The 288358-nt window shown below is 43.5% G+C and overlaps 6 protein-coding genes, 2 long non-coding RNA genes and 1 pseudogene across 21 annotated transcripts; 3 read left to right on the top strand and 6 right to left on the bottom strand.

Moving 5' to 3' along the window:
- Window positions 1-47363: 47363 nt before the first annotated feature.
- On the bottom strand, window positions 47364-57586 carry C1QL1 (complement C1q like 1). Of its 2 annotated transcripts, none has more exons than XM_072645992.1 (2): window positions 56722-57583; window positions 47364-49123 (listed from the first exon to the last, which is right to left on the bottom strand). In XM_072645992.1, exons 1-2 carry the CDS (start codon window positions 57319-57321, stop codon window positions 48944-48946), a joined length of 780 nt encoding a protein of 259 aa, XP_072502093.1. In that variant the 5' UTR covers window positions 57322-57583; the 3' UTR covers window positions 47364-48943. The 2 variants fall into 2 exon arrangements, with proteins under 2 accessions (XP_072502093.1, XP_072502092.1); XM_072645991.1 differs by having other exon boundaries at window positions 48977-49467; window positions 56722-57586.
- A 76380-nt stretch (window positions 57587-133966) lies between these two features.
- On the bottom strand, window positions 133967-160217 carry DCAKD (dephospho-CoA kinase domain containing). 3 transcript variants are annotated; one of them, XM_072645989.1, is made up of 5 exons: window positions 160121-160217; window positions 141970-142141; window positions 141189-141392; window positions 137355-137442; window positions 133967-134720 (listed from the first exon to the last, which is right to left on the bottom strand). In XM_072645989.1, exons 2-5 carry the CDS (start codon window positions 142079-142081, stop codon window positions 134444-134446), a joined length of 681 nt encoding a protein of 226 aa, XP_072502090.1. In that variant the 5' UTR covers window positions 142082-142141; window positions 160121-160217; the 3' UTR covers window positions 133967-134443. The 3 variants fall into 3 exon arrangements, with proteins under 3 accessions (XP_072502090.1, XP_072502089.1, XP_072502091.1); XM_072645988.1 differs by having other exon boundaries at window positions 159846-160205; XM_072645990.1 differs by lacking the exon at window positions 160121-160217 and adding an exon at window positions 158565-158760.
- Window positions 160218-166506: 6289 nt separating this feature from the next.
- LOC140528279 (uncharacterized) lies at window positions 166507-168922 on the bottom strand. Its single transcript, XR_011975132.1, has 2 exons — window positions 168832-168922; window positions 166507-166739 (listed from the first exon to the last, which is right to left on the bottom strand). It is a non-coding gene; the product is annotated as an uncharacterized lncRNA (long non-coding RNA).
- NMT1 (N-myristoyltransferase 1) lies at window positions 168917-226355 on the top strand. 2 transcript variants are annotated; one of them, XM_072645974.1, is made up of 12 exons: window positions 168917-169071; window positions 197597-197708; window positions 200679-200823; window positions 215200-215318; window positions 216253-216344; window positions 217546-217662; window positions 218649-218819; window positions 219480-219588; window positions 222561-222731; window positions 223580-223747; window positions 224766-224903; window positions 226007-226355. In XM_072645974.1, exons 1-12 carry the CDS (start codon window positions 168935-168937, stop codon window positions 226025-226027), a joined length of 1500 nt encoding a protein of 499 aa, XP_072502075.1. In that variant the 5' UTR covers window positions 168917-168934; the 3' UTR covers window positions 226028-226355. The 2 variants fall into 2 exon arrangements, with proteins under 2 accessions (XP_072502075.1, XP_072502074.1); XM_072645973.1 differs by having other exon boundaries at window positions 225938-226355.
- On the bottom strand, window positions 208558-209589 carry LOC140528277 (heme oxygenase 2 pseudogene; annotated as a pseudogene).
- A 7260-nt stretch (window positions 226356-233615) lies between the features above and the next one.
- PLCD3 (phospholipase C delta 3) lies at window positions 233616-262725 on the bottom strand. 5 transcript variants are annotated; one of them, XM_072645968.1, is made up of 17 exons: window positions 262472-262725; window positions 252952-253113; window positions 252375-252603; window positions 250535-250664; window positions 246408-246636; window positions 245807-246008; window positions 245258-245402; window positions 243806-243958; window positions 243380-243484; window positions 240788-240892; window positions 238661-238825; window positions 237504-237663; window positions 236701-236817; window positions 235660-235826; window positions 234966-235101; window positions 234639-234788; window positions 233616-234362 (listed from the first exon to the last, which is right to left on the bottom strand). In XM_072645968.1, the coding sequence occupies exons 1-17, from the start codon at window positions 262587-262589 to the stop codon at window positions 234274-234276; spliced, it is 2562 nt and encodes an 853-aa protein (XP_072502069.1). In that variant the 5' UTR covers window positions 262590-262725; the 3' UTR covers window positions 233616-234273. The 5 variants fall into 5 exon arrangements, 4 of the variants coding, with proteins under 4 accessions (XP_072502069.1, XP_072502071.1, XP_072502070.1 ...); XM_072645970.1 differs by having other exon boundaries at window positions 235660-235823; XM_072645969.1 differs by having other exon boundaries at window positions 243380-243481.
- Window positions 262726-265110: 2385 nt separating this feature from the next.
- ACBD4 (acyl-CoA binding domain containing 4) lies at window positions 265111-280273 on the top strand. 6 transcript variants are annotated; one of them, XM_072645986.1, is made up of 10 exons: window positions 265111-265212; window positions 265587-265753; window positions 266157-266277; window positions 266382-266466; window positions 266770-266890; window positions 267397-267480; window positions 268671-268771; window positions 268930-269014; window positions 269694-269830; window positions 280057-280273. In XM_072645986.1, exons 2-10 carry the CDS (start codon window positions 265666-265668, stop codon window positions 280087-280089), a joined length of 855 nt encoding a protein of 284 aa, XP_072502087.1. In that variant the 5' UTR covers window positions 265111-265212; window positions 265587-265665; the 3' UTR covers window positions 280090-280273. The 6 variants fall into 6 exon arrangements, with proteins under 6 accessions (XP_072502087.1, XP_072502086.1, XP_072502088.1 ...); XM_072645985.1 differs by having other exon boundaries at window positions 269620-269830; window positions 280057-280131; XM_072645987.1 differs by lacking the exon at window positions 280057-280273 and adding an exon at window positions 277597-277638.
- A 3172-nt stretch (window positions 280274-283445) lies between these two features.
- LOC140528280 (uncharacterized) lies at window positions 283446-284343 on the bottom strand. Its single transcript, XR_011975133.1, has 2 exons — window positions 284137-284343; window positions 283446-283543 (listed from the first exon to the last, which is right to left on the bottom strand). It is a non-coding gene; the product is annotated as an uncharacterized lncRNA (long non-coding RNA).
- A 1526-nt stretch (window positions 284344-285869) lies between these two features.
- HEXIM1 (HEXIM P-TEFb complex subunit 1) lies at window positions 285870-287514 on the top strand. Its single transcript, XM_072645981.1, has one exon. The coding sequence runs from the start codon at window positions 286057-286059 to the stop codon at window positions 287116-287118; it is 1062 nt and encodes a 353-aa protein (XP_072502082.1). The 5' UTR covers window positions 285870-286056; the 3' UTR covers window positions 287119-287514.
- The last annotated feature ends 844 nt before the right edge of the window (window positions 287515-288358 follow it).

The following is a 288358-nucleotide window of genomic DNA, read 5'->3' as shown; positions in this document are numbered from 1 at the left end:
CTCAGTCCCCAAACGCTGGCTGGGAGGACCAGGAGGCGAGGTGGGTGTGAGGAGAATATTCAGAGGTCAAGCCACTGGCTGGGGAGAATGCCCAGAAAAGGGAAAAGAAATAAAACTATTGAAGGGTACTTTCTCAGAGAAAAGACACCTCCTCCCTTCCTTTCTGATGAGGAAGAACAATGCTTACCATCAGTCAAAGACACAAAAATTAAGGATTCTGTGTCCCAGCCCACCCAATGGGCTCAGGCCATGGAAGAGCTCAAAAAGAATTTTGAAAGTCAAGTTGGAGAGGTGGAGGAAAACCTGGGAAGAGAAATGAGAGGGATGAAAGAGAAGCATGAAAGGCAGATCAGCTCCCTGCTAAAGGAGAACCAAAAAAATGTTGAAGAAATTAACACCTTGAAAACTAGCCTAACTCAATTGGCAAAAGAGGTTCAAAAGGCCAATGAGGAGAAGAATGCTTTCAAAAGCAGAATTAGCCAAATGGAAAAGGAGATTCAAAAGCTCACTGAAGAAAATAGATCTTTCAAAACTGGAATGGTATAGATGGATGCTAAGGACTTTATGAGAAAGACAGATATCACAGAACACAGCATGAAGATTCCAAAAATGGACGATAATGTGAAATATCTTATTGGAAAAGCAACTGACCTGGAAAATAGAATCAGGAGAGACAATGTAAAAATTCTGGGACTACCTGAAAACCATGATCAAGAGAAGAGCCTAGACATCATCTTCCATGAAATTATCAAAGAAAACTGCCCTGAGATTCTAGAACCAGAGGGCAAAATAAATATTCAAGGAATCCACAGAACACCGCATGAAAGAGATCCAGAAAGAGAAACTCCTAGGAGCATTGTGGCCAAATTCCAGAATTCCCAGGTGAAAGAGAAAATATTGCAAGCAGCTAGAAAGAAACAATTCAAGTATTGTGGAAATACAATCAGGATAACACAAGATCTAGCACCCTCTACATTAAGGGATCGAAGGGAATGGAATAGGATATTCCAGAAGTCAAAGGAACTAGGACTAAAACCAAGAATCACCTACCCAGCAAAACTGAGTATAATACTTCAGGGGAAAAATTGGTCTTTCAATGAAATAGAGGATTTTCAAGTATTCTTGATGAAAAGACCAGAGCTGAAAAGAAAATTTGACTTTCAAACACAAGAATGAAGAGAACCATGAAAAGGTGAACAGCAAAGAGAAGTCATAAGGGACTTACTAAAGTTGAACTGTTTACATTCCTACATGGAAAGACAATATTTGTAACTCTTGAAACATTTCAGTATCTGGGTACTGCGTGGGAGTACACACACATGCACACACGCACACATACATAGAGACAGAGTGCACAGAGTGAATTGAAGAGGATGGGATCATATCTTCAAAAAAAAAAATGAAATCAAGCAGTGAGAGAGAAATATTGGGAGGAGAAAGGGAGAAGCTGAATGGGGCAAATTATCTCTCATAAAAGAAGCAAGCAAAAGACTTATTAGTGGAGGGATAAAGAGAGGAGGCAAGAGAAAAACATGAGGTCTACTCTCATCACATTCCACTATAGGAAAGAATAAAATGCACACTCATTTTGATAGGAAAACCTATCTCATAATACAGGAGAGTGGGGGACAGGGGCACAAGCAGGGTGGGGGGGAGGATGGAGGGGAGGGTATGGGGAGGAGAATGCAATCCGAGGTCGACACTCATGGGGAGGGAAAGGATCATAAGAGAATAGAAGTAATGGGGGTCAGGATAGGATGGAGGGAAATATAATTAGTCCTATACAACACAACTAGTATGGAAATCTTTTGCAAAACTACACAGATTTGGCCTATATTGAAATGCTTGCCTTCCAAAGGGAAGGGGTGGGGAGGGAGGGAGCTAAAGAAGTTGGAACTCAAAGTGTTAGGATCAAATGTAATGTTCTTACCACTGGGAAATAAGAAATACAGGTTAAGGGGTCAAGAAAGCTATCTGGCCCTACAGGACAAAAGAGAAGATGGAGACAAGGGCAGAGAGGGAAGATAGAAGAGAGAGCAGATTGGTCACAGGGGCAATTAGAATGCTTGGGTTTGGGGGGGGGGGAGGGGATAAAAGGGGAAAAAATTTGTAACCCAAAATGTTGTGAAAATAAATGTTAAAAGTTAAAAAAAAAAAAAAAAGAATTGGGTCAAAGCAAAAAAAAAAAAATCAAGTAAGGAAGAAAAATTGGGAAGAGAAATGAGAGCAATGCAAGAAAATCATGAAAAAGCCAGTCCACAGCTTGCTAAAGGAGACCCAAAAATGCCGAAGAAAATAACACCTTTAAAAATAGACTAACCCAAATGGCAAAAGAGGTCCAAAAAGTCAATGAGGAGAAGAATAGTTTAAGAACCAGAATAGGTCAAATGGAAAAGGAGGTTCAAAAGCTCACTGAAGAAAATAGTTCTTTAAAAATTAGAATGGAGCAGATGGAAGCTAATGACTTTATGAGAAACCAAGAAATTATAAAACAAAACCAAAAGAATGAAAAAGTAGAAGACAAAGTGAAATATCTCATTGGAAAAATAATTGACCTGGAAAATAGGTCCAGGAGAAATAATTTAAAAATTATTGGACTATCTGAAAACCATGATCAAAAAAAGAACCTAGACATCATCTTCCAAGAAATTATCAAGAAAAACTGCCCGTTATCCTTGAACTGGAGGGTAAAATAGAAATGAAAAGAATTCATTGATCACCTCCTAAAAGAGATCCCCAAAGGAAAACTCCTAGGAATATTGTAGCCAAATTCCACAGTTCCCAGGTCAAGGAGAAAATATTGCAAGCAGCCAGAAAGAAGCAAAGTATTGTGGAAATACAATCAGGATAATGCAGAATTTAGCAGCTTCTACCCTAAGGGACTGAAGGGCTTGGAATATGATATTCCAGAAAGCAAAGGAGATAGGATTACAACCAAGAATCACCTATCCAGAGAAACTGAGTATAGTACTTCAGGGAAAAAATGGAATTTCAATGAAATAGAGGACTTTCAAGCATTCTTGTTGTAAAGATCAGAGTTGAACAGAAAATTTGACTTTCAAATACAAGAATGAAGAGAAGCATGAAAAGGTAAACAGGAAAGAGAGGCCTTAAGGAACTCATTAAAGTTGAACTGTTTACATGCCTACATATAACTCATGAGAACTTTCTAAGTATTAGAGTAGTTAGAGGGAATATATACATGTGTGTGTGTGTGTGAATATGTGTGTGTGTGTATAGGTATGTAGGGGAATGTATGTGTATATTATATATGTGTGGTATATATATGTACATAGGTGTACGTATGTATATGCATATATGTGTGTGCATGTATATGTGTGTATGTATATATGTGTGTGTGTGTATGTATGTATGTATGTACATACATACACACATATAGACAGGGCACAGGGTGAGCTGAATATGAAGGGAGAATACCTAAAAAAAAAAATTTACTGTTAAAAATTTACTGTATTAGGAGTAAGAGAAAGGGAGAGAGAGAATGTAGTAAATCACCTCACATAAAAGAGGGAAGAAAGAGCTTTTACAATGGAAGGGAAGAGGAGAGAGATGAAAGGAAATAATTGAGCCCTACTCTCATGGGATTTGGCTTAAGGAGGGAATAACACACACTCAATTGGATATGGAAATCTATTTTACCCTACAGGAAGGCAAGGGGGAAGGGGATAGGAGAGGGAAGATAATAGAAGGGACAGCAAATTGGAGAAAAGGATAATCAGAAGCAAACACTATTGTAGGAGGACTGGTCTAGGGAGAGAATGGAATAAATGAAGGGTAGGATAGGACAGAGAGAAATGTGGTTAGTCTTTTACAACATAACTATCATGGAAGTGCTTTGCATTGTTATATAGGTATGGTCTATACTGAATTGTTTGTTTTTTCAATGAGGGTGGGTGGGGAGGGAGGGAGAGAATATGGAACTCAAAGCTTTAAGAATGAATGTTAAAAAATTGTTTTATCATGGAACTGGAAATTAAACTATACAGGCAATGGAGTATAGAAACCTTTTTTACCCTACAGGAAAATAGAGGGGAAGAGGGATGGAAGAAGTGTGGGTAATAGAAGGGAAGACAGCCTTGAGGAAGGGGTAGATGGGGTGCATGCTGTCCTGGAGTGGGGGGTGGGGAGATATGGGGAGAAAATTTTGAATTCAAATTCTTGTGGAAGTGAATGTTAAGAACTGAAAATAAATCAATTATATATTAAAAAAAGAAAAGATCTAGTTTTAAAAAACTGAGAAACACTAAATCCCAGAGTTGTTTGGTAGTGATTAAACAAATAGCCTTTACCTGGCTTAAAATCTTCAGAGGCTGAAAATTGGGAAGTCAAAGAAATACTCACCATAACATATGATAAGGTCTTAGACAGAGGCTCCCAAGCCTTTGGACCAGGAATAGGAAGTCCAAAAAAAAGATTAACATGAAGAACATTACTTAGATGAGAGCAAGCCTACTTTTTGTTCTCAAGAGCTTGGCACCTGGGGCCGAGAATCTCTTCCTGGGAAATAAGAGACCTTAAGAGCCAACACTCTCAGGGGCAAAATGGGAGCTGTTTTTGCTAGTCCTAAGGCAAGGATTTTCTTCCTTTTCTTTCTTTTTTTTTTAAATTAATTTATTTGTTTTTAGTTTTCAACAATCACTTCCATATGTTTTAAAATTTCTCCCCCTTCCACTGTCCCTCCGCAAGATGGCATGCAATCTTCTATGGGTTCTACACATACATTCTTATTAAACACATTTTCACATTAGTCATGTTGTATAGAAGAATTTTTTAAAAATTGGAGAAACTGTGAGAAAAACCAAAACAAAACAAAATATAACACAAGAGAAAATATTCTGCTTCATTCTGTGTTCCAGTTCCATGGTTCTTTCTTTGGATGTGGATGGCATTTTGCCTCAAGAGTCATTTGGGAATGAGTTAGGTCCTTGCATTGCTGTTTGTTAAGTCTATCAGAAACAGTGCTGGCACACTATGTACAATGTTTTCTGCCTTTTCTAAGAGCAGGGGGTGTGGGAAGCCTATGGCTTTAAGCTGACAGATCCTGGCACAGCTGGTATTTCCTTGAGGAAGAGCTAGCCAAGGATTTCAGGTGAGCCAGAAACTGGAGTGAGTGTGGCAGCCAGCAGAGCAGAGTATCCTCTGATAGAAACTCCATGTCCAAAGGAGCAGCAGAAATTTGTTTTGTTTGACTGTGTTTATTTGTTACAGAGGTTTTTTTCCCTCTTTCTTTCTTTTGGTTTTTAATTGAAATTGAGGTGTGTGGGGTGTTCAAGGAGGACTACTTGCCAAGCCCTTTTCAGGGCTGCTTGTCTACCTTTGGTGCCCACCTGATTCACTCAACTGTCACCTATGGCTCCAAGAGGCTATACCACAAGAAGCCTCTTTAAGAAGTGGTCAAGGGATGGCCCTTTTAATCAGAAAAAGAAAAAAAATCAAGGTGGGAGGGCAAGACCCTCAGGGTGGCTGTTTCAAAGAGAAACATTCACTTCAAAAACAACCATAAGAAGCAGCCACACCTCAGTAAAATGTCTTGGCAGACAATGTTGAAGGTAGCCCAATGGGCCTCAAACCCCTTGATGAGTGAAAGGAATGTCCATCCCAAGCACATGAAGAGTTTTCCCCATGGAATGGGCAGATGAGAACAGTTTGTTCCAACCATGAAGGTGGCTGAAGCAGGCACTGAGGAGCACTTAGACCTTGGTCAGACATTGAAGACATTAAGGTCATCCACTGCATTCTAGGCCTTCAATCAATCATCTTGACTTTTGTACTGCCACTGGACTTTGATAATTGTGGAAGAGAGTGAGGCTGATGACTTCTTGCAACTCTGCCTCACTTAAATCCAATTCACTTACAGCTCATCACCCCATAATATCATTGGTCCTCTTCGAAAACAAAGGAGGAACTCTAACAACTGGAATTGAGGGAGACAGAGAAGATGTTAGCCATAGTGAGAGCAACAAGGGGGATATTGTGGTATTGTGGAACAGAAGGAAGTTTGGAAGGAAATATAGAGAGAAAGACAATTTTAAAAGTAATGTGGAGAATTTATTGTTATACTTTTAAAAATAAGCAAGTTATATGGAATGGTGATCTATGGTTTAATAAAGAATCTTCTTTTTGTGTTCTTCTGTAAGCACGTAAATGATCTTTTTTTGGTGCTTATGTTCAGAATAAAACCTTTTTTTCCAGGAAAAAAAGAAACTATGTCCAGCAGAGTAGAGGAGATTCCATGTGCAATGGAATGGTAACCAGCAGATACTATAAGACCACAGGGAAATAGGCCTGGTGGGAGGGTGTGACATCCCTAGAAGTCATCAGTGGTTCTCTACAGCGCTAGAAAGCATCAATAACTGTGCAGGGTCAGAAATCTGAGTTGTCTGTTATGTACGTATGCTATTCACAAATGTCTCCTACGTGTGTGACTCTGTGTGTGTTTTCCCTCGATGTGTCCACTCTTCTCATTTATTCTGTATGTATTTGTAGGAGAGCTTGGTCTAGGATAATGGGGGGAAATATAATGTTGTTGCTAATTTTCCTACCAAGGAAATTCTATGAAATACCTTTGTTTTGAACTCTTTGCATACTCTGGCTAACTAATATGGCTAAGTTCATTGGTAGGGGCTCCTGAACTATGAATTATGGGGATATGGTCCCTTTGAGCCCTTTAAACTTATTGTGGCTGTTGCCTGGGGCTAACCAGTCCCTGAAGGACCTACTTGGAGCATTGGGGCTGGTCTCTAGGAACTATACTCAGAATAAACAACTCTATTCATTATGATGTGCCAACCATTCCAGGCTGTTCCATCTACTGCATTTATGGCTTAGCCCTGTGCATTGTTCAGTTTAGAATCAATGATTTCTTTTTTAAAAAATATTTTACTTTTCTCCCAATAATATACAGTAATAATTTAATTATTTAATGCTAAAGCATTTGTTTATTTAAACTTTTGAGTTCCAAATTCTTTCCTTCTCTTTCCTCCCGCCTCATTGAGAAGGGAAGCAACCTACATAGATTATATATGTGCAGTCATGCAAAACATATTTCCATATTAATCATGTTATGAAAGAAAATACAGACAAAAAAAACCCCAAAATAATAAAGAGTTTTTAAGAGTATGCGTTGATCTGCATTCAAACTCCACCAGTTCTTCCTCCGGAGGTGGATAGCATTTTTCATCTTAAGTTCTTTGAAATTGTCTTGGATCATTGCATTGCTGAGAAAGCTAAGTCATTCATAGTCGATCATCATACAATATTGCTATTTCTATATGCAATGTTCTCCTGGTTCTGCTCACTTCACTCTTTATCAGTTTATATAAGGCTTTTCAGATTTTTCTGAGAGGATCCTGCTCTTCATTTCCTATAACACAATAGTTTTCCATCACAGTCATATACTACAACTTGTTGAATCATTCCCTAAATCAGACCTGTACAACATACAGCCTGAGGACCCTGAGTGCCTGTCAAGGTGACCAACAGAAAAATGTAGGGTTGCTACTGTGCACTCTCTCCTGCTTGTCACATGCCCTGTGGCACCAACCATTAGCAGTCTGTCTCTAGTTTAACCTATCTGTGGCCCAAAGAAGTTTAGCCTATTTTAATTTTGGCCCCTACCTACTGCCAAGTTCTGCAGGTCTGCTCAAATTGAAGGGAATTCCTTCAATTTCTATTTCTTTTCCACCAGAAAAAGAGCTGCTATAAATATTTTTGTATATATAGGTCATTTACCTTATTTTTTAATCTCTTTGGTATACATACTTAGTAGCAATAGCTGGGTCAAAGATATGCATGGTTTTATAGCCCTTTGGTTATAGTTCCAAATTTTTTTCCACAGTGGTTGAATCAATTCACTTCACCAACCAGTGTCTCAATTTTCCCACATCCCCTTCAACATTTGTCATTTTCCTTTTCTGTCATATTAACCGATCTGATAGGTGTGGGTTGATACCTCAGAGTTGTTTTAATTTGCATTTGTCTAATCAATAGTGAGTTAGAATATTTTTTCATATGACTATAGATAGCTTTGTTTCCTTCATCTGAAAACTGCCTCTTTATATCCTTTGACTATTTTTCAATTGGATTCTTATATTGTATTCTTGTAAATTATATTATATTCTTATAAATTTGGTTCAGTTCTCTATATATTTAAGAAATGAGATCTTTATCAGAAAAACTTGCTGTAAAATTTTTTTCACAGATGATTGCTGTGATTTTCCTCCATCCTATTCTTCCCCTGTTTATTCTTCTAAAATCAGTGACTTAAAGCACTTCTGTTTTTTTGCTGACAACGACCACATTGGTTTGCTGAACACCAACAGCTGGGGTATCCAGAAGCTACCCATTCTTTGCACATGCTCAGTCCGCTGTATTATGCTGTGATTCTCCACAGAACCAGATTGCCAGAGCTGGTAGAGAAGGACCTTTGAGATCATCTCATCCAACCATTTATGGAACAGAAAAGTGAAGGCCAGAGTTGGAAGTTAGTCAGAGCTGGGGTTTGAACCCAGGTTTTCTTGACTCCAAATCAAGTGTTCTTTAATCCTCCATACGATCTGCCCCTTCCCCAGGTCATCAGAAATGGAGATCACAGAATGTTAGAAAGCACTAATTTTTTAAAATTTAATAGTATTTTATTTTTTCCAATTACATGTAAAGACAAGTTTCAACATTCATTTTTTGAAAGATTTTGAGTTTCAAATTTTTCTCCCTCCCTCATCTCTCTCCAAGATGGCAAGTATTCTGATATAGATTATATATGTGCAATAATACAAAATAATTTCTAATTAGTTATGTTGTAAAAGAAGAAATAGAACAAAAGGAAAAAACCCAGAACCCCACCTCCCAAAGTGAAAATAGTATGCTTCAATCTGCATTGAGTCCATAGTTTTTTCTTTGGATATGGATAGTATTTTCCATCTTTTGGAATTGTCTTGGAGATCTTTGTATTATGGAGAAGAGCTGTCTTCTTTCCTTCCTCCTCTCTTCCCTAAAACCTTAGACCCAATGCACTCTGAAGCCCGTAGACTGAACAACAATCGGTCCCTGCGCAAGCTCCACTCAAGGGTTGGTTTTTGGATCCTCCAGCCTTAGAGTGAATTTCAATAGCAACTGTTTCTGGTCCAAACAACAATCCTGAGACTCCTGCCCCTCCCAGCTTGATTTATTTGTTTGTTTATTTATTCAGCTATCTATTTATTTATTTTCTTTTCTTTTTAAAGGGGCCATCCCCTGACTACTTTTCAAAGAGGTCTATACCTGCAAAAGCCTTAACCTAAAAGGCCAAGGTTTCCCATTGCATCCTGGGCTGTCTCCAGTCATCCTGATAAATATCTGGTCACTGGATCCAGATGGCTCAGGAGGAGAAAGTGAGGCTGATGACCTTGCTCAAAACAAAGTCAAGTGCAAGTCATGTCATCATTTGTCTGATGTCATGGTTCTCTTTGAAAACAATGGATGAACAATAGTAAGTCTATCAAAGTTGATTATTGCACAATGTTGCTATTACTGTGTACAATGTCCCCCTGGTTCTGCTCACTTCACTCAGCATCAGTTCATGTAAGTTTTTCCAGGTTTTCTGAAATCTGCCTGCTCATCATTTCTCAATCACAGAATTCCATTACTATTATATACAACAACTTGTTCAGCTATTCCCCAGTTAATGGGCATCCCCTCAATTTCCAGTTCTTTGCCACCACTAAAGGAGCTGCTATAAATATTTTTGTACATATTTTTATGATCTCTTTGGGATACAGACCTAGAAGTGGTACTGTTGGGTCAGAGGGTACACACATTTTTATAGCTAGTTCCAAACTGTTCTCCAGTAGGGCTGGAGCAGTTCTTTGTCATTTTTGCTGTAATTAGTGTTATGACTATAAGTGTAACCCTCATTTTGAGATACTCCTTTTTCAAATAAAAAAAATATATTTAGTCTAACTTATTGTAATCCTTTCTATTTGCTTGTTAAGAGTTTTAAAATTGGTTTTACTGATATCCTTTGGTCTTTGCATTGCCTAGATGCAATCTAATCTAAATCCTGTTTCCTCCCCTCTCCCAGAGGAACTTCCCTTATGCCAAGAATATTTGGAAACAAAGGAAGAAAAAAAATTGTTTTAGCAAAACTGATCAATATATAGAAAAATCTGAAGTCCTAACTTGCAGTGTTAAGAGTTGGTAGCTTGTTTTGAGGGTATTAGGTGGCACAGTGCATAGAATGCTGGATCTGGAATCTGGAAGATTCATTTTCTTGAGATCAAATCCAGCCTCAGACTCTTTCTAGCTGAAGAACCCTGGGTAATTCACTTCACCCTCTTTGCTTCTGTTTCCTCATCTGTAAAATGACTTGGAGAAGAAAATGGCAAAGCACTCTGGTATCTTTGCCAAGAAAATGGGGTCACAGCCAGACAGCTGTGTCTGACTAAAGACGACTAAAAACAGTTTTCTTTGAAGCTTGTTGCTTATTGTCCTATAAATTTGCTTTTCAAAAGTGTAACAGGTTTTTTCTTCCTTTTTTAACTTCTATGAAAGGTTTTGCCTTCCTCACTCTAAAACAGCAGCTCTTGTCAGTCATTCTCTGGATATTGATTAGAATCTATGCTGAACAGAATGCCTATCTTGAGTAAGTTCACTTATCTTATAACATATCTGATCCTTACATTAATTATGGGACTCACTTCACCTTATATTTCCATCCACACAACAGGCTATTGCAGATATGTGACCAATCATGAGTGTGGAATGGATTGTCTACAAATGAGTCTTGTATATTTTGACCAATGAGCTCTCAGAAAAGATTGTCAGATGAGTTCAGGCATGCACCAGGTGGTGCAATCTTTGGGCTAACTCATGTTGTTCAATAAATTTCACCTGAATACAGGGTGTCCCAAAAGACTTAGTGCAACATTGAGCTATTAAAGCTTAAAATTGTACTATTATTAAGCTATTAAAGCTCAAAACTGTACTGAGACTTTTGGGACACACCATATATGAGATTTGTAAGAAAACCGAGTAGCCTATGGGTAAAGTTGACCAACTAATTAGTCATTTAGAGACCAAAACTGCTAAATCCTGGAGAATGGTCAGCAGAGTTGAATTCCTTTTCTGACCCTTGGAATTGGTCCAATGAATCCAGAACATAATCTTTAGGGATCATAAGGGGTGTTGATGGAAATGCTTAAAAATTCAGCTGAGAGCTGCGTGGAAGCTTTCATTATTTCAGCTATAATAGGCTCCTGGTTATAGAAGAGGGGAAGGGCCTTAAAAATGGCATGGTATCAGAGACAGAGTGGTGGACCTGGGTTCAAATCTTGCCCTGATACTCGGTAGCTTTGTGATAATGGGCAAATCTCAGTTTCCTCATCTGCAAAAATGGATAATAAAACATAATAATAATCATTGTAGTACCTACCTGCTGCTATGAGGCTCAGACAAGAAGCACATCATGATACATAAAGACCTATGTATATATACATACACACGTATATACATATATGTATACCTATATATTTGTGTGTATATATATATACACATATATATATATATATATATATATAATATGTGTGTGTGCGTATTTATTTTACCCCCTTCATTTTGCAGATGATAAAGCAGATTAAGTAACATGCAGGGATTTGCAGATAGTAAATAACAGTAAAGGACAAATCCAGATCCTTTCATTCTAATTTCATCGCTCTTTCTCTTTGCTTCAAATAAACATATTGCTGGCTTGTCTTGAGATTTTTCATTTGGTCTAGGACTTAACAAACATATTGGTTCCACGATCTGTTTACCAGTCTCCTCAGCTCTATTCTATTTGTCATTCTATTGGAGGTAGCTAGATGGGGCTGGGCTTGGAGTGAGCCTCAGACAACTAACAGTGCAACCCTGGAGGAGTCACTTAACTCCTAACTGCTTCAGTTTTCTCAACTGTAAAATGGGGATAATAACAACTCCTATTGGCCATACCCATTGAGAGGATCAAATGAGATAATATTTGCAAAACTCTTAGCATAGGATCTGGCACATAATACACACTTAATAAATCCTTCCTCTCTTCCTTACTTCTCCCTCTCTCTCTCTCCCTCCCTTCTTCTTCTTTCCTTTCCTGGCCAGAATTTCGTTGGTCTATGTGTGTGGCTCAGTTCTCTGGCAACTTTCAGTTCAATGTTCCCTGTGAAAACTTGAGATTGAGAAGTTTCTTTCTAAAACGACCCATACAGAGCCTCAGTCTTTCTACAGTTTTTTTCCTACAGTCTCCCAGGACCAATTGCTGGCTGTCTTGCACACTTTAAGGACAGAGTCATCTGCATATAGCAATTCCTGGATGACTCTTCCTCCAGGCTTTTGATGATGCTCATACCCTGTTGGGTCGGAAAAGTTTCCCCAGATATTTAAAAATGTATCCTTCCACCAGGGCTACTGTTCCAAGCCTTGGGCATGACTATATAGAAAGCAATCAAAGAAGACTGCTATTACAAGCAGCTCTACTACATTCCAAACATGATGAAGGCTGGGTCAAGTATGTAAATTAATCAATAAACAAATGTAACCCAGATTCCAAGCCTAGAACATTTGCATAAGACTCTTCACTGCTGGAGACCATGATGACTTAGCCCCTACTCTCTGCCGGACATTTAAATGCTGCCCACTGTACCATGAGTAATCCAACCATAGTGGGTAGGACTGACTCGATACCTATAGTATTTAGCAATCTACAAGATGTGACTTGTGGAGCACCAGGAAGGTTTCCTCATCTCTGACTCCCCTCCAAACAAGAATCTAAGAGTTGTCCTGGACTCCTCACTCTTACACTCCCCCCCACCCCATACCCAATTTGTGGCCAAGGATTATAGGTTTTACCTTTGTAACATCTCTTGAATATGCCCCTTTCTCTCCTCTGACATTGCCCTCACCCTGGTACCGCCCCCCATTATCTCATGGATGGGTGCAATAGCCGCTGGTGGATCTGCCTGCCTCAAGTCTCTCACACTCCAATCCACTCTCCATTCAGCTATTGAAGTGATTTTCCTAAAGCTAGACCTGCTCTTGTCACCCCCTACTCACCTCCTATTGACTCCAGAAGTGATTATGTAATGATCTGTTTGAAATTCAAAGGCCTTCATAACCTAGTCCCCGTTTACCTTTCCAGTCTTTTTATAGCTTACTCCCCAACATGACTCTTCCTCCAGGCTTTTGATGATGTTCATACCCTGTTGGGTTGGAAAAGTTTCCCCAGATGTTTAAAAATGATCTAGTGATCATTGATCTTTGATCTAGTGACACTGGTCTCCTAGCTAAGCCACAAACAAGACATTCCATCTCTAGGATCCAGGCATTCTGTCTGGCTGTACCCCATGCCTGAAATGCTCTCCCTCCTCTGCTCCTGCTGCTGACCTCTCTGGCTTCCTTTAAGCCCCAACTAAACTCTCACCTTATACAGGAAGCTTTTCCCAACCCCTCTTAATTCCAGTGCCTTCTCTCCATTAATCATTTCCTATTTATCCTGTAAATAGCTTGCTTCATACATATTTGTTTTCATGTTATCTCCCCCATTAGATTGTAAGCACCTTGAGGGCAGGGACTATCTTTGCCTCTTTTTGTATCCTTAGTATTTAGTACAAGTGCCTGGCACATAGTAGGTGCTTAATAAAGGTTTACTGATTGAATCCATATGGGTGTCACAGTACCTGAAATGCCACCATTAGAACTTCAGTCTTTGAAATATGCATTGCCTTTTCTATGTAGCCTTCTCTAAAAAAAATACAAATATTGTGGGAGGGAGTATAGTGTCATAGAAAAAACATTGAACTTGGAGTTAAAAACAAAAACCTAGAATACATTAAGTTTGAGACCCAGATCTTCCAGCTTTGTAACCTTGAATAAATCATTTCATCCCTCTGGGTCTCAGTTTCCTCATCTGTCAATATGACCTCCAATGTCTTTTCCATTTTTAACAATCTATGATTCTGTTCTGAGCAATTGATTCTAACTTAGTTTCCCTCAGCAGCTGAATGGGTATATTCATCCACTATAGAACATCTTTTCTTTGATAGGACAGACAGATGGGGTAGCAGGGTTTTTTTGTGTTTGTCCTTCATTGCTAAAGAAGACCATGCCATCAGAGAAGTAATGACATGACTTGCACTTGACCTTGTTTTGAGTGACAGAGGGCCGTGCAGGTCACCAGCCTCACTTCTCCTCCAGAGCCATCTGATGGGGCAGCAGGAGACTTAGAGGGGAAGTAGGTTTTCAGGAAGGGGAAGAAATGGAAATTAAGGGGTATAGAACCTACTTTGGAGTTGTGCCTAAAGCAGGAATTGGTATTGATAGTTTGGTAAATTTGTCCTGGCAGCCAACCTTAATTAAAAGCTGCCAGAGGACTGAATTTTCAAGTGGTGTTGAATGCTTTTGGGTATCAGTGCAATTTTTTGTTGTTCAGATCTGTGATTCTATTGGGCAGCTAAGTGATGCAGTGGATAGAGTGCTGTCCTGGAATCTGGAAGTCTCATCTTCCTGAGTTCAAATCTGGCCTCAGACACTTACTAGCTGTGTGACCCGGAGCAAGTCACTTCACCCTGTTTGCCTCAGTTCATCTATAAAATGATCTGGAGAGGGAAATAGCAATCCATTCCAGTATCTTTGCCAAGAAAACCCCAAATGGGGTCATGAAAAGTCAGACATGGCCAAAATAATTGAACAGCAAGAAAAGTGATTCCATTGGTATGGGATTGCAGGAGTATTGGAGGTTGAGGAGAGGCTCTCAGTGTGGAAATTCTCTCCATCAATGTAGAACAGAATAATAGTCTTAGAAAGTTATCTGGGGCATATGAATAAACTATATCAAATTGCTTGGCTTCTCAACAAGGAGGGAAGAAGAGAGAGGGAGAGAATTTGAAACTCAAAATTCTAAAAAACAAAAGTTAAAAATGGTTTTTACACATAATTGGAAAAAACAAAATATAAAATAAATGTTTAAAAGAAAGTTATCTGAGGCTACTGAGAAGTAAGCAATTTGTAGCATGGAAGCATTTTCCATTCCTCTCACTTTACAGGGCAGCAAACCAAGACTCAGGGGAGGAAGCTGCTTTCTCAGGTTCACACAGATAATAAGACAGTGCCAGAAATTGAACCAGTGTCTCCTGACCCCAAATCCAATGTTCTTTCCATCAGGCCACACTGCTAATGGCAATGTCTTCCTTTGTTGTTTTTCGGTTATGTCTGACTCTTTGTGACCCCATTTGGGGTTTTCTTGGCAGTGGATACTTGAGTGGTTTACCATTTCCTTCTCCAATTCATTTTACAGATAAGGAAACTGAGACAAACAGGGTTAAATGACTTGCCCAGGGTCACACAGCTAGGAAAGTATCTGAAGGCAGATTTGAACTCAGGAAAAGGAATCTTCCTGATACAAACCCAGCTTCTCTATCCACTTCACCATCTAGCTACCCTCATATTTGCTGTTGCAGACACAGTAAAGATTCCCTCATGGAGTAGCTCCTTAAAGGTGACCTCAAGATGACCTGTCTTAACATGGAGCCACTCTATAATATATTAGTAATGAGCACTTGGGGTATATTAGGGATGTAGTGTGCATTATGTATCATTGCAGTAAATTTATATTAATAAAATGCCAGAGCCAGAAAGGACCTTAGGGATATTCTGATCCAACTCTCTCATTTTACAGGGGTGGGAAACTGAGAGCTGGGGACTTGAAAGAACATGTCCAAGGTTACACAATGGGGGAGTGACAGACTTTGCTTCAAGGTCTGGTCTCATAACCGTGATGTCATCATTAAGACGTTGCTTCTTGGACCCCTGAGAGCATCCATGACTGCTTTCACATTTGGCAGAGAGAGTGTTAGTGATTACAAGCTAGTGCTTGGAGGAAGCCACGGTGGCTGATACTTCCAGTCCCAGGGGACCCAGTCATTTTTCTTCAAGTTTCAGCATCATTATCCTAGAGTACATTGAAAGCTACCATGACAATCAGCTTGTTGGAGGATGGCCTGGCAGAGATGAGTCTTTGGATCCTACAAGTCTTTTTTCTTTTTCTATTCTAATCATAGCGAGTGCCTGCACACCAATGGCAGGGTCTTTGCCCTTCTCCTAAAAGGGGGTGGGTGGGGAACGGCACACAGCGCAATACTGGAGTGGATTTGAGTACTAGACCTGAGTTTGAATCCTAATTTGTTACTTAAGAGGCATCGTAGTATAACAGGAGGAAAACTAGCTTTGGAGGAAGAAGTTGGGTTCAAAATCCTGGCTCTGCTACTTAAGACTGCTCCCTTCTCCCTACTCACTTGCCTATTCCACTCTAGATTACTGCAACAGCCTGCAGATTGCTCTTTCTACTTCTACTCTTTCCCTTTTCAAATTCCTGTCTTCCACATGGCTGCCAAATTCAAGTTTGTGATACACAGAGCTGGCCACTTCGTCAGTAGTTCCCTACTGCCTCTAGGATAAAATACAAAAATCTTTATCTGGGGGGGGGGGCCCAGAAATGATCAGGCTATAACATACAACCAAGTAGGATCATGGAAGAATAGGAGTAAAGAAAGGATGTTGTCATGGAATCATATGACAGGAAGAGAAAATGCTCTGATCACACCCTAAGAATGAGGCATGGCAGATGGAAAGCTAGAATGTCCTCACCCATCATGACATCAAGAGAAAGAGAAGGTCTCTAGTATGTTGGGTGGATCTTCTGTGGAGAACTTCTGGGATAACATGGACAAGACCTACATAGATGGTTAGGTGCGGCTGAGTGGCAATCTGTACCCTTGAAGGGAAATCCTGAATTTATGAGATCTCAGATCCATTTGAATTTTTGAGTACATGTCAGGTATTTTGGCAGGATCTAGGGATCCAAGTACAAAAATGAGGCACTCACTGCCTTTATTGAGGGGAAATAAGATATTCACAAGTACATATATTTAGAAAATATAAAAAGTATATATAATGTCATAGTGGGGAGGGGACTGACAAAGAGCATGAGCCTTCAAGTTGGCCAGGGTCCAAAAGGTGGATGTGAGAAGGGAGAGTATCCCATGCATGAGGGATAGCTTGTACAAAGGTACAGAATCGGGAGATAGAAGGTCATGTACAGAGAACAGCCAGTAACAGCCGGACTGGAGCTTAGTGAGGGGAATGATGTGTAATTAGTCTGGAAATTTAAGCTGGAGACAGATTGCAAAGGACTTTAAATGCCAAATAGAAGAGTTTGTATGCTGTCCAAAAGACAAAAGGTAAGCTCCTAACTTATAGTCTTAGAGAGGAGCCTGTGTTACCAAGAGCCCCATGGTTACCCACTAGTCTGCATCAGAGGTATGACTGGAATTCTGATCTTCCTATTGCTAAAACCAATCCTCTATTGACTATGCTAGGCTCTTCTTTTGCTTTGTATATAAGAGCTTAACAAATGTTTTTTGAATTAAATTGAATTGTGTGGAGTCATTGTTACTTTAATCTCCCTGTGTCTCAGTTTCCTCATCTGTAAGATAAGAGGGTTGGTCTAGATGAACTCTATAGCCCCGTCCAGCTCTCATTCCAATGATCTCTCTGTGCCTCATTTGTATAATGAGGATAACATATGACATATCTACTTCTCTTATGCTTTTATGAGGCTGAAATGAGCAAATCTATGTGAAAAGGCTTTCAGCAGTTAAAACCCTGTCCACATGCAAAGTATTCTTACCAGGATAGTCACTGATAGATACTTCAGGGTGGGGTTGAGAGTCTGAAGTCTAGGGAACAGTGCATAGGGTGAATCACACCACATGCCTCATCCAAACCATCAGAGGAGAAAAACCCAAATGGGTCACAAGAGTCAGACAGGACTGAAACAACTAAACAACAAAAACAGTGGGTTAGGAGTCCTGGATTCAGCCCCTGGCTCTGTTTGTAACTAGCTGTGTGACCCAGAGCAAATCATCTCATCTTTTAGCGCTTCACTTTCCTCATCCCTAAAATGGGATTACAATATTTGTATTATTACAGGGTTATTGTGGGGAAATCACTTTGTAAACATGCAAGCACTTCATTAGACAGTCAATCAGCTAGCTTTTATTATGTCCTTAGTATGTACCAAACAATGTACTAAGCACTGGGAATACAAAAAAGGAAGGGGAAAAGCAGTCTCTGATCTGATGGAACTCACAGTGTGATGAGGAGATCACAGTGTAACGTGAGCTTTGATCATTTGGTACTATATGACCTACCAGCTTTAAATCTATGATCCTGTTGTTGTTCTAATTGTTTGCCCTTCATTCTCAAAGGGGGTCATGACAACAGGAAGATGATGCCATGGCTTGCAAGGGAATTAGATTTAAGTGAGGCAGGACTGTGCAAAGTTAGCAGCCTCACTTTTTCTTCCAGAGTCATCTGGGTCCAGTGACCAGGTATCGATCAGGACAACTGGAGATGGCCCCACTATGATCTTATGATTTGTCACTGATGAGAGGGGATGTTGCTGTGTTCCAACCCTTGGATGTTCCTTCCAGACCTCTGGGGAAAGTCCAGTTTCTAGAAATGGCCACACGATGGCAGAGTGAAGCAGTATTAAAACCACAGTTTTCCATTCTCTCAGGGAGAAAATGAAGGGAACAGGGAGCTATTAAGGGGACTTGACAAGCCTACTGCAGTCAGCAGGATGTGACACGCAGTTGTTTTTTCCAGAATCAGATATACTTTCAGAACTGACTAATTCAGATCCATCTTGATTGTGATGGATGATAAAGTCACATTTCTAATGGCATTTCAAAGCTAGCTCGAGCTTTCCTTACAATGACCTCATTTAGTAGGTAGAACAAGTATTGTCATTCCCATTTTCAGGATTAGGAAACTGAGACCCAGAGAAATAAAATAACTGGTCCAAGGATACACAGCCAGGAAGTATCCCAATCCCAGTCTTTCTCTTGAAATCCAATTCTACATTACCAATTGCCTACTGGACATCTCCAACTAGATATCCTATAGGAATCTCAAACTCTATATGCCTTAAACAGAATTCATTATCTTTCTGTTAAAATCTTCCCTTCTTCCTAACTTCCTTATTTCTGCTGAGACGACCACTATCTTCCCAGTCACCCAGGTTTGCAACCTCGGTGTCTTCCTTAATAATTCTCTTCCTCACTCCTTATATCTAATCAGTTTCCAAGTATTATTGATCCTACCTCTATAACGTATCTTACATTCTCTTCCGTCCACTCAGGCCATCACCATTCTAGTGCAGACCCTCATCCCCTTTCACTTGGACCATTGCCATAGCCCCTATTTGATCTCCTTACCTATAAAGGGTTTCTCTTCCTCCATTCTCCAACCCATCCTCCACTCAGCTACTAAATCTATACTCCTAAATTGCAAATTTGACTATTTCCCTCCCCAGCTCATGAAGTTCCAGTGGCTCCCACTTAGCTTATAGGCTAAAATACAAACTCTTCCCTTTGATATCTAAAGCCTTTCACAACCTGGTTCCAACCTCTTTTCCCAGTAATATTGCACATTACTCTCCTTCAGGCCATCTTCTAGATAGACTGGCCTATTTGTTGTGGTGATTTGTCCTTCATCCTTCATTCTCAAAGAGGACCATGAGTCTCTACTTTCGTGGAACTTACAGTGTAATGAGATCACAGTTTAATATGAGCTTTGATTATTTTGGATTATATGACCTTACAGCTCTAGATCTGTGACCGTACTGTTGCCATTTGTCCTTTGTTGTTGAAGAGACCAATGACTTCAGGAAGGTGATGTCATGACTTGCAAGTGAATTGGATTTAAGTGAGGCGGGGCTGTGCAAAGTCACCAGTGTCCCCTTCTCCTCTGGAGCCATCTGGGTCCAATGCTAAGGCATATATCAGGACGACTGGAGATGGCCCCCAGGCTGGCCTGCTTATTCTTCCTACATCTCTTGTCCCTTTTCTTCTCTCTCTAAACTTTTCACTTAGTGATCTCATCAGCTCCCTTAGATTCAATTATCATCTCTATGCTGATGATTTTTTAATCTACTTATCCAGCCCTAACCTCTCTGTTGACCTCCATTCTCACATCTCCAACTGCCTATCAGATATCTCAAGAACCAGATGCCTTGTAGACTTACTAAACTCAGCATATTCAGAATTTAACTCACAATCTTTTCCTCCAAATTTTTCCCCCTTTCAAACTCATACCCTCAACTATATTCCCAGTGCCTGGTCTGGACGCCTACGTGTTATCCTCAATTCCTCTCTAAACCTCTTCTCTCCCTCCCTGCTTCCCACATCCAAACTATTGCCAAGGTCTATTGATTTTACCTGTGTAATATCACTTAAATATGTCCCCCTTTTACTCTGATGTTGCTAGGACCTTGTTGTGGGCCCTCATCTCCTCACAGCTGGACTATTGTGGTAGTCTGCTGATCAGTCTGCCTGGCACAAATCTCTCCCCTCTCCAGTCCTGTCCTCCACCAAGCTGCTGAAGTGATTTTCCTAATGTACAGCTATATCATCTACCCTTCTCAAGAAATTTCAGTGGCTCCCTATTACTTCGAAGATTTGATATAAAATCATGTGTTTAGCATTCAAAGTCCTATCACCTTTCCAGCCTTCTTACTCTTTACAGTCCCATCCCATCCCCACCAATACTCTTAAGATCCAATGGCAGTGGCCTCCTGGCTGTTCCTCAAACATGACTCTCCATCTACCAACTCAGTATCTTCACTGGCTGCCTGCCATGAATGGAATGCTCCCCCTCCTCACCTCTGTCTTCTCTGGTTTCCTTCAAGTCCTGACTGAAATTTCATCTTTTATAGGAAGCCTTTCCCAGTCCCTTTAATTCTAGCACCTTCCCCCTCTTGATTATATCCCATTTCTCCTATATAGATATAGTTTGTTTGTACACAGTTTTTTGCATGTCATCTCCCATATTAGCTTATGAACTCCTCAAAGGCAAGGATTGTCTCTTAGCTTTCTTTGTATCTCTAGTACTTAGCACAGTGCCTGGTATACAGTAGGCACTTAATAAATGCTTATTGGCTGACTGATTTTGTACTGGTTGTCCCTCCTATCTCAAATTCTCTCCCTTCTCACCTCTATTTCACAGGATCCCTGGTTTCCTTCAAAGTGGAAATCTATCTTGATCTCTCCAGTTATAAACGTTTCATCCCCTGGAAATACTCTGTATGCATTTTGTATTTACTTATATATATAGATATATGTATATACATTTAATTACTCTCTCCCCCCCACCCCCCCAGAATGTAAGCTCCTTGACAGTAAAGGGTGTTTTATTCCTGTTTTTGTATCTCTAGTTCCTAATGCACATAGTAAGTTTTGGGTTTTTTTTGAGGCAGTTGGGGTTAAGCGACTTGCCCAAGGTCACATAGCTTGTAAGTGTCTGAGGCTAAATTTTAACCCAAGTTTTCCTGACTCCAGGGCCAGTGCTCTATCCACTGTACTACCAAGCTGCCCCTACATAGTGAGTTCTTAATAAATATTTGCTGAATGGAATTGACACATTACAGGTACATATGAAACCCAAGTCTATTGATTCCTTGAGAATATAGACCCACTGAACACCAGGAACTCTACTGTGTCCAGGTAACTTGGTCCAAAAATACCACTGATGGTGTTGTGGTTCCTCTATAGCCTTCTCATTCCAATGCCATCTTCAGAGCAGAGTGGTTCCCTAAAGCTCATGTTTTCTTTAAGACCATGGTTCTCTGATATAAATGGTAACCTAGAGAGATCATGTGGCTGAGGAGATTTCTCTCCAGCAGATTGAGTTCATGTGAATCTCCTTAGCCTTCCAGCTCTCCAGCCTCTCAATCTTTTACTCCATTTAAAGGCCAGACACCAATGGTTAAGTCCAGTTTTATAAACTGACCTCAGATCATCAGTCAATCTGGTCCAATTCAACGAGCATTTTTTTTTTTTTAGTACTTCAGTGTACAAGGCACTACGCAAAAAACCAGGAGGACAAAGATGAAACGAAAACCACTATTTGCCCTCAAGGATATTATATTCTGTTGAGTTTTAAGGAAATATAAATAGATAAGTATATACCTAATCATTTGAAGAGAAGGAAGAAAAAATAAACAACTTTCAGCTAAGTGGTCCAATGAACAGTGTGCTGGGCCTGGAGTCTGGAAAATCTGAGTTCAAATAATAACTGTATGACTCTGAGCAAGTCACTTAACCTCTGTTTGCCTCAGTTTCCTCAACTGTAAAATGGAAATACTAATAGCACCTACTTTCCAGAGGATCAAATGAGATACTTGTAAAGTACATTAGAGCAATGCCTGGTACATAGTGAAGGCTTAATAAATACTTGCTTCTTTGTTTCCTTCCTTCTTCCTCCCTCCCTTCTTCACTTCTTTCTTTCTTCTTTCCCTTTCTCCTGTCTTTCTTCCCTCCTCTCCCTTCTTCCTTCTCTCCTTTCCTTTACTCCCTCCCTTTCTTCTTTCTTCTTTTTCTCCTTCCTTCCCTCTTTCCTTCCTTTTTTCCCTCCCTCATTCTTTCCCACCATCCTTTCTTCTTTCTTTCCCTTCCTCCCCTCCATTTCTCCTATCTTCCTTCCCTCTCTTCTTTCCTTCCTTCCTTCCTTCCTTCCTTCCTTCCTATCAAGAAAGGCTGAGTTTTGGAAGAAGCCAGAGATTCTAAGAGGCAGAGATGAGGAGGGAGATGCATTCCAGGTCAGGGGCAGCCTACTTAAAGACAATGAGGCAGGGATTGAAATGCTGAGCTCTGGGGAATGGAAGAAGACCAGGTTGGCCAAACCTGGAGTAAGTGAAGGGGAGTAATGATCATCAATGAGGTGTTAATGAGGCAACAAGTATATAGGACAAGGTAAGGAATTCACACCCTATCAGGGAGTTAACCTGTCAAAGGAATTTCACACTTGATTAAGGAAACACTGGCAGTGACAGAATTTAAGTCACCACCTTATATATGGGGGTACTATCAGAGATATAGTTGAGGAAAATTTGGGTGAGTTGGGGTAGGGGATGGTACAAACTGACTTCAGGAAAAGTATCTCCCAGTGAGTCTAGCTCATAGTACCCCTCCCCACAAATATGTACATTCAGTTTCCAGGAGAAGTAATGTGTATGTGTAGGAGGAGCATGGCCTGGGAAATATTATACTTTGTGGAACAAGGGTCCTATAGAACACCTCTAGTCTGATCCTTCATTTTCTAGTTAAGGAAATTGAGACCTTCTGAGGTGAGGTGGTTCTACTGAGGTTCTACTGAGCTCAGAGAAAGCCTTGAGAAAGGCCTTTTCTTGTCAAAATTAAGGGAAATAGGGAGACAGAAGAGAGACAGACAGAGAGAAGGGTTTCTCAAAGCCAAGAAAACTACATACATATGTATATATGTATATGTATATATGTATATGTATATATGTATATATATATGTATATACACACACACATATCAGGGATTTGGGGGGTTTACCTTCCTTACTTGTAGCCTTATTTAGTTTCATCTCAGGGTCTAAGGTAATTGAAGCATATGTTCTGATGTTTCCACATTAATTATGAAAATTTTAATATCTTTCTCTTTCACTATACAGTTAGCATTGAGTTCTACCTAGGACATTAAATAGTATTTATTTAATAAACTAGATAAAGTGTTTTCCCATGCGTTTACTATCTATTTACACATACCTTCAATATCCTAGACCTCTGTCTGTGTCCCTTCTAGAAGTTATTGATTATACTACTTATTAACAATGTAACAAATAATACAACAAATACATAATTATTTACAATCTATCAGTTATAAGAAAGATTATAGCCAAAGTTACCTTTAACCATTACTAAAATTGAGAATTCCTCAGTTCTGGAATTCCTACCATTTAGTTCTCTCAAGATACAAATTTAAGTATTTTCTCAAGAAGTCTCATGTTGGGGGGCGGAGCCAAGATGGCGGAGTAGAAAGACGCACATACACATAGCTCTGAACCCACAACCCATAGAATGGCTACAGGGAAGTAACTCACGGCGAATTCCACACCCAGAGGCCACGGAACATTGGAGCGAGGGAGATTTCTGTTCCAGAGAGACCTGCAAACCTCTCGCGGGGGGGGGTCCTTCGCGCTGCGGACTGGGCGCCGGGACTGGGAGCTGAGTGCAGCCCTGCCGCGGCCGCGGCACCGAGAGGAAAAGATCCGAGCAGGCTTCACAGACAGGATCTCCAGCGGCCACGCGGGTCCCTCCACCCACAGAGGGATCTGCAAACCTCTCGCAAAAGGTCCGTCGCGCTGCAGACACAAAGCCCAGCCCAGACCTGCTGCGGCCACGGCTGCGGCACCGAGAGAAACAGATCCGAGCAGGCTTCAGGGACGGGATCTCCAGCGGCCGCACAAGTCCCTCCACCCACAGGTGACAGGGGTGGGTGAGAGAGTCTCTTTGGCGGGTCGAGAGGGGAGTGGGGTGCCCCCCTAATACAGGCCCCCCCCGGGAGGTAGAAGCTGAGAGGCGGCTGCAGGCAGGGGCTCCCCAAGCGGGCGGGAGCCTGAATCCATTGCGGAAGGTCTGTGCATAAACCCCCTGAGGGAACTGAGCCTGAGAGGTGGCCCTGCCCCGATCTCAGCACCAGAACATAATCTCATACTGAATAGCAGCCCTGCCCCCGCCAAAAGCCCTGAGGCTGGAAGCAGCATTTGAATCTCAGACCACAAACACGGGCTGGGAGGATCAGGAGGTGAGGTGGGGGTGAGGAAAATATTCAGAGGTCAAGTCACTGGCTGGGAAAATGCCCAGAAAAGGGAAAAGAAATAAGACTATAGAAGGTTACTTTCTTGGAGAACAGGCATTTCCTCCCTTCCTTTCTGATGAGGAAGAACAATGCTTACCATCAGGCAAAGACACAGAAATCAAGGCTTCTGTGTCCCAGCCCACCCAATGGGCTCAGGCCATGGAAGAGCTCAAAAAGAATTTTGAAAATCAAGTTAGAGAGGTGGAGGAAAAGCTGGGAAGAGAAATGAGAGACATGAAGTCAAAGCATGAACAGCAGATCAGCTCCCTGCTAAGGGAGACCCAAAAAAATGTTGAAGAAATTAACACCTTGAAAACTAGCCTAACTCAATTGGCAAAAGAGGTTCAAAAAGCCAATGAGGAGAAGAATGCTTTCAAAAGCAGAATTAGCCAAATGGAAAAGGAGATTCAAAAGCTCACTGAAGAAAATAGTTCTTTCAAAATTAGAATGGCACAGATGGAGGCTAATGACTTTATGCAAAACCAAGAAATCACAGAACAAAGAGAGAAGAATGGAAAAATGGAAGATAATGTGAAATATCTCATTGAAAAAACAACAGACCTGGAAAATAGATCCAGGAGAGACAATTTAAAAATTATGGGACTACCTGAAAGCCATGATCAAAAGAAGAGCCTAGACATCATCTTTCATGAAATTATCAAGGAAAACTGCCCTGAGATTCTAGAACCAGAGGGCAAAATAAATATTCAAGGAATCCACAGAACACCGCCTGAAAGAGATCCAAAAAGAGAAACTCCTAGGAACATTGTGGCCAAATTCCAGAGTTCCCAGGTCAAGGAGAAAATACTGCAGGCAGCTAGAAAGAAACAATTCAAGTATTGTGGAAATACAATCAGGATAACACAAGATCTAGCAGCCTCTACATTAAGGGATCGAAGGGCATGGAACAGTATATTCCAGAAGTCAAAGGAACTAGGACTAAAACCAAGAATCACCTACCCAGCAAAACTGACTATAATACTTCAGGGGAAAAAATGGTCTTTCAATGAAATAGAGGATTTTCAAGTATTCTTGATGAAAAGACCAGAGCTGAAAAGAAAATTTGACTTTCAAACACAAGAATGAAGAGAACCATGAAAAGGTGAACAGCAAAGTGAAGTCATAAGGGACTTACTAAAGCTGAACTGTTTACATTCCTACATGGAAAGACAATATTTGTAACTCTTGAAACATTTCAGTATCTGGGTACTGGGTGGGATTACACATGCACACACGCTCACATACATAGAGACAGAGTGCACAGAGTGAATTGAATAGGATGGGATCATATCTTTAAAACAAAATGAAATCAAGCAGTGAGAGAGAAATATATTGGGAGGAGAAAGGGAGAAATTGAATGGGGCAGGTTATCTCTCATAAAAGAGGCAATCAAAAGACTCATTAGTGGAGGGATAAAGAGGGGAGGTGAGAGAAAAACATGAAGTCTACTCTCATCACATTCCACTAAAGAAAAGAATAAAGTGCACACTCATTTTGGTAGGAAAACCTATCTCACAATACAGGAAAGTGGGGGATAAGGGGACAAGCAGGGTGGGGGGGATGATAGAAGGGAGGGCATGAGGAGGAGAGTGCAATTCGAGGTCGACACTCATGGGGAGGGATAGGATCAAAAGAGAATAGAAGTAATGGGGGACAGGATAGGATGGAGGGAAATATAGTTAGTCCTATACAACACAACTATTATGGAAGTCATTTGCAAAACTACACAGATATGGCCTATATTGAATTGCTTGCCTTCCAAAGGGAAGGGGTGGGGAGGGAGGGAGGAAGAGAAGTTGGAACTCAAAGTGTTAGGATCAACTGTCGAGTAATGTTCTTGCCACTAGGAAATAAGAAAAACAGGTAAAGGGGTATAGAAAGCTATCTGCCCCTACAGGACAAAAGAGAAGATGGAGACAAGGGCGGTGAGGGATGATAGAAGAGAGAGCAAATTGGTCATAGGGGCAATTAGAATGCTTGGTGTTTGGGGGGGGAGGGGATAAAAGGGGAGAAAATTTGTAACCCAAAATTTTGTGAAAATGAATGTTAAAAGTTAAATAAATAAATTTAATAATAAAAATAAATAAATAAATAAATAAAAAAAAAAAGAAGTCTCATGTTTCTTTGCAAGATAAAGGTTAGTCAGTTCTCTCAGGATATATGTTCTCTTAGTCTTTTTCTCCTGGTCAGCCATCACAGTTAGTCTTTCTAGAATGATAGTTAAACACTCAGACTCCTCATCAAATGACAGTTTAAACTTTAATAGTCTAAGATGCTTTTGCTCCTTAAAGATACAGTAGCAATATCTACAGACTTTCTGGAAAAGGCTATTGAATTTGCTGTCACACGTGGAAATTGATCAAGCACAAGGTTACTGGCACTTTGGAAGATAAGAGACATGTCCTGGAGGCTGATCAGGAGAAATAATTAGCTTATAGGGTTTATAGGATGGAGAATTTTACTTCAGGATTTTTGATTATATCTTCCAATGAAAGGTGCCCTTGGTGCCTCCTCAATCGTGAATTTCAATAATTACTGGATATATGGATTGGCTCAGACTTTTGTGAACTTTTTATGGAAGTGTATGCCTATTATTCTCATGGATACTGTATGTATTTGTGGGAGAATACACTTTGGATTTATGTTATGGTTCTCATTGTGCCATTTTAGCAAATGCTCTGAGCTGATATCGTATGCTAGCATATTATTGGGAAGCACAGAGGTGGAGACATGTTTTAGGAGAGATCAACCCTTTGTACTTCTCTAAAAAATGGAAGCTGCACATGGAAAAACTATATGAACTGATGCAGAATGAAGTAAGCAGAACCAGAAAAACAATATATACAAAGTAAACCACAATGGAAATGGAAAGGACAATATAGTCAAAACTGAAAAGTGTGAAATTATGAAGTCCAAGTTTCTCCCAAAGAATGGATGAGAAAATGCACCTCTCTCTCTCCTTTGCAGAAACTGGGGGACTAAGGATGTGGAACATTATACATAGTGTCATATTCGAGTAGATGTTTTGGGAAGGAGGCATATCAGGACTACATAAAGTCTCTTGCTCGCACTTTCCTGGAGTTATTAGCTTTGGAAAGGTAATAGTGTAACCTATTAATACAAGAAAAAGCAACACTAGACAGGAGAGACACGATCAAGGGGTGAAAGTTTCCAAACCATAAAATACTGGAGGAGGAAGTGTTTTTTCCCGCCTTAGTAGTGTATTTTCAATATCTAGTCTTACAGTAGGAAGAAGGGATTTTCCTAGGCAGAATCACTGGGGGTTGCCTTTTTGGCAACCTCAAGTTTGAGAGGTTTCAAATCCAGCTTCCTAAAGGGAGAAGGGAAATTTCTGGACAGCATAAATATCTTGGGAAGAATAGGATCGAGCACATAGTCCTAGAAGCTGTAGGATCAGTAAGGGACTAAAGCTGTGATGTGGATGAACGAGTCCTCGTCTTTGCCTTTTGTTATTACCAAGAGTAGGTGGTGCAGTGGATAGAGCACCAGTGAAGGAATCAGGAGGACCAGAGTTCAAATCTCACCTCAGACACTTGTGTGACCTTGGGCAAGTCACTTAACCCCAATTGCCTCATCCTGGGTCATCTCCAGTCATCCTGATGAATATCTGGTCAATGGATTCAGATGGCTCTGGAGTGAGTCTGGTGACCTGCACAGCCCTCCCTCACTCAAAACAAAGTCAAGTGCAAGTCATGTCATCATTTCTCTGATGGCATGATCTTCTTCAGCAACAAAGGACGAACACACATACCTAGAGTTATTTGGATAGGGCAGGGAAAGGTAGTTGCCACTTTAGCAACCTCAAGCTCATTTCCCTTCTGAGGGAATCCTCATACCTTCAGGGTAGCACCATAAAGATGGATACCTATATTAGTCTTTAGGGTGAAAGAGAGACTCAAGTTTTTGGAAGAAGGGGAAGGAAGGGCAAACCAAAAAATGATGCTATCCATTTGGAGGACTTTAGGTCCCTAGACTTTATCAGAGAGAGAGAGAGAGACAGACAGAGACAGAGACAGAGACAGAGACAGAGAGGCAGAGACACAAAGAAAGAGAGAGAGAGAGAGAGAGAGAGAGAGAGTGAGAGAGAGTTATATGTACTGATTACTGGTTACTGTGAATCATATACATGTGTTTGTGTGTTTGTGTGTTTATGCACACACATATTTTATTGTTTTTCTTGTGGGATTGGATAAGGCTATTTTATTGGACATGACTGAAAAACTCAATAACAACAACATATCTGGTATGTTCTTGTAAGGGATCAGTGATCCTTTTTTCTTCTTCTTCTTTCTTTCTTTCTTTAACTTTTAACATTCATTTTCACAAAATTTTGGGTTCCAAATTTTCTCCCCTTTTGTCCCCTCCCCCCACCCCAAAACACCAAGCGTTCTAATTGCCCCTGTCTGCCAATCTGCCTTCTCTACTATCATCCCTCTCTGCCCTTGTCTCCATCCTATACCCCTTTACCTTTATTTCTTATTTCCTAGTGGCAAGAACAGTACTCTACAGTTGTTCCTAACACTTTGAGTTCCAGCTTCTTTACCTCCCTCCCTCCCCACCCCTTCCCTTTGGAAGGCAAGCAATTCAATATAGGACAAATCTGTGTAGTTTTGCAAATGACTTCCATAATAGTAATGTTGTGTAAGAACTAATTATATTTCCCTCCATCCTATCCTGTCCCCCATTACTTCTGTTCTCTCTTTTGATCCTGTCCCTCCCCATGAGTGTTGACCTCAGATTGCTCCCTCCTCCCCATGCCCTCCCTTCCATCATCCCCCCCACCCTACTTATCCCCTTATCCCCCACTTTCCTGTATTGTAAGATAGGTTTTCATACCAAAATGAGTGTGCATTTTATTCCTTCCTTTAGTGGAATGTGATGAGAGTAAACTTCATGTTTTTCTCTCACCTCCCCTCTTTATCCCTCCACTAATAAGTCTTTTGCTTGCCTCTTTTATGGGAGATAATTTGCCCCATTCCATTTCTCCCTTTCTCCTCCCAATATATTTCTCTCTCACTGCTTGATTTCATTTTTTTAAGATATGATCCCATCCTCTTCAATTCACTCTGTGCACTCTGTCTCTATGTGTGTGTGCGTGTGTGTGTGTGTAATCCCACCCAGTACCCAGATACTGAATAGTTTCAAGAGTTACAAATATTGTCTTTCCATGTAGGAATGTAAACAGTTCAACTTTAGTAAAGTCCCTTATGACTTCTCTTTGCTATTTACTTTTTCATGCTTCTCTTCATTCTTGTGTTTGAAAGTCAGATTTTCTTTTCAGCTCTGGTCTTTTCATCAAGAATGCTTGAAAGTCCTCTAATTCATTGAAAGACCAATTTTTCCCCTGAAGTATTATACTCAGTTTTGTTGGGTAGGTGATTCTTGGTTTCAGTCCTAGTTCCTTTGACTTCTGGAATATCCTATTCCATGCCCTTCAATCCCTTAATGTAGAAGCTGCTAGATCTTGTGTTATCCTGATTGTATTTCCACAATACTTGAATTGTTTCTTTCTAGCTGCTTGCAATACTTTCTCCTTGACCTGGGAATTCTGGAATTTGGCCACAATGTTCCTAGGAGTTTCTCTTTTTGGATCTCTTTCATGCAGTGTTCTGTGGATTCCTTGAATACTTATTTTGCCCTCTGGCTCTAGAATCTCAGGGCAGTTTTCCTTGCTAATTTCATGAAAGATAATGTCTAGGCTCTTTTTTTGATCATGGCTTTCAGGTAGGCCCATAATTTTTTAATTGTCTCTCCTGGATCTATTTTCCAGGTCAGTTGTTTGTGAAATGAGATATTTCACATTATCTTCCATTTTTTCATTCTTTTGGTTTTGTTTTGTGATTTCTTGGTTTCTCATAAAGTCATTAGCCTCCATCTGTTCCATTCTAATTTTGAAAGAACTATTTTCTTCAGTGAGCTTTTGAATCTCCTTTTCCATTTGGCTAATTCTGCTTTTGAAAGCATTCTTCTCCTCATTGGCTTTTTGAACTTCTTTTGCCAATTGAGTTAGCCTATTTTTCAAGGTGTTATTTTCTTCAGCATTTTTTTGGGTCTCCTTTAGCAGGGTGTTTACTTGTTTTTCATGCTTTGCTTGCATGTCACTCATTTCTCTTCCCAGTTTTTCCTTCACCTCTCTAACTTGATTTTCAAAATCCTTTTTGAGCTCTTCCATGGCCTGAGCCCATTGAGTGGGCTGGGATACAGAAGCCTTGACTTCTGCATCTTTCCCTGATGGTAAGCATTGTTCTTCCTCCTCAGAAAGGAAGGGAGGAAATGCCTGTTCACCAAGAAAGTAATCTTCTATAGTCTTATTTTTTTTCCCTTTTCTAGGCATTTTCCCAGCCAGTGACTTGACTTCTGAGTGTCCTCTCCACCCCCACCTCGCCTCCAGATCTGCCCAGCCAGCACTTGGGGTCTGAGATTCAAATGCTGCTTCCCAGCTTCAGGGCTTTGGGAGGGGGCAGGGCTGCTATTCAGTGTGAGATTAAGTTCAGGTACTGAGGTGGGGGCAGGGCTGCCTCTCAGGCTCAGTTCCCTCAGGGGGTTTATGCAGAGACCTTCAACAATGGATCCGGGCTCCTGCCTGCTTGGGGACCCCTGGTCTGCTCCTGTCTCTGTTGTTGCCTCCCGAGGGGGCCTGAGTTATGGGGGTACCCCACTCCCCTCTCGACCCACTGAAGAGACCCTCTCACTGACCCTTGTCACCTGTGGGTGGGGGACCCACGCAGCCGCTTGAGATTCTGTCCCTGAAGCCTGCTCGGATCTGCTCCTTTCCATGCGTGTGTGCCGCCCAGGCAGGGCTGGGCTCTGCTCCGGGTCTGGGGTGGGGGGGGCAAGGGACCTTTTGCGAGAGGTTTTCAGGCTCTCTGCAGCAGAAATCTCTTCTGCTCCATTGTTCTGTGGCTTCTGCTGCTCCAGAATTCACCGGTGGTTCTTTTTTTACAGATATTTTATGGGCAGTGGGTTCCGAGGTAGCGTATGTGCATCTTTCTACTCCGCCATCTTGGCTCCACCCCCCAGTGATCCTTTCTACCCACTTTTATTTGAGCTATATTCTGAAATTTCAAAGAGGCAACTTTGGATGGGGGCACATGAGTCACAGAGATTGTTGATTTTTCCTATAGCCTCTAAGTTTGAACCCCATCCCTGTAAGTCCAATTCTGCTCCTTGAGTTACACAAAATAAAAGCAGTAGTTCAGAATAAAGGATTGAGGTAGAGGCACTGCAATCCCCCATATTAGCTCCACCTAATTTTTTGTTGTTGCTGTATTCATGTGAGAAAACTAAGGCATTTTGGAGAATCTAAGAAAAATCTTGGCACCTTAGATATAGATAATATTTTGTAGACAAGGCAGACACTTCAATGGTTTGGGCTGTATATAGCTTGGAGTTCAGGGACTCTGATTAACCTTAAGGCATGTGGTGGAAGCAATATCCTAAGGCCTGGCCCTATGTAGGGTGGGCTAGCTTTTCCTTAAAAGGAATTGAAACTCTTCTCAAAACTTAAGTGACTCACCTGAGGACTGAGCTGATAATGTGGCTTCCTAGTTACCCAAGTACAAAAAGCCACAAAGAGCTCTAGCTGTGCCCTGATGTCTGGCCTGAGGACTACCATGGGTTACCCAGAAAGCAGGGAAGCTGGGCTCAGCCAAATCACTGTAGTGATCTTCTTGTTGAATACCTTTCCTCTTGTTAACTGTCAGGTTTTGTATGAATGTTTCTTTTCATTCCAGTATTGGATCTGAAATACCACACTGCCTTGGTCTGTTGGGGAGAATAGGATCAAGCCTCAGCCTATTACAAACCAGTAAGAGACTTGGTATAAGGATGTGGATGGTCTTAGCAGGAAGAAAAGGTTTAAAAACAGGTTAAATGCCTGAAGATTCTAATCTACTGACTGACTGGTCCGTGTTCCAAAAGATCTTGGCCCCAGGAGGCTAAGGTTCTAGAAGCTGGTATATCCTTTCCTTATATAGAAAAAAGATACCAAGTATTGGGTTTTTGTGATAGTTTTTTTTTTTCCCAAGTCTGTTGAGAGTCATTCTGTAAAAGGCAGTCAGGTAGCATAGTGGATCTGGACTCAAGAACACCTGCATTCAAATGTGACCTGGTACACTTACTAGCAATGTAACCCCTAGGCAAGTCACTTAACCTTTCTCTACCTCAGTTTCCTCAACTATGAAATGGAGATAATAATAGTACCTACCTCTCAAGGTAGTTATGAAAATCAAATAAGATAATATTTGGGAAGCGTTTATTACAGCACCTTGCACATTGTTGTTCAGTTGTATCTGACTCTTTGTAACCTCGTAGAATATATTACACCAATACTGTTCATGTGGTTTTCTTGGCAAAGATACTGGAGCGGTTTGCCATTTCCTTCTCCAATGGATTAAGGCAAACAGACGTTAAATGACTTGCCCAGAATTGCACAGCTAGCTAGTGTCTGAGACTGAATTTGAATTCAAGTCATCCTGACTCCAGACCCAGTGCTCAATTCACAGAGCCATCTAGCTGCCTTACCTGACACATGGTAAGGACTTAAAAAATGTTTGTTTCCTCCCACTTTCCTCACTAAAAGAATTATAGCTTAGCCTCTGGTATCTCTAGTAAAACAAAGTTGGAAAAACCCACTTCTCTTATAAATATATGGTAGAACCTCAGATGAAGACTTCATATAATACCCAGTGAATGGCCATAATGAGAACAAATGAAGGGGAAAAAGGAACAAGTATTTATTAAATGCTGGCTATATTCTAGGTGTTGTGCTTAAGTATAAAGCTAAGATGCTTTGCAATTATTATTTCATTTGATTGTCACAATAATCCAGAGAGGTAGGTGCTATTACTATCCTCATTTTAGAACTGAAGAAAATGAAGCAGATAGAGGTTAAGTGACTTATTTGCTCAGGGTCAGTGAGGGAGTGTCTGAGGTGGGATTAAACTCAGGTCTTCTTGACTCCAGAATTATTGCTGTATCCACTGTGCCACTTAATTGTTAAAATATTTGTTGGCCAAAACAGCCCAGCAGAAGAGACATAGTGGGATGCAGTATGTATCAGTAGCAGACCCAGCAGAGAACAGAACTCATTGCCATGAGTTGCCTTCTATGTATATTTCCTAGTCAGATATGTTTGCTATGTGTGTGCTTTTTCATATATGTTCTCTGAATGTGTCAACTCTTCCTATTGGTGGTATGTATTTGTGTCACAGTGTGCCCCAGATTTATGGGAAATTGTTCTATTTCTATCTTTGTTACTGTGATATTTCATTAAGTTACTTTTTTTCTTTGAACTAGTTATATCTTCTGGATGACTAATAAAAGTAAACACATTGGTGGGGGCTTATGAACTGTGATTTTTAAGTATATGAAGACATAAAGGTTACTTTAAATCTGGGTAGATTTTCTAGATGGCTTATGTGGTGACAACATGGGGCGGGGGGGATGTTCTCAGACTACAATGGAAGAGGGACCTGCTCAGGACACAGAAATTCATGATTCTGTTACTGTCCATGACAGGGTTCCAATATTTGTCTTTTGCCTCAGGGCATGCCTACTCTGTCCTCATCCATCTCACAGGTAATTTCAGAAGGGACACTCACTACCATATGAAGCCTTAGCTTCAGGTCAGGTAGTCAATAAGTTAGCAGAATCCCAGTACTGACGAGATCTTCTCTGGGTCCCTCCTGGATTTCATTTCTTCTTCCTGTGACCAACAGTTGCCTCAGACCAGGTAAGCTGACTGTATTTCTCCCACAGAAGCCACTTGGAACTATGCCAGAGAGTCTGTTAAAGATCCTTGTCTCTTCACTTTGCTTGGGGCAGAAGTAGTGACCTCAGTCCCTGTATACTATACTGGGGGCCTGTCTTTATGAGCATGTACCCTGCTAATCTGAAAGGACAGGAGCTACTAGAAATCCCAAGTCAATTGAACAAACTTTCCCTGTATTCAGAGGCTGAGAAGAGGCTTAGGGCAGAGGGTCACACTCTGCTGGGAAAGTAGAGGAAATAGGAGTCAGGTTATTCCCTGCGTTTTTGTGAAAAAGAAGGAAGGTCAGATAGAAGAACTGTATCCAAAGCAGAACCTCCATTTCTGGGACTCTGATAGGGTCTATGTTTCCCACCCACTCTCCTATTTCCACTTTTTGAACTACCTCTCACATTTGGGTCAGAGGGGCCAGGGGGCAAAGGGGAGCCAGGGGACCAGGGCAGAGAGACTCTCAAAGCTGATCAGGCTTCTGTCAGGTTCAAATCTTTCCTCCTCTATTATCTTCCTTTTCCTCCTCCCTTCTATTAAAAAGACAACATAGATAATAACTTAGTTGGAAGAAGAGAAGGGCTGAGAGAATAAGGGGGAGGAAATCTCCCTAATTCTTCCCAGCTTTCTCCAAACAATGCTGGCTGCCTGCACTCTGACCTCCTCCTCCCCAATCCTGGGACTCTGGGCTCTGATTGGTGACTTTTCACCTTATCTTACCCGGAATCAGGATTACCACAGCATTATCTTGTCATCTCTAAGTCATGCCAACAAGGGTAAATGTCCCCATTCTGCCCTTCTTTCCAATTTCAGTACACACACACACACATATTTATACACACATATGTACACACATGCATACACATGCACACATGTACAGATATGCATGTGTATGTATATATGCATACACATACATGTACACATGCATATTTTATTGTGTGTATGCATGTATATGTGTATGTACACATAGATATACTTTTACACCTGCATTCATGTGTTATGCATGCATGCATGTTTAGTACATGTATATGCACATACCCACACCTATGCAGTGTGTATGTGTGTGCATGTATGTATATGTACGTATATGTGTGTATTAGTATGTAGTCTTCCTTTATGAGTTTATAAGCTCTTTGAGGGCAAGGATTGTCTTGTTGGCTTGCATTTGTATCCCTAGTGTATGACACAATGTCTGGTACATAATAAGCACTTAATAATTTATCCATTCACTCACTTGGAGCCACAGTTCAAGAGCCCCAGATTATCCCCAGAAAATCTAGTAACATTTTCACATGGTTTTACATAAGTGAAATGCTAATTCAGTTCTTTTCTTTTCTTTTTTTTGGCAGCTTGAAGTAGACAGAGCCACCAGACCTAGCGTCAAGAAGACCTGAGTTCAAATTCAGTCTCAGACACTGATCAGTTGCATAACCCTAGGCAAGTCACTTAACTTCTTTTCTGACTCAGTTTCCTCATCTTTAGAACAGGGATAATAATAGTTCCTACCCCCACAACTGTTGTAAAGATAGAATGAGACAATATCTGTAAAATGTTTCTGCAAACCTTAAAGCATTATGGAAAAGCTAGATTATTATTATCATTTCTAGTAACAACTTACATTATATCACACTTTACAATAATAATTCACACGCATACAGTACGTTGTACTATATAAAGCATTCTCATAGCAACCTTGTAAGAAAGACAATGAAAAAGTGTTATTATTCTTGTTTTATAGCTGAAGAAAATGAGGCACCAAAACCTCCACCTTGGTCTCTTACTGTGGCTGGTTAATGACAGGGCCAGAAACTGACCTTGGACCCAAGCCCCCCGTGATATCCCTCATTCACCACTCTGCTTTCACACTAGACCTACTTCCATTCCCAGAACAAGGTAGCTACTCTAATTCCTTGTGTTGGATGACAGTAATCACTCACATTCATATAGAGCTTTAAGCTATACAAGGCTTATTTTTCACAACAACCCTGTGAGTTGAGCCTGGAAAGTATTATTATTCCCATTTTACAGTTGAAGAAACTGAGGTACTTGCCCAAGGTTATATATAGTACAAGTTACAGAATGTCAGAACCAGTGTAAGAGTCTTCTAACTCCAGGATCAGGCTTCTTTACGCTCTATCACACTGCCCATGTCTTCTCTATCCTTTTCACCTGCCTAGAAAAGGTCTGTAACACAGAGTAAGGCACCAAAAATAATAGCTAATATTTATATAGAACTTACTATGTGCCAGGTACTGTGCTAAGCATTTTACAGTTATTATCTCATCTGATCCTCACAACAACCCTGGGAGGTAGGTCCTCTTATTATTCCCATTTTGCAGTTATGGAAATTGAGGCAAATGGAAGTTAAGTGACTTATCCAGGGTCACTCTGCTAGGCAGTGTCTGAGGCAGTATTTGAACTCAGGTCTTCCTGACTCTAAGGTGAGATCTCAATCCACTGAGTTACCAAATGCTTTGATACTTAATTTTTCAGAGTAGGACAACAGTGCAAGAGGAAACAAAGGATTTGATTCAAATTTATTTATATAGGAGGGATGGCAACAGGAAAGGAGTATGAGATCTGACTTGGTTTTGCCAGTAATTAATGTTGTGAGACCTTGGGCAAGTCACTTCCTTTCTCTGGTCCTTAGCTATAGTATGAGAATATTGGAATAGAGAATCTCTAAGTGAGGAGTTTTAATGGAGCTGATTAAGCGACGGACTTGGTAACACGAAGTGTGAGACTCTAGATTAGACTCTAAACTCCAGTCTCAGCTCACTGTGTGATCCTGAACAATCATTTAACCTCAGTGAACCTTATTTTCCTAGTTTATAAAATGGGGATGAGACAGTGTAGTACAATGGATAGAGAGCAAGACTTGATTTAAAGGAGCCCTGCCTCAGAGACTAGCCATGTGACCCTGGGCAAGTCACTTAAACACCAAATGTCCTAGAAAACCCCACCATTACAACTTGAAGAGAAGGTGCTTTGGTAAAGAGAGTTTCCTACACCAATGAAATCACAATTTGAGTCCCAATGCCTATTCCTACCCTTAAAACAGAGAAAACACCAATACTTACTTCCCAAGGCCCCGGTAAATAGCTAATGAAATAATGTATCTAAAGTGCTTTGCGAACCTGAAAACCTATATAAATGCCAGCTATGATTACTATCTATGGTCCTTTCTGCTTCTGACATTCTATGGTTCTCATTCCTAGGGTGGGGAAATTGATTGGAAGCAGTAGAATATGCTTTGACGCCCACCTTGCCCTCCCCGCCCCCCACTCCACTTCTCCAAATCCTTCTATCCCATCCCCAGCCTTGGCTGTATGTAGCTTTTTCACTCCCACCTTATTTTCACCTCATTTGTAGGATTTTAAGGTTTAGTCCCTGGAAGGGAAAGAGGAGCTCACACCTCTGGTTCCGATTTTCAAATATACCTTCCTCACTTGTGAAAATAACCTTGCTAACATATCCAACCTGTCACAGCTGGCCGGGGGGGGGGGGGGGGGGGGGTAGCAGTGGCGCTTGATAAATTTAGTGGGAACGGAAAAGGAGTAGGGGAGGGGTGATCCACAAAGGAGCCAGTCTCCGAACTCCCAGGCTCTTCCCCCATCCATGGCTGGGCAGCTGTGGGGTCGGGGCTGCTTTCCCTAGAAGTCACTGGTCATCTCTGGGTCTTCGCTTCCTGCTCTGTTGGATGTACCTAGAAATCCCCAGCAAAGCAAGTGCTAGTCTGTCCATCTTCCCCAGTCCCCCACAACTCCATGCCCTTGGATTGATTCTCTGGGCAGCTTCCCCTCAGAGCAGTAAATGAAATATCAGTTCCTGCAAGTGAGATTGGAGGCAATTAACCCCAAGACCTTGCGATCAGCCAGCGGCTGCAGAGAGTGGAACTCACCTGACTGGCCTTCATGCAAAGTCATCCAATTAGGGAAGTCCCCAGCAGTGGGACCCCACTGCCCCTCCTCCCTAACCCCTACATCCAGGAGCAGCCTTGGCTCTTCTGACCTGCAGGTCCCTGGACACAATCGCTCTTTCTACTCTAAAAGGGGTATCTCCTTCCTTATACCCTTCCTTGGAGTGGCTGTTTTTCCTCAATTAATAACATGTTCTTCTAATATGATGTCCACCCTCAGATGGTACTTGTTTTCTAGGGCAGTATGGATCATTCAGTCCATCTGTCCCACATTCCCACCTCCACCTCTCCACCACCAAACTATTCTGGGTCTTTCTCTAGAGACCTATGTTTGGGATAGTCCCTAGTCCTCTGGGGAAGATACATACAGTCCTTGCCCTTAGAGAGCTCTCAGTGTGTTTGGGAGACATATAGCCCTTGCCCTAATTGACATACCCAGGCCAATGGGGGAGATAGAGTCCCTTTAAGAAATTCCCAGTTGGATGGGAGACAAGCCTTGTCATGTTTCCCTGGAACTATATTGGAAGTGGTGGGCTGCAATAAAAAGGAGCAATATTTTTTAAGTCAGAGGCATTGGGTTTGAATTCTATCTCTGATGCTTACTACCTTGGGCAAATCCCTTGAACTTGATGGGCCTCAGTTGCCTCATCTGAAAAATGAAAAGGTTGGAGTCCATGACCTCTGAGGTCCCTGTCAGCTCTACATCCAAGTCCACTGTGAAGAGCGATTGTTTTCATTCATTGATTTTGTATCCCTAGAGCCTTGCACTTCACAAATACTTGTGCTTTGATGATCCTGTGAGATATAGGGACAGAGGGCATTACTGGACTTCCCTTTCCCCTTCCCAGACAGCTGCTGAGCTCTGTGATTTGAGGGAGGGACACTTGGAGGGAGTCAGGCATCTTAAATTCTTTTTGGACACACCTCTATGTCAGCTACTTATCCTGGACAAATGACTTCATCTCTATAAGCATCTGTTTTCCTCATTCAAAAACAGGATTCAGGGTCTACCACTCAGGGATGGCATCAGGACAAAAAAGGACCACAGAGTCACAGGGTCTCTGAGAAACAGTAAAGCACCTTACTCTTGCAAAGGGTGGTTTCCTTTATCTTTTCTAGTTAAGCTGGGGAGGCCTGTGGTCCTCAGGAGTAGCTTTGCTCCCTCTCACCTGGGCAGCTCCTGGTGGGGTGACTGGGTAATTCTAGGCTATCAGTAGTCATTAGAGAAGAGCTGGGGGCTACAGCAGGGTGATTGAGAAAAGGGAAAGCAAATCTACTAATCTAATCACTGTTCCCACTGAGGCTCCAGTTCCATCTTGACCTGCCAGGGGTTTTATTGGGTTTGTGGGGACCCGCAGATTTCAATCTCCAGACCCCACAGGGAACGAAAAAGCATTAACCTAATTTTATTAAATGGCCACAGCCGGAGGATGATGGTGGTGGAAATAGCAGGATAGAAAGTCAGAGAAGGAAAGTAACTCAAAAGTTCTCCTCTCCAGATAAAAGTCAAAGGGCTGCACTTGAAGACCTAGAGGGCCACATGTGGTCTCCAGCCCTCAGGTTCCCCACCCTGGTCTAGTCCATCCATAGGGATTATAATCCACACCTAAATCCTGTCTTCCCAGATGATGTGAATGAATGAATGAATAACAAAGCAAGGGCCCTGCCATGTGCTAAACATTGTGCTAAGTGCTGGGGATACATACATAAGCAAAGACAGATTCTGTCCTCAAGGAGTTTATGTTCTATAGTTATATAAGAGAGTTATGAGCAGGGAGGGGCACTTTGGTCCAGAAATTCCAGCGATGGTCGATTGACATACCCATTCAAGAATGATTAATTTGATCTTGGTTTAGGGTTCTAGAACTGTAGGTGGGGAGGCTCTATACCCTGTGGAGAGGCTGTTTGTGTAGGAGGTGGCCAGGGAGAGGAAAGAATGTAGTGAATTATGATCAGGGCTTTCCTGAGTTTTCAGGAAAAGGACGTCACCAATCAGGAGAGGGAAGTTCTCCTGTGGCACTATTGGGAATGTCTGGGTGGCATTCTCAAGCACTTTAGAATCAATCTCTCCACCTTTCTCCCTGAAAGATGACAGGAAGATTTACAGAGGAGTAATAGGGGAATGGGAAAGAGGAGTCCCTTCTTAACTAGTGGGTCCCTAAGGAATAGATGCCGGAGGTCAACCTCCTTCCAGGATAGAGATAGTCCTTGTCTCCTGGGGCATTCCCAGATTGAATCTGATTCACTGACTGTGCCCAGGGCCAGTGTGCCATGGACACATGTATATAAATAAATCCAGTTTCTCCTGTTAGGGTAAGAGTGGATGGGAACTGTGTTTAGGCGATGAGGGATGGCTGAGCAGCCTCCAGATTGATGTTAACCCTTCCTTCCTTCCTTCCTTGTTAGCACTTTGCAATCTGCCTCAAGCCTACCTTCCAATTCTTACAACATTTTACTCTCCTTTCTGCTTTCTAATTTTCAAACTGATTTATGAGTTCTTTCCCCTCTCCGTTTCTTTGTTTAAGTTAGCCCCCAGACCTGAAATGTACTCCCTCATCCCCTCTGCCTCTCTGAATCCCTAGCTTTCTTCATGGCTCAACCCAAGTACCACCTCTTACAGGAAGCCTTTCCTGATTCCCCTGACTTCTTAGGGGTCTTTCCCTTTGCAAGTAATATTGGGGTAAAGTGGGAGAGTCCATGATCAAATGTGAATTCCCCAGTCAACCTGTTGAAATTATAGAGTGAAAGCCATTTTGGCAGAGGCGAGTGATGAGATACAGGGCGCCCTTTATGACCAGCTGACTCAGGATAAGTCACCCCTCTTTTTGGCCCCTAAAAAGTAAGCTGATTCTTGTAAAAGTAATTCTCTCTCTCTCTCTCTCTCTCTCTCTCTCTCTCTCTCTCTCTCTCTCTCTCTCTCTCTCTCTCTCCTCCTCTCCCTCTCCTCTCTCTCTTTCTGTCTCTCCCCTCCTCCTTTCTCTGTCTCTCCCCTTTCTCTCCCTCCCTCTCTTCTCTTGCTATCTCTCTCTGTCTCTGTCTGTCTCACACACACACACACACACACACACACACACACACACACACACACACACATTCTCTTTGTGCCTTTTTCCTCCAACCTTATTCTGCCTTCTTTGAAGTGCATCAAAGGTATTACCACTCTTCCAGAACAGTAGTGGTGATCTACAGCAGAAGCTCATCACTTGTACCTGCTCAAGGTCTGTTACTGAACCTTACCCTCTGGTGTTACAGGAGTTTTGATCCTAAGCAGTGTGGTTCCAGAACCTAGTTTTCTACTCAGAGAAGGGAGATTTCCTGGGCAGAATTAGCTCTTGGTTGCCTTGCAGATAATGCAAGTTTGAGTGTTCCTGAGTTTGTCAGTTTGGACACCAGACCTTCCAGAGAGAGAAGATTCCCTGAAACAGCATGCCTCTTGGAGAATGAAAAATACAGTCCACTTGGAACCTATGCAGCATCTTTCTTGGAGAACAAAACCAGCGAGTGATTTGGACCACGGAGTTTTGATGAGAAGAGGCTTGTTTGTTTGGCAAGCTCTGAAATATGTTTAGTTTCTTCAGGGGAATTTCAACAGGGTGATATCATGAGTCCTGGGGAGACTATGTAGAACTCTGGGAAAGAGAAATTTTCTATAATGACATCTAAAGTCAGTATCAGCCCCAAGGACATGTTCCTTAGGGGAAGGAGGAATATAGGTCAGGGGTAGTGAGGAGGTGGGAATCCTCCTCCTTTAAACGCAGGTCATTTGAATGTTTAATGTTTCTCTGGAGACAGCTAGCTGATACAGTGGACAGAGTGCTGGATCTGGAGTCAAGAAGACCTGAATTCAAGTATGACCTCAGACTCTTACTAGCTATGTGACCCTGGGCAAGTCTTTTAACTGCTATCTGCCTCAGTTTCTTCAACTGTAAAATAGGAATAATAGTAACCCATACTTCCCAGGATTATTGCGAGGATCAAATAAGATAATATTTCCAAAGTGCTTAGCACAGTGTATGATACATAGTAGGCCCATAATAAATGAGTGTTTCCCTCTTTCCTATTAGGTCATGGTCCCCTGTGAGTTTTCACCTCCTTATGTATTTTCTCTGAGGTGAAATAAAGGCAGTCCTATTCCCAATACCCATATTAAACATTGAATCAAGGACTCTATTACCTACATTTGGAGGAACTTAAAATTATACCTAAACTTTCTTTTGGAGATTTTCCTGTATTAATTCCAGATGAGGGCAAAGATCCAGTGAGAGAAACTGTTATGGGGTCAGCCCCCAAGATTAGCCCCTGGTTATATGAGGCTCAAGGTTTCTGAGGGCCATGAGTTATGCATGGATGTATTTATCTATTCACAGTGTAGCCACTCTCCTACCCCATAGAATATAAGTTCCTTCAAGGCAAGGACTGAAGTTTTATGGTTATTATTTTGTCTTTGTAGCCCCTACATCTAGCAGGGTTCCATGTAAAAAGCCTTTAGAGAGTTTGTTTTTGAATAACTGAGGTTCCATCTTCATGGTTTAGTCATGGTGTGGCTATTGTCACCCTGGCCCCAGAGTAACCAAAGCCTTGGGGGAGAGCAGCCTTTAGCTCACGCAGTTTGCAGCTGTTCAAAGGTATTCTCTGGCATCTTCCACTGATCAATGGAAAGAGCTTTCCATTATTCCCAGACTTCGATGTGGGGACCACATGGCAAAGATTAGGAAATATGAATATGCATATTTATGCATATCTATTTCATAGGGTTGGGCTTGGGGGATCATAGATTTAGAGCTGGAAGGGACCTTAAATTAATCAAATCTAACCCCACCATTTTTACGAATAAGGCACTTGAGGCTAAAAAAAAAAAAAAGCTTGGACAGCAAGGTGGTGTGGTGGACTCTGAGTCAGAAAGACAAAAGGCTGAATCCTGCCTCAGACATTTACTAGCTGTGTGAGCCTGAATAAGTCATTTAAACTCTCTTCCTCAGTTTCCACATCTGTGAAATGAGTGGATTGGTCTCTAAGGTCTCCAAGGATCTTTCAGCTCTAATTCTATAATCCTATGAAAAGACTTGCCCTAGGGTACCCAACTAATAACAGGCAGGGCTGGGATTCCTGAGTCCTAATTCAGTACTTTTCATTCCCTAGTCCAGGGATGGTGAACCTGTGGCCTCAAGGCCTGTAGTCTTCTAGGCCCTTGGTTGCAGCCTTTTGACTGAGTTCAAGTTTGACAGAACAAATCCTTTTATTAAGGGGATTTATTCTGTCAATTTTGGATTCAGTCAAAGGGCTGCACTTGATGACCTAGAGAGTTACATGTGGCCTTGAGGTCGCAGGTTTCCCATCCCTGCCACCAAAGGTTCTCAAAATGATGTTTGAGGACTTCCGGAAAAGGAGTCTGTAAGGTCAAAATTATTTTCATAATAATACTAAGACATTTCAATTTCTAACATGGGAAATATTGATGAATATAACCCAAAAGTTCTTGGGAATCCTCAGTAATTTTTAAGAGTATTACTTGAGACCAAAATGTTTGAGGATCATTGGACTATATTAAGTTGAACTTTAAAGCACTAAAGTAATGTGGTCTATTATTATTAATTCAACAAATATTTATTGAATTCTGACTTTTTGCAAAGCACTGGACAGGCAATAAGGTATAGGGATGGGAATAAGATTATCAGGGACCCTTCAGATTTCTATTTCTAATATCCACAAAGAACAAAAAAACCTCATTAAACTAATTTTATTAAGTGGCTCCAAGGAACATGACATATGGAGTTGAAATTGGGAAGGGAGGCAAGGGAGTTTGGTAGAAAAAGAATTTGGAGTCACCTAACCAGAATTCAGATCTCAGATCCTTACTTCCTGTGTAACTTAAGAGAAGTCGCTTAACCTCTGAGCCTCAATACCTTCACCAGTGAAAAGAGGGGATTTGATTTAAATAACCTCTAAGATTTCTCTGAGTTCTAGACTCATGTCCCCAGTAAAAAAACTAAGCATCAAAAATGGATGGGAGGGGCACCTAAATGGCAGAGTAGATAAAGCACCAGCCCTGGAGTCAGGAAGACCTGAGTTCAAATCTGACCTCAGACATTTACTATCTGTGTGACCTTGGACAAATTACTTAACCCTGATTGCCTCCAAAAAAAAAATTGATGAGAGAGAGCTCAGGAATCCCTTAGGCTTGGTCCTATCTGAAGACTTTTAAGTGGACAGGGCAAAACTGGAAGACCCTGGCTCCAGTGTCCTTCAGTGTTCATGTCAGAGCATGGGTAATTTGGGGCAGTGAAGTCCCCTAGATAAAGTTCCTCTGCCACAGAGGAGAGTAGGGACTGTTCCAAGTTACTGACACAAGATCTTTCACATCTTTTGGTCAATGAGGGGTCCTGAAAGCTGGGCACTGCTGTTCCAGGTATGACTTCACATCTCCTTCCTCTTCCAAGATAGCTAAAAGACTAAGAGTGAAGTGGCACTAGGACTAGGGTAGAGAGAACATCCCCTTTGGGGGATGTTAGGGACAAGTGAAGGTTTTGATGCCTCTGGAGATCCCTGGAGTGGATTAGAGAGGGCTGGAGAGAATAGAGAATGCAGAAGGGAGATTTTTGAAACAACAACTAGAGGACAGATGTGAATTTCCTGCCTCCAAGACCTTAGGAAATTAAAAAGGAGGGAGTATTTATAGGGTGTACACACATGATAAAACCTCAATTATTGGCAGTGTTGAAGTAGAGAAGTATATACCAGTGTAATGAAAAAGGCTTAAAGAATTAGCGTACCTTACAACTGCAATGTGGTATAGTGAATGACTCTCTCTCTCTCTCTCTCTCAGAAAAAAAGGGACAGGCCATCAAAACAAAAAATACCTTAAAAACTGGGTTTGGAATATTAGAAATACATTTTTAATATGGCAACTAGATGGTGCCATAGTGCACAGAGCACTCAGGGACGGGGGGAGGGGGTGGGAGTTAGGAAGACCTGGGTTCAAATCCAGTCTTAGACCCTTTCTAGATGTGTGACCCTGGGCAAGGCATTTAACCTGTTTCTATCAGTTTCCTCAATTGTAAGAGGGGAATAATAATAGCACCTATCTCCCAGGGTTAAATTCATAAATATTGCTATTTATAAAGTACTTTGCAAATCTTAAAGTGCCATGTAAATGCCAGCTTGGGCATGGTGACAGTGAAGTTGTGTCTTTCTCATTCTAACTTCCTAACCTCAGGTGTGGGGTTAAGCAGTGGTGATATCTGTCATAATATCCAGTTCCTACTCTTCTTCCCAAGAAAAAAATCAGATTAAGAGGAAAGGTCATAGGATTTAGAGCTGGAAAGGCCCCTAAAGATTATCTAGTCTAATTGCCTCATCTTACTGCTATGTATGAAGGGAAGTTAAATGACTTGCCTAGGATCATATAGTTGATGTCAAAGTCAGAATTAGATTCCAGGTTCTCAGCCTCCAAATATAGCATTTTCTCCTGACTATACTGCCCGCTGGCTGCCAAGCCCAATGTGTGACCTTGGATATGTCTCTTAACCCTGACTGCCTCTATCAAAGGTACCCACAAGACTTCTGCCTGCAGTAAGACTGGAATGCCCAGCTCTAGGGTAGCCATAATCTCATCACAAACAGGGAGTCTCTGAGGGAGCCAGTTTTGTTTGTAATGGGTGCCTACACAGCATGAGGTCCTCTCCTGAGCCTGAATAGGAGACCCCTAAAGTTTGAGTTGTCCAATGGTAAATATTAAAGGCTTCTCCTCTTAATCCCTGTTCTATGACTGTGTACTCAGGGAATGCAAATTCATTTTAGAATTAGCCTGAGCCAAAAAGATTTAGAAAGAAATCCATAAATGGGAGAGAAAAAAACCATTTAATGCTCTCCATTGGCAAATAAAACTAAAGGCTGCATTACCTGTTGTTATGGTTTTACATTCATCCCTTACTACCCCTCTAGGGTGGATAATTGAAAATTGAGTATATTTATGCTTCATTTTGGAACCGGAAATGACATCTCTTCCTGGGATGGATCTGCGATCTTGATAAAAATGGACTCGTTCCTGGCCATACCAATCTCCCCAGATTATGAAGATAGAACTTCCAACACTGTTACCACCCTCCCCTACTCCTACATTTTACTTTTTCCCCTTCTCACTTTTCCCCTCCTTTCTCCTTCTTCCAGTCAGTTGGACTCAACTATCTCTTTTTCTTTTCTTTTTTTAGTCCTCAGCTAAACTCAAAACCAGTGACACTGAATTTAGTCAGTTTTCTCTCCTGGTAGGCTTTATGAAACAAGACCAATAGGTTTTGGAGAACAAAATCAATGCATCTAGAATAAGAGGGGAAACTGTCAATTGGGGGAAAAAATCTTTTCATCAAATATCTCTAGTGAGGGTCTGATATCCAAGATATATAAGGAATTAACACACACACACACACACATACATATATAACCATGAGCCATTCATCAATAGAAAAGTGGTCAAAAATATGAATAAACAGGTCTCCAAAGATGAATTGCAAACTATTAACATTTGACAGATTGCTCCAAATAAGAAAAATGCTAATTTAAAATATCCCTGAGGCTTCACTTCACCCCTAGAAAATTGTGAAAGATAACAAAAGATGGCAACAGCCGATGTTAAAGGGTTTATGGGAAAAAAGCACACTAATACACGCTTGGTAGAACTCTGAATTGGTCCAACTGGTCTAGAGAGTAATTTGGAGTTCTGCTAAGAAACTAACTGAATTGTCCATACTTTTTGACTCAGAGATTCCCCCTTCTAGGCATATATCCTGAGGCTTTCCTGGGCAGAAAGGTCCCAAATATAGCAAAATATTAATTGCAGCACTTCATAGTTCTGAGAACAAAGTAGGCATCCATTGATTAGGGAATGACTAAACAAATTATGATGTGTGAAAGAAAGAAGGAATATTAGGAATGCAGAAAAGTATTTATATGAAAGGGGTATTCTGTGTGAATAATCAAGCTTGGCCCTAGAAAAGTGTTTGCACAGCAGCTTTACACTGTGAGGTGCCCTTATTTCAGAGATAGGGGAGAGGGGCAGCGACTCTGGACGGGGTATACTGGCAACACACACACATACACATATATGTATGTATATATTCCTGAAAGGGTGGGTAGAGGTGGAGGGAGGGATATATTTGGAAATGAATGTGATATAGCAACCAACCAAAGGGCATCAATAATTACTTTAAAAGAAAGAATGAGGAGCAAGGACAGTTGCATTGACCACTGTACCAGACTTTTTTTCCCCTGCCTTGCAGACTCGATCTAGAGTTGAATTTAGATGGTCAAATGTTCTATCTTGGACTTGGTAACTGAAATAATTTTAATCTTTAGGTGGAAGAACTGACTTCCACACCCCTCTCTCCTTTTGCATCTCCCCATGTGAATTCTTTGCCCTGGATGACTCACATTTCACTTTGGTTGTGGGGGGGAAATAGGGCCCCTGCAAGGTGAGCTGAAGCCCCATTCATCTGTATGGGTTTGGTCTGGTCTGAAGGCAGAGAATGGACAAGATGATTTCCAGAAAGCCCAGCCAGGGTAAATGAGAGTAGATGATAGTGCGCTTCTCCCCAATATCTCGGGTCTCAAGCACACGGATCGCAAGGGAAAACTGTACTCAAAGCCTAGAACGCTGGAATCATCGAGGATGAGCGCCGGAAGAAATCACCTGGTTCAAACTCTTCCTTTCAGAAAGGATTCGCATGTCACTCAGGCATCAAGCCTTCTCACATTCACCTGTTCTCCATCTCTCAAGGGTCAGGGTCAGGGCCACATCGCGCCCCTCTCCCACCCCACTCTCACTCAGCCTCCACGTCTCGGACCGACGGGAGGAGGAACCAACGGGATGGACTTCTGTGTTTTTATTATAGCTTTGGTCAGACGGGGCGCGGCGGAGCCGGGCCGGGGGCTTTGGGTATCGCTGGGGGCAAGGGGATGGGGGGATGAGGAAGGCTGTCCGGGGCACCCCCCTACCGTGACCTCCCCAGGGTGAAAGGCAGAGAGCGGGAGGAGCCCCTGTGGAGGAGAGGCTTACCTTTCTGACAATTTCTCCTCCCCAGTCTTCCCCGGGATTAAGAGAATTGGGAGGGGGACGCAGCACTCCGAGACAATATACAGTCTTATTATACATATATACAGTGCAGAAGGGGTGGAGGTCTTTACAGCCCCGGGACCAGAGGGGACGTCTGTGAGCAGGAGCCACCCCGGGGCCCTGGTCTGTAGCCGCATACCTGGTGGCCCCTAAGGTCCCTGGTGTTACAGCAGGCTGAGGCTATCTCCATCCTCCACCCCCCAGCCCCTCCTTTCCTTTCGGGATCTCGTTGGGGAGGTGGGGGGCGGGGAAGGAGGCAGGAGGGGCCCGGGGACATTCTCTCTTCTCCTCACATCTCGTCCAGGTTGCCCCTCGGGCGTGGCTTGGGTGGGAGAGGGTCAGGGAGGGGCGAAAGAGGGAGAGACGCCCTGCCTTCACCCCGCCCTGCCCGGGCTCAGTCGGAGTAGATGATGAAGCCGGAGAAAGTGCTGTATTTATTACTGTTGCCGCCGTGCGCCTTGCCGCCGTCTAGCTTGATGAAGACCTCGTCCCCAGCATCTAGGTGAAGAATCACGCTGTTGCTGGCATAGTCATAGTTCTGGTCAGCGTCCTGGGCGATGGCGCTGGCCCGGACCTGGGTGCCGAGGTGGGGTTCGGGTAGAGAAACCGGGAGAAAGACACAGAGGGAGGAACAGAAGAGAGAGGAAGGAAAGGGGGGCAGAGCAATAGGGAAGAACAGAGAGGGGAGGGGCAGAGGATTAGAGACAGAACACAGAGGAGAGGGAGAGAGGATGGCGTGGGGGTGCAGAGGATAAGAAAGGGGCGAACAGAGGAAAGGGAGAAAGGGGAAAAAAGGCAGAGGATAAGGAATGGAGGACAGGGAGAGGGGAAGAGAGACAGAAATGGGGGAGAGAAATTAGGGGAATGAATGTCACAATTCTTGCAGTTAGCTCCGCGTACAGTTGGGCTGCTGCACCTCTGGAAAACAAAGGGACAGAGAATCCCCATGGCCCCCTTTCAACTCTTCAGTTATCTGATCTCCAATATTTTTTCATTTATTTGATCAGAGGGAAACAATTTGGAAGAAAACAAGAGGAACCCTTTACCTCCCCCCACCCCACCCTCCCCAAAAAAACCCAAGCCAGGATCTACTCCTTGCTGAGCTTTGGAGTTAAGATGGAATCTTCCTCTTTGGCTTGGCCAGGTGGTTGAGTGTGGGTAGGGAGTGGTGCAGAAGAGGAAACTTGTATACAGGTTTATAGGCCCCCCCTTATTTTACAAAGAACCCTGAACCAGATCATCTCTAGGACCTCTTTAGCTCAGTTGTACTTTATTCTATCTTCAGATGTTAATTAGGTACCGGGAAGGAGGAGGGGAACCAGAAAACTTACAGTTGTTCTCTGCCCCTCCCCCACCCCAAACTCCCAAGTGATTGAAAAGGGGACTGGGATGGCATTTGGTTTTTGTAGCTGAAAAGTCATCTTTATTCCTTTCCTAATAATTTCTCCCATTCAATAATAATAATTTTTCCACATATACGTACATACATATGTGTAAACATATAGAGAGAGAGAGAGAAAGAGAGAGAGAGAGTTTTACAGTCAACTAATGTTTTTGGCCTACATCACTGAATCTCATCTGCTCTTCATAATCAACTGTAAAGTGGTAGAGCATGTGTTTATTATTCCCATTTTACAGATAAGAAAACTGAGGTTCAAGGTTTATGATAACACATTTAAGGTCTACCTACTAGTTGGTGGTAGGGAAAAGAACTCAGCTCTTCTGACTCCCAGTCCAGTGGTCTTTCCACTACTATACACATAAAAGGCAATTCTTTTATCAGAAGGAAACAATTCAAAAGAAGACAAAGGAGACTTTTCCCCACTCCACCCCCGAAATAAGCCAGGATCTACTCATTGCTGCACTTTGGGACTCAGATGGAATCTTCCTGTTTTGCTTGGCAGGGTAATTGAGGATGCTAGTTTCAAGCTAGCTTAAAAACTACACTAAGACTTAGAATTCCCTCCATCTCCCACTCAAATGGAAGTTGAGTTTGTAGACCCCACCTAACCCATGACCAGGGATATGGCCATATGGTCTCTTCCCTCTAAGATTCTCCACCTTTGGAGATGGTTCCTTCTTCCTTTCGGGGATAGAAGTGAAGAGACAACAAAAAGGAGTGAGGCATCAGCAGCTCAGTGCAAGGAATGGGCATGCCAGTCAATGTATTTTCTCCTTCTCTGGTTTATCTTGAGACTTTAAATCTCAGGTTCATGAGTCTGTTAGGTTCTTTGCTTTTGAAGGCAACTTAAGGAACTAGAAAGAGTATTGAACTTGGAATCAGCCAATCTGGGTTAGAGTACCAGTTGTGCTACTCACTACATATGTGACTGTGGGCAAGTTGTTTCATCTGTAAAATGGGCTTAATACATTGCTTGCCCTCCCCAAGTGAGGATCAAGTGGGATAATACAGGGTATCCTCAAAGTCTTGGCACAGTTCAAGCTATTAAAGCTTAATATCTGCTTAGGTAGGATTGGACTAGATAGCCTCTGATGTCCCTTCTAATTCTGAGACTATGATTTCTACAGAGGAACTGAATGGGGAATTTGCAGCAACTGTCCAACTACTCTCAATCTGTAGCAGGGCTGAGGTCACATCCTTTTGATCTGGTCCCTAGAGGGGAAACTGACGTGTGGGAAGCAGTATATAAAAGTATTAAACTTAAAACTGAACCAGGACTTTGGGGAAATCTTATATCTGAAGCTCCCTGACCCTCACCCACTGGTGTGACAAAGGGAAGGGTAGCTACTTCCCCACTGCCCATTCTGAAGGGTTGCCCTCACCCTCTTCCCTGTTCTGCATTCCCTCTCATGAAAATGTCCCTTTGCGTTGGACTGTAGGGGATGTACGTATGGTTGTAGGGGATTCTAGCTGTGGCCCAGGGGAAAGGTGAGTCCCTGTTCTGCCTTTTCCTGTAACAGTTGGGGTCACTGAGTCTTGAATCCCAGGATCTGGAGTCACTTGAGGATGTGGAAAGGGATGAAATAATCTTAATGCCAGCCTCATAGAAGCAAGAGAGACATTTAGTCATTGTTCTTGCCTATAACCTTAGAAACATCTCTGATCCTTTAAGAAGCAGAATGAGTCCTTTTTGTTCTGCTCCCTTCCCTAATTCTCCCCAATCTACTGTCCTTCCAATTTATGATCCTAAGATAGCCAATTGAGGGGCAGAGTACTACCAGAGAACTGACTGCCTCCCCTGGACTCAAAGAAGTAGTTCAGGTCAGTGATGGAGTGCATTTTTTTGCATGCCATTCATTTAATGCCCAAACATCCAAATTCTGGTCCCTTTTCCCTGACACATTCCAGGCTGTATGTGGAAAAACTTCTGGTTGGTTTCATAATCACTCTGTAGTGGGCTTACCCAGGGGAAGATTGGGGTAGGGTGGGGAAACTTAGTTTCTCCATCTGGGAGATGAATGAGAAGATTCTGTTTTTACCACTGATACTTTCAGTTTAGATTTTTGATATGATGAAGAAATAAGGGCTTTGGGTGGGTTTAATATTGGGGAAAGGTTTTGAAATGCTGAGTACTCCCGAGAAATAAGCAGCTAACTTTTGGTGTTCTCTCCCTGATCTTAGTGTCATTTATCATTACGTATGCTTGTTGTTATCTCTGCTAATACATTACTGGTATTTATTTTTATTACTCAGATTAATATGGCCTTAAATCATTAAGACAGTATATTTTTAATAATCAAATCCATCTTAATATTTGTTGAATGAATGATATAATAATCTTGCATTAGAAATCTCCTGGTGATATGACAAGGCATCTAGAAATATTATGATTATTGTTTATTAATTACTATGGTTGTTCTTGAAATCATCCTAATTGTCTAATGAGGCATCAAGATTTATGCTATTCCAGTCTTATTCCAAAGGACAGGAAACTGAACCTCCAGAATCAGGACCTCAGAGACAGAAAGGAGGAAGGTATTTGGGATTACTAAATGATGAGGGAGATCAGGAAAGGGAACAAAAGAGACCCATTTACTGGATGTCTGGTATTCTAGTGGAGGCTGGATAACCACTTGTTGGTGATAATGTAGAGTACATAATAAAAACTTGCATTTCCATTTGACTTTAAGGTTTGTAAAGTTTACATATATTATCATGTGTGACCTTTACAACAAGACCCACTTTTTACAGATAAGGAAATTGAGGCTCAAAGAGGTTTCAGCGACTTGCCTAGGATCATAAAGCTATTCATGTTTTATTCAAGTAAGGTGTGAGTGTATGATGCAGGATTTGAACTCATATCTTCCTGACTACAAGTCCATGTTACCCCTTCTTGCTTAGGTAGGGTTAAGCTAGATAGTCTCTGGTGTCCCTTCCAAATCTAAGATTCTATGATTCCCATGAAGGAAGAGAACTGGGAATTTCAGCCACTGCCCAATTGGCCTCAGTCTCTTGCAGGACTGAGGTCACCTCCTTTTGACCAGTTCCCTGGAGGGGAAACTGAAAAACAGGAGGCAGTATATAAAGATGTCTGGAGTAAAAGGATCTATGTTCAAATAATTCCTCTGAAACTTACTACCTCTGTCACTTTGGACAAGTCAGTTAATCTCCCTGGGACTCAGTTACTTTATCTGTCAAATGAAAGGTTGGGCTAAATTGCCTCTAACGTTCCTTTCTACCCTGGGTCTAAGATGAAAGGTTAAGGTTGTGAAGTAGGCCCATGAAAAGGGGAAACAATGTTACTGGGGTCAGTTCCATAGAAAAAATGCTGAAAACAGCCTAATCATTTCTATTTCTTCTATTTCTTGAATTATGCATTTGTGGTGTTATTGAAATTTCTCTTGTTCAGTACGCTTATTTGGGGTTCACCTGCCCTGGACTTGAGTAGGGACTTTAAAGAAGCCATCCACTGAAGAATCGTCCCTTAAATTCTCTTGACTCATGAGCAGATGCTGTGCTCCCTCAGTAAGCAGATCCTACTGATGGCCTAGATGTATAGAGTGGCTTCTCAGGCAAGCCTCTCCTAGTCTTCTACTCCAACACTATTTGTAAACTAAACCTTAGTACAGGGTAAATGTATTTCATTTTCTTTGGAGAGATGATGGGGCTGCCTCCCTTACAACATCTCTGTTCAAATGGATTCCTGGGCCATGACTGACATAGTTCACCTCTGGTCACCAGTTGTGGCTGAATCTTTCCTTGGGCTTTAGAGGCAAAACACACATTCCTGAACCCACTAGAAGGGAAGAAGCCAGATCTTTTTTATACTGCCTTCCTATATTAAGCTAATTCTTGCCTCAGTCTCCTCTAAAAACCACATCTCAATAGTCTTCCCTTTTTCCTGTTTGAAAAAAAAACCACCCACTTATTCTTCTAGAATCAGTATTGCAGAATTTTTGGACTGAAAGGGACCTTAGAGATCATTTAGTCCAATCTATTCGTTATTCAGAAGAGGAAACTGGGGCCCAGAGCAGGGAAATAACCTGCCCAAGGTCACACAGTGGCAGAATTAGGATCAGAATCCCTCTTCTCTTAGTCCCTAATACTGGCCACAGGTGCTGAATTCCTTTTATGCCCCATACCCAATAGACTTCCACACCCCTTTATATACTCCAAGGTTGTAAAGCCCTTCTCTTTAGCCCCTATAAATGACCTGGGTACTGGTGGAACAACCTTCTATCTTATAACTGCATTGCCTAACACATGGCTGGGTCAAAGCCAACACTTCCTCCTCCCTGCCCCCACACCCAAGGATTCAGTTTAGGAGTCTACAACTGTCTGGGGTCTAAATCTAAGGACCTGTCCACCCATTCTTTCGAGAGAGTTCAGGGATGTGGGGTGGTGGTCAGGGAGATGAGAGGGTTTGAGGAGAATCTGAGCATCCACAAATAGAAAACAAAAAGTGCAGGCTGGACCTCAGCGCTAGGAGAAGAAGTCAATAACAGAAATGAATGGTCTTCCCAGAGTATCCAGGAAGACACCCCCAGCAGAGAAGAATGAAGATTTGGGGAAAGACCAACTTCTGGACAATGATTGGAAACCCTTTGTCTTGGGCTTTAGGGTAGAGAACCAGGGGGAAAAGGAAAGAATTCCTTCTCTCACACAACAACTTTCCCTATTGGCTCATCCTTAAATCTGCTGCTCCTCCCCTGGTCCCTTTCTTTTTCCCTTTCTCCCAATCCGTGTTCCCTATCCCTCCTCCCATCTCTGCTCCTTTCCCTGTCTCTTCCTTCTTCTTGTATCTTCCTATGAGGCTAGTCCCAGGTGCCCACATCCAGGGTTGTTCTGGAAGGGAGAAGGTGGAGAGGGTGCTGACTTGGAGCACATCACATTAAATTCCCCCCCCCCCCCAAAAAAAAACAAAACCTGGTTAGAATGAATATCATGAACAAAAGGACAGCTTGACTGGGTGGAGAAGTGTGTGTCAGGGCTAGTGTCAGGGGTCTAGAGAATGATCATGTGGGTGGGGTTGTAGGCATTGATTAAAGGCTTAAAGGTGTCTGTGCCTCCAAATGGTGGGACTCTCTCCTCCCCCACTGGCTGCATCCCTGAGTCATTCACTGCCCCTGAACTTCTCCCCATCCCCACATGCCATCTCAAAGAGTAGGGCCCCGATTTGCCAGGCTCTGCCCAGACCATGCCCCTTGCCTGAATGTAAGGCTGTTTTTCTGTTTGGTGATGGAAGTAAGCTGTCATTATTTCTCCATAAGTGATATTAGTGTATTTTTAGCATTAGGCACCTCCCCTCAGGCCACCCAGTGATGGGGCAGGGCTGAGAAGTGTGGATATCTCATTTGTCTTGGAAAGACCAAGCTCACAGCCCTTCATCCCAACCCCTGAAAGCTCTGAATTCAAACTTTCTTTGGGAAAAAGGAGAAACTCGGGGCTCAGGATTCAAAGGTGACATTGCTGAATCTTTTATTGGTGATTAATAAGCAGAACTGCGTTCTAATCAAGGCCAACCCCTTACAGGGGCCTGAGGTTTGCCCAATTTAGCAACTGAGGGCAGAGATGAAAGAAGAATAAGAAAGGATATAAGACAGGGACACAAACGTACCACCATGACTTTTTCCTGATCTCCACCCCCTCCACCTTTAGCTGCACTTATGAACCTCATTTTGGCAGGCAGAGTCTGAGAAGGCAAGGGCTATTTGAGAGAAAAGAATAATCTGACGCTAAGGTCCCAATGCAGTCCTTCCCTACTCTGCTCAGTTGCTTGAGAGCCCTTTTCTCCTGCCCCCACAATCTGAGTATTTAGCTTGACCATCGACCCTAATCCCTAGGTCAGTGGACAGCCATGAGGGACATTTCAGCCCAGACTCCGTCAAAGGAATAATTATGGAATGAATTTGGGGGCTGGGACAGGGCAGGGGAGGTGGCATTAGAAGCTTTCCTCTTTCCCTTCTCCCTCAAGGTGAAGAAGGCAGCCACAGCTTCCTGCATTTCTAAGTTCGATCCCAGGTTTAGAGGCTCCTGGGGATTCGAAGTAGGAGGCAAAAGGGGAAAGACTCTCCTGGGCAGGATTTTTGGATGCCACCCTTCCCCCCATCCCAAGCAAATAAGGAGGAGAGAGGAACTGCAGCAGAACTCAGACACCCGCAAACCATGTCTCTGGGAGGAAAACTTTTCCCACAGGGACTACCCTGCTAAGTCCTGGGGGATGGGGACGCGGCTGGATGCTGATTTACTCAGTATCTTTCTACCTGAAAGAAGGTCGGCCAGAAAGCCCGGAAAGGCTATAGGGCCCGGGAGGGTGGGTTTCCAGCTCTAAAGCCCTGTGTGCCCTGGCGATCCTAAGCCGGGCATTCTCTAGGCATTTTTTCCCCTGGGCCCTCCCCACCCACTCTCAGTGCCCACCTGTCGTTCCCCTCTTCGGATTCTAGGATTTACACCTGGAAGAGAATTTAAAGAACATCTACTCCAACCTACTCATTATACAGAGAAGGAAACTGAGGCCCTGAGAAGGGAAGTGAATTGTCCAAGGTCACAGCAGCAAAAACGAAGACTAAAACCCAGGTACTTGCTCCGAATCCACTGCTTTCTACACACCGTACCATCGCAGAGCCCGAACTCCCTATTGCCAGTCACTTCCTCACCCCCACGCCCTGACAGCCCCCTACGTCAGTGACCCTGTGCTAAAGTTTCTCCGTCCTCACTTACCCTGCCCTTCTCCCCACTCCACCCCAGCCCCAGCCTCTCCTGGTCCCCACCTGCCCGTTCTTGCAGAGATCTGCCCACATGCTGGTGCCATCTCCTCCTCGCATCAGGACGTGGTAGGTGAAGAAGTAGGTGCCCGGGATGTTGCACGTGAACTTGCCGCTGGCCGCGTCGTAGTTGTTCCCCAGGTTGGTGACCACGTCGTCGAACTTGAGGATCTCGTAGCCCTCGTGGGGATTCTTCAGGCCAGCGTAGAAGGCCACACGGGGCACCGTGGTGTAGGTGGCCGTGCTGATGGCACCGTTACCTCCAGGGCCCGGGAGCCCAGGGGGACCAGGTTTCCCGGGCTCACCCTTGTCCCCAGGGGGGCCCACAGGGCCCGGGGGACCGGGATCTCCTGGGGGTCCTGGGGGTCCAGGCTTCCCGGCTCGGCCAGGCTTCCCCTGGGGTCCCTGCACCAGGGTGGAGGGCGGGGGTGCGCCACTGTGCTCGCTCAGGGGTTCACCGTCGGGGCGGGCGGCAGTGGTAGAGCCTGGGGCCCGGGCCGGGTAGGGGTCGCACACCATCCGGCAGGTGCCCAGCATCTCATAGTGGCCGTCGGGGCCGCCAGAGCTGACGAGCACGGGGATCAGCACGACCAGGACCAACAGCATCACCACTCCCACTGCGGCCGCCAGCAGCGTCTTCCTCCCGGCGCGGAGCCTAGCAAGCGCCGGGCCGCCCGGTCGCGCCGTCGGGGCAATGGTGCCAACGGGGCGGGGGGGCACCAGTGGGGCGCCCGTGTTCAGGGGCGGTCCTGCGGAGCTCCGGGCATGGGGCCGGGCAGAGCGCACAGCGCTGCCTAGCCCTTCTCCCTCCTCCCACCCTTTCTCCCTCCCGCGGCGCGGCCCGGACTGAGCAGCGCCGCCGCCCGCTCTCCGCCTCCGGTTTCCTACAGCTGCCGCGGCTACCGCCCCCTCGACCGGGCCCCGCCCCCTCGGCCGCTCCCCCGGCCGCTCCCCCGGACTCTGCAGGCGGGAGGACCGGCAGAGTGCCGGGCGGGGCTAGGGTTCAATTGGGCTGCAGGAGGCTGGGACCCGCCTCCGGAGAGGGGGAACGGGTAGGGGCTGAGGAGGAGGGGGTGCTACGAGAGAGACGAGGAAAGAAACCAACGGACACATTAAAAAAGAGAGAGAGGGAGAAATCTAGACTAAAAACGGGGGAGGGGAAGGAGTTAGACAGATATACCAAGAAGGAAAGAGGGAGAAAGATAGGAAAACAGAGAGTGACCAACAGGGAAGAAGACAGTAAATAAAGACTCGGAAAAGGACAAAAAAGGATTGAGACTAACAAAGTGTCTGTCTTGACAGAGGAGGGGGGGAGAGAGAGTGAGAGAGAGAGAGAGAGAGAGAGAGAGAGAGATTGAGCTCAAAGAGACAGGCACACGACAAAGTGAGAACTGAAGTGGACAAAGAGTGATGAGTACTAGGGTAGTCATGATGGTGATATCAATCCGCTTTCATTTGTGTCGAGCTTTGGAGGTTCTCAAAGGGCTTTCGCTTCTTGTATTTAAGAAGGAAAGGATAGGAGGATAGGCGGAGGAGGGATAATGAGACAGGTGGGAAAAAGAGAAGGCAGAGAAAAGGAAGGGCAGAGAAGGGAGAGGAGGGAAGGAGGAGATGGGATAAAGGCAGGATGGGGTAAGTCCGACAAGCAGGGGCCACAGCCCGGGGCTCTTGCAGTGTGGGAAGAGATGGAAATGAGATGGGATTACTTGGATCTAATAGGCTGTGAAAACCAACATTTCATCCATAGTGGCCTGACTGATCAGCGCCTAGTGGAAAGCTTTGATTCCAGCCTGAGTGCTTCTGGAAGAGCCTGGGCTGCTCTAGAAGAGGCCCCCTGATCCCTTGAATTGACAGCCAGGTTGTTGACACATCTGCCACCCGGGGACAAAACCTCTGAAGACAGAGAGGCATTTCCCATCACCTCCAATCCTCCAGCACCTTCCTTTCATACTTGGCTCCCAGCAAGAAACTGGCCACACCACCCTTCCTTTTTATTTCGCTCTGAAGCACTCCCCCATCCCCAACCCTGAATTTACTGCCAGTGGAGAAATACCACCACCACCACACACCCCCAGGAGAAAATTAACGGATTTGATCTGTTTCCCCAATGTCCGAATAAAAGAGCTTTTCTACAGGTGCTAGTCCCTTCTAAGACTGCAGTGTATACAGAGGGAACCCTTTGGAATTCAAGGGGTTAATCTCCCACCCCCTACGCCTTCCACTCCCAAACCCCCCAGCCTCCCACATCTCATCACTCAGCTCCTTTTTCCCATTAAGTTTGGGTTGCTCCCCTTTTCTCTATTGCATTAAAGTGTTTAGGTTGCATAAACTGAGATGTGTCTCCTTCCATCAAAATATTTGTCACATTATTTGAGGCAGAGAGCTGCACTGCTCTACTGCTTCCCCCACCCACCCTCTGTTTATCTTGCCCAACAGGGGCTCTGCCATTTCAAGCGATGCCTCCTTTCCTGGCTGAAGGGTGAGTGCCCTTCTCTCCTGCCTTCCCTCCCAGAGGCCCTCTCCAACCAGGCCAGGGAGTAAAAATCAAGTCTCTGAGAAATCACCAGGGTGTGAGGTTGCTGAATTCTCTTCACCCTACCCTTCCCCCTCCTGATGGAAGACACTCTCCCCAGGAACCAAGCTTTTCTCAGGTATTTCTGAACTCCTTGACCAAAGGGCTGCACTGAAGGCATGACTGATGTGATGTTTAGTCCCAAGGTTGGAAACTTTCAAAATGTGTCCAGGGATTTTTTCCCCCTGAGTCTTGAGTTGGAGAGCATTTTAAACTGTCCTCAGCTCCCAAAGTGGGGGGCTAAGTGCCAGAGAATATGGGTATAATGGGGATGCTGAATGCCAGGATGAAGTCCAGGAAGGAAAGGGATGAAGGAATGCAGTGCTATTCAGGGCTTCAGAACTCATCCTTTCCCATCAGGAGTGGAGAACAAAATCCCCATTAGACTTCACCTAGTTGTTGCTAGCTGGAGCTTCAGGTTTATGGGTAAGGATGGAAGAGTTGTTGACTCAAGCACTAGATATAAATTTGCTTTGTCATTAGCACATGGAGAAGTAGCGCACAGTACTGGACAGGCCCCTGGTTTTTAAATCAAAAGACCTATGCCCAAGTTCTTGCTCAACCACTTAGTGACAATGTAGCCTTCGGCAAGTTATTTTCTCTTCCTGGTCTCAGTTTCCTCCTCCGTATAAAGTAGCTTCCTAAAGTTAAACCTCCTCAACCTCCTTCCAGATCTATCCTATGATTCTATGATTTGTATAGACAACATAACCCCAAACTGACATCTCAGAATCTCCTCCTTCTTTCCTAAAATCTTTGGGGTTTGTCCCCCAAGTTCCCTTCTGTGTAATGCTCTATGTTTCTCCTCTCCATCCAGGAGCTGTTGGAAGAGACGTTCCTCCTCTCTGACCGCCCTTCCCTTTCCAACCAGGCTGGGGGGGTTGTGCCCCCATAACATATGCCACTAAGGAGAGGCAAGCTTATTCTAGTGCGCCCCTCAGCTCCCATCCTGAAAGATGGCTCCCTCTGGCTCGGCTTGGTGTCTCTGTGAGCCCAGCCGGATTTTCCCCGCTTCGCTGGAGTGGAAAATAACGGCTTCAAACTTTGCAGAGAGGATCTGGTGCCAGCACTTTAATTAACAACCATCTTGGCCTTCGAGCCTGGACCAATAGATGCCGCCAGCACTGTTTCTGCTGCCTCCAAGGATCTAGATGGGTAAGGGTGAGTGCCCTGTCCAAATCCTAGAAAGCGGAACCCTCCAGGACTGTAGACTTTCTCAAGAGGATGGTGATCATATACCCTGGGGAGAGAAAACCTACTGTTTGCTTTTTCCTTTGAGAGGAGGGAACAGTAGAGGCCTAAGCTCCTGGACACTCTATTTGTTGGTCTGGTATCATGTGGCCATCACTGGCTAGTTTGGGTGAGGACACCCGAACCTGGAAATCCTCAAATCAATCATGCCCCAGATCCTGAATCAATCTCTTTCCCTATCTTAATTCTTTCTTTGAACCCCAGACAGGGGCCACACTCTACCACCTGGAGGTTTGGGGGGTCATGGAAACAGTCCTATATTTAGTCAGAAGACCTGGATTTGAGTCCTGGCTCTCATTTATTAGCTGTGTAACCCTGAAAGATGTTTCACCAGTCTGATCAGTTTTCTCACCTGGGGATAATAATAATTTCTCAAAATTTTTACAAATGGGGATGTTAGTGATTTTACTGTTCAGTTGTTTCCAAGTCTTCATAGCCCCATTTGGAGTTTTATTGGCAAAGATGCTGGAGTGATTTGCCATTTCTTTCTCTAGCTTATTTTACAAATGAGGAAACTGAGGCAAACAGGGTTAAGTGCCCAGGGTCACACAGCCAATAAATATCTGAGGCCAAATTTGGACTCAAGTTTTTCTGATGCCAGGCCTGGTGCTTTATCCACTGTGCCACCTAACTGCCCTATGTTGGTGATAGCTGGTGTTTAAAAAGTGTTTAAAGTAATTTAAATAGATGATTTCATTTGATCCCCTACCACATAGGTATTACAGTTATGGCTGAATCTTTAAAAAGAGTAACTGAAGTTTAGAAAGAGTTGAAATGACTTACCCAGGAGCACACAGCTGATAAATGCCAGAGGTAGAATTTGTCCAATACTCTACTGTCATACAATACAGCTTCTTCAACAACAGGGTTCTTATGATGAGAGAAAGAGACAATGTATGTAATATTCTTTGTAACTATACAACTGTATATCAATGTGAGCTATCATTATCATTCTTTTTTTATCAAAATCCATTCCAGTTCCTGCCTGGTCTTGTAAGATAGGCCAGGAAAAGGAATACAATGACAACAATATTTATAATTATTGTTATTTATTATATTATTTGTCATTTTATCAATGTTATCATTTATTATTGTGTAACATCATATTATTATTATCACTCCCCAGAGGTGGGTTTTGATCACAATAATGATGATGATTATTATATAGAAGAATAGTGTTTACTAAGCACTTTACATTTATTATTTCATTTGATCAATAGCCTTTACCCAAAGGATACATTGGGCCACAGGACAAATGACATATCTTGATTTTCCATCTTTTGACTGTGGGAATGGGAACTCAGCAATCTAGATACCTAAAACTGCTCACTCCCCCAAACCACTTATAGTCCCAACAAATGTGCACTAGGTATCTATTATGTACCAGGAACTATGCCTGGGGCTTCGGGTACAAAGACAAAAGCTAAGTAGAACTTGGACATCAAGGAGTTTACAATTTACTGGAAGGAAATGACATGTAACAGGTAAATGCAAGATAATTCAAGGGAAGAGAGAACTTGATGGGAGGAGGGAGTCAGGAAAGGTCTCTTTCCAGAAGTGGTACCTGAGTTAAACCTTGGAAGTAACTAAGAATTTGAAAAGGTGGGGGAAAGGCGCACACAGTCCATGCAAAGACATGAATAAGAGTGATGGATTTTCCCATTGAGAGAATAATAAGTTTCCCTGCTGCCTAGAAGGACTGGCCCCTTGGGAACCTAGGTTAGTAGAAAAGAAACATGAAATACTGGGGTAGAGGTGGGGGAGGAGATAAAGCCTCACACAGCAGGAGTTTATCTTTTTTTTTTGTCTGGGAACCAGGTTAGGACAGGGAACTGAATGTCTTCAACATTCCTTTGAGGTTTTTTTATATTGTTTTACTACATTCAGGTTGTAGGTAAGAAGTCCTTCAGCACCTCCCATCATTCCCTATGATACTCACAACTGGAGCAAAAGAGTTAGGGAAACAGAGAGAGAATGTGAATGCTTGTAACTCTGAGGAAGTGTGAGTTGGGATGTGGATGTGAATGCTTATGGTGGAATAGAGCTGAATGAATATGTGTGAATGTGTTAGGGGTGTGTATTTTTGGGTGTGTGTGAAGACGTGCCTGGTCCACTGGTCATTGCTTCTTCCTTCTTTGAAGCTATCGTTTGGGGATAGACGGCAGGTAAAGGCATTTATCAGTCAAAAGATCAGATGCTTGCATCTTGGCCTTTCCCTCCCTTTCTCTGCCTTATCTGATGGTACCGCTTTTGCTTTACACCATCTACTCCCTATCAGTACCCACACAGGATTTAAGGACATAACCAAATTCGGGGGGAGTTATATAGAATTGAGCCTTCCCACAGTTCTAGATCATGTTTTTTAGTTTTGCACAGTTTTGAAGAACTAAAGATTCCCTTCTAGAGCCTTGTTGTTAGGTTCATTCATTCATTCATTCTCATTCATTCATTCATTCATTCATTCATTCATCGGGTCTCTGCTTTCTCTTTAGTGCCAGTTCAAGCTGTTGGCTTTATCCCCCCCTTGTGGTCTCTGGTGGAATAAGATTTTGTTGTTGTTTGGGGGGTGTGTTTTTTTTCTTTTTCTTTGGGCCCCAAAATGCTGATTTTGTAACATAATATAGTAGGAAAAGCACTGTTTTAGGTGACAGAAATCATGATTTCAAGTCATGACTGTCTGTAATTGGCTATATGACCTTTAACAAGACATTTTCCCTCTCTGGGCCTCAGTTTCTCTATGTGTAAAATGAGGAAAAATAAGACCTCTAAGGTCCATTCCAACTCTGACATGTTAAAGGAAAATCCACTGATTTATATTCAATACTGAAAAATACGTAAGACCCAAGTTTAAAGGGCTTTCCTCCTTTCCTCCCTCACCCCTCCCCTTTTATGGTTTATCTTTTGGAGGAATGAAAAGGATTGTGTGTACTTTTGGGTATTGTGACCTGATCTGAATAGGGGCAATGTCAGGAAAAACAAGGTTCAGCAAAGCTCTGGGATTCAGGCCTCCTGAGTCCTAATTCTAAATGTGATGATGCTGACAGGGGCTTTCTTCAAAACTCTTCCGATCTCCCAAGGTGCCAGGCTGCAGAGAAATTCCTACATGTGTATGTTAGTGGAAACTTGGAGGGGTATGGTGGCTAGCATATGAACTATTACTCCATAGAGAGAGGCATGGGAAATGAGGTTTTTACTCCACTCTTTCTGGGGAAGGGTGGAGAGACCTGTCAACCCTATTGGGTATCCCTAGTTTGCCCTCACTCAAAACATGGGCTGAGCGCTCAGGCAAGGCATTTTACCAGATCCTAGATTAATGGTCTCAGAGATTGGTGGGGTGGGAATGGGGGGAGGAGAGAGGAGTGGATTTCTTATTCATGGTACTCAGACAACATATGCCGAAGGTGGGGGGCAGGAGGAAGCATTTGTCCGTTTTCTGTTTACTCTTTTAGCCAGCTGAGGGAGCAGCTGGGGCCTGAGCCCTATCCACTCTAACCCCCTGGGTTCTTTAGCCCTCTTGGTCTCTCCTGTCTTACCAGCAGGGGGAGGCTATCCCTCTCTGCCCCCCAAATCTCAAGCTTCTGGATAGGGATGGCAGAGCAGAGGAGGAGATAAGGGAGAGCAGATGGAAAAACAGCTTCTTTACCCCACCTCCCCAAAGGCCCTGGATCAGGAAAATTGCCTAATCAGAGGGGCCATCTCCCCCACTCCCTGCCCAGCCCGCTCCTCCAAGCTGCATGTATAAATAATGAGGCTCGGCAGCCCCAACAGGAGCCAATATAATGGCGGGTGTTACGGGGTCAGCCTCCGAGACAGATAGCGTTATGAACAAGTGACAGGCAGCACAATTATGCCTCCGACTCACAGGGAGAGAGTTGGGAGCAGGAGGCTGAGCTCCAGTGAAGATGAGTCTCTAGTTCCTTTTCCATGCTCCCTCCACATGGAGCTCTGACCTCCTCTGCATCCTCTGGGTGCCCAAGTTCGCTGCTGTGCACCCCCACTCAGTGTTTATGTGTATTTAAGGGAAAGGGGTGTATGTGTGTGGGAGAAGCTCATCGACTGGCAGGGAAGAGAGAAGCAAAGCAGATGTTTTCATGGATTTCTGGGAAAGAGCTCTCTGCTGGTCCTGTGGGAGCCCATGGGAGAGGGTGGAGACGTTTTGTGGGGGGCGATAGGAAATTTTGGGTGCCTAATCCCAGCTCTCTCCCCTCCGGAGAGAAGGGCAAGGGCCATCCATTCCACTGGATTAGCATCTATTAAGTGCCTACTATGTGCCAGGCACTAGCAAAAGAGGGACAAAAACAGTCTCTTCAGTCAAAGAGTTTTCATTCCACTTTTAGGGCGCTTTCATTCTGATGATCAAAATGCCCTGGGTTCCTTTCTCAGCTCTCAGAGGACCTCTAGGATTTCTCCCTCTGGGACACCTTGCCTATCCTCCAAAAAGAGCATGTACACCAGCGAGAGGAGCTGTTGAAGCAAGCAAATGGGGGATTTGGGCTGAGGCTCGAAGGGACTGGCCCCTTGCCTTTTCTGAGGGAGTTCTCAAACAAAGTGAAAGACTGATTGATTGCCTATCCCTCCAGGGCTTTTCTGTGCAAGACTGTTTGCTAGGAAATATCTCCCTGTTTTGGGAGGGCGGGGGAAACTGAGGTACTGCCCTTCCTTCTCAGAGGAAAGGGTATGGCTTGGCTTTCTGACTTCTCCATTCACTTTGCCTCTAGGATATCCTGAACTGAGCATTTTGATGGATTCTATGGGCGTTATGATCTGTCTGCTTCTCATCTGGTCTCAGTCCTCCTCCACCATCACTAGGTATTTTACAGACTCCCTTGTCTCTGCAAGCAGCAAAGATTTATCGAGCACCACCAGGTCTGTCTGTCTTTCTGTATCTTTTCCTGTCTGTTCTAGCCCCAGGTCAGGGCTGTGCATGTGATCACTGGGGCTACATACCACGCTTCTGGGTCACTGTTGGAGTTCTCCTGATAAGTCAGGAGGCACTTGTCCACCCTTACCCACCCCAACTCCCCCTCCTCTTCTAGTCTCTCGGCTGATGGTGCTTGGGGATCCTCAGCATGCCAGCTCAGAAAAGGGGAGGGGATATGGAGAGGCGGCTTAATTAGCAACCGATGCTAGGCAGCGGGCGGCAGGGAGGGGAGCAGCACTGACTTTTCCCTCTATAGATCCATCTCTCCGGGAGAGGCACTCACCATGCCCAGCTTCAGCTTTTGCTTCAGCTTGGTTATTTTCAGAATCTGTTTAACTCTTTCTCTGCCACCCCTGGGTCTCTCTTTATAAGTATATTCTGGTCTCCCACCCCTCAAAATCCCTGCTTTTTCTTTCTAGGAACCAGGGAGATAACTGATCTCATCTCAAATTCAGGAAATAAAACAACTCTTACCATCAGATCCTCAGTCTATCCTCACCCCACTTGTCAGCCTTATGCTCTTCCCCCTTCTCTTCCTCATCCCTACTTTCTCCTCAACTCATTTCTTCCTCACTCATTCACTTCCATCTCTCCCCCGCCAGTTTCCAGCTTTCTTAATGTAGACAAAAGGAACTGTAGAAAGTTGAGGGGTCCACTTCTACCTTCTCTCCCCCACTCTCTCCCAACCCATATAATTGAAGTGTCCCTAAGTTCCCCATCATGAGGAAAGCAATATTGGGGGAATGGAAGAGAAAAAGACAGAGACCCCTTTTCCACTCACCTGCAGATGTGCTGCTCTACCTCTGCCCCTGTGCCACTCTCCCCTCACCCTCACGTGATTTGGTCATTGACCAACCAAGATGTCTAATCCTTCCAAAGGGAAAATTGATTCACTCCAAAGTAGAAAGCTTTCCTTCCTACTCTACAACCTGAGGTCTTCAGTCCTTCCTAGCTCCTGATCATTCCCACAAGGATCATGAGTACAGTTTGGACAATTAGAAACTGGCCATGAGGACCAGATATTAACTCTGTCCTTTCCAGGTAGGGAGAAGATAACACAGGGAGTCTATGCAGGGTCAGGGAGCCCCAAGACTGTAGTGATCCTAGGGAATATTGGAGCCTGGGGTTGCTCTGGAATCTTCATTCTCTCTGAATTGTGGAAACAAGGGGGTCACTTCATCTGGGAAGCAGAGAGCTACTTTCTGGATTATGGAGCTTGACCGAACTTACTACTAGAAGAAACTGAGAAAGGACTTGGAGAATGTCATCACCATTATCTTAACAACCGACATTCTATTGCTCATCAAGTTTTATAAAACTTTACATAGACAATCTCATTTGCTCCTATAGACTGTGCTCTTACTATTCCAATTTTACAGATGAGGAAACTGAAATTCATAGAGATTGAATGATTTGTCCAGAGCCACATAGCTAGTTGGTATCTAAAACAGGATTGGAAACCAGGTCTCTCTGATTCTCACTTTAGCCCTCTCTCTTCTATGCTACACAAGTAAAGAAATTAATCAATCTAGAGGGGATACAAAGACATGGCCCCTGTCCTCAATGAGCTTATAGGCTAATAAAAGTGTAAGCTATCAGGAAAGATAACTGCAATATATAATATTACTTAATAAGTAAATTAGAGTGTTATAAAACAAGGAGATAATCCTCTCAAATTCCCAGCCGTATTCAGGAAGAAGATTTAGAAAGAGGAAGGGAGGGAGGGAGAGAGGGAACAGGCATTTATTAAGTGCCCATTATATGACAGGCATTCTGCTAAGGACTTTCCCAATATTATCTCATTTGATCCTCGAAATAACCCTGGAAAGAAGGTGTTATTATTATTCCCATTTTACAGTTGAGGAAACTGAGGCAAGCAGGTGAGGTGACTCACCCAGGTTCACACAAGCCAGTGTGTGTCTGAGCCCAAATTTGAATAATCTTCCTGATTTCAGGCCTAGGTAGTGTCTTCCCAAGGTTCTGTTTTGGAAGGTTGTAGATGAGTTCATTGGGGGTGCCCTGAGGACAGCATTAAGAGTAGTGAGATAATAACACTGGGTCCCAAAGAGATTTTCTAGAGTTTTGTTTTTTTTTTAAAGCTAGTTGCTCTGAGGGACAGGGATGTATCATACTTGCCTAGAGGCAGAAGGATGGACCTTAGTGGTAGTTCAGAGAAGAGGGGAGACAGCTGCCACAGGAACTTCCATCAGTCAGGAGGAAGGATGTGATACCACATAAGGGAGAGATGAAGTGACCTTTCTGGACCTGGGGAATCTAGATTTCTATCTTCTTAAAAGTCACAAAGATGCTGGAGGACACAGTATTAGCTCAAACACATCTGAGATTAGAAACCTGGAGTCCTGGTACCTACCCCCACTCCTACATTCCTTCCTTCCCTCCTATCCTTGCTGGTTTCTCCCTGCTAAGCCTACAGCCTATGGGCTTCAGCCAGAGGAAAGATGTCTTGCTTCTCAGCAACTGGGATTTGTAAATATTTATAGGAACACAGAACAGATCAGTGGCTGACAAGCAGAGGGAGGGGGTAGGGACCCTACCAGGCACTCCCATCCACTTCTCTTGATTTAGCCAGAACCCTGACCTGATTTGAGGGAAGGTGGTGTATGGGAGAACAGGTTAGAATTGGGGATTCTGTGAGCACTCCTCCTAGGGGGAAGACTATGACTGTTTTAGCACTAAGCATTTGAATACTCTGCAGTAACCAGAGTTTAAGGTCCTGGATTCAAGGAGCTTTCCTACTATGGTCAGAGTGTATATTAGAAGAAAATAACCCCCCTACTCCCACCTCACACTCTCAAAAGAGATGTTTGAGCATCTGCTTTAGAGATATAGTATTCATAAACTCCCAGAAACCTCTGCCTTGAACACAAATCACACATACAAACACACAAAGTCACATGTTCTCACATATTCTTATATATCCTTTAACACGTAGGGACAGCTAGATGGCACCAGCCCTGGTTTTAGGAGGACCTGACTTCAAATCTAGCGTCAGACACTTATGAGAAGCTCCATGACCCAGGGCAAGTCATTTAACCTTGTGTGCCTCAGTTTATTCATCTGTCAAATGTGCTGGAGAAGGAAATGGCAAACCACTTCTGTATTTCTGCCAAGGTAACCAAAACTGGGGTTACGAAGAGTCAGACACAACTGAAATGACTGAACAACAACATACATATTCTTTTAAACACACACCTACTTTTAGGAACAGAGGGCCCAGTTTCTGGGGTCCTGATTAATTATGTTGCAAGTAGAAACTTTATTGTTTCACTTCTGGAGATATCAGAGATAAAAAGAAACAGACAGAGATATTTACTTATCTGTATATCCTCCTGACAGAAAAAAAGCTCCTTGAAAGTAGAAGCTGCTTCATTTTTGTCTCTGTATCTCTAGTACCCAACCCTGTAGCTTGCTCATATTAAATGTTTAATAAAACTTATTGAACTGAATTAAAAGGAGCACAGAGGGAAACAGGATGGGGAGAGAGTCAGGGAGACAGAGATAGAAAGGGACATTGTCAGAGAGAAATGGAGAGAAAGACCATGAGAGAGGGGATACAGACAAAAAGAGAGGGAAGGGAGAAAAGAGACAGATTCAGAGGCAAAGGCAGAGACAGAGAGATAAAGGAGACAGAAAAAAGAGAAAGAGAGAGAATTAGCATCAGTCTGGGAAAAAAAGACAGAAATAGGCAGGAACAAATGCAAAGACAGACAGACATAGAGACAGATTCCCACTGCTCTCCCTGGCTTTTCTCCCAGGGAACTGGCCCCCAGATGGGAAGCTGTCACATTACTGTTCCAGTGGATTGCAAGAAAAGCCCTTACCCTACATCTTCTCCCTTCTCCCTTCTCCCCCATCCCCCACACCCCAGGCTCAGCTCCCCTTCCCTCTCTCTCTGGATCTTGTCACTGTGGTTTTGCATCGATGGCTGGCTGGGCAGCCTGGGAGTGGTGACAAGTCAGGAAAAAAGTGCCGAGGGCGGGCATGCCTTGCCACTATAGCCCTGTTGCCAAGCTTACCCATCACTGCCCATTTCATCACCCATAGAAAGCACAGCTGAGATCCAGGGAAAGGGCCAAGAGAGGTCGACATTCAGGCAACATTTCCTATAGTTAGAGATGGGTGGGAGGGCAGGGGGAAGCTATAGCCTGTTCTTCATAAGGGACCTTTCCCTAACTTGACAGTTAATCTCACCTGCATGCCTCATCTGCCACCAGGAGAAGCCACAAGGGTACAGGCAGGATGGCACAGTCCTTTCCAGTACCCCTTAGAGACATGTTTTCTGCTACCTGTATCTTCAGGAACCATAGGAATGAGGTAGGAGCTAGATTACCTCCTTAACAGGAGACTCAAAGGCAGGGAAGGCCATTGAGGAGAAAATCACATTAGGATATTAGCAACCAAACCTCTTGACACCCATAGGCTTCCTTTTGGGCCCCAGAAATAACAGTCAAGTCAAATCAGTAAGCATTTATTAACCACTTCCATGTGTCAGGAACCATGGTTAAGCTCTAGGAATATAAAAAAAAGGTAATAGTTTCTGACCTCAAGGAGCTCACACAGTCTAGTGGAGAGGGGAGAGGGACAGGCAAACACCTTTGTAAAAACAAGATCTATATACAGAATAAATTGGAGATAATCTCAGAGGGAAGACATAAGCATTGAGGAGCAAAGGCTTTTTGCAGAAGCAAGAAAACCACCCTAAACCATGGGCATAAGGATGAAAGGGCAGGGAAAAGGTGCAGGGGTTCACAGGAAGTCTGAGGCAGGCCCCAGAAAAATTCATGCTTCACTAGGTCAGCTTTCATGCCATATGTGTGTGTATATATACATACATACATACATACACATATACATTTACATGTACAGAGAGAGAGAGAGGGCAGAGGGGAGGAGAAAAGGGACAGAGAAAGAACAAGGGTGGGGGGGCAGGGAAGGAAAGGTGGTGCAGTGGGGAGGAAATCCTAAATTAAAATCCAGCCTCAGACACTTGTTAGCTGTGTGACCCTGGGCAAACCATTTGACCCCTGTCTGCCTCAGTTTCCTCGACTGTAAAATGAGGATCATAATAGCATCTCCCTCCCAGGATTGCAAAGATCAAATGAGATGTTTAGGAACCCTTCAGCACAGTGCCTGGCACGTAGGAGGCACTTAATAATGCTTGTTTCCTTGTTTCCTTCCTTACCTATAACCAGGCTTGTTCTTCCTCCCAGGTCTCAAACGTCTGGAGGATGAAGATATCTGGCTTTGTCATGTGGCTGCCCTGAATATCTCTTTGTGTGCAGGGTCCCTGGATTGCCTCCACCCCTCCTCCTGCTGCCAAAACTCTGGAAGTAGAGAGAATGTTGTCCCCAAAGAGGGGAGCTTCTCTACAGGAGTAGGATTCCACAGAGAAGACCTAGTATCTCCCACCTAGGCCTGTTCCCACGAAGGACTTTAATCCTGCTGCCCCATGAAGGCCTCTTCTGCCCCTTCCTGGTCTATCCCTCTCTTCACCTCTCTACCAGTCATATTGTCAGCTTCTATCTCTTCTTGGGGCTCAGGGCACAAGTGACAAGCCAGCTGTTCCATGACCTGCCACACTAGATGCTTCTTCCCCCAGTTCTGGCACCATTCTGTGACATGGCACAGTCACAGAGCCACAGCTGTTCTGGTTGGCACTATAGGCCCCAGAGGTGGGGAAAGCTGGGCTCAAGACTGGTAGGGGTTTCTCTGAGAATTAGGGCTTGTAAAACTGAGCTTCAAGCCCAGAAGCCTGTACCAGCTTATTCCTGACTTCACCCTGTCCTTCAGTTTGGAAAAAAATAAAAATGAAATTTAAAATGGTCATAAAAATTAAAACTTTTTCTTAATTTGGAAAAGATAAAATTAAAGATGTCCTTCATTTGATCAGTAGCTGTCTAATTCCCTCCCTGACCCTGCACTGAGTATGTATGGGGGTGTGGGAGAGGGGCAGTCCTGAGCAAGGGAAGAGTGACATGTTTGGCATTTTATACCCTCATGCCTATGCTCAGGGTGCCAATATGTCCCTCATTCCCCTTATTGGACAGCTGGTCCCCATGACCAGTGCTAAAATAGAGAAGCTGAGAAAAGTCCCTAGGAGAAACATCTGGACCTGACTCATGGCCAAAGAACCCTGGGTTTCTTTCTTTTAGCCATAATTAGAATCTGTTGCCATGCCAGGATTTTACCCCTTCATTTCTGAGAGGGGTTCTTGGGGTACACGGACTCCCAAGGGGATCTGTGAACAGATGACCATGAACTTGGAACTTTTAATCTTTTGATAACTGTATTTTAATGAAATTTATTTCCCTTGTAATTCTATGGATTTTATTTTATGCATTTAGAAACATAATTCTAAGAAGAGTTTACAGGCCTCTCCAGATTGCCAAAGGGGTCCATGAGACCCTGATATGTGGGGATCTCTTCCCTCATACTCTCTCCCTCAGTCAGATAAATCCTCCCTCACTCCCCCCACCCCCACCCCCTGGCATGTGTCTCTCCTCTCTGCCCTATTGCTCCCTCCCTCCTATCCTTTCCTGCTCTGCTCCATACCCCACTTCAGTAAGAAATCTGTCTTGACTCATCATAACTCCCTCCTCCCCTACTCCCGAGCATCTGTCCTCTGGGTCTCCGTCTAATTCTGGGGCATATGTCTTTTTCCCTGTTCCCTTCCCTGCTCCCTACCACCTTCAAAAGATTAGGAAACCCCAGAGAACAGAATTTTTTCCCCTCTAGCTCTTCCCCAGATACTGGCACAGAATTCTACCCCAGGTATATCTTGATGAGGTAGACTATGGAGCAGAGGTTAGGGATTCTTTGGGGAGTGAGTTGGAGGGGAAATAAATTGATTCGGGCTTCCAGGGTCTGGCAGATACCCTTCTGAACATTCTCCTGTCTACACTCTGACCTCTTCTCATCCTGGGGGTCTTGGAAAAAGGTATGGGGAGTTAGATGAGGGAGTGGGAATTCCCAACCAAAGGAAATAGAGGGAGGAGAATGAGCATCTCTGCCCATAGTCCGGTGTCAGGGTGCGTGATGATGGTGGTACTGGTGTTGGTAGTGGGGAGTGAAGGGTGGGAGAAGCTCCCTGCTCCTGCTTCTTTCCCCCTGGGGGACCCCATCCTGCCTCCCTCCCTCCCTCCCTCGATCTCATTATAACGCTAAGAGAAAGTGACAGGCTCAATATCTTACTTTGCAAATATAGTTTATTCCTTCAATAAAGCCGCCTGCGCTGGGGAATGTTTAAGCCCAGTTCTCCCCCGAGAGCCTTATTTGAATTTCTAAAGTCTTTAGTCTGAGCTCCTCCAATGGGGCTGCTAGGCCAGTGGGGCCGGGCAGCGAGTAATGAAAACACAGTGGCGTTTATGGGGGATTCATTTCCTGCCCAAGCCTCCGGGTGCCATTCTAGCAACCAAATTGACCTCGAGGCAGAACTGAGAGTCCGCCCCCTGGCTCTGATTACCCCGACGCCCTGGGGAGGAGTGTGTAGGGTGGGGAGGATCAGGGAGGATTTGGGGAGCCGAGGCTTGTGGAACACGCCTGCTTTCAAACGAATATGCTACATGTTGGTGCAGGTGGTACCCTAGAGCATGTATACACCCAAGTCCCTGCACACACACACACACACACACACACACACACACACACAGACACACATATGCACACACATAGACACACACAGAGACACACACACAGAGACACACACAGACACACACAGACACACACACACAGAGAGACACAGACACACACAGACACAGAAACACACAGAGAGACACACAGACACACACACAGACACATAGACACACAGACACACACACACAGACACACACACAGAGACACACAGACACACACAGACACATAGACACACAGACACACACAGACACAGACACACACACACAGACACACACACACAGACACACCTTTTAGACCCTTTTGTAGGGTCTCTGCCCAAATGACCAGCCCACAGATCTCCCGGGGCCCAACCCTTTCTCTCAGCCAGCCCCCAGCCCCTGGGCAGCCCCCTAGCTCCGGCCCCCATGGGAGTCTCTAATTAAAGGCCCGGCGCGCCTCCGGGACTCATTAGGGCCGTTGTGCAGAGAACATTTAATCATTGCTCAGAGCATCGATTGGAAAATCAATTTCTTTGTCTCTCCCCACGAGTTGCTGAAGGGGGTTGGGGGGGGAGGGAGGAGGTAGCGCTGACCTCCTTCTGCTGCCATGTAAAGTGCTGAACATTTAATCAGGGAACAGAAATCAATTAGTCACTTATGAGGTCGGCTTTAGTTACAGAGTGCTGTCCAGGCCAAAGCTGCAGACCTTTCGTGATGTCCTTTCCCTGTCTTGGACAAGCCTGTGCTATCGGCGGACTGAAGCTGCACAGGGTTCGCCCAACCTAAAGGAACTCCCATTGAAGCTAAAGTTTGGGGGACCAAGGCAGCCCCTTCCCCAGGTCTGGTAGCCCTAAACTGGCTGGGAGGACTCTCAACTATGTGGCAGGGTGAATAAGATGTTGCTAGGAAGATCTGAGTTGGAATCCTGCCTCAGACACTTACTAGCTGCTGGACTCTGGGCAAGTCATTTAACCTCTGTTTGCCTCAGTTTCCTCATTTGTAAAATGAAGATGATAAGAACAACTGCTTCCCAGAGTTGTGATGGTCAGATAACATGTGTAAAGCTCTTTCATAAACCTTAAAGCACTGAGTTAGTCCTCAGCAAGCATTTATTGAAGTAACTACTCTGGCAGGGACATCGTGCTAAGTGCCTGGGATACAAAGTCAAGCAAAAATAGATAAATGTTATACTTTTTTACTTTTTTCATTACTCTTTTTTTCGGGGTCTGTGTTTTCTTTGGTAACATGGCTAATATGGAAATGTTTTGCATGACTGCACATGTATAATCTATATCAAACTGCTTGCCTTCTGAAGTGAAGAGGAGGGAGGTAGACAAGACAATACACAACTCAAAAAAAAATTTTTAAGAATGTTAAAAAATTTTCTGTTTACGTGTAATTGTAAAATTAAAATTAAAAAATTAAAAAAGATAAATACTGGTTATTATTGTTACGGTTTTTACTATTACTCCGAAGCTTCACCCCCAGGTGATCCCAAATCTACTTCTCTCTCCAAAATTATGTCCAGTTTCTCTCTCCCAAAAGCTGCAGATCCCAGAGTAAAGATGGAGTGGCTCCTTGGGGAAGTAATGCATTTGAAGTCCAGGAATATAGGCTCAAAAAAAAGTAGCTGTGTTACTTACTGACAGCTGCCGGACATGCTGGTGCCAATTCTTTTGGCCATAAAGAGGTTTAATTAGACCAGGAGTTCTTAACTTTTTTGTGTGTCATGGACTACTCTTTCAGCAGTCTCATGAAACCTATGGACCCCTTCTCGGAATTATTTTTTTAAATGCATAAAATAAAATCATAGGCTAGCAAAGGAAACCAATTATATTGTAAATGTTGTTTGTTCAGATGTATCTGACTCTTCATGACTCCATTTGGGGTTTTCATGACAGATACTGGAGTGGTTTGCCATTTTCTTCTCCATTATTTTATAAATGAGCAAACTGAGGTGAATAGGGTTAAGTTACTGGGCCAGAGTCGGAGCATCGGAGGCAAGATTTGAACTCAGGTTTCCCTGCCTCCAGGTCAGGTGCTCTATCTACTGCACCACTAGATATGGTTATCAAAATACCTTTTAAAAAGTTCGTGGAGCTCAGGTTAGGAACCTCTAGCTAGATAATCTCTTAGATCCTGTCCAGCTCTAAATCCTATGGAAGAAAGCAAAAGAAAGGGACTCCTTCCTTTTATGTACTGGGAGACTTGGACTCCAATCTACCCCTGCTCCCTAGGAGAGAATAGCCTTGGCATTAAAATTCTAGGGAGGCAAAAATGGGGCTGGGATCTCTACTGTCGTCCCAACTTTCATAAAATGGGAATTGGGTGCTCAGAGGTACCATGGAAAGCACTCTACTCTTACTTTTAATTTAAAAACTTTGGGGGGTGGATATCTTTTGTTTTTACATCACCTTAATTTCTGAGTATATCCCTCATTCCTCTCCTTCCCATCCCTTATAAGAAAGAACAAAAACCTTTCAGCTAAACTACCCAACCTGATCAATGCAGTCTGATGGCATATACCCCATTCTACCCCCCCATAGTTCCCCACCTCAGCAAAGAAGGGAGAGTATTATCCTTTTATTCCCCTCATCTCTTCTCCTGGGCCAAGCTTTGTCATTATAACTACACAGAGTTCAGTTTTGGGGTTGAGAGGTTTTTGCCGTTGTTTTCTTTTCTTTCTAGTACTGTTATTATTTTCATTCACATTGTTATGCCTTACTATCATTTTAAACCTCCCCCATTAAGAGAGTGGGGGAAAGTCTCTGCTTTTCTATTTGTATCTCCAGTACTTAGCACTGTGCTTTTCACATAGTAGTAAATGCTTAATAAAATCCTTTTTCATTCATTCATTCACTCATTCATTCATACAATTCACCTAGCCCTTCATAGATCTGTACAACCTCCCCCTTCCCTTTCTCTCAGAAACAGACTCTTACTCACTGCTGCCATCCCCCCATTCCCACCTTAAGTCTTCACCTCTTTTCTAACCCCTATCTGTAGAAGGACAAGTAAGGCAGTTTTCTAACACCAATCTGAGTTTCTTCATTACCCTCTGGGGATAATTCAGCCATGACTCATACTCACCCCCCATTTATACACACATGTGCAAGCAAGCTATAGATTTCCATTCCATTCATACAATCTCACCTGTCCCTCCCCTCCCCACATTTTTCAGCACTCTCTCCCTTCATCTGTTAGGCTTCCAGAATTATCCATACCCCATTACACAGAAGTCAGGTTGCCTCCTCAGTGTTCACACCCCATTATACAAAATCTCACAGAATCAAAATTACACACTTTGGTTTGTCCCTCTTTTACACACATACATAAATGTACACACACACTGTGACAATCATACACAATTCCAAACCCAGCCTCTAGTTTCACACGTAGATTCAGGCTCATAAGTCATCCTCTGGTCTCACCCCAATGTAAATGTGTTACACGCTCATACACTGTCATCTCCCAGTTCTCCCTCTCTGTGTCTCCCACTCCAACACGTCTTGCTGTTTGTATGTCTATGTCTGTCTCTGACTGTCATAGACTCACACTCAAAAGTCAGACCCACCACCCAGCAAGTTTCACACGAGCATGAGTGTATTTGGGCACACATACACACGCGCACACACACACACACACTCACTCTATAATAATATTAGACATGCCATTTCTTTTGCATGACAGATCCAGTGGAGATGCTCAGAGCTGTCATTCGGATGAAAAATAATGCATAATCCTCGTCTTCCTTCCTTCCCTTCCCTTTCTTTCTTCCCTGTTTAATGAGCTCCTAAAAATATTCCTTGCTGTCTCGCCGCTGCCGAAGCTGTGGGCTAAATGTGAGTCAGGCCCCCCTCCCAATCCCCCATCCCCCAGCTCTGCTGTTTCCCATCCTCCTTCTTCTGGGAACCCTGAGATAGGTCTAAGAAGTGCAGGGGCACTGTGAATGCTACTGGCTAAGGGTAGGAGGAAAGGGACTGAGGGTCAGGAAATGCTCCCCCTTTTTGGGGGGGTGCTTAACCTGGTACAATCAGAAGTTGGACCACTCTGCAAATACTGAACTCTGGAAACATTAAATCCCAGCCCCATTTTTGTATTTCTAGAATTCTGATCTCATGCTTACTCTCTCCTAAGAAGCAGGTCTAGATTGAGGCCCAATATACAGCAGGAAGGAGGTCTTTTTCTTTCGCCCCCTTCCACAGGATTCAGAACTGGACAGGATCTTAGAAAGGGGTTCTTAGGTTTCAGTGAAGAGATGGGGATTCTGGTTTTACCTTTGTTCTTAGTTCAGTGAGACTAGGACTAGCTAATTTCCTTTCTTTTTCTTTCTTGTCTAGGCAATTGGGATTAAGCGACTTTCCCAGGGTCGCACATCTAGTGTCAAGTGTCTTGAGATCACATTTGGACTCAGGTCCTCATGACTCCAGGGCCCGAGCTATATTCACTGTGCTACCTAGCTGCCCCAGTTTATTTTCTTTTTCTGGGCCTCAGTTTCTTTATCTAAGAATGTTTTTATTTTTTTTTCAATTACACATAAAAGCAGTTTTTAGGATTTTTTTATACTTTCATAATTTTTACAATTAATATAGAATTTGGATTCCAAATTTCCTCTGTTCCTCTCCTCCCTACTCTTCAAGAATCAAGCACTTAGATATAGGTTATATGTGTGCAGTCATGCAAAACCAGTCTTCTCATCTTTAAAATAATGAGGTTGGTTAACTTTTTCTTGATGACTTGAGGTCATGATTATGAGAATCAATTATTATACAATATTTTAAAATATACCTTTGGGGGCTATTTTAGTATTAGCTCTGGTTTGCAGCATTTTTTGAGTTCTTTTATCTGTTTTAAAAATATTTTTTGCCTCTCCCTGCCACCCAGATTATGAGTAGTCTCTAGCAATAAATACTTATTAAAGCCCCCCCTCACCAAAATATTTAAATAAAATAAAATAATGAAATTGATCTAAGCAATATTTAAGAGACATTTAGGGGCTCCAATGTAACTTTTTCACTCTGTGTGTCTCCTGTAATTTGGGTTCCAAATATCTGATCTCTAACTGCCATTTTCTTCCCCCATCCCTCTTGTCTGAGCTTCTCCATCCCTCCTCCCCTTCCCCTTCCTGCATCCTCTGAGTAACCTGGCATGAAGATACCCTCTTCTCTGGTTCTTCCCTTTCCGTCCACCTTCTCCTGTAGCCAAACCCTTTTTTCTTGTCTCCAGGAACCCTCAGAAGCTAGGCCCGGACTGGGGAGACACTGTGCCCAGCCAGCAGCTCCCTTAAAGGTTAAGCTAATAGCATCTCCTTCACCATCCACATCTCTTGTTTGTTCTCCATAATTATGAGAGAGGGATGGGGCCTGGCAAGGACAGAGGTGGGGCCTGCTCTGAGTTACGGTATGTGAGGGATCTTTCAGGGGATACCCCTTGAAATTGGAGCAGGGACTAAGGGTAGGCAAAATAGGCCGTTCCCCAGTGTGCAACTTATTGTATGCATACACATACATGTGCATGCACTCATACGCTCACATATTCACATGTACTCACATAGTTGGTCTCACATACAACATAATTATGCTCACTTAATCTTACAGTGTATATAAACATATATACATATACTTAGATATCTACAAAAGTATTCAATCTCAATTTCAATTCAACAAATATGCAAGGGCTCAGAAGGAAGGATACTTCAAATATATATTTTTTAACTAATATTTTCCCCCAATTACATGTAAAAACAATTTTTAACATTAAAAAATTTTTGTGTTCCAAATGCTTTCCTTCCCTTTCTCCCTTCTCCCCTCCCTGAGACAGTAAGTAATTTGATATAGGTTATACAAAAATATGTATTTTTTTAAGTGTACATATTTTTAATGCCAGAAGATTCAGCTATCCTGCATTCAGGCTTTCATTGTGTCTTTGTCATGTGCATTATAGTGAAGGCTCCAAGTCTAAGGTGGGATGGGGTTACCCAAATATTTCCCAGGGCATACAAACATGCCCAACTCTGGGAAGAGAACAGAGAAAAAATAGTACTCACAGAAATGGGTATGCAGGGCTGTCTAGGAAGCAGGCAGCCAAGGTCCTCAGTCTCCCCTCCCTCTTTTCCATCACATCTGCTCAAATGCAGCCACTTCTGGGGAGGGCTGGTACAACTAGCCCAGGCTCTAAGATGGAAGACGCAATGGGCAGTAGGGTGGAGAGCAGGCGGTCAATAAAGGTGTTAAAGGATAACCTTTCTTCTCTATTTTTGATTAATAGAACTGCCAGAGCTGGAAAGAGCATAAGATCATCAGGTTTACAACTGGAAGAGAATTTAGAGATCATTTTATGGGTGAGGAAACAGTCAGTCAATAAGGGTTTATTAAGTACCTACTAGGAGGCTCAGAGGGCAGCTAGGTGGTACAGTGCCTAGAGCACTGGACTGGGAATAAGGAAGGCTCATCTTCTGAGTTCAAATCTGTCCTCAGACACTAGCCGCGAGACCCTGGGCAAGTCATTTAACCCTGTTTGCCTCAGTTTCCTCATCTGTAAAATGAGTTAGAGAAGGACATGGCAAACCGCTCCAGTATCTTTGCAAAGAAAACTCCAAATGGGGTCATGAACAGTCAGATATGACTGAAACAACTCATCAACAACAACAAATTTAAAAGTGAAACTGTTTTTGTCCCGAAGGGACTTTATAAACTGTGCAAGTTGTCCCACATCTTAGTGCAGTTTTTAAGCTTTACTAGCTTATGCATGCATGTGCACATAGGTGTACACACACAAGTAAATGAGTATATACACGCACACGCAGCAGGAGAAGGTATATATGGTTACTGTTCAGTTTTGTCCAACTCTTTGTGACCCTATTTGGGATTTTCTTGAAAGAAGTACTGGAATGGTTTGCCATGTCCTTCTCCAACTAATTTTACAGATGAAGAAACTGAGGCAAACAGGGTTAAGTTCAGGGTCACACAGCTAATAAGTGTCTGAGGATAGATTTGAACCCGGGAAAATGAGTCTTCCTAACTCCACGCCCAGTCCTCTATCCACTGTGCCACCTGACTGCCCTGTCCCATGTCTTACTACAGTTTTTCAATAGCTTATATGCACACATGTATATGTATGTGTGGAGATACATATGTATACATATAGACACAAAATAGGCATAAAATATAAACCTCCTTGGTGTTCTTTGTATGTCAAAATGTTTGTTGATGATCAAGTTCACAATAAAAAAAAGGAAAGAAATTTTTTTTAAAAAGCAAAAAGAACTATGTAAATGTAACAATAAAGATACTTTGGGGAAAAGGCACTGGCCACCAGGGGTGGTCAGGTAAGGCTCCGTGTAGGAGTGCTTCAGCTGAACCTTGAAGGGAACCAGGGATTCTGAGACACTGGGGAGGACTGAGCACTTCCCCAGTGTGGGGGAAGCCAGCACAAAGGCAAGGACATGGGCCGGTTTTGTTAACCTTTGTATGTGTATGTGAAAGTAATGTGTCATAGGGCTGGAAAGGCAGGCTCAAGCCAGGCCGTAAAAAGCTTAAAATACCAAACTAAGCATATATATTTGATCGTGGAGGAAATTAGTTGCCGTTCCAGTTTGTAAAATAGGGCACTGATATAGCCAGTCCTGAGCTTTTGAAAAACCACTTAGGCAAATGGGCGGTGTATTTGTAATTGTTCATCCTTCGGTTCTCAAAGAGGACCATGACATCAAGAGGGTGATATCTTAACTCACAAGTGAGTTAGATTTAAGTAAGGGAGAGCTGTGCGAGGTCACTCTCTCCTCCAGAGACATCAGAGTTTAATGGCAAAACACAAGTCAGGATGACTAGTGAGTGCCCCAGATACAGTGGGAGACCTTGGTCTCTTTGTAAGCTATGATCTTTCCCAGGTCTTGTTAGTCTGAGGTAAGACCCATTCAGTGGTTAAAGGCTAGGTAAGAATTGAGGCAAAAGAAGGCCTAGTTGACTTTACAAAAGAATCAATCTGAGAAGGGAAGACCCTCAGAGTTTCTCATCACCCATTCTGGGCCATCAAAACCCAAACAATGAGCAAGTGAGGCTTGGGCCAGCCATTCAGTGAGAGCCAGAGTGATTGAGTATAAAGGCACAGTCAAGTAGCTCCCTTTGAATGGTCTGAAGAGGGAAGAGAGGAGGCTATTGAAACAGTCCAGGACAGAGGCCATGAACACATGATCTAAGATGGTGGCTGTATGAGTGGAGAGAAGGGGACAGATTTGAGAGATGTTGGAGAAATAGATAAGACAAGATCTGGCAACTAGATGGATATGTGGGTTGAGAATCAAGGATGACACTGAGGTTGTAGGGAAGATGATATATCTTTGACTACCTAGGGAAATTTATTTGGAAGAGGGATGGATTTGGGAAAAAGATAATGAATTCCATTTTGGACATATTGAATTTGAAATGCCCATTGGGACATTCAGTTAGAAACGTTCAACAGACCATTGATGATGAAAGAGTGGAATTCAGGAGAGAGTCTGATCTGGATTTATCTTTAGGAGTTATTAGTAAAGAGATGATAAACCCATGTGAGTTGATGAGTTGCTTGCATGGACACAAAAAACACAAAATACTTAAAAAATAAAACCAAATAATTTCAAGAAGATGTGGACATCAAAGTAAGTGGGAGAATATCAGGAAAGGCTTCTTGTAGGAGGTGGCACCAGCTAGGTGTGTAAATATGTCATTAATGTATATAATAGTGATCTTTGTGGTGCATGAGAACTCATGGTGTGTGTGTGTGTGTGTGTGTGTGTGCACGCATACAATTTGTCTCAGAGAAGGATGGTAAAAAATGACACACTGGGTGATGTAGGGGCTATTTCTTGAGAATTAAGGATTTTGTGGTACAGGGCAAAGAGACCCAATAGGAGTCAAGAGGCCTGGATTCTACCAGCAACGTTCTGAAGCTAACATGAACCAGTTCAAGAGATCTGATTGTTAAATTTTCAATGTGAGCATTTATACCTTGGAAATTGGCAAAGGCTACAAATCAGTACTTGATTTAGTGGGGGGGGGGGAGGGGTTATTGTCTAGACATTAGAAAGTGATGGAGAAAATATTGATAATGCAGATTAAACTTAAAAGTGTGTCATGTGTAATTTTTTTCAGAGATCCTATTGTTAAACATTTATCAGCACATCTCTGGTTCTGGCTCCTGATCCTGTCACTAGTATACTATGCAACCCTGAGTAAATTACTTCCATTCCCTGGCAGAAACTGTAAAATGAGAGGATTAGACTAGATGATCTCTAAGGCCCTTCTCACCTTTGATATTCTCTGAGTCCAATAATCTTCCTGCTAGTTTCAAAAAAATTAATTCATTTCTTACGGACTTGGAGGCAGATGTGTGAAGGGGGTGGGGGGTTGGTATTAAGGGGAACACTAAAAGCAGAATCCATTTGTCAACTATGGCTCAGCACACTTGGTTCCTTATTTCCCCTTAGTTGTGGACACGGAGGATTTATCCTTGGTGGCTCTAAGGAACCCTTGGGTTTATAGACAAGAGGATACCTTGGATCTAGGCTTGGCCCTGTGTATTTCAACATTTCAATCAATGACTTGGTTGAAGGAATGGATAGCTTATTAAATATGCGAGTGAAGCAGAGCAAGGAGGGATAGCTAGCACCCTGAGTCCAGGATCCCAAAAGATCTTGACAGGAGAGAAAATTGGGCCAGATCTAAAAATAAATTCTTCCACTCAGGTCCCCAAAACCAACCCCACAAATACAAGATGTGGGAGGTGTGACTAGATAGCAGTCCATCTGAAAAAGATCTACAGGTATTAGTGAACTACAAAGCTCATTAAAAACCAACAAGGCGATGGGGACAGCCCAGAAACTCAATTGGATCTTGGGTTACATGAAAAAAAAAAGGTTACAACTTGTTGGAAAAAGTAACCAAGAATCTCAAAGTACTCTGACTCAGTAAGACAATATCTGGAATATTGTGTTCAGTTTTGGGTAATACACTTTTGAAAAGGACATTAATAAACTAGAAAGAGTCTAGAGGATGGCATCTAGGGTAAGGAATGGCTTCAATCAAGTTCGTGCTATAGGAGAGTCCAATGAAGGGATCAAGGAAGTTTATCTGGGAAACAGACAGGAGAGGAGGGGAGGGACATGATAGCTGTCATCAGATATCTGAAGGGAGATCACATAGAAGGACAAATAGTCTTGTTCTACTTGATCCCAGAGGAAAAACTGGGAAAGAGAGGTGGAAGTTACAAAGAGTGCATTAAGACAGGATGGAGGGGGAGATGTTCCAGCATGGAGAGTGATACCAAAGTGGTTTACCTTTCCTGAAGAAGTTGTGGGGTCTCTTTCATGAGAGGTCTTCAAGGAGAGATTGGGTGAGACTTGACAGAGAAGTTGTAAAGGGAATCATCCCCCTACCCCCAAGAGGCCTCTCTGTGATTTTGTTATTCCTCCATTAGGTGAAGTCAGTTAACAAGTATTTATTAAAAACCTACTATGTGCCATGCGTTATGCTAAGCACTGGTTATACAAAGTCCTTGTCTCCCATTTCACCTTTGGGATTCCTAGGACTCTTTCTGTAAACCAAGAAAATCTGCCTCCTGTTCCTTTGTCCCAGTCCCTATACTGCTACAGTCTTCCCACAATCCATTTCTTCCTTTCCAAGATACCTGTCCTCCTCACTCTGCCCCCCCATGCCTTGTGACCCCTCCTCTTTTTTCTTCTCCAATCCTCTTCCAACTATAATTCTCTCTTTCTGGGAGCCTTCTCATTCTACCTGGTCTTACGCTCTCCATCTTTTCCCTATTCCTCTAGCACTGATATCAGTGTCAGTCAACAGTACTTCCTTGTTTTATGGATACTAAAAAGGAAACTAAAGAGTCTTGACTAATAGAGCTCACATATGGTTTGAGGAGACATTCTTAGATGAAACAGGTGGTACAGAGTAGGACCTAAAAGTCAGGAATACCTGAATCCCAATCCTGCCTCAGATGCTCTTAACTTCTCAACCTCAGTTTCTCATCTATAAAATGGGGATAATAATAGCACCTAACTCTCACAGATTGTTGTAAGGACCAAATAAGAAAACATATGTAAAGTGATTTGCCTACTTTTATTAAAATGCTATATAATTATTAATAATAATTATAGCTAGCTATATTATTATATCTTATTCTCTGTTATTATTAATAATTATAAATTAATAATAACAGAGAATAAGAATGTGGAATTAGGACTGGTATAGCCTAGAAGTTCCATAGGTATCCAGAGCTTTGTTTTTGTGTTTGTGGCCCCATTAGCAGCCTACTATTCCGTACTTCCATACTGTGCTATGTGCTGGACATGCAAAGGGGGGAAAAATGAAACAATCTCTCCCCTTGAGAAGATTGTATTCTTCTGGGGGAAAAAACATAATCACAATGGAGTCAGAAATGGTGAGACTAGTTACCCACCCCCCTTGTCTAGTATAATCTTTTTTAATTGAATTTTATTTCCAAAGATCTGCCTTCTTCCCTTCCCTTCCCATTTCACTCTCCCCCTCCACACATTGAGAAAGCAAGAAAAAAAAAGTCCTATCACAAACATATAACAAGCAAAAACAAATTCCCAGATTGGCCATGTCAAAAAAAATATGTCTCTATCACTATGAAATCCATCATCTCTCTCTCTCTCTCAGGATGTGGGGGGCATGTTCTATCATAAGTCCTCTGAAATCGTGGTTGGTCATTGTATTGATCAGGGTTCCCAAGTCTTTCAAAGTTGTTTGTCTTTACAATATTGTTGCTAAATAAATTATTCTCTTGGTTCACTTCACTCTGCATCAGTTCATACAAGTCTTCTCAAGTTTCTCTGAAATTGTCCCAATCATAATTTCAAATAACTTTGTCTGGTGTAATCTAGTTTGTCTGATTTTAAGAAAGGACCTACCTTACCCTAAATACCTCTCTGCCTGGCTCATGCTAGGCTGAAATCCCTATGATGGGAGTCACTAACAAGTTAGATAATAAAGATGAGCATGACTTCCTGAAAGCCAGAATGCTGGTGACCTTGCACAGTCCTCCTTCACTTAAATCCAGTTCACTTACTAGTCATGGCATCATCTTCCTGATGTCATGGTCCTCTTTGAGAACAAAGGACAAAACTACAATGTAATCAATTCCAGGAAGTCTTAATCTTTTTTGTGTCATAGATCCCTTGTAATGCCAATGGGATACCCATAGCAGCTGCTATGAATATGTGCATTTCCAAGGTAAATCTGCAAATATAAATAACTCTCTTCCCCAAAGATGAAACCAAGATATTTATTCAGATACCAGAAAGCCAAATCTACCATGGTAACAAAGAAGCTTATACACATCACCAATCCAGGGAGCACCCACATCCCCAAGCCTTCTGTCCCTTAGGCCTCCTCACAAACAAACTCCCCAAGGCAAAATTCCTCGCTCTCTCGCTCATGCTAGCTGCTCTGCCTCAGCTCTGCCTTACTGCTCCACCCATTGGGGAAGCTCCTCTCACCACGGGTTCCATGTGACTCAAGCTGTGGGCTCAGCCAGAGCTCAAAGCAAGTCACATGGGCCTACTAAGGGGCAGGGAAGATTTTCAAATTCCCTTAACATTAAATGCATAAAATAAAATCCACAGAATTAGACTTATCCATAAATGGAATGAGCTATCCAAGGAGATGATGGATTGCCCTTTCTTGGAGATCTTCGAACAATAGAAGGGTAACCATTTGTCAGATATATTCTAGAGAGGACTTTTTTAGGTATGGATTAAACTTACCAGGCAGAGAGGTCCCTTCCAACTCAAAAATTCTGTGACTCTGTGAGCTACTATTAAAGGTTCATTCATTCAAAGAAAGGGAGATTTTGAGTAGTAAAGAACTTCAAAGCGTATCTAATCTGTTGTTTAAGTCATTTTCAGATGTGTCTGACCCTTTGTGACCTCTTTGGGGATTTTCTTGGCAAAGATATTGGAGTGGCTTGCCATTTCCTTCTCCAGTTCATTTGACAGATGAGGAAACTGAGGTAATCAGGATTAAGTGACTTGCCTAGGGTCACACAGCTGGTTAGTGTCTGAGGCTGGATTTGATCTCAGGTCTTCCTTACTCCAGACTTGGTGTTCTATCCCCTTTACCACCTAGCTGCCTTGCATCTAGTCTAATCCACACTTAAAAAGGAATTCTCTCTAACAATACTGCTTTGTAGACTTTACAATGCTATTTAAAAGCAAAGTATTATTATTATTAGCAAAGAGGTTCTGCTTTAACATTTCCAAGGATGAGGTTGTTACTTTCCTTACCCAGTAACTGGTTCAATTGCAGATATCTCTGATTTTTTTTTTTTTTGGTCTTCACCTCTGATATCATTGGTATAGTGAATTTCCCATGTGGAAATGAGAAAAATCCCTCTACCTCTGCAGATCAGCAACTACTATTTAACTTAAAGAGCTGGAGGGTGGAAGCGGGAGTCCTGAAAAGTTGTCACTTTCCTAAGGTCACACTGCCAACATGTCAGAGGACATGATTCCAGGCCTAGTTGACTCTGAACCTGACCCTCTACCCACTACACCAAAATGTCTCTGGAATACTTTAATTTTTAAAAATATCTTCATTGCTTAGAGCCAAAATCCTCCTGTTTCTTGTCCTTTCCCTCCAAGAATTCTAATTCTGCTTTAAATGCCCCCCCATCAATTCCTCCAATCCAACCTCCTTTGACTGACTACCAACATGATTTTTTCCTAAAATGATGTATCACCTTCTTCTTCCCTTCTCAATAAACTTCAGTAGCTCCCTATTACCTCCAATATCAAATATAAAACCCTGTTTGACATTCAAATGTCAGTGTAGATCCTTCTTACCTTTTCAGCCTTGTTACACCTTACTTCTCCTTTCATTCCCTCCCCATGTACTCTGCCATCCTGTGACACTGACCTCCATGTGGGTCCTCCCACAGGAGGAAGGATGAGACTCTCCCCACTCTGGGCATTTTCACTGTTTGTTCCCCTTATCTGGAATGTTCTCTCTCCTCATTTCTGCCTCCTTGCTTCCATGGCTTCCTTCAAGAAGACTCAGTTCAAATCCCACCTTCTACAGGAGGCCTTTCCAAGTCTACCTCCTTTGAGCCCTCTCCCCTAATGCTTTTGCCTTCCCTCTAAGATTACTCTCCATCTACTCTGTATATATTATATAGTTTGTGTCATGTTTTCTTCCCTGTTAAAATCTAAGCTCCTTGAGTCCAGAGACTATTTTTGCCTTTCTTTGTATCGTCAGCACTTAGCACAATGCCTAGAACATAGCACTTGATTAATAAATAATGATTAATGTTATTCAGTTGTTTCCAATATTTTATGACCCCATTTAGGGTTTTCTTGGCAAAGATCCTGGAGTGGTTTGCCATTTCCTTCTCCAGCTCATTTTACAGATGAGGAAGCTGAGGTAAACAGAGTGAAGTGACTTGCCTAGGGTCACACAACTAGTAAGTGTCTGAGGGCAGATTTGAACTCAGGAAGATGAGCCTTTCTGACTTCATGCCTGGTGCTCTATCCACTTTGCTACCTAATTGAATGATGGTAAGCATTTAATAAATGCTTATTAACTGACTGACCTTGGCAGTCAGGCAATGAGAATTTATTAAGTGCTTACTATGTGCCAAGCATGGTGCTACACAGAGAATAAGCAGAGATTAACTGCTTAGATTCTCTATTTTGGATGGGATTACAGATCAGGAAAGTTTCTGTGGGAGAGAATGACAGTGACAAGTCTTAGGCTGAAGGGCAGGGAGTGGTTGTAAGGTCAGGCAGGACAGAGCTGGGAGGGGAGGGGATACTGAGATTAGTGCCTAAAACCAATCTCCCCTACTTTGAAGCTTTGCCCAGGACCATATTGACATCAGTCACTGGCAGCCATGTGGAATCCATCCCACAATACACATCTACACCATCCTGAGGTCCAGCATTGGCTTCTACAATCCATTGTAAATCCATTGTAAACCTACAGTCATCCTCAGCTTCTCACTCTCTCACCCCTCACTCCTACCATCACATCCAATTTGCTGCTGAGTCCTGTTGATTCTACATTTGGACCATCTCCTGTATGTGTGCCTTTCTCTCCTCTGATGTTGCCACAGTTTTGGTACAGGGTTTCATCACCTCTTCTTCTCTGGACTATTACAATAGCCTGCTGGTTGGTCTTTCTGCCTGTTACCTTCCATTCTAGTCCATCCTCCACTCAGCTGTCAAATTGATCTTCCTAAAATCTACCATGTCCCTCCTCTCCCCTACTATTCCATAAACTTCAGTGGCTCCCCATCACCTCCAAGATCAAATATAAAACCCATTTGACATTCAAAGCCTTTCATGACCTACACCCTTCCTATTTCCCCAGCCTTGTTATGCGTCACTCTGCCTCCCCATACCCCAATATTCTGTAATCTAGAGACACTGCTCTTTTTGCCATTTCTTAAACTAGTCACTATGTCCTGCTTCCAAGAATTTTCACCGGCTGCTCCCCAGACCCAGAATGCCCTCCCATTTTATCTCCAACTCCCAGTTAAAATCCTATAAGAAGCCTCCTACTGCTAGTTCCTTCAGTCTATCACTTCAGTTTATCCTGTAGACATCTTGTTTCTACACAACTGTTTTCCTATAGTCTCCCCTTTTAGACTGTGAGTTACCTGAGAGCAAGAACAATCTCTGAACTCTGTGTCAGTTCTCCTGTGCTTAGCAGAGGGCCTGGCACACAGTACTCACTTAATAAATGCTTATTGACTGACCAACTGACTGATGTTGGGGTTTTGCTCCCATGCTGCGATCTGTACTGCAGGGGGCTCGAAAGAGCTAGCCAGGATGACTGGCTCATTTGTATTCCGCATAGCAGAGCAGGGTTGTGTCTTTTTCCATGAGGATCTCACCCTCTCCCTTAGCTCTATGTTTCGGAGTTTCTCCAAGCAGTCCAATAATGAGAATCGATTCATCAATGATTGCTCTTCCCTCCCACTCCCCCAGCCCCTGGAGAAGCATCAATACTAGCCCCTTAATTCCACTTTTCTCCTCTGCCTTGTGCGATGTTTCCCATGAGTCCAGAAGGATCCAGCATCTCTGCCCTATCTAGCTCTGGAGGACCCTTGGAAGATAAAAATCCCTTCCTGTTCATCTGTGGACAAAAGGGATCACACCAAGGGAAACGCACTGGGGCAGGTTCCCCATTCCTGGGACTCTGGGTTTTTGTGGCAAGGTCTGGTAGGAAGCTGGACTCCTAGTTCAGGATTGACCTTGCCTTAATGATCAACTTTAATTTCCTTCCTCCCACCCCTCCTCACCCTTTATAAGTTCTCCTAGTCATCCTTCCGTGGTATAGTAAATAGAGTCTTTGAAACTGAGTTCAAATCCTGCCTTGGACCCTTCCTAGTTATGTGACCCTGGACAAATCATTCTTTCTGCCTCAGTTTTGTCATCTGTATAATGGGGAGAACCCCTGCCTCACAGAGTTGTTGTGAGGATCAATTAAGATAACATTGGAACAGCTAGGTAGTATAGTATATGGAGTACTTCCCCTAGAGTGAGGAAGACATGAGTTCAGATCCAGCCTCAGACACTTACTAATTGTGTGACCCTGGGCAAGTCACTTAATCCTGATCATCTCCGAAAATAAAATAACATATGTAAAGCATTTCGCAAACTTTAAAGAGTTATACAAATGCTAACTGCTATAATAAAGCAATAATAATAGTGATTTTTTCCCCAGGCTATTAAGGCCAATGAATGCAATATGGTGGGGAAAGGGAAGAAGGAAGGAGGCCTAAGTCCATATGGATGATCACGCAACCCTTACCACCTGAAAAGCAGCAGTACAGAACTAATCAACCACTCCGCACTGATCAACCATGACTAATTACCCAGTACTAACATTTCAGTGATGATCAGTCAACACAACCACCTACCTCAACACTAACCAGACAATGCTGATAGCTGAACAGTCAGTATTTACCACCCAGCAGTGACTATGGAGAACTGACCATCCCATATAGTCCAGCATCCTACGCTGGAAAGAGAGCTGCTATGGAGTAAGAATTGGGTTTGAATCCATTATTGTGTGACCTTAGGCAAGTCACTTAGGCCTCTCTGGGCCTCAGTTTCTTTATCTGTCATCAGAGGCAGCTCAGTGGTACAATAGATAAGTAGAGAGCTGGACCTGCAGTCAAGAAGACCTGAGCTCAAATCCAGCTTTAGACACTCCCTAGTTCTTCCACCCTGGGCAAATCACTCAACCTCCATCTGCCTCAGTTTCCTCCCCTACAAAATGAGCAAGTTGGACTAAAATGGTCTCTACAATTCTTTGCAGCTCTCTGTCTAGAAACTCATGATAGCCAAATAACCAAGGCTGACCAGTCAACGTTGACCATCTTCCTCTGACCTAGTTTGAGCAGGGAGGGGTTTTCTCCTCATTCTCTTCCCCCTCCCCCAATTTTTCCCCAAAGATTCAGGTCTCCAGAAGGGCTGATTGCCTCTTTTTTCTTCTACTTAAGCCGGGGACTTAGTTGTCAAGAGAAATTGTCTATTGAGTGGTTTATTAGTCTGGGCAGGGGGCTTATCTCCATTGCAAAGAGAGCCAGACCTGATTGGTGAGATCCTTAAGATTGCTACTGTTGATCTAAGCTGTTGGCTGAGACAGTTTCCTTTCTTAATGACCAGGGAGAGGGGGGGGCCCTGCCCTCTGTCCCCTGCCTTCTGTTTGTACCCCTCTCCCTCTCCTACAGGAACCAGGCTGGCCAGGAATAGGGGGAGGCGGCACCATCACTTGTCTTAGACCCAAGTCCAGTTCAAATTCCAGAATCAGAGGCCTAAGCTGTCAGATCAACAAGGAAAGGGCAGCACTAGACTGGGAGCCCAACTTTCAACCCAAACCCAAACTCTGTCACATGAACCCAGATTCTCCTATCCTTTCCTTGGTATTCTAGATAGGTAGATCCTTTCATTCAAAGGGAGAAGTTGAGGGAAATATGGAGTTTCTCATCTCTCATATGTCCCCCAGAGCTAGGTGGACAGAGATGTTGGAACCTTCTGGACCAGACATGCTACTTGCTACCATGGGTTGCCACAAATCCATTGACTCCTAGATCTTAGAGGTTACCTAGTCCAAGTTGCTCATTTTCCAGAAAAGGAAACTGAGTCCCAAGGAGATTGAGGATTTTACTTGAGGTCACACAGATTATATAAATGGCTTAAGTTATCACATCTATAAAACTGTTTAAGGAGGTTGGGAGTGGAGTGAGATAAAATGACCTCTGGGGTTCCATCTTGCTTCAGATCCTGTGGTTTGAGGATGAAGAGTGGAAGGATGAAGAAAGGTGAGGTCAGAGTAATGGTGGCAGGGGTCAGAGAAGACAGTAGACCTAGCAACTTGATCCAAACAGCCAAAGGAAGAAGGCTAAGAGAGGAGATGAGAAGGAGATGGAAATCTGAGCTTTGGCAAGAAGACAGGTTTAGAGTTAGGGAAAAGATCCAGACATGGAAGACGAAGGAAAAGTTAGACAGAGAATAAGAGAGTAAATGGATGGAGGATGGAAAGATGGGAGATAGAAGAACACAATAAGAGATGAGGGAGGTGGGAGGGGCTAGAGAGACATCCAGGAGAGTGGCTATGTGGAAAATGTTGTGGGAGTGGGGATTCTCTCTGGTCTTCACCCCTACCCTAATCTTGTACTCTCTCTCTAATAATTTCTGACCCCACTGGTAATGAAGAGCTCCTTCGTGGTTCAGTCAGAATAACTGCTCATTATCCCCTAATCAAGGACTCTGAAATAGGAGCCATTAATTAGACAGAGGTAGCAGCTACCCTGTGCAGTCAGGCTGGCCAGTGACAGGAAATCACTGTTCCAGGGAGCATCAACTGGGGCCCTGGCCTCTGAGGTGGGAATATACTGGTCACTTTTCAGTCTCCCTTTGCCCCACCATTGTGTGTTCATCCTTCCTTGCTGAAGAAGACCATGCCATCAGAGAAATGATGACGTGACTTGCACTTGACTTTGTTTTTTGAGTGAGGGAGGGCTGACCCCTCCCACCATTATAATCTGTTTGAGGAGATCACAATCCTTTATCCCTGTTCTAGATTGTAAGACCAGAATTTAGGACTGAGAAGCAAGGCTCCCAGGATCCATTCCCCAGTCAGATGACCTAGGGACAGAATCCTATTAATATTGCTCCCATGCTTGACTCTGACTCACTGTGTGACCTGGGAAAGTTGTTATTCCTTCCCTTATCCTCAGTTTTCCCATCTGAGCAATGGGGAGCCTCATCCCTGCTCTCTTTCCTTGTATGCCAGTGATATATTGAGTTTTGAATGACAGTCACTCTGATGAAAGAAGGACCCTTCCAGGAAGGAAAGGAGAATATTGTAATTTCCTCCTGATTCTCTGTCTACCTAGCTTTGTCTTTAATTCCAAGAATTTCATTTTTCACTATTTATTTTAATCTTTTCCTGATCCAGTGAACTGGAATGCTCCCTAACTCCCCAACCTCAGCAGGAGGTAATGAACCTCCTGACTTTGTCAGTCAATCCTACCTGACTCCTTGGATTGTTAAGGGATTTGGTAAACCTGATCCCTCTTTAACAGTCGTCCTCTCACGGAGACCAGGCATGGGACTAAGCATGGACCTTGGCTCCTGCTGCTGTGCACATCATCAGTGGGAGGGCCAATGTTATACCTAAGTACCTGAGGGACTCACCCTCAACCACCACACACTCCAAACCATGTGAACAAGAAGCTCTGAATGGAAGTCACTAAGGAGGCAGATTTTGGCCCAACAGAAGGGAAAACCTCCTAAAAATTAGAGCTGCCCAGAAGCAAGAGAACCTTAGAAAACTCTCTTAGGCTACCTTGGAAGGTAGTGAGTTTACTGTCACAGAAGGTCCTCAAGTTTTGAATGTAAGTCAGATAACCATTTACAAGGGGAATCCTCTCCTGGTCTGAAGTTCTGGGAGGATATGGGTGTCTGCGAATGTATCTGACTTCAGCTGAGCACAGAGGACACATTCTTTCCTACTGTTTCATCCTTGTGGGATTTAGAAGGATGAGGAAATAAACAGAGATAGCTACATGGTATCAGCAAGGGGATGGGACGCCTCCCTGCTGGGAGGTCCCTGCCCTGAACTTGGGGCTTTGTGGGGAGAGGGAGTTGGGTTAATAATTTACTTAGATCTTCATTAAAGTCTGCCTGTCCCTAATTCCTTTTCATCCCTTCTTGCCCGGGGCTTTTTGGCTGAACCAAGATAAAGGCCTTCAGGCATAAAGGTCAGGGCACTAGATGTTGTCTACTTCCCAAGCAAAGAGGAAGAAAGGAGATGCTAGTCAGTCAACAAGAATTTATTAAATGCCTACTATGAGTCTGGTTCAGTTAGTACAAAAAAAGGCAAAACTCCCTCTCGGAGTTCCCATTTCTAGGGGAGGAGACATCCCACAAATAAATACATAGATCCAAGATACATGCAGAGTAAAAAGAAATAAATTGAAAAGAAATAATTGAAAATAAATTCAAAGGCCAAGGGAAGGAACCAAGAATGTCACCTGAATCTTATCTTCCATTACTATCCCCTTCTTCTTGTCACTCACAAATTTTAAGAGGTTGAGGAAGTGAAAATGTTAAGATGGAACTGCAGCCATTGCTTTATTTAACTTTGGTTCAGAGAGGGTGAACAACTAGTCCAGAATCACACAACATATGTTCATCAGGCCCAGGCTAAGGCTGTTAGGATCATAGAGCTAAAAGAGGTCCTTAGACATCATCTTGTCCAATCTCACTCTTGTTCAGGTGAGGAAACTGAGTCCCGCAGAGCTTAAGTGACTTATTCAAGGTCACACAGGGATAAAGTTGAGTTTTGCAGCCTTGTCTGAGAACAGAGAGACTCCTCTCTCCCTTTGAAAGCTCCAAAGAGGTCCCTCCCTCTATTTCTGCTTTCCTCCTAGTTCTTCTGGTACAATCCAATTAGGTTCAGCAGAATGACCCAGCTCCAGCTGCCAGTGAGTCTCGGGTCCTCAGAGGCATGAGACACAACATTCCCATCAGATTGGCAGGTGTGAAGGACGCTTCTAGACAGGAGCAGAGGGGGGACTTCGGTGTCCTCATTGCTGGTCCCACACCCCAAGGTGGGTCATTTCTCCAGCCACTCTATTTAAAACTCCATCCCATTTTCCTGTGGTCCCAAAGCTCCCCCCAACCGGACAGAAATCAATGAGCAATTTGCTGCTGTTTGGAGAATCCATTCTTTTGTCCCTTGGCCCCTGCGACCCTGAGCCTCTCTAGCCCGACACCAAGCCCAGCTCCCAGGCCTCCCTCAGCAGTCCATCAGCCTGTCACTCAAACGAGCACTGACTGAATGGTTCCAGGGTGTGGACCCCTCTCCCTGTGCTAGGCACTCTGGGAGGGGGAGAGGGGAACCTGAAACAAATGAGTGAACTCATCCCTGCCTTTGGAAAGCTTACAATCCAGTGGGGGAGAATACATGAAAAATTAAAAGAAAATAACTCAGCAGTGCTTCCAGCAGTGAACAGTAACTCATTCCAAGCTGAATTCATTCCTCTTGGTGAATGGGGGAGCAGATGGCCAGAGGTCTGGGCCTAGAGGCAGGAACACTTGCGTTCAAAACCCCAGACACTTAATAACTCTATGATCCCGGATAAGTCACTTAATCACTGTCTGCCTCAGTTTTCTCATCTGTAAAATGGGGAAAATAATAATATCACCTACCCCCTAGAGTTGTTGTGAGGAGAATATGAGATAATAATTGTAAGGGGCTCATCACTGTGCCTGGTGATGTAGTAAGCGCTATATAAATATTAGTTATTATTGTCATTACTAGCTTTGTGGCCCTGGGCAAGTCAGCTCATCTCTGTTTGCCTCAGTTTCCTCAACTGTAAAACGGAAATAATAACAACATCCACCTTGCAGGATTGCTGTGAGAATCAAATGAGATATTTTTAAAGTGCTTAGCACAGTGCCGGCACATACTAGGTGCTCTAAATGCTGTGGTGGTGGTGATGATGATGATGGTAATCATGTGATGACCAGAAGAAAGATAGTTTGTTACACAGAAAAGAGCAAACTGGAATCACAGTCCTTGCACAGCTATCATGGGACCTTAAGCAAACTATTTTCTCTATGGGGCCTCAGTTTCCATTTCTAAAAAATGAAGGGGTAACAGTTGATTGTCTCTCAGGGCATTTTACCCTCAGTGTTGGAAGAATGTGGAGACTTTGATTGGCAGAGAGTAACTGGGAGGTGCCTGAGGTAGGGAGACCACAGTAACACAGATAAAAAGCTAGGAAGAAATAGGGGAGGGAGGAAATTGACCCATCTGAGGAATCTTTGCCCCTTCCATCCCTGACTGTTCATCTAGAACCCCCCCTTATAAGTTAATTACTATCCTTTATGTCTTGTGGGTGAGTGTGATAACCCTGGCCTCAGAGAGCTGGGCATAATAAATGTTTGGTGAATTGAATTGGGCAGAGTCCCCAGGGAAGCTGTGGTAGGGAGAGTTACTTGGAACAGGGCAATGAGAGAAAAGAGTAGGGCAAGCCCCTCAAAGTCTGTCTGAGAACATTGATTCCAAGCATCCATATACTTTGCCTGAATGGGTATGAGGCTATCCACCTTTCTGATAGACAGCACAGTGAGGAGATTCAGGAATTTCAAAGATGGGATCTAACCCTTCCCTCCCTTCCTGGAACCCATGCAAGCATGGTAGATAGGTAAGTAAGTAGGTGGGTAGGTAGGTAGATAGGGATATAGGGAGGTAGGTGGGTAGGTGGGTAGGGATGTCTGGCTGGGGGAGAGAGAGTGTTACTAAGAAGAGGGGTATTGGGTAACCCTCTGCCAAGGAAGTATTACCCCTTCCAAAATCATACCACAGCTCCCACTGTCCCAGAGACACTTCCATTCATGGGGTATTGGACAAGGAGAGTAACAACATCTCATGCCCACAGAGGAGGAATTACTGCTGCATACCTACACATTCAATCACTCAATGTACCGTGATACACATTCATTGCCCACCCATCTATGTAAAATTACATCACACTTGACCCGGGTACATTCCCATAGATAAAACACTCATACCTACACACTTTTCCTGATAGTCCTATATATTCATGTAAGCTTCATGAAGGTAGGAACTGGAGGACATTTTGGTCTTTGTGCCTCTACACCTAGCACAGTGCCTTGTATATAATAAGTTTTTGATAAATTATTTTTGATATAGTGATCAACTGTACAATTTTTTTCTTTTTAAAATTTTGTAGTATGGAATGACTCTCTGGAAGGAGGTGGGGAAGAGAAAGAGAGGGATAGTTGGGATATTGATGATATTGTAAAAGATAGAAAACATCAAAAAATTTATTTTAAAAAATAAATGGTTGTTCAATTCATTCAATAATCGTATTATTAAATGACTACTGCAGGAAAATCACTGTGTTAGCCATGAAGTTTAGATAGGATTCAGTGCCTATAATTCAGTTTATAATCCACTATTAGAATAAGAGACTGGGAAGCTAGGTGTTGCAGTGGATCAAGTGCCAGGCCTGGAGTCAGGAAGACTCTTCCTCCTGAGTTCAAATCTGGCCTCAGACACTTCCTAACTGTGTGACCTTGTCACTTAACCCTGTTTGCCTTAGTCCTTCATCTGTAAAATGAGCTGGAGAAGGAAATGCCAAACTGCTCCAGTATCTTTGCCAAGAAAACTTCAAATGGGGTCATGAAGAGTCAGACATGACAGAAGAAGAGGAAGAAGGAGGAGGAGGAAAAAAGGAGAAGATGCAGACTCAGATAACATGAATGATATTACCTATGAGTGCCTTTGAGAGTATAAAACAAAGACATGGATCAGGGTAGGTTTCAGAAAAAAGATGGCATTTGGTTTGGGCTTTAAAGGGTGGAAAGGAAGTCAGCAATGAAAATAAACAGGGAGTACACTCCAAGCATAGGGAATGAAATTTAAAGAGCACAAGGCATGTTGAAGAAAAAAAGAGAATAGTCCAGTTTGATGAGAGCTTGGACTGTATGGTGGGAAGAAGTATGAACTGATGTTGGATAAGTAGGACAGTAGCACCAAATTGTGGGGAGTCTTGAATACCAGGCAGAGGAAATTTGGACTTTACTTAGCAGACAAGAGGGAGCCACTAAAGATTTATGAGCAGAGGAGTGACATAATCAGTCATGTATATACTGGAGCCATCTCCAACTACCTTTAGAGAGCTGATGATTAAATTTTCATCAGAATCAAAAAATGCTACAAATCAGCGTTTGATTTATTTTTTTTTTGTTTGTCTAGACTGAAGAAAATAATGGAGAAAATATTTTAATAATGCAGATTAAACTTAAAAGTATGTCCTATGTAAATATTTTTCAGAGAGCTGGTTGTTAAACATTTACCAGTATCTCTCTGGACCTGAGTATCGTTAGCAGGAGACACACCCTTTTATCCTTACAAAGGGCCAGTTAGAGGGAGATAGGATAGGAAAACCAATTGATATGGGCCTCATGCTTAAAAGGGGACTCAAATTTGGAAGATAAAACAATAGTTTTGTCGTTCAGTCTTGTCTGACTTTTCTTGACCCCATTTGGCGTTTTCTTGGCAAAGGTATTGCAGTGGTTTGCCATTTCTTCTCCAACTCATTTGATAGATGAAGAAACTGAGGCAGACAGGGTTAAGTGACTTGCCTAAGGTCACATAGAGAGCGTTTGAGTCTAGATTTGAACTCCAGGCCCAGCACACTATCCGCTATACCACGTAGCTGCTCCCCGAGCAAAAAATTGTTACTTTTGTTCAACTACAGGACAGAAACATTGAAATGTTACTAGCCAATTTCACCAGTGACAGAGAATGAAAGTTTTATTTTCTCCTCCAAGGTTTGTAGGTTTGCAAAGAAACCTAGGAACACATTGATTAAATCCTGATTTCCCTAAATGATTAGTGCCCTCTCTCCCAAAATACCTTGCATTTAACTGCTTTGTATGTATTTGTATTTATTAACTTTTTATTGATGGCATACATACATAAGTATATGTACACACTCATATGTGTGTATATTATATATACGCATATATTTAATTTTTATATATACTTGTCTCCCCATTAGAATATAAGCTTACTGCAAGTAGGCATTGTTTTCATCCTTTGTACTTGACTCTCCAGTGCATAGCACAGTGCCTGGCACATAGTAAATACTTAATAAGTATTTGTTAATTGATTAAACAAAAAAAAAATATGAATTGTTACATTGGGGAGGGCGCAGGGTAGGTGCTTCTTTTATTTTCATGTCTTTTTTTTTTTTTTTTAACAGTCTCTGGCCTTTCTGGACCTCTGAGAAACCCTAAATATAGACATATTTGAGAGTCTTATGGCACCACAGAACATCAGAGCTGGTCCTGTCTTATGAAATCATTCCGTCCAGCCCTTCCATGTTGTAAAGGAGGAAACTGAGACTCAGAAAGGGGAGGGGATTTATCTAAGTCATGAGAGTCACAAATTGAAATATACGCTTGAAACTGAATGGCCACCCACCCCTTCTACCTACAAGCTTCCTAGAGAGGAAGATGGTGATTGCTTTGGGACCCTGCCCCCACCACCTCACCCTACTAGGGTAAGGAGATGGATTTGCAGCCGCTGGACTGGTCATGTATAATTTAGCACTGAAGCCCGAAATAGTCCCATTGAAGACGGCCCTCAAAGACAGAAGGTCCAGAAGATGAGGGGTTGGAGGATGGGGTGAGTCTGCTGTTTATCACTACAGTGAGTGGGCTGCTCCCTCCACGACATCAGCAAGGGCAGATAACTTAGCTCTGGAGATAGCCTAAAGACGCTGGAGCGGGGAAGAGACATCAGGAATTCCCCCACCCCCACCCCAAGAAGCATCAAGATAGAAGATAACCTCACCTTTAAGTCCTGCCACCCCACCCCCAGACTGGAATAAACTCCAGCTGCCTGGGATACCCTAAGCAGAAGGGACAACAACCCTTTTCTGCCCCCATCCCTTTAATCCCCTAACCTTGGGGTTATTAGGGAGGTTAGGAAAAAAAATCATTAAATGGGGGGAGGATGCTGAAATAAAACCAGAAATCTGATTCAGTATAATGCACACATCTGGTTAGGCACATCTGCCAGCGGGGTTTGGTCCTGGACTAGATTACAGACGAGCTATTTGAGGATCACAAGACGGAAGAATTTCATCTACCCCTCCCCCCATTTTGTAAATGAAGAGAAATGGAAAGAGATGTAGTGACCTGTCCATTGAAACAGACACTAAAGGGCGCATCTCTTGGAGATTTTGGAGTGGCGGGCGACAGAATCTCTTTCCTGCTTCTCTGTCTCTCTGACATTTCTCCTGGTGAATTCACTGCTCCAAGCTGAAAAGGATGTTGCTGAATTCTCAGTTTCCATTTATCCCTTGCTCTGTCTCTGCCTCCATCAATCAACAGCTCAACAAATATTTACTGAGAGCCTTCACTGCGCAAGTCACAGTGCCGGGACATTTCGGGCACGCAAAGCAGTGTTAGACACGGTCCTTGCTAGAGAGAGGTTTACCAGCTGGTTTCAGGAACAAGACCTTCACACATTAGAAAGCTCACAGTGTGGCAGCATATGCTAGGTGATAATGGAGCTCCTCACAACATAGACGGAGTTGGAAGGATCCTTCAAGGGCCATCTATTCCAACCCCCTCCTTTTACGGACAAAGAAACTGGAGCCAGAAAAGGTTAAGTGACTTGCCTAGGGTCACACAGCTTTTAGTGGGAGAGCCAGGAACTGGACTGATTGAGAGCTGGAAGGGATGATCTGTATAAAAAAAGAAGAGGAGAGGACCAGCTGAGGACAGGTGATCTCAGCAGAAGAATGAAAATAAGCACTTATTAGCCACCTACAATGTGCTAAACATGTTTTTTTTTAAAAAAGAAATATTACCTCATTTGGTCTTCACAACATCCCTGGGAGGTAAGTGCTGTTATTAGCCCTATTTTACAGTTGAGGAAACGGAAGCAGACAGAAGTTAAGTGATTTGCCCAGGGTCATGAAGCTAGTAAGTGTCTGAGTCTGAATTTGAACTTAAGTCTTCCTGACTCCAGGCAGGATGCTCTATCTACTGCACCACCCAGATGCTTGGTAAATAATGAGGTCAGTTTGTTTGGATTAAAATGTTAGGAAATTAGAAAAGGAAGGTGACAACTAAGTGGCACAGTACATACAGTGCCAGGCCTGGAGTCAGGAAGACCCAAGTTCAAATCTGACCTCAGAAACTTCCTAACTGTGTGACACTGGGCAAGTCATTAAATTGCTGTTTGCCTCAGTTTCCTCATTTGTAAAAAGCTAGAGAAGGAAAAGGCAAACCACTCTAGCATCTTTGACAAGAAAATCCTCCCAAAAAGGGTCACTAAAAATCCAACATGACTAAAAATGACAAACAGCAACAAGGAAAGAAAAGGCAAATTGGATCCAAATTGTGGAAAACATTGAGGATCAGGCTGTTGTGTCTAGATTGAATTTCCATAGTGGTCCAATAATAATAGTTTGCATTTATGCAGCACTTAGATGGCCTAGTAGAAAAAGCACCAACTTTGGAATCTGAAGGCCTAGGTTCAAATTCTAGCTCAGCACCAAGCTACAGTAAGAAAAATTAGCAAAAATAAGAATTTACTAGATGCCAGCATCTTTCTCTACTATACCCTCAAGTGAGCCCTTCCCAGGTCCTGTACCATTCAGATCCTTCCCCACTCCAACCATGACAACCTTACCAGTAGCAGCCTTAAGGTATCCCAAAGTTTTTATCTACCCACATCATAGGATGGCATCTTGGAATCTCCCTCCAGACTAAACTTGCCTTGAAAAGTTAATTTGAGGGCATGTTTCATGCGATTTGCCCCATGTGCCAAAATTCCTAGTTATAGCTCTGGTTATACCTTAATTTGACAAGTTAAATGTTAATAATCTAATTATTTTTCAACCTAAAAGCTAAAGATGATTTATTACACAAATGTTATACTCAGCCAAAAGAAAAGAATCGGTCCAGTCCAAGAGGGCCCATGGTATACAACTAAGTGAATGGATTTGGGGCAAACAGGCTTTGCATTAAAAGATGGTATGAATGTCCTTTGTCAGAGAGAATTCAAGATGGTAAGAATCTTATGTTAGCAGACGGTAGAAATAAGAATTCTGGATCAGGCAAGAGAGCTGACACTGTCTTCCTAGGGAGATATTCCCTGATTGTTTTGGTCAGGACATGTCTGACATGTCATATCTCTGCTCTTGTGGCTTCCATGGTCAACACAGGAGGCTCCTGTCTCATCTTTCCCTTCTTGCATTTCAGCTTTTACATTCCTTTCTTCCTCCCCTTGGCTGTCATGATTTACTGGAATGGAGGAGAATCAACAAGAAATAGCCAAGACCAAAGTAAATTATCTAATATTCATCATGGACAGGAGGTTATTGGTATACCAGAGGCTTTGCTAAGACGTTATCCTGCACTGCTGCTGTTTCCTTTAGAATGATATTCTGACGAAATCACAGTATAACAAGAACTTTCTGAGCCCTTTTCTTTTTTTTTAATATAGATTTTAGTTGTATTTTCAGTTCCAAGTTCTCTCCCTCCTTCCCCTCCCACGTTAAAAAGTTTTTCTGATCTCTTTAGAAGCTAATCTTCTCCCTAAATTTGGACAAGACTAAAGAGGAGAAGCCTACGTTATACCATATTCTGACTTTAATAGCCTCAAATCACAAATCTCATCACTCAATTATAAAAATGTACTAAGAAGGCAGAGCTGGGACAAGGACTGTGGGAGAAGGCTGGAAGGATGACTTCTCAGTGAAAAGAACTTAGAGCTGTGATGGAGAGGAGAGGAAGAACACAATATGAGGGAACAATGGCTGGGTCTACACAGCTCCAGGAAAAAAATGGTTTGCAAAGAAAATAGTCGTGCAAGCACTTATTTTGTCTACATCACCTAATGACTGGGGTGATTAAATTTTTTTAAGTGGAAATTAATTGAGAGGTTCTCCATTTCATCCTTGGGATTCCTTGTCTCCATCTTCCTGTCATATCTCTTTTTCTTTTTCCACCTGGCTGGTGTCTCCATTTCTGTCTCCATCTGTCCTGTATTACCATCTCTGCATTCTGGTTCTTCTTCCTAATTTCATTTTGACTTTTTATCCTGAACTTAAATACCAAATAAATAAGTATTTCCATGTACATTGTGGAACAGGAGATAGTTATACTTAAAATTGTAAATATCTATTATTTGCACTTGCTTTCCTTTAAAAAAAAAATAGGTTTTTTTAGGGGTAGTTAGGGGGTGAAGTGGATAGTGTGCCAGGTCTGGAGTCAGGAAAACCTGAGTCCAAATCTGGCCTCAGACTGTAACTAGCTGTATGACCCTGGACAAGTCACTTATCCCTGTTTGCCTCAGTTTCCTCATCTGTAAAACGATCTGGAGATGGAAATGGCAAACCACTCCAGTTTTTTTTTTTTGCCCAGGAAAACTCCAAATGAGGTCACAAAGAGTCAGACATGAATAAACAACTAAACAACAAATTTCTTTATAAATAAATTTTTAAAAGGCAAGATCATCCATTTTGTCTATAATTCCTAAAGCTTTTCTTTCTGTTCTCTCAAATGTGAAAATATTTGTAAAAATTACTTAAAGCAGTGCCTGGCACATAGTAGGTGCTATATAAATGCTTATCCCCCTTTCCCTCTCCTCATTTGTGGTAGGGAGGAGGAGAGACTCTATCTCTAAACCTTTTCTCCCTCTACTTATTAAAAAAAGAAAAGAAAAACAAAACCATTATATTTGCCTTATATCTATCTGTCTTTGACCTCACTGTCCTCTTCCTTGCATCATACCTCCACCTCTCTGTGTCCTAATATCTCTATCACAGCTTCCATTTTTCTCTGTCTCCATCTCATTGTCTCTCTTTCCATTTCTCCATTTCTATATCCCTGTGTCTCTGCCTCTCTGCCTCTGTTTCTCTCTCTGTGTGTCTCCACCTCTCTCCTGAACTTTATGATCCAAATACATGGGTCAACTTGAAGTTCCTCAACAGGATTTTCCATCTCCCCTCTCCGTGTCTTTGCATTGGCTGTGCCCCATGCCTGGAATGCTGCGATTCCTTACTTCTGTTTCTTAATTTCTCTGGCTTCCTTCAAATCTCAGCTCACAGACTACTTTCTATTTCATCCATATAAATCTTGTATACACCTAGTTGTTTACATGTCGTGTTCCCCTTCTTCCTCCATCAAAATGCAAGGTCTATGAGGCAAGGATTGTTTTTGTCTTTGTATCCTCTATGTTAGCATGTATTTAGCACATTCTGGAAGGTAGTAAGCAGTTCATACACACTTGTGAACTGACTGACCTCCCTTATTAACCCCCTCTCTCTAACTCTCTGTCTCTGAGGTTCTCCTTCTCTGTCTTCCTCTCCAGAACTCTTTCCTCCATTCTTAAATTCATACTTTGTCCCTCATATAACCTTCTGCCCCTCAGCCCCGGCCCTGACTCCATCAATTGGAATTTTTTGCAAAGGGAGGGAGACATCAATGACTACTTCGAACAGAGTGGTGCTGCTAATATTAGCCTGGGGAAGGCAGTTCAATGATGGATTATGAGAAATTAAGAATTCAAATTTTGTAATTTGACTTTGAGAGCCGTTGGTTGCTGACAGCTAATACTTCCCCAGAAATTAATGAGTGAAGGAATGAAGAAGGCTCCAGTTTTCTTTTCTGACAATATAATTTTCCTCCCCATGTGATAGGTTTCTTTGAAACACTCGTCTTCAGTGGTGTGCTTGGCTGAAAGGCTTGGCATTCTTGATTGTCTGAGACCCTATTGCCAGGTTGATTCCAACCTAAGGATTTCAGGCAATAGAGGTCTTTAGTCTTTGACCCAGACCCTGGCCGATCAGCCCAAAGTCCCCTAAAGTTTACCATGTCTGCTCCTCTCTACCCACATTTGTTCCCTTTTGTTCCCCTAATCTAGAATGCATCACACATTTCCTATGACTACAAGTTTAGGAGTCAATTACCATGATTTCTAGACTGGCCTTGATCTCATACTCCTCCAGGAAAGCTTCTAAGATAGGATACACTCGCTTCTCATCATTGCCTTGTGGCCCTAAGCTGAGATCCATCATCAAATTAGTACAGTGCCCAGTGCTAAGGACAACAGTGCCTAGCACACAGTAGGTACTTAAAAAAAGTTTGTTGATTGATTAGAAATTTGGGTCAGATGTGTTCTGTTTGGATCTTTTACATATATCTCCTTGGCCCCAGAAATTCTTCTGAAATGAATACTTCTAGGAGACCCTACTTGCCTTCACTGTTAGTTCCCAATCTGAGAGGAAAGCAATGTATTGCATAAATCCACAATTAGAGAATGTTCAAGTTAGAATAGACCTTATTGTTGTTGTAGAGTCATTTTTTTCAGTTGTGTCTGACTGTGAGACCACTTGGGGTTTTCTTCACAAAGATACTGGAGGTCTTTGCCATTTCCTTCCCCATCCCATTTTACAGATGAAGAAACTGAGGGAAACAGGGTTGAGTGACTTGCCCAGGGTCACACAGCTAGTAAGTGTCAGAGGTCAGATTTGAACTGAGGAAGATGTTCTAGGCCCAGCACTCTATCCACTGCAACCACATAACTGCATGACATGGGAGACTAGAAAAGGATCACACGGCATAGTGTGCTGCATCAAAGAAGGCACTGTGCTCTATGAGTAGAGCAGAATCTCAAAAGAAATGGGAGATGAGCAAATTTAGAGCCATCTCCACTCCAAATGGACTATTTGTGCCTGATGTGTAGAGTCTCCCAATCTGCTATTGGTCTGATCAATCACAGTCAAACACACTGTATCTTCACTCCAACCTAGTGATGTCATTTTTGTCCTGTTTGGAAATGAAGGACAACAACCATCGATTGATTGATTGATTGATTGATTGAAACAGCAGTGTCAAATATTAACTTCTAAGGGTAAGAGTGATGACTAATTAAGTCGTGTGTGTGTGTGTGTGTGTGTGTGTGTGTGTGTGTGCGCGCGCGCGCTTTCTAATAAAGTACACTGTAGGATCCTCCAAGGCTGTGGAAAGAATAACAGACTATGCCTCATATCCAGATTCTGCCATTAACTAGCTATGTCATCTTGGGGGTGAATGCTAATCAGTGAGGAATCCCTAGTATGTGTCATGGGCTCCTGGACTCCATGGACTCCTGGTACCACCCTCAATCAGGAAGGGGAGGGCGACTGTAAACCACATACATGATGGAAGACTAGGGAGCTCTGGGGTGCTGTGTAATAACAGCTAACATTCACAGGTTTTCTGAAGAGGTTTGTAAAGAGTTTTACCTAGATTATCTCATTTGATCTTTGCAACAACTCTCTGAGGGTATTCTCTTATTCAATTTTACAGATGTGGAAACTGAGGCTAGCAGAGAGGAACTGTTTTGCCAAGAGTCACACAGCTAGTAAGTTTGTCTGAGGCAGGATTCAAACTAAGATTAAGTGCCAACTAAATTCCCATCTATTACAAGCAGCCTTTCCCAAGCCCTCTGGATTCTAGTAGCTTCTCTCTTTCAATTATTTTTTTTTTTTATCCTGTATATTACTTGCCTGTCCTTATTTCTTTGCCTGCTGTCTCTCGCATTAGATTGTGGACCCCTCAAGGTCAGAGACTATCTTTTGCCTCTTTTGCATCCTTAGTGCCTAGCACAGTGCCAGACACAGAGTAGGCATTTAATAAACATTTATTTGACTATTGAGATCTTTTAGACTTCAAGTCTTATGCTCTATTAATCATAACACCTACCCCATCCTCCCAGGTAGGATCTCTTTGCTACCCAGTACCAGGCAGCAAGGGAAAAAAGGAAGAAGATAAATGAATATCCAGGGCAGTCCTTGTGCCTAGCCAAGTCCTAGAAGATTAAATGCAGGATAGTCAATTTTGAGTTAATTTTCTTGGTCTCTGAGAGGCAGTGTTGAGCTCCACCTTTTGTGTCTATCCAGTAAGACAGACAGATGTGATCTGACCTTCAAGGAGCCTTTCCCTCCCCCCACCCGATCTGACGGAGATACTTGTATTTACTTATCTGTGAACATGTCGTTTTCTCCCAGAAGAATATAAGCTCCTTGAGAGCAAGGTCTGTTTTCCATTTTTGTCTCAAATCCCCAGGATCTAGTACAATGCCTTGAACAGAGTAGGTGCTTGTTCAATTGAAGTGAATTGAAATGAATGATAGAGATGTTGTTTCTGCCCTCAGGTTGCTAATGGGGTCTTTCTGCCCCCATAGAGCAGTTTTTCTCAAGCATACATACATACACGTGTGTATATGTGTGTATGTACATACACACATACATTTGAGTGTACAAATATACACACATGTATATGCAAAAATATTTTTTTATCATTCTTTTCAGGTGACTAGAGAGGCCCTGAGGGACCTGTAAGGTTTATGGAAGGAATGAGAGTATGGCCTAGTGGATAGAGTTTTGAACTTGGAGCCAGGAAGGCCTGGGTTTGCCTCCTGACCCTTACTAGCCAGATAACGTTGAGTGAGTCACTTAATTTCTCTCATTCTCTGTTTCCACTTCTGTCAAATGAGCGGGGTGGATACCATGGCCTCTAAGGACCCTTCCAGCTCGAAATCTATGATACTATGAGCCAATATAACATTTATCACCTGGTAAGAAAAATTCACAAAGTAGTTACTCCTCAATGGTTTATGGAAAGTTATTGCATGTTGGACACTGAGAGTTGATGATGGTTCTGAGAATGAGGAGGGGGTTCAGTCTTAGAAATAGGGAGTACTATGTTGAGGATGAAAGGTTTTGCTTGTAAGGTAAGAAGACAATGTCACAGATGGAAAAAGGATAGTGTCATGGCTGGAGGCTCAGTGTTAGGAATGAGAAGTTCAGGTTGAAGGATGGGGTTTTAGTGTATAGAATGAGGAATGTTCATTATTGAGACTGGGAGCTTAGTATCATGCATGAAGGTGGACCCAGTGACAGGTTTGGTATTAAAAATGGGTAAGTCAGTGTTAAAGATGGAGATGGTGAGGATAGAAGGCCACAGTCAAGGATTGGGGGTATGGTCATCATTTTGGGGGATAAAGACTCATATCAGAGATAAAAGAGTTCAGCGTTAGGGTAGGAAGGGTTCAGATTCAGGGGTGAAGGCTGAGCCTGGGACGAAAAAGGTCAGTGTTAGGGATAGCTGCTCAGAATCAAGGATGAGCCTTCAGCAACAGGGAAAAAGGATCAGTATTGAGAATGGGAGAATATAGTATTAGAAATAAGGAACTCAGTGTTGAGGATAGGGGTACCACTGTCAAAAATGAAGCACTGGTGAATTTCAGAAAAACCTGGAAAGACTTATATGGACTGAGGCTGAGTGAAGTGAGCAGAACCAGGAGAACATTGTACACAGTAAACAGCAATATTGTATGATGATCAGCTGTGATAGACTTGGCTCTTCTCAGCAGTACAATGATCTAAGACAATTCCAAAAGACTCATGCTGGAAAATATTGTCCATATCCAGAGAAAGAACTATGGAGTCTGAACGCAGATCAAAGCATACTATTTTCACTTTCTTTGGTTTTTTTGTGTGTGTTTTTTTCTTTTGTCCTGTTTCTTCTTTCACAACACGAATAATGTGGAAATATGTTTAACAGGATTGCACATGTATAACCTATATCAGATTGTTTGCTGTCTTGGGAAGGGAGGAGGGGAGGGAAGGAGGAAGAAAACTTTGGAACTCAAAAATCTTATGAAAAATGAATGTTGAAGACTCATGTAGCATATTATTGGGACAAAAGTACTATTTACATAAAAAAGGAAAGAAAACAAAGGACTCAGTGTCAGAGATCAAGGCTCCTATCAGAGACAGAAAGGTCTAGTGATAGAGCTGGGACTCGGTGCCAGGGATATGGGGTTCAGATCAGCCCTTGGGGGGCTCACTGCTGGGACAGAGGAGGTCAATGTCAGACAATTAGGACCTATTCTATCCTAACGGAGGCTTGGGAGCTTTTCATCTCTGTTCCCCTCCCTTACATTCCCACACATCTGCCTTCCCCTGTGTCCCCCTTCATGTTGAAATCGCCTTCTCCTCAATTCAATTAAAATAGTGTTTGGAACAAGGTTGAAATAATCAAATAATCATTTTCTCGGGTAAAGTTACCGGCTGGAGCCTGATTTGAAAGCTGGGCTGGTAATTGAATCTGAGGGGGCTGGCAACTGGGGATAGACTCGGAGGAGTAGCCCGGCAGGTTTGTAATCACTGCTCAGAGCCCTGACCTGCATCTTGGACAAACTCCCCTCCCCCCAGCGCAAGGTGGCCACTGTCTCCAGCTGCCCAGCTTCTCCATTTTTCTGTTCTCAGAAGGTAAACTGTGCTAATAATGGTCAGAGCTTGAGGCTGGGTACTAGACAGAGCCGGAGCATCCCCACCCAAGCCACTGAATTCCCTGGGACCTTTGCTCTAGACCTGACCTTCCCCCATGCCTTGTTTTCCCCTATCCAACTCCCCCACCTCCCCACCCTCGAAGGGAGAGAAATTTCACTATTTTAGCTTCACCTCCCTCTCCTAATCCTGGTTCTGATCCATGAAAGGCAAGGGTTCTAATCTTAATTCACCTCACAACAGACTACTTACCTCACTGCCCCGCCCTCATACCTTGCCTCTAATCCTGTGCTAAGGTCATTCCCCTAACTCCAGATACCTTTCACAATTTTACCATGGCCAGAAGGGTAGTGAAATCAGGGCAGAAAGATGGTAGCTATTGCTTATCCTCCAAATGGGATCAGCCTCTCTCCTACTCTGAGGGTATCTATAATTCTTTTATAGAACCAGAGCTAGCCCAGGCTTCTGGGATGGTGTTTCTTAAATGGACTCTGTGTATTACAGATCTGAAAGCACTGACAGGAGTTAGAGCAAGAATCTCAGGGTTGGGGGTGGTAGCTAGATGGTGCAGTGGAGAGGACCTGAGTTCAAATTTAATCTTAAACACTTGACACTTGCTAGCTATGTGATCCTGGGCAAGTAACTTAACCCTGATTGCCTCTCCAAAAAAGAAAAAATCTCAGAGTTGGAAGAGACCTCGGAAGCCATCTAATCCACTGAACTTTAATCTTGAAACAATGCGCTGAAAGCAAACCCCCTATACTGCTTACCCCAAAGGAGGCTGGCTAGCTTTTTTTTTTGCAATCAGGGTTAAGCGACTTGCCCAGGATCACACAGATAGGAAGTATCGAAGGCCGAATTTGCACTCATATTCTCCTGACTCCAGGGCCAGTGCTCTATCCACCTAGCTGCTCTCCAGCTTTTTTTTTTCTTTTAAAGACTTCCAGGGAAGAAGGACCCACCACATCCTAAGACAGCCTAGTTTACTTCTTGATAGCATTAAGTATTAGGAAGTTTTTCCTGACATAAGCCAAAATCTGTCAGTCTGTAACTTCTACCCCTTACTCCTATTTCTACCTTCTGGGATGAAATATCTTCTACGTGATAGCTCTTTAAATACTTGAAAGGAAGTATTTTATTTTTTCAAACTACATGTATACATAGTTTTCAACATTCATTTTTTTATAAAATTTTGAGTTCCAAATTTTTCTCCTTCCCTTCCTCCCCTCCCCCAGACAGCAAGCAATCTGATATAGGTTATGCATGTATAATCATGAAACAAGCATATATTAGGTGCCTACTATGTGCCAAGCACTATATTAAATGTTTTTGATAAACATGACCTCATTTGATCCTCACAACAAACCTGGGAGTTAGGCGCTATTATTATTCCTGTTTAATAGTTGAGGAAATTGAGACAGACAGAGGTTAAGTGAGTTGCCCAGGATCACACAGCCAGGAATTGTCAGAGGCTGGATTTGAACTCATTTTCCTGATTCCAAGCGCAGAGCTCAACAACTGCGCCACCTAGCTTCGAAAAGGTCAGTTTGTCAGGATAAAAGTGTTAGAAGGAGATTAGAATGTGAAGGAAAATTGGAGCCAAACCATGGAGAATCTTCAATATAATTAAGGTTTGATTTCTCTCCCCTCTGTCCTTCTCTTCTCTGGGCTTCACATCCTCAGCCCTTTCAGTTTGACTTCATCCATCCTTCATGCACGACTCTTCATCATCATAGTTGCCCTCTTCTATATGTCTCAGAGCTTATCAATTATCCTTTCTTAAACATGACATCTAGCATGGAAGACAATACTGTAGATGATTCAAGTCAAAGTACAGTAGGACAATTCCTCCCTGATCATCTCCATTCTACCTCTGGGCTGAGGGCAATCTAAGATTGTATTCCTTGAGAAGAGGGCTTTCCTATATCATAGTACTGACTTAGGTTGAACTTTTGATCCACTAAGAACCACTGATCTCTTTGAGACAAACTACTACAAAGCTTCATCTTTGTCATCTTGTACTTAGGAAGTTGCTTTTGGACCTACGTTTAAGATTTTACATTTATCCCTAACCCTAACCCCATCCTTCTTTTTTCCTGTCAAGATCCTTTTATACCCTTATTCTGTTACCCAGCTTATTGGCTACCCCTTCTCCCAGTATGGGGTCATCTGTAAATTTGATCTGGATGCTACAAAAGGTTTTATCTGAGTCTCTGATAAAAATGTTAAACAGCACAGGGCAGAGTAGGACTCTCTAGGACACTATCTGGTAGATGGCTCAGTGGATAGAGCACTGGACCTGGAATCAAGAAGACCTAAGGGCAAATTAAGTCACTTACTAGCTCTGTGACCCTGGCAAGTCAACTAACCTCTGTCTGCCTCAGTTTCCTCAGTTGTAAAATGGGGGATAATAATAAATAGCACCCACCTCCCAGGGCTGTTATGAGGATCAGAAAATATGTTTTTGGAGAGGGGAAGGCAGGCAGTCAGGGTTACATGTGCCACCTAGCTGGCCCCAGATAATATTTATAATATTATAAATTCATAATACTTATAATGTTTATCACAGTGCCTGGCACATAGCAAGTGCTTAATAAACGCTTGTCCCCTTCCCAAATTGGCATCAACTACTCCTTGGACCTAGTCATTCAACTGGTCCTTAGTCCACCTGACTATACTATCACATTACTCTATCTTTCCCACAAGAAGGTTCTGAGAGGCTTTGTCAAATGCTTTACTAAAATCTTTGTTATTTAGTTGTTTTTCAATCCTGTCCAACTCTTTGTGACCCCTTTTGGGGCTTTCTTGGTAAAGTGATTAGCGATTTTCTTCTCCAACTCATTTTACAGATGAGGAAACTAAGGCAAACAGAGTTAAGTGACTGCCCCTGGGTCACCCAGCTAATAAGTTTTTGAAGCCATATTTGAACTCAGATCTGGCACTCTATCCCCTGCTCTACAATCTAGATAACAGTATTAGCTATTTATGTAGTTTACATATAATATATAATGAATTTATATAATGAATTAAAATTCACAAATCCTTTTACATTCATTATCTCATTTGAATTTCACAGAAACCCTGTAAAGTAGGCACTGCAGGTATTATTATCTCCATTTTATAGAGGAAGCAATTGAGACTGAGAAGGTTGTGTGATCTGTCCATGGTCATACTGATGGTAACATAGAGGTGACGACTCCAAGTTCAGTGCTTTCTTCACTAAGTCATGCTGCCTTATATATAAGTACAGATAAACTTGATCCATAGTATTCTCATCTATCTGTCTAGTCACCCTACCCCCACAAAAAATGAAATAAGGATAATCTGTCATAACTTGGTTTTAAGTCATGATGGCTCTTTTTTCTTCTGTATTTCCTTTTCTAGATGTTTGTTAACCATCTTTTTAATAATATGTTCCTAATTTTGTCAGAAATTGAATCCAAGTTCACTAGCCTATAGTTTATAAACTCCATTCTCTTCCCTTTTGGAAGATCAGGACATTTGCCCTTCCTTAATCTGTCAGTTTCTCTTCTGATCCCCTCTTTCTTTCAAAAATCACTAGCAGTGGTTCTGTAGACATACCTGCCATCAGTTGGGGTTTTCCCCCCATCCCCAGTCATCCATTTTACCTAAGCTTGGTGATTTAACTTATCAAGACTAGAAAGCTGGGTAAGACAGACCTTGCTGGGGCAGAGCAGTGCGGCTCTGGGGAGTCTGGTAACCTTTGTGGTTTTTCCCTATGTCATATGTGTCTTTGGGGAGATGTATCAGGCTGTACTGTGAACTATCTAAGGGTTTAGGTATATAAAACGTTGAGGAGCGACAAAATTGCATCATGACATAATGATTGTTTTGTCTATGATGCAGCCTTCTGAGCCCTTCCCTGTTATTTCATCTGCCTGTCAGTGGCCACAGTGCCCTGATACCAGGGTCCTTCCTCTCCAGCTGTGTTTCATACTCCTCTTGTCTAGGGGGCTTGCCTTGATCCTCCCCCCGCATCTGGGGGATTCTCTTCCATTCTTCTTCATTCTCTAACACTCTAGAGGTAGAGTATGACCACTGAATTCAACAAGGAGGTATTAAACACTTACTTATGTGTCAGGTACAATACTAGGCACTAGGTATATAAAGACACAAATGAAATCATCCCTGCCTTCAAGGAGCTTAGTTCTTCTGTGTAGGAGACAACTGAGTAGCACAATGGTTAGAACACTGGACTTGAATTAGGAAGGAAAGGACATGTTCAAAACTGGCCTCAGATACATACTAGATGTACGACTCTGGGCAAGTCACTTAATTTCTGTTTGCCTCAGTTTCCTCATCTGCAAAATGGATAATAATAGTACTTACATCTTAGAATTGTTGTGATGATCAAATGAGATAATATTTGTGAAGTACTTTTGCAAATTTTAAAGGGCTGTATAAATGCTAGCTACTGTTATTATTATTTCTGTGTATCTGTAGGTCTCCTTGGTCACCCCATCACTCAAAGTTGGCATAACATACTAGAACATCAGAGCGTTCCCTGCCCAATACAAACCATTCTGATTTAGAATGTAACAAGACACATGTCCCCTCCCAAAGTTTTAGGAGCAATGCTCATATGAGAAGGAACCATTCCTCCAAATTCTGATCTCTGAACCCTTGATATGAGACCTGTTCATACTTAGGCTTAAGTTGAAAGGGAGAGGAGAAGTTTTCCAGATGTTTATTTCTGTAAAGCTGGAGGTAGTTATAAAATGGAAGAGTTGAGAGAGACCGGAGATATCATCTATTGCAGCCCTCTCATCTTCTAGTTGAGGAAATCGGTGCTTAGAGAAAGGAAATGATTTGGCCAAAGTCAGGACTCCTTGATTCCCAATGCAATGCCAGAGATGGGAGGGAGTCAATACTAGAACTGAGGTCTCAGTGCCAAGAATGAGGAGGGACTCAGTGTCAAGGACGACAAACATTAGAATCAGAGGCTGAATAGCCACCTGTCAAGGATGCTCTAGAAGAGAATTCTGTAATGACAAGATAGATGCTGGACTATATAATCTCTGTGTCTGTTCAAATGTTGAGACTTGTCATTGCTATGATCAGAGCCATAACTAGGTTGGGGTGAACAGGACTTTCTCCAGGACAACAAAATTTTGAGGGCATCCTGGGTTGGGCTGGTTCTCTGACATGACTGTTTTTTAGCACCATGGTCGCTTCACCCCACATCATCCTCACCACATTCTAAGGTTGAAGCTGGTGACTACTGCCATGTCTTTCCCTATTACCATATCCCCACTGCCACCTTCCCCACTCTCCTCTTTTTTCCAGGGTTTGGGGTAGGGGAAAAATTGTTTTTGACTGAGTGGAATAGTCTAGACTCTCTAAAGGAGAGAGGCTACCTTTCCCCCAGCATGACTGTACCTGATTAAGAGTAATTTGCATAAGCCACCTATTGCAAAATGAAGGGGCAGGTCAGCACACACTGGAGATAGTATCCCAAGGCTGTCTGATATTCCAGGTGAATTCCTCCTAATCCAGCTGTGTTGCTTCCTCTACTGAAAGTCTCTATAGAATCAGCTTCAGGGTCTCTTACCCCTTCATTCTCCCAGTCCTCTGATTGCTTCCAGTGACAAAAATTCTCCTTAATGCTTGGCCTTTGGTTCTACTCTGATCTGCACCTAGCAGATTTTATAGGCATTGAAGAATTTGCCAGCTTGCTCAGTGGGACTGGACTTTAGCGAACTATAAAGGAAACCTGCTGCTCTACACTCACCTTCACTCAATACCAAGGTGAGTTCACCTATCAGGCAGGTAAGTGGTTCTGGAAGGGGATGAGGAATGAGATACCACAAGACAATATAATAGCTAAGCCTGGATTGAAGTTAGAGGTACATAAAGTGCTTTCAACTCCTTGATAGGAGATAGAATTGCCATATAGTGGTGAGGGCTCTGTTGAGTAAAATAAATGAAAAAGCATATATTTAGTTCTGCTATGTGCTAAGCACCGGGGATAGAAATATCAAAGCAAAGACAGTCTTTGCCTTCAGAGAGTTTACATTCTAGTGGGAAAAACAACACACAGAGGGAAATTGTGGTCAGGGAGGGGCACTTTGAACCAAAGAGTTACACAAATAGTGAATGGGACCATAGGGGAAAAGATCTACACGTCCCATTCAGGAACAGTAGCAGAATTGATTTAATTGTAGTTTATAGTTCTAGAACTTAAGGAGAGATGGGAAAAGGGTATATACCTTGCCTTGATCTTGCCTTGGTAAGGAGGTGCCCAGAAAGAAGGGAGAGAAGCAAGGTATAGTAGCTGGGGGGTGCCCTGAAATAGCGGAAGTTGGAAGTAATCATCCAGCCCACACTCTCATTTTACAGATGAACAAACTGGTGTCCGAAGTACCAAATGATTTATTCAAGGTCATATAACTAGTAGAATCAGAGCTGAGATTAGAACCCTGATCTGCCTCCCAAGTCAACAATCTTCCAGTATTAAAATATTGTTTTGGCAGTGATGCTGTTTCCGACTGTGTGCCCCTTTCCTAGCATGCTCTGGCCAGATTTTAGGGTGTTTTATTTTGGTGAGAAGAGGTGCTGAGTTGGCCATTTCTATGGCCAGGTTCCAGCTCAAATGTTGCTGGAGTCTGGACTTTGCTGTTAGCTGGGTATATCCAGGTGGTGTCTGGACTCCTTCTTCCAGAAATCAAAGCATTTGCTTTTTAATAGGCTTCTAGACTCTCTTACCCATCCCAGGATTCTTAGCCAATGACATTCCTTCACTAACTTCCCCCCCTCCCCCAACCCAACTTAGTCCTTTCCATCTTAATAAGTATAAGAAGGTATCAAGCTCTTGATGGGGCACCATGGCTCACTATAACTGACTCCCTATCTCTGCCACTTATTTCTCCTTCTCTCACATATACATGTACAATATGTACTATGGCTCCTGGGAGAGTTGTAACCACGTAGTAGGCACTTAATAAAAGCTTGTTGACAGATTGATTGACTGAACCTTGGTGAGCTGGATGCTACTATCCCATTCCCAAGCAGCCCTCACTTGGGAGCCATCTTGGCTCCTGGACCCTCATGCCCACTCCAATACTCTTGGCTGCCACACCTAGGATTCCTTCAACTTTTTTGGCACAGTTGACCTCCTGGTCAGCAGCTGGCAGGGCGAGTCACCACTCTAGTTAGAACTTAATTAATCAGTTGAGTTAATTGGACAGATGGAAGGCACTGAGGTTGCAGATTGGGGATGTAAGGGGAACAGGGAAGAGCTGAGAGTGGGTTCCAGGTACTGGATGGTTAGACTGAATGCCTGGGACTTATCTTTGCTACTTCCCTTGCCTCCAGATCAGCCCTAGAGCCTCGGAGAAAAGAATGAGGTCATGGGTGAGGTCGTATACTAGGAGGGAGAAGATGGGTGCCCCAGAGGAGAAAAACAGTCTTCAGGGAAACTGAGAACCTTTTGAAGACTCGCAGTCTGATAGCTGAGGCAGAACACATTTCCATGATACAGACCTGAAGAGACTCAATGGAAGACTTTTCAGTTTGATAGAACTAGAGGTGACCTTGGGCAAGTCTCTTTCCCACTCTGGGCCTGACTTACTCCTTTTTATAATGAGGGAGATGAATTAAATGATCTCTAAGGTTTCTTCTGGCTCTAGAGTTCTGTGAGTCTTACAGTCAGTGCAAGGAGAATGGGGAGGGGTGCGGGAGGAATGGAAGGAACCGAGCCAAGGTTGGAGATGAGTCAGGAAAGATTTTTGGGAGGAGACAGATAAGATCTGAATTTTTATTTGCAAAGCATTTTCACCTCTACAGGGAGTCCTCCAGCTTATGGCTGATTTTCTTTCCAGAAAAGGTACCACAAGTAAAATGGTGTAGGTTGAATTACATTTTCCCCAAAGAAATAATGTTATAATAAGGCCTTACATTGCAGACCAAGGGCCTGATGTCCACCTTTTTGTAGGAATGACCAAAATAACACAGTTAATCAAGTATGAACGATATGCCTGCATGCTATAGAGCAGAAAGCTTTCTAAAATGTGCATAAATCAGTTAAACAGGGCCACACCATAGTTAGTCACATACATGTTGCTAATTTTCTTTATTTAAGAGGTCCTCTGGAAAGGGAAGAGTGACTAGGAGCAAAAACGAAATAGCCAAGCCTGGAGAGAGAGTAAATGCCTGAAGCCAGGAGCTGGAAGATACTGGGGGGAGAGCTGAGCAGTGATGGGGAAGGTTGCCTGAGTCCAGGAGAGTTGAAAAGATGGGGTCATATCATATATGCTAGAAGACAAGAGAAATCAGACAGACTGGGTGACAGCGTGAGGGCTGCCTCTCCAAGGAAGAACACAGGGACAGCTTACTGAGCTATTGAGGAGGGCATCACAGGAAGCTGAAATGCTATGAAATGAGGACTCCCTTATGTCTTCCTCTTTCCTTTTTCCTCTATAGTATGTGTTTAGGGCAAGGAGTCCTGAGGACATACAGATGTGGACATAGACAAAGCATGAGAAAATGAGTTGATCAAGACCATCAAATAGATCAGAGTTGGAGCCAAGACAGGGACTTTCTGTGGCAGCTAGGTAATAAAGTGAGGTAGAGTGATGGACCAGGAATCAGGAGGACTTGAGTTCAAATTCAGCTTTTCAGACATTTATCAGCTGTAGGACCCTGAGTAAGTCACTTAATGCTCTTTGCCTTAGTTTCCTCATCTGTAAAGTAGGAATAATAATAGCACCTCCCAGATGTTGTTCTACGGATCAAATGAAATAATCATTTCGATGCACTTAGCGTGGTACCTGGCACATAGTAAGCGTTACATGAATGTTAGTTAACGTTGTTATCATCATCTTCATTATTATCAGGGGTGCGCTGGAATCAGCTTGAACTATCCTGGGAGTTGATTGTTAAATGTTCGGTGTGAGTTGGCAAAGGCAAATCAGGACTGGATTTATTGTTGATTGATTGACCTTTAAAAAGTGATGAAGAAAATATTAATAATGCAGATTAAACTTTAAAAATGTGTCACATGGAAATGTTTTGCATGACTTCACATGTATAATGGCTATCATATTATTTGCCTTCTCAGTTCAGGATTGGGGGAAGCCTGGAGGGTGGGAGAGAATTTGGAACTGAAAAAAATTTTTTTTAATGAATGTTTTTTTAAAAAATATCATGTGTACTTTTTTTCCCTGAAGAATTGGTTGTTACACATTTACTAACATGCCCCTGAGGGTACATTTCTTGCATCTTAAATTGGGATCTTTCCACCGGATCCCTCTGTTTGCAAAGCCTATTTGTACCTAGTTATATGTGTGTACAATATGTGTGAGATAAACATAATATGTTCATTCATTCATACAACATTTATTTTTCAAATAGATATTATCAACATCTTTTGTTTTTATATAGCGATATTCTCTGGATATACTATCTCAGCTGCCTCGTTCTTCCCCAAATACACATGTACAACCAGCATTCTTGTAACAAAGGAAATATTAAGCAAAAAAAGCTGATGCCTCGATCTTGCCTGACAGCATACACATCCCACAATCTTCATCATTGATCTGATAGGTTCATAGATGAAGAACTGGAAATAATCTTATAGGTTAACTAGTATAACTGCCTCATTTTACAGATGAAGAAATTAAGGTGAGTTAAGTGATTTGCCCAAGGTCACCCAAGTAGCGTCTGAAGCAGGATTTGAATTCAGATCCTCTGACCTAAGCCAGTGTTTTTTCCACTTTACCATGCTGTCTCTTTGCTAGAAAGAGGAAAGTACATTTTACCGTCTATTCTCTAGGACCAAGACTCGTCTTTACAATTGCTCTGAGATATTTATCCTTTTAATGTTCTTTTCTTTTATATTATTGTAGTTATTCTGTATAGGGTTCTCCTGATTCTGCTCACTTCACCTTGTATCAGTTCATGCGTCTTCCAAATTTTCTCTGAATTTCTCATTATTGTCTTCACTTACCATGCAATATTATTCCATTATATTCATAAACTACAGTTTCTTTGGCTGTTAGTTAATCAATGGACACTTTCTTGGTTTTCAGTTTTTTGCTATCACAAAAAATGCTGCTATAAACATCTTGGTGTATATGAGGTCTTTCTTCCTTGGGATAGATCCCAGCAATGGGACTTCTGGGTCAAAAGTATGAACAATTTAGTGATTTCTAGCATAGGTACAAATTGTTTTCCAGAAAACATTCATTCACATTTCCCCAACATTGAATGCTTACCTTGTGAAGACACCCTGAACCATGGGGTCTCTGCCTTTAAAGAACTTACAGTCTAGTCAGGAAGATGAGGCACGTGGCACATACATAAATAATCATAGTAGAAGACAGTTTGTGTTAAATGGCCACCTTAATGACGCAAATAATGCCATAGTAGTGCAGAGGAGGGAGAGAATGTTGATGTGCGGTGATGAAGGAAGTCTTAATGGAAGAGGTGATTTTTGCGCTGGGCTCTAAAGATTAGGGAGAATTTCAATAGACATGGATAGTGGTTGGGGAGAGCTTTCTTAAGCATGGAAAGATATAAAATGAGTAAAGCACAAGGCATATTTGGGAAATGCTGGGCAAGTTGTTCCCCAGACCAGCTTGGATAGAATAAATAGTAGTGGATAGAGCACTGGGCCTAGAGTTAAGAAGACCTGAATTTCAAATCCAGCCTCAAATACTTCCTAGCTGCATTATCCTGGGCAAGTCACTTAATCCTGTTTGCCTCATTTTCCTCACCTGTAAAATGAGCTGAAGAAGGAAATAGAAAACCACTCTAGTATCTCTGCCAAGAAAACCCCAAATGGGGTCACAGAGAGTTGGACATGACTGAAATGACTGAATGACAAAAAAATAGGAGACAAAAGAAGATAAATTTGAAAAGGAAGATTAGTAATGATAATGATAGTTAGCATTTATACAGTGCTTCAAGTTTTTAAGTGCTTTACGTATATTATCTCCTTTAATCCTCACAACTCTGTAAGTTATCTCCATTTTACAGTTCTGGAAACTGGGTCACAGATAAGTCAAGTGATTACTGAATTGAACATATGAATGTATCTGTGAACAGAAAAGCATAGGGTTGGAGCTATAAGGGACCATACAGATTATTGCATCATAAATGTAGAGTTTCAAGGAACATTAGAGAGCATCTAGTTCATGTGTTATGGTGTGGATGCCTTAGTGCTCTAAGTCACATGGACAGGAAAGTGAGTGGAGAGTCACGATTCAAATTCTGATCCTCTGACTTCCAATCTGGTACTCTTTCTATTGTACCACAGTGCATCCTATTATATATACATGAGGCAAATGGGAAGGAGAAGAACAGTGCTGAATTTGGTATTAGGAGACCTGGAGTTGAATCCTGCTTCCTGTACATACCGGATGCATAACCAGACAATGGTTATTATTGGATCTTCGGTTTCTTCATGACAAAATTGAGGGTGGTGGGTGAAAACTCATTTATTTAGCACCTTTTTCACAACAGCCCTGTAAGGTAGGTAGCATAATTATTATTTTTTGTCCCCATTCTCTGGATGAGGAAACTGGAGCCCTAAAAAGTTAACCTATTGCTTTTCTGTTCATTGATACATTCATACATTTAATTCAGCAAACAAGTCATTCAATCTCAGTTTCCTCATCTGTAAAATGGGGAAAACTCATAGAGTGATTGTGAGGATTAGAGGAGGTAATAATATATGTAAAGCACTTACCTATGGCCGTATAACTAGCTAGTGTCTGAGGTGGGATTCAAACTCAGATCTATTAAATCCATTTTCAGCACTATTTCAATAATTATAACAATTTTCATTATATCCAGCATTTGCATAGCACTTTAAGCTTTTCAAAGTGTTGTGGTTTGTTTTTTTTTTTACAAATATATAATTTTTATCTTCATAACAACCCTGGGAAGTAGGTACTATTATTATCCTCATTTTAAAAATGAAGAAAAACTAAGATTAAGTGACTTGCCCAAGGTCACATAGCTAGTATGTGTCTCCAGGGACAACACTGTATCCACTACACAACCTTGCTGTAGCTGTGCAGTCGTGTCTGACTCTCTGTGACACTACTTAGGGTTTTCTTGGCAAAAACACTGAAATGGATTGCTATTTCCCTCTCCTGCTCATTTTACAGATGAGGAAACAGAGGCAAACAGGGTTAAGTGACTTGCCCAGGATCTCAAGACCAATTACAGTCTGAGGTCCAATTTGAACTCAGGAAGAGAAGTCTTCCTGACACCAGGCCTGGTGCTGTCTTTTCTGGTGTCTGTCTTGTCTGTCTGTCTGCTATTGTATCCATTGCACCACCTAGCTGCCTTCCATGACTTCCAGCCACACAGTATCTCTGGAAGAAGACTGATGTTAACAAGGAAGGCCTTTGTTTCAGGGAGAAGCCTGGGGTCATGAAAAGCATTGCATAGTGTCCCAAAGGCCAGTCAGCCCTCTCTCCTCCTCTTCCATTCTGGACCCAGTTTATCATCTATGATCCAGTGTGTCTATGATCTGTGTACAGGCGTGAGCTCCATGGGTGATTCATCCCTACAACTTCTTATCACATTTGGTACGATAAGCAGAAAAAGTGCTTGGTTTTCCTAGTGTGGAGAGTTGCACCGATCACTTCTGAGTGATCATGAATCTCATTTAGGAGGCTGTGCAATGTTCAGTGCTTGTTGTAATCAGGATAATATCACCTACAGACAGAAGCGTTTCGGGGACCTCACGATTTATAGAAAGTCCCCCTCCACTATGGTGGCCAATACTGTTGGCAAGTGACATCTCCTTATTTTATGACTTGATTGATTTTGATGACAAAGCTGTGGTTTTCAGAGAAAACTGGAAACCTTGAGGTGCTTGTTCCATTGGATTGGATTAATATGATTACATGTACTCTTGACCCCAAGGGACTCCCAGGGACTCTGTCTCTCCATCACAGAGACAGACTCTGCAAGAAGATGAGAGGACACAATGAGATTGTTGATGCCACTATGCTCATCAGTCTCTAGGAATAGTCTGTCTCAGGTTCCAGCACTGCCTCTCTGCCTCTCTGCCCCCTGCTCCAGTTTTTAGCAGCTACATATACAAATATACAAAGGTAGAAAGATCCTGCCTCCCAGTCACCAAAGTGCCACCTCTGTGGGAAAAATTCTCATGCATTCCTTGGCCCTCCCCTCTTTTCCCTGGTGCTAAAAGGGACAGAGCAATAGGTTATCTAGGCATCCTGTCTTCCAAACCATCATGTCAAATCTTAGTGTATTTCCACTTTGTCCCAGACTTGGCTGAGTCATTTCTGGCAAGTCACATACTGTCTCAGGTCTAATTACCACCAGGATCTTCCTGGTTGGCATTGTGATTTAGTGGAAATCATACTGGACTTTGGAGTCAGAAGGCTTGGGTTCAAATCCTGACTCTTCTTACTTACCCACATGTCCTTGGATAAACCCCTATCAGCTTCAGTTCCCCCAGGTGTATTACATTAGATCAAGGGTTTTTAACCTGAGACCTGAGAATTTGATTTTAAATATTTTTATAACTGTATTTCAATATAATTGATTTCCTTTATAATCCTACATATTTTGTTTTATGCATTTAATAATATTATTCTGAGAATGAGTCCCTAGGCTTCACCACTTTGCCAGTGTGGTCCATGACCTCCCCTCAAAAGCTAAGAACCCTTGGACTAGATGCTTTCTAAGGTCCTTTCTAACTATGGAATCTATGGGTTTTTTGAGTCATTCTTGGAGAGATCCTTGAGGGTATCAGTAACAGCTACGGATCTATTGTGAATCCAAGGGGTAGGGGAAAGTACTTAACAAATAAGTAAATAAACAAATGAACAACCAACCAAATAAATAAATGAATAGAAAAATACTGATGCAATGATGGTAATAATAAAATAAATAAAAGAACTGCCTGGATGAAACTGAGAGGTGAAGAGGGAGAGACCTCAGTGACCCCATGCCCTCACTCCAACCAGGCTATCTCCCCATGAAGTGTTCCACTCTTGGGAGATTTCCAGCTCCCTTCTCTACTTTGCTGTGTCTTTCTTAGCCATAGCTCTGCAGTGTCAGTAGGAGGTACAGCATGTGCTTGTTGTTCAATTCAGAAGCAGACCTCTTTCCTAATTCCAGAGACCCCTGACTGGACATAGAAGGGAGGACTCCATACAATTCTAGACTACTCTCCACAAATAGACCAGAGTCAACCACAGGGATTCCAAACCCCTATTAAAGCCAGCATTCCCGACCCTCTATTGGAAACAGTGTAATTGAGCTCCTGTTAGACACAATGCCTCCTGAACCCCACTCCCATTAAAGCTGGTGCCCTCCAAACTCCCATTAAAGTCAGTGACCTTTGTCCATTGAAGGAAGAGTGCCTATCAAAGCAGCTGCCCCCAGTTTTCTATAAAAGTCATTGTTATTCCCCCATCCCTGGTAACCCCAGTGATCTGGTCCCTGCAGAAAACATCATTCCCCAGGGATTTGGTAACCCAGCCAGTTTTCCTGACCACTAATACCCAAATCCTGTGAGTGTGTGGGAGGGAGAGGAGGTTGCTGCCTGGACCCCTTCCCATGTCTCTTTTCAGAGAGAGCTATGAAATCAAGCAATGGCCTGTTTCTTTAATTTTTCCCCCCATGCCTAGAACGTGATTAAAAATATCCAGCATTGATCATCTTTCTTCTCCTTCTGTCGGGAAAATGTTTACTCAGGTGTCAATCAGAAGGAGAATTTGGCTTCCTAATTTCTCTTCTCCTCCCCCGGGGGCCCCACATCTCCCTGCCTTGCACGGACACAGAGCTGGAATCAAGGTTACTAATAATCCCCCAGCACACACAGACACCGAGAGCACATATATTAAAGTCACATATTGATTTATATTTTCGGGTCCCTCTGCCTTCTTGCCCAGTCTCAGCCTTTCTCTCTGCCAGGGAGGAAAAAAAAATTACATAGCTATATTTATCACCACAATGTTTAGTCTAAAGAGCATTGTGTCCGAAGGTAATTTCCCCCTCCTGCTTTCTTTGGGGCTATGTTTTATTATTATTTAAATAGTGCAGTGTCTCCCATACGTGGGCATTTATCGTTCTTTGTTTGTTTCTTAATTCTCTCCCCCCTCCCCGACCCAGGAAGGCAAGCTAGAGCCTAGGAAGGACTTTCTGATTTGACAAGTTGTGGGCCACTGGACAGAATTATTCTCAAGGAGAGTGGGACGGCCCCTCCTCAGAAAAGTCAATTTCGTTTCTGGGGTGGTTTGGAATAAGGACCTGCTGAAGGAAAGAGGAGAGACTCAATGACCTCTGGAGTGCATTTACAATCTCAAGGATCCCCATTTTTGATCATTTTCTGACATATAGTGAGCAACTAAGGACCTATGATCCAGTTACACAGATGGAGAAACTGAGAGGAGAAGGGAGTTTATAGATTATCTAGGGAGATGCATCACAATTATTAGGTAGGGCATTTGCAGGCTGGAGACCAGGACTCCTGGGTTCCAGGTCAGTCTGTTTTTCCAAGATCTATCTAACAGGGCTTTGGGTCCTGAGCTACCTTCCTAGATAAAGGAGGGGTGAGGAAATAGTTCTAAATCCCCTACCTTTCTTCCTCCCTCTTTCCTTTTCTCCCTTTCTCCTTTCTTCCGCTCCTCCCTTCCTCCTTTCCTCTCCTTCCTGAAACAGCTGTGGAGTCCAAGGGACTTTGAATGGAAGTTCTGCACCAATCTATCTATGGGCAGTGTCAGAGAGAATCAAGATAGAGTATGATTCCAAGGGGTGGTGGTGATAAGGCTGAGCTTGGCAACATCTGGGACAACCTTAGTCATTTGAGGACTCAGGGGGAAATAAGGCATCTCCTAAATGGAGCACAACAGTGACTAGGAATTTTGGCACTTGGCACAAATTCAATTGAGCTGGTTGGGATAGGGATGGGGGTAAAGGGAAGTTTCTAAGATGTGGCCACTCCTGTGCATGGTTGAGGTAAATAGAAATCTGAGATTATGAGGGTTGGGGAAGCTAAGAACCTGGAAGGTTCAAGTGTTTTAAGTGGTTGGGGGTTGGGGTGAAGAAGATTGTGAGCCAGGTACTACTGACTTTCTTGGAAGGGGAGGCAGATGAGAGAATAACATCTGACAGACACAGAGATCTAGACGTACTAGGAGGCTGTCACTGTAGTCACTGCCTTGCCCCTCTCATCAAAACTCAGCCCTTAGCCCTCCCCCAATCACTATGCCTTTCTTCCCCTTCACTTTTGCAGCCTCTCTGGAATTTTCCTCTATTATGGTACAGTGGAAAATTTACGGGAATTAGAATCAAAGAACTCAAGTTAGAATTTGGGCTCTGCCATTCGCTACCTGTGTGAATTTGGGCAAGCAAATCACTTTGCTTTGTGTGAGCCTGTTTCCTCATCAATATGAACTCTAAAGGAGTAGCAAACAGTGCCTGAGTTAAGGTGATGGAGAGAGGATCTGAAAGTGGCAGTGGATTCACACCCCTCCAGTTGGCCAAGCAAATGGAAAAGGAAAATGACAAATGCTGGAAGGGACGTGGGAAAATAAGTGTACTAATACACTGTTGACTAGTTCAATAATTCTAGAAACTGGAACCATGCCCAAAAAGCTATTAAACTGTGTATATCCTTTGATGGAGCAATACTGCTACTAGGTCTATACCCCAAAGAGATCAAAGGAAAAGGAAAAGAACCCATATGTACAAAAATATTTATAGCAGCTTTTTTGTCATATCAAAGAATTAGAAACTGAGGGAATGCCCAACAATTGGGGAATGGTTAAACAAGTTATGTGATAGAATATACTATTGTGTTGTAAGAAATGATTAAGGGGATGATTTCAGAGAAACCTGGGAAGACTTGTATGAACTGATGTGAAATGAAATAAGCAAAATCAGGAGAACAATCTACACAGTTGTTCTACAATATACAACAATATTGTAAGGATAATTAGCTGTGAAAGACTTAGTAAGTGATTGCTACAGTGGCTGTCCCCCCTTAGTTCCAAAGTTCTGATGATTAAAAATGCTATCCACCTCCAGATAGAGTACTAGTGGACCCAGACTGTAGATTGAAGCATATGTTTTTCTCTTTCTTTTTCTTGTTTTTTCCCCTCCCATAGTTTCTATAGAAATTTGTTTTTCATGACTTCATATTTGTAATGGGTTTTATATTTCTTGACTTCTCAATGGATGAGGGAAGGGGAGAGGTGAGGAAGGAAGAGAATTTGGAACTGAAGAGAAAATAAAATTGAATGACAAAAAGAAAAGAATAGCAAGTGACAGTGAAGACCAAGGCATTCAAGAAAAAGCAGCTAGACCAGGAAAGAGTGCCAACAGATGTGGCATCTTAGGGAGAATGGTAGGTTTCTGTGAGTACCAGAAGGTGGAAGAAATGTGAGAGGAAGAGGTCTAGGATTATAAAATGTCAGGATTAAAGTGAAACTCAGAGATCATTTAGTCTAATCTCACTCAACAGATGAGGAAGCTAACATCCAGAGATCAAGTGACTTGCCCAAGGTCACAGGTGGTAAGTTCTCTTAGTTAAGTTGTCCTCTTCCATGCTGGTACCTGACCCTTAAAATTTCCTGGGTCCATTGACTAGTCCTGGAGGAAAGAAGGGGTGAGAAGTCACTGGGGAGTCCTTAACTGTGGCCCCCAGAGCATCTTCCCCAGTTTCTCTAGGTAAATTTCCATTGCAGAAGCCAGGAGATGAAGTAAGGAAGTTTCCTCTTGAAAAAAAAAATACCTTTGGGATGCAGGATTTGCTCTTTTCACTTACCTTTGAGGACTATCCATTTAGAAAGTGCACATATATTTTACTACAATTCCAAGGAAGCACAAGGTACATGAAGCATACAGAATTGGTCAGTTCAAGAAACAAAGTTTCATGTTATCCTGTTTACTTAGCCCAAGTTTAAAACATGAATTAATCTCCTCCAGATATTTCCTATTCCCCTCCTCTTTCATTAGGCTGGCTCCATTTCTGGTTCACATCCTTGAGGTCACTATCCCTTCTTATTAGTTCATCCCCAGACTAATATTTCTCTTTCCTTTCTCTTCACTCCTTTAGGTACCAAAGATAGTACATCTTTTATTTTCTTGGCTTTGGGTCCCTTGCAAAGTCGAAGGTCAAAAATAGCATCCCTAAATCTCTACCTACTGAAATTCCTTCCACTAGCTTCTTTGTTCTTTCTTTGTACCCCTAACTTGTGTAAGTCTTAATTAGCTCATCTTAAGTTGTCCCAAGATGTCTATTTTCTTGTCCTCTGATGGTACCAAATGCCTTTACACTTCCACACCTTTCCTGGCTCCCTAAGTCTAAAATCTAGGACTCCTAAACTCATTTCCTCTTAAGGAATCATATCTTTGAGCCCCCATTCCTGTTTTTTAATCATACAATAGCAGCATAGAAATAGTACATCCATGATTCGGTTACACTTCAGTTCCTCTGGCTCTAGTCTGAATCCACATGTCCAATGTGGGTGATGTAGGAAGTGGGGGTGATGACCTAAGGGGTCAACTATGGCCTGAGGTAGTCTCTTTTGACCTTCTGCTCTGAGCTCTTAGGTAACTTAAGAGTGTGTACCATACAGGGAAGAAGAGGATTTGAGATGAGGGAGTAGGAGAGGGGACTCCAATACTGCTCCTCCCTAACTAGTTGGAAAGTCCTTGATGAACCAGACCTTTTTTCCCACTCACTTTTTCCGCATTTTCTTCCCTGCTTCTTCAAATGCTGAGCATGTACATAGTAAGCATTCAAAAAATACTCCAAATTTGACAGACTGACAATGTATGTTTTTTGTATGAGTGGGGTGTGTGTATGTGTGTGTGTTGAGGGAGGACAGAGATAAAAACTGCTGGGGTTGAGATAATAGTATACAGCAACATATATTTCTATAGCTCCTGAAGATCCATAAACATTTTCCTGACAATAACCCTATTCAATTTAATAAGCACCTACTATGCATATGACGTTACTGGGGAGAAGGAGTGGTAGGGGTGATACAAAGACAAAAGAGGGACTTATCGCCCTCAAGAAGCTTATATTTGGGGGTGGGGTGGGGATACATTTGTACAGGTATGTCAATTACACAGATATGTAAATATTATTATTCAATTTTAAAGATGAAGAACAGGAAGTTAAGCTACTCGTCCATGGAGACAGACAGATAGATGGTCCCCCACATTACTATCACCTGTGACCAGAGATAAACACAGGATCAAATAGAAAATTCTTTTTTTGGCTTTTAAAATCTTCCATAATCTGACCCCTTTCTACTCTTCCAGGCTTCTTAAACCTCATTCCTTTGCAGAATAACTGGAGAGGACCCGGTGATACTGGCCTTTTTGCTATTCCTTGAACAAGACACTCCATCTCCCGAATAGGGCATTTTCAGTGACTGACCTCCAAGCCTGGAATGGTCTTTCTCCTGGTTCCCTTAGCTTTCTTCAGGTCACAGTCAAAGTCTCACTTTCTGCAAGAAGCCTTTCCCTGTCCCTGTGCCTTCTCTCTGAAACTACCCTCAGTTTATCTTGTGTGTATAACTTGTCTGTACTTAGTGGTTTACATGGTGTGTCTCCCGTTAGATTGTGCCTGGACTGCTTCTTTGTTTTTGTTTTTTAGTTTCTTTGAGGTCGTAGAACTTATCACAGCGCTTGGCACGATGTAGGTGCTTAATTAATGCTAGTTGACTCGCGCACACACACACACGCACACACACACACACACACACACACACACACACAGAGTTGAATTTTTCTAGTCTAATATGTCACATCTGCCGGTGACCCGAAAAGGAAGTGGCAGAGATGGACTGGCTTCTTTCAGCTATCCCCCATCCTGAGTCCGCCCCCACCCCATCCATTCCACCCTCCTCCTCCCAGGAGCCTGTCCTGTATCCACAGACTGCCAGTCACTGAACAAATTGTATCATCTCCGGGGTCTCATCGCCCCGAGAAGGCCCTTCCCGGAGGTCAAACAAAACCTCGACTTTTTCTCCCCAGTCCCGCAGCCCGCGGTGGGGGCGGGGGACAGGGACAGGGATTGTCGCAACCAGACAGAGCTGGGGCGCGGCGCGAATCCACAACTAGGACCCTCATCGAGAACTTTTCCCATTGAAAATCTATTCCCCTCCTGGGCCCGGATGATGTATGACTGGGTCTGATGAGAAACGTGTCCTGGAATGGAGGCGACAGAAGCAGCTGGGTGGGGGCGGAGGGAGGGGCGGCCCGACCAGGCCTGGGGGGGGCATCGAGGGAGGAGGGGGGTTATGCTTGGCATTCTGCTCCTCTCCAGCTCTGAGAGGGTGGGAGGAGGGCGGGCGCCGGGCCCTGACACTGGGTGGGTAATTGATCTGGAGTTGCCAATTTGCAGCAGCTAAATATTTGGTTTCTGCCTCTGCCTGCTCAGCGAGCTGCTCAAACAAACTTCAATTAAAAGCGAGTGATGTAGTGGAGGGGAAGGGAACGGCGGGGCGGGCTGCGGGGCTGGCTCCCCGTGGGCCGGATCGATGGGACGGACAGCTCCTCTCTCTGCATTCTGACTCGGCCCGCACCGCCGCCGCTGCGCTAGGCAGGAGGAGGACGAGGGCAATGGGATGCTTTTTTTCTCCTTGCTTCTTCCGAATCACAGAGCACGCTTCGGGGCCTTGGAAGATGCGTGGGTGGCAGGGAAGGACGTGACCTGGACTTGGACTGGAGATAGGATTCGGACTTAGGATAAGATGTGTGACCCCCCCAACAGGGACAAAGACTCCTCTCTTCTGCCCCTGCCCAAATGGAAGAAAAGACAGGCCTCCTTGAGTCGGTAGAATAAGGACAGAAAGGCCAGTTGTCCCAGAGCCCAATTTCTGACAACTTTCGGAGGGTTGACACCGACCCAGCTTGGGTTCTGTGTTGCTGGGGAGTCAGTGACCACAGATGAAGCTGCAGCTCCATCTGAGAAGGCATAAGAAAGGTCTGAAGGGCAAGGAAAGGTGATACAGAAATGTTAAATACACACATATGCCCATGGTACATATATCCATATATGATGAATGATAGATGAGAAGTGAAAACAATGAACTTAGAGAGGGAGGGACAGACAGTGTCAGGAAGAGATACACAAATGTAGCACCAGACAGAAAAAGAGACAGTGTCAGGAAGAGACACAGGAACAAAGACACAGAGACAAAGACAGTGTCAGAAAGAGAGAAGCAAGGAGACAGACAGAGAAGGATGGATATCAATAAGAAAGATGAGAGAGACAGACAGGGAAATGGGGAGAGAGGAAGGGAGAGGGAGAGGGAGGGACAAGGAGAGGGACAGGGAGAGAGAAAGAGGGAGAGGAAGGGAGAGAGAGAGAGAGGGAGAGAGAGAGAGAGAGATCCTTCTGAATGGATCATGGATTTCAAGCAGGAAGAGACCTTTGCAATGACCTAGTCCACATCACCACCCCTGACCATGACCATTCTACAGATGAATAAACTGAGGCCCAGAGGCACAGTGACTTGCCAAAGATTAATAACACAGATGAGAAACAGAAGTCAGTTAGCAAGCATTTCTCCGTATCAAGCCCAGGTAGATTCAGGATCTGAACTCCAAATCTAGTTCTCTATTCACTACATCATACATGCTCCACTATATTACTGTTTTCCTGACTTGACAGCATTTTGGCCTCAATAAGCCCCAGCCCCGCTAAAGTTTCCCTTTGCTTCCATTCCAGACTTCCCCTTTCCATTTATCTCAATGCATAGCATATTTCTATATGCAAGAGGGTGCTCCTCCACCTCCCAGTCCCTATGACCTTGAATTATCTCTCCTTTTTGGAAGACTTCCTTTCTTCTCCCCACCCCCAAACCTAACCCCTATCCTTGTCCCTCTTAGATCAGACCGATTTGATCTACCCCTTCAGTTCCCAACTCCTGGTCCCTTTTCCCACATAATGAGTAGGTTTCATATTGGTTGGAGAATAAACATGAGGAGACAATTAAATTTAGGGCTATTGGCCAGAAGTTTTTTCTCTCTGCTCTTCTACTTCCAATCTGTTCACAAAGACCTGGGTGGACCGCAATACTTTCCCCTTCCAAATCAGCCCCTGGGTCACCCCCTCCAACACATATACACATAAACATACATGCCATGTGCTTGGTTGCAGGGAGTGTGGGGAATCTGAGTATAGGCTCCCAACTCCTCCCCATCCCTTTCAGAGCTCTCAAAGGAGCTGTGGAGCAGAATGATTTCCTGTAATTGGCCAGCAATCTGGTCGCCTGGCTTGTTCTATTGACGTACTGGTTAGCTGAAAATTGTATTGGAATGTGAGCGAAGGGTAGGGAGGAGTTGGGGTGCGATGCAATGGAAGGCAAAGGAAAGGAGACTTTCCTATACCAGCTGTGGCAGAGCCAAAGGATGAGAATCAGGCTTGTCTTGGTCTCCAGAAAGTTGTGCTGGGAGATAGGAGTTTAAGGCCACTAAAAGAAGTACAGCAACTTGCCTTTCTACTTGTCACAAGCCCTGAGCTATGCATCTATCTTTTCTTATGTCTGTCTGTTCCAGGCTTTGAGTGACCCTTCTCTCACACCCCATCTTCACCTCCCATCCTGGTGAAAGAACCTTTTTCATTCCTGTCCCTGTCATGTAGCAGACTTTCTGAACTTTGCCTTCCTCTCCATCTCCTATTAAGAGACCAGAAGCCCACTAGCATTATTCATCACACAAAAATTTAAATGCTTATATGTACGCTCTCAGATTTTGAAGAAATAGTTTTAGGAGGAATCAAAAGATGCTTCTACACAAAGTAAGAAATAAACAAATGAAATTTATCCCCCAGAGTGTACAGGGGGTCAAAAATATAGTGATGACTCTTAGATCATCTATAGATCCCTGATGTGTAAATACAGGGACATTAGGAATATCTCATGGTACCCTTCCTAATCTGAGGATGACTTTATGAAGGTCAGTGCCAGGATTTTCCCCAGTCTCTCTTCCCATGATGCTATTGTTTGTTAACATAGGAAGCTGGGCTAGCTAGATCCATCCCTCCTCAAATTTTCTTTTAAGTACTTTATCTAGATCTCTCCTGGGCCTTTCTCATAACCTACCTTGTAGCATACTTATTTGCAAAGACATCATGTCAGTTTTTTTATACAGTAAGCACCTTGAAGGAGGAGACTATGTCATTCTTCATCTTTATATCCCAACACTTGCCATAAGAACTTTCATATAGTAAGATCTGTTCAATTTAATGCTTGTTGAATGTATTGGACCCATTCTTTGTTTCTGGGATTACAACCTCTGCCAGAGTTTCTTCTTTACCTTCTAAGGCAGGTAGGTTGGCAAAAGGGTAGGAAAAGGGTTAAGGGTCTAAGAGGCAAAGCTTGGTTGGTAGGACTCATGGGGTTCTACCACAAAATCTCACGTGGATCAGTTCCTAACCTTCTCTTGTCTCTGTGCCTGTATTAAAGGTGAAAATAACTCCTTACCTTGGAGTATGCTTTGCGATACCTGCTGGGTAATTTAAGTAAATGGTCAGGCAGACCCCAGGTCCAAGACCCCTACTTTTGAAGGAATAAAGATGCCAGAAGCCTAGCCTTTTAATGAAAGCCCCCAGACCTTAGAAAGTTCAAAGCTATAGTTATCCTTTCTCTTTTTTTATTCCCCTTTGGTCTGCCTTTCCTCTACAGCAAGGTTTCTTAATTTGGGGTTCATGAACTTGGTTTTAAAAAATATCTTGATAACTCTATTTCAGTATAATTGGTTTCCTTTGTAATCTTATTTTATACATTTCAAAATATTATTCTGAGAAAAGGTCTATAGGCTTCACTAGACTACCAAAGGGGGGAAGAGGGAGGGAGAGTGAATATGCCCATTCTCAAAGCCAAGATGGGGAGAAATGGCAGAAGGAAATGTCAGGCCATGGCAGCAGCAGGGAGAATGTAAAAGTGTCTCCATCTCTCAGCTCTCCTCTAAAGACTGGAGCTGATTTCAGGATGTTGCTGCCATCTACTGGTAGAAAAGGGACTTTACCTCTGTGTGGCTGTAGCTCTGGGGCTTTTGGAATCTCTTTTCTGTGTCCATTTCAGGGTGGATACCACAGGTCTCCAATTGTTTCTGGGTGGCCTGAGTTCTCTCTTCTAGCCAGCCTTAGCCCAGCATTCTAACCAAACAGGAGTTGTCAGGTCATTTAGTGGAAGATTTGGGGATCCTACATGACCCAATGGACATGTTGTATGAATGCCCCTAAGAAGCAGCAGCAGCAGAGAAAACCCAAAGGGCCAAATGGCCCTTTCAGCCTTTAAGTGGTGGGGTGGGGTAAGAGAAGAAATGGAGCTGTTGCTAGGGCTACCCTGTTCATCTCTTCTCCTCTGCCCCATCCCATCTCCTAAGAACATGGTCATCAGGGTTACCTCTTACTTCTGAAACTCCCTAAATTTCCAGTCTCTTCTTCTCCTTCTAAGGCAGTGGTGGATGAGACATTTAAAAGCTTGTTTTGGTGACCTGAAAAGCCCTGACTACCCATGGTAATGCCACCCCCACTGGCCACAGGGACAATAATTTCTCCTTGTCTATCTCTCCTCAGCCAGTGAACCAGAAGAACCTATTTCCCTTTGGGGGTTTGCTAAGCGTTAATGAGCTGATGTCTCTAAAGCACAAGGAGCTAGGAGGAAAGGGGCACAAAATGTGGCTGCTGCACTATTAGCATTTATCACAATTATTTCTAGGTTTAATAGGATGCTCCTGCCCCAGGATGAACACATCAGCAGCAGGTTCACTATGTTCTGAAGGAAAAGACTTAGCATTGTAGGTGAAGCAAAGAATACCGAAGAGTGGAGGGAATGCAGGGGCTGAGCCAGAGTCACTGGCAGGCTTAGGTGGGGATCTACACTTCAGCCAAGTGGAGGGGCTAGAACAAAGGCAGAAAGAGTAAGGGGGGGTGGTTGGTGGAAAGGAGATCAGTTTCAAAGCTGGACACAGACTGAGTCCCCATTTGGTGGTGACAAACCAAATCCAAAAATTCTGTGCTTGTCAGGTTCAAATGTTGCTGTCACTCTAAGGCAGGGGCATAACTAGGGCAACACAAGCAGCATAGCTGCCCCGGGTGCAGTAATGCCAGAGAAGATGGGTGCCCTGGAGGTAGACACTTGTCTCCCCACCCCACCCCCCTGCCCCAGTTCCAAGTCAGGCAGGAATGCTGAACTAGGAGGGAGATTCCCCTTGCAAAGTTTCACTAATCTGAGAGTTGGAGGAGGGGAATGATGACACTGGAGAAACCTGGCAGGGTAGGGGATGGCTCACTGTAGACATACCATCAGGAATGAAAGCCCCCAAGACTGCAAAAATGGGTGCATGGACTCCAAACCAATGGTCTACACAAAGGATACTACACCCTGTCTATATGTCAAGACACAAGCATGCACACCCACCCAGGAGGGCTCTGAGCAGAGGGCATAGGTCAAACAGCCTCTGAGAACGGAAGAGGGTCTTCCATGGACATTTATTGAAATAGCAAGGAACAACATGTTGTACGAGGGAGCTACAATTACCCAAAGCTCCATAGGAGCCACTTCGAATGCAAATGAAGAGGGGAAGGGAAGGGAGGAATCTTTCTTTAAAGATGCACACTAAGTCAGTCTCCTGCCCTGTAGCTCCCTGTGGCACACAAAGATGCCACTGGGACAGAGTAAGGAAAAAGAGATATTAGCAAATTGATTCCTAACTCAGGACTGGGCGGTGCCCCCTTCAAAGGTTGTCTCTTTTGTGACAATAGTACCAACTTTTCCCCCAGTCTCTCAGCCCAGTAGGCCTGCCTAACAGAAGAGGAAGGAAAGAACTCAGTCTGTGAAAGGGAGGGACAGAACAGAACATTTCGATCAAGACCCTGTTACTTGGCCTCAGCATCATTAGGCTGGGCTGTCAGCCCTGGAGATGGCTATTTAAGGGCTGGGGACCTTATTAAAGCAGGAATTGCCGAGAGAATAGGTATATGATGCCAATGAGACCAGTCAACAGGCCAAGCCTCAATGGTAAAAAGTCCAGGGAATCTTCTAGCTGGCAATGCAGGTGGAGGGTCTGTTGGCGAGTAACCTCCCACTCCCCTGAGTTGTCCAGGATATGCCGGGCCAATTGGCGCTTCTCTTCCAGGGGCAGTTGAGCTGCAATCCGTTGCTCAGCCTCCTCTCGACTCAGTCCATTCCGCTGCATCAGCCGTGATAGCTGGGTCTGGGGGTCACTGGTGAGAAGAAGAGAAAGGAAAAGAGAGCAGTGCTCAGATAGGAGGGTGACCCTCACCCCACTTCCACCCACCAGGGACATTTTATCTTGGAAGAAAGGCACAGAGAAATGTTTCTCAGAACATATTGGGTCCCATTCATTCAGATACCCTGGTTCCAGCTTCCTACCCCCCAGAGAGGGCAGATCCCTGCCTCCAGACAAGGTTAGTATTGAATGTGGATTTGAAAACCATCACCACTTATATCTCTTGTCCTTTTCCCCAATTCTTTAAGTCTTGGAATGAACTCCTGGTACACAAAATATTAGTTATGCCATGGCCCTGCAGCCCAGAATTCCAACTTAACCCTTCATAAACAGTGATCCAAGTTGGTGACATTAGCTCTTTCCTCCTCTCCCCTTAGGGTTTCTGGCCAAGTCAGTGTGACCTTTACTTAAAGGGCTGTCTCCACCAGCTAAGCCCTTTCAGCTAGCTCCCCTGAGGCCCCAGGACTGCTGGCTGCATTCTGAGTAGCTTCCTAGGGCCACGGTGAAGCTTCCCCTTCCTTTGCAGATCTGTCCCAAGTCCTCCCACTTGCCCCCTCCCCACATCCAGAATGCTTTGCAGAGCTACCAACCTGTGCTGGGGATGTGGCCAGTGTGGCTAAGTAAAGGGTTATGTGTGTTTGGGCAGCAGGGAGGTTTAGAGAGAACTAAGGGCTTTCTACTTAGTCAACACTGAACTACCTTTTATCAAAAGCCTTCTGTGTCCAAAGCACTGCACTCAGTGCTGGAAAGAATTTTAAATGACCTCAGCTTTTGAGGTCAGCTAATTACTGGAATGTAAGGCTACCTGCTGCTCCAGTGGTTTTTCTGCTAGAAATCCAAAGATCCTTCTCACATCTAGAATTTGCTATCAAGGTCCCAAGCCTCCTTATTCAGTAGGTTCCCTGTTATGCCTGAGGGGTCCTTCCTCTCTTGTGTAAAGCAGTGAATTTGTAAGGAAGCTAACCCAGGCTGGAGAAGAAATGAGCTTTAGGCCCTGTAGCCCCCCAAGTGCCTTCCCATTCTGGGCCTTTTGTCTCCCCCAAATGCAAAAGGAACTAGCTGGTTTCATAGAAATGCTGTTATTCCTATACCTATTAGATCAGTGGACAACCGTGGGTAATTTAAAAAATGGGAAAAAGGCAGAGGTTAGTAGCAGCCTTTAATGAAATTTGGACATAAAAGCTGATTCTTGCCAACTGTGCTATGAAGCAGCCTCCAGGTTTCCTGGATTTTTCTACCAAGCCTCAATTTCTCCATTTGAAAAATGGGAAGATTTTGTCATATATTGAAATTTGGCAAGATAACCTAAGGAGGAAGAAGTGGGTTAGATATATACAACATACTCTTCTCACCCACACACTGAACTCCCCAATTATTTCACCTTACTGGCATTTCACTGCAGAATACAGCTAATAAGGTTAAAGTCATGGGGTCACTTCCTGCTGGGGTGGTTTGGCTCTGCATTAGTAATAGCAGCTCTTATTTGTATAATGCTTTACAGTTTACAAAGCACTCTGCTGACAACACGGTGAGGTAAGTAGCATGAGTATTATTATACCCATTTCACAGATAAAGAAGCAAGTCAACTGGAGACCTAGGAATTTGAAACCTGGCTCATTCTTATAGTGTTAGGGAACTGAGAGTCTAGATCCCATTCAGCTATGTAATAGTTTAGAGGACTTGACTATACCCAAGTATAATCACTTCCTGGGATAAAAATAGGGCACTCTTTATGATAACATAAGGCAAATAGCTACAAAGTAGGCAGTCTTGGATATTTGGGGTACTAAGGCAGAATGCCAGGCACTACCTCCTATTACATGCTTCCTATATATCCTCTCCTGAGGACCATCATGAATCCAAAACACCTGAAAAACCAAGTGCTTCCCAAAGGACTGTGGGAGGTATCCAGGAAACAGCTGAGCAGAAAAGCCCCAGGATCTCATCTGTCCTTGCTTACTCCATCACTATGGACCATGACTCATTTTTCCTTGACAGTCTGATCCTCCTCCATTTGCCAAGCCTGGATTTTTATTTGCCTTGTCCCACTTACCCCCTAGGGGACAATGCAGAATAAAGCGGCTTCACTTGCTCACTGGTACTCTCATTGTTCCCCAGTGCTAAGGAGTTCAACCGCTGTGTGACCTTGGACAAGTCGCTAAATGTCTGTGTTTCTATGATTAGGCTCTCTCATTGGCAACATGGGTATAATTATCCCTGTCCTACCTTATGCTGGGAGGATAAAATGAAAATGGACATGAAAGCAATCTGTTTTGACCATGAAAGGCTATCATCGATGACAGCGATGCTACAGCTTTGTTCATCTAACTGCTTGTAAGAGCCAGCAGGGGGAGCTCTCCTCATGTACCAAAACATCCTGAGAACCAATGACAAGACTCAGGAAGCATGGCACCGCCTCCCCACCAGCCTCAACTGCATAACATCAGACTGATCAATATTCAGGGCCCAGTTCATTGGGACCTTAACCTCCCATCTTGACAACGAGAGAACAGCATTGACTGTTGTCCCACCACTGCCTGAGGAAATCTCTTTTTATCCCAAGATCAACCAATACTTCTCCACTTCAGAACCAAGAGACCCAACTCACCAGTAGACCACCACTGTATGCTTCATGAATCGTAACATTGTTTCAGTTTCAAACAGCAAGGGGATGTCCAAGATCACATATCGGTAGCCTGGGGAGAGGAAGGAAAACGCCCAAAAGAATAAGAAGAGCCAATCATCAGCCTTTCCTGCTCTAGACAACCTATTTTCTTCATTCAGCCAAGTGACGAGAAAAGCACAGTGACTCAGCTGATGAGCTGGATTATGACCTAGGAAAATGGCAAGGCCCTGGGATCCTGTATCGGTTGGTTTGGTTGGAATAAAAAGAAACAGAAAAGCTGTGTGGAACCAGATGGAGAAGGCACCTAATGCAAGGCTATGGAGATTGGACTTTATTCAGTAGGCAGCTGAATGACCAAAGGTTTTTTTGCTTTTGTTTTTTAGATGGGAGATGGGGTGGCACAGAAGGAAGAGAAGAGAGTGATGATAGATCAAGAAGCAGGTGCAAAGGCACTGAAAGGGAGGAGGAATTCTAGCCAAAGATGGAACACCGGGACGTGCAGCTAAAGAGACTGGTGTGGGAGGGAGAAGGCGGCCAAGCCGAGAGCTCTAGGCAAGGCCCAGCTACCTCCAAGGAGACAAAATGCGTGGAATCCTTTGAAGCCAGTGCTACCAAGGCCCAGACTGGATGTTCTCTCCAAAAGTTGGGGCCATATTTGAACATGACACCCCTTAAACATCAGTGGGACACATCACTGGAATTCTATTCTTGTGGTGGTGGGTTGCAGTCATCTAGTCCCCTCATGACCCAATGGAATCTGCGAAAAGACTGACTGGAATCAAAGGATGAGACTCTCAGTAGAGAATGGAAATTTTCTTTGTGTGCAACTGGAGTGGATGGGGACAAAACCACAATAGCACCAGGCTATTAATCTCTCAGCCTGTTTTCTCTTTTGCAAAATGGAGATAATACTATCTGTTCTGATGGACTCAAGTAGATCTTGTGAAGGTCAAATGAGAAAACGTTAAGTGAAAATGCTTATGTGTCTAGTTGTTTTAAGATGTATCCAACTCTTCGTGATCCCATTTGGGGATTTCTTGACAGAGATACTGGAGTGGTTTGCCATTTTCTTCTCCAGCTCATTTTATAGATGAGGAAACTAAGGTAAACAGGGTTAAGTGACTTGCATGGTGTCATACAGCTAGCATGAGGCCAGATTTGAATTCAAGTCTTCCTAATTCCAGGTCCAGCATTCTATCCACTGCACCACTTAGCTGCCCCCTAGAGAATGCTTAGGAATCTGTAAAACATGCTACAAATATGAAGAATTATTATGCGCAAATGCTCCAGGATTATTCCCTCTGACTCACAGCAGAGCTGACATTCAAGATCAGTGAGCCAGGGAGAAAACCCAGGCTACCTGTTCCCCAGCTGTCTAGCTCTGCTGACTGAGAGGCCCAAAAGAAACAAACGGGATTCCCCAAAGCCATGAAGACCAGGCTGCATGGAGCAAACTGAGAACAGAGGTTGGCAGCACTGCTTATCCACCTCGGGGCCAGAGCCAGCACAAGCTCCTTTTAAAACCTCTTATCTCCCTTTGCCTCCCCATTCCCATCTCCTCCTCTCCTTTCGATCTGTCCTTTCCTCCAGGCTTCTCGTGGGAGCCTGTGGCCAGTGCTTTGGTTCACCAGTAAAGGTCCATTCAGCTGTCACATCCCTCCTGCTTGATAAGCTCTACAAACTATCCTGACTCTATTAAGACATTCTTCTGCCTACACAGAGACCTCCCCCAACAGCTGGTGATCTTATCTGACGTTTGATTATACCAACTTTGACAGTTGTATTTGTTATACTCATCAGGGGAAAACTGGGACTGTGGAAGCCACAGCTGTCATCCCCATTTTTCACCTTATCGAGCTGAAAAGAGCTTTCTGGCTTTTATTTAAGTGAGGCAGGGTGGGATGGGGGAAGCACAGAGAATGTTTCAGAGCGGGTGACATTATCCAATGAGTAATCTCAGAAGGGAAGCTACACTGCCGCCTTCGAGCCCTACAGATGTACTTGTAACCGGCCTGGGAGGGAATGCAAAGGGCACAAATGAAAGGCAGAGGGTTCCATTCCTGGAGCCAAGGGGGGTGGGGGGGAGGGAGAAGAGCACAAAGGCACAAGTATCTAGAAAGAGGGCAAGGGAGGGCAGAGCCAGAGTAAGAGAGAGGATAAACACAAGCCAGACTGGGAGAGAGGAAACCCAGCTCACGGTCCCATTCTCAACCTGAGTCAGTCACCAGATGCCTTTATGCAGTCAGCAAAGACCCCCAGAGAGAGGAAGAAAGATGAAGAAAGAAGGAATGTCTTCTGGCTTTGTAAAGGAGAAGCAGGCAAAGTGGCAAGGAAAAGACCATGGCTATAAACACTACATGGAGACCAGAAAGAGGCCAGAGAAATCCTGCTTCCCAATCTAATGTTCAAAATATACTGCTTCTCTTAGTAGTTCTGGCCACTTCCACAAGAGAAGTTTTAAAGATAATCCTTCAGGAGTTGGAGGGAAAAAAAGGAGAGAAGGGAAATTAAAAATGCATCAGTTCTGAAAGTGACTGCTATGGTGTATGTGTCAGAAAATGAAGGCTACATTTTCCCTGTTGCTACTGCCATACTTTATCCCTTTGAGTTGTGGGAACTTTGGTGCATTTTTTGAAAGGTTGCTAACTTAAGCATTAGCCAAATGACTCCTACTCGCCAATCTTTTCAAACTACTTTCTTCTTCCATTATTTCCAATCTTAACAGGGAAGTAGCCCAGAGGAGTGGACCTGGAATCAAGACCTACCTGTGTTCAAAACTTGCCTCCAAAACATAGTAATTATGTGGCCCTGGCTAAGTCATAACCTCTCTGAATCTCAGTCTCCTCATATCTAAAATGGAGATAAGATACCTGTAGTACTAACCTCAGAAGGGTGTTTTGGTGATCAAAAGGTACATTTTACAAACCTTAAACTCCTCTTAAAAATGTTAGCAATTTTTTTGTAGCAAATCATCTTATTGTCTGTCCGTCCACATATGTGGCTCATTCTCACCTGAAAACCTTTCCTCAGGTTAGTCTCCCCTACTTGGACCACCTCTGAGAACTCCTTTATCTCTTTCCCTTTATTTTAGCTCCAGTTAAATACTCATTCCCTCCAGAAAACCTTCACTGAAAATGCTCCCTCTGACTGTCCCATTCTGTTCCTTACTCCCTTCAACACTAGCTTCTCCTCATAATTATGTTTTTTAGTCTTTATGTATGTATTCTTCTACAATTTTCATAAATAACTGCATTGTCTCCATTTGTCTGGGGGTCAGTTACTATCAAGGTCAAGATTACCTATTTCCCAATGGGGAAAAATTCCTATTTCACAGGTAGCATCTTTAAACCATAGATTAGCTATCTTCCAAATAAATGGATACCACATGTTAGGGGGAAGATTGGGAAAAAAGAGTATATAATTCAATACAATAAATTCTCACTACTAGAGAGAAAAGTCAGCTACAAGTCCACCTCCTGTAGATTGAATCAATAGCATTATTATATAAAATTTTAAGTTCCTCAATAGTGAGGACACTATGTCTTCTTTTCTGCATGTATCCTTCTTCTCATGGGGCCTAGAATAAAATTCTGTACCCAGTCAGTATCAAATAAATGTTTTGATTAACTGGCCTGACTGTCCAACTCTCCACCATCATTCCTCATCACCATAATTGGCTTGCTACAAAGGTTAAAAAGAAAAACAAAGGTTGCTATGCCAACATTCATCAAGGAAATCCCAGAATTTGCCAGGGAAGTATCACACCTCAGCCTCCCTCCTTGTCCCTCCCCCAGTCTCCAGCCTCTGGTATCTCACCCTGAATCAAGTACTTTAAGATCTGCTTCAGCATCTCCTTACGAATGTGTGGATGGGTGATGGCATTCAGCAGCCTCCGCTTCTCAGCCTGGCGGAAGATGATGTTTCCCAAGGCCTGACGGTTGATCTCACCATTCTTTTGCAGGATCTCATGTCCAAAGACTTGAACAATACGCTGGTAGGCAGGGTAGCCTGGCTTTACCACTGGCAAGGGAGGGGAAAGATGTAAGCACAGGACTAGACCCTGAAAGATTGCTGTGAAAAAGTCTCAGGGCAAGAATGGTGATGTAATCTGACAGACAGTGTACTCTGATGTGAGGACTGAATATCCTAAAGGAAGAGGTATATAAAGTTTACCTTCTCACTTGCAAAAATAAAGATGCAGAATTAGAGAACTAAGCAAAATAAGGAATTCCTTACCTTAGAAACACAAGTGTCAAGGAAGGGGTTCCAAAAGAAAGAGGATTTTTATAAGAGAGGACAGTGATAGAAGCAGAAAAAGAGAAAAGGAAATTAGACTAAATAGCAACTCTGCCACCTATGGGGCCTGAAGGAATAATGCGAACATCTTCATTTCCTTCTGGGTCACTGAAAGAAGGGGAAAGGGAAGAAGGCTGGGATAGGTGTTGGGGACATGGAAGAAGAAGAGATGTCTACTGTTTCCTGCCTATTCAACTATAAGCTCCCTGAGTACAGGACCTGTATTACATCTCTCTTTGAACAAAGAAAAAGCTTAACGTTTGTTGAATTGAATCCCCTCCTTTCCCATCCTCCAACTCACCCTGGTGGGCAATGGCATCTGCATCGATCACAGCACAGCCTAGATCCCTGAACACCTGAACCACTGAGCTCTTCCCTGAAGCGATGCCCCCTGACAGGCCCACCAGGAACATCCTGCCTCAGCAAGACTGGGTCAGCTCAGCCAGCCCAACGGGAGAGGGGCCAGGGAATCCCTAGGTAACAAAACAAACACAGATGATTAAGACGGGAATTTAGGAAAGAGTGAAATTGTTCCAATAAAGCATGTTTTTGTCTGTCATGGGGAAGGGATACAATGGGAAGGGAAAGATATAGTCTCTGTCTCTGACAAATTTATAGTCTGAGGAAGCTCTTATCCTCAAGGAGAGAGGATAGAATACATCGGCATGAAAGGAAAGAAAAACACTCTTATCAAGAAACATCAATAAACACAAATGTCATTTATTTCATGAAAACTTCCTTTTCTTCAGGTCTTATACTGTACTTCCCATCATATTCTATTCTGCATTATGATGGCTTATACAGTCATTGCATATTTAAAGTCTCCTATTCTATCTACTAGGGCAGCTAGGTGGTGCCAAGTACACAGAGCACCAGGCCTGGGGTCAGGAAGACTCATCTTCCCCAGTTCAAATCTGGCCTCAGACACTTGCTAGCTCGACCCTGGGCAGGTCACTTAACCATGTTTGTCTCAGTTTCCTTATCTGTTAAATGAGCTGGAGAAGGAAATGGCAAACCACTCCAGGATCTCTGCCAAGAAAACCGTAAATGGGGTCACAAAGACTCAGGATACAACTGAACAGCCACAACAACAAATCTTACCTGTTACTCTGTAAGTTCTATGAAGGCAAATTATTCACTAGAATGTAAGTTTCTCAAAGACAGGGGTTGCTTTTGCCTTTCTTTGTATTCTTGAGCTTAGTGCAACATCAGCCATGTAGTAAATGCTTAATCAAAGCTCATTCAACCAGCCACTAAATTTAATAAATAGTGCCTACAGAGCAGTAACACTGAGATAATTTAGACAGATTCCTGTCCTCATGGAGTTTATACACCTGCAGAGTATTACATGAATGTGTAAGTGCTGAGAGTATCTGAACAAGATCAAATGGGGTTAATTAAGAAATACTTCCCTTGTAATAGATGCAGGTTCTATTGAGTCAGATTTTGAATGAGGAATACAGATTGGTAGCGTATATGGAGAACCCACAGAATATTCAGGATGTAATCTTTCATTCTTCTAAACCATCTCTTAAGACGCAGAGTGGTTTGAGAACTCATCCTAGAGTCTGAAAGATCAGGGTTCAAATTCTACCTCAGAGAGAGGCTGGCTGTGTGATTCTTGGCAAGTCATTTAACCTTGTATTGCCAGAGGCAATAAACTAGGACTCAATCCCATAGAAAGTGATGATCTGTATGGATAGTGGGAGTGCCACACCAGAGGCTGCTACAGATAAAATTATAGATATGGGTAAAAAAACTTCCTCTGTCTAAAAAGGAGAAAAATAGGTCACCTGACATTTTCCAGACTAGAAAACTGAGGCTCACAGAAAGGGAAAAGCACGCCACTAAGCATACAAAGAAATCACTAGAGACCTTAAAAATCTATTCTAGGTACGCAGGTATTCAGTCCAATCCTCTTGCCAGAAATTCTGAGGCTTCCTTCCAGGAAGATGGCAAAGCAATCCCCCAACTCAGGCCTATATTGGACTCAGGGCTGAGTGACTTTGGTCTGAGCTAAATAATCCTTCCTTTCTTTTCTAGGAGTTGTCCAGATGGGGAGCTCAGACGCAAACAGCAGCTTATGCTCAGGGGCTACGAAGCCTGCTGCAGCAAGGGTTTCTGCCAAGAAGAAATTCTAGGGCAAAGAAGGTCTGAGGAAGGAGCAAAATGGGTCTTCATGGGAGGTTCTAGCTAAGTCAAGGCATCGATGTGAGTACCCTTTGGGGACTGGAAGGGAAGCTGAGTAGTAGGATTTACTATCTTACAACCACTAGTTATCAGTCAGTCCATCAACAAGCATTTATGAAGGGCTCAACCCAGCTACTGGATTAAGGGCCAGGGAACAGGTACAAGAAAGACAGTCCCTGACTTTAAGGAGTTTAAATTCTAATGGTGGAGATGACACGGGGGTGGGGGGAAGGGTGGAGTTCTCTACTGGTAGCAAAGTAATAAAGCCTGGAATCAGAAGCAGAGCCAAGAGAGGACTGGAAGGATGGAGGGCCAGGGGCCTTTTCTCAAAATGGAGTTCCCAGGAGGAATTTACTAATGAGAAGTGATGAGTTACAATGTACTTGGTTGCCCATTTTCCTTGCATGTATTCTTCATGCTTTTTTGTTTTCACAGATGTGTCCTTTCTCTTCCCACATCCTGGAGGTTACCTGAAGAATGACAGGGTCACAAATCCTTAAAAGAACCTTGGTGCTTATCAAGTCCATTTTACATACAGTTACAAAGAGGTAACTGAGGTCTAGAAAGGTTTGTTGTTCAGTCATGTCCAAGTCTTTGTGATGCTTTATTGGGGATTTTTCTTAGCAAAGATACTGGAATGGTTTGCCATTTCCTTCTCCAGCTCATTTTAAAGATGAGGAAACTAGGACAAACAGGGTTAAATGATTAGCAAAGTGTCACACAGCTAGTCTGAAGCCAGATTAAAGAGCGGGGAAAAAGAAGGAACAGAAGTTCTAGGTCTTCCCCTAGAATCCAGGAGAAGGCTCTGTGACCCAGAAGGGATACTATAGACTGAAATGCTTTTGCTTGTAAATGAATCCAATATATACTCTATGGCAAGAATGAAGTTTTTGTTTTTCATGTTAATGAAGATAAGTAACCCACAGGGGAAAAAAAACATTTAAGTCACAAAAATAAAAGGTAACTCAATATCCCCCATCAAGGATTTTAAATCATGGAACCTTTCCATCTCATTTTCAGAGAAAAATCCTAACTAGGACTCATACTCTAAAAAGGAGTTGGGGAAGTGGGGAAGGAAGGAAACAAGCATTTATTTAGCACCTACTATGTGCCAGACACTGCACTAAGTGATTTTCAAATATGATCACATTTGATCCTCACAACAACCCTGAGAAGTAGGTACTACTATTATTCCCATTTTAAAGTTGAGGAAACAGTTACATAATGTGCCCAGAGGCACACAGCTAGTAAGTGTCTTTGGCCAGATTAGAACTCTGCTTTTCCTCACTTTAGCCCTAACATACCACCTACTCCCCTCTAGGAAAAGGCATGATACAATTCATTTTAGAAAAAAATCTTTTCTTCTCTCTAGATCTATCTAGTGTCCTTTTATGATCTCATTGCTAAGGCAATGCTGCATGTTTGTAGCTAATGGAACAAACAGAGATACCATTTCTGGGCATTCTAGATGCAAATTAAACTGAGGGGTAGGTGTGCCACACCCGTGTCATCTAAAATCAGGGCTCAACTATCTGTGTGGATTGAAGGGAACAGTAGAACAGATAATCCCCAAACAGTTGTTAATCCAAAACCATTTCTTATGGATCTTCAAGTCTGTCATATGACTACTTTTTTTGCAGCAGTAGCAAATTTACTATACTAATTATGATTATGTTAGCTGATACTGAAATTAATTTTCTTCCCCTAAGGACACATCAAGTGATGGAGGAGGAAGAAACAACCCAAATTTATGCTAGGGAAAGCCAATTTAGAATTTTAAAGTTTGTTATGGAAAATTCACACAGATAATTGACAAGTGACCGGACACTATGAAGAATTGCTGTCCCCTCAAAGAATATGTCATCTCAAATGGTAAGCCAGAATCAATGGACTCATTGGTTCTGTATTATGCAATCGCAATCATTTTCCCTCTAAAGGAGGTCCCCTGAGGCAACTTCCACACTACAAATAGAAGAGATATGAGAATTTCACTGAAATAAGCCTGAGAACACTGATCAAAGTGTCTAAAACACACTAATAAAAACAATGAGCATTTAGGTAGCACTTTACATATACTATCTCATTTGGTCCTCACCATAACTTTCTGGTTTAGTGCTAATATTATCCTCATTTTACAAATGAGGAAACTAAGACTGAGAGAAGTAAAGGGACTTGTTTAGGTCACTGTTAGTTGTATCTGAGGTAGCATTTGAACTCCAACCTTCCTGCGTTCTATCCATTGCATCACCTAGCTAGTGGATAAACCAGCAATATACATTACAACCCAAGCTCTTTGTTCCCACTCCATGCCTATTTCTCCTGAAGTAAAATGGATATATTTTCTTCTGCTCAGCATCATCAAGCAGCATGACTTTATTTTTTAGTGGTGACATTAACTAAGGGAGTGCGGATGGAGCCCCAGTACTAATAGGGCACCACCCTCTTTATTGCCAAGCCCAGGGACACAGAATCAGCCAATTTTACAGCCTGCAGAGACCTTAAAGATAGTTATTCCCAAACCTTTTGATAGATGAGGTGAAGCATAGAAAATTAGGGAACTTGTCAAAGATCACGCAGTTTAACTGTCTTCTGATTCCTAATCTACCTAATGTGACAAACTGGAACTATGTCCTTTCTCTGCTCTTCTCAGGATATCCAAAGACCATAAATTCATTTTAACATTAATCTAATTGAAATCATAGTTAGGAATATAAATCTACTGGGGAGAGAAACAATAATAACACTCCAGAGGCAAAAAGAAATGATGTTTACATTACTGGTTCTTTTGAATATCATACCATTACCACCACCTCCTCCCTTCATGGAAAGGAGAGAGTTAACTCTGGACAGAATCACAAAGAGCAATGCAGCCAGGATACAATGCTAGGAAACCCAAGTTCTAGCCTCAGGTTTATCTCTGGCAAATCATTTCATCTGCCTGTGTTTGTCTGTGAAAACAAAGCACAGCTGTTCTCTCTGAAGAAAGCCAGGAGCGTGAAAAATACAAGCATGGGATGGCTTTGGGCTCCTAGGCTTAAAGGTCAAGGAGTACACTATAACTAACTGTACAAATTATTGTACAACTGTACAAATTGTACGAATATTCACAGAGTCCTTTTGTGTACGGAGACATAAGAAAATGGGTTCCCTCAAAAAACTTGTAGTCTAGTTAGGGAGACAGGGCAGAAAAATGAAAGCTGAAAAAATAATGGACAACTTATATGCCAGTAGATGAATAAGAAGTACGAACTTCATAACTAGGTACTGAGGAGTCTCTTCCTCCCCAGATGGCTGTTCAAATAAAGGTTCTAGGAAGATGAACTGAATTGCTTACAATCCTTGCACTGCTAGAAGATGAGGGATGACCTCTAAGTCTCTTTCCAATTCTCCTCTTCTGGGTCTTTTACTTATTGCTGCAAAGTGTCATATGTGGGGCATTCTCAAAGACCACAAGTACTCCTGGGCATGAACTTCTTTTCTACTACCCCCACAAATCAAAAATGTTTACTGAATGAATGGCCAATTTTTATGAGTTTCTTTCCCCAGAACAGCCACTTGTATCCATTTAGTTAAACTCCATGGGTAGTAATCAAAGTAATCAAAGAATTTGAGCTGGAAGAAAATTTTAAACTCATTTGTCCAGTCCTTCCACTTAATAGAAGAAGCATAAAGGTTAGAAGAACTCCTTCCCCAGGGTTACATTCAAGGTTGTGCAGAAGCTAGCTTGAACTGGCTTGGGAGAGCACATTATTAAACATCAACATCTCTGAAACCTGCAAAAGCTACAAAATCAGGACTTGATTTACTGTTTTATCGATTACTTAAATTTAAGAACTCATTATGATGAAAATATTAATAATGCAGATTAAACTTGAAAGGGTTTTGTGACGATATTCTCCCCCACTACCACCCCACACATCAAAAAGCTGGTTGTTAAATATTTACCAGCACACCCCTGGACATTGTAGTGTGGTGGGTACAGGCACCAGGATTACAATCCAAGTGTTAATCCCAGTTCAAGATTCTTTCTACTAAATAGTTTAGAACCTATTAAATAGGCAAACTGAGGAATGGATAGGTAATTAGTCCCAGATGATTAAATCACTAGTCAAGACAGAAAAGGCACTGAGGAATCAGTTCACAATTCTAATTACATCCAATTTTTTTCTATTTTGGAATTCTCAGTCTAAGCTCTCTTCCAAAATAAGCTTCTTTCAAACCACAGTTCTAAGGTCACCCCATAAATAAAACAGCCTCTTTCTTGGAGTTACCTCCCACACTGTCTTCTTTCTTGGATTAATTTTCTTTACAGTTTTTAGATTACAAATTTAGAAGAGAAAGCTCTGTATGAAGCCTTTCCTGATCTTTTGTTAATGCCTTCCTCTCCCAAAAAAATTAGCTTGGATTTTTTAAATATATATTTATATTAAGTGTGAGTTTTCTCCAACAATAGAAGATCCTTGGGGGCAAGGATCATCCTCATTTTTATCTGTTTCCCCAGCACCTAGCATACACAGAGCATATGTACATACTTACACACACATACATACTTAGCGAAGACTTGTTGATTGATGGGTTAGATCACTTGTACAAGAGGACAAGCAAATTCTCTTGATGCCCAAAAATCCAAAAAATTTCCACATTAGAGAAATACAAGTTGGAACTTGAGGAGAAACATCAGTCATGGGGGAAGGAGATGAAGAGCAGTAAACCTGCACTAGTAATAGATGAGGAAACAAATAACAGTGGCCTCAGAGAGGCAGCATGATGCAGCAGACACAGTGCTAGATTTGGAGATGGTAAGACCTAGGTTTGAATCCCACTTCTGATACTTTCTAGATGCATGATGCCAGTCAGTGTCAGTCAGTAAGCATTTATTAAGCCCTTACTATATGCCAGGAACTCTCAAAGCTCTGAGAAAGAAAGGCAAAAAACACTGTCCTTGTCCCCAAGGGGCACACAACCTGCCAGAAGCTATGTTATGTACAAGTTACACAAAGTAGATGAAAGTGACCTCAAAAGGAAGGTGCCAGCAGAGGGTCAGAACACAGTCCAGGCGTGGGGGCACAGCCAGTGAAAAGACACAGAGTCCAGAGATGGAACAGCAAGTAGCCCAGCAGAGCAGCATAATTAATAGTGGATGACCAGGAGAGTCAAGTATAGGACTTGAAAGGCAGAAAGGCGCCAGGCTGTGAAGAGGTTTAAATGATGAACAGTACATTTTATATTTGTTTGGGAGGTAATGGAAAGTGGTTGCAATTTACTGAGGAGGGAGGTGACATGGTGGGACCTTCTTTTCAGGAAAATCTCTTTGGTAATTGAGTAGAAGATATACTAAGAGCTGAGAGATTTGAGGCAGGGAGTCAAGCGAAAGGCTACTGCAATAGCTGGAGCACCAGGGGACAGCTGTGTAAGCAGAGAGAAAGGGACCTCTCTGAGAAATATTGCAAGGTAGAAATGACAAGCATGGTCATCGTTGGGTAGGTGGGGTGAGTGCAGGTGAGAAGTTTGAGTACTGAAGTGGGCTCCAGCCTGGGTCAGTTGGAGGATGGCAGTGCCCTCAAAAGTAGCAGGAAAGTTGTGAAGAGGGGGTGATTTAGGGGGGAAAAGTCACAGGTTGAGAGTCAGCTCCCTCACCTCTAAAGTGAGGGGTTTGTACTCTCCCTCCAACTCTATGATCCTACGAAAGTCTCTAAATATATGATCAATTTATGTATGTTCCCCTTAGACCAGAGGTTCCTAACTTTGTGCATGTACAGAAGAAGTCTGTCATTTTTGGTGAAATATCGTACTGTATTGAATACTAATGAAATACTACTGCTGGTGAAAAATGTTGTCCATTGAAGAAGAAAGCTGAAGTGGCTGGGGCAAAGAGCATTATAACACACCTGAAAGAGACAGCTGCAAAGATCATTTCTGTTGACCAAAACCAAAGGGATAAAGTTTGGATTGAAAACTTTTTTATATGGAAAGAGGGGGAAAAACAGCAACAATGATCCAGTGAAAGGTGAGTTAATTGACCACTAAAATAACCAGAAACTCCAAACTGATTTCTAATCAATTCAGTGATAAAATTTTTGATGTATCCTTGGAGAAGCACGTTATCATTCTTACTTAATGTGCTCACAAAAGGTTTTTATTTATAAGAACTTATCTCAATCCTCAATCAAATCCAAAGTAAGAAACTGGAGGATGAACATATTTAGATAGCTTTTTTTCAAAAACCACACCAAGAATAAAATTGTCAGTTGACAGGAAACAGAATCAAGGGTCTTACAATTCATTTGACTATTCTAATGAACTCTTAACAACTTTATGATACTAAAAAAAGTTTATGTACAAAATAAAGGTTTCTTTTTTTTAATGTTCTACAATCACTACCATAAAACTTAGATTTTTTATCCTCCTCACCTACCCCCTATTACCCCCCTCCCTCCCCAAGGCAGCATACAATTCAATATAGGATCTACATTACTTTCCTATTGAATATGTTTTCACTATAGTCACGCTGTGCAGACAAACTAAAAATAAATGGAAGAAATCATAAAACAAATCAAAACATCACACACACACACACACACACACACACACACACACACGATCTGCTACATTCTGCGAATGAATTCCATAGTTCTTTCTCTGAGTGTGGAAGGCATTTTGCCTTAGAAAACCATTAGGAATGTTTTGTTTTTTACGTTCTTGCGTTATTATGAAGTTCCAAGTCTACCAGAAAAAACTCTCGCACACTGTGGTCGTTGCTGTGCACAAAGTTCTCCTGGTTCTGCTCCTTTCGCTCAGCATCAGATCATATAAGTCCTTCCATGGCAGGCCTAGAGGCCTGTGGGCTACCCGAGTCTTCTTACCTCACCTCCCGAGGTCTTCGGCTGGCCAAGCCGGATGCTCATATGAGAGAAAGGACGTTCCAGAGTTGAACAAGGGTTGAGCTTTATTCAGGGTTCTGGTTACAAGTGCAGGGGAATTCTTCCTTAGAAGGGAGCGAAGAATCTCCCAAGGAGGCAAAGATCTTACAATAAGAGATTGGAAGTAGAAGTGTAAGTGGGGAGAGAGGGGGAGGAAAAAGCGAAGAGAGGGAAAGGGAGGAGAGGCCTTCTGTAGGTCAGGGCCCCTCCCCAGCTAAGAGCGCTTTCAGGCTTTCCTGATCCCAATTAAGCTCTCCGGCCACGTAGTTTGCATCTGAATACCGTGCCTGTTAGATAACAATAGGTGTGCCCAGACCCAGGACAATCTCGAGGGCGGGGAGAGCTCTCTCCCATCACGTTTCTCATGGGAAGAGGCGGAAATACACGAGATAGCTCGGTTCACCTCGATTCCCAGTCGTTTCCTGGGGGGCCTCGTGAGAACTCTAAGATTTAGAAGTTCCCACCTTTACCCGCCCGAGACCGCCCACACGGAATTGAGCTTCCAACCCCAGCACTTCCAGGTCTCTCTGAAGTCTTCTTGTTCATCATTTCTTATGGCACAATAGTACTCCATTACATTCATATACCATAATTTATTCAACCATTCCCCAATTGATGGGCATCCCCTTGATTTCCAGTTTTTGGCAACTACAAAGAGTGCTGCTATAAATATTTTTGTACATGTGGGACCCTTTCCCATTTTTATGATCTCTTGGGGATATAGTCCTAGCAGCAATATTGCTGGGTCAAAGGGTATGCACATTTTTGTAGCCCTTTGGGCATAGTTCCAAATTGCTCTCCAGAATGGTTGGATGAGCTCACAGCTCCACCAACAATGAATTAGTGTTCCAACTCTCCCACATCCTCTCCAACATTTATCATTTTCCTGTTCTGTCATGTTTGCCAATCTTATAGGTATGATGTGGTACCTCAGAGTTGTTTTGATTTGCATCTCTCTAATCAAAAGTCAAATAAAGGTTTCTTTATGGAACATTAATCTCCTTGTTTCTCATGTACATTGGCTACTGGGAAGATTTACAAAAAGCCAAGGGATAAAGGACCCAAAAAAATATTGTGAACCCCTGATCAAGACAGTAAGCCTTTGGGGGCAGGGTGAGGGTGAAAGTAGCACCACTGTGGGCTACCTCACAGGTCTAAGTATCTAACCATACAGAGAATTAATCCAATGGTCCTAACTCCATCAGGGTAGGTATGGTTTTTTTGATGCAGGACAAACATCAAGAAGCAAAGTCACATAGAAAACTGGGACAAACCTTGGGCTAGAATCAAGAGCATCTACCTGGATATCTCTCCACATAAACATGTGCCACTGGCAAGGCTCTCACACTGAAATTTTTAAAAACATCCTATAAATGGATTTGCTGAGAGTATGAAACAGATGTGAAAGAAGAAACTCCTTTCCAACCCTGTTTGAAAAACTCAGAACTCAGGGAAGAAACAAGCCTCAGGTTTCTCATTTTGCACAAAGTTAGGGGCACTCTTCTTCATTAACCTGCATCTTTAATGCAGCACGTTCCTCCTCCTTTCAGATGGCTCCCTGAATTTCATGTGAAGCACATACACAAGGCAGAAGCTTCACCCTCCCACTGCTTACCAAAGGGAATGTATATATTTTGCTCCAGTGATCAATATAATCATTCAGGAAAATGAGTCATTCCCTGCCTTGGGACTCAATTATTTTTTCATGGAACCAATAGTTGCAAAAATATATTGTTTTACAGTTAACTGTTAAGTACTATTTTTATATACAGCTTCCCCATTCCTAATCTTTCATTATGGGGGAGAAGCAGCTATTTAAACCAGTGAGTATTCTCAATCCTCACTCAGCCTATTAAGCAGCCTGCACTATTCACTCCTCTCCACTCTGACAATAACTGGCCTCCAGAGTGAAGAGATGTTGATGAGTCAGTGGGTGCTGCCACTCCCTTCTAAGTAGCACATGAGGCTGCCATCTCTTAGTTTTATCTGAGGGCTAGCAGTGTCATTGGGAGGAAGGGAATGGATATGAAACTGGTTCTTTTCTCTGTTCAAAGCACCCTCTGGACATTGCCACCTTTACTCCTGGGAGAGAGAGAGGTGGGAGAACTAATCTCAGTCCTCAGGCAGAAAAGATGGAAACCAAAGTTCATTTTAGGGAATATACATTTTCATTCAGTGGTTGATAGAGAAAAAGAATCCAGGAGTTCTAGCACCAAGTTCTTTACTCTCATGAAACTACTCCAAATGTCACTGGGTATCTACTTATGTTTTTAACCAATGAAAAAAGGGTCCTGGAATATTCTAGGTTCTATCCATACTGCCTGTAGTTTCATGTCTTCTTGCCTTCTTTCATCTCTGCTTACTCAAACCCGTAGGTGTCAGGGTTTTTCAAGAGAGGATAACAAGGGTAACAGGATCAAACCCTACACTGAGAGAGACAGCTGGATCACAATAACTGGGTAAGCAACAGATAGTCTAGAGATCTGAATTATGTTTCTAGCTCAGTAGCAGCTCTTGGGTAAATCCCTTGTTTTTAGCTGGGGGAAAAAATACAGATACTCTTATCTATCTCCTAACAACCTAATTTAGGGTCAGTGAGGAGGGCCAGAGGGTATTCGAGATCAAGTGCAATCTAGTTACTAGATCTCGTAATCAAGGCAAGTGCTAGATCAAGATTCACCTGTCAGGTCAGAGTCCTGTAGAAGCTGTCTTAGGAATTTAAAGCATTTCACAACTTGGCTGCAACGTACTTTTCCAGCTTTATTACACATTATGTTCCCCTCCACACACCTTTTAGTACAACAAAAATTGACTGCTGGTCCTCACATAAGACATTCTATCTCATAATTCCTTACCTTTGTATAAACTGATCATCATGGAATGCATTCCACCCTCATCTGTCTTAGAATCCCTCGTTTCCTTCAAAGCCTAGCTTATACGACCTACATGAAGCCTTTAAAAAAAATACATTTTGGGCGGAGCCAAGATGGCGGAGTAGAAAGACGCACATACACATAGCTCTGAACCCACAACCCATAGAACATCTACAAAAAAGTAACTCACGGCGAATTCTGCACCCAGAGGCCCACAGAACATTGGAGTGAGGGAGATTTCTGTTCCAGAGAGACCTGCAAACCTCTTGCAAAAGGTCCTTCGCGCCACGGACTGGGCGCCGGGACTAGGAGCTGAGTACAGCCCTGCCGCGGACCCGTCACCGGCACCGAGAGGAAAAGATTCGAGCGGGCTTCAGGGACGGGATCTCCAGCGGCCACGCGGGTCCCTCCACCCACAGGTGACAGGGGTCGGTGAGAGGGTCTCTTTGGCGGGTCGAGAGGGGAGTGGGGTGCCCCCATAACTCAGGCCCCCTCGGGAGGCAACAGCAGAGGCAGGAGCAGACCGAGGCTCCCCAAGCAGGCAGAAGCCCAGATCCATTGTTGAAGGTCTCCGCATAAACCCCCTGAGGGAACTGAGCCTGAGAGGCGGCCCTGCCCCGACCTGACCACCTGAACTTAATCTCACACTGAATAGCAGCCCTGCCCCCACCAAAAGCCCTAAGGCTGGCAAGCAGCATTTGAATCTCAAACCCCAAGCACTGGCTGGGAGGATCAGGAGGCGAGGTAGGTATGAAGAGAATATTCAGAAGTCAAATCACTGGCTGGGAAAATGCCCAGAAAAGGGAAAAGAAATAAGACTATAGAAGGTTACTTTCTTGGGGAACAGGCATCTCCTCCCTTCCCTTCTGATGAGGAAGAACAATGCTTACCATCAGGCAAAGACATAGAAGTCAAGGCCTCTGTATCCCAAACATCCAGACTAAATATTCTGTGGGCTCAGGTCATGGAAGAGCTCATACAAAATCAAGTTAGAGAGGTGGAAGAAAAGCTGGGAAGAGAAATGAGAGACATGCAGTCAAAGCATGAACAGCAGATCAGCTCCCTGCTAAAGGAGACCCCAAAAAATGCTGAAGAAAATAACACCTTGAAAAATAGGCTAACTCAATTGGCAAAAGAGGTTCAAGAAGCCAATGAGGAGAAGAATGCTTTCAAAAGCAGAATTAGCCAAATGGAAAAGGAGATTCAAAAGCTCTCTGAAGAAAATAATTCTTTCAAAATTAGAATGGAACAGATGGAGGCTAATGACTTTATGAGAAACCAAGAAATCACAAAACAAAAACCAAAAGAATGAAAAAATGGAAGATAATGTGAAATATCTCATTGGAAAAACAACTGACCTGGAGAATAGACCCAGGAGAGACAATTTAAAAATTATGGGCCTACCTGAAAGCCAGGATCAAAAAAAGAGCCTAGACATCATCTTTCATGAAATTATCAAGGAAAACTGCCCTGAGATTCTAGAACCAGAGGGCAAAATAAGTATTCAAGGAATCCACAGATCACCACCTGAAAGAGATCCAAAAAGAGAAACTCCTAGGAACATTGTGGCCAAATTCCAGAGTTCCCAGGTCAAGGAGAAAATATTGCAAGCAGCTAGAAAGAAACAATTCAAGTATTGTGGAAATACAATCAGGATAACACAGGATCTAGCAGCTTCCACATTAAGGGATAGAAGGGCATGGAATAGGATATTCCAGAAGTCAAAAGAACTAGGACTAAAACCAAGAATCACCTACCCAGCAAAACTGAATATAATACTTCAGGGGAAAAATTGGTCTTTCAATGAAATAGAGGACTTTCAAGCATTCTTGATGACAAGACCAGAGCTGAAAAGAAAATTTGACTTTCAAACACAAGAATGAAGAGAAGCATGAAAAAGTAAATAGCAAAGAGAAGTCATAAGGGCCATTACAAAAGTTGAACTGTTTACATTCCTACATGGAAAGACAATATTTGTAACTCTTGAAACTATTCAGCATCTGGGTACAGGGTGGGATAACACACACACACATGCACACGCACATGCACACACACATAGAGACAGAGTGCACAGAGTAAACTGAAGAGGAGGGGATCATATCTTAAAAAAAAAATGAAATCAAGCAATGAGAGAGAAATATATTGGGAGGAGAAAGGGAGAAATGGAATGGGGCAAATTATCTCTCATAAAAGAGGCAAGCAAAAGACTTTTTAGTGAAGGGAAAAAGAGGGAAGGTGAGAGAAAAACATGAAGTTTACTCTCATCACATTCCACTAAAGGAAGGAATAAAATGCACACTCATTTTGGTATGAAAACCTATCTTACAATACAGGAAAGTGGGGGATAAGCAGGGTGGGGGGGATGATGGAAGGGAGGGCACGGGGAGGAGGGAGCAATTTGAGGTCAACACTCATGGGGAGGGTCAGGATCAAAAGAGAGAACAGAAGTAATGGGGGACAGGATAGGATGGAGGGAAATATAATTAGTTCTTACACAACACTACTATTATGGTAGTCATTTGCAAAACTACACAGATCTGGCCTATATTGAATTGCTTGCCTTCCAAAAGGAAGGGGTGGGGAGGGAGGGAGGACAGATTGGCAGACAGGGGCAATTAGAACGCTCGGTGTTTTGGGGTGGGGGGAGGGGACAAAAGGGGAGAAAATGTGGAACCCAAAATTTTGTGAAAATGAATGTTAAAAGTTAAATAAATTAATTTAAAAAAATAAAAATAAAAACAAATTGGGCCCAAGGCTCTCAATAGCAAAAAAAAAAAAATACATTTTGTATTCTATTGCAAACTTACAGTGCCACAAACGTCTGAAGATACAACCAATGGAAGAGCACTATACATGTAACTGCAAACTAGTTACATAGTTTTAAAAGCATATACTCAATGCAAAAGTAACAAAATCACCTTGATCATTTGTATACCCTTCCGAACTTCCTTCGGTTTTCTGTGTAGTTTTTCATGCTTCTTTGATCCCATGAGACCTCCTGATTCCACTAGGGGCTACTGCCTCCCAGTTTTCAAAACAACCTTGTAGTTTTTATATGTTTATACTTGTAGATTTTGTGTCCTCCCACCTCCTTCAGGAGAGAGGCTTTCATTTTTGTTTGTTTCCCCAGGCTTAGCAGAGTGCTGTGCATAGTAGGCATTTAATCAATACCTATTGATAGCCTATAGGTACACAATAAAAGCAAATACAAAATTCAAAAGTTAATTATGTGACTTGATGGCTGACAGTTTCAAATTCCAACTCTACAACAAAGAAGTCACCATATTCTTGCCATAGGACTTGAGGCTGCCTACACACTTTTACTACTAAACCTCCAAAGTTGTACCACTCAACTTTGAAACTCCCCTACTCAGACTGAGCTGTCTTAACTGATGAGTCAATGAGCACAAACTCATAAAGCACTTCTCTTTTGCCAGCCAACAACCACTAGACCATCCTTCCTTCCAGCTATCCATCTAGGGCCCTGCAGTATTCTTACCTGCCACCTGCTCTGGGAACTGTAATCAAAATAATACTGCTAGTGTTTCCAGAACAGTTGTGTTGATCAACTTCCCCTTTGTTCCATTTACCATCCCTTTGGCTTTCTAGGCCAAAAACACCTCTCCATGGTCACTACTCCTCTGGGTGTGTCATTTTACCATTTAAATGTAAGTTCTTTAAGGAAAAGACTGTCTCAGTTTTGTACTAGTATCGTGAGCGCTTTACACATAGTAATTACTTAATAAAAGCTTTTCATTCATTAGTATAACATCTTCACATGGCACATTCTACAGTCCTTATTCTGGTTTCCCTCTTTATATTAGCTTGTCTGTGTGTTTCCTAAAACATGACACCCAGAAATAAACTGGGATGTGGCCTGACCAGATCAGAGTATATTTTTTTCCTTTTGGGATCACTATGGCTTTCTTTAAAAAAAAAAAAAAAAGGCAACTTAGCATCACATTTACTTGTTTGTCTTCCATATCAAATTGACTCCTGAGAAGCTTACCATCCAGTAAACACTCCAGAATTTTTCCCATAGAAATTGTCTAGACACGTCCCCTCCCCCAATCTGTATTTGTGAAGTTAACTTGCTGAACCCATGTTGAAATGTTATTCAGTGCCTTGCATCATTCTAGTCTGATGAGCTCTTTTTGGATCCAGACTGTTATACAAGGTACTAGCTATCTCTCCAAGTGTCATGTTATTTTGTAAATTTGACAAGTATGTCTTCTCTGCCTTCATCCAAGTCAGATAAAAATGTGAAACAGCAAAAGGCCAGGGAGAGATCCTTGGGGCAACTCTCTCTAAGTCAGGGTTTCCGAACCTTTTCTGTACCATGGTAAAGCCTATGTACCTCTTCCCAGAATAATGTTTTTAAATGCACAAACTAAAATAAAAAATACAGAGGACCATAAAGGAAACCAATTATAATGAAACTTCATTGTTTTTTAAACCACAAGTTTTAGGACACCTGTTCTAAAGTCACATCAATCTTGAGGGTCCAGTTATTACACCAGTTCCAAATTCACATAAATGGATTGTCAGGTCATCTTTGCATAGTGAAAGGGTCATTTATCGAGTCTATTTTGTAGCACAAGAAGCAGTGTGGCACAGTGGATAGAGTGCTGAATTTAAAATTAGACAGAAAAGTGATCAAATTCTGCTTCTGACACGTTGTGTGACCATTGTATAGATTTTGTACTAGACTAAAAGCTCCTTGGGAGCAGGACCTATGTCTTAGTAACCTTTATACCCCTCTCAGGGACTAGTACATCTACTTAGTAGATGTTCAAATGAATTGTCTTGCTGGTAGAGAGAAGAGTGAGTGGGGAATAGAGTGTGAAGTTACTGCACTCAGTTGAAATCTTGCAAAATAAGTTGCTAGGGACATCACCTGAGTTAATAATTACCTTTTACTTCCAATCAGTTGAAGATGGAACCCTTCTCAGACAAAAAAGAAAATGGTCTCCACAGTAATAAAAGTATCCATGTGCAATCTATATTTAAAGTAAATTTACTGAGGATAGTGGCATTGGGGAAAAGACGAGAGTTAATGAAGGTGGTTGGCATAATAGGCAGGCTGGCTTCTTCTTAAAGTCACTTTCTCTGAAAGGAGTACCAAGAAGACTAATTTAAAGTTGGTTTCAAAAAAATATAAGGGGAGTTCAAAGCATCGACAACACTGTATTGGCCATCTGGCAGTTTAAAGTGACAAAGACTGTACATAGTAAAAATTTGGGAGAAATAAATCCCCTTTCAAGTCTCTGTTCTCTTACAAATGAGAAAAAGTGTGTTCAACACTCAACTCGATACAAATCCAAAGTTTCTCCAGACTAGGCCACTACAACGTGACTCAGAAGGGGCTGACAGCACTGAGGGAGATCTCATAGTAAGAACTGACATGTATTTGCACATCACCTACTGAGAAAAGCTTTAAAAAACCCTCTGCATCACTCTTTTACTTTGCTGCATCTCTCCAAGATGACATCATCCCAAATTCACATATGAGTCAACCGAGGCACTAACTTCTTATATCATACCTAATCCCTTTTCCAGTCTGAGGATTAGGGGTACTTTTATGCTCTTTCTCATCCAAACAAAAACAAAAACAAAAACCCGCAGATGGACAGACTCCACCCAAACATTTACCAATCAACCAGACGACAACGGTAAGCACTAGTTATGTGCCAATCACGGGAGAAGGTGGTAGAAATGAAACGGTCCCTGCCCTCAAGGAACTTAGATTCTATACGGGGAGTAGTACTCTGATGAGCCTAAATCCCCTTATTTGGGGCTTTTCTGAGCATAAAAGTAAACAAAGTCTCGAGGCTCACCTATTCCCCACCTAGAACTTTTAACACATGCTCTTTGGGGAGGAAAGGGTGACTTTTTTGGAGGTGTCGTTTAACCTAACTCCCGTTCTCCATCATCTGAGTCACAAGCCCAAAAGGCTGGGGCCCTTTAAAGGTTCTTTCAATATGAGGGGCTTCGGGACAGCCCCTCACTCAGCTGAAAACCACTGTCTTTCCCGGTAAAACTACAGAGCTACGCTTGAGAGGGCCAGGCCGGGAACCTCCTCCCCGGCTTCGAGCCGGTCGTCCGCCCGGACGGGCTGGGCGCGGGGCAGTGCTCCCCGCTCCGGGAGCTCGTGGGACCCAGGGAGGTGGACGGCCGGTCACCTGCCCGCCTACCTGGCCTCCGGGGCCCGCAGAAGAAGAACGAAGTGGGGCCGCCCGGCTCTAACTAGGCGGAGAGGAGGGGGCCGGCTCCGGGCCGTGGCGTCACGCTCCACGTCACCGTCACCTGCCCGGCAGCCGTGCGCTCCCGTAGCCACGGGTGGCCGAGATCACGGGGCACGATCCGGGGCGACCGCGCGGTCACCGCCCGCCTTTCTGCGGAAGCCTGAGATGGGACCAAAGGAGAAGTGGGCGAGAGGCGCAGGCCGGAGCGACCCCGCTAAGCTCACCTCCACCTGCGGGCCCCGTCTCCACCTTTTCCCTAGCCTTCAAACAGCTGCCTCTAGCGGCCTCAGCCACCCAGCAACAGGCAGCACTGCCATTGGCCGGCTTGGGGCGAGCCTCGCCGGCAGTCCAATCATAGCTGTGCTTGTTGGGAGATCTCGCCCAGGGCCGGAAGCCTGGAGAGGCGTAACTTCTACACCCCTCCTCAGCCCGCTCCCCCCTCCCCCTCGGGGTCTGGACTGGGGTTAAAGTAGAGGATGGAAGGAGAGAGTAAATGAAAGAAAGTGAGTGGGAGAATCCATCAAACGAGTTTTCTTTAGTGCCCAGCCTACTCCAGTAGAGGACTGAGTCTCAGCCTCTCCAGAGTAGTTTACCTTCTAGTTGCAAAAATAAGAGGGATGCCCGTTTACCAATTACAGGGCAATACAGGGCTAATCATGAAATAATCGTAAACTAGAATGTAGCGCAAGTTTCTAATTCCACCTCCTCCTATCGAGTAAATTTAGCAACTGTTACTTGGGAAAAGTTCCTTTAGAGTCAGAGAACTGGGATCCGGGAGTTGCAACTTAGTAACTGTGTGATGTTGAGAAAGCCTCTCTGGAAATGTTCCTTACACACCTCATCGGTAAAATGAGCATGCTGGAATCGGTGATCTCTAAGGCCCCTTCCACTTCTAAATCTGATCCAGCCTGTCCTACCCTCTCACCTTCGCTGAGACTGCTGTTCCTCCTCCACAGTCTTAATGGTATCAAATAAAATAACGTGTACATTGCTTTGCAAACCTTAAGCACTATATAAACGTTGGCTATTACCCCACTCATCTTTGCAAGTCAAGATAAAGTCTAATTTCCTCTATAACGCCTTCCCTGAAAGACCTAGCGCAGTCATCTCTCTCTTTATTGGACTCCTACAGCTCTGCCTGTACTATACATTCCAATCCTTTGTGTTGTTATTTAAATTTTCATGTGTGTCTTTCTCCAAGATGGATTATTACTATTTCTTTGTAGGCTCCACAAAGTCCAATACTGTGCCTTGTACGTAGTTCTCAATATTTATTGAATGAATACAAATTGAATTAATTTTAATGGGGATTATGACAGTTATCTGAAAGCAAAGTACTGCTATAATTAAAAAAAAAACTAGGCAGGAGGTAGGATGCTGGGAAAAGGTGCAACAAAACCAAATTTCCTCTGTTTTACAATTTCAACTACCAGCCATCCACTTCAAAGAAAAACCAAGCACATAAGACACTCACTCTAAGAAAAGGTCCCTGCCAGAGTTAGCCTTCAACCAGCCTTCCCAGGCACAACAAAAAAGTGACTGTATTGTTTATATTTTTATGAAATTTAGCATTTTTGACATTCTGGAAAGTTCTCTTTTGGAACTGACTTTAGAATCATTTTCTGTGCTCCATAAGAATATTTATGTTTTTCTCCATACTTCACTTTGCAGCCCAGAAGGTGTTAACCATTTTTTTTCTACCTACTTTATCCAGAAAGATAGCAAAGGAAACAAAGATGAGCAGGAGGAGATACCTGTTCTCAAGGGGCTTACAATCAAGGGAAATAATGTTGTTCATTCTTCCTTTCAAAGAGGTACAATGACATCATGGAGTGATGTCCTTGACTGGCTCATGAATTGGATATAAGTGAGGCAGAATTGCACAAAGTTGTCAATCTCATTCTCTCTTCCTAAGTCATCAAAGTCCAGTGACAGGACAAAAGTCAAGATGACTGGTAATGGCCCAGGATACAGTAGATGAACTTAGTGTCTTCAATGTCGAATGGCCTGAACAAACTCTGGGCCTTAGGCAGCACCTGCTTTAACCTCCTTCACAGCCATTGAAACAAATTGTTGTCATCCACCCATTCCAATGGGGGAAGTCTTTTTAAGCTTGGGGTTGACATCTCCCTAACTCACTGAAGGCTTTGAGGCTTTTTGGCTACCCTCAATCTGGTTCAGAACTTCTGCTGAGATGGTTTACCAGGATGTGGGCACTGAGCATGCTACAGCTTCCTAGAGTTACATATCAGAGTTGAGTGACAGGCGGACATCAAATGATGAGCAGCCCTGAAATGGACTTGGCAAGTCCTGACACCAGACATGCAAGGCCACCCCAAACAACTTCTATATCCCAGGAGATAATGAAAGGTGTAGTAGAGTCCATTACATGTGGTCTTCACTAGTTTTTTTTTTTCCTCCAAACGCAGGGAAATTGTCCTCAAAGCTTAACTGGTCTAGGGTTCAAGAAGTTGACTCCACTTTCCTTTCATCCATGACATTAAAAAAACAGCCCACAGGTAGACCAGAGTCCCTCAGACTTGATAGATATACCACTGCCATAAATATAAAAAGACAGCTTAGCCTCTTCATATCATTAAAAAGTAAAATTCAAGTCACCACTCCTATCTGACTAGATACACCCACTTGATCAGATGCATTTCCCACATGGAAATGAGGGGGAATTTATCTATGGAACTAGTTAGTGCAGTACCCTTGCTGACTGAAAGTGCTATTGTTAATAAGTAAACTTTTGGTAAAGTGGTCTACAACTGTGATTTTAAACTCAAATTAGAAGCATATCTTTGCCATGAATTGACTTAGGAAAAAACACAAATTAACATCATGTATGTTGGACTGTAGTTTTATTTATTTTATTAAACATATTCTAATTACATCTTAATCTGGTCCTAGCTTTACTCCTATCTAGTCAGAGTTTGACACCTTTGGTTTGCAAGTATGTCATTTTGTTCCAATCCCAAGCCTGAACCACTGGCCTAACCTGAGTTGTATTTGGCATACATTTGGTGTTAATTAGCTAGATTAGATCAGAATGAGCTCAAGATCTTCATAATTGAAATGGAGGAAAGTATCCTCTGACTTCAGTGGACAAGTCCTCTCAATGGGATGGGGAGGGGGAGGGCACACACTGGCCCAGATGGATTAGCCTGGTAGGTGCTAAAGGAGGTTGATATGGAGGATAAAGATAATGCCAAGATTAACATTTGTTTTTTTATTGTTAATGATGTTGGAAAACTGGATCACCAGCATAGGGAAAATGAAATGAGTAAACTCTGAACATTCAATAACTGAAGAAAAGACTTTTTGTCTTTTTTTTTTAAGCAGAGGGACAGCTGATGGACTTGGTAAAAGTACAAATAAGAGGCAATAGTGATGAGAGTGGGAACCAACAGGTTACATGGCTATGTTCTCTAGCCCAGAGGTCAAGCTGGAAAATATGCTCAGTCCTGCTGAGATCAAGGATATAGGGAAGAGAATGGGAGGAGTAAGGATAAGAACTGGAAATCACCCCTGCTAATGAGAGAGCCACAGATGCATTCATTTATGACTGCTGGATAGGGGAAGGAGAGGCATGAGGATAGGAAGGCTTTTACCACAGAGGAGCTTCGACAAGAGCAGAAGATGATGCTGAGGGCAGCCTCCCAAATAACCAATGCAGAACCCCTCCCTGAAGTTTTCTCTCAGTTTGGGAAGCCCATAAACCATTTACTTTTGAAAAGCCAATAAAGTCAGTAAAGAGGCCTCAGATGATGACCACCCTTTAGCTCTTTTAAGGGATCTAAACCAGGAGTGGTGCATGCCTAGCTCAATAAAGATGAGTTTCTATTGCAGTTGGATCCCAGATGGAAATACTAGGGTGAGGAGTAGGAGAGGTGATTCCTAAGAGATGGTATTCTGGACAGGCCTAATTCAGACCAATCCAGTGATACTGGTTCAGGATTAGAATGCAGTGAGACATTAATATATATATTAGTATATATACACACACATACACACACACATATATGTATAAATGTTGAGTGAAATCAGGTTAAGTGAAGACCCTCAGGCATGAATTCTCCAAAACCCCCACTCTTCTTGCCAAAGTTAAAATAACTAAGTGTCTGCCTTAGGCAAATAAAATGCTCAGGGATGGAGGAGAACCTCCAAAGTTCCAGTCATGCGACCTGGTGTACCCATCCCCCCTTCACTTCCCCTTCACCACCCCCTTGTTCCACATCAGCACTTTTCCCTTAAGTTCCATATTTGGTCACAAAAACCCTCACTGGTGAGCAACAATCCTTTCCAAGTTCTTTGTGTTCTTTGTCTCTGGGGTAGATTCACCACGCTTAGACTGTACTCCTGGATTCCCAGCCAATGGGAAGAGAGGCTAGTGGGCTTCCACATCAGGGACTATATCATATTGTACTCAGCTCTGAGCAGGTGCACTCGTTTGCTGACACTGCCCATAGTCTTCCAGGAAGCACCTCTTCTCATGAGACAGTAATAAATTCCTTTTTGCCTTCTACCTTGAGAAGCTTCTGAGTTTAATTTGAGTAAAGGTCGCTGTACCCCACACATATGTATATATATGCAACTGTATTTCATATTAAAAAGGATACACTGAAGATAAAATATCCTCCCTTACCTCTGCATTCTTCAGATTTCAAGAAGAAGCTAGCACAAGCAGTTATGGAGGAGGAGTTCAACACAAATCATAAAAACATAAACAATACAGGTGTTTTTTAAGTAAAAAATTCATCCAGTGATAGTATTACCAGGGCCAGGTCATAGCAGATCTTCTTGCAAATGACATTCATAATGACCAGGAACAACACAAGAAGCATCAGGTTCATCGCACAGAAGATGGAATCTCCAAAGTCATCACCAATCTCCATCATAGGTCTGGCTCACCTATGACAAAGTAGCTGACAGGTCAGAAGTCTCTTGTAGGCAATCTACCACTTGACCTGAGGTGATGGGGGATTCTGTTTGTATCAACAACCATTCATTTAAAAGAAAATGCACAGAAGAAAACAGAAGGAAGTTCAGAAGAAAAAAAACAAATAGGACTGCTTCAAAACTAGAATGTTCAGATCTCCTAGTTGAGCCTAAAGTTAAATCTTATAAACAAGACTGAAGCAGATCAAAAAGCCAAAACTGAAAATCATATAAACATAGAAGAAAAAGCTGGGATAGAGAACAAGACAGAAAATCTAAGAGAAAATAATATAAAAGAAAAATTAACTTATCTTAACCTAATTCTTTCACATCAGAGCACAAAAGAACCATAAAGCACAAAGACAAGACTTTTCTGCAAGACAAAAGAGAATATGAAGATTTTTTTTTAAAGCATGAAGTCTACAAGTCAAGAAAAACAGTGAAAAAACTAATATTCAATGGAAGGAAAGTGTTACTAAGAATGAGGTCAACAGCACCATGGAAGTCATTAAATCTGAATGTGACACTGAGTCTAATAACAGTGATCTGATAAATGTGAATACTGCTGAGTTTAGGGATATAAGAGAAGAGAATGAGAGTAGGACTGAAGACGAGAACTGACAATATTCTCCTGTAGTAAGAGAGCCTCAGTCTCACCCTATTATGACCATCTAGAAGGTGACTTCCAGAAGGGTAGGAAGATCAGACAGATTATGATCTAAAAAGTTTTTAAATAATTCTGAAGATATCAAAAGGATCAATTTTAAAATGAGTTAAAAGAAAGCTGTCCTGGAATAGAAAAAAAAATAAAAGTTTATTTTAATTAAAAATAAATTCAGGACATGCTGTGAACTTCCAGAGCTCAGAATACATGTTAATAGCATAACATTCCAAACAGGACATGACACACCACCAGCAACAGGTTGGGTCTCTAGAGGGTGGTTGTTACTATCCCTGAGTCCTATGGACAACCCTATGGATGACTATTTTCCTAAATACTAGAACATGAGCTCTTGCTGGTGGACTTCCCTTTACTCATTAGTAGATTCAGTTTTTTAGCAAAGAACTCATATGACATAGCAAGGTCAGGAGTTACAAAGCATTTCTCCCGATTATCAGAGGCACAGTCTCATGAACACACAGTCCCTCCAGGAAGAAGAGTACACCAGACTTATGAAAAACATGTGTAGGGTACACATGTGGCCAAGACAATTCACAATTCCAATACTACAAAGATTCGATATCCTTCCTCTTTCCAGAAGATGCCAAGAAGTTCATTCACCTCAGAACATCCCCTCATTTCTTTCAAAGTAGGATGCACTACTTTGGGACTTCTCAGACTTTTCCACCATGTCCCAGATATTCCATTATTGAAATTTACCTTCCTTTGGAGAAGAGAGAGAAGGAGGAGAGGGAGAGGGAAGAAGGAGAGGGAGAAGGAGAGAGGGAAAGAGGGAGAGGGAGAGGGAAAGGGAGATAGAGAGGAAGACAGAGAGGGAGAAGGAGAGAAAGAGGAAGAGGGAGGGGGTGAACTGAGTTACCCAACTGGCTGGGTCTCCATTCAAGAAGCTCAGTCTACTCACAGGTTGTGTTACTCAAATCAAAGTCAACTGCAAGTCATGTCATCATTCCTCACCCCTCCAAGTCATGACCCTCTTCGAAAACAAAGAACACAACAACAATAACTTTATTATTGGGAAAACTTCATTATCCCATAAAATTCCATTAGCTTTGGTACTCCACCTCATCACAAGCCTCAGTTCCACTGTTTGCAGAGTAGAGCCAAGAACTGCCCCCTCCCCCCATTCTCTTCAGCTTCCTTTTAAGCGTTGTCTTCCTCAATTAAATTGTGAGTTCTCTGAGGGGAGGCAAGGACTGTCTTTCTCTTTCCATGGTAGGCATCTAATAAATATTTAATAACGAAGATGATGGTGTTAGATACGTCCACCTGAAATAAAGAAGGCTACCAACGTGGCAAAAAAAAAGATTTTTTAATAGAGGCAAAGGAATTGCAATTGGGGGGACACCAGAAGACAACAAAGTCCTGGAGTGCCCAAAAGGGGCAGGGTTTAAATACATTTCAATAGGGTGGGAACATCAAGGGAGCCACAGCCTCCACAAGCAGTTAAGTTGTTTTTTATAGTCCATAGCAAAGCCTAGGGAGTTTGGAATGGTAACAGCTGGTCCTCTTTTCTTTCTTTTTTTTTTTTTTAAACTAGTTTGGATGGTCCTCTTTTAGCTGGTTTAGGTCTCCCTCAGGCAACTGGTAGCTTTGGATCTGGCAAGGTCAGTTCTTAGCTAGCTGCATTCAACAACAGTTGACATTTATATAGCACTTATTAGATGAAGGGCACTATGCAGAACACTCTACAGTTATCTCATTTGATCCTCACAATAATCCTGGGAGATAGGTGCTATTATATGCCCATTTTGCAGTGAGATGAAGGTTAAGTGACTTGCCCAGGATCATGCTTTATTGACTATGAGCTCTCTGCAGTTAAATTTTACAGAACAAATCCTTTTATTAAGGGAATTTATTCTGTGAAGTTTGGATTCAGCCAAAGGGCCTCACTTGTGGGTCTGCCTAGAGGGTCACATGCAGCCTCGAGGTTGAAGGTTCCCTACCCCTGAGCTAGGCAGTCACTCAGTGCCAAAGGGGTAGGCTCCTTAGCCATTGTCCTCATCTAAGTGTGATGTCTCTGCCTTTGGTCCCAGGTCCCTTCACCCAGCCTTCTCCACCACTTCGATGAGTTGTAAGGAGACTGTTAATAGGATGGAAAGTAGGTGAGGAAACTAAGGTTAAGTGACTTGTCCAGGGTTATACAGCTAGCAAGTGTTTGAGGCTGGATTTGAACACAATAATCCTAACTCCAGGCTCAATGCTCTATCCATTGCTCCACATAAAAGAAAAATTATTTCAAATGCAATAAAAACTGTTCTTAAGACTAAAAAGGATACAATTCAGATAAAATGCTGGCTACTTCACCTTCACCTGGCAATGGTCAGGCTAGGTCAGAAAGGTGACCTCACACAGCAGTGTGCCTTCCCTCTGTGGATTATTTCCTATTCATTTTGTGTACAGCTTGCTTGTTCATAATTGTTAGCAGTTTGTCCATTAGCTGGTGAGCTTCTGGAGGGCAGGATCTGTCTTTTACCTTTCTTTGTATCCCCAGCGCTTAGCACAGTGCCTAGCACACAAAGGGCTGTTAATAAATGCTTACTGATTCAGTGATTGGGCTAAATCTCCTAACCCAACTCCCAAGCCTCAAGACGCAAAGAAGCCAAACCGATCATAACCAATGTAAGAACCTCTCCAACTACTATGAAGGGGAAACCAGCTCACCCTCCGTAAAACAGCTGCTGCTCCTATCGTACATTGATGGGTTTAGTAGGCGTCGGGATTTAATCTGCTCCACTATGTTCAGGGACCAAGTGGAGTGGGGGGGAAGAGGGATAGATTAGCCCTCACCTTTTGGATACAGGTCCATCCGAGCTTTTAGTTCTGGGCTAAAAGAACCTCTCTTCCATTCCCCTCCATCCCCCACACAGTTGGTCCTCTCCCCCCAAACACTTCCTCTAAGAAACACGCCAGCCTTGGAGAATTCCCCTCCTGTCCGCACCCTCGGGCCTCTCTCACTTACCCCAGAACGGTAACGGTTATTAACGGTAGCAAATAAACTGATCGCTTAGGACCTTGGGTTGGAAAAGGATAGGTTAAAGTCAAACCTCAGGTCTTGGAAAAGTCCATGTGGGGTACCCTAGGTAGGCTGAGAACTACAACTCCCAGCATTCCACTCTTAGGGAAGTGTCTACCCTCCCCCACCTTTAAGGCCCCTCTTTCCTCGAATCCCGAAGACCTCCGGGGACTGTCCCTCCTCCAAGAAGACTTTACTGTTAGCAGCGATCCTCCCCCTGACCTCGTGATTTCTGGGTAACGTAGTCCGTTCTGATCGGTTTTCAGAAAATGAGCCCTCCCCTTCTACCCGTTCGTTACCTTCCGTAAAGACTACAAAGCCCAGAAAACATCGCCGGTTCCTCCTCGTCCAATAGCGGTGCCTCATGTTGCGGGGCGCGGAGCCCGGCTCTCCCAACTCAAGATGGCGGATGAGAGTGAGACAGCAGTGAAGCAGCCGCCGCCGCCGCCTCCGGCGCCGCAGCTGATGGAAGGGAACGGGAACGGCCATGAGCACTGCAGCGACTGCGAGAACGAGGAGGAGAACAGCTACAACCGGGGGTAACGAGTTCCTCCGAGCCCACTTCCCAATCCGTCTCTTCGCAACCTGGTTCTCGGGGAGGGGGGAAGGGGGGTTATGGGGAACATCCCGGAGCCCAGCCTAACCCCACCTTCGTATTCTCATTTGCTAAGGCTGTGGGATCCTGACTGGTGATTGGCTACCTTCTTTGTCAATTACCGGGGTGGAGACTGTGCAATCAGGGCCTGAGATATTCAATACTCCTATTATATAAAAGTTCTCTGTTACAGTAGTACTTCAGCGTGCTACAGGCCCAACTGAGGGAGGGGTGTTTTTTGTTTTTAATTTTTGTGGCACAGCATTTTGGATCCCCATCACAGGGTCCTCCAAAGACGGAAAGCTGCAGAGAGAGAGAGAGAGAGAGAGATACCCGGTGCAGAGGATAACCTCTTCTCAATAAAGTAGCAATAAATAGTTCTCTTTAGTGTAGTGCTTTTACCTGCGAAGAAGCCCAGCAGGCTTTACAGACCATAATTACGTTATAAAATAACATTTTCTATCCTCATGTTATTGCTCTTTACCGCCAAAGGATCTTCAGTCCTGAAGGGCCTTATAAACCCTAGGTGGTAGTTAGAAGATGATGCCCCTTGTGCCAAAGAGTCCGTAAGATTCATGAGCATCTATAATTAGGTGTACTAGAATATTTTACCGTTATCTGTCCAAGTTAGAGGCAGCCAGACATAGTAGATAGAGGACTGGCCTCCCAGATTGGTATTAACCTGGGCACTAGTCCTACCTCGAAAATCTAGCCTTATGAGAATAAGAAAGTCATTTAGTGCCCTAGGCGACTCGTCAAGATTTATAAGTTATGGATGACTTGCTGATTTGTATCTGCATCAGGAATTTCAATACTGGGAGTTCCCAGATAAAGGAAGATTCTTGAGAGCCAGGACTGTGTGGTTTTTGTCTTTGTATTTACTGTGCCTGGCACACAACCTAGGCTTAATACGTGCTTGATGAATTGAATTGATAAAACCACGAGTCCAGACAGAAACAAAACCATCCAAGTACCCTCTCCCACAAAATTCAAGGAGATATCATAGAGTTGTGCTTTTTATATCCAATGGCTCTGAGTCTAATACTGCATCCTTTGTTCAACATTTTGAGGAGAGTACTGATTATTAAACTTCCTTCTCCAGGCTTAAAACGATAGTTTTATACAGTACTATCCAAAAAAAAAGGAAATTGATTTGGGCATTGGAGTATGAAAGAGTTTTTTTTAAATGGGTCAGATTTTTGCCTTAGAACAGCCAACCCATTACTAATAAGCTATACCCTGCCATTCGTTTTTCATTTTCAGACTATTTCAAAGTTTAAGTTCTTTACCAAAAAGCATGGTGGCATGTGATATCATGATAAGTTGGTGTGAGTTTGGTCATAGTAGCCATGCTGATAATTTCTTGTATTGGACCTGGCCCAGCCGCAAGAATCCTCTAGAAAGTGAGAAAAAGTCATGTTGTCAGAGTTTTGGTTTTATCATGTTGCAGCGAGTTTTTCATAGAAGATACATTGTTATAAAAGCTTGCATTTTGGCAAATGAATGGAAATGTTTAAAAGGAAAAAGCAGAACAGGAAGGAAGTTGCAGTTGTTCCAGGGAAAGGTTAAGGTCAGATATGAGAATTGGTGAAAGTGAAAGTCATTTTTGGAGTGAGAGAACCAATCTTTTTCTTTTATCTTTGGATAGTTTATTTTAACTTTCCTTGTCGAACAGTGGCTATGAGTACATTCTCCTCTTAATCATCTGTCTGTAGGACTAAGGCTAGATTTGTTTTCTGTAATCTTTTTTTCTAAAATCCTTTTGCAAAATCTTTTCTCAAAACTTTTTTGTTGTTATTTATGGTATAACAAAGTGGCAGCTTTTTTAAAAAGGCAAGTTCAGTACTTGGTTTTGTTCTGTTGGCACAAATGAACTTCTAATATCACTCTTGTAGAAATGTGAATAAATGAAAAATGAAAGCTGCATCATAGAGGGGAAGCACTAGTTCTGATCCTTAGACTTTAAAAATGTGCCTGCAGCTCTTACCTGAGATAAGTTCTTTACTTTTGGTGTCGCCAGAGAGACTCAGTCCTGCCCTACTCTTTTCAGTCCCTTTTGCACAGAGTGAGAAAAACATCACATTATACTTCCACTACCTTTTTTTTCTTTCTCCAAAGATTGATGTTACAAATTTTGTGCATTTGCAAAGGGCCAAAATAATTTCATGGTCTTCATATTCAGAGTAGAAACCTTCTACAGAGTACCCAGTGAAAATTAATGGTAGGAAAAGTATTCCTGAAATTTTCTTAGGCTTTTATATTGGTGTGGATCATGGCACTTATGAGTTATAAATCATTCACTGAGTGAATTGTAACAGACTTTGAAATTCAATTAGACAAACTTTATGTCTTTGAAGTTATCGTTATTAATTTTATCGTTTTTAATTTTTAAAAACATTACATGATTAAATGCTTTTATAGACGTTCTCATGTGATTTTCCCAGTAGATTGTGAGATAATGACTTAAGTCTTGATCTCTCAGTAATTTTGCCTTCTTTATAAATCAATAGAACATAAGCATTCTGGGTGAATGCTGTAGAAAAATGAACCTGTGTGCAAATTTTTTTCTTCTGATTTTCTAGTATTTTATTTCTTCTTAGAAGGGTATTTAGGTATGTGAGTAAATAAAATTCATATTTTTATTTTTCTTGATGACTTTTCCTGGACAGATGAGTGTCTTGGACTAGATAATTTCCAAGATTCTTTACAAAAATTCTATTATTTTTAAATGACAAGGCTCTGCAGAAGCCTTTGCTCATCTGTATGCTTTATAGTGGTGGTATTTTTTTGTTGTTGTTGTTTGTTTTTAATGTAAAGCTTCCAAAGAAGTAGTGATACAAAACATTTCATACCATGCTAGAGGAAAAAGTAATAATTGATGTTTCTGGGAATGAGAGGCATGGATCCAATTTATTTCCTTAATTCCATAGTGGTTGGTATAATGAATATATACTCAAGGCTCTCAGGAGAGTTCCTCTGTGCTGTGCAGTATCAAAAGAGAATTATTTCTGATTTCCCCTGTCACCATTCCCATTGAGATGTTGATAAGCCTTTGGGTTAAAAGCTCATTGATCAGGGTGCACATATTCTTTGAAATTTTCTCTGACATAATATGGGAACATGTTCTCTTAATATATTTCTCTGCAATGGTATGTTTATTTAAAATTTTTTAATTCAACTTTATTTTCAGTTCTGAATTATCTTGCTTTCCCCTCAATGAGATGACAAGAAAAATAAAATCCATTACAAATATTTATAATTATGCAAAATAAATCCACACATTAGCCATGTCAGAGAGAGAGAGAGAGAAGAAAATATGTTTTTTTTAAGCTGCAATATGAATCTATCAGCTCTCTATCTGGAGGTACATAGAATGTTTCATCACAAGTCCTTTGGAGTTGTGCTTGGTCATTGTATTGATCAGAGTTACCAAGTCTTTCACAGTTGAGTATCTTTATAGTATAACAGTTAATTGTATAAAATGTTCTCCTGGTTGTGCTCACTTTGCAGCACAGTTTATACAGATCTTTTTAGGTCTTTCTGAAACCATTCCCTTTGTCATTTTTCTGGGAACAATAGTATTTTATCACATGCATATACCATGTTCAGCTAATCTGAAATGGATGAATATTCTCTCAGTTTCCAGTCCTTTCCCACTACAAACTCAATATTCAGATAGTCAACATGCCGAGCATCATGCTTGGAGATGGGATAGAATTACAAAATGGAGGCATCTCAGCCCATGAGAAGCTTACATTCTACTAGCAGGATCATTTTAATGTTTTCTCCTACCTCTCAGTCAGAAGAGTTTATCTTCCATGAAGAGGCACAAGAGAAAAGAAAGGTCTTTTTAGAAGTGTATTATATAAATTTGCTTTTAATTAGGCAGTTTTGTTTTTACTCTTCAGCTGCCCCATGTGTGATACTTTCTGTACCCATCTGATGGCTTATGTTTGCTTCAGGCTCATGAAAAGAAGGAATCTTTTTCAGTCTGTTTTTCCTTTTCCCCTCGAGCATCCAATTTTCAAAACCAGATCAAAGCAGAAACAGAGAAACCTCATTACTGATATCAAATAAGCTTTCTAATTTTATTTCCCAATTAAGAGGGGATTTAAAAGGAAACTAATCAAGGACTGCTTCAAAGAGAAGAGAAACTCAAAAGGAGAAGAAATGAGGAGTAAATGAGAGTCTATTTCAGGGAGGCTGCTGCTTGTGGCAAGCCAGTTTTGCTGATTCTTCACATTTCTAGACTAACCTGCTCACTAGTTTTACTAAGTTAACCGTTAATGCCTTCAGCCAGAGATGCTATTTAAAAGGCCAACATGTACCTGCCATCTATGCAATGCCCAGGTCTTAGTAACTTAATATGTTTTTATATTTTTTATAAACTCTTCAGCATTAAAATGATAAATGCATGTGTTAGAGTGCCTGGTGGTTTTTCAAGCACTTTGCTTACAACAGCCCTAAGGTATAGGTAGTACATATTGTTTTACCTGTTTACAGTTGAGGAAGAGGGGTAAAGTGACCCCATGGTTATACAGCTTGTATCAGAGCTAGGTTTGAACTCAGGTCTCTTATCTCCAAGTCCCTGCCTTCCTACAATTCTGCTGCTACTTTTGTGAAGTAGATACTGTTGCTCTATTGGGGTTAAAAGACTCAAGCAGATACATAGTGTTCTCTTCAAGCCTGCTGTTTAAGTACTGACTTTGGCAAGAAATTCTCATTTATTTAATGGAACTCAATTTTTATTTTAAGATGTAGTTAAAAGATCCAACCTTAGTTAATGATTTATTTTAAGTTATTTTAAATTATAAGCTAACCCTGACGTTCCATTTCTTCAGTCTCCTCAAATCTCATGACTTTTTGCATTTCATCTCTGCCACACACAGGGATGGCCACACCCTCGATTTTGATATTACTCGTAAGTGTTCCATTTTTGAGATCAAAACTGATATTCCTCAGTCTGTCTGAACAAAACCTGTTATTCAGTCCCTTCCTATGGCTTCCCTCTCCTATTCATTTGCTTCATTATGACCTCCAGTTTCTCCACCTGTATAGTATTTTCTCAATGCATTACCTGGATTGGGACTTAACTTTCTCTCTTCCCTCCCCTCTGCTCAAATCCCTTGTCACCTTGTAGTTTGCCACAACTGCCTTGTTAAACTTTAATCCTGGATAACTCCTGCTGTCCATCTCCTTTCCTACTCACATGCTCCATAATGGAGGGAGTCATCCAATTGAGCTGGCTGGGTTCACCACAGATTTATGTTATCTAACTTCCACTGGGCCCACACTGCATTCAAGTCAGCCCTTTTATCCTTTCCTAATTGCTTTACTATCCCACTGGAAGAGACTGCTGCAGTATTCTTTTTTCCTCAAACTTTCTTCTCTTCCCCCCACCTTAGCAGAAGGCCTCATTGAGAAATATATACTGTACTGAGAAAATTGAGCCATCCACTCTGTGCTCCCTTTTTTTTCCTTTTCTTCATCTTACATCTCCTTGAATCAGCCTTACATTCTCTCCTCTTTTACTGTTGGATGCCAAGGCCAATCTCACTACCTGTTGCTTTTGATTCCATCTTCTCCCAAGTCTTCCAGCAATTTGCCCCTGCTATCATCTTCAACTGTCTTCTTTTTTTTAACCTCTCCTTTTTCACTGATTCCTTCCCAGTTACTTACAGATATGCCTAAAAAATCCTCCCTAGTGCTCACAATCCCCACTATCATCCAATGATACGTATATCACATATGTATTTCTCTGCTAAACTGTTTTAAAAAGCTGTTTATACTTGTTGCCTCCATATCCTCTCCACTAATTCTCTTATGAGCTCTCTGCAGTTTGACTTTTCCACCTCATTCAGCTGAAACTGAGCTCTCCAAAGTTACTAATGCTCTCTGAATTAACAACTTTAATGAATTTTTCTTATACTTCATTCTTCTTGAGTTCCCTGTACCATCTGACACTGTTGACTATCCCTCTCCTCCTGGATACTCTCTCCTCTCTAGACCGTGTTTTTTTTTTCAATTGACTTGTCTTGGTTCTGCTTTGTTAGAGCTTTATGTTATACCTACTGTGTGCACCTCAAGGCTCTGTCCATGGCAATCTTTTCTTCCCTCTTTACACTCTCACTTGGTAACCTCATTAGCTTCCATGGCTTTACAGATGACATTTGTATCCAGCCCTAGTCTGTCTTTTAAACTCCAGTCATGCATCAGCAGCTGCCTTTTTATACCTTTCCATTTGAATATAGACATCTCAAATGCATCATCTCTAAACCAGGACTCATCTTTCCCTGCAAACTCATCTTTCTTTCAAACTTCTCTGTTTCTGTTAAGAATCACACCATCTTTGTAGTTATCCACATTCACACCTTTTTTGTTGTCCTCTACTTCTCACTTTCCACAGTCAAATCAGTTTTCAAATCTTGATATTTCTATCTCTATATCATCTCTTTGGTGTGTCCCCTTTATCACTATTCACACAGTCACCATCTAGGTTTAGACCCTCATTACCTCCTTCCTGGACAATTGAAGTGACCTCCTAATTGGTCTCCTTGCCTCAAGTCCCTGCCCATTCCAATCATCTGCCACATAGCTGCCAAAGTGTTATTTCTATAACATAGGTCTGATCACAATGCCCTTGCCCGGTAAAAGCTTCTTTGTCTTTTAAAGACTTTCATACCCTGGCACCTACTTATACTACTTCTAGCCTTGTTAGATATCTTTTGTTTATAAGACTATATCAGGAATGTCTGATGTTTACATCTAGAACTAGATATAAATGGTTCATAATTCAACCTTTGTAGTGAGGCTCATTCTTTATCTCCTTAACCCACTGTTTGACTTTTCTGAGATGTCTGAAGAGTTCCGTTCTGAATTTTCTTGATGCCTTTTCCTATTAACGTGCTAAGCTTTCCTCTAGGTACAGAATATGAAGGAATAAGAGGAGAAGGTGCTTGCCTTTGGACCAGTTCAGACTTTACCCTTTTCCTGAGTTTGTTGATGTGGATCTTGTAACTTTTAATTTGGCTTTAATAACAATAGCTACACTTAGCGCTCACTGCGCTAGGCATTGTGCTTAGTGCTTTATCATTATTATCTCATTTGATCCTTACAACAACCCAGGGCGATAGGTGCTGTTATTATCCTTATTTTGCACTTGGGGAAACTGAGACAAACAGGCTAAGTGATGTGCCTGGGGTCACTAAACTAGTAAATGTCTAAGACCAGATTTGAACTCAGGTTCTCCTGCCTCCAGGTCCTATGCTGTCTATACTGTATAACCAGTGCTTAGATAAGATCATTAAAGAAGCTCTTTAACTATGATAGTAATTTCCTATAGATAACAGTCATCTTTACTTTGGAATTGATAGGCCACTGTCTAGAACAGCATTTATGCTTTTTGTTTTTTTCTGGCAACACTAGGTCTTTTGTACCCCCAAGATGAATTTTTCTCAGAGTTTTTGATACCGAAGGTTAACTAGTGAGCTGAAGGAATGAGGTGAGACAAAGATGAAAATTTTAAAACTTCTTTGCACAAACTAGTTTTTTTTTTCATTGAACCTCTATGGCAATCCTAAAATCTTTGTATTTTACAAGAGTACAGGAGGCAGTTTTATACAAATTGTTGACTGGTGCAAACATGTGGAGCCTGATGTACTTACTGTATTAATGGTCCTGCATACTCAACAGTATGTGGACTGGGATTCTGGAATACTCTATTATACACCATGTGATTTGCCATCTGGACAGCCCCTTATAAATACCATTTCATTTGCCATTCTTGTGGCTGTCTGGATTCTAATAGGATTACAAATGTAAGTATCATACCTCATGAGTAAATTGGTTTGCCAGAAAGATTTCCCTATGTCTAAAAATAGAATCAAAAGGATATTAAAGACTAGGGTTTGTTTTTACTAAATTGTCCTAAGAGCCTGACTTGTATTCAAACAGATAAATTGATGTTTCTTGGGGCAGAAACTAAGAGGCATAAGTTGCTTATTTGTTCCCTGAATTTTTTCTCTTGTTCTTAGGCTATGATTTGAAACTCTGATGTGTGTTTTAGATGTTGATGCCATTTTAAAAAATTACAATGTTGTCTATTGTAATAGGGATATTGTTGGCACTGGGAAGATAGGGAAATAGGAAGTACATATTACAAAGTTAAGCCAGTAACTAGAAACAGTATGTTTACTTTACATCATAGGATGCTTTTGACCTGAAAAACAACAAAAAGCACCAAAGTCCTTTTCCATAGAAAGTATGAATTGTTTTTGTTGGCAGTCTTTGTTATTTGAACTTGCACATTTTTTTTCTCTTTTTTGGATTTAATCAAGCAATAAGTAGTTATTGAGTACCTACTATGTGTTATACTGCTCTCTACTCTCAAAAAATTTAAAATTTAATGAAGTGACATGAGATAACAGTGAACCTCCTTGTGGGTACTGCTTCTATGTAACACAAATGAAAACCCCTGCATGGCTTAGTAGGAAGTCACCAGAACAGACCAAAAAATCCGTAACCCCATGGCCAACCTGTTGATGATGAGTCTTTCAGAACAGAACTAGCCTGGTCTGTGATCAGCAGACCTTCTGATGCCCCAGGATACTGCCAGAAGCTTTTCTAGCTTGTTGTAGGTTCCACCTTAGCTCATGCTTCACATGGCCTCCAAGAGCCCATGCCACATCCATAAATTGGTTTGCCAGAAAGTTTGAGGGGGGAATTGTGTAGTATCTAATACAAAATCAGTATCAGAAAAGAGAGATTAACCAAATTTGATAATCAGGTAGCAGAATATAATGGTAAGAACTTTTTTCTAACTCAGGGGACTTTGGGCAGTCTACTTAATCTCCCTGAGCCTTAGTTTCCTCATCTGTAAAATGGGAAAGACAGTGAGTAAAATGATTTCTCAGAGTCCATGAGGTGATTTATGGAGAGATTGGGAACTTGAGCATTTTAAAAGGATAGATAGGATTTTGGTAATCAGAAAGCAGAAAGAAAGACATTTTAGGTGAGAGGACCAGCAGGAGCAGAGGCACTGAGCATGACACATTAATGGAACAGTGAATAACTGGGCCTGCCTGCACAAAGGGAGAGTGTGTATTTAGGGGGGGGGTAGTAAGACATCGGCTTGATTAGGTAGATTTTATAAGCTAGTTAGAGGAGTCTAGACTGGATGCTCTAAGAAATAGGGATCCATTGTAAGTTTTAAAGCAAAGTAATGTCGTAACGAAAGTGATATTTAAGGAAGAAAAGAATACTGGCAGCTGTGTGCTTGATGGATTGGTGGGAGGAGAGATTGGAGTCAGGAAGACCAATGGGAAGGTTGTTGCAATCATTTAGACTTGAGGTGAAGAGAATGGAGAGGAAAAATCAGAAGAATTTTGGTGACTGTAGAATAGATTAAGGAGAGAAATGAGTCCAATATTTTGAAAATGATGTTATCAACAGAAATAGGAAAATTGATGTGGGGCAAATGGCTATGCAGGCCAAGTCTATTTAAGTCTTAACAATAAAGCCAAAATTTCATATTGAAAATATGAGAAGAAGAGTAGGGATTTCTATAGTGGGATTTAAGACTTACAAAGCATTTGACATACATTATCTCCTTTGATCCACAAACATCCATTTGAGATAAGTACTATGGGTATTTTTTAATCCCTATTTTTCAAAAGAGGAAACTGAAACTCAGGTTAAATTCCTTGTCCGTGGCACTACAAATGGCAGAGGCCGTGTTTGAATTTAGGTCTCCTGACTTGAAGCACACTTTTTAATTGTGCTGCCCTTGCTAGAAAATCTGGGATTTTGTTTGTGTACATCCTGAAATGTCAGTGCTGTGAAAATGCATAATCTCTTCTTCTGGGCCCTTATTTGATGAAACAGAAGTTAATGGTTAAGAATTGAAGACTCTCCTGGTACTTCGGCCAGTTTCCTCTACTCCAGTGATACCTGCCTATACCTTCTTTTGACCATCCATGGGAGTTCCTTAGACATTACCTTAGATATCTTAGACATTATTTTCTTATATACCTTAGACATTACCATCATTTGACACCCTTCCATTTCCAGAATCTACAACTTGGAAATTTCTTTCTGATCACAATCTCGTATCCTTCTGCTTTTCCTCCCTTTTTCTTATTTTTACCATGATCTCTGATCCTTACATCCCTCCCTGTTCTCTTTTTTTTTTTATTTTTTTATTTTTTTTATTTTTTTTTATTTTTTAATGTTTAACAATCACTGCCATACAATTGAGATTTTATCCCCCTCCCTGTTCTCTTAATCATAAGTGATGGAATCTATGAGGTAGTAAGATACAGAGCTGGAAGGAAGGAAAGAAACAAGCATTTATTCAGCACTTACTCTGTACCAGGTACTGTGCTAATAAGCACTTTACAGATATCTAATTTGATCCTCAGCACAACTCTTTAAGGCAGTTGCTATTATTATCTCCATTTTACAGATGAAGAAACTAAGGTGGACTGCAGTTGAGTGACTTGCCCAAGACCTCATGGCTTACCAGGCCCAGCTCTGTGTGCCTTATGGTGCCACCTAATTGAGAAGAACCTCAGAGGCTATCTGGTCCAAACCTGTCATTTTATAGATGATGAAACTGTGGCTCTAGAGGGTTCATAGGATCTATATCTATAAAGGGACCTCAGACAGTTCAGTCCCCACATTTGCAGATGAAACTGAGACCCTAAAAGGTTAGAAGATTTTCCTAAACTTAGATAGGTTATAAGCTTCAAAGACAGGATTTGAATCCAGGTTCTGTGGCTCCAGAACCAGCAGCAGTATTTCCACTGGACTGTGCTGCCTCTCTCTCCTCTTTTGGCTTCCCTTTCTTTGCCTTCAGCTTGCAGTCAGCCAATGTCAACAGGACCTCCTCTTTCACTCTCAAGGCCCTTGCTTGCCCCATAATCCTTCTGATGTTCCAACCCTTCTGTAGTACCAAGCCTTGAAACCTCTTTGTGTTTGTCTTCCCTGTTCCATCTCTAAGACACCCAGCACTGCTAGAGGAAATCGAAGTTTTGCTAATTTCAAATTCACACTGTCTGAACTCAGCGCTACGTGCATGGCAATCTTTTTATGCATCAATGTTTTCCTAATCCAGTCCTTGTACTAGCTGTTATAGACCTCTGTCCTCCAACCCCTATTTCCACCTATAACTGTTTCTCAGTGGCTGACCTTGCCTCTCACTTTATTGAGAAGATTCAGGCCATCTATGTCTCTCCTGTGCACTTCAAAATCTTTTCTTTACCTTTACCCATTTTCTTCTTTTTTCCAGACTCAAAAGATAGTAGTTCTTTGCCAAGGTTTACCCTTCCATTTAAGTCTTGATCTCATCACTTCCTAGTGCCCTGAGGACCTTGCTCCATTGATCATTCTCTCTTGTTGGTGGTCTATGCTTGCTACTTCCACTTACTCAGTCCCTTGAAATTTGGCTTTGTACCCACTGAAACCACTCTCTAGGGTCACCAGTGAGTTTTTGGTTGTCAGATTCAGGGGCCTTTTCTCAGTTTGTATCCTCCATAGTGAAATGGAAAGAGATTGGATTTGGAGGCACATTAACCATGTTGTGACAAAAGAAAACAGAACAAAAGGAAAAAGCCACAAAAAAATCCAAAAAAAGTGAAAATAACTTGCTTCCATCTGCATTCAGACTCTATAGTTCTTTCACCAGATGTGGATAGCATTTTCCATCATGAATCTTTTGGAATTGTCTTGGATCATTGTATTGCTGAGAAGAGCTAAGTCTATCACAGCTGATCATCGCAGTGCTAGCATTACTGTGTACAATGTTTTCCTGTTTCTGCTCACTTCACTGCATCATTTCATGTAAGTCTTTCCATGTTTTTCTGAAATTTACCTGCTTGACATTTCTTATAGCACAGTAGTATTCCACTACATTCATACACCACAAACTGTTTAACCATCCCCCAATTGATGGGCAGTCTTTCAATTTCCAATTCTTTGCCACTATAAAAAGCTGCTGCAAACATTTTTGTACGTATAGGTCCTTTTCCTTTTTTATGATCTCTTTGGGATAAAGCTCTAGTAGTGGTACTGCCAGATCAAAGGGTAAACGCAGTTTTTTTGCCTTTGGTATACTTCTAACTGCCTTCTGGACATCTCCACTTGGATTTCCTATTGGCACTTCATACTCATTGAATCTACATTTTAACTCATTTTCTTTCCTCACTAAACCTATCCTACCTGCCAATTTCTCTGTTTCTTTTAGTGGGACCACTATCTTCCTAATCACCCAGGTTGATGACCTAGTCAGTCCTATCTTTCCAGTCCTGCAACTCAATGTCCAATTAGCCTCTAAATTCTGTCTATTCTGTCTCTGCAACATCTCTTGTATTCATCCCCTTCTTTCTGTCCCCATTCCCACTCCCACTTGGCCCTCCTCATCTCTCTTCTGGACTTTATATCCTCCTAACCTGGTCTCTTTGCCTCCAGTGTCTCATTCCTCTAGACAAAGAGTAAGTAAACTGAGGCCCAGCAAGTCTATTTAAAAATGTTACTCGTTCTTAGCTTGCAGGGGATATATAAACAGGCCTGATTCATCCCTTGGGCAGTGATTGTTTCCCCAACTCCTGTTCAGACCATCTTTCTCACAACTGCCCTAATAATCTTCCTAATGCACAGGTGTGACCACAGAACTGCCCTGGATCCTTACTGACTGGAGGATAAAATACATACTCCTTAGGCTTCTACTAAAGGCATATGTTTCCAGTCTCTTTTTCTAACAATTTTCCCAACTATTTCCTTTTTTATACTCATGTGTATAAGCTCAACTACACTATACCAACTGTTCTCCATGCATTTCACAGAGTTACAGAACTTGAGAGTTGGATTCCATATACAACAGAATCCCCACTATAGCATACCCACAAATAGTATTTGTATAGACTGTGCTTGGACTTCATTCCCAAACTGTCTCAGGTGCAGTCTCCTCCATGAAGCCTTCCCTGATTTATTTACCTCATATTTTCTTAATGTTCTTTACCTAGATTATTCATTTGTTGTAAAATATCCTTTGTATCATACAAATTTGTTTAATTGCCCAACTATTAGATTATAAGTTCCTTGAGACCCTTGATAGTAGGGACTGAATCATTTTTCATCTTTTTTATTCTCAATATCTAGCACAGTGTCTTTGTATATCTTGATAGCTCTGTGGTCTCTTTGATGTGGGTAGTTTTCCAGAGCAATAGATTGCAGCCCATCCTTGCCTCCAAATTCTGTGCCACTGGGTTACCTCATTGTAGTGTTCAGGTAATTCTGTGTTCTTAAAGGCATATTCCTAGCATAGCTTCTGCTCTACTGAAAAGGTTTCAATACTGGCTCTGGTTGTAGACTTTGTCTGCCTTTCAGGTACTAAGATGGGCTAAGGGTGGAGGTGGACCAGTAGGCTACACTTGGCAATGAATTCTTTGGCCATGGCAGCACATGAAATACAACCCTTATATAGAATGTGCACTTAGTAACTGTTGAGTTGAATTAGAATTTAGATGACTAATTCATCCCCCTACTGTGATAAATTTTCTATTCTACCCTCAAGTGGATTTTATTATCCCGTTGGATATGGAAGAGGAGCAGAGTTATAGAATAGAATTCATATTATCTCTGAAGTCCCTCAGTGTGTGGAAAGTGAGTTTGGTCTTCTGGTCACAGTCAGACATTTCAGCCTACTTCTAATGAAAAACACTTAAGCTGCACTACTAATATGTGTCTTTTCCCCTACCTCCCCCCTCCTCCCATTTCTTCCTTCATCCTGATTGACAAGAACTTTTCTGACTACTCTCTATAGGCACTTTGGCTTAAAATTACTTATTTGTCTTTTCAAAGTACCATTTCTTGATTGCACATATTCCCTTTGTCTACTCTTTTTCTTCCAGTTCTTTTAACTCTCATTCTGCCTATCAGATTCATGGCCTGTTTTGGAGGAAGAAAGAGTACCTCCTCTTTGCTTTCTGTTCAGAAGAAAAAGCCATTATCCCATGTAGGAGAGCTTTTTTCTGAGATTTATGCCTTGAGCCTCCTAGAAGGCAAATAGGATTTTCTAAGAGAAGAGATAAACTTTCATAGCTCCCACTTCTTTCTACTTATCTCTACTTAACCTCAGTTGTCATCACCCATGGCACTCTGGCCTAGGGATAGAAATCCTGCCTCTGGAATGGGGTAAAGATAAAGGAAATTGGAAATCACAGGCTCTGAGTTGGAAAGGATCTCAGGAGCTATCTAGCCTTCCCCATCCCTGCCCCAGTATCCCTCCAACTGTATCCCAATAAGCAGTCATACAAGCCTTATTTTGGAGACCTCTAAATGAAAGGGAACCCACTGCCTCCCTTTTTACTCTTGGATAGTTCTTACTAGAAAGTTGGGTTTTTGTTTTTAAATATTAAGCCTAAATCTGCATCTCTATAACTTACCCTCTTGTTGTCAATTTTGACTTCTGTGATTGATCAGGTAGAACAAGTCTAATCCCTTTTTCATGTAATAGATCTTTTCTGCGTTTGAAGATAGCTCTCTTGTCTCTTCTTTGTCTTCTCCTCCCCAGTCTAAATATTCCCAGTCCCTTCCGACAGTATCTTTTTCCTATCTTAATCACTCTGTGCAGGACACATCCCCACTTATTTATGTCTATTTAAAAATATGACAGCTAAAACTGAACACAGTGTGCTCACTGGAACCTGAACAGAGCTGAAATGAACAGAATCCTTACCTCTCTTGACCTGTACCTTATGCCTCTTTTAATGCAGCCTAGGATAGTGTTAGTTCATGGAGGTGCCATGTCATACCGTCATCCCACTAATAGTTTCATATCTCTTTTACAGGGATTGTTCAAAGACAGAAATCTTTCTGTGTTTCTTTCTGCGAGGTCTTATCCATTTTTTTATTCCTGTATTGAGTTTTGTTTCCAAGAAGAAACGACTGTGTTCTGAAAGACTGTTGTGTTTTTACCTTTGATCTTAGAATTTTAAATGGGAAGGAAGCTAGAGATAATGGAATCCAGCTTTCTCATTTTAAAGATGAGGAAAGTAAGGCTCAATGAAATGATTTAGTTTAGGCTCTTAGTTAATGTCAGGTACCATCCAGAGAGTATAAATCTTCTGTAATTAATTTGAACACTGATTCCAGCACTAACTTAATTGCTGAATAAAGTAAGTTGTACCTGCTTTGCTATGCTATGCGCAGAAGTTCTGGCCAGATTTCATTGTGAAGGATACAAATGAATTCTAGGACTCTGCTTATGGTTGAATCTTAGTTTATAGGGAGCAGAGGGGCAGCTAGGTGGTGCAGTGGATAGAGCACCAGTGCAGGAGTCAGGAGGACCTGAGTTCAAATCTCACCTCAGACACTTGACACTCACTAGCTGTGTGACCTTGGGCAAGTCACTTAACCCCAGTTGCCTCATCCTGGGTCATCTCCAGTCATCCTGATGAATATCTGGTTACTGGATTCAGATGGCTCTGGAGGAGAAGTGAGACTGTTGACCTGCACAGCCCTCCCTCACTAAAAACAAAGTCAAGTGCAAGTCATGTCATCATTTCTCTGATGGCATGGTCTTCTTCAGCAACAAAGGACGAACACACACATAGGAAGCAGAAGTATCCTTTGATGATGTCCCTGATGAACCTGGATCCCAACTTCTTCAGAAATGGAACCAAACCATTTGGGGCCATTCTGATTTTTCTTGGCATCTTTGGTTTAGGGATATCCAGGGATTTAGCAACCTTAGTCAGGTCAGTTGCCTTATTAGGTCCCTGTAGTTTCCTGCAGTGCTCAAGGTATTTGACCTAACTTCTTATAAGAAAAGATTTATAATTATTCTTAAGAACAAATTTTGGGCTACTGTTGTTCATCAAATTGGACTACTTGAAAGTCTCCCCTTAGGCGATCCTTTTAATGTGGTTTGAATATAGAAAAAGTTGAGCATTCACAATATACTCTTATAGAAGGAGACTTAATACCTGGAATTCTGTACAAGGACCAAGTTTCTATCTTCCTGCAGCTCTTAAACTATGTATATTTGGTGAACAAGTTGAGACAGGGTTCCCACCCCCCCACCCCCCGCCCCAATTACACCATTTATTGGTACAAGCCTGTGCAAGGAAAACTTAACCAACTTCTGAGTTTTTTTGTGTGGACCTAGGAGTTAATCTAGCATTCGCATTGGTAATACAAAAAATAGAACAAGATTCCCCCTACTGTTTCTTCTTCCATAGCTACTTACACTAGCACAAAAATATTTCTATTGGATATCCAAAGCAAATTGGAAATAATTTTATGCAGGATTTTGCCTTGCCTTTAATAACCACAAGCTCAATTTTGAAAATTTGTGGATGAGCTCATCTTTTGACCATTACTACTTCCCAAATTCAAAGCATTCATCCCATACGTTTTGCTCATTTGAATTTGATTATTGTTCCTCATTAATTCATAGTCTGTGCTACATCACTTTATTCAAAAGAGCAATATCTTAATACCTTAATCTTGATCCTTTTTAGCCACTGTTCCTTTACTGCTGTAGTATGAAAATGGTTTCATCTAAGTCATTTAATAGTGCTTGTTCATACATTCCATAAACTGATAAGAATGAGGAATTAAGGGCAGGGATCTATTTCATCACCTAACAACTACTAGAATTTAAGTTTAATAACTTCTCTAGGAATCCTGAGTCTGATGGAAAAGGATTAATAACTCCTGAATAAGTAAACTCAATTGAATAGGAATGAGCTGACTAAGCAGATATACCTGGGTATTAACAAAATTGAGTTATATATGTTATTACTTCAGAAGAGCAATTATTTCATCAGAGTCAGTGTTTCACCCATTAATGTATGTCACAACCTTTTGCCCCTTATTAGATGATTTCATGAGTTGCTGTGGCAAAAAAACAAAAAAGTTCTTGGTGCTGAGCTTTTATGAATGTAGCCAAGCTGGTCCTCAGAGTCTTTAACTCATCAGTTCCATACTCCCAAGTTTTTTTCCATTTTGGTATAGCACTTGGAAGACTTGAGAGAAGGAGTCCAATTAGGATGCCATTGCAGTTGTCCAGGAAAGAGGTGATAAGGGCCTAAACCTAGATAGATGGTGGCTATGTGAGTAGTGATAAGGGTACAAATGGAAAAGATGATGTAGAAATAGCAAGATTTGAAAACTGATTGAATATGGGGAGTGAGGAGCAGAGGACAACAAGGATGGTGCAAACTTGGATAGCTAAAATGATAGTGGGGCTCTTAGGGAAGTTTGGGAAAGGATGGGTTTGCAGGAAAAGATGGGTCTTACTTTAGAGTTGTTGCATTTAAGATGTCTATAGGATTTCCAGATGGAAAAATCTAAAAGGCAGCTGCTGATACTGAACTGACACTCCAGAGAGATACTGGTGCGGGATATATCCCTCATCTGTAAACCCATGTAAGCAACAAAGAAGAACCAGTACATACAGAGAAATTAAAGATTAGTGGGGTATATAGCAGTGAATCACTGGAGGAATTGGGAAAGGAATAAGATCAGAGACATGTAGAGGGATGGCCTAGAGAGTGGGGGGAATGATTTCAAAGGACAATGAGGTGACTAGAAGAGGCAAGAGGTAGCACACAATAAATGGCTCTGTTTCTAACTACATTAGAAGTCCAGGCCCTCAGTTGAGAGGGTGGGGGGAACTAAGGTGAGGGAAGCTTGTGGAGATAAAAGGTTTGAAACTGCCTTAGCCAAGAGTAAAACAGAGAATCAGGTAGGGAGGAAGAAAAAAAAAGATTACATTAAAGTGAAGGCCCCTTTGAAGTTAAATAATGATCCAGTAAGCACAGTTGGGTACTCCATTCTGCAGTATGTGAGTAGGAGTGGAGATGAGTGGTGGGCACTAGTTCATGGTTGGTATTGTCAAGGTGTGTGCTAGGTGACAAGACAAGGGAACAAGACATTAGAAATACAGAGTAGTATATAATTGGACTGGAAACAGCATGATGGGGATTTCTAATAGTGAGCTGGTAGATACAAGGTAAGGGAGCACCTAGCTGACCTTGATGAATTCAAATTCAAATTCCTGGCCCAGATAAAATACATATATCTTTAGTTCTGAAAAGAACTGAAACATATGATTGATGAACCATTGTCAATGAGATTTGAAAGATTATGGGAATTGGGAAAGTGCCACAAGATTTCCTAATCTTCCTAGGGCAAATATTGTCCTAATTTTTTAAAAGGGAAGAGAACAGAGCCTGCAGACTATAGACCAGTGAGCTCAATTTCAGTTTCTGGGAAAGAAATTAAAAAGGTGGCTACCAAATATCCATAAAAGGAAGCATCTACTTTGAAGAGCTTCCTTGGCTTTATCAAGAACAGGTCATGCCAGCTTGATCTGATATCCTTTTCTGACAGAATTACTAAGATAATGGAGGAGAATGCTGTGAATGTGGTTTACCTACATTTTAGCAAAGCTGTTAAAGATGAAGCTGTGTGGACTAGATGATCATACAGTCAGATGGATTCACTGGCCAGACTCAATGAAAGCATAGTTATTGATCTGTGGCATAGTATGGCAGGAGATCTCATGTGGAACACCTCAGGGATTTGTGCTTGGCCCTGTGTTGGTTAACTTTTTTTTCAATTACTTAGATAAAAGAGATAGATTGTGCTTTTGTCAGACTTGCATATGACACTAAACTGGGAAGGATAACCAACCCTCTGGACTACTGAGTCAGAATCCATCAAGATCTTGACAGGCAAGAGAAGCAGGTGGGCAAACAAGGGTAAACAAAAACAAAGGTAGGTCATATCTGGCCTTCTGGCTGTAGTTTTACCCATAGAACATTGCTAATTTATTAAGATGAAATTCAGTAGGAAAATTTATAAAGCTTTGCACTTATGGACAAAGTAGCTTCACAAGTATGCAGTCTTGGCCTGCATCAAGATTCCCTTCAGGAATCGAGAAGATAATCCCACTGTGCCCTTGTTGACATGTCTGTATTACTGTGCTCAGTTCTGGGAACAACAGATAAAAAGCCCTGACAAGATTGTCCAGAGGAGGGCAACCAGGATCATAAAAAGCCCTGAGGCCACGACAGGTCTATGGATCAGTTGAAGGGATTGGGCATGTTTAGCCTGGAGAAGAGAAGGCTTGGGGATAGACATGGTAGCTGTCCTCCAGTATTTGAGAGACTTTTTTTGTGGAGGAGGGATTAGATTTCTTTAAAAATGGAACTAGGAGCAATATGTTAGATGTTGCAAAGAAACAAGTTAAAGCTTGATATCAAGAAAAACTCTATGGCAATTAGAATTATCCCAAAATGCAGTGGGGTCTGAAGAGATACTGAGTGCCCCTAGATCTTTAAACAGAGGCTAGAAGACCCCTCAGTTATGTTATAAGGATCATTCGTTCAATATGCATTCCTTAAGAACTTGCTTTGTATGAGACACTGAGCTAAGTGCCAGAGGTACAGAGAAAGGCAAAACCACAGTCCCTCCACTATAAGGAGCCCACATTCCAACGGGGGAGACACTATATAAAGAAGGCCACTGAAGTTGCTTCTAATTCTCCAACTCTTTGATTCTTTGGACCAGTTTACTGGTTCAAAGTAAAGTGCTTGATAAGGACAATGTAGCCAGATAGGCCTGGTCATCTGCAAAAGTACTGATATCTGGATTTTAGGTCACCATCAAGACAAAGAATAGGCCTAAGGGGGAATAAGGTATAGGAAGAATAGGTTTAGAAGAAATTCTGTAGGTGAAACAATAAGAAAGTATGATTGGAATACTTTTAGGTGGTAGCAAGGTCAGGAGTATAACCATTACTGTGTGAAGGTGAGGCAGACTGAGTAGGTTAAAGGAGTTAAGTAGATGGAGGAACTGAGGAATTGGATGTTTGAGGGGACATCAGCACATACCCCAGACCAAGGGTAAGAGTTAGGATATAGAAGGAGAAAGAAAGGAATTCAGTGAGAAAGGAAGAAATGTTTTGGGTTAGATTCAAATATGAATTTTTTCACTCCAAATCCAACAATCTTTCTACTGTATTCTACCTCTCTGTTAGTTTTGTTGTGTTTGATCTTGTTTTAATCAAAGAGATACTTTAGTAAATTGATGCTCTGAAATCTCAAAAAGTGAAAAGCTCAGGTACCCCAGTTTCTTTTACATATTCTGTTCTCTTTAGCAGAATATAGTACTTCCTTTGGTCCACTCCCAAAGTGGCATTCATCGTTGGGTCGCTATAAACCAGCTACTACAGCAGGACCCATGGAAGTACCTGAGTACTTTCTAACACTTCAGGTCAGGCATGTATATATAGGGAACAAATGTAGCCAGGGGAAACAAACATATAACTCTTACTTTCCTAGTGGAGTCCTCACAAATCTTCCTGTTAGATGTGAAATCTCCTCCTGGTCAAAGTGGAACTTAAAGGTAGTGGTAGAAGAGAGGAGAGAGAAATCTCTTATTTTTGTTTCCTGTTCCCCTCTTCCCTCCTCGCTCCCCCAAATTTCCTCTTAGGGGCTTGGTTCTTCCTCCACTGCTAGACATAGGCCTGGAATGCCTTGAGTTCTCAAATTGCATATCTGTCTCCAGGGATTGGCTGTTTTTAGGACCCTGGCCTATTTTTTGCTCAGTGCTTTTCATTGAATCATAGATCTTGAACTAGAGGGAACCTCTGTATCTAATTCAATTTTATCATTTTATACATGATAAAACTAAAGTCTAGGAAGACTAAATGTCTCCTCCAAGGCCACACAGGTAGTCTGCATTCTGATTCCATCAAAGAGGTGCTCATGCTATGAAAGAGGCTATTTGTGTGTTAATACCTTGTAGTACATTAAAATCTTTAGTGAGTACGTCCCATGATCACCAGCTGAGCTAATGGGGGAAGATTTGCTGCTGTTCCCCACTTCCTCTTTTACGGGAGGGATAGATGGTAAGTTAACAAGTTGATATCAGAGATATTCACTCAATAAAACAATTCCCAGATAAAATCTAGAATGATAGAGAGTCACCCCAGTTCTGTTACTTATTTTGAGCAAGCATCAATGGCTACCTCTGTTCCCAGCACTTTACAATATACTGTGGGTGATATAGAAGTAGTATTTATTTGGCTTTTATTCTTGAAAACTCATAATATGATTAAAGATTTTTTTTCATATAAATAATGAAAACAGGCTGAGAATCAAAAATCAAGCACTTAGAAGCTTTTGTGGGAAGAGAAGTTCAATAATGTTGTTTGGAGGTGACACTTATGGAAGACCTTAAAGGACAGAGAGGGTTTGGATAAGTAGGGGAAGAGGTGATATGTGTTTAAAGTATAGAAAGAATAATATGACCAAAGGCATGAGAGGCCTTCTTAGGGATTACAAGGACTAATGGATCTCTAGTAGAGCATAAATATTAGGGAATAGTTCAAAATAAGCTTGGATATGTAGAATGCAACCAAGTTACTTAGGCTTTTGAAAGTCAGGCAGAGGATTTGGACTTGATGGGAGAAATAAGGAGCCATTTTAAGCGATAAAAGCAATATTTTTTTAAAGAAAATTTTAATTCTGAATTTAATCACCAAATAAAATGGGCCTTTCCATATGCATAGTGAAACAGAGAAGGGGGAAATTGTACATGAAACTGTGAATCTCTTATTACATATTGCTTGAAAAGCAATATTTTAGGAAGATTATTCAGAGATATGGAAGTTTGATTAGATAGTCAGGAAGTAGCTGAGATGAGCTAGGAAGCTGGCTGTCATACTGATATGATGAAGAGCGTTGACTACCATTAAATGTAAGAGACATTTTAAAGGAGAAAGTGACAGGATTTAGCACACATTCTGTCCATGAATAAAATATTGAAAGTTGTTTCTGAATCATCAGCTAGTAAAGGTCCATATGCTCATGAGAGACAAAACATAAGAAAGAAGCCAGTAATAAAAACCCAGTTCTTCAGATACTTATATACAAACACATGCTGTATGAGTAACAAGCAAAATGAACTAGAGATCCTAAAGCAAGGAGGCAAATTGAACCTGAAGGATAACTAAGATTTAGTGAAATGAAGCCCATGACTAAAATATGGCTCTCTGTGATTATACCTCATTAAGAAAAAACAGGATAGGTGAAGATAGGGTGGTATTGCTTATTAAGAAGATTTTGTTATATGAGGAAAGCTATGCGTTAGAATGAGTAAGCATGGTAGAGTGTTTGGATTATCATTGGCATGAACTACAGACCACCTAGACAGAAAGAGGAAATAGATGGAAATTTAGGAAAGAAATCACATGTACTGAGACATCAGAGAACATCTGCTGGAGAATACTCTGTGCCAGAATCAGAGCAGCTAGTAATTTTCAAAATTTATTTATTTTGTGATATATTAAAACTTAGTAGTCAACATCATTTATTCCTTCTAAGCTCACATGAGGATTCTTTGTTCATTCTTATTTACTTTTTCTATCATACAGTTGCAGTTAGTGTGTAGTCTGTTCTTATTTCTAGGTTTGTGGTGGGGTTGCTTTTCATTATTTCACAAAGGTTTTTCCTAACGCTTATAAGTTTTAATTGCTTTGTAATATTCCAATACATTCCTCTAACCACAATTAATTTAACTGTCCCTTTTTGTTAGACATTTCAGTTGTTACCACTTTTTTTGCACTTTACAAAATATATATATATATTGTGCTATCCTGATATATAGTGCTATCCTGAAAATTTTTAACAGATAGCTCTTTTTGTTTTGATAGCATTTTCTTTTTTTTTTTAAATTAAATTTATTTATTTAACTTTTAACATTCATTTCCACAAAATTTTGGGTTACAAATTTTCTCCCCTTTTATCCCCTTCCCCCCCCAAACACCAAGCATTCTAATTGCCCCTATGACCAATCTGCTCTCTCTTCTATCATCCCTCTCTGCCCTTGTCTCCATCTTCTCTTTTGTCCTGTAGGGCTAGATAGCTTTCTATACCCCTTTACCTGTATTTCTTATTTCCTAGTGGCAAGAACATTACTCGACAGTTGATCCTAACACTTTGAGTTCCAACTTCTTTACCTCCCTCTCTCTCCAACCCTTCCCTTTGGAAGGCAAGCAATTCAATATAGGCCAAATCTGTGTAGTTTTGCAAATGACTTCCATAATAGTTGTGTTGTATAGGACTAACTATATTTCCCTCCATCCTATCCTGTCCCCCATTACTTCTATTCTCTTTTGATCCTATCCCTCCCCATGAGTGTCGACCTCGAATTGCACTCTCCTCCCCATGCCCTCCCTTCTATCATCCCCCCCACCCTGCTTGTCCCCTTATCCCCCACTTTCCTGTATTGTGAGATAGGTTTTCCTACCAAAATGAGTGTGCATTTTATTCTTTCCTTTAGTGGAATGTGATGAGAGTAGACTTCATGTTTTTCTCTCACCTCCCCTCTTTATCCCTCCACTAATAAGTCTTTTGCTTGCCTCTTTTATGAGAGATAATTTGCCCCATTCCATTTCTGCCTTTCTCCTCCCAATATCTTTCTCTCTCACTGCTTGATTTCATTTTTTTTTTAAGATATGATCCCATCCTCTTCAATTCACTCTGTGCACTCTGTCTCTGTGTATGTGTGCGTGTGTGCATGTGTGTGTGTGTAATCCCACCCAGTACCCAGATACTGAAATGTTTCAAGAGTTACAAATATTGTCTTTCCATGTAGGAATGTAAACAGTTCAACTTTAGTAAGTCCCTTATGACTTCTCTTTGCTATTTACTTTTTCATGCTTCTCTTCATTCTTGTGTTTGAAAGTCAAATTTTCTTTTCAGCTCTGGTCTTTTCATCAAGAATGCTTGAAAGTCCTCTATTTCATTGAAAGACCAATTTTTCCCCTGAAGTATTATACTCAGTTTTGTTGGGTAGGTGATTCTTGGTTTTAGTCCTAGTTCCTTTGACTTCTGGAATATCCTATTCCATGCCCTTCGATCCCTTAATGTAGAAGCTGCTAGATCTTGTGTTATCCTGATTGTATTTCCACAATACTTGAATTGTTTCTTTCTAGCTGCTTGCAATATTTTCTCCTTGACCTGGGAACTCTGGAATTTGGCCACAATGTTCCTAGGAGTTTCTCTTTTTGGATCTCTTTCATGCGGTGTTCTGTGGATTCCTTGAATATTTATTTTGCCCTCTGGTTCTAGAATCTCAGGGCAGTTTTCCTTGATAATTTCATGAAAGATGATGTCTAGGCTCTTCTTTTGATCATGGCTTTCAGGTAGTCCCATAATTTTTAAATTGTCTCTCCTGGACCTATTTTCCAGGTCTGTTGTTTTTCCAATGAGATATTTCACGTTATCTTCCATTTTTCCATTCTTCTCTCTTTGTTCTGTGATTTCTTGGTTTTGCATAAAGTCATTAGCCTCCATCTGTGCCATTCTAATTTTGAAAGAACTATTTTCTTCAGTGAGCTTTTGGATCTCCTTTTCCATTTGGCTAATTCTGCTTTTGAAAGCATTCTTCTCCTCATTGGCTTTTTGAACCTCTTTTGCCAATTGAGTTAGGCTAGTTTTCAAGGTGTTAATTTCTTCAACATTTTTTTGGGTCTCCTTTAGCAGGGAGCTGATCTGCTGTTCATGCTTTGACTTTATGTCTCTCATTTCTCTTCCCAGCTTTTCCTCTACCTCTCTAACTTGATTTTCAAAATTCCTTTTGAGCTCTTCCATGGACTGAGCCCATTGGGTGGGCTGGGACACAGAATCCTTGATTTCTGTGTCTTTGCCTGATAGTAAGCATTGTTCTTCCTCATCAGAAAGGAAGGGAGGAAATGCCTGTTCACCAAGAAAGTAACCTTCTATAGTCTTGTTTCTTTTCCCTTTTCTGGGCATTTTCCCAGCCAGTGACTTGACCTCTGAATATTCTCCTCACATCCACCTCGCCTCCAGCGTTTGGGGTCTGAGATTCAAATGCTGCTTCCAGCCTTAAGGCTTTTGGTGGGGGCAGGGCTGCTATTCAGTGTGAGATTAAGTTCAGGTGGTCAGGTTGGGGCAGGGCCGCCTCTCAGGCTCAGTTCCCTCAGGGGGTTTATGCACAGACCTTCCACAATGGATCCAGGCTCCTGCCCCCTTGGGGGGCCCCGGTCTGCAGCCACCTCTCAGCTTCTACTTCCCGGGGGGGGGGGGAGGCCTGAGTTATGGGGGCACCCCACTCCCCTCTCAACCCGCCAAAGAGACTCTCTCACCGACCCCCGTCACCTGTGGGTGGAGGGACTTGTGCGGCTGCTGGAGATCCCATCCCTGAAGCCTGCTCGGATCGGCCGCGGTAGGTCTGGGCTGGGCTCCGCGTCTGCAGCGCGACGGACCTTTTGGGAGAGGTTTGCAGGTCCCTCTGTGGGTGGAGGGACCCGCGTGGCCGCTGGAGATCCTGTCCCTGAAGCCCGCTTGGATCTTTTCCTCTCAGTGCCACGGCCGCGGCAGGGCTGCACTCAGCTCCCAGTCCGCAGCGCGAAGGACCCCCCCGCGAGAGGTTTGCAGGTCTCTCTGGAACAGAAATCTCCCTCGCTCCAATGTTTCGTGTCCTCTGGGTGCAGAATTTGCCGTGAGTTACTTCCCTGTAGCCGTTCTATGGGTTGTGGGTTCGGAGCTATGTGTATGTCTTTCTACTCCGCCATCTTGGCTCCGCCCCCTTGATAGCATTTTCAAGGATAGGTAGTAATTTCTTACCACCTTAATGATAATTTCATCCTTCAAAAGGAGGAGGAACCAATAAGGAGAAATTCTGTTCTGGATCTAATTCTAACAAGGAAGGGACTCAATGAAACTTTGAGAGGAAATGACCACTTCAACTGTGAATGGGCAGATACCTTAGATTTGAAAGAGTAAATATCAAAGTGTTTAGGAGAAAAACTAGATAGGAGTCTAAGATTCTTCATAGGAAGTCAGTCTATAAGTGTTTCCAAATTGGTAATTATTCCAAAGCCAGGTTTGACCATGTCATTCCTCTGCTGAAGAAGTTTCATTGGTTCCCTATTGCCTCCAGAATAAAATAAAAGCTCTTCAGTGTAACCTATAAAGCCCTTTCCAATCTGGTATTCTTTATGTTCCAGCCAAACTAGTCTGCTTATTTTTCCCCATACGTGGTTTTCCATCCCTCGATTTCCTGGAATGTTTTCTCTTCTCACCTGTACTCTGGAAACCCCAAGCTCCCTTTATAGATCAACTCAAGTGTTGTTCTTATAAAAGCCTTCCTGATTCCCCAGTTTGTTAGTGCTTCCCTGAGTGTCATATTTGTATTGATATTATATTTATTTCTCTATGTACATGTTGTTTCCCCCCGGTAGAATGGAAGCTCTTTGATAGGTTTTATTTTTGCCTTTGTGTCTTCAGGATCTGACCCATATTTAACACTTAAATGTTTATTAAATTGAGTTGAAAAGGTCTCAGAAGTGAAATGACAAAAACAACAAGATAAACATTTCCAGTGAGTAGAAAAGGGAGGAATAATTTTAAGAGATTGATGCAGACACAGAGAGAGTTTGCCAAGCTAAGTAAGACTTGCAGAAGATGGAGTCAAGGCCAGTTTACAACAGTCAAATGAATTCAAAAGTGTAGTATGGTTCTGCAAGGCAGTGTCATAGTGTGGAAACTTCAAGTAAGCTGAGGCTGTTGAGGAAAGTGATCAGAGCGGGGAGTTTTTAAAGCTATTCTAGGGGAAAGAACAGCTTCCAAGAAGGGATAGGACTGCTGCTCCTGGGCAGTGGAGTGATTGCGAGGAGGTAGAGCTGATCACTTCTTATTTGGCTTCTGTTTTCACTGCCAACAAGAATGACCATTGGATGAGAAAGAATAGTACAAAACCCCTTCAACAAGTCTTAGTCTCCTGGCCCAGATGGCCACGGATCCTGGAAGAATTGGCATGTTATTCCTGAGCCACTGGCATTGATGTTTGAAAGATCACGGAGAATAGGATCAAAGAATGGCATATTTTCCCTCTCCACCCTCCCCAAAAAAAGTGGGGAGTATAGGTTGTACTTGCTAGTGAACCTGACTTCGGTTCCTAGCACAAATTCTGGAATATATTCCTAAAGGTATAGTAAGTGAGCATCTAGAAAAGGAAGTGATGATCTCAAAGGTTCCCAGCATGGTTTCATGAAGAAAAGGTTATGACAGACTCACCTTCCTAAACTAGCAAATCAGGAGAATGCTCTAGTATTTGTTTACCTAGATTTTAGCAAACATTTCATTCTATTCTTGTGGAAAAGATACCAGCTGATAATTAATTAGGTGGATTTAACACTGGATGACAGAGGCAAGATCCACAAGAGTCCTGACAGGTTAGAACATTTGGCTAAAGCAAATAAGATGATGTTTAATTGAGATAAATGTAGTTTTATACTTGGGTGGAAGAAAGATAACTAGACAGCAATTTATTTGATAACAATTTGGGGGATTGGATGGGGGTGGGGTTGTAATTTCAATGAGCCAATATGTGGGGCAGCCAAGAAAGTTCCTACAATCTTGGGCTACATAAAGAGTCATACTGTCCAGAATGGTGGCAGAACTATTAACAAATAACCAGGATTATCAGTGACACCCATTATCACACCTGATAGCTCTTTGTCCCTTGAGGTACCACCTACAAGGATGACTGTTGAACAAAGGAGATAAACTGTTGGCTAACTACACCGACTTGGCCGCTGCTAGTTAGTTCCTCCCACCAGTGTCAGTATGCCCTTGGTATAATTTCCTTCTGTTCTTGTGTACATAATGTGTCTTGTCTCTTCCACTGGACTGTAAATTTCTCATATCCCTCAGGTTTTTCCATGTCACCACCTCCCTGGCAATCTAGGAATTTGCGCATACTGTCCATCTGCATGCCCATTTTTCATCATGCATGTTTGATTTCACTGTGGTTGTGGACTTGTGCTCCCTACAAATCTCTACAGTACTGAACTGCTGTTCTCTCAATCTCCCCTCCGCATCCCCCACTTTCCATTGCTGTTTTGTACATTAGGTCCAGCTGGGGAAACTCGTAATCTAATGGATCAGTGGGGGAAGAGAAAGGGAAGGCCAGAGTAAACAGAGAAGAGCATTACTGGTTAAAGAGAGTGCAGTGACTTGACTGTCATCCTGTCTAATTGAGTGATCTAAATGGGTGTTAGTGACAGGTGAGGAAGAAGTTTCTGGCCGTGTCATTAGTTGTTCTTTAAACTCAGCCCCACTCAGTATAGGAACTTAAAAAAATGAACATACCTTCTGAAGTAGGAGTAGGAATGGAAAAACCCCCTCCAGATAAATGGAATGTTCTTCATTTTGCCTCTTCTTTGGAGTGATAAGGAAGAACTATATTCCCCAATGTACTCCTCCGAATACCTCATCTGGGACCCAGATTCTTTCATCAGCTTCAGAGACCCATTGCTAGTATTCACAAAGAGGTCTGGCAGAACAGAGTTTTCTGTATGAGTTGATGTGGTCCCAAACTGGTTACTTTTTCTTAAACCCTACATTAGTATTTGCTTTGTCTTACAGTGGTTTGAGTCCAGCCAATGACAGTGGAGCCAAAAAGAAGAAAAAGAAGCAGAAAAAGAAGAAAGAGAAAAGCAATGAAACATTGGATTCTACCCAGGACCAACCTGTGAAGGTAAAGGACCTGTTTCCCAAGGGCCTAGAACTTTTTTCATATAAGAGTGTTAAAAGGGAAATATTGGTTCTCTCCATCAGTTTTTACTTGCTTTAAAAAAAAAAAAAAGCCCTTTCTTTGAGGTTGGAAAAGTACTTCCCTCACAACCACCCTGTGATGTAAGTAGTACAAGTATCATCGTCATTTTATACATGATGAAAGTAAGGCTTTGAGCAGTTAAATAACTTACCTCTGATCACACAGCTCAAAAATAACCTAGACAAGATTTGAGCCCACATCTTCTCACTCCAAGTCTAGTGCTTTATTCATGCTTTTCTTCAAGATATAAAAGTTTTACACCTGTGCTTTCCCAGACACATCTCTTGAAATTCCCATTAGTGCCTGTGAATTCTCTGAAGTAGCCCCCATGTAAGAGTCCCTGGTGCTGTAGTGTCTACTAATATTTGGGTGAAAACTGATTTCTCTGTTTTAAACACAGTAGGGAGTCCCCAAGTCTGAGGCTCCAGGGCCTGTTCACTATCATCAAAAAAACCTACTTATTCATTGCACAATTGTTTATCATGCTATCCTAGATGCTGTTGAATAGTTACTATATAGTGGTGGTCATTGCTACCCAGAGTTCCAAAACCAAGACTGATGGAATCATTGGCTCTGGGAGCAAAGCTAGGACAGTAAAGTTTTTGAAAAGAGGTCAGAAGTTACTCATCTAAATGCTGTGGTTCACTGTCAACTTGGGAGGCTGTGCACTTATCCCAGGGGTCGTGCTGAGACTCAGGATGTTTAGATGGTATTCTTTTGGAATCTATATCAGAGCCAGTTTTTGAGCCATCTAAGGAAATCTGTCTGACTACCTACTACTACAAAATACCTTATTTTGGACTCCAAACAGTAATTGCCTAGGTTATTTATAAAACTTGATCCTTGAATGATTTTTTTTACTATTTCCAAAATTAACTTCACTTTCAAAGGATAGCACTTTGTCACTGTTGAAGGTAACCAAAACAGTGTACTTTAGGTCCTGACAACAATTCAGAAAAGATAAGTTGTAAAAACTCTTCCCTTAATTGAAATTTTTCTTTCCAAAGTTGCCACTGTTCTCTTAATTGCCATACTGATGACCTTTTCTCAGTCCTCATCCCTCTCAACTTCTCTAAGTGTGTCTTGCCTTCTTCCTGTCTGCTCCTTCTGTCTGCTTTGCTGAGTCATCATCCATAGCTTACCCGTAACTGTGGGTATGTGCCAGGGCTCCCTCCTTGACCCTCTTTTTGCTCTGTATTGACTCTTATTGAGCTCATCAGTTCCTACTATCTCTATGTAGATGACTCTGTTAGTTGGCACAATGGATAGAGCTCTGGATGTTTTGTCAGGAAAAGTCATCTTCCCGAGTTCAAATCTGGCCTCAGACACTTACTGGCTGTATGACCTTGGACAAGTTAGTTAACCCTGTTTGCCTCAGTTTCTTTATCTCTAAAATGAGCTGGAGAAGGAAATGGCAATTTTTGCCAAGAAAACCCCACAAGGGATCACACAGAGTCAGATACAGCTGAAAAACAACTGAACAGAAGATGACTCTCACCTAGCCCCAGCCTTTCTCCTGAGCTCTAATCATGTATCATTGACTCCCTATTAGACATTTCAAACTAGATATCCCAAAGCCATCTCTAACTTCATCCATCCATCCTGGACTTATTATCTCCCTTTGGTCCTGTCAAAGATGCCACTATCCTTCACTTACCTAGGTTCCCAGTCTTAGAGTCATAGGTTTATAAATTCAGAGATGGAAGGAACCTCCCTCTTCATTTTATAGATGAGTAAATAAAGGCACAGAGAGGTTAAGTGTCTTATCCATGGTAGTGTCGCACAGGTGGTGACAGAGGGAAGTTTTAACCCAGGTCTTCTACCTGTGAAGCTAAGTCTTTTTTCCCTTCATTCCTAATCAGTTGCCACATCTTGTTGATTACCTCCACAATGTTTCTCACATCTTTCCCCTTCTCTCTACTCAAATGGTCCACATCCTAAGTTCAAATCCTTATCACTTCCTGCTTAGATTGCTGCAGTTATCTTGCTCCCTAAAATCTATACCCTTTCCAATATATCCTCTACATAGTTGTTGTAGTGACATTCCTAAGCACAGATCTGGCCATGTTCCTCTCATACTCAATAAGCCACAAGGCCTCCTATTTCTGTGATCAAATACAAAGTACTGTGTTTGGCATTTAAAGGCCTTCACAAACTGACTCCAACCTACCTTTCCTAACTTTTTATATATTACTCACCTTCACACACACACTACAGTCTAGCCAAATTGGCCTTGCTATTCTCACCATGACATTCCATCTTTTATTTTTGCATAGGCTTCCTCCTCAGGCCAGGAAATTCCTTCCCTATCCTTTAGAATCCCTAGTTTCCTTCCAAATTCAACTCTAGCAAAGAGAGAGACAGAGAAAGAGAGAACTTATATAGAGTAAGGGTATTTGTCTTTGTACACCTCAGACCCAGTACTGCTGACACGCAGCGGCCACTTAACAAATGCTTGTTGATTGATTCATGTATTCATCTAGAAATACTGCTTAGGCTACATGGTCTCAAATTCCCATTCCAAGAGCCCCTATAAAATGTGATGAAGCTACATTGTTCATTGCCTCTTTTCTAGAGAGAGCTGCCACCTTGCTTTCAGTTTGTTTTTGTAAGGCCCCCAAGGGAAATACTGCCATTTAAGCCGAAGCCTTCCTAGGGTCACACCTCACATTATAAAGTTTGAAATCAAGTACTTTAAAGGGTTTTTTAAATGTAAAGGGCTGACTGCAAATCCTGCAGCCCTGCCTTACCACCAATGCTTTAGTCCACCATCCCACAACATGTGCCACTGGGATTTCTTTTGCCATAAATTTTAAATTCCTGTACCTAATAGAGTTAATATGATTTAGTAGTATGCTATGTTTTCTCTTCTCCCAACTTTTTCTTATTTAGGTGAACTCTTTACCAGTGGAGAGAATCCAGGAAATACAGAAAGCCATTGAGCTGTTTTCAGTAGGCCAAGGACCTGCCAAAACAATGGAGGAAGCCAGCAAGCGTAGTTACCAGTTTTGGGACACCCAGCCTGTACCTAAGCTTGGTATGTGTTTCTTTCCTTTGTCTTAGACACAGAATTTGTCTTACCTGCACCAGAGAGGACCTGGAACATTACTGAACATTTCCTTATAACCATATGAATCTGGTGACCATGAGTGGCACAGTAGATAGAGCTCTGAGCCTGGAGTCAGCAGGGCCTGAGATACTTGCCAGCTGCGGAGTCCTGGGCAAGTTGTTTGCTTCATGGGGGTAATAAAAACATCTACCTCACAGGATTGTTGGGAAGATCAAGTGAGATAATAATTGTAAAGTGCTGCTTTAGCACAATGCCTAGTACTATAAAAATGTTAGCTACTATTATTATAATTAATATTGTTATTGGTGTTTTTTTTTAATAAAAATATCTTTTACTGGTATAATATTGAGGAATAGTTCAAAATAAAAGTTGGATAAGTAGAATGGTACCCAGGTTCTTGAGAACATTAGTAGCCAAGTAGGATATTTTCACTAAAGACAGAGTTGCAAAGGACAGTTCTGTGTCTGTACAGAACAGAATAAAAATGTGTATATGTGTATAGAGATAGGGTATTAATACTTGATTATCTACGGCAAATTTTAATCCTAGTCTGGCTTCCATATACCACTTAGCATAGTACCCAAACAATTCCTTTTTCCTTTTGTTGTGTGTTAACTGATTGTAAAATCAGCCCAACCTAAGTAGGAGTGATGCCCATATCTGCCTCTGTGGTGTTACACTTCTGCCTGACACACTTCAGAAAAGAAATCGTGGAGCCAACAGTGACTCTGAGGGAACATGCACTAAGGTGATCAGACGGTTGAGAGTACTGCCCCAGAGACTTCAGGCTGAGAACGTCAAATCTGATAGGGGATGCAACAAATACATCTGGCCCAGAGCAGCCCAGGTTTGCTGATCAGGTCCTCAAATACAGAAAGGAGGCAGCAGACACCTTCAGGAGCTTGAGCCAGGAACATTTAGGACAGATGAAAAGGAATTATTGCTTCACATCATCTTAAGGAGCTCATCATTCCAAGAGATGGTGCTGACCAAAAATAGAATTCTCCGGCAAACAAGTGGGAAAAGTCATACGCCATATTGCAGCACTGAATACAAATAACATACCATTCATATATCTGCTTCTTTTAACAAACACGAACAACTGAGATGTGATCATATTTATGTATGTGCAGCTTTTCCAGCTGCCTCTTATTGAACTTTTCTCTGGCTAACTGAATTGGGAAAGCAGTAATCCAGCATGGTAAATCCCACTTGGGGCAGGTAGGTTAAGTTTAACCCTCTGCCCTTCTGTCATTCTGTTTTGGAAGGTGCAAATTGAACTACCTACATAGCCCTGAGTGTGGCTATGTGTAGTTGTCCCTTGGAAAGCCACCTCAGGTCAGTGTTTTTCAACTCCTGTGCAAAAAAGAGATCCCCACTATTCAGTAAGAATTTTGGAGCCAGGAGAAGCAAATTTACCAGCCACCTAGTTGCCATTAAGTAAACTTTGCCAGTGCAACATTCCCACAACCCTGAAGAGTGAAGCAACTAAGCCAAAAGAAATTCCTTTGTTGTGAGTGGGTTGGCTGTGGAGGCCATGTAAAACTGAAACTGAAGATATGCTGCCACAGTCATCACCAGCACTGAGTAGCTCCAGCCTGCTTTTCAGATCTATTTGCCCCACACTTACTTATCCATTTCCCCAGTTAAGATCTACTAGCTGAACCCTCCTGCAAGGCTTTAGATGACCAAAGATGCCTTTATTTGGGACTTAATATTGGGGTTGGAGTGAAGTGGGATGGGAGGAAATCTCTTCCTAAAGGAGTAAGAGAGATTAGAACAGCATAGCATTACCCTCCATTCACTGAAATGCATGAAGAGGAATATTGCCATTAATGTATGTAATCTTACTAGTCTGTTTACACAGAGTTTGTTCACTTAGGAATTTTAAAATGGATCACTTGGCTCACCTTGACATGGGGAGGCACAGTAAGGTCTAGGGGAAGAAGTATTGATCTGGAACTGAACTTTATTCCTACTTCTCCCACCATTGACCCCATAGGTGCCCTTGAACCAATTGTTTGTGGTTGTGTACTATGGTTTCTCCATCTGTTAAATGGAGGTAGAGCCATTGACTTTCCTTTTAGGGTTGTCATGGAAATCTGTATAATTATATATAGAGGCCCTGAAATCTTCAGGAAGAGATCATTGAGATAATTTATTTGTATTTCTCCTATACATTTGGACAAGTTTTACTAAAATTGTTCTATTATAATCAAAAAAAGTATTTTTGATATTCTGTTTGGGCGGAGAGCAGTTGGGAGGCACAGTGGATAGAGCATTGGGTTTGGAATCAGGAACTCATCTTCATGAGTTCAGCTCTGGCCTCAGACACTAGCTGTATGGTCCTGGAAAAGTTACTTAACCCTGTCTGCCTCCATTCCTCATCTAAGCTGGAAAAAGAAATGACAAATCACTCCAGTAGCTTTGCCAAGAAAACCCCAAAATGAGGTTCCGAAGAGTTGGACATGGCTGAGATGACAACAAAAGTGTGAACAGAACATAAAGTTGGATTCTGTAGAAGAAAGGTTAAAAAGACTTCCTGTGAGACATGTAATTAATCAAGAAGCCTTCAGCACCAAATATGTTACCTGTATAGATACCCCATGTCAGGTTAAGACACTCTGAACTGAGGCCTTAACCCAACTCTACCTTTTTTGTGACCCCCCCCCAGGCAGGTTCTTTTCCAATTTATTGTTTATCATTAGTATAAAATAAATGTCTGGACGCTTATTAGTAATACAGATACTACCAAGTATACTGAAATTGTATAGTATTTTCCCCCTATGGTGTTTTTCATAGGTAAAATCTTCTGGCTTTCCTAGCCCCTATCCCTAGGGAATTGTCACTAGATGGTATTTATTCCACCAAACAAAGCTAGAATTATTTAGAGCTTCAGAGTACTCCCAATTACATTAGAAGACTTGAAAACACCAAGTTTCCTATATATCTATAGTAATTTTCTTTTTACTGCCAAAGAGTGAAACCTTTTTTTTAACTTTTTCTCAGAGGCCTGCCTAAAAAATGTGAATTGATTTTTGTGACTATGTAGAGGGTATCCTATTTCTTTAACTTTTCATAAGTCTACCCTTTTCCCTTTTCAGAAGATAAGAGGCGGTTGCTTGTTCTTGCTTCTTATGATTTGGCCACTTGTAGGCTACAAAGAATAACAGACTGGAAGGAAAGAAATAAGGTTAAAAAGTTTCCTTTTACTTGACTCCTATGTTATTTCTCAGAAAATTTATTTTTCCTCACCTCTGTCCCTCTTTTTAAAAATATTTAATTGATTTTTTTTTCACTCCATTATCACTTCCCATTAAATTACCTACTTTCCCTTGTAAACAGGTACAGCCAAGCAAAATAAATTAATACTTTGGCCATAGCTGGTAAAACGCAGGCCTGTTCTGTCTCCAGAGTCTACCACCTCTGTGCCAGGAAGCACATTCCACTTTCTAGTTCTCTGAAGTTATGATTGGATACTACATTGATCAAATTCTGAAGTTAAGTGTTCTTTTCCTTTCTATTATTGTGATCAATCCCTTGTTTCTGTTCCCTTGGCCCTACAGCATTTCCTATAGGCTCCTTGAGTGTCTGAATTGTTATACTCATGCTTTACTGCGTAGTTATATTCCATTACATTCATGCGCCCCAATTTGTTCAGCTATCCTATAATTGATGGACTTCTACTTCCTTTCCCATTCTTTGCTACAACAGAAGTGTTGCTATAAACGTTTTTACATACGTGAGACTTTTCCTGCCTTGCCTCCTGGAAGTGTATGTCTGGTGATGTTTATCAGAAGATTGAAGAGTAGTCACAGTTTACTAACTCTTTTATTCTTATTGCAAATTGTTTCCTAGAATGATTTGATCAATTTATCACCATACCAGCAGTGCATTAGTGTGCCTGTCTTCCCCTTAGCCCCTTCATTATAAACCATCTTTATCTTTACATCTTTTGTCATCTTTACCAATGTGAGTTCTTTATGGGCACGGTTTGACTTCATTGGTTAGGTACCTCATGTCTTTTCAAGTGTTATTTCTTTCGTCTACTGTCATAGTTTTATAGCTTATCTTTAGTTTCCTGCATTAAAGGCCAGGGGAGCAAATAAGGTTGGGGAGAAGAATGGAGAGAGGAAAAAAGGAAAAGAGAGGAATTTTCCTATGGAATCTTTAAGTGAGTTGGAGATTCTCATCATCATTAGTACTTACTGAAATTCTCGCTCCTCCCTGAGTTTCCTGTAAAGTTAGGGAACAGCAAGTTCTCTTTAGCTGTCTAATACTGAGACCAGAAGCTAGGAAGCACTTACTATGGAGAATGAAATAATCACCACAAAGACCAGGAAAAACCCCATAATTCTGAGCCATCACTTCTCCAATGGGCTTAAGTGGTAATAAAATATAATTCACATTTATATAGGGCTTTTGGTTTGCCAAACTCTTTCCTCAAAACAAATTAATTATTTAATTTTGTCATCAAATCTATGGATATTCAGTTGAATTAATGAAATTGATGTTTATTTCTACTGAAAACATCATGTTGTGGTTTTCGACAGAATTTTAATATATATTTTTGTTGGATGATGTCTTGAGGATAGTTTAGCTGCCTTTTAGGGGAAAACTAGCCTAACCTATCTCATGAGGCCTCTTCAGTCTTAATGTATGTTACTCCTACTAATCCCTTCCTTGGTCCTAACAGTCTCCTAGGGAGTCTTCCATCATTTAAATGACCTTAGATTTATTACTGGATAACCCTGATTTTAGGGGCATCTGGCAGAGCCCTGGAAAAACACAAAGGAGAAGGAAACACAAAAAATCAAACAGTCCCTTGAAGGAGTACAATCCATGTAGGGGTGGGTGGGGTGGTGTCAGGTGGGGATGATGTCAGGCTTATTTCACAGTAGCCTCCTTCAAAAATCTTTATGGGAGGTCCCAGCACAACTGCAAACAGAGATTAGGAAATAGGTGGGGGTCACTCCTTTTAAGGTATAATCAATGGATGGCTCCTTGTGGCTTAGTGGCCAGTCTTCTCTGTTGTCCTAAAAGTCAGTTTATTATTGCCTATCACACACCCAGTTAACTATTTGCTATCCCCAGCTCAACTTGATTGCATTTGATCACATCTTCAATTATGGAAAGTTCTCTGGGGATACTCAAACATTGTCCTTTCAAGGGCTTTTCATTGTAACTTGCACTGGAGTCTCACCAAAGACCACGCAATAAAATTCCCATTGGCTTCCTAAATGCCATATGAAGAGTCCAAAACAATCCATTCAACATAGTTTTTAAACTCTTCCCAAATTAACAGTCTTTAAGGAAGGCCTACATCTAGCATAACTGATAGGCCTGGAGGTTACAATCCCAACAGAGTCATTAAATGCAGCAGACAACATTTTGACTTATGTGGTGGGCCTGTTTCAACCCAAGCAACTAAACCTCCCTTTCTACAGATTCCCTGTCCCCCCCCAGATAATTTTGATTAGATTCATGAGTTGCCTCTATGACTTCAGAGTATTGTTCTTAAAAACCCAGATCATGTTCTTCTCTATCTTAAGTTGCTGAATGTGTGTGGACAGTTTGCTGTCATTTTCTTCATACTGGCAATCTAGCTTTTCTTGGGATGTTAGCAACAGCCAGGAAGTCTTGCCTTTACTTTACCTGTCAACTTCCTTAGAATCCAGCAGACTAATCTCACCACATCATTAAGGAAAATCTCTTTTCTCTCTATTGAGAGAACTCAAATAATGTGGCCAGAAACAATGGTCCAGAGTTCTTGTCAAGTCATCTGATCATCATTCTCCCATGTCAGCCAAGAAGTCAGTCATTTTATACAAATGCTGCCAGCTGTGCCAAAAATATTGGTGCAGGCCTGCCTAACTCAGGACTGTCTGATGGTTTGGACTCAAGATTAGAATGAAACAGTTGTAGACAATTTATAACATTTTACATAAGGAAGTTTTGTAAACTTCTGTGGAAAGGCTGTTTGGCAAATGGACAGCTATAGTTCAGTGGGACACAATTTCCCTCACTGTGTTGACTTGCATGGCAGGAGGGAGACTCCCAAGACCAGGGAGCACTAGGTACTTATCTGTTGGGTTTTTTATAACCTTAGGTGACTGAGAAACTATGCCAGCAGTCACTTTCCAGTTTTAGGACATACTGTTTCTGTCAGTCACACTGCTTGGTTGGTATTAGAAGATTTGAACCTAGCTTCCCTGACCCCAAGTCTAACACTTGATTCAATCAGAATACGCTACCCTCCTCACAAGTTGACTTATCCATTCATTGTCTGATAGTGATAGAAGGGCACCCCCAGACTTTCCCTTAAGCTTTTGAGAGCTTGCCTTGAACCTGATAGCTAATTTTATATTTTTCAAGCCACAGACTGAAGTGAACCCTACATTTTTCAGGCTTTTCATGGTTCTACTTTGTGCCAAAATATCAGAGAAACCTTGTGGTAATTTCATGACAGCCTTGTGAAGGAAATAGTAGGGCCCCTGGTTTAGTCAAAGAATCCACTGATTCTAGATCAATTGAACTTTACAAGTTTATAAAGTTACAAAATTTGGGGTATTTATTTGATATAAATTCATTAAATATTAAAGTTCCCTTGGTAGTCTGAGAGCCTCAGAGCCAAACAGGCAATGTGGAAGGAAGGAGCACAGAACTCCTCCTTGCTGGGGAAGAGATGACATTAGAGCAGAGGAGATCAAACCTATCATGTTCACATAAAACCACTCAAGAAAAAAGTATGTAGCACATTAACAAGCAAGTGCCAACTGAGCATATGAGTGCTGAGGGTACAAAGAAGGAGGAAAATCAGCAGAGATTTCTTAGGGCCTTTTTTAAAGCATAAACTTAATTGGATGCTTTAGTATTCATATGAAGTGTTGTCCTTCCCAGAAGGGAATTAAGGCTTGGGCTGCCAAAGGAAGTAGCCAGAATAAAAGTCCATTCCTCGGAGTCCAGGGTAGGGGCGTGGCTTCCAGGCTATGCTCCTACCAGGGGTTTCCCCCATGTCTTTGGTGGTTAAAATGGTGGACATGCTGTAGCAGCTTTGTGCTTCTCTCTCTCCCATTCTTCCACCCCACCAAGTTATCACCATTCTGAGTGAAATGTCTCATCAACTAAATGATCAACGTGGACCTGAATAATGAGAGATGAGTGGCGGGGGAGGACAGGGCGGGGCTGGAAGAAGACAGAACCCTTTAAGTCTTCTCATCAGGAGAGGAGCCTTCACAGGTCTGAGACTTTTAGATCTAAGCCATCTTTCCAAGTTCCCACTTTCTGGGTTTGAGATCTCTGGGTTTGTCTATCCCTGGAACAGACCCTATCCTTAGTATGAGTTACACACTCATACCGCAGAGAGCAGTCTATTAGGTATTGATTTTCACATCTGGGTTTTATTGTTTTTTTCAAACAGCTTTTAATTTTTTTATTTAATTAATTTTTACTTTTCAGTATTCATTTTTATATGATTCTGAGTTCTAAATTCCCCCCCCCCTCCCAGATGGCATTCCATCTGATATAGGCCATATATGTATGATCATAGTAAACATATTTCCACATTAGTCATGTTGTAAAAGATGATGGGAAAAACCATGAAAAAGAAAAAACAAAAAAGAGAAAACTGTATTCTTTGATTTGCATTCAGACTCCATAGTTCTTTCTCTGGATGTGGATAGCATTTTCCATCATGAGTCTTTTGGAATTGTCTAAGATTATCACATTCCAGCTTTAAATTAAAGAAAACAAAAGGAAAAAAAGATACCTGTAGTCATACTTTACTGGGGATGGGACATAGGACAGTTGGTAGATTTTGGCCAGGGTCATCCCTGAAGGGTTTCAAGGTCATTGGCTGCTTCCCATGAAGTCCAGGCTATCAGTCCAGTAGCCAGGGCCATGGCAACATCAAGAATAGGTTGAAGGTTGGGTTGCTGCAATATGGCTATGGCATTTTTGAAGGGGCAAGCATTATCTTCATGGCCATCTAGTTTAGCAGCATAGTAGGTGCACTGCATCCTGGGATTCTTTGGCCAGCAAGAAGCCAGCCTTGTGCAGTCCATTGAAAATCTTCAGATTATACTCAAAGGCTTTTTTGGTGGTCTCGTCAGTTTTCTCCTTGGTCTTCAGATCCAGGTCTAGAGCTTTAATCCAAGTACAATAGAACTGTTTAAAACTTTTAGGCATTATCTCTATTCTCAAACAGGTGGAACTGAGTCCTTTTTCTTGTGCTAGGCAGCTTCAGTGCCCAGTTGGCCACCTTCTTTAATACCTGACCGTGAGAGAGGTGTCCGTTATAGATATGAAGGCATGAACCACCAGCAGCTTAGGTTCTTGCTGACCCATACAATGGATCTGGTCCATGTAGCTTCAGGAAGCCTCTGAGCACTGAACTCTCTCCAGAGAAATATTCCATGTTTTTGGTCAGTGCCTCCTGTGGGCACTGAGAAATTCAAGGGAGTAAAGGTTGGGTGGTCCTTGTTGCTATCCATCTTTTCTTCCAGGCTGAGTAGTTCAAGTAAATAAGTGCATCAGTGGCCAGCTAAAAGAGATCCTTCCTGATTTATTTTTTCAAGAGATCTTTGACAAAACTGGGTCTCCTAAGCATGATCATGAAACTGCATAGTAACTTCCTTTAGTATTCCAGGAGGTCCATGTGCCCCATCTTAATGTAGCACATTATTGAATTCATTTTTTTTTTACTGCTATATCATGCAGCTGACACATTGAGGTTTGTTGTTATTGTTAAGTATTGTACATCAATTTCATGATGGCATGTTTGCCTGGGTTCTGGATAGTGGACAGTGCTCTCGTGCCTTCCCAGTCATCAGTGGAGTGAGACAGGGCTGTTTGCTTGCTCCCATGCTTTTCAGCATGATATTTTCAGCCATGATATCAAATGCTTTCAATGAGGATGAACACGGCATCAAGGTTAACTACTGTACTGATGGTAAGTTCTTCAGTTTGAAAAGACTACAGGCCAAGACCAAAGTGAAGAGAGTGTTGCTGAATGATTTTCTGTTTGCAGATGATTGTGCACTCAATGCAACCTCTGAAGCTGAGATGTAACAAAGTATGGATGAATTCTCTGCAGCCTGTGTTAATTTTGGCCTAATAATTAACACCCAGAAAACACAAGTGCTCCATCAGACACCACCACACTGTTGATTACAACAAATGGAGAAGTTCTAAATGCTGTGGATAAGTTCACTTACCTTGGTAGTATACTTTCCAGGGATGTACACATTGACAGTGAGGTTGATGCATGCATTGCCAAAGCTAGCTCAGTGTTTGGGAGGCTCTGAAGAAAAGTTTGGGAGAGGAGAGGTATTAGACTGACTACCAAACTGAAGGTCTATAGAGCTGTTGTGCTGACCTCATTGTTGTATGCCTGTGAAACATAGACAGCCTATCAGCACCATGTCAGGAAACTGAATCGTTTCCATTTGAACTGTCTTAGGAAGATTCTAAAGATCACCTGGCAGGATAAGATACCAGACACTGAAGTCCTTGCTCGAGCTGAACTACCAAACATTCAAACTATGCTTCAGAGAGCACAACTCTGATGGACTGGCCACGTTGTTCAAATGCAAAATATATGCTTGCCAAAAAGACTATTTTATGGAGAATTTGCATGGGGGCAGGCAATCACATGGTGGTCAGAAGAAGCAATACAAGGACACTTAAGGTCCCTCTCAAGAACTTTGGATTTGACTGTGGGACATGGGAGACATTGGCACAGGACCGCTCAGCATGACATGCCCATACCAGAAAGGGTGCTGTGCTCTATGAACAAAGCAGAATTGAGATAGTACAAAGTAAACGTTGGATGTGCAGATTTGGAGTATCCAGCCCAAATGTTCACATGGACTATCTGTGCCCAATCTGCGGTAGAACATTCTGAGCTCATATTGGTCTGATCAGCCACAATCGGACACACTGAAACTTGAGTTTATCGTAGTGATGTCGTTTTGGTCCTCTTGGAGAATGAAAGACAACAACCAACCAACCAAGTTTCAGTCATATCCAACTCTTTGTAATTCCATTTGGGGTTTTCTCAGCAAAGATAGTGGAGTGGTTTGCCATTTCCTTGTCCAGCTCATTTTATAGATAGGAAACTGAGGCATAAAGGGTTAACTAACCCAGAGTCATACAGCTAGTAAGTGTCTGATGCTGGATATGAATTCAAGTCTTCCAGACTCCCGGCCCAGCATTCTATCCACTATGCCAACTAGGAACCCCATATTGAGCTTATGGTCCACTGAAATTCCCCAGTCTTTTTTAAAACAACTGCTGTCTAAAATCACACTTCTCCATCTTAGATGTATGGAGCTGATTTTTTTTCTCCCCAAGTAAATGACCACATTTATAAATCTCTGTAGAATTTCATCTCATTAAATTTAGCACAATACTCTATTCTAGAGGTGGATAAACTGTGATCAAAGGGCCAAATCCTGTCTGTTCTTGTTTTTGGTTGCCCTGGTTTTCTGATGCCCTGCTCCACCTTGACAAGGTCCTGTTGGTTCTTAACTCTGTCATCCATTGTTTTGGCTGTTTCTCCCAACTTGATGGCAGCTACAAATCTGATGAATTTATAGTCTCTGCCTTCATCCAAGTCACAAAAAAAAATATTTAAAAAGCATAGGTTCAAGCACAATTCTCTGGGGCCTTTTGCTCTGCTGACATTGAACCACTGACAATTACAAATAGACATCCAACCAGTTTTGAATCCATCTGATTGTATTATCTAATCCATATCTCTGCATCTCCATAATAAAGCGTGAGATGCTTCATCAAATGCTTTGCTAAAATCTAGGTAAACTTGTATTCGCACCATTCTCCTCCTCTGCTAGTTTAGCTATCCTGACGGGAAAAGAAATAAGCTTAGTATAGTTTCTTCTTGTTGGTGGTGGTTCTTTCTCTCTAGGAGGATCAGAGACATTACAAGGGGGCTTGACACGCACCTGAGTTTGATTTGAGTGAGGCAGAACTTCACAGAGTCCAGTGAAGTATGGTATGACCTGTTCTGGATGAAGCCAGGGAGGCTCTTTGTAATCACTACTACCCTAGAAATGACCCATGCTTTCATTTTCTCAGGAATTGAAGTCAAACTCATGGGCCCATATTTTGCAGGCTCTGTTCTTTTCTCTTTTTTGAAAATGGGACAACATTTGCCTTTCTTCAACCTTGTGGTACCTTTCTCATTTTCTGTGATCTTTCGTATATTACTAATAGCAGAATGGCAGTTACGTCTGCAAATTATTTCTGGATGCAAAGATGTCATTCACCTGGGCCACGTGACTTGAATTTATCAAGAGTAGCCGGATGCCCTCTTAGAGTCTCCTTACTTATCCTAGCTATCAACTTCTTGTTGTTTAGTTTTGTTCTGTCATTTCCAGTGAAAGGGTCATTATCCTGTACAGAAAAAAAAAACAACAGAAACAGACTAAGAATTGAGCAGCTTTTCCTTCTATTGGTTGTTAGTTATTGCCCTATCTACCCCAAGCAAATATCCTTTTCCCCTCCATGACCTTCCTTTTTCTCCCCCCCGCCAAAAAAAACCCTTTTGTTATCTTACTGGCCATGTTGTCCTGACACTGGGCCTTGTCTCCGCTGCTGCTCTTCCATTCAGCTTCTGTTACTTGATCTTACTTCCATTTTTTTCCTTTTCAGATCGAAATTGGTTGGACAGTTTCTTGTGCAGTCACATCAGTCTCTTCAAACATATCTCGTTTTTCCTTGTCATTGGAATTGTTTCCTTTTGTGCCTTCAGAATTTCTCTGATCCCTCCTGGGCTAAATTTACCTGAAATATTTTACTCCATGGAATCCTGCCTCTCTTTTCTCTGAACACTTTGAAATCTGCTTTCCCAAAATCTAGGCTACATATCAGACTCTACCCAGATTTGTTCTTCTCTATCACAAATTCTAGAATGGAGTGTCTACTTCCTTCTAGGGTTTCCATAACTTCCACCCCAGAGCAAGAATCAGATCTGGGATCCCCTTGTTGATTCCTCTGCCTTTTGAAAGATGAAATCATCAAGAAGGCAAATCAAGTTATGAGAGAGAGAGAGAGAGAGAGAGAGAGAGAGAGAGAGAGAGAGAGAGAGAGAACTCGAATATTTCAGCAGATGTCTAGATAATTGCCTCATCACTACCTTACCATGCTTTTGTACCAATATTTTGATCTATTCCCCAAACTCATCTACTTTCTCTTTCTATCCAGGTGGTCTATAGTTTATGCTCCAATGTCAAAATTACTTCTGTTTTTCTCTTATTTGACTTTCACTGAAATACTTTCTGTCATGCTTCTCTCCCCACTGCTTCCTGGATTGTTCGTGTGGCTGTATCTTAATTTATAATGCAACTCACCCCCTTGCCTATCCTGTGTTTTGGATTTTATTTGATTTTGTTTTTAAATAATTTATAATCATCCAGAGCCATAGTTCAGTCAGGGATTTTTCCCGAGTCACATAAATCTGCCACATGTTTTGACCTCCAGCACATCCCTAGTGACCTCTAGTTTGTTGCCTAAACTTTGTGCATTTGTATATAGACACTGAAGACCATGGTTGTTACTGCTGGCTTCTTTCTTGGATTTTTTCTCTTATGAATTTCTAGGTGTTTCAGATGCTACTCTTTCTTTGTGGCTACTCTCTTTACTACGTAGATATCAAATGAAATAATTTCTGAAAAGCTCTTAGTACGGTACTTGGCACATAGTGAGTACTACATCAATAATCACTCCCTTCTCCCCTTCCCTTATTAGGTGATATATATATATATATATATATATATATATATATATATATATATGGGGTCTCCTTGCCCACTCCCTCCCTTTTTAAAATATAAAGTCCTTTGATTAATTTTGAATTTGGGGAGAGTTTGTTGGTTCCATTACCTTAGTATTACAGCAACAGATTCACAGTTCCTCCTTTGCTCTTCATCTTTCTCCTCCACAGATTCTATACAACACCCCTTGGAGAGGCTGACTTGCTTCAAAGGTTCTTAAACAACTGGTCAGGCCTAGGGAAACAAAGAAGGTTAGTAGGGTTTTTAAGGCTTAGAGCATCCTTTGAACTCATAAGAGAACAGGCCAGCCTACTATAAACCATCAGGTTTTTGTGCCTAAGTCAGTAAAAAGAAACACAAGAACATTTCAGATTTCAGGAACAAATAAGCACAAATATAAAGGACCCATCATTAGCTAATAGTACAAACTAAGGAGATGGAAATGGGGTGGGGAAGGGGAGTAGAGACCGTAAAGTAATGAGAGAAGTCATCTGGAGTTGTCCCACTTCTGAAGGGACCTTCAATGCCTGGCAGAGGAGTTTAGGGTTGGATACAGTTGACCATAGGTGCTCCTCTGGGTTCTTGAGTAGGGAAATGACACGAAGAGCATTTTTATAACCGCATTGTTGGGAAAGCATATATACAACAAAACCTTTTTTTTGTTTTTAATCCCAGTCCTTGAGGATTGATGATGAAGTCTCTGGTTTACCAGAATTCACTGAGTGATTGTTGATTTACTAGAGTTCATCTAGGAGCAAGTCTGGGTAGAGAGTCTGAGGCCTTGGCTTTTTGTATTTCCTAAGCACAACTCACGCCTGCATTGTGCTTCAAAGGAACTTTGGCATGAGGATTCAGACCAGTTGCCAGTAGTATAGGCTCTCTGCCCAGGAGGGTCACTTCTTGGAAGAGCATGGGCACTTTTGAGAAGTAAGTCACTGTCTCAATAGGAAGGCTACTTTTGAGGGAACCCTATGCACAATGAAGGGCCTTGGATTGGCAGTGGTAACAGACTAATTCACATCTCCAAAAGCTGGAGCTTTCAAGAACATTGAGGCTGGCGCCTGAAGAAAGATGGCATGGTCCAAGAAAGTTGCCCTCCCTACAAGCCATTGTAGCACTTTACACAAAAACAGCCTTGTTGAAATGAACTCTCTCTAAATCCTTTTGGAGTGGTAGGCCAGAGTGGAGGGATGGGAGCAGTCTCCAGATTGGCCAAGAGAAAAAATGCCAAGTTTTTGAAGACAAATATTTGTTATTTGGTTACTAAAGGGATATCTTTAAAGGATTTCAAAAATTCACCCATCTTGGATCCTAATAATTGTCCTGAGGTGAAGGCATGACAGCCTGAGATTCCAGGCCAGGAATAGCTGTGGAAGTTGACTGCCACTCCAGGGATACAGTGTGTGCTCCTGGATTGGGAACACGAGTAATTTACTTTAGCTGATTATGAGCTGAGACCTTTTCTCCACCCCACCCCCCAAGAGGCCAAGGGGACTCAAAATGGATTGGCACAGAGGAAGAAAGGCTTATCCAGATTTTCTTCTTGTAGGAGAAGTGGTGAATACCCATGGTCCCGTGGAACCTGACAAAGACAACATCCGTCAAGAGCCCTATACCCTGCCCCAGGGCTTCACCTGGGATGCCTTGGACTTAGGGGACCGAGGCGTGGTAAGTAGGCCTTGGATCCAGCTATTTTTTTCCTAGACGGCCAGTTAGCAAATACTTAGAGTGAATAACACCTGAAGCTAACCACACCTGAAAGAACCATCCTAAGATTGCTTTTGCTCAGGGCTTCTTTGGGGAATCCCCTTTCACAGCTGAAGCAAATAAAGTTGAGAATCAAAATAGATTCTCTATTTTGCTCAGGGACTTCCTAAAACTCCTCATGAACTTGTCTTGGTTTTTCTGACAGATTGAAGGCCATCTTCTTCTGCTACCTTATTCAAATGCCTTTTTCCTCTTTGTCCTCCTACTCTGTACCTGACTGATTATTTAATGATGAAGGTTTTTCTCAGCCCTTGCTTTACCCTGTATTCCCCAAAGCATATTTATTCCACTGAGGCATCTTTACTCATTAGGATCTTTGGAAATAATGGTAGAGACTGTTCTGCATTTCTGAATTTTAATGCCAAATCTCTTAGTAACAGATAACAAATGAGGACTCCACAGGAAGTGGAGCTGGACCAAAAACTGGTAACCAGGGCATAATGGAAATTAGTTGTGATTTTACTTAGAACATTCTTTTTAAAACCATCCTCCAAGGATTACAGTTTTCCCCAAAATATTTACACCTAGTAAATGGGAATACTCAGAAATCTCTTTTGTTATAGTGGGTTCAACTCAAGTTGAATGGTGTTCTTACTCTATCACTAATCCATTTTGGGACCACTACTCTACCCCTCTGTGCCTCAGCTTTCCATCAGTAACTACAGTATTCGTTTCTAGAATCTCTACCAAACTTGGGGTAAAGAGAGTTCAGAGTTTCATCTTCATATCTGAAGTGTCAAGCTTTGTATGAATAAAAGGAGGCCAGCCAGTCTTCAAGCCTAGCCCTGCACGTAGCTGTGACAGCTCTTTAATAGATGCCCTTGTCTCTCTTCAGCTGAAAGAACTGTACACCCTCCTAAATGAGAATTATGTGGAAGATGATGACAACATGTTCCGATTTGATTACTCACCAGAGTTCCTTTTGTGGTAAGTCTTGAGTGCTTTCTCATGGCAGGTAGAGGAGTGGGGAGGTGGGTAGATTTCTGGGCACAAGGAACTGCTGTCCACTTCAAAATGACAAATGGAAAGAATTATGGTGACATTTTTGGTGCCTAATGCAGATCACCTGCCCACCCTTCACCTGGGTGACAGAGAAAGAACTTAACCTTGAATAGTGTGTTGAAATCATTAGTCACTGAAGCTGTCATAGTGTACAGTGAACCTTAGGAGAAGGCAGGATTTGTGTGCCTCACCTGTACCCTTGGTTTTGTTAAAAGAGCAAATAAATGGAAAAGCCATTTTGAGGAAAGGGAAGGGAATTCCTCCCTGTTTCCCCCCTCCATTTCTATTCAGCTAAGGAAGCATACTCACTTCTGTGAAAATGAGGACCTCGTAGTCTTAATTTAATTAGCACAGTCTTTTGCTGACTAGGGCCTAGACTGACCATTGAGGAAAGGGAGAAGGGAGCAGCCAAGCATTAAGAAGAGGCCTAAGACAGCATACCTAGGAATATTGTAGCATTTGAGGGGTATGAAGGAAAGGTGCCTCATGATATCTGAGCCTTTGTTTGCTTGAAAATGTTTTATTTGGTAAATGTTTCGTCTGCTTTTATGTTTTATGTTTCCTTAATTTTAATAAAAAAAAATTTATCTTTTGTTTAAAACAGAAAAAGAGACTAAAGGAAATTGAGGGCTCGCCCCTAGTCATAGGAATTGTTGGTCAGTGAAACACTGAAAAGAACCTTCTGTTCATTGGTTTTGAAATGGTAAAGAAAGGCTGCATCGCCAAAGTTTTGGCGTGTTGCTGAAATGATCTGTTCTGTGATTTGTTCTTTGATCAGTTCATTCTTTAGCGTTCACTTATTTCCTCTCATTTAAATTTAAAGGCTTTCTGCAAAGGCTCTTTACTGATTACAATGTTTATTGCTTTGTGGTCAGTAGAGGGTATGGCTGGCAGAGCAGGTGAAAGAGAATTGGATAATTTCTTCTGGGGGAATCTCAAATTAAGTGAGAAATGATAAAGCCAAGAGAGATGAGCTGGCAGAAGGGGCTGTCTCCTGTCCAGTTGTATTGAGGGAGTTCTCCCCTAAAGAGAAGCAGCCCCTCGATATAGGAGTGTGGGGTAAGAGTGGAGTCATTGCCCTTTAGTCATGGCACAGCCCAGCAAGGTCTTCTCTTCTACCTTCCAGGGCTCTTCGCCCCCCAGGCTGGCTCCCTCAGTGGCACTGTGGAGTCCGGGTCATCTCAAGCAAGAAGCTGGTGGGCTTCATCAGTGCCATCCCTGCAAGCATCCATATCTATGACACGTAAGTCTCACTGTTGCCCAGGCAGGTTCATCTCATTCTGCCTTGGAGAGAATGGGTCAAGAAAATACTGGAGGAAGACAGAAAGGTGACATCAACACTTAGGGACATTTCTATAATAGGAACCTCCTGTTCTACTCTGAGATGCTGCTGTTACTGTCATTTGTGACTAGAAGCATCCTGCAGGGTGCCCAGCTAAGGTGGCCTGCTGGAACATGGGGAGGACAACTTCTTTAAGTTCCTGACCTGATCCAGCCATAAATTGTCATTTGTGCAAATTTAGAAATGGAAGAGAAAATGAGCCCCCAACCAGATCCTTCAAAATTGAAGTTTACGCTCTTGTCCTTTTTATTCCTAGCTCTGTCCCAGCTCTCTGGCTTGACCTGGTGATGGTCATCAGTCATGACTTTAGAGCTAGGAGGATCCTCAGAGGTGATCTAATCTAACACCTTCATTTTGTAGATGAGGGCACTGTGCTCCAGATAGCCAGGTGACTTTCAAAGCCACAGATGTGGCCATGACATATGAAGTGCTTTGCAAACCTCAGTCATATACAAATGCTAACTATTATCATTATTATTGACTGTGGAAATCAGACCACTTGGCTTCCCCATTGTTCTGTTTCTCCAGATGGATGGAATTCATCTTCAAATCCTCTTCCCTCACCTTCCCCTCAAAGAACACATACCCTAAACTGTTCTGAATTAACAAGGCCAGGAACTCTTTGGAAGACAGCAGGATAGTCAACCAGTCAGGAAAATGTGGACTTTGTGACTCTCGCAAGTAAAGGGAGGTAAATTTGAATAAAATCAGATCCAGCAAGCTGGCTCCTCACCCAGCATCCAAACACAGTAGCAGTTCTTACTCAGTCTTAAATATACCAGTTAATAAAAGAAGGGCAGGAAAATGTGTCTCTGCCTTGGTCTTTCCAGCTGTTGCATCAGGCTTCTTACTTCCCTCAAGAACTTGGTCTTTCCTTCCTACTCCAGAGAGAAGAAGATGGTAGAGATCAACTTTTTGTGTGTCCACAAGAAATTGCGTTCCAAGCGGGTGGCACCAGTGCTAATTAGAGAGATAACCCGGAGAGTCCACTTGGAGGGTATCTTCCAGGCTGTTTACACTGCTGGGGTTGTACTACCCAAACCTGTCGGCACTTGCAGGTAAAGTCCCACCCTGCTCAGTCCTGGGAAGCGTTTGCATTATGACTCCAAGGATTTTCTCCTTTCCCTAAGCCCCAATACAGACCCTAAACTGGGATTCCCAAAACCTAGGTTCCAGTTCCTGCCATGTCCCTAAAGCAGATGCTTGACTTGGAACAACTACTTTTTAAAATGGAAAAAAAACTTGGGTTTGACTCTCTTGTTGGTTTATTTGGATAAATTGAAATGAAAGATATTAATTATGTTTTAAAAGTAAAAGCAGTAGATAAATTTGAGAAATGATGGTGATAATTATGTTAACAGTGGCATTAAGCATTATTGCCCTTTTTTGTTGATTTGGCCCCAAGTTCCAGGAAAAAGAATGTTGGCTCTCTCCTCATTTATTTGCTGTGGAAAGACAAGAGGGTTGTCTTTTGAGCTTTAGTTTTCTTTGGAGAGGGGAGAGAGAGACAGAGAAAGTGCTGTGTTTTGTGACATGTGGTACAGCCATCTGAGGATCTGAAGCATGATCCTGTTCTTCAGTCCTTGGGAAATATTTGTTTATATCCCAAGCTGAGTGTGGGTCTTTCATGCCATCTTCTGGCTATCTAGAGACTTACATATCCCTGTCCTCTCTATTAGCCAGCATCTTCTAAAGACAGGAATGTTGTATCTCCACAGGTACTGGCACCGGTCCCTTAACCCACGGAAGTTGATTGAAGTGAAATTCTCACATTTGAGTAGGAACATGACCATGCAACGCACCATGAAGTTATACAGACTACCAGAGGTAGGTGCTGTTTAGTCATCATGATGGTGATGGTTGTGTGGTGCTTGCTGTGATGCAAAGTCCAGTTCTGCAGAGGGCAGAGAAGTCTCGCTATCAGTTGCTATTTACTTAGAGAATACCAATTCATTTTTATATTAGCCTAAGTAAAGAATAATTAGAAACTGTGAATGTTAGAAGCAGGAAGAACTTTTGTGGTCAAATAGCCCAACCACTCCCTTTTACAAAAGATGAAGAAACTGGGAGGTCAATCTGTTGCCACAGAATTCATGCGCAGTAATGCATTTACAAACCAACAAATTCATAACATGGCTCCCTGTCCACTAAACCAACTGTTTATGAATTAAGTGCACCTTCTTACGCTCATGAACAGAATTTGGAATAGACATTTAAATCCCTAGATTTTGTTCCTGTTTTTTCTTCTGGGAGTGGAAGACTGGGTGACCAGTGTTTTCATAGGATTATAGAATTTTAGAACTAAAAGGGTTCTTGGGGAACATTTAGTTCTTCCTTCTCATTTTACAAAAGCCACTCTTCTGAGTTAGTAGCAAAGATCAGGTCTTGAGCCCATGTTTTCTATGTGAGCTTGAGGGTTGGTTGATTTGGTTTTGGTTTTGCAAAATGAGGCCAATGCCACTGAATGCTAGAAAGAGGGAATGTTTCAAAGCCTCATCTTGGCTCCAGAAAATTTCTGCTCAGTGGTCAAAAGATAAGTGTCTTTGAATGTACACTGTACTGTGAGCTGGGGATGGACTTGCAGGTCTAGATCTGTCAGGTACCTGACCTGTTATAGGAGTCATTCTGAGACTAATGGCCCCTCTCCTCTTCCCAGTTTGGTGCCTCTTGATTCCCTGTCATGAGGACGAGTTGCAGCACAGGGTCAAGCGCACTTCCTCTGTCAGAGACGTACTTTGGTAGTCTTCTAAACATGTCTTTCCTCTCTCTTGTTTTAGTGCTAGGTTCCCATAATTTTACCAAACACTGCATGCTGGGAGCCAATAAGGTAGAATATAGTACTCAGAAAAATCACTCTTGTCCTCTATCTATTTGAAATTCCTCCATTGCTGTTTTGTATCTTTGACCTGCATTGAACTTTACGTGTCATTGTAGGAGCTCCAGCTTAGATCTGAGGACAGAGCTTTTCTTCTCAGAATCAGAATCTGGTCCCATGTAGCAGGGAATTTCAAAGCCTAGGAGACAGAATTGGGCTGGAGCTCTGGTTTCATTAGTATAGGAACTCCCAGTAAGGAACATCCCTCTTCAGATGCAGGTCAGCACCTTCTCTATAACTTCATCATCTTGGAGAGTTGCCTGGAGCATCAAAGAGACTGTGATTTGTTCAAGGTTGCACAGTGAGTGTGTGTCAGAGGCAGGACTTGGACCTAGGTCTTTCTGGCTCCAGGTCCAGCTTTTTATCTATAGTACCATGCTCCCTCTTATCCTAGGAGGATAAGTTTTTAAAAATAGTTATGGTCTTGGGAAAATAGGTTGTCCAGGCTGTCACTGAGTGACTAAGTTGTTAACCACCAAATCGTTTTCAGGTAGATGGACGTAACCATGGTCACGTTCCATTTCCAGGGACCCAAAAGACCTCAAAGTATAGCATTTGCTTCCATCTTTTCATTCTACTAAGTTGTCCCAAAGAAAGTAACTGTGGAAGGATTTAGATCTGAGAGGGATTTGGCATCTTTTCCATTGGCTACATATCCCTGTAGGGCAGCTTGGTGGTTCAGTAGAGACAGTACAGAGTTTGAAGTCAGGAAAACTAATCTTCCTGAGTTCAAATTTGACCTCAGACATTTACTAGCTGTGTGACCCTGGGCAAGGCACTTACCCCTGTTTGCTGCAGTTTTTTCATCTGTAAAATGAGCTGGAGAAGGAAATGGCGAACCACTCCAGTATCCTTGCCAAGAAAGCCCTAAATGGGGTCACAAAGAATCAGAACAACATCACATGTACCTGTAGCAGCGTCTAATTTCTGGTGATGCAAATAGAGCTTAATGTTAGGTCCTCTTTTTTTTTTTAATTAATTTATTTTTAGTTTTTAACATTTACTTCCATCAGATTTTGAGTTCTAAATATTCTTTTTTTTTTAATTAATTTGTTTTCAGTTTTCTACAATCACTTCTATATGTCTTAGATTTTTTTCACTTCCCTCCCCGAGATGGTGTGCAATCTTATATAGATTCTACACATACATTCTTATTAAATATATTTTTACCTTAGTCATATTGCATAGAAAAATTAAAATGAATGGGAGAAACCATAAAACAAAACAAAACACAACACAAGAGAAAATGGCCTGCTTCATTCTGCAATCCAATTCCATAGTTCTTTCTCTGGATGTGGAAGGCATTTTGCCTCAAGAGTCCATTGGAAATTTTTTAAGTCCTTGCATTGCAATGAAGTACTAAGTCTACCAGAAAAATTCCTCACACACTATGTTTGTTGCTGTGTACAAAGTTCTCCTGGTTCTCCTTTTGCTCAGCATCAGTTTGTATAAATCCTTCCAGGCCTCTCTGAAGTCTTCCTGTTCATCATTTCTTATAGCATAATAGAATTCCATTATATTCATATGCCACAGTTTGTTCAGCCATTCCCCAGTTGATGAGCATCCCCTTGATTTCCAGTTTTTGGCCACTACAAAGAGAGCTGCTATAAATATTTTTGTACATGTGGGACCCTTTCCCATTTCTATGATCTCTTTAGGATATGGTCCCAGAAGAGATATGGCTGGGTCAAAGGGTATGTACATTTTTGTAGCCCTTTGGGCATAGTTCTAAATTGCTCTCCAGAATGGTTGGATCAGCTCACAGCTCCACCATCAATGAATTAGTGTTCCAACTCTCCCACATCTTCTCCAGCATTAATCATCTTCCTATTTTATCATGTTAGCCAATCTGATAGGTGTGATGTGGTATGTTGGGTCTTCTTTGGAGCCCAAGAGTCCATCTGATTGTGTTTTCTCCCTTCAGACTCCAAAAACATCTGGGTTGCGACCCATGGAAAAGAAGGACATTCCAGTGGTGCACCAACTCCTGACCAAGTACTTGAAGCAGTTCCACCTAACCCCCATCATGAGCCAGGAAGAGGTGGAGCACTGGTTCTTCCCTCAGGAGAACATCATTGACACTTTCGTGGTGGAGGTGAGGGATGGTTCATGGTCTTTGGCCCTGTGGTCTCCAAGACTTTCCTAGTGACAAATAGTGGAATTCAGCAAACCAGATGAGTGCTGAATTCACTTTGTGCCCAAAGTTGGTCTGGTTCTGGCCCAGCCCTAGTGGTACAGGTCTGAATTGATATGAGATAGGTGTGAGGCAGGGAATTTATTTCCATTGACAGTGGTCCAACCCTGGAGAGACTTGGCTCATCCTAGAGCAGAGCTTCTTAGGTTGTTCTTAAAATATTTTGATAACTATTTCAATACACTTGGTTTCCTTTGTGATCCTGTGTGTTCTGTTTTTAAAAACATTCTTCTGAGAAGTAATCCATAGGCTTCACCAGACTGTCTAAGGGGTCTTTGGTACTCAAAAGAAAAAAAGGTTAAGGTTTTCCAGCTTTCTGGGAATTTGAGTCACTTTTGGGGTGGGGGGGCAGGGCGGGGTGGGCACAGGCCTGGGAACCAATTTAGCCTGAAATCCATAAGACTGAGTCCAGACTTGACCTGCCTCCTACACTTAGCAGCATTTACAGTCATTATTTCATTCAGTCTCCTCAACCATGATCCCTCACAAGTATTAGGGATAAGATATTCATCCTTGAATCTCCTGGCCCTGCTTGAAATCATCTGGGACTTTGGTTTCTCAGGGCCAGACTGGTCTACACCCTGCCCTCCTCCAGATGGGGTAAGGAAGAACCAACCACAGACCATTCCCAGAAAGTTAGGCCTGACTCCTCTTCCCCACTCTGGCCCAAAGTCACCCTGGGCAATCTATGTTTCTTAGGGCTTCTTACACTCTTGCCACATATGACTCTTTTCATGTTCTTCCTTCAGAATGCAAATGGTGAAGTGACAGACTTCCTGAGCTTCTACACTCTGCCCTCCACCATCATGAATCACCCGATCCACAAGAGCCTGAAAGCTGCTTATTCCTTTTACAACGTTCACACCCAGACCCCACTTCTAGACCTCATGAGTGACGCTCTGGTCATCGCCAAATTGGTGAGGAATTGGTCTGGCAGAGGCAAGGGTGGGTGAGCAGTCAAGGCCAGATACTCCAAGCTCCAGGATAGTAGCTGCTGACAGGAAAGGGGAGGCTTTACAACCCAAGACATCTTCTTATCTTGCTTACCTAGGATCTCAGCTGTTTCCTAAGCATCCCTCCAAAAACTAGAAAAGAACTTTACAGACAAACTGAAAGCCTTTTTGAATCCCTCCTGATTTATTTCAGTGAGTGTGGTTTTCACGGGAGGTGCTGCCAAGCAGCCTGAATAGCCAGACCTACCCTAAGAATAAAAAGTTTCTCCTACCATCTTCCCCAGCGTGGGAGAGGGCAAGTTGATCCCTTATCTCAGTGAGATATCTCTGATGAGAATGTGCACAGCAGCTCAGTCTTCTTTGAGTCTCCAGCCTCAACATATCTCCCTGCTCAATCTGTATTTGTGTGCCAAGTCCAGTATGGAGAACTGTTAGGGAACACATGCCAAAAAGAGAAAGAACATAATCCCTGCCTTTTGAGCTGGTGGGGCATCTCACTTGGGAAACCAGGCACATGTTATGGAATGGCTTTTACAATTACAAAGCAACATGTCATCAAGTGCAAAACCATATGCTGAATACAGGTCTTTTAGAATATAAAGGTTGCTAAAGGTAATTCAGAGTCTGATGTTGCTTGCATGCCAATTTATAAGAAAGAAAGGTTTTCATTTCAGTAAAGGGAATATAACATAAGAGGCCTACGATGAGCAAGCCTTGTGTTTGTGATGTTAAGGAGATTAGTTTGAAGGGAGAAGCTCTTTTGGGGAAGTAATGAAAAACACAGAAAGCCAAGGTACTGGATGATTGAAGGCTTTGAATTCTAGGCCAAAAAGTTGGGTTGTGATATTCTTGACAATAGGAAGCCACTGATGGATAATGAGCAGGGGAATGGCATGATGAAAACAATATTTTAGGATAATTATTCTGTCCTAGCTAGCCTTCCTCTTTTCACTCCTCTTGTTTTTCACTGCCACCCACACAGAAAGGATTCGATGTATTCAATGCACTGGATCTCATGGAAAATAAAACATTCTTGGAGAAGCTGAAATTTGGAATCGGGGATGGCAACCTGCAGTATTATCTCTACAATTGGAAGTGCCCCAGCATGGGAGCAGAGAAGGTAAACGCCCATGGGCTCTGCTCCTTGACCCTGTTGGCAGCTCCTCTGGGTGGCTGGAGCTAGAAGCCCAGGCATCGTCGGAGATATCTCTGGCAGTGTCTGAGCTCCTCAGTCCTTATGGTAGGTAACCCCATAGACTAGGATCCAGGCTTTTCTGAGCGCTAGACCTGTGTTAGGAACTATCCTCCTGGGCCCTAAAGAAATTGAAACTTTCTGATTTCCTGACCAGCAAAGCCAGCCCTGCCTTGATTGTATGTTTTGTAAAGGCTGTCCCTGAAGGGGGAAGAAAGAGAGCTCAAAGTAGGAAGGTTGTTGCCACCAGATGAATCACCTTATCCTTCTTTTGGGCCTTCTGGGGCATTTTAGGAAGTCCAGAGGACCATGACTTTAGTGGCTAGTCCACATGAGCTTTTCAGAGCTTCCCTGGGAGCAGAGCCATTCCTGTAGGCCTTGCCTGGGTGTAAGCAAAGTAAATGGCTACTCAGAATACTGCATGTATGAAAGGAGTTGCAGTGAGGATGTTCATTTTTGTACACCAAGCAGATCTGTTCTCCTTAGCACGTAGATAGTTTGTGATAAGTCTAGGCATGGTGACATTGGAGTTTCCTTTGAATGATAAGACACCCTAGAAGGCCTACAAATGCCTCCCTATATTGTCTTGTTCAGGTGCTGCTTTGGTTGGGGTGCCTTTGGTTATTGCCCTAGGTCTTACTTTCCCTGCCGCCCCCAACCTCTCCCACCCGGGGGGAGTGGTTTGGTCAGTCAGCATTTTAAAAGGGCAGACAAAGCATTTTATCTCCTAACCAGTGTTGCTGTAGGACCCAGAACCAGCACTTTTCTCTGACATTTTAAGAGTGTAAATCCTTGTCAAAGAGATTTGGTGCAAAAGTCCCATAACATCAGTTGATGTTAGTCGTTCCTCTCAAAAAAAAACCCAAAAAACAACAGCTCAGGCCAGTTCCCCCAAGCAAGTTTCCTCCCTCCCACAAAGTCATGCTGGTTTTGTACCAATTGAACTTCTTTTGGATCTTCAGGATAGCGATGGGAACAGCTCAAGTCTTTGGGAAACATCCAGCTTACCTCTTCCTAATTGACTGCCCTAGGTTGGACTGGTGTTGCAGTAATCAGCTGCCAATGAAAATTGGACAAAGCCACTGAGAATTCAGAGCAGGACATGGAACCCGCCGCTGTTGGTCTGATTTTCATGGAAGCGAGAATCCCCAGCTGAGGGAACAGAACCGAACCAGCTATACCAAACAGCCACTGACTTTGACAATTGTATCACAACGGCGTAGGCTGTCACCTCTGGCGGCTTCTCTGGTCTCTGTTTTCCAATTAATTACATCCTCATGCTGCCGTGATCAAGGGAATGTAACTGCTGAAAACTAGCTCATGATTGGCATATTATGGAGTTAACGGGTGAATAATAAAAATATATATATTATATATATATATAATATTTTAAATATCTTTCATGTTCCAGACTTACAAGGATGTTCGGTCCCTAATGAAAAGCTGTGTCCAGCAAAAATCCTTAAAATAAGAGGCAGGGAGTCAGCATGTTAATGCCACTAGTCATTGCCCTCTGAAGAATGGCAATGGCATTGACATTTGAGGGGGGTGGCAAGGATGAGGAACCTCCTCCTTAGTTCCCATCTGCTTTGGGAGCTGAACAGGTGAAGAGGGGAAGTATTTAAGTAGGAACAGAGTAGGGTAAGAGAAGTTCAGGTCATTGCTGAATCCTACAGATGTGCTCAGGGCTGGTACCATGGCACATGGGCCTACTGCCTGAGATGGATAGGGCTGTAGAGTGAAAGATGGGCCCAGGCTGCCAATGCTTCTGGGTCCAAAGAGCTGCACAGGCTCTACTGGAAATGGGTAAGGGAGAAAGTTTTATGGACACAGCTCTCCTGGGCAGTTCCAGTAAGGATTTAACTTATTGCCTACCCCTTCCATGACCATCATTATAGTCTATACTCTCTGGGAAACTAATTTGTTGATTCCATTTTAAAGGGCTCTCTGGAGAGTTGTTGCTATCCTTTGTAGGAAAAATTTTCCTGTGGGATGTTAGATCTTCTGCTTAGTGTGACTATCAGCTTGAAGGGGACCTCAAGACCTCCTTGTAGCTTCTGGGACAGTACTGAGTGCACAGCAGTGCCATTCCTGTTAGCAGAAGCACCTGCCCACTGCCCAGGGTACGTGTGTGCATGAGTGACAATTGTCAGAATGTGATGATGCCCATGGGGCTGCTCACCCAAATGCCTTTCTGCCACCAGGCATGAGCCCGTGCCTTCCAGCTGTTCTCATCACATTTACCATTCCCCACTGCTCATTCTGGTACCCCTCTATGCTTCCCCAAGGGGTGGCCCAAGGAGCAGCTGGGGCTGGGGAGAGGGATGTGGGTTTTAGACAGATTAGGCTTCTCAGCTGTAAGAAAGAAAGGGGTTTTTCATGCTGTTGTCTTGGCCTGTATTTCAGTGCTGGGTTGTTTTATCTTTTAATTGCCCTTAATTTACCAAAAAAAAAAAAAAAGCAATATAATCGTTTCTCAGAGGTGCTGAACAGAGCAGGCCAGGGAACATTGTTTTGCAAAATTTTGTTTCGTCTTAAGTACAATCTCATAGTTTTTGTTCTAGAGAGAAAAAAAAACCAACCTCAGTGGTGGACAGAGAACATGATGTACAGGGGTTTTCTTAGTGCGTTTACCTTTTTGAGCTCTTTCAGGTGAAAGTGAAACCTCAGTCGGAAGGCCAGGTCAGGCCATCTGTGATTCCACTTATTTAAGCTTCGTTTGTCAGAGTCATGGGCTTGTTTCAAGGTATGGGTTTGATTGACATTTTCAGAGGGATGATTCTTAAGCTGGGGGTATTTTTGTATGAATTTGGCAACAGTGTGTCTGGAGACTAGACTAATTGGGTGTTGTTGGGACCAATGGAAATCCTGCTCACCCTCTGTAGACTTACAGGAATGCGTCAAAGTCCCCACACCACTGGAGTAAAATTTTTTTCTAAGGTCTTTGGAACCTTATCCTTTCATTCCACCCCACACACACACCCCTCCCCACCAAGTTATTCCAAAAAGAACACCTCTCACTTCAGGACCCAGTGGATAATAGTGGATCTTTGAGCCCCTTAAGGCAAGGCTACTGAGACCAGAGCAGCTGCCTGTTGGACAGCAATATTCTTACCAAAAATTAAGTAGGAGGGAGCAAGGAGCCAAGGTGTCCCAGACTTGGTCTTCTTCATAGACATTCAAGCCCACCAAAAACTGACAGACCAATTAACCAGCTCTTTCCTCCCTAAGGCAGAGGGGTGAAAAGGGAAAGTCCTGTACTCCCCTGTCCTACACCTGCTTTATACCACCTCAGCCACGGAAGGGGAAGCCTATATGGGATTTTAGGATGCTCTTTCAATTGTCTGAAGTTTTCTCAGGGGATGAGAAGATGAGTTTGCTCTTGGTTAACCTGGATCATGGAATGGAAACTCAGGTGCTTAACTCCACTGAGCCAGGAATATCTAGAACCCTTGGCAAAGGTTTCTTTCCAGGATTGTGGAACCTAAGGCCTTTATACAGTTGGCACCATGTGGCCAGGTTCAAGATCCTCAACACCACTTCCCTTGGCTTGCTCACGAATAGGATCATCATTCATTTGATCAAAATGCCAAGACTTTGAATTACCATGATCCTTTTTTGCTGCTGTGCCATTTCATCCCTATCTTCAGAAATCAGCATAGAGTTGTTATTAAACCAGTCCTAGAGTTTGATCCTACCCTCTACCCCACCCTTGGGATTTCTGGGCCCAAGCCCAGAAGAAAGAACCACTGTGTGATCCCAGATCCTCCTTCTAGCCCTTGGAGTAACCAAGGAAGCTGAGGGTTAATGGTGCCACTATATCCCTGGAGTGGGGTTAACCAAAGGGGCCTGATGGACCCAGGTGGCATCCTGTGATATCCTGTGAATTTTTGTTTCTTTATTGTGATCCTCCAACCCTCTGGCCTCATACATTGCTACCCAGGTTGGCTTTAAACACATTCTTTTTCAAAGACTTCTTTGGAATTGCTCTCACCATGTGACTGCTGATCCTATGGTACAGTTCGGCAGGTTCCCGCTGGCTCTTAGAATTAAAGCCCTCTCTTGCCTGAGTCAGAAACCTGAGAAAGAAGGTATTCTGTGAGACTTGCTCCTCTCCCACCCCTAGTTACCCTTTGCTGCATAAATCCTATTCTGAAAAAGCAGATGCTTTGCTCCAAGGTCAAGATTTAAAAAAGCAAACGAGTCCAATCCACTTCAGTTTAGTGGGGACACACTACAGCATTGCTGTTTTCCTTCCAGCCTATGGGGAAAGAATGAAATCCTGCTTTTTCTGACCTACCTTCAGCTTTCTTTTCCTTCCCTTCTTTCTGGCTTAGGCCACTCTGGGGCCTAGATAGAAGTTCTTTTGTGTGCAGTGGACAAATAATGATGGCCCAAAGCCAGTGGATGATGAACCCTGCAAGGGGTTAAAGACAGGCCAGGCTAGGGATGGCGCACATGATCACATTTGGGTTAAAGAAGGTGATGCCCTGGGATGAGGAAGATAAGAGTTGTCTCCTCTCGGAACACCCCGCTTCTTCTATCTAGCTCAGCTGGGGTTGGAGATGGGTGGGAGTCTGGTCCTCCTTTGAGAGTCTTGTTAAGGGAGACAGAAGATCATCAGTTTGTAACTTTCTACTGTATGACTTGGCAGAACTGAAAAATGTGACTGGGTGTCCCCCTTCCCACTGGGAATGGTGGGTTTGCCACTGAGAACACTGGGTGGTGATCTAAGCATGTGGGCCCTGAATAGTGGGGAGTGGGGGACTGCCTCCAGGTTGAGGAGGCTTCTCTCGATGGTGCTGCTGCCCAGTGGAGAAAATGAAGCTTCGCCTTCTTGTTCTCAAGTTTCTTGGTGTGTTGGGGTGAGGGGGGAACATTTTGGAGAAAGAGGTTTGGTGGAGTAGCTTCCATTTCAGAGGAGCAGGGAATAAAGAAAAGAAGTTGTGTGTGGCCGGTCATGAGTGATTGCAATTTCCTTAATTCTAATAAAGCGGCTGAAACCTTTCTGCTTTACTGGCATTCCTATCGGCATCAGGTGGCACTGGGACAGGAGGTGAGGTTGGGCTGGGGACCCTCCCTGGGGGCAGGCAGACTACTCCATGGCAGCTCCAAGGGAACAGCAGAGCTCGAGCTTCAGTTTCATTAACACAGTGCCAGGCCAGCTTGGGAAAGAAACTTCCTTTGGCTTCTGCTCTCCCTTTCAAAGCAGACTTGGCTTTTTCCTCATTCTTCCCCAGCTCTATAGCCACGGTGGAGCCAGTGCTGTGTCTAAGGCTCCTTCAGTGTGAGAAGAATGACAAAGAGGCCCCAGAACAGGGTCACTTCTAGGAATGCCTGCCAGGAAGAATGGTTTCCCTCGCCTGAGCTCCCAGCCCCATGGCTACCAGAGGGGCTCTCCTCTCAAAGGGACTGAAGCCTGAGCCAGGCCAGGCTAGGGAATGCACACATGATCAGCTTTCATAGTTTGGGTCTTGACAGGTCCTAGAATTGGAGGGGGTTGGGGTTAGCAGTGCCTGGGTGTCCAGGAAGGACTGCCTTAGGTAAGCCCAGGTGGTCTGGCCTTGGGGACACCCATAGACCATAATATACTTGGGACAAGAGATTGCAGGAGACAGCCCAGCTGTGACTGTTTTCCTTGCCTCTAGTTTTAGGTTGAAGTTTTGTCCCCTTAATTAGCATGTTACCCACTATGGCCAAGTTTACCACTTCCTCTGGAGGCAGAGTCCATTGGCCTTTTCAGGGAAGACAGTGTGATACAGTAGGGAAAACTTAGGAGTCAAGAGAAATGGGTTTTAGCTACTCATCTAACTCTGTGATCTAAGGCAAGTCAGATAACTTCAATTTTTTTCCTCATTTGGAATAGTGAGATTCAAATGAGAGATGGAAGGTGATTCTTGTCACCTTTGTAAAAGCACTTTGTAAATTGCAGCATGTTATATCTGTGGAACAGATGCCATGACTCCTGAGTGAGCTGAGTTGTAGACTTTAAGCACTGGAGTCAGGAACAGGTTGCAGACTTAAATCTAAGAAGCTAGACCCCCTTCCTCTGCCCTTGCTTAGATCATAAAGGCCTTGGACCTCAGTGCTCAATTTCTTGACAATGTCATTTTTTGGAGATATCCATATATTGCCTCTAAAGTGGGGCTTCTGAACACTTTTGGTGTCCTGAACCCTTTCTCAGAATCATGTTTTTAAATGCATTAAAGTACACAGGATTATAAAGGAAGCTGATTATATTGAAATACAATTATCAAAATTTTTAGAAAACAAACTCATGGACCCCTGGGTTAAGAATCTCAGGTCTAAGGCTTTTGCCTCATGGTTGGGACTCCAGCCTCAAGATCCCTATTGAACCTCTCAAGACACATGCTCCCTTTCTGTACAGCCTGATGACCACAGAACTCTGCATTCATCTGTTAAGTTACATTGCTGAGACTCTGAGTTCTTGTCCTGTCTGCCTTGTGCTGAGGGCAGAATCATTCTTTCAATGCCCTAGGTTCCCCATATCCAGTCTTTTGGCAAGTCATGGACAGTATTTCTCATATCCATCATGTTCCCTACAGTCAAACCAACTCCCCTCTAGTTCATGCTTTCTGCCCTAGCCTATTTCAGGAGCTTCCAAATTGGACACCCTACAACCAGCCTTTCTAGTCCAACCTCCAAACAAGTCATCAAATCAATTTTCCTAAAGCACAGCTCTGACCATTGTCAACTCCCCAGTTCGAGAACCTTCCATGGGTCCCTATTGCCTCTAGGATAAAATAAAAACGGATTTGACATTTAGAGCCCTTGCCACCTGGCCTCAGTTTGTCTTTACAGGCTGGTTACATACTTTCATGTTGCAGGCCAAACTGACCGACCTACCTTTCGCTGTACCATTTTCTGTCTTTGCACAGACTTCCCCAGTCTAGAATGCTTTCCTTCATTTCTCCTAACTCCAATTCCCTTCCAGACTTGTCTTAAATGCCATTGTCTACAAGAGGTCTTTTCTGCTTTCCATCAATTGTTAGTATTTCTCCAGAAGAAAATTTGCCTTCATTTTGTATAGGTACTGTCCCCTTCCCTCAGTTAGAAATATAAACTTCTTTAGGGCAAGGACCGATTAATTTTTGTCTTTTTAACCCCAGTGCTTAGTATTCAGTAGGTGCTTAATAAAGGTTTATTGATTAAGTGATTAGTAGATAATTAACCAAGGAGAGATGACATGCCTGTCCTGCCCTAAATGAGACAGGGACTGTGTGTTCTTTGTTATTGCTATAACCCATAATGGTTAGAAAAATCATACGATTGGAATGGATCTCAGAGTGTAGTCCACCTAGCACAGAAAGACTGGCTATACCACTGAAACTGTGATTCTATCCTTTTTGAACACTTCCTGATGGGGGAGCTCTCTGCTTCTAGATATCATCTTGGAACATTCTGTTCATCAGAAAGCTCTTGCCTCCTGGTAATTTCCCCTCACTGCACCTTCACAAAATGTCACCTTCCTCTTCTGAATCACATTTGCTGACAGTGTCTTTCTTTCCTTTGATGTATTTAAAGATGGTAGTATCTGTGGTAAGCCTTCTCTTCTCTGGGCTAATTATCCCTGTTTTCCAAACATGGCATGTTTCCCAGATCCTTCCCCCCAACTGACAGCTCTGCTTTTTCAGTGACCTTCCAAGGTGACGTTCAAAGACCACTTCTGTATGCCCAGAGCATGGTGAAACTGTCACCTTCCTCCTCAACGGTGTGCTTTAAAAAAAAATTGATATCTTTTGTTTTTGAATCACCTTTTCCCCACCCCATTTCTGTTAATGCAATTCAAGGTCATGATTTTGGGGGGCACCTTTGTCACACTTTTAGTGCAACATTCTGAGCCTTTAGTTCACTAAACCCCCTCCCCAAGTCTTTACAGCACCAATTGTTTTCAAATAAGTTTCTCCTGCCCTGTGCTTTGCTGTTGTTTTATAAGCTTATTAGGACTCTGCATTTATCCGTGTTAAGTCCTTGTTTTGGGTCCATGCTTCTATCCCTGATTTTTAAAAATTCTGATTGTTACCCAATGTGGTCTCAAGGCACTCTTTTGATATCTTCATCCAGACCTGGCAAAGGAAAATGGGCAGAAGAGTTGGGGACACTTTGGTGACTTGGCCTCAGCCCCCTTGAACTGACCAAAGCAAGGTACTTAACTGTGGGTTTGAACCCAGTCTGGTTATAACTGATATCTTAGAGCTGGAACTTGGCCTGAGGTACCCCCAGGACCTTCCTCTGCAGTGTCCCTAAGGTTAGGGCCATTATTATGATGCTATGCAGACCCCTGCTTACCAAGTTGTAGGCAGACAGACCATGAATTCAGCTTTTCCTCCTAGCCTCTCCCATCCTTGGGGTTCAGACCTGTTTTCTAGCTGCTGAATTCTCCTCTCTAGCCCTAGGGGCAGTTATTCAACATCTTTGCATCTCTTCTCCTTGGGTACCCTACAGTAGAATCTTAGCTCCTGGAGAAGCTTTTTTTTTTTTCTTCACATTCCTTTTGATGGCCATGATGCCCTGCAGAGAGCAGATACTTAATGTTTATAGGATTGAATCATGGCAGGGGACAATCATCCCATGCCTCCCCGGGGCTGGAATGCAGTGACAAGGAAGTAGAGTGAGATGGAAATGTTAAAATAAACTCTTTATTCTTTATAAGATTGTTCTGTAATACTATTTACCCCTGAGGAATCCCCGGGAAAATAAAAAAAACTGCTTCAGGGTCTTCCCTGTCTCCCCGTCTCTACCTTCCCTAGGGGAGAGTGGATCCATTCCAAAAAAGGACAAAGGGCAGGAGAGCCAATAGGGTCAGAGTGGGCAGTAATGCTCTAAGACTCAAAAGATCCTGGCATTGTGGGAATGAAGAGGAGACCAGGGCTTTAGCCCCAAGGTCAGTAGGGACAGCAATATAGCCAAAATGGTCAATCAGATCCAAAGAGCACCAACTTGAGAGACCACCCATTTTCCAGAGCACAGCAGGACTCTGGGCATCTAGCAAGGGCGAGGCCCCATAACTGAAGCGCAGAGTGCAAGCTCATGATGGAATATGCCCCAAGGACACACAGGCTCCCACTCTCATATCCACACGTCTCCCGAGTGGGACCTGAAACTGCAGAGGAGGAGGGAGTTCCAACCATCCTGGGCCCAGGAGAGAATGAAGCAATATTACAGTCTCCTTGCTTAGGAGCTTGGCCTTAAACATCCCTTTCCTCCAAACCATGCCTCTGGGTTCCATTCAGGAAGGCAGGTTCTGGGCATAAGCTGGTGATGAGGGAGTTAGTCCTCACTGGTTTTTGATCTGAATGTGGACAAAGAGTGTGGCGGGGGAGAGAGAAGCCCCATCCTTTGAGAACAGATGGATGTGTCGGTACCCTGTGGGAAAAACCAGGTATTAGGGTCAATGCCATCCTGTGCCAACATGGTAAGAGGACTGATACCCAACAGCAAATGTTGGGAAAGAAACTCCAGGGTTCAGAGAGCCCCAAGCATTGTGACCATGAGCTGAGTGATCTAGGCACACACTTAGGCCGATGGGTCTATTTCTCAACTGGCACTCCTCCCCCTCCATCTCTATCACTTCCATGTTACCACCTCTCCAGCCCTCTCCCTTCCAGTCCTCTCATACCCACTCCAGCTCACTGTCCTCACCTTGCTTTAGGCTGTACATGGGTAATGTGAACTGGCCCACAAAATCATTGAAGGAGGTGATGTCATAGTCTTCAACTACAAATCGGACCAAGGCCAGCTCTGGGACCCCAAGGGTGAACTGCAGAGTCTGCCCCCAGTAAGGATTAAAGCCTGTAGACAAAGCACAGGGCCTTTGCTGCTACCTCCCTCCTTCCACAACAGGCACTAACGAGTATGTGCTAGAACCTGTCCCATTCCCCTCCCCCCACTTTCCTGACCTGCTTCCTTCCCCAAGCTTCTGGCCCCCAATTCCTAGTCCTCTAAACCCCTCTGCCATCTTCCACACACCGTTGTTTAGCACATAGTTAGTTTCTTTCTGGGCACAGTCCCTGGGTACCCCATAGATCTCCACTCGAACCAGGGGGTCCACAATAGAGTTTGGTTTCTCTCTGTTCAGTTTTGGCAATTGCTGAGCTGTTAGCACCTGATGAGGGGAAAAGGGAAGAATCTAATTGGAGACTCCACCGGCCTTGGGTCCTAGAGTCCAGAAGCCAATCCCAGCTACTCCTACCATAAGCCTTTCTAGGAGGCTGCTCAAGCTCTTCACTGGCATTGGTCCAGTCCCCACCAACTCTGTGTCTCCCTCCTCTCCCCAGCTTCCTGGGGCTTCTGGCTTTGTCTCCATTTTACATCGGCAAAGCATGCTTGCCCCTACTTGCCCACACCTCACCTCCTCCTCCCAGGCCTTTGCGAAGACTACCCTTAATCCACTGGTCCTCTCTCAATCCTCTTGCACTTTTCTCTCCTCTAAAGAACATTCCATTCCTCACCACACCCAGCTTCACCCCCTCTAGTCCCTCCTCACTGTGCTAACCCTGAGTGTCTAGACTCTAGAGCTATCTTCTAATGAAAAAGCCTATTTCTGCTGCTGAGGGGCAGTTTTCTTTCTCAATCCCATCCACCACCAACCCCAAAGACAATAAGCTTGTCAAGAGAAGCAACTCTGTGCCTCCTGGCACGAGGTTTTGTCTGTGGTGCTGACCTTGATAATGAGGGTGGTCTGGTGGGGCCCAGGGTGTTCAGGGTCAAAGGCTGTGTCTCTTTGCCGAAGAAAGTCAGGTTTCAAGACATAACCACATTTCCCATTCACCAGGAAGCGGCCATTATTCAGGTCCATCTCATACCCAGGAGTCTGGAAGTTCAAGGCTACTGTGGGAGAAATAGATTGGGGCAGAGGGAGCCTCAGATGGGCAGGACTGAGGGTCCAGATCTGCCTTCACCTCTCTAGTCTGTTTTTGGTTTTTGTGTTTTTCATCTGTCCCTGGTATCTACCACATAGCCGGAACTGCATAAATACTTGTTTACCGAACTGAATTCAAGGGATCTCGAAGCAATGCACACGAAGCAATACACACATCCTGAGTAAGCTTTCTCTTGCTGGTTGCTCACTTTCCCTCCCTGCTGCGGTACTCAGACCTCTACAACTCCTTCCTCTTCCACCCCCTTCTCCCAGCATCCTCTTTCTAACAAAGCTCAAACCTCAGAGGCACCAGCAGGTGACACTATCCATCTCACCCAGAGCACCATATACTGCCCTAAGCTGAGTCAGGGCCAGAAGAGACAGGGAGGGTGAGGCTAAGGCAAAGAGAAAGTCCAGTTAGGGTGAAAGGGGCAGTAGGGTGGACATAAAGTACCACAGGTATGGGTCTGGGAGTCAAGCCTGGGTCCTAATCAGCATTAGTATCCACTCTCCCCAATCCCCCAGCTTTACTGGGTTATACCTGGTCACACACACACACACACACACACACACACACACACACACACACACACACCTCTTTAATTTCAATCAATTGTTTATTTCCCATGTGCCTCTCCTGGTAACCCCTATACCAACCTCCCCCTGGCACCCATCTATGCCCTCCAGTTCCCAGCTTTCTTTCTTATAGCCTTTCCTATTGGTGCAATGGTGCCCTTCATTCTTCCCATATGCCCTCTCCCCCTACTTAGATGGCCCTCCTTCCTGTGCCCTTATCTACCATGATCTAGGATATCCATGTGCCCTCGATCCCCTGTAGCTTACCCAGTTGGCAACCCCCATTCCACATCTCCTGAGGGTTATAATTGGCAGAAGTCATCCTGAGCCCCAGTGGGTATACTCTACACAGCTGGCAAGTATTATGTCGGACAAAGTTGTTTCCTGGGCAGGACAAAAAGGTCATGCTCCAACTACCCCTTCCCTATCCCCCTTCCCCCCTACACTTCTCCCATCCCTACCTCAGATAGTAGCCCCCCCACCCCAGGAACAATGTCAGAAGCTTGGATCGAGGCTTGGTATTCAGGGATCTCACACCCAGGTCAGAAATCTGCCCACTTCAGCCACTCTCAATCTGTGCTGAAAAGGATTGCCCAGGCATCTAGTACTCCCTGTGGAGGTATCTTCTAGTGATTTCCTCATTCATCCTACCCATTTTTTAAACTGTAACCACCCCAGCCCATGTCAATCCTTCCTTCCATTAAACAGCCTTGAATATTTTGTCTGTACTAACCATGTGGCAATACTGCTTTGATGTTTTGTTAACATGTAGACTGTTAAGTTTCATGAAGGCAGAACTTACATCTTGGACTTCTATAAGGCACACAGTGCCGAGTACCTCCAAGTGCTCCGTAAATACTTGGCTTCTGTTTCTCCAATTTCCCAGTTCTCTTCCTAGCCCCTGAGTGCCCTCCCTGGGAATTCTCTCTCTGTACCCACTGCCCTGGTCTCCACAACCTCTTTTCCTATGTCTTCTCTCCGGGTCTATCCAATCAGGGGCCCCTCACCAGCTCCCACAATCTCCCCCGGCACTCTTTCCCAACAGTCTTCCCCATTCCTTGGACTCCTACCAGCTTCCTTGATGAATTTCCTGGCTTTCCGCTCATTGAGAGAAGGGACCCAGCAGGGCTGGGGTTGGATCCCAGGTAGATCTATGGCGTTTAATTGGGAGGCACAGCAGTAGACAACCAGGTCTGAGAGTCTGGAGGAGATCTGGGATCTTTTCTTGATCTGGGAGGCAGAAACAATCCCAGCTCCAGGCTTAGACCCCAAGCTCCAGGGTTGGGCCAGCCATTTCCCAACCTAAGCCTCAATCATCCAGAACCTTTCCCTAGACCCCTGCCTGTACTGTTCCCTCTTCTCCCATCCCAAGTCAGATGTCCTATGTTAAAGAGTTTAGGAATATCTTCACATAATAGGGAATAGGAGAAGGAGGAAGGGAATCCTCAAGACTGTATGAAGAAAATAAGGAAGGCCTGAACCCCAGAGATCAAAGAAGGGGAAACGATCCATATGCACAAACATTTATAGCAGCTCTTTTTTGTGGTAGCAAAAAACCTTGAAAATTAAGGGATGGCTTGTCAATTAGTGAATGGCTCAACAAATTATGGTATATGAATGTAATGGAATACTACTGAGCTCTAAGAAATGATGAAAGGGATGTCTTCAAAGAAACCTGGAAAGACTTGCATGAACCAGTGGGCAGAGCCAGGAACAACAATGCTGTTTGCCCTTCATTCTCGAAGAGGACAGCAACGTTGGGAAGGTGATCTCATGACTTGCAAGCAACACCAATATTAGTAAGACAAACAACTTTGAAAGACTTAAGAACTCTGACCGACTCGATGACCAAGCATGATTTACAGAAGAATGATAAAGAAACATGCTACTCATCTCTTGACAGAGAGGTGATGGACTCGGGCTACTTACTGAATGAAACATATGTATTTTTTTGGACACAGTCAATGTGGGAATTTGTTTTGCTTGACTAGGCTTATTTGTTACCAAGGTTTTGTTTTTTTAATTTTTTTCTCCAATGGAGGGAGAGGGAAAATTTTTTCTTAAGTAGGAAAAATAAAATTTAGAAAAAACTTTTAAGTGGAAAAATATAATTTTTAAGAGAACAGGGAAAGATTTGGGTGGGGGAAACAGTAGCTTTCTCCATCTTCCCTTCCAAACTTTGAACTCCCATGTAAGGCCCTCTAGCTGGCCCCAGCCACCAGCTCACCTGTTTATTGGGCTCTGCAGCCTCTCCCTCTCCCTCTCCCTCCTCTGATTCCTCAGCTGCTTCCTCCTTCCCTTCCTCTTCTTCATCTGTATAGGACAGGACAGACTCTTCCAATGTATGAGTGGATGATTTCCTTCTCTTTGTGAAAGATTTGACTTTGAGCAACTGAAGTGGAGGAGGGGGAGCCAAAGAAGACAAGTTTCAAGACTCCCTCTTTTTCTCTTTCCATATCCAGATTCTCCCACCATCCTCCAAACCAGGATTTCTTAACCCTTTTTGTGCCATAGACCCCTTTGGTAGTCTGGTAAAGCCTATGAAGCCATCCCCAAAATAATGCTTTTAAGTGCATAAAATAACACAATACTAATTATTATTAATATAATTCAATGTAATTTTTACATTATATCATTTCATAATATAATCAATATAATTGTCATATTATGTCATTATATAATTCAATATAATTATTAAATCTTATGTCATTATATAATATCATTATCATTATTATTTGCTGTGGCTACTATAAATGGATGCCTAAATTTGGAATCTGTTCTCCTTTTTCCTCTAGTCCATGTATTCACACATAAAAGTGAGTTTTCTAAAACTTTGTTTACTTTTATAGAAGAAAACAGGCAGCTCCGTGGCTCAGTAGATAGAGGATTGAACCTGGAGTCAGGAAAACCTGAGTTCAAATGTGGCCTTAGATACTTACTAACTATATGACCCTGGGCAAGCCACTTAACCTCTATTACTAATGATACTAATTATATTGAAATTCTTATAAAAAATTCTTTTAAATTCTTGGACACCAGATTAACAACTCCCTGCTCTAAATTCAATCCCACTATGGCTCAAGGCAACATCCTATCACTTAACCAGGACCATGTTGTTTTCTTCAAGATTAAGAGCTCTTAATCTGAAATCTGTGAACTTTAAAAAAAATTTTTTTGATAAATATATTTCAATATAATTAGCTTCTTTTGTAAGGATTTCCTTCCTTTGTAATGGATTTAATATTATTTATTTATATTTATTCATCCCTTGTATTCATCACTGTCTTTTGTGAACTTTGAGGATGACCTGTCTATCCCTTTGGGTTACTCTGAAGTTGTGAGATCATGAGAACACTGTCTGGTACTTCTGGTTTTTACAGGGCAAGGGGGAAAGATGGGGGTTGCTAGGGACTTAGGTAGTAAATAGCTAGGAATATAAGTGGAACACTCAAGGCTGTTCTCCCTCTACCCCTACCCCCCAACCATGTTATCAGAAGGCTGGCTGAAATTAAACCAATGCATTCCTCATGAGTTCAGTTCAGAACACGAGTGGACATTCCAGCCCTGCTTAATGGTATTCTAAGAGAGAAGACTATTCTCTTTTTGGAAATGAACCCTAGGCCTAGAGAAGGTCTTAGACCAAGGTAGGTCTAGATAGAATAGTTTAGAAAGCACATCTAGTCAGGAAATTTAGGTTTCCTTCAAGATGTACTTCAAATAACCTAATTCTATCTGAATTGGTGTATTCCCTGCTCTCTCATTTTGTTGTTGTTCAATCATGTTAACTAGTCACGACCTCATGGACCATACTGTCCATGATGTTTTCTTGGCCAAGATACTGGAGTGGTTTGCCATTTCTTTCTTTTGTGGATGATTTGCCCAGGATCACACAGTACTCCTGGTCCAGCACTCTATCCACTGAGCCCTACCTAGTTGCCTGTTTTCTTCCATAAAGGCAAATAATTCTTTAGAAAACACACTTTTTATGTGTGAATGCATGGGGTACAGGAAAAAGGGGGATAGATTCCAGACTTGGGAATCTATTTATGGTGACCATAGCAAAGGAAGGAAGACATAGTTAGAAGACTAGGTGTTCCACATCTCTGAAACAAGAGAGCTCAGGGCCCAGGAAAAGGGCCTACTGACCAGTGAAAGTGTACCAAGTGATCAAGGGTAAATAGTGTGAGCCCCCAAAAGGTTAAATCCTCCAAGATCTGTTGCAAAGAAGAAAAGAGGCCAGAATCCTTAGAATGTTGACTAAAATGCTGACGGCCTAAAACCTAGGGTAAAATCTTCCCTTCTCCCCGAGGACCACCCCCCCAGATCTTGAGTACCTCCCTCACCCCCCAAAAACCTTTTCATCTTCTTCCTTCTCATTTGATGAAAAAGACTCAACCTCTTCCTTCTGTTGCTGCCCAGAGGACTTTCCTTTCAATGAAACCTGGGAAGACTTTAATAGCTGTGGGGACCAAGGGAGAATTTGTTTTATTTTTTTCAAACATCATGAGGATAGTGGGAAAAGTGTTGGGTTTGGAGTCAGAGGACCTGAATTTGATCGTAGTTCTGTCACTACTTGTGTGAACTTAGGCAAATCACTCTCATCTTTCTAAGACCATTTCTTTATCTGTAAAATGAACATCCTTTCAAGGTCAAAGTCTGGATCCAAAGATCCTTTCCTCCTCCTGTAACCCACTCCCCAATAAAGGTCACCCAGACTCCCTATGTAATCCTCTTTATAAAATAGAAGCCCCTTCTACCTCAACGGTCTCCTCCATCAGACCCCCTGTAAAGAAAGGGATTGTCTTTGTGAACCTTGGAGGTATTCTATGTATCTCTTAGATTATTTTGATGTTTTGACATAATATTATGCCACATCTTTTATATTTTCTTATTTTTCCACTCTTGGGACAGAGGGGTTTTTGTGGGGGTGAGGATGGAGGGAGAAATGAGAAAGGTTTTGAAACATTCAAACACCATCAAACATGGTAGTTAGGTGGTGACATGGAATGCTGGGCCTGATGTCAGGAAACCCTGAGTTCAAATCCAACCTTAGATGTTTTACTAGTTGTATAACCCTGGCTAAATCACTTAACTCCTGCCTGCCTCATCTGTTTCCTCATCTGTAAAATGGAAGTAAAAATAGCACCTAGCTCCCAGGTTTGCTGTGAGGATCAAAACAAATAATATTTTAAAAGTACTTTGCAAAACCTTAAGGCGCTATATAATGGTGTTTGTCATTGTCTGAGAGTCAATTTTGGATTACAGAATACAATCCAATGCCCAATTTAGCAAATCCCCAAACTGCATGGGAGTATTCTCAGGCAGAAGAGGCCACTCTCTCCATAGGCTGGACCTCATGGACCCTAGTAGGCCCAGGGAACTCCAGCTGACTGGAATAACTTTGAAAACTTAAATAGCACGGTACCAGGACCATGTGGTTTTCTTCTAGATTAAGTGCTCTTAACCTGAAATCTGCAAACTTAAAAAAAATTTTTTTTTCATAAGTACATTTTAATATAATTGGCTTCCTTTGTAAGTCTATGGATTTAATATTATTCATTTAAAACCATTATTCTGAGAAAGGGTACATAGGCTTCAACACACTGCCCAAGGAGTCCCTATGCTATGATTTCTCATTGTTTTGCCTTCTAGGGGAGAAGGAAGGAGAGAATTTGGAACTCAAATTTAAAAAACAAAAATGTCGAAAATAAAGTAAATTTCTTAAAAAGAATCCCTATGCTAGATGTATTTCTAATAACCGCGCCATTAGTTTTGTCATGTCCCACTCTTCATGACCCCATTTGGGGTTTTCTTGGTAAAGAAAAGTGGTTGGCCATTTCCTTCTTCAACTCATTTTATAGATGAGAAAACTGAGGCAAACAGGGTGAAGTGACTTGCCCAGGGTCACACAGCTAGGAAGTGTCTGGGGCTGGATTTCAACTGGGAAAGACGAGTCTTCCTGACTTTGGGCACAAGTCCACTGGATAATCCACCTATCCACCGAACCCCATCTAGCTGCCCAATATCTATTGTTTATGAAATTGTGAATTCTCTGTTACCCCCTAAATAAGCCCTAGAAAACCCACTTTAAAAAAAAAAAAAGAAAATCCACTCTTATGTGAATAGATGGGATAAAAGGGAAGGAGGGAGCAGACCCCAGACTTGGGCTTACAGTTATGGTAATTAGGTATCTTACAGGTAATTAGGCCCTGGGAACAGAAGACCTTTGAACCCAGAGAACTAAGCCAGGTCAGGGAATGGGAAGGTTCGAGAAGCTGGTTTTCTCTGGTTAGGGTATTGTGATCAGTAAAGAATTAGACAAAGCAACTAAGACAACTAGAACTAGAACTAGACAAAGCAGGGGATCACAGCTTTAGAGTTGGAAGGGACCTTCTTCATTTTAGGGATGAAGAAACAGGCTCAGAGAGGCTGAGTAAAAGCTTGACTTAACTTGCTCTGGGTCACACAGGAAATGTCTAAGGAAGGATCTGAACCCAAGTTTTACTGATTCCAAGCACAGTGTCCTATTCACCCACCTCCCTAGGCAAAGACCTCCTGGACCTGTCCCAAAAATGTCCTAGAACTCTCAGGAAGCTGAGGGGAACTCTGCAGGGCCTAAGGCCTTGTGCTGAATAATCCATAACCCCCTTGAGGTGATTAGGATTGGTGTCACAGTGGAAAGAGGCCTGGGAGTCAGGAAGACCCTAGTTCGAATCTAGCCTCAGGCACTTCTTAGTGGAGTAACTCTGGGCAAGTCACTTAACTGCTGTCTGCCTCAGTTTCCCCATCTGTAAAATGGGGATAATAATAGCACCTACCTCCCAGGGTCTTTATAAGAATCAAATGAGATATCTGTAAAGTGCCCAATACACAGTAGGTACTTAACAAACACTTGTTTCCTTCCCTTTCTCCTCAAGGTTTTTTGATCTGGAGGGCACTCACAAACCTTAAGTTCATTTTCTTTGTCCTCCTCAGGCAGGTCAGACTGAGTCTCTTCTTTCTGATGTTCAACTTGTTTTTTGCCCTTCACCAGAACTCTGCCCTTCAGCTGCTGTGAAGGTCAAGACAGAAACATCAATCCTTCCTTCCCACCTTGTTTGCCCAGTACAGAACAGCCAAGCTCCCTCTACAAACTCCCAAACCTCACAGCTCAGGGCACACTTCTCTTCCCCATACTCTCCCCTGCCAAGACAGTGACCCTTCAGTTAAGATCTCTCTCCCTTCTTGGAATATCCAGCTTTATCATCAAGTTTTGTCCCTAACTCCAGACTTGGTAGGGGAGTGGTTTGCCCTCCCATGGGGAGCAGACTCCCTGCCTTCCTCTTTCCCCTCCCTCGCCCCCCACTCCTTGCCAGTCTGGTAGGGGGCTCACCTCTGGAGAGGGCAGCTCCTCAGGGATTTTCCCATCCAGAGTTTCTGTCACCAGCATGTTCCCCAGGATGGTCCGTAGATAACGAGCCATGGTGGACTGCTGCTGTATCCCACAGTGATTCTCCAGGGACAAGATGACAGGGTATGGGGACAGCTGGTGGAGGGGAGCAGGGAGGCCCCCAGGATCAGGGTTCTGTTCCTCAGAACCCTCAGGCGGGGTCTCCTCCCCCCCACCCCAGGGCAAAGAGTGGGAAAAGTGGGCAGTCCAGATAGGTGGGGAGTCAGATACCACTTACTAACTACATAACCTCTAGCCCTAAATCTATGTTTGTTTGGCATTCAAGGCTCTTCACAACCTAGCCCAGGGGTGGGGCACCTGTGGCTTGGAGACCCAGCCCCTTCCAAACTTGCCAGTTTCTTAACCCATTACTCCCATTATTGAACTCTGTGGTATAGGTAAGAGTGGGCAAGACCTGAGCTTGAATTCCTCTTCAAACACTTACTAGCTGTGTGACCCTGGGCAAGTCAGCTAACCCTCTGTCTGCCTCAGCTTCCCATCTGTAAAATGAAGGAATTGAACTTGACCTCTGAGGTCCCTTCTAGTTCTCAATCTGTGTTTTTTTTAATGATATCAGTCTATTTACTCTTCCTCACACATGAGGCTACCTCTCTAGTTCCGATGTCTTTGCACTATCTCCCTTCCGTGCCTAAAATGCCCTTTGTCCTCACCTCTTAGAATCTCTGGCTTCCTTCAAGATTTAGCCTTCTGTTCAAGGAAGGCCTTTGGTGGTCATACGCTACCCCTCAAATGCTGGTGTCTTCCATGTGTATGTGTATATATATGTATATGTGTAGGGGTGTGTGTATGTATGTATATGAGTAGGTGTGTGTATCTGTGTGTGTGTGTGTGTGTGTATGTGTGTTGTCTCCCCCAATGTAAGTTCCTTGAGGGCAGGGACTGTTTCCTATTTCTTTGTAGTCTTAGCACTTAGCACAATGCCTGGCATACAGTAGGTGCTTAATAGATACTTGTAGATTGATTGATATAGAAGGTGCTTAATAATTGTTGATTGATGCTAATTCTACAAATCAAATAGCAGGACCCTCTGAACTCTTCTCCAAACCCCAAAACACAGGCTCATGAGGCTTTGGTGACCCTGGGTTGTCCACACAGCAGTCATGGCATGGATGAGGCTGAGGGGGAAGTCTTGGTATAATTGATGGATGTCATGGGACAAGGGGCAGAGGGGTGGAGGGAAGTGGTCTGAGAGCTCATAAGACAAAGGAGGCGAAGTTGATGGGGGGGTGACTGTGGAAGTCTGGAGGAAGGTGGAAGGATAAGGAAGGGCACAGTCAGGATTGGGATGAGACTGATGTCTCATCACACAAGATTCTGGGGCTAGGGACTGGGATGAGACAGGATGGAACGGGGCAGGGCAGGGCAGTGGCTCACCGAGAAGGCATGGTCCCGCACCACTTGGATGACATCCCGAAAGAGGATTTTAGAAGTGAACGTGTGCCCGTGATAAACGACAGGTTCTCCATCTGGCCCTTCCCAACAGTCCAGCTCCACACACCTACAACCCTGAGCAAATGCCCTGATAGGGGTCAAGGAAGAAGAGAGGGCCCGGTTCAGGACAGGGCAAGATAGAATCTGAGAGGTCATTGCATCCAATCTTCTGTTTTTCAGATTAGGAAACTGAGGCCCAGAGAGGCTAAATACCTTGCCCACAGTCAAACAGCTAATATTTGAGCCCAGGCCTTCTGATTCAAATCTAGCATTCTTTCCATTATACCATGAGGCAGACCTGAGACAAGGTCCCAGCAGCCTGGGATGGGAGCTGGAGAGCTAAGGATTCCAAGTTGACTCTGAGCATCTCTGGCTCACACATGACACCTACACACATCCATACTTTCTCTTGGCCTTCATGCTGTTACCCAAGGAAGGTTCCCTAGGGCCTAGGTATGAATTCCTCCGACTCTGGCATCCCATTAGTCATACCTGATATAGGCCTCTGTGCTGCTGGCACCACCAATTTGGGACTGGGTCAGGTAAGTATTGTGGGAAGATGAGATAAAGTAATGGGAGAGGGGCTGATTCATGTCTTGGTACACATCTTTGTGGGCTGGGTCCAGGACAGCGCCGTCAGGTGACAGTAGGTACATCATGAAACCATCCAGCATCATAAGGTCATGCTGTTTAGCTGCAGGCAGGAGGGCAGGAGGGAAGAGGAGTCAGCTCTGGTTGGAGAATAGGCAGGAAGGAAGAGAGTAGAGGTAACCTTCCCACACTCAGGCACTCAAAGCCCTTTGGACACATTCCCTTTTCCTTTTGGAGTATGACACACCCCTCCCTACCTAGGTCTCTACACCCCAGCCTTCTTCTCCTCTTACCCCCCCCCCACTCATTCCCCCAAACCTTCCTAACCTACCCTAGGTTTCTTATGACCTTTCATCCCCATCCCCACTCTCATGTCTAACCCCTTTCCTTACTCATTCCAAATTCACCCTTTCCCCCCATCCTTCACCCAACTTTCTCTTCTTGGTTCTTCCTTCCAGCACCAGCCCCACTAACCCTTGCCCGTCTTCTCCCACACATACACCTTTCTCATTAAGCTCATAGGTACGGATCAGGTGCTGAGCCTGGGCCATGGTGGCTCCCTCCTCTCCTTGGTCATGGAGAAACTCTAGCAGCTCAGCAGCGCTCAGGATTTGGTCTTCCCCAGAGTAGCGGTAAAAGATTTCCTCTAACTCGGGCCGTTTCAATAGCCGCCGGAGGAACTCCTCGATTTCAGCACCCTCAAGCTGCTCATTCCGAGAGCTGTCACACTCCTGGGGACATGGAGACATCTTACAGGAGGCAACCTGGGTTCTGTGTCCCCTTCCCTTCCCACCAGATGCCTATCAGGTCCCACACAAAACAAACAACTCCTAAGGATAATGACACCTGTATGATAACACTAGCTACCATATGGGGTCACTATGTTTTGGAAAATAATCACTAGAGGACAGCAGCGCCTATTTCTATAATACTTTCAGGGTGACAAATTCCTACCCACAACAGTGTGGGTAGGTGTGAACTGTTTTTTCAGATAAGCAAAGCTGAGGTCCAAAACTTGGCCCAGGATTAGACAGCTAGTAAGCATCAGAGCTGAGTCTCCAACCCAGGTCTTGAAAGGTGGTATTGTAAAGGAAAAAAACAACAACCTGGTGGCTTTGTAGCCACTTGAAATTCTTGTCGTGCTACTTAGGACCTGTGTCAAGTCATTTCCAGTCCTGGATTGGAATCAGTTTCCTGGTCTATAAAAGGAAGAACGACTCTCAGTTCTCCTCCCCGCCTCTGACAAATTATGACCTCATTACTATCTCTCCTAATATTATTATATGTTCTATATGGTACAAATGTCTTCTCCGAAGTACAGCCTGTCCTTTTCTATCAGAGACAACCATCTCATTTTATATCCTCCTAGGATGGAAATAAGACAGGGATTATCGACTGCTCCATTTGACAGATGAAAATACTGAGACCTAGGCTGGGGACCTGTGGCTTGCCAAGGGTCATATCATAATAATAGCTAGTTCTTTTTTTGTTTGTTTTTTTCATAGCACTTCAAAAGTCTGCAAAGTGTTTTGACAGAGAGAGGGTGTCCTAAAAATCTTAGTGCCATTTTTAGCTTTAATAGCTCAAAACAACACTACAACTTTTAGGATCCCTTGTATTTATCACAGTTGATCCTCATGACAATCCTGAGAGGAAGATGCTACTATTATTATTGCCACCTCCGGATCAGTAAACTGAGTCATAGAAAAGGTGAAGTAACCTCCTCCAAGGTCACACAGCTAGTAAGCATGGGAGGTTTGGAATGGGGTGGGGGTGGGGAGGGCAGCTTTCTTGGGTACATGGCTCTAGCCACTGAGCCTCCTGGCTACCTCATTTGCCTTCCACAGCTAGTGAATGGTAGAAGCTCGAATCCCGTCCCCATGTACTGTGCCAAAGCCAACAAAGCAAGCAAGCTGAGGGGACATGGGGACAGGAATGGGCAGCTAGGTGGTGCAGTGGATAGAGGACCATGCCTGGAATTAGGAAGCCCTAAATTCAAATCTGGCCTCAGACATTAAACTAGCTGTGTGACCCTGGCCAAGTCATTTAGCCCTGTTTTTTGCCTCAGGTTCATCATCTGGAAAATGAGCTAAAGAAGAAAATGGCAAATCACTCCAGGATCTTTGCCAAGAAAATCTTGGAGATTTTGAAGATGACTATTTTGTACCCCCCAGGGTTGTTGTGAAGGTCAAATGAGGTATTTGTAAAGCGCTTAAAGTGCTTTATAAATGACATTACAATCCACAGTTTTTGTGTTATCAATATTATAATAGGCAGCCAGATGGTGTCCTGAGAGAGTGCTGGACCTAGACTGAAGTTCAGATTTGATCTCTAAGCATTTCCTGGCTGTATGACCCTGGGCAAGTCACCTAACCTCTGTCTCCTTCAGTTTCCTCATGTATAAAATGGGGATATAATAGTACCTACTACCTCCCTGGATTGTGAGGAGGAAAAAATGCAAAAATATTTGCAAAGGTCTTTACAAACCTTAAAAAATATTCTATAAATTCTAGCTATTATTATTACTATTACCTATTGTTTTACAGATGAAGAAATGGAGGTTGAATGACTTACCCAGGGTCATGGGGGTGGGGGTGGGGAGAAGGGATTTTAAACCCAGACTTTCTCCATGTCCAACAGTCTATGCACCACACTAGAATTCTTAATCCTTTTGTAGGTTAGAGACTCCTCTGATAATCTGGTGAAGCCAATAGATCACCCCTTCTCAAAATAAAATCCATTGAATTACAAAGGATACCAATTATATTGAAATATTTTTTAAAAAACTAATTCATGGAGGGGAGGGTAGATAGCTAGTTGGCCCAGTGGATACAGCACCGGCTCTGGAGTCAGGAGGATCCAAGTTCCAATCTGTTATTAGCTGTATAACCCTGGGCAAGTCACTTAACCCCAATTGCCTCTTAAAATAATAATAAAAAAAGTTCACAGACTTTTCAGGTTAAATGTTCCTCTATTATAGCATGAGCTCACAGGCCCACGTACCATGTCTGCACAGCGTGTGTTGTGTTTACTTGTATGAGCCCAAATGATGGAGGAGTGTAGTGTGTGCTCATACAAACATTATAAATATGGTACCTGTGCTGAGCTAACCAAACCAAAAATGGGGAAGGTTATCTGGGCTGGACTCTTCCTTCCCTCCCCACTTCTGTCCCTTGGGTCCCTTATCCACTTTGGGTTAGAGATCTAGGAGGAGAGCAGCAGAGGGGAAAAGAGAACTCTAAATTTGAGCCTCCTGATCCCAGAGGGGCAGATGATGAAGCATGCTGCCCACCTCCTGAGAGGGAATGCTATGCAATAAGACATAATTCTTTTTGGACCAGGCCAATATAGGAATTTATTTTGTTGGACTGTGAATATTTAACACAAAGGTGGTTTTTTCTTTTGTTTTTTTCAGTGGGGAATAGAAGGTGTTAAGGAGAGAAAATTGATTTTTATTCATTTAGAAAATTAATTTTTAAAAATGTAGACACATAAAGCAAAAAATTAATAAATAAATAAGTTTGAGCCTCTGGGTTCTCCAGCTTCCTCTGCTTTCTTGTAGTATAAAAGGCCAGGACCTCTAAATTGCCCTTATGTCCCCACCCTGGCCTGACTTAACCTGATAGTTAAGGTAACGAGTCCCAGATGTTGCTAACTCCAGAAAGAAGAGCTAATCCTCTCAGTAACAGCCGAGCTTAAGAGGCTGGGGAGGAATGTGGTAGGGATGAGTCAGGCAGTTCTCCAGAAAAAAGGGTAGGGGTAGATAAAGTGTTTGACTGGGAGATAGGAATACTGGGTACTAGTCCCAGTTATGACATTTCCTAATCCTGGATGAGTGCCTCAGTTTCCCCTCCTGTAACATGAGGGAGGTTAGACTCTAAGGTCCTTTCCAGCTTTGAATGTCATTCTATTGAGCTAATCAGGAAGAAGGTAAGGACAGTTCTCTGAATAGGCTGCTCTGTAGTATCAGGAATTCATCTCCTAAAAGCATAGACTGAGGGTGGCTGGATGGCACAGTGGATAGAGCACCAGCCCTGGAGTCAGGAGGACCTGAGTTCAAATGTGACCTCAAACATTTATTATCTGTATGACCCTGGGCAAGTCACTTAACCCTATTGTCTAATTAATAATAAAAATAATAGAGACTATGGTCTGACCTTCAAAATCTCATCTGATCTCAGAAACTACGTAGAGTTGGGTCTGCTTAATACTTGGATAGGAGAAAAGAAGTCTAAATCTGGAATCAGAAGACTGTCAGCATCTGAATCCTGGCTCTGCTGTGTACTAACTCTGTGACCTTGGACACATCACTTAACTTTTCTGTGCCTCAGTTTCCTCATATGTAAAATGAGGATGGCCTCTGAGGTCTCTTCCAGCTTTAAACCTATAAGCCTCATGATTATGACTGGAGTAGGTAGAATGAGAACTGAAGAGCATGAAGAGGCACGGATACGATTAGAGATTGAGTATTTCAGTTAGGATCAGTTTAGGGAATGGGAGATAAGAAGGAAAGTCACAAAACAGAGGAAGCCAGAGAATGAAGAAGAAAGAAGAGGGAGGGTCCCAGGAAAAGGGATGAAGAAAAGCAGACTGGGAAGTGGGGGGAGGGGCTAGGTGAGAAGGGGGTACCTTGAATAGTTGATGGGCATACATGTCATCCATGGTCACATTCACCATCTGAAGCAGGTGTTTGATTTCCTTGAAACTCATCTTGCTGTCGTGGTCTGAATCTGCCTGGTGTAGGTAGCCGTGGATCCAAGTAAGAAAGTTCAGGAAGCCACATACTGAGTGGACCTGCACCCCTGCCCCACCACCTTCCCTCTGGCATGCACTCTCCCTCCCTCTGCCCAGGGCTTCCTGCGTGACCTGCTCTCTGAATCTCTATGCTGGGTGTGTGCCCCACCTTCTCTGCCCTGAAGCCCCCCCCGGTTTCTGTCATCCCATCCTGCTGGGGCTTTCCAAATCTGCCCTCTTTCAGCTGCTCACAAAAGATGCTCCATCTCCAGACTTTGAAGTCCCCAGGCTTTCCTCACCTCTGTCCCTTAGAACCCCCAGTTTCCTTTAAATAGAAGCTCAGGTACCAACTGTAAAAGAGGCATTTCCTGATTCCACCTCTCCCCACCCCAGCTGCTAGGGCCTCCCCTCCCAAAAATGACCTTGTGTTAATTTTGCATACATTGTGTTCATACTTAAATACCCACAAGTCATACCTGTCAATAGAATCTAACTTCCTTGAGAGCAGACACTGTTCTGGTCTCTGTATTCTTAGCACTTAGCATGGTGCTGGGCACATTTTATGTACTTAAGAAATGACTGACAGATGGATTGGTGGGTTGATCCTGCCTTCCCCATCAGCCAGAGCCTGACTAAGAGCAGAGACCAAGCCTACCCCCAAGAGACTGGGAGCTTCTGGAGTATAGGCACTGAGCCTCCTCCATCACAATGCAGGCAACCATTATCAGACTAGGGGCGAACCCTTCACAATCTGACCCCTTCCCACCCTTCTGGTCTTCTTACATTTTACTCCTTTCTCCTTACTCTACAACAGAGCTACTCGGGCCCAAGTGCTGTTTCTCCCACAGGGTGCTCCATTTCCTGACCCTTCCCCCACCCTGGTCCCACCCCTTTTCACTGCCCATCATCCAAGCCTGGAATGCTGTCTTTTCTCTTCTTCCCCTCAAATCGTTCCAGGTCTCCCAGGAAACTCAACTCAAAGGCCTTTCCACATCCCTCGATCCCTTCCTCCTCCACATCTCCCACCCCCCAAACCCTATATCCAGCCTCTACTCCGAGATTTTATCTTCTATCAAATTGGTCTAAGTGTAGTATGCCCATAGGTATTTGCACATGGTCTTCTCTATTAGAATATAAACTGGAGAAGAGCAGAGAATGGGATTTTGTTTGTTTTTTGCTTTTCTTTGTATCCCCAGGGCCAGGGGTGGGGAAACTTAGACCTGGAGGTCACAAGTGGCCCTCTCTAGGTCCTCAAGTGCGGCCCTTGGACTGAATCCAAACTTCACAGAAATGCCTGGGGCTTAGCACAAGCACCATAATGTTTGTTGCCTGCCTGCCTGAGGGAAGGAACTACGTCCCCCGCTCGGGTTCTGTATCCCCAGGGCTCAGCACAAAGCCTAGCACACCCTACTTAGTTTCTGAGGTCTGAGGAGGTTAGGCAAGCGACCCTTGAGCCTTTTCTTACATTCTCTTCCCTATGGGCTACCTTCCTCAGTCTAGGGTTTGTTTGGGTTTTGTTCTGGGGGAGGAGGTTTGAGGCAATCGGGGTTAAGTGACTTGATCAGGATCATTACAGACTGACTTCATGTCTGGGGCCAAGGCGTCTTCCTCATTGTGAACCCCGCCCCCCCATCCCCCAGGCCTGGCCAGAGTCTAGGTCCTGAGGCCTGGGGACCGAAGGCCCTGAAGGCTGTCCCGGGGATCCCGCTTCAGCCCCAGCCCCGGGAAAGGATATTGGTCCAGCTTTTCTCTCTGGCTCATGGCGTTGAGCCGAGCGCGGAGCTTGGCCAGGCCCCGCACCCAGCGCTGCGCCTCCTCCTCGGTGGGCGCCGCCAGGTCCAGGTTCTTGCGCCTGCCCTTGAACGTGATGGTGAGGCAGCAGCTGGAGGGGAAGGCGCCCCCGAAGCGCCGCAGCCCCTCGGACTGATGTCCGTGGCGCACGGCCTCGATGTGCTGCAAGGAGACTGCACAGGGACAGGGGCGAGATGGGGATGGAAGGGCGGGGTGTCGAAGAGTTACCGGATCAGCTTTAAACAGAGCTGGAGGGGACTGAGACCTCCGAGAGCCTCCCTCACCCTCAACCCAGAGCAAGTCGGTGGTAGAGCTGGGGCGCCAACCCGGGGTCTTCTGACTCTCTAACCCCTGCCTCAACTACAGGCAGAAAACCCACAGCGGCTGCGGGGTGGAGGGGTGGCACAAAGGCTCCACTGAGCACCACGGACAGCCCCAAGCTAAGGCCTTGTGAGAGAGGATAGTGAACACCCCCTCTCCGGGGAGGGGAGAGCCAACATTGAGAGTATGGGGTCACTCACACACATGATGAGACTTAGGGTGTCGGAAGCGGCGCTGGAACCACACAGTCATACAGTCTTCCTGCAGCCGGTAGAACCGAACCTTCTGCCACTTTAGCGACCTGATCTTGAAGAACTGAGAGCCCTTCAGCATAGCCAGCACATCCTCATCTTCGTTCAGATCTGAGACAAACAGAATAAATGTTGTTGAGTCGGCTCAGAGTGTCCAACCCCATTTGGGGTTTTCTTGGCAAAGACACTGGAGTGGTTTGTCACTTCCTCCTCCAGCCCATTTTACAGATTAGGATACTGAGACAAACAGGATACTGTGCCCAGGGTCACACAGCTAATAAGTGTCTGAGGCTGCATTTGAACTCAGGTCTTCTTGACTCCAGGGGTCAGTGCTCTATCCTCAGTCTGTGCCATTAGTGGAGGGACTCTGATGCTCGAGAGCAGCCTACTCAGGGGACTGTCTCTACCTTCCTGATTAATTCAATAGAACAGACATTCATAGCTGGAAAGGACCTTAGAGTCCAACCTCCCCCATGTTATTCACTGCACCACCTAGCTACCCAGTGAGAATAATTAGGGAGACCATTCCTGTAAGACCATATAATATACCCCTTCCTTGATATCGAGACCCACATCTACTGGTACTGAGCCCTTCATCCCTATCCCTGGGCCCCCTTCCTCAACACTAAGCCCTCCCATCTCTGCTACTGACTCCTCCATCCCTACTCTGATGCCCCCCTCCTCAATACAAATCTCTTCCATTTGTTTTCTCCATCTCTGATACTGAATATCCCTGTCCTGGAAAGAACACTGTGGACTTGAAGCTAGAGGAACTGCGTTCCTATCATAGCTCTATAGTACAATGTGTCCTTGACAAGTCACTTGACCCTATTTGACTCAGTTTCCTCATCTGTAAAAAAAGATGGATTTGCATTAAACCATCATCCTATGATGATCCTCAGCTTTGGGTCCTTTCAGCACTGAGTCTCCAACTCAGATACTTTCTGGTATCCCCTTACACACACACACACATATACACACACACACACACACTCACAAACACATTCATATACACCCTCTGATGCTCAGGATTGTACTTGGAGCAGTGAACAAAAGGAAGTCTCAATTGTTCCTCCCTAATACACTCCTAAATACATTTCCAAGTCCTCAGTCTTCAGATTTAACTTGTGTTTTAAGCCATACTTGCTGCATACTCAGTGTGGCCCTCTCAGAGGCATTTGTTTGGAAGCACTGAATAAACTTATAAGCAGGGAGGGACAGGTTATCTCTCACTGGAGCCTGGTCAATGTTTGTCCTTCAGGGAGGAGAAGAAGCTGAACCTTTGAAAGTACCTGTTCAGCAACATCCAGAGACCAAGGCCTGTTTCCACCTTCCACCTGAATTCTCATCCTTGATCCCCTTGTCTCCAGCCCTCAACAATTTCTAGGGTAAAGGCTTCTGCTCAATACTTGGCACACCCTGGGCATCCCATAAACAGCTCTCAACAGTCCTTCTTCTGGCTCAAAACCTGGATGATCAGGAAGTTCTTCTTCCTATCTAACCTAAATCTCTCTTGCTGCAACCTAAGCCCCACTCCTCACATTCTCTGCTGCCCTGTCCAATTGGGAAGGAGAAGAGGGGTGCAAATGACAGCTCAGGCTCTCCTGGCTCTAGATAAGCAGGCTAGAACAGCAAGCTAGGAGCCACGGACTCCTGGGCACAGGTCCAGCTTGACTGCTACCATGGTGGGAAAGGATGGGTGGGGCTGATCTCTGGGTGACCTGTTCTGTTTTTGGAAATAGCTGATATCTGGCCTCTCACTTACCCTGGGCCTCTCCCTTTCCTAGTTCTTTCTTTACCTCTTAAATTGAGATTCCCTAACACCAACTTCCTGCCTATATCTCCTCCCCAATCCAGACCAGCAAGTCCTGTCTTCATCCAAATCCCAGTCTGGGAATCAGAGGAAGATAGTGGTTGCTTCTCCTCCTTTAGTGCTCACATTACTCCTGTCCCCACATTAACCCCATCCCACATCTGTTCTTGGGAACTAATGAGGATGGACATCTTCCTTTAGGTATGTGGGTCCATCCCAGGCTAGAGAAAAACACGTGTGTGCAGGCTCTTATGGGGTCAGAGAAGAGTGGACAATGCCAGGTTCTTAGCTAGGGAGCAAGATGTGCCATTCACTAATTCTTAGGGTCTCCAACATTTACTTCTCTGTTCCCTTCTCCATCTAACCGATCTTTCCATGATACCTTCTTTTGGGGAAGGGTTGTGACTTGAGAAGGGGAGAGGAGAATCAAAGGAGGTACCCATTACAAATTCCTTTTTTTTCCCCCTGCTCACCTCATAAATATTATGAGCCCATGGAAGTAACGTCTCTGCTGAAATCCAGACATGGCCCATCTGTTACTTAACCTGGGCTAGGATCACAGACTGAGTTCCCAAACACACCTTTTTTTTTTTTTTTTAAATTTTGGGAGGCAATCGGGATTAAGTGACTTGTCCTGGGTCACACATCTAGTAGTGTCTGAAGCCAGGTTTGAACTCAGGTTCTCCTGACTCCAGGAATGGTGTTCTAACTACTATGTCACCCACCTAGCTGCCCCCAGAAGGCACTTTAGGAAGCCACCAAGACATAAGATCATAGAGCTAGAGCAAGTCTAATTGGTCCAAATCCCTCCTTTTACAGAAAAGGAAACTGAGGCACTAAGAGGCTAAGGGACTTGCCCAAGGTCTCAAAGGTAATAGGTATCAGAGGTAGGATTAGAATCAAGGTCCTCAACTCAGTTTGCTCATCTGTAAAATGTACAACTTATTGAAGCAGGTAGCTGCTGTGAGACTCAGAGGATGATGGATGGTAAACACTTGGTGAACAATACTTTTCTCCCTCTTAAATATGAGTTATTATTTTGGCACTGGACTGAATTCAGAGAGCCCACTCCCACCACTTTCCTGGTTAACAGAGAGCTGGGAGCCATGGACTAACCCTTGTTCCTATGACAACCAACAACCAATCCTGCCTCAGAGTTACAGCTGTGGAGTCCAGCCCTCTCTTCTTCTCCTATTTCCCTGCCCCCCCACACATTGGAAGCAAATGACTAATACCGGAAATGGAGGTGAGTCATTCATTCCCCGGAGCTGGTTTACCCAAACTCTTTCTGCAAACATCCTAATGGACGGTGGTGTTGCCCCAAACCCAGACAATTCTGCTGGCTTCCCAGAGATGGGGCACTACTTTCACTAAGCAGTCACACATACACACAGCCCTGACGAAATCTTCTGGGGTTAAAGGAATTTCCCACCAGGACCTCTGGACACCAGAGTGGCCCACTGAGAGAAGGGTATGTCATTCAGATTCATCAGTCCCAGATGTTCCCACATGACCTCTAGAACACACACACATCACCTGCCCCCAGGCATTGGCCTGGGACCCCTCCCTGCCCTTTGGAGAAGGAGCAAAGTAGGACACAACAATGGACAGAATGAGAGGTCTAGTTTGGGTGTCTGGAGTTTGTATGCCTCAGTTTACAAGTCTGGGAAACGAGCAGACTCACCTATCTCCCCCCACCCCCAGGAAGAGTGAGAGATCAGCAGAGAATGAGGATAGTTGTTGGTATGAGGCTTCAGGCTGTCACCAGCCAAATGTAATGTTAGTGTCACCAGCACCTGATGCTTCATCTTCTTCCTCATTCCTGTACTGGGCTTGACCCAAACAGGTGCAAGAGCCTTCAGTTTGTACCAGTCTTCTCAGTAATATGGGGTTAATAACAGCTCCTTCAAAGGGTGATAAGGAGCAAGTGAAGCAACATACTTAAAGCACTTGGTCAACCTTGAAGCACTAGGAAAAAAGCGCTTTTATTATTATCATTCTCCGGATCAAACCTTTCAGTCTCAGTGGCACCATCTCCCAGTGACCACTTCTCCCTCTATCCCAGGTAACTACTGGAAGAGCCAGCTGTGCCCACGCTCTCTTGATCAATGATGTGTCTGGAGAGGAAGCTGAAAGAGGAGGAGGGCAAGTGTGGAGAGAAGGGAGAGAGATAAGGGACAGATGAGAGGAAGAAGGGGGGAAGAAGAAAAAGGGAGAAGGGAAAGGGTTAGGGGGAGAGGAGGAGAAAGAGTCTCTAAGAAAAAGGTAGTCAATAAAGATGTCAGACCCTATTCTCTTTCTCTTGTCATACCCATACAAAGGCATCAGAAGACTGTGAGGGAAGAGAGAAGGGAGGAGGGAAGGAGAAATAGGAGGAGGAACCCCACAGGTAGCAGCGAAGATGTCAGATCCTGCTGTCCTCCTCTTGCCCTGCTCACTAGAAGACCCCGAAACATTTTTTCACATAGTCCTTCCTCCATGGACTCTGGTTTACAAGGAAGGAAACCAAGGCAGAGCATTGGTAGAGTTAGCCATAGCTACCCAGTTGGGGACAGGGAACTAGGTGTCTGAGCACCACCCCCCAGATTTATGGATCCCTCCTCTGATTTTATCCCATCGCCCAGGATGGGCAGCTTCTTTCACTGTTCACCCTTCTCAGTTGAAAGGGAATGGATGGAGAAGGAGAGATAGGAAGGATGGCTGTCCCTGTCCTTCCTCACAGGAGCCCCCATTGAAGTTATTTTTAGCTCCTGTCAGCACCCAGGTCCAGGCCCCTTCCACAAACCAGGCCCAGAGAGGGTGGGAATGTGTTATGGCCTCTATGCTCTCTCTGTCTTCCACTGACCTCTTAAAAAGAGAAAATGTCCAGCAGTTGGGGACCTTGGAGGTGGGGAACCTGCTTTCTCCATTCTGCCCCAAGGCATGGTTTTGGTCCCTTTGTAGGAGGTTCTAGGTACCGGCTGGAGGAGAGATCCAGTTGGGGCCCTCCTAAGCAAAGCAGGGGACAGTTATGTGTGTGGAGAGAAGGGCATGTGTGTGGGGCATTCCGTGCGCATGTAGAGAGATGTGTGCCTGTTCAGGAGAGCTTGGAGGGGATTTGTGAGTTGCCAGCAGGAATGTCAGACATGCAGAAAATCAAACCACATGCCAAGGCTATGGGTGAGAGGGGAGCAGGGGCATTTCCTGATGATACAAGGCAGGATAAAACACTGAGTAGGGAGGACGCCCTTTCCAGGCCCCAGGGTCTACATGTTTCCCCATCCCAATCTGTTAAGAAAAAGCCAGTTCCTGATCACATTACTGGAGTCCCCTCATGCTCCTGTGGTCCAATATTTGCCACTCTCCACTGGGATTCTTGATCAACAACTCCCCCAGCTAGATTCCCTCTGGTAGCCCCACCCTGACTGGCATTGGTGCCAAGTACAAAGAACTCTAGAGCAATCCATTCAAAAGGATAACAAAGACAGGAAAGAAAACTTAAGGAAAGAGCTTCTACTTTCCTTGAACCTATCAAAGAAGGTGAAGGTGGGTGTGCCTAGGATGGCACTGCCCACCCATGGGAGAGCCTTGAGAGCTCTGAGGAAGGGTCCAGCTTCAGTAGGGTTAATGGGGACATGAAGTCACAGGAATGGAAGTCAGTCCTCATGAAAGCTATAGAGGAACTAAGACCAGGAGAGGGGAGGCCACACGGATACTTCCAACTTGCCTTGGAGGTGGCAGCAAGATACCCTTCTACCCCTTACCAACCTAGATGCTGAGTCCTGCTGTGAACCTCCCCCATCCCCAAGTTTCCTTGGCTTATGGGCCTTCTCTAGCCTTCATTCCACAGGATTCACGAGAGAGAAACAATCTAGGGACAGGAAGAAGGGACACTACCCAGCCCTGAAGACTCACCTTTGAAGAGAGGGCTCAAGAACATGTAGGCTAGGTCCCTACCCAGGGAGAGGATTCAGCTGCTGCCTGGGCTGTGGGTCAGTCCTGTGACTAGTACAGCCAGGGTTTCTGTCCTCTCAGCAACTGCAGAACAATGGTCAAGGGATTAGGGAATCACAGGGTAAAGTAGGGGGTGGGTTTTTCATCAGAAGCCTGGGAGGGAGATAGTAGATTAGGAGAGGATTGATGAAAGGTCAACTAGTCCAAGTCTCTCAATTCATAGAAGAGGAAACTGAGGCACAATGAGGTTAAGGAAGAATAATAGCAGGAATTTACATAGCACCTGCTCCACCACTGTGCTAAATGCTTTGTAATTATTACCTCATTTAATCCTCACAACAGCCCTAGGAAGTATTTACCCATTTTAGAGATGAGGAAACTGAGCCAGACAAGTTAAATGATATACCCAGTCACACAGTTAGAGGCAGGATTTGAACTGAAATATTTCTAACTCCAGAATACCCTATCTACCGTGACAGCTGCCTCTAAGTGATTTAGCCAAGGGTACTCTGGGAGTAAAGAGTTAGAATCCAAATGTAGTCTTCACACTCCAAACCCAAGGCTCTTTCCCATTCTCTCATGATGTTTCTTCCAAGGGCCTGGTGTCTCCCATTCATCTTTTCAGAGAGAATCTGGAGAGGATATTTGGGGGGGGGGAGCAGAAAAGGAAGGAGGAACATTTGGCATAACCCAGGCTTCGCCCCTTCTGGGGACCCTGACTGTAGAGGTGTCCAGAAGTAGGAGTCCTTCACCCTTGGACAAATGTCCAGGAGTCCTGCCTGGTCCTGCCAAACAACTCTCCTTCCTGTTCAATCAGACTGAGATTCAAAGTGGGGTTCAGAAGTAAGAGGCTGGCAGTCAGGATGCCTGGCTCCATCACTGAGTTGCTCCCCAGCTGTGAGACATGGCTCCCTCCCCTTCCCTACAAATTTGGGTTCTCCTTTTATACTCTAATCTCTCCTTCCCTTGCCCTCTCCCTCACCCTGTCCCGCTCAGAAAAGCATCCTCTAATTTCCTGCCTGTATCTGAAATAAAATCTCCCTAGCTTCACAGAAAGAATCCATAGCTTGGGGACATATGCTCTGGGTGTAGGAAAAAGGCTAGCGAGTATAAATGTACAAGAAAGGCTGGAGGGGCTCAAATCTCAGAGGTCCTGAAGGTCATTTTCATGCCTCACGGGACTAAACCTGAGGAGAGTCCTCTGGATTCTCAGCTCTACACCTAGGACTCATCTCTTAATCTTTACAATAATCCTTGGTTTATAAGTGCAATCATTATTTCTGTTTTATAGATAAGGAAACTGAGGCACAGAGAGGCTTAGAAATGTACAGTCACCCATCTAGTAAGTGGACCCATCAGGAGTTGAACTCAGCTGTTCTTGATTTCAAGCCCAGCTCTCTCTCCATTACAACAGTGAAGACTGTTGATTTTCAAGCGTTTTCATATTCATAATCTTCCCTGGAATATCACCTCAGCGGGATAGAGAGAGGGAGAGAGCTGGGGACTTCAGTCTGTGACTAGTCAATAGAACTGCGGAACCTGCTGGCTTCTCATACATGCATTGTGGGAAGAGATCACACAAACATGAAAAGGGACACATGGAGACTAGGAAGGAATCTGAATACTCAAGTAATTAGAGCTGACCTTCTGTAATTAAAAGTGTCCTAAAGTGGACTAGGCTGCCCCAGGAGGTAGGAGCTTCCCCGTCACTGAAGTGGAGGATGACTTTCCCTGGGGATAGTGCAGAGGCAGGATCCTCTGACCTCAGATTCAGCATTCTTTCCCCTACATAATTGTACATTTCCCCTTTTTGCACATAGATGGTGGGGGTAGGTGTGTCTTAAAATGTGTATCTCTATGCATGAGGCAGTATTCCAGGTTGGCAGAAGGCAACCCATCTGTTTAAAAAATACATACACATATACATTTTATGTATGGACTTATATCTACATATATGTACACATACGTGTGTATGTGATAGTTGTATATTCCCAGGTCAGCCCACACAAGTCTATTCAGACTATAATAATGTAGCTAAAGTAATCCTGTTAGATCATAGAAACTGTAAGATGTTTTATTAGAAGGAAATCTTATCTTTAAGACTTTATCAAGTAATTCAGTATATCTCATTTTGGGGAGGCGGAAACTGAATTCCAGAGGGAGGAAGTAACTTGCCCAGTATTACACATTAATGGTAAAGCCCAGGCAACATCCCCTCGCTGCCCCTCCAATCCTAACTCTATTCCTTTATCCAGACCCTTGGTTCTCTACTGACCCATTGAGAGGTTAAATGATTCACCCAAGATCTCACAGTCAGTACGCTAGAGGTAGAATTTGAACTCAAATCATCCTAGCCTCAAGGCCAGCTTCCTGTCCAGATCACCAGGCTGCCTCTGTGTTGGCATGGCTCTATTAATGTCCACTCCTACGGTACCAATTACTGTTATTATAATTATTACTATTAGTTCTAATACTTACTAGCATCTTGTACATAATTCATGGCATTTAACAAATTAGACTAAAAGGATGTTGCTTGGGGTACGGAGTATTACCATCACCACTCTAATTATTAAATGTTCCAACGGATTCTTGAGTTCCTGCACAACTGGTCTCTCTCAAATCCCCTGCTCTTCCTCCTTCCATAGATCCACATCCACCTAACATCTAGAATTAAGACACTTTTCATGGCCAGCCAAAAGGATCAAATCACTTTAGCACAGTGACACATAATAGGCACCTAATAAAAACTTGTTTGCTTCTCTTCACCAGGTGGGAGGCATCTGATTTGATAGAATAGTGTCCCATCTTAGGAGGTGAAGTGACTTCTTCACAGTCACTCCTCAGGGCAGCAGGTAAGGTCAACATTTAAAGGCAAGTCCCCAGAATCTATAAACCTGTTCTCTTTACACTCTTAATCCTCAACCTACCTCCCAATCTCTGAGACTGGGCAAATCTCAACTTATCTGGACACCTCTTTTGGGGAGGATTGGACCAGAGGACTCTAAGGTTCCTCCAGGTTCCAAATCTATGACTTCCTGGTTTTTACTATTCAGGGTATAGATTCCTTCCCTACATCAATCAATAAACATTTATTAAGCGCCTACTATGTTGTCAGGCACTGTACTAAGCGCTGGGGATACAAAAAGAGACAAAAACCAGTTCCTGACCTCGACCAGCTCACACTCTAATGCGATACATTCATTATATGATATAATAACACATTATGGGTTAAGTAGGCACTTGTGAGTTGGTACAGCAACCTGACAACCGTTTAGAACTCTTGTTTCCAGGGGGGAAGGCTTTGCCCCTCTACCAGACCCCTCTCCTTGCAAACAAACTTTTTAACACTTGTATGTCAGTTCCTGGAGTCCGAGAGCAGGGAGACGGTGCACTAGGCAGGGAGAGGACGAGGTCTGTTTGAAGCCTTGGCCCTTCCAGACGGAGTCCCACCTCCTCAGCCCCTGCAGTCCCCCACCTCCAGTTTGTTTTCACAGCCTACCACTTTTCCGATGGCTCCCCTAGTAGGGAGAAGAGCATCGGATTTCTCGTCCCGTTCCAGGACTGCCCGGAGTTCCCGGCGGAGTGGCGCGGACACCAGCCCGTCCTCAAGCTCTAGACCCGACGGCGCAGCCCAGACCCCTTCCCCTTCGCGGGGCGCCCCATCTTGGCCCCACCAAATCAACCGAGGAGCCTTCGGGCCCCAACGCGACCCCCGTCACTAACCCATCTTCTTGAGAGCTCTCAGCGCGGCCCCTTCCTGGCTCCCGCCGTCCGAGACCAGGATCCGGAACGCAGGCTCCAGCTCCCCGCCGCTCCGTCTCTTCCACCAGGGGCACGACATGGTCCGAGACAGAGGCTGGTCTGGGGACACAGTAGCGGGGCGCAGGGACGAAGAGACGTCTGGGGCCCAGCCAGGGCTCTGGCTCCCAGGTTCCAAAGTGAGAAACTCGGAGCCGGACAAGGAGGTGGAGTGAGCTAGAGAGGAGGGTGGGAAGAGAAGGAAAGGGGAGGGAGGCCAGGACCAGGGGGGCGGGATCTCCCGCTTTCTGAGGTCTCAGCCATTGAGGCAGAGCGGTGTGACCCCCACCCCCACCCCATTGTGATTTTGTGGTGCTTCATCTTATCCACACTCTACCGCCAGCTCGTCCCATGCCCCCGGGTCTCTGCCCTCCCTCATGCCCACCCAGTGTGCCCCTCCCCCATCCCCGGGGACCCTGAGCTTGACTGACTCGGAAGCACCAAGAGGTTGCTCTAGATTTGGCGGGGAGCAGGTGGGCGGCGATGGGGAGCGGTGCGAGGTGAGGGGGGGACCCTTGCTGGACTTGCAGGGGCTCCCAGGACCTTTGAAGACTCTAGAATCCGGGCTCCTCTCCTCCCTTCTGCACTGAGGAGTCGAGTGTGGGTTCAGGAAAATAAAGATGGGCAAAAGCCACCTGGTCAAAGGTGTGGGGGTCCTCCAGCTGGGAAACTGGATTAGTCCTGGGATGGCCGAGCTGGGGCCTCGGGGTGTCAGAGACTCGGGGAACGAGGGGGAGAAGAAGGAGGAAGGGAAAGAAGGATGCAGAAAGGAGGGAGGAATCTTCCCCCTCCAATGCTTCAGCTTCGTGACGTCATTGGATTAACCCTCATGACGCCAGAGCCAGTTGCCTCCTCTATTATCAGATAAATACCTGTACACAGGAAGGAGGAAAGAATTTGTTCACGGGAGTTGAGGTGGAAGAGACCTTAGTGAATCAATAAATAGTTATTTAGCACTTACAGTGTGCCTAAAGCACTGGGGATTAAAAGAAAAACAAAAGACGGTCCTTGCTCAGAGTTCAATGGGGAGACATCTTGCAGGCAACTATGTACAAACAAGCTATGTGTAGAATACACTGGAAATGATCAAGAGAGAAAGCACTAGAATTAAGGGGAGTGGGGAAAGTTTTCTGTAGTAGGATTTTAGCTAGGACTTTAAGGAGACCAGAAGGTAGAGATGAGGAGGGAGAGCATTCCAGGCATAGGGATCAACCAATGAAAATTGCCCCCTTCGGGAGATGGAATGTTCGAGAAAAAGCAAGGAAGTCAGAGTCACTGGATCACGGTGGGGGGGGAGAAGAGAAGGAGGGGTTTAGGGAGTAAGACTGGAAAGGTGAGAGGGTTGGGGTGGTTATGGAGGGTTTTGAATGGTAAACCGATTTTATATTTGATATTGAAAGTGTGATAGAGAGCCAGTGGAGTTTATTAATTAGGGAAATGACATGGTCAGACCTGCACTTTAGAAAGACTGCTAGGACATCCGAGTGGAAGATAAGACTCCCGTGCGGAGACGCTTGAGGCGCGGAGAAGCAGCAGCAGGGGATAGCATGAGGAGATAAGGGCCTGCACCAGGATAGAGAAGGGAGTGGATGCAAAGAGATGTCACCAAGGTAAAATCAGCAGGCCTTGGCAACCGGATGAATGAATAAAAGAGTGAATTTTTAAAGGCATTTATTAAGCACTTAGTGTAGGCAAGGCGCTGAGAATACAAATACAAATGAGCGAAAACAGCCCCTACCCGGATTCCAGCTTCCAGTTTGGTTCCTGCGCCCAGAATGACTGCCAAGTTTCCCGAGGCCCAGTTTCCCACCTCCCTCTCCTGCTAGGTGTTCTAGTGGGAGTTTGCGCAGGTGACATCCAGTGATGCATGATACACGCAGCGATGAGTGAGGGCGCGTGTATGCGGGGCTGCTCTGCGCGTCACGGGTGCACGCAGCGTCCAGGTCCTTGCCAAGAGAGTGGAGGTGTGCATGTGCCCAGGCAATGAATGGCTGTGCGCCCCGGGGTCAGGGTCAGAAATCCGTGGGCACAGCGCCACCTACTGCTAGTTTAGGGTACGCAGCGCACTCCCGGACAGTCCGCAATTACCATCCTCCCCCCCAGCCCCGACGTACAAAGCAACATTGTATTTATTATTCCTCCTACTCTCCTCGAATTTCCGCTACTGCCTCGCACGTGTTATATCTCCTCGGGCCTCTTTTCCGCAATCTCCTTCGGAAACAGCTCAGCCAGAGAACCCAACTTTTGATTGACTGACGCCCTGCAAGTTGACACGTCGATTCCCCCGCCCAGGCGGCTGTAATCCGCTTCTCCCGCTAGAGGACGCTCAGGTTTCTCGTCAGGCGCCCCTTTGATCCACCAGGGGGCGCTGACCGCCTTCCTCAGTCCTGGAGGAGGGGCGGTGGTGAGAGCGATAATACTATCTCCAGATTGGGAATCAGCAGCACGGTGATTTGCATAAAATTGAAAGACCCACGCCTAGTGGACGAAACGCGGAAGGCGAGAGTGAAACGTACTTGCTTATTGGCTGAGGGTTCTGTCCGTTCTTCCTTACCCCCTGAGCCTCTTACGGCGCCGGGAGGTCAGTCGGGAACGTGGGGCACTAGGCAGAGGGGCAACCCCCCCTCACCGTCCGCACCCGGCGAGCCAAGGCGGGGCAAACCGGGGTGAGTGCCAGACGGCTCTGGGACCCCCGGCACGGGGCACTCGGGCACTCGGGGGGTCGGGGGTGGAGGGCTGCGTCCCTGGGAGTTGTGCGCGGGGTCTGGGGACACATCTGGGCGAGGGGAGCGGAGCAGCGACCGGGGGCACCGGCCGTCCTTTCTGCTCCCCCGCCTCCCCGGGGCTCCGGTCCCGGCACCACCCGCCTCCGGGGAGAGCCCGTCCAACTTTGGCAAACCCTCGAGTCTCCGCTCCGAACTCTCAGGGACTCCCTGTAAAGAAAGACCTCCGTCTTCCCGTCGGAAAGGTGGGGCTGTGCTGTGTGGGAGCCCCCGGCCCGTCTAGACGAGCGCTCACCCGAGTTTGTTATTGTATGAAGGCCTCCGGAGCCGGTGACCGGCACCACTGCCCAGCCGGGCTCCTCTTCCTTTCCGGTGGCCGCAGTGAGCTAGCTCAGGATGGGCACCGAGAGGCACGGTTCAGAACCAGACTGCCACAAACAATTCCACGCCGCAGTGACCGTCATCCAGAGTTTACCCAAGAATGGTGAGGCCAGTGACGTCCCCTCCCCTTGCCCTCTACCTCCTGCGTTTCCTACCCTCAGTGATTCCAAGATGCAATTTGGAGGTGCCCCCTTCCTTCCCCCCCTCCCAGTCATTCCCTGGAGTTCTCAGAAGTTTCGTGGGATGTAGAGGAGGCTTTCTGGGCCCTGACACCTTGACTTACTTACCTGGTATTTCAAAAGGTAAGGCTCCTCCCGCTCCAGCAACTCAGCCTTGCAGCCTTGGCCCTCTCCTCAGCCCAGGAAGCGTATCCGTTGTTCAGCCTGCCTCAAGGCTTCATTCTCAGTCTCTCTGAATAATCTAAAATTTCCCTGACCACCTCCCCCTGAAGCTGGGTGCGTGCTGGTTCTTGGCTTTTCTTATTTTCCACCACCCCAACCACCCAGGTTCTTATCGCCCATCCTATGAGGAGATGTTGCGTTTCTACAGCTACTACAAGCAGGCCACCCAGGGACCCTGTCATGCGCCCAGACCTGGCTTCTGGGACCCTATTGGACGCTATAAATGGTAAAGCACCCCTTTCCCCTTGCCCCAGCCTCCATGGCACTGTCCTCTTGAGGCAGTGTTCCTTTCATGAAGGCTCCATTGGTGATCAGAACTCTGCCCTCCAGGGATGCCTGGCACAGTCTAGGTAGGATGAGCCAGGAGGAAGCAATGGCAGCTTATATTGCAGAAATGAAGGTGGTGGCCCAGAAGGTAAAGTCTTCTTCATGCTTCCTCCCAAGTCTAAACCCATTTCTCCTTGTGATAATTGGTGACTGTCATTTGGACTCTGGGCATGCCCACAGTGACCCTTGTCTTCCCTCCTATTGACCAAAGTTGTTTCCACTCCAATTCTCTCGTGGTGAACAAAGCCACCAAGCCAGTGCCTGCCTGCCTCCATTCCTTCCCCAGTGGTTTTCAAGCCAGAGCTGAACTGACAGTGGACATGGTTGGGTGGAGATAGGGGTGGCAAATTTCCTGCTGGGTTGCCCGCCATCTTTTTCCTCTCCCCATAAGGTGATAGACACGGTTCCTTTGGGTGAGGTGGACGATGGCATGTTTGACTACTTTGTGCCCTTGTATGAGATGATTCCTGACATGCCTCAGCCCCCAGAGACCTTCCTGAAGAAACTCACAGGTCAGACTCCCCCCAAAAGGGTCAGCACTGGGTGGAGAAGAATCAGAATCAGGCCAAGGTTCTGAGCTGCTCAGCTTGTTATAGGACTGGGAGAAGAGGTTCACCCAGCCATGGAAGGGGGAATTGTGGGATCCCCAGAGGGTTATTAGAGATCCTCTTGTCAATACCCCTAGGAAACCATGGCCCAATGAGGTGAGGTAACTTAACTCAGGATTAGAAATAGGAGAGTGGATTTTAACTTAGGTCTTCGAACTTCAAAACCCATGGTCTTTCCAATTCCACATGAAAGAAAATCCTAAAATCAGCGCCATGGGTGGGTACCAGGATGGTGGTAAGGATGTGGGGATTGGTGCAGCTTTTACTGTTGTTGTTCCTTGCCTCCCCACCTTGGGGGGAATTAGCCTGGAAACAAGTAAATATGTTTGTATTTGGTGGGGGGTGATGAAGGAGAGTCTGAGGGGCTGACTTGGAGTGTGGTAACCTATCTCATCTTCTTCCCTTTGCAGCTCAAAAGAAGATGCCAAATGGTGACTTGAGAACTGCCCCTGAACCCCTTCCACCTCCTAAGGAGCTGACCTCTCATGCTTCAGGTCAATATCCACCTAGATTTGATTTAATTCAACAAAATTGGGTACTCTGGGCCAAGAACTGAGAATACAAGAGATGAAAATGAAATAACCCTGGCCCTCAGGGAAATCATAGTCTACCAGAGAGAGAAACAACCACATACACACAGCTAAATAGAAGATCATTTTGAGGAGACGCTGTGAACGGGGGAGTCGTATCAGGCCACCTATATGTGGTGACACTCCATCTAAGCCTTTAAGGGAGCTGGAGGGAGGAGGAAAGAGGGTTCAAAAGGTAGAGATGAAGAAGGAAAACATTTCAAGCATGGTAAACCTGTGCTTACCATGCAAAGTCATGGAGGTGGGAAATGGAAAAAATATATATACATATGTGTGTGTGTGTGTGTGTGTGTGTGTGTGTTTTCCCTGAGAACAACAAGCAAGCAAGTTTTGTTGCAGTGCAGAATAGGTGGGAGAATAGAACCTGCTAACCTTTTTAGTGTCAGAGACCCCTCTGGCAGTCTGGACCCCTTCTTAGGAGAATGATTTTTTCAATGCATAAAAAAAAATACATAGGATTACAAAGGAAACCAATTATATTGAAATAGAGTTATCAACATTTTTTTTAAGTTTGTAGAATTGAGGTTAAGAAATGGAGTGGGCAGATGGAGGCAACTGGGGCAGATAAAGATATAGTGAAGGGCTCCCCACACTCCCCATGAAGCAATATCAGAAGGAGAAGATAAAACCTGAGAGGGGTATGCTCATACTCCATGCCCTGTGGAACCCCTTCCTGGGTTCTAGAGCACTGAGCTTAGAAAGGATGATAGATCAGCCAGGGGCCCAGGAACAGGATGACTGAGGTTCTTTTTCCCAGGGCCTCATTCACTTTACCTGTGTCCTTGACTCCTTGGGTCTCATTGTCTTTCTTCACACTCCTGCACCCCAATTCCCATCTATCCTTCTCTTCCTTCTCTCATTCTTTCCTTCTTTCCCCTCTCTTATTCTCTAACTCTCTTTCCTTTACACACACGTACATACACACACACACACACACACATACTCTCTCTCTCTCTCTCTCTCTCTTTTTCTCTCTCCCCCCATGACCCTAGGGGGTTCAACCCTAGAGGACTAGCTATGGCCTCTGCCTGGGCCCTAGGAAGTCATCAGCTCCCTCTCTTCTTTCACTCCCTTTCCTTTTCCTCCCCTCACAGAAGCACAGCTACCCAGGGTGCCCAGTATCCATGGGAGAGCCTCTATGGACCTGGATTCTGAGGTTTTCTGTGATTCCTTGGAGCAGCTAGAGCCTGAGCAGGTAAGATATTTCTTCTACCCCTGCCGCCCCATTCTCAAGGCTACCCCTCTTTTGCTTCTCCCACCCAACCCTTTAAGACCCAGGGGATTGGGCTTGGGGGGAGAATTAGCAAGGTGAGGGACTCTTAGTTTCTCCTCCCCTGGGATTTCTCCCTTCAGGGTGAGTGGCTGCAGGAAGAACTGAAGGAAGCACTTGAAGGAGAAACTGACATCAGCAGCGGCCACTTGCTTCCAAGAGAGACAGGTGACTCCTGCCCTGCCCTGGCCTCCCCCTACCTTCCTTTCCTCTGGGATCTTCTTTCTCTTCTCCATCCCCAGCACCTCCCCTCACCTCCGGCCCTTCCATTGCCATCCTCTCCCTTGGGACAATGCTGGGATGAAAGTCTAGGGTTGTTATTTTAATATAGAGTGGGGCAGGGGAGGGCACTGGAGAGTTCAGCCTTCTGCCCAGGGCTGCCACACAGGCAGATGCCCTTGACTCTCAGAACCCCAAGTTACTGGGGAAAGGGGTAGGAGGTGGGGTTGGGCAAAGTCCCTGCCTCTCCCTACTCTGCCTATGCCCCCTCTAGGGACAGCAGTGAAGGAGGCAGAGCTACCCCCTCCCTGCATGAGTTCTTAGCCCTTTGTTCCAGTCTCATCTCTCCTACTGCCCTGACTGGTTCTAGTGGTCTTCAGTATTCTGGGCCTGAGTCTTGCAAATTAAGGAGAATGATCCCTGTCCTCCTTCTAGGACTGGTGTGAAAATAGCTTAGGCTTCATGGATGTACTAGGAGGGCTTTGAGAAAATGAATTCCTATAAAGATTCAAGGGACATCGCGTATGGGAGACTGTTTACTTCTGTCCTATCAGGTGTCAGAACGTGGGCTGACCCAGGGGACTGCCACAGGATGAGGACAGCCTCTCTTCTCTGTCTGTTTATGCAGAGATGGTGGGAAGGGCTCCTCAGGGTCCCCAGGAGTTTGAAGCCTGGCTGGCCAATACGGTGCAAGCCCTGCAGGAGAGCATGCAGGATGTTCAGGGGAGACTGAGGTGTCTGGAGAACCTGCCCCGCCCTACACAGGTGAGCTCCCCTCCCCAAAACAGCCACAAGGAAGAAAGGGACCAGTGAGAGATCAAACTAGGATTTGAGCCAGATCTGCCCTTTTCCCTCAGCTTACCTATCTGTGTTCCCCTTTTATCCTTCTCTCCCCTTAGAAACCAAAAAAAAAACCTTTTCCCAGGATAATTATAATAGTGGTAGTAGAGTAGAAGTAGTAGTAGTAGTAGTAGTAGTAGTAGTAGTAGTAGTAAACCAAGAAACCTTTTTCCAGAATGATAACAGTAGTAGTAGTAATAGTAGTAGTTGTAGTAGCAGTAGTAGTAGCAGCAGCAGCTAGGATTTACACAGTCCAATAAGGCTTGCAAAATGCTTTACATATGTTATGTCATTTGATCCTCAAACTAACCCTAAAAGACAGGTGTTGTTATTATCCTCATTTTACAGATGAGGAAACTGAGGCTGGGAGGTCACATAGCTCATAAGAGGCCATATTCAAACTCAGGTCTTCCAGCTCCCACACTGTACCACACAGCTGCCTCTGAATTTAAAACTAGGAGCTTGTACATCTGGGTTCTTGTCCTGGCCCAGCCTTCCCAGTGCCTTCAGGGCCCCAGGCTCCTCTCCTCAAGGATCTCACTCCCAAAATTATTGTTCAGCATCGTGGCAACAAGTTTCCTTTCATGTTTCCTCAGTCTGGGAAGTGAGACTCAACCCCAGGAACAGAAAAGGGGAGTAGGAGGTATGCCAGGAGTACTAGGCCTTCCCCTGATTCCTGGCTCCCATGGCTGAACTGTGGGGCAGTAGAGCTGACCACCCCTGACCCTCCTTTTCTATCTAGGCTGTTCATACTTAAATGTGAGGGAGAGGCAAGGGATGGCAGCCAATTCCCTCCTAAAGCTGAACAGCCGACTCACCTATGCCTGCTCTCACCACCCCCTCACCTTTAGTAGTCCTATCTGGCAATTATTCCTTCTTCATCACACTCACACACAGACAGCTCTCTGGTGACATATATATGGGCATATCTTCTTCACTTATTTTAGTTGTGTCTGACTCTTCATGACTCCACTTAAGATTTTCTCGGCAAAGATAGTAGAGTGATTTGCCATTTCCTTCTCCAGTTCATTTTACAGATGAGGAAAGTAAGATAAACAGGGTGAAGTGACTTGCCCAGGGTCACATAGCTATTAAATGTCTGTGGATTTGAACTGACTCCAGGGCTGGAGCTCTATCCACTGCACCACCTAGTTGCTCTCTATATAGACATGTACAGAGACAGTAACACACACACACACACACACACACACACACACACACACACGCATACATTTTCTCTTTCTCTCTCTCTCTGTCTCTGTCTGAGGTCTTCTGACTACAGAAGAAAGTAGGCCCAATCTAGCCAAATCTGGACCTTGAAGAGTCCTCAAGCAGGAGATGGCTAAATCTAAGGAGTGGCAGGGACTCTTGGGGATCTACCCTACCTCTCTGCTGGCTCCTTATGGTTGATGACTTGTTTTACATGTAGAAAGTCCTCAAGTTCTTATTCTTGACCTCCCCTACCCCTTCCCTCACCCCTTTCCCTGCTAAAGGTTTCAGTTTTAGAACCTGGGTGCAATTGGAAACAGCTCAGTGGTACAATGGGTAAAGCCATGGACCTGGAATTAGGAAGCTCTTAGTTCAAATCTGGCCTCAGACACTCACTAGCTCTGTGACCTTGGTCAAGTTAACTATGTCTTAATCCGCTGGAGAAGGAAATGGCATACCAGTCCAGTATGTTTGCCAAGACAACTCCATATAGGGGTCACGGAGAGTCAGACATGACTGAACACCAACAAACAATCACAAGAACATGTTACTTCTAGCTAGGCAAGGATAGTTATCACATTCTGACCTTCAGCAACCGGGGACTCAGGGAAGGACCTCGAAATTCCTGACCTGTCTTTCTAAAGCTAGTCCATCATGCTTGTTCTTTTCTGCCCTCGTTCCTATTAGATTTTATCCCTCCCACAGATGTGGGGACTGGGCCCGAGGGTGTTTGGGGAAAAGTTGTATAGCCTGCACTCACAGTAATGTGGAGGTGGGGGGCGGGACAGCTCTTTGTGTGATCCGGCCTTCCTCCTGGCCCAGGGAATCCATTTTTCTAGTCTGACTAGCTGGTATTTTAGTTATGCTCAAGTCAAGAAACATTTTATTAAGTGCCCAATGATTGCAAAACCTTGTGCTGAGTACTGTGGAAGATGCAACATTCTTACCCTCATGGAACCTATATTCTTCAGTCTGTTGCTATGCTACTTATTAGCTGTGTGACTTTGGGTAAGTCATTTCCCATCTGTGTAGTCTTGTAGGAGAACATGACAATCCTACTACTTTTTCCATACTGGAAGGGTTTGTGTCCTTAAGTTGATGCAAATTTTGATCCCTCTAAAACAAAGGTGCTTAATTTTGGCGGGGAGGAGCATTATGGTGAAGCTTACAGACTCCTTCTCAGAAGAATGTTTTTAAATGCACAAAATACCTAAGATTACAAAGAAACCAATCATACCAAAAGAGTGATCAAAATGTTTTTTAAAAAAAAAAACAAGTTTGTGGAGTCCAGGTTACTGCCCTTAGTCTGAAATTTAATGAAGTCTTTAAATCTTGCTATAGCCCCATAGATCATAGTTCAGTAACTGGTGGCAGACAAGCATCTCTGAACTTAGCCAGGCTGGTTCAAGCAATGGGCAAGCAGGCTTTTTAATGCACTAGAAGTCCACCCCCATAGCCTTCCAAAACCGGAGGACCTGTCAGCTCACAATCAAAGCATCGTCTGGCCTTAGTGGATGAGGGCATTTACACAGATTAGCTTCATACATTACAGGTACACAACAGTGTTAGGTGAGTGCAGAGGAAGTCAAGGTTGATACAGTACAAGATCAGGGAAGGCTTCCTGAAGAAGGTGGCCCTTGAACTGGGCTTTAACAGATAGGATTCAAAAGGGATGGTGGTGTAGAAGAGGGAGGGGGCTATTCTAGGTTTAAGTATCGACCTCAGCTGAAGCATGGTAGGAAAGGGCATTTTGTCCTTTGGACCCTGATTGCCTCTTCCTTGGAACCAAGCCAGAGGTGGCCTACCTTTGTCCCTGGGACTTTGTCCCTTCACCATAAACCTTACCATATCTGTCCCTTGAGTTGGCAGCTAGATGGCACAGCCGATGGAGTGCCAGGCCTGGAGTCAGGAAGACCTGAGTTCAAGTCCGCCCTTGGATGCTTACTATTCGTGTGACTCTGGGCAGGTCACTTAACCTATTTGCCGAGTTTTCTCATCTATCAAATGAGCTGGAGAAGGAAATGGCAAACCACTCCAGTATCTCTGCCAAGAAAACCCCAAATGGGGTCAAAAGAGTCATTCATTACTGAACATCATCTATCCCTTGATTGATATAAGGACCCTTTCCAACTCACTAGGTTAGACATCAGCACAGAATCTCCACTGACCCTCCTTCATCACTGCTACTGGGTCTTGATCCCTGAATCTAATGCTCAAGTCCTTTGCTTTCATACCCCAGAGTAGATTAAATATTCAATAGAATAGAAGGGCCTGAGTTTAGTTTGAGGGCCTTAAAAGGGGTAGGAGTAGTGAATGAGCCTTGAACTTAGTTTGAGCCCAATAATTGCCTCCTCTCTCCCCCACACACACTCCTCCATCTATGTGAAACTAGAGTTTTAAAGATCACCATACAAAAGATAGCAAGATTGGGGCTGCAGGTAAAAATTTTGGATAAATAACTCTTAACTGAGTGTCTTCCTGGTTGGTATATCCTTCTCCTGGCCCTGTCCTTGCTGGCTCCATCATCTCAGAGGCTGGGAGGGGGAGGGGGGAAGCTGGGCTGGAAATGGTGATGGGGGAGGGGACTGGAAGGGAAACTAATGGATTGGGATATTGGGAAGAGGCTGACCTGGGTCAAGGACTGAGGGGAGTTTAGACTCTTCCCCCACCTTTCCTTCCCTCTCCTTCCCTCTTGTAGAACACCCCATCCCAGCAGGGGCCCTGGGCCTTGGAGCTCTCTACCCCCACAATCCTCCTCCTCCTCCTGTGGCCATTCGTTGTCCAGTGGCTGTACCGACAGTTTCGGAGACAGAAGAGGTGATTGGCCCTTAGGGGACACTGCTGCTGCCTGAGGAGATGATGGGGGAAGGGGGAAGGAAAGTGCCTCCTCTTTCCCAGTCCCCCCCTCCCCCCAGTCTCCCACACTGCACCTGAGCCTTCCTGGGGAAGCAGGGAGGGCTTGGACCTCACCAGCTAGCCTCGTTTTCCTCACCTGTCAAATGAGAGGGTCGGACTAGATCTCTAAGGGTCCTTTCCAACCCTTAATTTTCTTCAGTCTGTGAGCTATGCCACTAAGTAGTCGTGTGACCTTGGGTAAATCTTTTCCCTTCCTTTGGGCCTCAGTTTCTTCACGTGTAAAATTACCCGGTGGAACTGGCTCTTAGGTGATATTCTGGAATTCCATGGCTAATCAGTATTTGCCGTAAAGGTGGGTGCTGGATGACTAAATTCAGCCTTTCTTGGCGGCCCCTCGGGGCTGCAGCCCTTCCCCTCCAAGAGGGGGCAAATGACTCGCTTTCCCCGTCTGTGGATGGCACGGGGTAATCCCAGGATGCACCCACGATGCCAGGACACCACCAGCACTAGATCGCTGCTGCTGCTGCATTTCTCCCTCCCACCTTCCCAGGAGCTCCCTCCCCCAGCCGCCTCAGGCCACCTGACTGTCATTCCCCACCCCGATCCCGGACCCTCCCAGAGGTACCTTAGCTCAGGCAAGTTGAGGCAGGGGCCTGGGCGTCTATTGTAGCTGTTCGGGAGAGAAGTAGAGTGAGTGGATGCGAGAAGAGTGTTTGAGGAGGCTTTTCCGGGCTGCTTTGGAGACGCAGCAGAGACTGGATGGATGGATGGATGGATGGATGGATGGATGGATGGATGGATGGATAGATGGATGGAGGATGGATGGATGGATGGATGATGGAGGATGGATGGATGGATGGATGTAGGATGATGGATAGGTGGAGGGATAGGTGGATGGATGGATGGATGGATGGATGGATGGATGGAGGATGGATGGATGGATGGATGGATGATGGAGGATGGATGGATGATGGAGGATGGATGGATGGATGGATGGAGGATGATGGATAGGTGGAGGGATAGGTGGATGGATGGATGGGGAGGGAAGGGGAGCTGTGGGGGAGGCACCGAATTTGCTTTGGATCCCATTTCCCCTCCATCCTTTGGATTCTACTCAGGTTCTCATGCGCTCAGAAGATTCTTAAGTATTAAAAGAAATGAAACTTTCAGCTCTGGCGAGGTTCCATCCCAAGGGGCGTGGGGTGACGCAGGCATGGGCAGCTGGGCCGGGTTCCCCGCCTCGCACACTAGCTCCCCACCCCCAACCACGACGTGTCCCCTCCCTTCTGCTTGTTGACCAGCCGTTTTATGCGAATACTCTGAAGTCTTGGCTGTAGGAGGGGGGTGGGGCGGAGGGGAATGAAGGGGAGAGCCCCGCCGGCGGGCTCCCGAGAGCCTCGGAAGAATTGGGGGAGGTGTCCCGGGGTGGTGCCCAAATCCGAAGAAAACAGCCGCCTGCCAGTGGGGGGAGGGGGATGGGCTGGGGCGAAGGTCGCCTCCGGACCCCGTGGTCCACCCCGCCCCGGCCGGCCTCCTGGCCGCGCTGCCCGGGGGGTCCGGGATCCTGGCGGGCATCCCGGGATTCCCGCGGGGGGCTGAGCCGAGCACCCTTCCCCCGGGCCCAGGGACTGGCAGGGCCCTGCGGCGTCGGGGCGGAGCCTAGGGGGAAGGAGGGGAGGGGGCGGTCCGAGCTGCGCGTGGCGTCACGGCCACAGTCACGGTCACGCCGCGGCGGAGGCCAGGGTGAGCCCTGAGGACGGCCACCGCCCCCGGGGCAAGACTGGTGGCCCTCCTCCGTCCAGCTGGCAGCCCCGCCCTATTCCCGCTCCTGGCACTGATCCTCGCCCCCAGCCCCCTTCCCGAGGCGCTGCCCCTTAGCCCTTCCGCAGATACCCTCTCCTTCCCGTCCCCTTAGAGTCTTTGATGCCCCCCGCTCCAGGTCTGCCCTAGCCCCTAGTGCAGGGATGCAGCTTCTTATGTGAGCCTCACCAACACACACTTCTCCCAAAAGGTGCGGCCCTCAGTGGCAGAAGCTGACCCCCTTCTCCGGGGTGCACTTCAAGACTTCTTCCCAGCTGATCTGTATCAATAAGCCACTTTAGCTCAAGCCCTCCGAGAACTCTGGAGGAGTGGACCAAGGCTGGAGCTGGCTCAAGGCCTGTTTGTCCCAGCCTTCTTGTGTGTGTCTATCTGTGTGCACATTTGGGGCAGCCGCAGTCTGCTGTGGACTGGGTGGTTCTGTGCAAGAATGAGAGTCTGGGTATGCATGTGTGTGCATGGTGTTGGCTGCAAGTGGTTCTTTTTCCTCCCTGGCACACCAAGACTGTCATCTGCCCATCCCAGGGCCTTGGCTCAGCCTCCAGGCCTGCTTAGTGCTTTCCCCTTCATCACCTCTCCTGGGATCCACCCCCAGCTTTTCCAGTTCTTTACCCTTTGCCTTGAGCCAAAAGCCTGGAGTTTTCTGAGATTTTCCTTTAGCTAGAATACCCTCTTCATTTTCCCTCCACTTCTAGCCCACCACACCCTACCCCTTAATTTATGGGACTCCTAAAAACCCAGGAAAGGAAGAAACTTTCTTGTATTAACTAGAGAGGACAGGAGAATCACTCCATTCTCCCCTCCCCACTTCCTCCATGGAAATATTTTTTAGCTTGAAAAAAACTTAAAAAACAATTCCTTTTGACTTCCCCTTCCATTCTCTACCAACCAGAAGTGCCATGACCTCTTCTTTGTATATAGTATCAATCAACTTTTCACTTAGCCAACTGGTATCTTATACAATATTCAGTCCTCTGGATTCCAGGTTCACGCACTCAAATTCAGAAGATCTTCTGGCTGGAAGGTCCCCAAAGGTGTGCTGCTCCCTTCCCCTCTGTGGGTAAAGCCCAGGGCTACAGGCTGTGGACTCAATAAAGCCTTTGTGATAACGATGGCCAAGGGCAGAACAGGGATAAAGTAGGGGATGGGTAGGAGGCTGCTGGCTAGAAAAGTCTGGGCAGGGCCTAGAGCTACAGGACAGGATGGCTGACTACTGCCAGTAATGTCTGAAGATTCCCTGATGCTGAACTGCCTGCAGATGCTTGATTCTTCCCGTTTCTCCTAATTTAAAAAAAACTGTACTATAGAAGCTTCTTATGAATTGTACTAGGAGAGAGAGAGGGAGAAGGATGGGAAGCTCATCTCCAGATTCCATTTGGATAAAGTCATTTTCCGTAAGAGAGCTCCCAGTTTGGTGGAGGAGAAACTCCCCATTCTCAGGAAGCTCCTTGTCTGATGTGGGAGATGATCAATATGACCATTGGTTCATAGAATCACAGATTTGAAGCTGGAAGGGACCTTAGAGATCCTCAAGTCCATTTGGGAGGAAAAGGTCTGCTTAGGGCAACAGTTCTTAACTTGGAGTTCCTGAGCTTGTTTTTAAACAATATTTTGGTAACTATCAATATAACTGGTTTCCTTTGTAATCCTGTCATTATTTTATGCATTTAAAAACATTATTCTGAGAATGAATACATTTTGTTGTTTGTTGGTTGTTTTTTCAGCCATGTCTGCCTCTTAGTGACCCCATTTGGGGTTTTCTTGATAAAGATATGGGGGGAGTTTGCAATTTTCTTCTCATTTTACAGATGAGGAAAGTCAGGCAACCAGGATGAAGTGACTTGCCCTAGGTTACACAGCCAGTAAGTGTCTGAGGCCAGTTTTGAACTCAGGAAGAGGAGTCTTCATGACTGGCAGGCCCAGTGCTCTGTCTGCTGCAGCGCCACCTAGCTGTCCCAAATAAGTCCATTGGCTTCACCAAACAGAAAAGATTCTTGGTAGGGAAAAGGGTAAGAATCTTGTTGATCCAGTTCAAACCTTTCATTTTACTGTGACGGAAATGAAGCAATCAATGAATACATTGATTTGAATTATTGATTACAACTTGTTGGGCATTGTGCAAATGCAAAGACAAAAATGAAATTCTTTGCCCTCAAGGAATTTATAGTAGATCTAAATAGACTAGACAGACTATAAATATATACATATATTTCTCTAGCACATAAAATCTAAAGTAATGGGGTGGGAGGAGAGGCACTAGTAGCTGAGGGGAATCCAGAAAGGTGTGAAGTAGGAGGACTAGAGTGAAGATAAGAAGAAAACTTGGCTGAGCCAGGAAGATGGAGTGCATTCCAGACACGGGCCCCAGTCACTACAAAGGGATGGAGGCAGAGGAGAGAGATGGAATGTCAGGTGTGACAGATAGCAAGAAAGTCAAGTCTAGCTCAACTACAGAAAAACAGAAAGGAGTAACGTAAAAGTGTGTTCTCATATGAACACAGAAGATGAGAAAGATCTGTTGGAGCCAGCTTGGAAAGGGTTTAAATCAAGCATTTATTTATCGCCTGTCATTTGCTAAATGCTCTATACAAAGAGAAAAGTAAAATGGGTTCCTACCGTCAAGGAATTTACCTTTCAATCTTCTGCATTAGGCAAAGACACTGAAATGGGAGATGGAGAGATGTCATGTGTAAAGAACCGCAAATGGGCTGATTTGGCCCAAATGTTGAGATCCCGGAGGGGACAGAGAAGAGGCCAGATGGTAAAGAGTTTTAAGGGCCAAACAGAGGAGTTTCCAGTTGATGCTAGAGGTTAAATAAAAAGCCGTTAGAGTTTATTGAGCAGGGCAGTGGTCACACCTATGCTTTAGGAATGTCATTTTTGGAGGGGCTGAGGATGGATTGTCGAAAGGAAGTGTGACACAGGAAGATCAATTAGTAGGCTATTCTTGTTGTGTGTCCTTTCTTGAAGAGGACCAGTGACACCAGGAGGGCAATGTCTTGACTTGCAAGTGAATTGGATTTAAGTGAGGCAAAGTCATCAGCTTCACTCTTTCTGTTAGTCATTGGAGTCTGGGAGCAAGATATAGATGTAGACGACTGGAGATGGCCCAGGACACAGTGCAGGTTATTGTAATAGTTTAGGTGAGAGGTAATAACGGCCTGAATGATAATGCTGTGTAAAGCCTCAAGGGATTAAGTGGCCTGCCCCAGACCACACAAAGAATAAGGGGTACAGGCCAAGGATTCTCACCAGGGCTTGCCTAATATCTAAATCCAATACTCTTTTCCACCAAGCCCTGTAAGGTCTCTGCCTTCAAGGAGTTCCCTATTCAACAGACGAAACAACGTCCCTGCCACTGGGAACCTCCCAGTCTGATGGGAAGATATCATGATCCACAAAATACACAGAAACACAGCTGAAAATTCTGTAGCTGGAGGTTGGTTTTTAGGGGTTTAGAGAAAGAACAGGGTCTGTACAGATGGGGAGAAGTATACCAATGAATGAAAGAGAGTTATTAAGTGCCTATACTGCAATTAAATGTACAAACCCCTAGGCATACTGATAGAAAAACAGACACATTCCCTGCTCTCAAGGAGGTCATACTCTAATAGGAGGAGACAAGAGGCTTCAGCTGTTAATCCTATGGAAAGTTCTCCCACTTCGGCAGCAAATCAAATGATAATACATTTTCATTAATGTGGTTTCCATAGATTAAACCATTTCAGTTGTTGTTCAGTCATGTCTGACTCTTTATGACCTCATCTGGGGTTTTCTTGGCAAAGATACCAGAGGGGTTTGCTATTTCCTTCTCCAGCTCATTTTACAGATGAGGAAACGGAGGCAAATTGGGTTAAGTGACTTGCCCAGGTCACACAGCTATTAAGTGTCTAAAGCCATATTTGAATGATGAACCTTCCTGACTTCAGGCTTGGCCCTCTATCCATTATGTCACCATATATATGAGTAATTTCTGAAAGACCATTTTTAATGCCCAACTTTCAATGGGTATCTTTCTCTGGGAAGCTTCAGTCCAGAGGTCCCCAAATTTATTTGGCCTACTGTCCCCTTTTCAAAAAAAATTACTCAACGCCTCCCTGGAAATCTATTCTTTTTAACCTTTTAAGTTTTTTTAAATTTGTGTCATTCCAAAAATACATAATTTTAAAAAATGACACACCTTAAATTTAGTAATTTTTTGTAAATTTGTGAGGTTTTTCCTGCATTGAAATTTTGATGACACAATATTAAATCATGTAACTATACAGTATCACATCGTAAACAAGTCATATTTCTGCTGATGCATGCTGGACTTCCCAACAATGCAAGACACACTCACCTGCCAATGCTTGCCTGTTAAGACCTGTCGGCGCACTTGACCACTGATCAGGTATAACTTGGATTTTGTGTGTTTATTTGGAAAATAATGTAATCACTACAACTTTAACTCTCACACAACAGATAAAATGTACAGTTTTTCACATTTTTCTTCTCTTCTTTCCTTATGCTTCTGTCTTTCCCTTATTTTTATTCAAGGCTCCCCAGTGGCATCCAAGGCTATTACTGCCCCCTCATCATTCCAGAGCTCACTTTGGGAACCTCTGCTCTAGCCCTTCTGACAAATCCAAATTTAGAGACAGTGTGTAATTCCAAAAGTCCTACTCTTGTGGTTAGAAGATCTAAGTAGAAAGGACAATCCCCTTGAAAGTCTGAAAGCCATTAAAAACAGCTAAAAATAACTAACACTGATAGAGTGCCTACTATGTGCCAGGCACTGTGTTAAAAGCTTACACTTAATCCTCACACAGCAACCTCAGGAGGTAAGTATTATTGCTATCATTCCCATTTTACAGATGAGGAAACTGAAGTAGACAGCTTCAAAGTGACTTACTCAGGGTCACACAGTCAGTGCCAAAGGTCAAACTGGAACTCAGATCTTCTGGACTTTAGTCCCAGAGCTCTATCCACTGAACCTACAAGCTGCCTTGGAAATGGAAAAAACCAAAACAACCCCGCCCCCCCAAACCTGCCAATGACATCTATTGACTGTGTGACCCTGGAGAAATCATAACTTGTGTCCCAATTTCCTCATCTGTTAAAAACATTTTTTGCGGGGGAGGGGGGAGGGCCTGGGCCTGTGACTTTCTTGGACAACTGAGGGAAAAGTACATTGATTATGGAATCAGAGGACTGGGTTGAAATTCCACCTCTGACCCTAATTATTCATGTGGCCTAAGACAAGGCCTTTCCCTTCTTTAGGCCTCATTTATTTTACTTCTGTAAAATGAGGGAGCTGGATGAGATAATCCCTGAGGTTCCTTCCACCAGTTCATTTATAATCCATTAAAATGAACTCAGATCTGCTGCTTACCATAACTGAGTCTCAGAGAGTCAGTGGCACTGAGAGTTTATGGGACTTGCCCTGGGCATTATAGCCAGTAGGTGTCAAGAGGCAGGATCTGAACCCAGGTTTTTGGGGTCGTTTTTGTTACTCTGTTTCCAGGGTGCCTCTTGTATAATTAGGGAGTCTTGCTCTCGCAGAGCTGTGTAGCTCAGCCTGTAAACTTATCATCTGTCATCAATACACAGTGAGCACTTACTATCCTGGAGGTCAGTGTTCTCTGGGCCCTTGACTAGAGGAGTTTTTATCACTTGGCTGAGGGTGGGGAAGGTGGGGCTTGCTGTGCAAAGCAGCATTTCAGGGAGATTACTTTTTGGCCTGTGTGTGTCAGATGAAGGGAGACTAAAGGCAGGGGAGACTTGCTAATATTCCACCCTTGGATATCTGACATTGGGAATGCAAAAACTAAAACTCAGAAACTGGATATGGAAGGACTGACCACAAGAGAGAAGGAAGCATGGGGAGGATTTGGAAGAGCAGCTGGATGTGGTAGGGGGTCAGGCGGCAAAGGGAGAGAGGAGGGAAGGATGATGTGTAGAACCAAGGATAGTTGGTAGATATAAATCTGCAGAGAGAAACAATTAAACAAATTAGAGGCAGATAGGGGGTGAAATAGAGTGCTGAGCCTGGAGTCAGCAAAACCTGACTAGCTATGTGACCCTGGGCAAATCACTGAACCTCTTCCACCATCTGTAAAATGGGGTAATAACACTACCTACCTCCCATTTTGTTGTGAGGATGAAGTGAGATAATATTTGTAATGCCCTTTTCATAGGGTATGGCACATAGTAGATACTCAATAAATGACCGTTATCATTTCTTAATTCTAAGCCCTGACCTCCAGGAATATGTCTCCTAAAGGAATCAGGGGACTTGGGCCTCTTTCCTTGGCTGGGTCAGACCCCTCCAAATTCCATCACAGTGTCTAAATTACTCAAGGACAGCTTCACAGAAGGCATCCCAAAGTGGAACTAAAGTCAGCTTGCTTTAACACTAGATTATAAACTCCTTGTGGAGATTGTAGGCCTGATAGATGCAAGCTGGTATCCCTAGTGGCACCCGGTTCAAAAAACACTTCAACTGAATTGTCCTACCTTCTGAAAAGGTAGTGTTCCAGATGTGATATCCATAGGTTCTTTACAGGAACTCTGACAAGGCTGTCTAAGCACAGAGTCAGAATGCAAAAGTCAACATTTGTAAGCATCTGTTTCTGCAAAATGGGGGGTGTGATGAAACTTAAATGAAATAACTGATCAATAAGCATTTTAAGTACTTACTTTGTGCCAGGGACTATGTGGTTTCTTTTTTTTTAACTGAAATTTCTTTTTCTATCAGCAAAAATCTGCCTTTATCTACTTATACCTCCCCAATGAGAAAGAAAAATAAAAATCCCTGTTATAAATATGTGTAGTCAAGCAAACTAATTTTCATATTGGAAATGACAAAAAATTTAAATTCTGCATTCTGAACCTTTCATCTGTCTATCAGGAGATGGGTGGTATGTTTCCTCACTAAGCCTCTGAATCATGGTTAGTCATTACCCTGATAAGAATTCCTAAGTCTCTCAGAGTTGTTTGATTTTACAAGATTATTGTTTTTCTATAAATTACTGTTCCTTTCACTCTTCATCAGTTCATACACATCTTCCCAATTTTCTTTGAAACCATCCCCTTCACTGTTTCTTGTAGCAATAAGAGTATTCCATTATACTCATGCGCTGTAACTTGTTCAGCTGTTTCCCAATGGATGGGTACTCCCTTAGTTTCCAGTTCTTTGTCACCTCGAAAATGAGCGACTATCTTTTTGTGCATTTGGGCCCCTTTCTTCGTTCTTTAGGCCTTACAGGAATATCAGTGGGTCAAAAGGGATTCTAGTTACAGACCTCTGTTTTGTTTTTGTTTTTTTGGGGGGGATGCCTCGTGCCAAACTGCTTTCCACAATTCAAGGCTCTCATTTTGCAAAGGATGAAACAGTCTCAAAGAGGGAAAAGACAGTTGGCAGGGTGCAGTCGGAAGCTAGGCCTCCAACTTCACAGCCACAAAACCTGCCTGCAAGTCCCTCAGAGACTGGACAATCCGAAACCCATTGACCCCTCCCCAAGAACTCAGTCTAGTAATACGGGGCTATACCCTTCACAAATGGGCAAGGACATGTCTTAGTGTCTGGAGGCTCAGTTCTCACCCAGGTTACCTTCAAGAAAGGGAAGGATCTCTCCCCTCAACCTGGACCCAGGCAAATCTGTAGGGGATCAATCAATCAATCAGCAGTTGTCTATTTGACGTCAAGCACATTGTTAGTCACCGGCGAGTCAAAGGCAAAAAGGAAACAGTTCTTGTCTTCAAGAAACCTGCAGTCTGGTGGACAACAAATACACAAAGAAGGAGCAGCTAGCCGTGTGACTCTGGGTAAGTCATTTACCCCTGTTTGCCTCAGTTTCCTCGTCTGTAAAATGAGCCGGAGAGGAGATGACAAACCACTTCAGTATCTTTGCCAAGAAAACCTCAAGCGGGGTCACTAAGCCTTGGCCAGGGCTGAACAACAAGGCTGAAGGGAAGGCAAGGGAAGGGAAGGGGATGGAGAGGGGAGGGGCCCCATCTGTCCGAGCTTCTGGGGAAGCTTGGCCCTGGAAGGAGCCCAGGGGGGTCGGTCATCCCCTAGCATTACTGAGCCCTCAGCAGTGCTGGGGAAAACGGGAGGGTGTGACAATAAGCGTCAGCCAACCCATCCTGCATTTATTGAGCACCGAAGGTATGCCAGGCTGAGAAGCAAACCACCCCGACTCGGAGGCAGCTGGCATTCCAATCGATTGGTTCCTCGAGGCCCGAACCGGAGCCCCTGCGGCTGGGGGGAGGGGAGGGCGGCCAGATCCGGCCGGCCTTTTAGAAACCACCCTGGGGCAGTGGAGTGGGGCAGGAGGCCGAGCGGGAAGGTCTCGAAGCGTGCTAACCTTTAGGGAAGAAGGCATTTTGCCCGGGAGGTGGTGGGGGCCCACGGAACCTGGAAGGGGTTGCGTGTCCAATTTTAGATCCCCCGCGCTCGCCCAAGCTCCCCCACCTCCAGAAGACAGGGCCCCGGGCCCGAGGTTGGGGAGGGGGGGCACGGCGCCAAAGAGAGGCTTCTGGAAGGCAAGGAGCCAGAGATGGCGCTAGAACCGGAAGCGAGCTACCATTCCCTCTCCTTGGCCCGCAAGCCTGGAACCCAGGGCCAAGACGCTCCGGCCAGCACCCTTTCCCACTCTGCCATAGGCCTCCGGAAGTATCCCTGAGGACATGAGACTCGAACGCGGGGCACAAAAAACGCCGTTCACCCCTCCGGTCTAGGCCGAGGTTGGGCTGCGACAGCCGCCTATGCCTTTAAACCGGCACACGTTTCTTCTTGATTTGTTTACGTCTTCTTTCGCCCTTTCCGGGTTTCAAAAGATGTTTTTAGGTATCACTCCGCAAGTGGCTCTCCCAGGCTCACTTTTTCATGATTTTTTTTTTGAAAATCTAATATTGGCAGTCCCTCGGGCTCTGATTCTTTTTAAGACACGGATTCTGATCTTATCCTTAACTCCCTTGGTTTATTTCCTTCCCATGCAGGGGTCAAAAATCGATTATACTCGGGGACTATTTTTTGGAATGAACCATTTTACCTTTAGTACAGGGAACATTGACAAGCCTCAGAATTGTCTCACTCGGGGAAATATTTGACAATATCCTTTAAAACGTATCTTTCTTGGAAAATTACACTAGAAGTCTCATTTGGAGCTGGCGAGTCTTCTCCTATTCTTGAAACACCATGGTCTCGTCCAGAACCCGCCCTAATCTCCCTGAGATTGGCTAGCCTCGCTCTGTTCATCTCAATCACTGTATCCTATGGCAGTGCACGTTTAGGTCGCACCGATCCGGCGGCCGAAGAGGCGGGGCTGGGAGGCACCCCCCGCGTGCCTGATGATTGGCTGATCTGACCAACGCATGGGGACACTAGTCCCAAGAGACAGTGGACTACGAGTCCCGGCGTGCCTCGGGAAAGCCTACTATGCGCTTGCGCGGGGGCGGGGCGGACTGGCTCCTTTATATAAGGCAGCACAGAGAGCTGGGAGGCAGCAGTTGGAAGTTGGCAGGTGAAGGAGGCAGGTTGGGAGGGGGAAAAGTAAAGGAGGAGGCGGAAGCAGTGCTGTCGGAAGGGGGAGGGGGGAAGAAGGAGGAGGAGGCGGAGGAGGAGGAGAGCTTAGAGCAGAGCGCCGAGCCAAGGGGAGATGAGTTTGTCCGTCCTCGACTGAGGCTCCGGCCGGGGCCAGGGAGCGGGGAAGCAGGGGCCGGAGCGACACCCGTGGAAGTGGGAGGAAGTGGTCGGAAGTGGTCCTGGGACTTTAACCCCTTGTGGGCTCTGCGGCAGGGGATTTAACCCTTTACCGACCCAGGCCCTCGCAGGCGCGTCATCTGGTGGCATTAACCCTTTCGGGGCTGGGTTCTTTAACCCTTTGGACTTTTCACCTTGCTGCTCCTGCTGCTCTCGCTGGCTGTGCCCCCAGCTCTGGGGGAGGGGGGAGGGCCTGAGGCGAGCCCTCCCCCGACACACCCGCACACATACTGTTTTTGGTGCTGCGGACCTCGGGTCCCGCCGGCCAGCCCGCCAGCCGATCTAGGGGCTGCTTAACCCTTTGCTGACCCAGAAGCGCCCTTTGCGAGTTTGCAGGGGAGTTTGTAGTTGCAAGAGGCTTGACCGTAGAAGACGTCCGTCCATCCGTGCTGCCGGCGTTCAAGAGAAGACCTGCGCGACATTGAAAAAGACTTCTTTTTTTTTCTTTTAAAAGAGAAAAGAAAGGACTTTGTGGGCGTAAGCCATCCGTTGGGACTCTCCCCGAAGAGGACTCCGTGCAGCCATGGCCGAGCCGTTTCTGTCTCAGTGTCAGCAGCAGCAGACTTCTCAAACTTCTCCCAACTGTACAGGTGCTACGGGCAGAGCGGAGCGTTATACCGAGCCCCCCGGGGACGACTGTAGGTGGCAATCGAGAGCTTCTCCTGAACTTGATGAGATCCTTGGGAAAGAGGAGGGAGGAGGGAAGCCAGCCCCGGCCTCCCCTCCCAGGGCGACTCTGGCGTGCCTAGACCCCGGCTGCCCAGAGGGGGGCGAGAAGGGCCAGAACCTCGACAAGCTGACAGCTGCTGCTGCACCACCGTTGGGTGAGGGGCAGAGGCCCGGGGCCCAGCCTCCGCAGTCGTGCCAAGGTTATGGGGGCGACAAGTTTGCGGTTCCCGTCGGGGAGGAGGAGGAGGAGGCCTGGCGGCAGCAGCAACAGCAAAGACAGCTGGGGAAGAAGAAGCACAGGAGACGGCCTTCCAAGAAGAAGCGGCACTGGAAGCCTTACTACAAGCTGACCTGGGAGGAGAAGAAGAAGTTTGACGAGAAGCAGAGCCAGCGGGCATCCCGGGTTCGAGCCGAGATGTTCGCCAAAGGCCAGCCTGTGGCCCCCTACAACACGACCCAGTTCCTGATGGATGACCACGATCAGGAGGAACCGGACCTCAAGACCGGCCTCTACTCCAAGCGGGCCGTGGCCAAGTCGGACGATACAAGCGATGAGGACTTCTTGGAGGAGGCGGGGGAGGAGGATGGGGGCAGTGATGGAATGGGGGGGGACGGGAGTGAGTTTCTCCAGCGGGACTTCTCCGAGACCTACGAACGGTACCATGCGGAGAGCCTCCAGAACATGAGCAAGCAGGAATTGATCAAAGAATACATGGAGCTGGAGAAGTGCCTCTCCAGGATGGAGGACGAGAACAACCGGCTGCGGCTGGAGAGCAAGAAGTTTGGGGAGGACTCCCGGGTAAGAGAACTAGAGCTGGAGCTGGATAGGCTAAAAGCCGAGAACCTCCAGTTGTTGAAAGAGAACGAACTGCACAGACAGCAGGAGCGAGCGCCTCTTTCCAAGTTTGGAGACTAGTCAAACTTTTGGGGGGAGGGGAAAAAAGGGACTTTTTACGGTGATGGAATGTAACATTATATACATGTGTATATGACAGTGAACCTTTTTATGACATAATCATAAAAGAAAAACCCCCATGGCTTTGTATTGTTTTAAAATTTTAGCTATAATGTAGTGGTTTTTTTCCTGTTCTTTAATTATGTGAATCTGAAGGGTTGCTTTTCTTGTTCTCCTTTTTAGAAGAGATGAATGTGTATTTTTTGGATGTAAGTAAATTTGACTCAAATTATAATGCATTTTTCTGTTTAACAAAAAAAAAAAAAACCCTCAAAACAGGGAGTTGTAAGGTGGCCAAATCTGAAAACCATTAAATTCATTATATAGTTACAATAAATTTAATATTTATAAATGTAACATAGTTTCAGTGTTTTTTCTAGAAATATCAAAGTATTCTCCGGGAGAGAATTTTTTTGTATTTATTTTGTGTTAATCCTGGGGTGTTTTAAAAAGGCACATTTGGTCAATGATGCAAAAAAAACAAAAACTATTATGCAGCCTTAATGGGAGGTTTTCCAACTTGTATATTTTTTCCTTTTTAGTAGATTTTAAATGTTTAATACAATACATAATAGGCAAAATGCTGCAATGTTAATTCTGTGCTTGCTTTCTAGTGCCTTGGTATTTATTTCTATGCTGCTGGAAAGGAAACTGCAAGATGTTTGGGGCAGCAGGAGGTGGCAGCAAGGTTTTGCATGTTTATAATTCCAGAGCCTAAACTTAACTCTTTTTCCTAATAGCCATTCAGAAAACCTGCTGACAAACATGTAGACAAAATTTGGCAGTTAGCTAGAGTGAACAATTGACAGCCCTAATTTCATTGGTACAAGTTGGTTTTCAGCAATCTTACACCCTCCTGTGAGGCTGGAGTTATAGAAGTGGTTGTTCGTAAACCGTTTTGTTTTTTAAGTGCTAGCTACAATTAGATTAGATAAACTTGAGCTGCTCCTCTTTTTTGTTGAGGGAAAATTGCATTTAAAAGAAGGAATGGCTATTTTTGGAATTCCAAGAACCTAATTGTTCAACAGGGTAGCTGCTTACCGTGCAGAAACTACAGTTTTATGGATTACCTACCTTTTCCCCAATTCCAGGCAAACCATTATTTTTTTTTTGTTCCCTGTGAATCCAGAGTAAAGGTGCTTAAATCCTTAAAACAGGCAGTGAGAAATCCTAAGTGCTCACAATAGAGGTATTATTTTGA

Source organism: Notamacropus eugenii, chromosome 2, assembly GCF_028372415.1.
Source record: "Notamacropus eugenii isolate mMacEug1 chromosome 2, mMacEug1.pri_v2, whole genome shotgun sequence".
Lineage (NCBI taxonomy): Eukaryota > Metazoa > Chordata > Mammalia > Diprotodontia > Macropodidae > Notamacropus > Notamacropus eugenii.
The sequence above is the reverse complement of the archived record's forward strand: the minus strand, read 5'-3'. Positions and strand labels throughout refer to the sequence as shown.

What these genes read in the sequence shown, in the direction of transcription:
- C1QL1 (XM_072645991.1), bottom strand. Translation starts at nt 57,321, where the DNA reads ATGCTGTTGGTCCTGGTCGTGCTGATCCCCGTGCTCGTCAGCTCTGGC. An exon ending in ATCTCTGCAAGAACGGGCAG is followed by an intron (nt 49,468 to 56,721) that starts GTGGGGACCAGG and finishes TTTGTTTTCCAG; the next exon opens with AGGTGCAGCAGCCCAACTGT.
- DCAKD (XM_072645989.1), bottom strand. Translation starts at nt 142,081, where the DNA reads ATGTTCCTGGTGGGCCTGTCAGGGGGCATCGCTTCAGGGAAGAGCTCA. An exon ending in CTTAAAGTACTTGATTCAGG is followed by an intron (nt 137,443 to 141,188) that starts GTGAGATACCAG and finishes TCCTCTCCCCAG; the next exon opens with GCTACCGATATGTGATCTTG. An exon ending in CATACAGTGGTGGTCTACTG is followed by an intron (nt 134,721 to 137,354) that starts GTGAGTTGGGTC and finishes TCTTCTCACCAG; the next exon opens with TGACCCCCAGACCCAGCTAT.
- NMT1 (XM_072645973.1), top strand. Translation starts at nt 168,935, where the DNA reads ATGGCGGATGAGAGTGAGACAGCAGTGAAGCAGCCGCCGCCGCCGCCT. An exon ending in GAGAACAGCTACAACCGGGG is followed by an intron (nt 169,072 to 197,596) that starts GTAACGAGTTCC and finishes TTTGTCTTACAG; the next exon opens with TGGTTTGAGTCCAGCCAATG. An exon ending in TCACCAGAGTTCCTTTTGTG is followed by an intron (nt 216,345 to 217,545) that starts GTAAGTCTTGAG and finishes TCTACCTTCCAG; the next exon opens with GGCTCTTCGCCCCCCAGGCT.
- PLCD3 (XM_072645968.1), bottom strand. Translation starts at nt 262,589, where the DNA reads ATGTCGTGCCCCTGGTGGAAGAGACGGAGCGGCGGGGAGCTGGAGCCT. An exon ending in CTGCAGAGCCCAATAAACAG is followed by an intron (nt 237,664 to 238,660) that starts GTGAGCTGGTGG and finishes TCTGCCTCCCAG; the next exon opens with ATCAAGAAAAGATCCCAGAT. An exon ending in GAAATTCATCAAGGAAGCTG is followed by an intron (nt 236,818 to 237,503) that starts GTAGGAGTCCAA and finishes TGTCCTGCCCAG; the next exon opens with GAAACAACTTTGTCCGACAT.
- ACBD4 (XM_072645982.1), top strand. Translation starts at nt 265,666, where the DNA reads ATGGGCACCGAGAGGCACGGTTCAGAACCAGACTGCCACAAACAATTC. An exon ending in CTTGCTTCCAAGAGAGACAG is followed by an intron (nt 269,015 to 269,693) that starts GTGACTCCTGCC and finishes CTGTTTATGCAG; the next exon opens with AGATGGTGGGAAGGGCTCCT. An exon ending in ACCTGCCCCGCCCTACACAG is followed by an intron (nt 269,831 to 273,812) that starts GTGAGCTCCCCT and finishes TCCCTCTTGTAG; the next exon opens with AACACCCCATCCCAGCAGGG.
- HEXIM1 (XM_072645981.1), top strand. Translation starts at nt 286,057, where the DNA reads ATGGCCGAGCCGTTTCTGTCTCAGTGTCAGCAGCAGCAGACTTCTCAA.